At 33.1% G+C, this 282,328-nt stretch overlaps 26 protein-coding genes, 1 long non-coding RNA gene, 1 other non-coding gene and 3 pseudogenes across 35 annotated transcripts; 21 read left to right on the top strand and 10 right to left on the bottom strand.

The window, feature by feature from the left end:
• The first annotated feature begins 5,729 nt into the window (after positions 1–5,729).
• Positions 5,730–6,428, top strand: LOC123891086 (protein RISC-INTERACTING CLEARING 3'-5' EXORIBONUCLEASE 1-like). The gene has a single exon (XM_045940890.1). The coding sequence runs from the start codon at positions 5,730–5,732 to the stop codon at positions 6,426–6,428; it is 699 nt and encodes a 232-aa protein (XP_045796846.1).
• Positions 6,429–15,372: 8,944 nt separating this feature from the next.
• Positions 15,373–15,478, top strand: LOC123903388. Its single transcript, XR_006807964.1, has one exon. It is a non-coding gene; the product is annotated as a small nucleolar RNA R71 (small nucleolar RNA).
• Positions 15,479–26,703: 11,225 nt separating this feature from the next.
• Positions 26,704–28,134, top strand: LOC123902125 (protein RISC-INTERACTING CLEARING 3'-5' EXORIBONUCLEASE 2-like). The gene is made up of 2 exons (XM_045951783.1): positions 26,704–27,707; positions 27,883–28,134. Exons 1-2 carry the CDS (start codon positions 27,108–27,110, stop codon positions 27,913–27,915), a joined length of 633 nt encoding a protein of 210 aa, XP_045807739.1. The 5' UTR covers positions 26,704–27,107; the 3' UTR covers positions 27,916–28,134.
• A 1,306-nt stretch (positions 28,135–29,440) lies between these two features.
• On the top strand, positions 29,441–30,091 carry LOC123891073. Its single transcript, XM_045940866.1, has one exon. It carries the CDS (start codon positions 29,441–29,443, stop codon positions 30,089–30,091), a length of 651 nt encoding a protein of 216 aa, XP_045796822.1.
• A 20,926-nt stretch (positions 30,092–51,017) lies between these two features.
• LOC123891064 lies at positions 51,018–52,222 on the bottom strand. The gene is made up of 2 exons (XM_045940854.1): positions 51,656–52,222; positions 51,018–51,557 (listed from the first exon to the last, which is right to left on the bottom strand). The coding sequence occupies exons 1-2, from the start codon at positions 52,220–52,222 to the stop codon at positions 51,018–51,020; spliced, it is 1,107 nt and encodes a 368-aa protein (XP_045796810.1).
• Positions 52,223–53,822: 1,600 nt separating this feature from the next.
• Positions 53,823–55,168, top strand: LOC123902126. The gene is made up of 2 exons (XR_006807488.1): positions 53,823–54,183; positions 54,839–55,168. It is a non-coding gene; the product is annotated as an uncharacterized LOC123902126 (long non-coding RNA).
• Positions 55,169–60,285: 5,117 nt separating this feature from the next.
• LOC123891054 (protein RISC-INTERACTING CLEARING 3'-5' EXORIBONUCLEASE 1-like) lies at positions 60,286–61,143 on the top strand. Its single transcript, XM_045940842.1, has 2 exons — positions 60,286–60,912; positions 61,105–61,143. Exons 1-2 carry the CDS (start codon positions 60,286–60,288, stop codon positions 61,141–61,143), a joined length of 666 nt encoding a protein of 221 aa, XP_045796798.1.
• Positions 61,144–61,369: 226 nt separating this feature from the next.
• On the bottom strand, positions 61,370–62,171 carry LOC123902124. The gene has a single exon (XM_045951782.1). The coding sequence runs from the start codon at positions 62,037–62,039 to the stop codon at positions 61,401–61,403; it is 639 nt and encodes a 212-aa protein (XP_045807738.1). The 5' UTR covers positions 62,040–62,171; the 3' UTR covers positions 61,370–61,400.
• A 5,716-nt stretch (positions 62,172–67,887) lies between these two features.
• LOC123902123 (WRKY transcription factor 23-like) lies at positions 67,888–69,733 on the bottom strand. The gene is made up of 3 exons (XM_045951781.1): positions 69,143–69,733; positions 68,719–68,862; positions 67,888–68,593 (listed from the first exon to the last, which is right to left on the bottom strand). Exons 1-3 carry the CDS (start codon positions 69,535–69,537, stop codon positions 68,173–68,175), a joined length of 960 nt encoding a protein of 319 aa, XP_045807737.1. The 5' UTR covers positions 69,538–69,733; the 3' UTR covers positions 67,888–68,172.
• Positions 69,734–96,913: 27,180 nt separating this feature from the next.
• Positions 96,914–104,327, top strand: LOC123902121. Its single transcript, XM_045951778.1, has 8 exons — positions 96,914–97,532; positions 97,613–97,680; positions 98,338–98,404; positions 99,184–99,338; positions 99,462–99,538; positions 101,393–101,461; positions 103,104–103,204; positions 103,802–104,327. Exons 1-8 carry the CDS (start codon positions 97,290–97,292, stop codon positions 104,102–104,104), a joined length of 1,083 nt encoding a protein of 360 aa, XP_045807734.1. The 5' UTR covers positions 96,914–97,289; the 3' UTR covers positions 104,105–104,327.
• A 1,145-nt stretch (positions 104,328–105,472) lies between these two features.
• LOC123902119 (pentatricopeptide repeat-containing protein At1g02370, mitochondrial-like) lies at positions 105,473–107,651 on the bottom strand. Its single transcript, XM_045951776.1, has 2 exons — positions 107,198–107,651; positions 105,473–107,102 (listed from the first exon to the last, which is right to left on the bottom strand). The coding sequence occupies exons 1-2, from the start codon at positions 107,447–107,449 to the stop codon at positions 105,912–105,914; spliced, it is 1,443 nt and encodes a 480-aa protein (XP_045807732.1). The 5' UTR covers positions 107,450–107,651; the 3' UTR covers positions 105,473–105,911.
• Positions 107,652–107,662: 11 nt separating this feature from the next.
• On the top strand, positions 107,663–110,673 carry LOC123902120 (beta-carotene isomerase D27, chloroplastic). The gene is made up of 8 exons (XM_045951777.1): positions 107,663–107,795; positions 107,900–107,989; positions 109,021–109,125; positions 109,353–109,452; positions 109,569–109,660; positions 109,758–109,838; positions 110,079–110,147; positions 110,233–110,673. Exons 1-8 carry the CDS (start codon positions 107,682–107,684, stop codon positions 110,368–110,370), a joined length of 789 nt encoding a protein of 262 aa, XP_045807733.1. The 5' UTR covers positions 107,663–107,681; the 3' UTR covers positions 110,371–110,673.
• Positions 110,674–111,122: 449 nt separating this feature from the next.
• LOC123891043 lies at positions 111,123–114,967 on the top strand (annotated as a pseudogene).
• Positions 114,968–115,728: 761 nt separating this feature from the next.
• Positions 115,729–116,529, top strand: LOC123891033. The gene has a single exon (XM_045940820.1). The coding sequence runs from the start codon at positions 115,729–115,731 to the stop codon at positions 116,527–116,529; it is 801 nt and encodes a 266-aa protein (XP_045796776.1).
• A 2,180-nt stretch (positions 116,530–118,709) lies between these two features.
• On the bottom strand, positions 118,710–121,406 carry LOC123902118 (annotated as a pseudogene).
• Positions 121,407–124,686: 3,280 nt separating this feature from the next.
• LOC123902117 lies at positions 124,687–125,692 on the top strand. The gene has a single exon (XM_045951775.1). The coding sequence runs from the start codon at positions 124,854–124,856 to the stop codon at positions 125,613–125,615; it is 762 nt and encodes a 253-aa protein (XP_045807731.1). The 5' UTR covers positions 124,687–124,853; the 3' UTR covers positions 125,616–125,692.
• A 7,395-nt stretch (positions 125,693–133,087) lies between these two features.
• LOC123902116 (ATP-dependent Clp protease proteolytic subunit 5, chloroplastic) lies at positions 133,088–138,543 on the top strand. The gene is made up of 9 exons (XM_045951774.1): positions 133,088–133,427; positions 133,893–134,012; positions 134,090–134,204; positions 134,299–134,391; positions 134,521–134,566; positions 134,694–134,766; positions 137,616–137,650; positions 137,783–137,871; positions 138,135–138,543. The coding sequence occupies exons 1-9, from the start codon at positions 133,318–133,320 to the stop codon at positions 138,354–138,356; spliced, it is 903 nt and encodes a 300-aa protein (XP_045807730.1). The 5' UTR covers positions 133,088–133,317; the 3' UTR covers positions 138,357–138,543.
• A 2,853-nt stretch (positions 138,544–141,396) lies between these two features.
• Positions 141,397–142,614, top strand: LOC123923847. The gene has a single exon (XM_045976596.1). The coding sequence runs from the start codon at positions 141,492–141,494 to the stop codon at positions 142,401–142,403; it is 912 nt and encodes a 303-aa protein (XP_045832552.1). The 5' UTR covers positions 141,397–141,491; the 3' UTR covers positions 142,404–142,614.
• A 2,394-nt stretch (positions 142,615–145,008) lies between these two features.
• Positions 145,009–162,692, top strand: LOC123903062 (cytochrome c oxidase subunit 5C-2). 6 transcript variants are annotated; one of them, XM_045952932.1, is made up of 2 exons: positions 145,009–145,026; positions 162,277–162,692. In XM_045952932.1, exon 2 carries the CDS (start codon positions 162,307–162,309, stop codon positions 162,499–162,501), a length of 195 nt encoding a protein of 64 aa, XP_045808888.1. In that variant the 5' UTR covers positions 145,009–145,026; positions 162,277–162,306; the 3' UTR covers positions 162,502–162,692. The 6 variants fall into 6 exon arrangements, with proteins under 6 accessions (XP_045808888.1, XP_045808887.1, XP_045808885.1 ...); XM_045952931.1 differs by having other exon boundaries at positions 145,015–145,032; XM_045952929.1 differs by lacking the exon at positions 145,009–145,026 and adding an exon at positions 161,010–161,159 and having other exon boundaries at positions 162,278–162,692.
• LOC123903060 (histone-lysine N-methyltransferase EZA1-like) lies at positions 145,022–154,651 on the top strand. Of its 2 annotated transcripts, XM_045952925.1 has the most exons (18): positions 145,022–145,170; positions 145,483–145,584; positions 146,528–146,799; positions 146,956–147,117; positions 147,399–147,483; positions 147,624–147,782; positions 147,871–147,918; positions 148,000–148,071; positions 148,465–148,582; positions 148,655–149,084; positions 150,057–150,210; positions 150,965–151,185; positions 151,589–151,720; positions 152,929–153,016; positions 153,130–153,177; positions 153,252–153,380; positions 153,607–153,684; positions 154,103–154,651. In XM_045952925.1, the coding sequence occupies exons 1-18, from the start codon at positions 145,129–145,131 to the stop codon at positions 154,292–154,294; spliced, it is 2,532 nt and encodes an 843-aa protein (XP_045808881.1). In that variant the 5' UTR covers positions 145,022–145,128; the 3' UTR covers positions 154,295–154,651. The 2 variants fall into 2 exon arrangements, with proteins under 2 accessions (XP_045808881.1, XP_045808880.1); XM_045952924.1 differs by having other exon boundaries at positions 148,465–149,084.
• Positions 155,788–159,022, bottom strand: LOC123903061. Its single transcript, XM_045952926.1, has 2 exons — positions 158,375–159,022; positions 155,788–156,519 (listed from the first exon to the last, which is right to left on the bottom strand). Exons 1-2 carry the CDS (start codon positions 158,823–158,825, stop codon positions 155,972–155,974), a joined length of 999 nt encoding a protein of 332 aa, XP_045808882.1. The 5' UTR covers positions 158,826–159,022; the 3' UTR covers positions 155,788–155,971.
• A 2,320-nt stretch (positions 162,693–165,012) lies between the features above and the next one.
• Positions 165,013–165,774, top strand: LOC123906952 (calvin cycle protein CP12-2, chloroplastic-like). The gene has a single exon (XM_045956987.1). The coding sequence runs from the start codon at positions 165,265–165,267 to the stop codon at positions 165,664–165,666; it is 402 nt and encodes a 133-aa protein (XP_045812943.1). The 5' UTR covers positions 165,013–165,264; the 3' UTR covers positions 165,667–165,774.
• Positions 165,775–175,502: 9,728 nt separating this feature from the next.
• LOC123906942 (bZIP transcription factor 53-like) lies at positions 175,503–176,948 on the bottom strand. The gene has a single exon (XM_045956979.1). The coding sequence runs from the start codon at positions 176,190–176,192 to the stop codon at positions 175,764–175,766; it is 429 nt and encodes a 142-aa protein (XP_045812935.1). The 5' UTR covers positions 176,193–176,948; the 3' UTR covers positions 175,503–175,763.
• A 5,865-nt stretch (positions 176,949–182,813) lies between these two features.
• LOC123906932 (vacuolar protein sorting-associated protein 51 homolog) lies at positions 182,814–190,566 on the top strand. Its single transcript, XM_045956970.1, has 20 exons — positions 182,814–183,089; positions 183,190–183,329; positions 183,435–183,489; positions 183,605–183,712; positions 183,992–184,090; positions 184,201–184,278; positions 185,214–185,291; positions 185,535–185,657; positions 186,211–186,311; positions 186,401–186,468; positions 187,381–187,454; positions 187,563–187,629; positions 187,930–188,039; positions 188,188–188,457; positions 188,570–188,686; positions 189,068–189,139; positions 189,232–189,282; positions 189,484–189,711; positions 189,815–189,991; positions 190,176–190,566. Exons 1-20 carry the CDS (start codon positions 182,913–182,915, stop codon positions 190,296–190,298), a joined length of 2,316 nt encoding a protein of 771 aa, XP_045812926.1. The 5' UTR covers positions 182,814–182,912; the 3' UTR covers positions 190,299–190,566.
• A 2,709-nt stretch (positions 190,567–193,275) lies between these two features.
• LOC123906917 (bromodomain and WD repeat-containing protein 3-like) lies at positions 193,276–220,030 on the top strand. 2 transcript variants are annotated; one of them, XM_045956959.1, is made up of 25 exons: positions 193,276–193,800; positions 194,569–194,935; positions 195,660–195,814; positions 196,413–196,652; positions 196,949–197,058; positions 197,153–197,230; positions 197,304–197,410; positions 198,205–198,296; positions 198,616–198,746; positions 203,972–204,078; positions 204,171–204,248; positions 205,607–205,685; positions 205,858–206,026; positions 206,411–206,481; positions 212,747–212,827; positions 213,012–213,082; positions 215,497–215,593; positions 215,706–215,765; positions 215,896–215,950; positions 216,034–216,419; positions 216,491–217,272; positions 217,387–218,242; positions 218,363–218,920; positions 219,129–219,187; positions 219,368–220,030. In XM_045956959.1, exons 2-25 carry the CDS (start codon positions 194,583–194,585, stop codon positions 219,567–219,569), a joined length of 4,977 nt encoding a protein of 1,658 aa, XP_045812915.1. In that variant the 5' UTR covers positions 193,276–193,800; positions 194,569–194,582; the 3' UTR covers positions 219,570–220,030. The 2 variants fall into 2 exon arrangements, with proteins under 2 accessions (XP_045812915.1, XP_045812907.1); XM_045956951.1 differs by having other exon boundaries at positions 193,321–193,800; positions 217,387–218,920.
• Positions 220,031–221,524: 1,494 nt separating this feature from the next.
• On the bottom strand, positions 221,525–229,093 carry LOC123891025 (histidine kinase CKI1-like). The gene is made up of 7 exons (XM_045940809.1): positions 229,055–229,093; positions 228,629–228,865; positions 227,727–228,392; positions 224,998–225,397; positions 223,797–224,374; positions 222,315–223,508; positions 221,525–221,731 (listed from the first exon to the last, which is right to left on the bottom strand). Exons 1-7 carry the CDS (start codon positions 229,091–229,093, stop codon positions 221,525–221,527), a joined length of 3,321 nt encoding a protein of 1,106 aa, XP_045796765.1.
• Positions 229,094–231,652: 2,559 nt separating this feature from the next.
• Positions 231,653–240,725, bottom strand: LOC123906912. The gene is made up of 7 exons (XM_045956937.1): positions 240,473–240,725; positions 240,305–240,376; positions 239,662–239,738; positions 239,202–239,343; positions 232,873–232,953; positions 232,667–232,765; positions 231,653–231,971 (listed from the first exon to the last, which is right to left on the bottom strand). The coding sequence occupies exons 1-7, from the start codon at positions 240,605–240,607 to the stop codon at positions 231,882–231,884; spliced, it is 696 nt and encodes a 231-aa protein (XP_045812893.1). The 5' UTR covers positions 240,608–240,725; the 3' UTR covers positions 231,653–231,881.
• A 5,447-nt stretch (positions 240,726–246,172) lies between these two features.
• LOC123906906 (universal stress protein A-like protein) lies at positions 246,173–248,150 on the top strand. The gene is made up of 4 exons (XM_045956926.1): positions 246,173–246,563; positions 247,120–247,232; positions 247,319–247,437; positions 247,883–248,150. Exons 1-4 carry the CDS (start codon positions 246,395–246,397, stop codon positions 247,956–247,958), a joined length of 477 nt encoding a protein of 158 aa, XP_045812882.1. The 5' UTR covers positions 246,173–246,394; the 3' UTR covers positions 247,959–248,150.
• Positions 248,151–254,806: 6,656 nt separating this feature from the next.
• LOC123906897 lies at positions 254,807–255,689 on the top strand. The gene has a single exon (XM_045956918.1). It carries the CDS (start codon positions 254,972–254,974, stop codon positions 255,581–255,583), a length of 612 nt encoding a protein of 203 aa, XP_045812874.1. The 5' UTR covers positions 254,807–254,971; the 3' UTR covers positions 255,584–255,689.
• Positions 255,690–271,779: 16,090 nt separating this feature from the next.
• LOC123906887 lies at positions 271,780–274,610 on the top strand. The gene is made up of 3 exons (XM_045956906.1): positions 271,780–272,062; positions 272,150–272,556; positions 273,240–274,610. Exons 1-3 carry the CDS (start codon positions 271,997–271,999, stop codon positions 274,498–274,500), a joined length of 1,734 nt encoding a protein of 577 aa, XP_045812862.1. The 5' UTR covers positions 271,780–271,996; the 3' UTR covers positions 274,501–274,610.
• A 7,099-nt stretch (positions 274,611–281,709) lies between these two features.
• The window catches only part of LOC123891016, a 9,215-nt pseudogene continuing 8,596 nt past the window's right edge, over positions 281,710–282,328 (bottom strand).

The following is a 282,328-nucleotide window of genomic DNA, read 5'->3' as shown; positions in this document are numbered from 1 at the left end:
GTGAATTTTATTCATGTCTACTTGAATTATTTCAAGTGACGGTGTCCCCTCAATAAGGACAATTTATAATTTCACATATTGAGATATATTTTCTCATTAACAAATTTTACGAAATATCATTGTATTATTTTAATACAATGGATAACTCATAATTTCACTAAACATCATTGTATTATTTTAATACAATGGATAATCCACAATTTCACTAAACATCATTGTATTTATTTTAATACAATGGATAATCCACAATTTCACATATTTCTCAATGAATATGAGTATAATATTTTCACAATACTGTGTCAAAAATAATATAGTACTTATCCAACCAAAATGACAAAAAAAATGTATTATGATATTTCTCCGTCAATTGAAGGAAATACAAAACCAGCATATACACCATGCCAAAAATTTCATATTTAGCAACAGAACTTCCAACAAAGCATGATTAATATTAGTGACCACCTCTATATCATGCATCTCGTATATAGAACATTTCGATCACTATCTTAAATTCTATAAAAAGATAATAATATTAGGATTATTAATTGATTTCACATCTTCACTAAATTGATCACAAAATCATCATAAGGACAAATAAATTATGCTTTTCAAAAGTCCACACATTGGATACCAAAAATGGTCACGTAAAATAAAGTTTTTCAAGGTGCGATAGAAAGAATTATGCAGCCTACATAGAATCATATTTATAACCAATACTTCTTAATTTTGAAAGGAATGTATTAACCGCAACCCAAAAAACCAATTCAGTTTTAATTATCAATAACAAGAATCATAACTCTCTCATCAACATATGACATTTATCTATAGATATAAAATTAGAAGAAATATTTAGAACCTGTTTGGCAATTATAGAAGAAGCAACCTATGCAGACAGCGAGTCTTAATTTTGATGTACACTGACCACTCTATTTCTCTATCGTTTCCAATTTAATAAATTCTGATCAAGAGCATCAAACAGAAACATGGTGGTATGAGAATTAGGTCACAAAATAGTATAAATCCTTAAGATTGTTGTATAAATTGGACCTAATCACAATAATAAATCACATATAAATTTAAATAATCCAATAAACATTAACGAGAATAAATTAAAATAGAGTTCATAAGAACTTATCTTCTAATTGCGGTAATTGATGTCGGCAACCGTGAAGTATGCAACCACGATATCACAAATGATGAACAACCTACAAAATATCAAACCGTGGTACAATACCTGAGGCATGCTGATCGCACTGTCCTTAAGGATTTATCCGCCTCATAAGCGCAAATCCTCCAGGATTCAACAGGTCCTTCTCAGATATAAATTATATCCGAGGTATCAGAACTAACAAGAATTATTAGACACCGGTGATTTAATCCAAGAAGATAACTCAATTTGTGAGGGAAGGTAATATTGATTTATATTTTAAAACTCTATGTGCTCAAAATATAAGCAGTCTCCTTTTCCTTTCTTCATCTCACGTCTATATATATTGTCATATATTTTCATCTCCTTCCAATTAAAACGGTTCAAGCTATTAATTAGGAATAAAGGGGTATAGATGCCAAAATATAACCGTACTTGACCAAGTAATAAGCACATTTAACATATCATTAATCATAATAGTAATAGGATTAATTAATTCTTTTAAAACTATAAATACAATAATATTAAAATAACTTTAAAATAAATTATTTTGACAAAATAGACAACAGATAGTCTTGATCTTCAAGTGCATAGGCCCGTTACAGCAGTCTATGACTATTCTTGTTCTCCCCTCAGCAAAGAACTTGCTAAACTTGCTACTGTTAATGTTTACTCTTATTACAAGATTGGGAGTAAATTGCTACGTAGGCACTGATATGGTCCTTGTTTGTCCTTGGTTTTTGGTTCTATTTTAAATTTTGAATGATTTTAAATTAATATTTGTGGCTTGATTTTGTAAGTGTTTTTGTTTTGCCCGGTTCTTCGTAGTGATTTAAATTAATTTTTGTGGCTTTTATTAACCTTGTGTTTCTTCAAGTAAGAGGATCCACTAATCTTAGTGTTCAACAGATGAGTAAAATTTTATCAAAAATTGTTTCCAGTTAAAATTCAACTTTGTTAGACCCTTACAGCCAGCCATACCTATAAAGAGGTTTTTCTTGTAGTAATAGTGGAGGTGTGTGTATAGATAGCATCCCTCTTTTGGTTTACTTGTCTCTGTTTCTCACTTGGCCTATATTTGTGTTATTACAAACGGAAAGCTTCTCTTCCCGCCCCACATTTCTTTTCTACCCTGAAAACATGCAAAATAATTTGGTAAATAGAAATCAAAATTTTTTTGATGTAAAATTTATACTATGAAAACTTTCGGAAATAGAAATCAAAGTTTTCTGCGTATTTTGAGGGTAGAAAAGAAACGTGTGGGTGAGAAGAGAAGCTTTCTTACAAACGAAGTTCATGTATGTCAAAGTTTACAACTTTTCCTTATGTTTGGAAAATAAAATAAAATGGTTCAAACAAATTGCTCAACGACAGTTGTTTTAATTCTAGAACTAGAATTTGTAGAAGGGTCATGTTAACATGTGCCCTAAGGGCACACGATAAGATACCTAAATATAGAAATTTAGCATTTAATGATATAAAATATTAAATGTTAAAAGAGTTGATTACACGATTTTCAAGAGCATATTTCCACATTTATCTCATTAAAATGTGCTTAAGGGCACAAGTTAACATTTTCCTTTGTAGAATTAACATAAGTCGGGGATGAGTAAAAATAGTGTATCCGAGAAATTCGTAGGTAGCGGATGAGTAAAAATAGGGCGTGCGACAAACTTGTACGTAGCAAATGAGTAAAAATAAGACGCGCAAGAAACTTATAAATAACGGATGAGTAAAAATAGGGCGCACGAGAAACTATAAGTAGCGGATGACTAAAAATATGGCGCGCTAGAAAGTCGTAGGTAGCGGATGAGTAAAAATATGATGCTCGAGAAATTCGTAAGAAGCGGTTGAGTAAAAATAGTGCGCGAGAAACTCGTAGGTAGCAGATGAGTAAAAATAGGGCTCGCGAGAAACTCGTAGGTAGCAGATGAGTAAAAATAAACCTCGCGAGAAACTTGTAGATAGCAGATGCTTAAAAATATGGCGCGCGAGAGTTATATATATATAATATAAGTAGGGTATGAATAAAAATAGGGCGCGCGAGAATTATTGATCTGGTTTAATATTTATAATGTTGAATTTGAGCACTAAAAGTAAAATAAAAATAAATAGGCCGGCTCAAAAGCCCGACAACTCGTACCGGGCCGGGCTCGATCACTAATTTTGATAGCCCATTTTTATTCCGGGCTTTTTAGCCCGGCTCGATGAAACTTGACCGGACCGGCTTGAAATTAGCCGGACCGCCCGTTTCGACTGCTCTAAGTTATGAGGAGATGTTTGAACTGAATGGAGAGGAAATTAAAACCACAGCGACATATAATAAGCAAAAGATTGATACGCATATCTCGTCTTCCCTTCGCCCTTTCATTAATTATGGGTACTGCTTAATTTCACATATTCCCGATATCAAATGATGAATTTAGTCCTCGAGCTACTATAAATAACTTCATTTCTTCCGAGACACTACCCTCGCAAATTATATAGCTTATTTAAAAAAAAAAGTTGGCTTAAATGCAGTTTTGCCCCCCCTGTTTTGATTAAATCGGAATTTTAACCCCCTGTTTTAAAACGCGGACTTTTACCCCCCCTGTTTTATAATTTGTTGGATTTTGCCCCCCCTAAAATTCTGCTTTCGAGTCACAACTTTAAAGCTTCGCACACAACTCAATTTTGATCAATAATTTACCAAAAGGATACCGAAATGACCGTAATCGAGTTATCTTTCCACATAATCAAACCCCACTGAATTTGGAGTTACAAAGAGAGATTAATTACCGTTTTAGTGAAGGTATGTCCCCCAAAATTCTGCAAAAAATCTGCTTTCGAGTCACAACTTCAAAGCTTCGCATACAATTCAATTTGGATCCATAATTCACCAAATGGCTACCGAAATGACCGTAATCGAGTTAGCTTTCCACAGAATCAAACCCCACTAAATTTGGAGTTACAGAGAGAGATTAATTATCGTTTTAGTGAAGGTCTGTCCAATTACTAATTCTGCAGAAATCTACTTGTGATCTTCAAATTCAACATCGTCTACCGAACACATCGTAACTCCAAATTCGACGAAATTGAAATGCCAACAAGGGTAATTTCGTTAGATTTCCATACATGTAAATAGTATTAAAAAATGAGCTACAGGGTGAGAGGAATGACGAGAATACCAATAGTAGTTTCATACGATAATTAATTTGAACAGACCTTCACTAAAACAGTAATTAATCTCTCTCTGTAACTCCAAATTTAGTGGAGTTTGATTCTTTGAAAAACTAACTCGATTGCGGTCGTTTTGGTACCAGTTTGGTGAATTATTGATCCAAATTGAGTTCTGTGCGTAGCTTTGAACTTGAGGCTCAGAAGCAGATTTTGTGCAAAATTTTGGTGGGGGGCAAAATCCAACAAATTATAAAATAGGGGGGGTAAAATTCCGCATTTTAAAATAGGGGGGGTAAAATTCCGCATTTTTCAAAATAGGGGGGGTAAAACTGCATTTAAGCCAAAAAAGTTTATAGTTTATTTTTCGATACTATTTCAAGAAGCTTATAGCAATTTCACATTATTTTTTCTTCATATTTTATCCTATCATGTTACTTGCAAAAAATTAAATATTAATTAAATATATCTTTTTCTTTATATTTTTATATTATTAAAAAAATACGGTCAAAACCAAAGTTTTAAATTGCGGTATGCTTCTGTAATTGCGGCCGCAGTATTGCTGATGCGATAGCCTTCACAATCGCATCGCACCGCAATTGCGGTGTGATCTTAATTCATGTATACGGCCGCATCGTCACCGCATCAGAAGCCACATCAGACATTTTCGGCTATGTTTGTTCAAATTTTCTCATAAAAAAAAAATAAAATTTATGGACTTCAAATCTTAATTTGTGTCAAATCTAATGAAAAATCTTACTTTTAACAATCTCTCAATCGTATATATTTAACAAACTATGGAATAAATTAAGACTGTTCAATAATGGATAAATAACGTAGTTACACAGTAGTTTCATTTTAATAGTGTAGTTACGTAGTAGTTTCATTTTATATAGTTTGTGAAATTTTAAAATAATTTGCAACAGCCGCATTTCGCGTTGCAGCATCTGCAATGACCACATTCACAACAACCGCAACCGTTACCGCATCTGCGACGCGACCGCAACCATAATTTAAAAATGTGTGAAAACAAGATAAATGAAAATTTAGTTTGATATTCTAACCGGTGCACTTAAATTTTACCTTGAAAAAAGAATGCGTTTGAAAGCTAATAATAGTTGCACAAACACCACAAGTACCGATTTGGAAAAGATAAAACAGAGTAACACACGGTTTTAAAGTGTGGTTGTGCTATAGTACATATTCCCGAAAGGTGTACTATTTCCTATACTTCTCGAGCTAACTGCAATTAAATTCCAAGATGCGCTAGACCTTCCATATTCTAACTCATGCAATTAAAATCCATCACCATAGAAATGCCTTCTTTTAACATTACATATGCCTATAAATAGTCCTCGTATTTTCATCAACATTGCAGATATTTTATTTTTATTTGTGGAATTGCTATCTTGATTCTACAGCAAACATGGTTCAGCCTCCTGAGGTTTATGAGGAGACGTTTGAGCTGAATGGAGTGCAAATCAAGACAACCGTGATATCTGATGTGAAAGAGATAGAGAAGCATATATCATCTTTCCTTTGCCCTCCTATTAATCATCAAACCAAAGTTATCGGCTTTGATGCCGAATGGTATCTGCTTCGTAGTCCGACGCATCTTAAATTAGTAACCTATGCCTATTCCAGATGCGCAACGATACAACTCTGTGATGGACACTCATGTCTTATTATTCAACTAAATTGGTTATGTGGTGGGTCAGCATATTGGGAAAACTACATTCCGTTCAAAGCATTGGTTAATTTCCTCCGTCTTCCAAATATTACATTTGTGGGAGTCGGTATCAAAGAAAATTTAGCTATGTTGGAGAAGCAGTATGGAATTGTATGCAGAAATGCTGTGGAACTTGGACCGTTAGCTGCTACTGCTATGAGGATGCCTCGTTTGAGTTATTGCGGTGTCGATGAGTTAGCGTTTGTGGTTAATGGATTTCATCTTGGAGAACATAGGCCTTTAACAACAGCATATGACTGGTCTTGTAAACCTCTCGGCAAAGATCTTGTTAAACTTGCTACTGTTAATGTTTATTCTTATTTTAAGATTGGGAGTACACTACTTCAATCTAATGTTGTAGGTGGTCTTGATAGTGGCCTTGTTCGTCTTTGGTAGTTCAAGTACTTAATCTGTTTTGCTGAAAGTGTTGGTGAATTATTTGTTACTGGATTCTGTTAGTTACTGGGAATATAAGCTGCTACTAGTTTTTCTAGTTTAGAGCATTTTTATGGAGGGAGGTAGTTTCTTGTTGTTTGGAGAGTGGCTCGTGTGTTTTGAAGCCTCTTCGTGTTATTGTTGTTGTGTAGGGGGCTGCAGTTGGTAGCTCTTTTCTTTTGGTTTACCTTTGCAAAATGGTTACCTTTTTACCTGTTTTTGTTTCTGACTTGTCTAGCCCACTTGGACGGAATCAGATTTAGTGCTACAAATTAGCACACAGTAACACGCTATTTTCATTTTAAACTGTCCGATTTGATTTTAATGGCTGAGATCGATTTGATTTTAATGGCTGAGATTGATTTGATTAGAAAAACCCAGTTTTTAATCTAAGCCGCCCGATCTGAATTTAATGGACGAGATTAAAATTGCGTTAAACTGCGTGTTTTTTGGACTGTAGCAAATCCGGGTCCTGGACGGAATAGTTTTTTCAATTTAAGAGTTTTTATTTATTATTAGTAAATCAATAATTTTGTTCTTGAATTTCATTGATCAAATTCGTCTCTAAATTTTTTAAAATAGCTAAAATGTTAAAGAATTTGTGAAAATTATATCAATCAATAATATTTTTACGGTGCTAAAATGTTCTTGGGTTTTTAATGGTGTTAGCATATGATATGTTAATTACTCATTCGTCGTTCCATTTCATTAACCATATTTTTACAGAAGAATTTTATTGGTTTTGAAATTTGAATGTCTAATAATCTCTTCGTACCATAATATATATCACTTTACATTATTAATGAAAAATTTAATGCTATTTTTTGTATTTTTCATAAAAAATTAATTACATTTCTTAATATGCGTAAGAGTGTAAAATTGACATATATTATGGTACAGAATTACTAATAAAAATAAATAAATGGCTACTCTTTCTCCAACTTAAACCCAAAATTTCACAATTTCTAATTTTTATTTTCCAATGCTAATTAAAATTCATAATTTATCAATGAGTGGTGGCTCTTTGTGTTATTGTGTATCTATGACAAAGAAAGAACACAAACAAGTTTATCTTCGACCTACATTTTTAATTGAGAAGTTGGTGATGATAAGAGCTACTATCTCCAAGCAAAAATGTAATTTTTAAGTTCGTTGTATATTTAATGAAAAATATAGATTAAATTCGGTTGGTAGGAACATCGCACTATATGTGCAGGAGTCCAGTTTCAAATTTGGCACACTTCACTTATTCACTTTAAGGTGGATTTTCTAGTCAGTAGGCTACTTTGACAAAAAAATAAAAAATAAAAAATATTTTGATAAAAGAAATTCAACTATATTAATTACTAACTTATCGGCTTGTCTAAATTAGTTTATAGTGTATTGCATGCATGTAGTGGCGGAATCAGAAAAAATATTGTGGGTGGGTCGGAAAATAGTCAATCTATTTTCAAATTGAATTTTTTGGTCCCTTTATTTTCATATGTTATAATTTTGGTACCAACAATCTATATTTTTACTCCAAAAATTGTGATTTTTGGCCATAAAGGTGATTATTTTTTTTGGGTACAAACCATAAAGGTGATTTATTTTCCAGCATTGAATCTAAAGATGAAATATCAAATTTGAGACCAAAATTCACATTTTTTTCATTAAAATTCGCTATTTTTTGGCAAAAAAAAAAACATTGAGATTGAAAATATGGGACTTAAATATTAATTAAACATTGTTTTTTATGTCATTTCATATTTGTATATGCTAGTTCAATTGCTAATTTTATCTAATACTCTAAATTCAATTAATTATGAACTAATATTTATACTAATACTCAAACTAATATGTGTACCGACCGAGTTAGTTATAATGATCAATAATAAACTTTAAATTAATATTTACATTAATATTTATAAAAATATATATACTGAGTGACTTAATATTATTAATAATTTATTTAAATTAATACTCTACATATAAAAAAATATTTTTTTAGGCTGAGGTTGGGCCGTGACCCACCTCAGTCCAACCATAGGTCCGCTAATGATGCACTGATTCTGCATTTTTTTTTTTCTCTCTCTCAAATTTTTGTATCTTTACCATTTATCATTGACCAACATATTTCTAATTCAATGGTCAAGAAACACACTTTTTTTTTTCAAAATTTTATCTCTACCAAAAAGATCATTTCTCTAATTTTACCTAACGACTTTAAAAAAATGTAAAGCCAAAAAATTATGATAGCATCACACTTTCTAACACGCTCTGTTCACCACACTGTTGAATTTCAAATGGATTCCACTAAATTTATTCGGGACCTGATGGATAATTTTCGCAAGTGAACGAATTACCACGTAGTAATAAAAATATCGATCCACAGGGATTGTGTGATTAAACTAGTCGAATAGTGTTCATAGACATTATGCAAAAACAGAACATGTATGGGGGTTGATTGAGTGATCAATTGTTAGAAAACGTGCTTTGATATAATGGAAAAGCGAGGTAGAATCATCGGAATCGCCTAGTCTATAGCTAAACAACATGCAATCTACTATATCATAGGAATCTACTCAAGTGTTAACAACTAGATCGACAAATTAGTGAACCGCAATCTCTTGTCAAAATCCACTCTATTCGTTGTCGATACTCCCCCGATCTCTCGGGCGGAAGCTACCTACAACGAATGATATTAACGCGCGTCAATCGTTCGCTACACTCTATGCCTCAATCTCTCGACCGGAGACACTCGAGAGCTTAATGCAATTCAGTTCAGAAATTAAATCAATACTCTCGCACGTGACTTAACTCGAAATCATTACAACACTAATGAAGGATTATAAAGCATTAAACATCGAATTGCATTAAATCAACACTATAACAGAGTAGTTTCTTACACATATAGCAGATTACATGAAGTCTATCTACATCCTAGGCTATCCTAGATCCTACCTCCGAAGAACTTAGCTCCTCATCTCCCTTTGTCCGCGTCCGAGCTTCAATGTCATGGCTTGTGAATCCATGCTATCGATGTGCTTGGAGCTTCCTTCGGAGTCTTGAATCCCAATCTTGAAGTTCAAAACCCAGAATGTAGATCAAATTTGCAGAATTTTCCCACACGAAAACAGAATTATGCAGAAACTATATATACAGAAGGCAACCACGCCGCGCGCCAGATCTATCACGCCGCGCGTGGTTGCAAATCCATCAACTACGCCGCGCGTGGTAACAGAATCACGCGGCGCGTGATCAAGTCAGAGAGCAATCTTCATCTTCAACAAAGCTTCACGCCGCGCGTGGTAAGGCATCACGCCGCGCGTGATCAGAGTAAAAATCTTGGCTCCCTGTGAGCTCCATCACGCGGCGCGTGATGGGCTACGCCCCCAGCGTAGTGAAAATCCTCCATTTCCTGCAATTTTTCCTGTTTTCTTGCAAATCAAGTAATCAAGCTTATGGTTAGATTTCTCTTATATTTATTGCTAAAAACCTACTAAAATGCATCTAATGTTGCTAAAATAGGCATGGATTAGAGAGTGTGACGATTCGTCATCACAACCCCAAACTTAAACCTTTCCTTGTCCTCAAGGAAACAACTTTTACCTCAAGCTTTTGTGTCAAGACCTTGGCATTTTCCTTAAATTCACTCGAATCATACATACGTGAGAATCACCTGATGATCAATGATCCACCTGCAAACAATGCTCAATCGCACCATCGTTCCCGCAAGACATTTTCAAGTAGTTCACACTTTTCGACCAAGGCTCTATGATTCCATCACACTACTCACATGCACTCTTCAGTTTGGGTAATTCACTCAAATCAACACATCAATGCAAGTCAACAATAATTTTGCAAGTAGTCTAAGAATTCATTCGGTTCACTTTGTGCACACACATTAGAGGTCTTTTAGGGTTATAACGTGGCTTGGCTAGGGTGGATGGTGACATTTTGGATAAGTAGTAGAAAAACTTGGAGTTAGATCCCCCTATGGTCAAAAATTCATAAACCAACCCTTTTCTTTTGAACTATAGTGGACTAGAGAACTTTTTTCACATCATCAAACAAAGTTTTGCGATTCTTTTATCACTTCTTTTCGCATTTCTTTTCCCTTTTTCACATTCATTTCTTTTGTTTCTTTTTTTTTTCTCTTCCACAAAAAGCCTTGTAACTTTTGAAATTTTTTTCTCAATTTTTCAAATCACACATTTGTAAGTTCTCTAGTACCCTCACCCCAAACTTTATTTGTTGCTAATTCCAAAGGGCAACCCCAAACTTAGTAGTGAGCAATGCGCATCAACCACTAATTAGGTGCCTAACCTCCAAGAAAGTCATTCCTTTTTTTTTCATCAAAAATTTCTAAAGGTTGTGCAAAATAACATTTTCTTTTTCAGCTCAAATTGGTTAAGCAAAGGATAATTATATGTAAGGGTTGATAGAAAGGCTCAAGGGTACCAAGGAACATGCCTCGTGTGTGCTACAAAAGTACCAATCAAATAAAAAGACGACAAGCAAAATCGAGAGACAGTACATGAGCGGATATCACACATAGAAGAAAAAGGAGTGTTTGGCTCAATACCTCTCGGTTGGGTCGAATCAAAGAACCGGTCAAAAAGTGTGCGTTCCCGTCCTTTGCCTCTTGATCACATGAGTGCAACAAGCTATTGCACTGCAAGTTTCACAAATCACACACGGAGAAAATCAAGTAATTGATACTCAAGTAACTAGAAAGAACATGCCAAAGTATTGAAACAAACTATAAAAGTAAAAACCATTCCACCATTAAACAAGAGAAGATTCAAATTCAGAGTACACAAATAAAATATCCAGCCAATATCCAAGCAACATCAAATATTATTACAAACCAACGAAAGTAAAAGACAATTAAGGAAAGATAGAGTAGTAGAGTAGTAAAGTAGTAGCAGCAGCAGGTCATCACCAACAATGTCAAACAGCGTCGTCCGGCTGGCCAGTGAAGTAGTTTGTGAATGGGCTATTCAAGTTCAGATTCAACCCATCCACGTCCAGCATCTCCCTCTCCATAGCAGCGGCCTCATCCTGCTCAACCCGGCGTCGCCTCTCGATCTCGGCCAACTCAGAAGTTCTCAGACCCGAATTGTATGCTTGTCTGGCCTGAAAAGATGTCAGCTCCCTTGCCTGATGCGCCTCCCAATCAGTATCAACGGGATACAAAGTCCCGAAAGTAGGAGGAGGGAAAGTAGACCGATAAGTCATCGCCTCGGTGTACATGGAAGAGGCGGTATCAAAGTAGAGATTCGGCAGCCCGGAATATTGAGAAATTTCCATTTGATGCAACATTGAAGCAAGCTGATTCATATCATGAGAGTAACGAGGAGGGTCCTGAGCTGGTATATCGTGATACTCATGTACCGGATCCCCCTGTTGATCCGGATGATTACCTTCTTCAAACCGATTAATTTCTTCCTCCTCCCTCAAAGCTTCCTCTCTTGCAGCATTCCCCTCACCTCGGGGCACAATCGGACCTCTCTCAAACTTTTTGGTGAAGTATGATAAAGACAATGGACGGACGGGATGAAGATCACCTTCTTGCACGTTCATTGGAACATTATTCGCCCTACACAAAGCAGCGATGAGATTGCAATGTCCCAAAGTAAAAGTCGGATTCGGATGATTGGCTATTTCATGAAGATCTTTTTGTAACCAATACCCAAGATTAATAAACTTCCCTTCAACCAACAATCGGACCGCGTGCGCATTATCAAGCTGAATCTCTGAATTGTTGCCAACAACCCTCACATTTTTCAACCAAAATTCACCCCAAGCTCGGTGAACCGGATTAAAACTTGTTAAGCTCAACCTTCGAGGGAGAGAAGCTGGTGAGTGGGCTAGCCACATTGCTCCCGGTCGACACACTATACTTTTCAGTTCTTCCCTAACTTCAATACCACTCTTGTCGATCCTCTCCCTATCACGCAAAAGTTCACACACACCTCCCGCAGCACAACCAAGCAGATTGTTTATAGTTTCAAAAGAATAACTCACCTTAACACCCCTAACCACAGAAATATACTCCGGAAACATTGGTTGATCCGGTAAATAGGCATTTGCAAAGAATTCCCTAGCCCACATCTGATTGCCAGGATTAACCTCATCTTTAATCATCAACTTATTAAATTTCTCCCAACCCCTAGACTTGACCTCATTTCCTATCTCAGCCACACCATTCAGCAAATCCTCACCAAAACCCTTCTCTTGATTAATAGTAAAGGTTCGAATTTGTGAGTACCTTTTCTCATGAACTTCACTGATGAAGTGGGGGTGAACCTGTGGCCGAGTAACATTGCTCCGGCGAGGAGGCGATGCTTGAGCGGACCGCGAAGATTGCCCCTTGCTAGCACTCATCTTTGTTCTTGCTTTCTTTGGAGGCTCTTGTGGTGGATTAGCATCACTCTTCTTCTTTCCCTTCCCGGTTAGCCGTGTCAACATGGTGATAGTAGATAGATTGAAGTGGGTTAATTTGGGAAAGTGGTGAAATGTGATGAAATGAGGGATTTGGAGTGGAATTAGGAGTGGGTGATATGAGTGGTATGTGAATGTGAAGGAAATTGATGATTGAAGGTGATTAGAGGTGAAATTGGAGAGGTTTGAAGAGTGAAAATGGGTTATCAATGGAGTTTTTCGTGTGGGAGACCGTGTGCATTGATGATGGGATGGATGGAGTGGTTGAAAAGATGAAGAAATTCAAATTTTACACGCTTTCCTGTGCAGCCACGCCGCGCGTGACCCCTGCGACGCCGCGCGTAGTACGAACTGTAACGGTCAAGAACTTCTTTCAAACAGGCCACGCCGCGCGTAATCACCATCACGCGGCGCGTAATCACTTAGTCAGAGACTCCATATTTCTCCAGTTTTCACGCAGCGCGTGATGCATCCCCACGCCGCGCGTGATACATTCTGAAACTCCTTCCTCTGTGTTGAAGGATCACGCCGCGCGTGATTGTACTGCGCCCCCGGCGTAGTAGACCTCTGTTGTGCCCTGTTCTGCTTCCTGTTCTTGCTTCTGCTACACACCTACCTACATACTTCAAAAACAAACACACTAAAACATTAGAAACCGTTGGGTTGCCTCCCAACCAGCGCTTGTTTAACGTCCCGATACTTGACGTTCCATACCCCTAAGGGTTAAGGAAAAGAAGTGCCACCATGTGGCAAGTAGTGTGCATTCCAAGGTAACTTAAGAGCATGTTTAACAATATGATCATAAACCTGAATTTTAAAACATTGTGGGTCTCCATCATCACACTCCATCTTGTCAAAGACATTGAATGTGACCTGCTGATCATCGGTCCTTAGCATGAGCTCGCCCATCTCTACATCGATTAGGGCACGGCTAGTTGCTAAGAAGGGTCTACCAAGGAGTAGAGGCTCCCAATTCTTATCTTCTTCCATGTCCAGAACCACAAAGTCTGCGGGAAACACAAATCCAGCAACTCTAACTAGCACATCATGGAGAATACCTTCCGGATGCACAATCGATCTATCCGCCAAAGAGAGACTCATCTTTGTCGGTTTTGCTACCGCTCCCGGTATCTTCTTCATCATTGATAACGGCATCAGATTAATGCTCGCACCCAAATCACACAAAGCCTTTTCAACAGTGAGATTCCCAATAGAACATGGAATTGTAAAGCTCCCCGGATCTTTCTTTTTCTGAGGTAGCTTCCTTTGGATGAGAGCGCTGCACTCTTCCGTCATACTTACCATTTCATCATCTAATGATTTTCTTTTCTTTGTGAGCAGCTCCTTCAAAAACCTTGCATAACTCGGCATTTGCTCCAATGCCTCAACCAATGGTATAGCCATCTCAAGCTTGTTCAACACCTTCATGAACTTCTTGAACTCCTTCTCCCGCTCAAGATTCTTAACTTTCTTTCTCCTAGGAAAAGGCATCCTAGCATATGGCGATTCATCAATCCCTTTACCTTTCTCAACCTTCTTACTCTCTTTTTCTTTTATCTCCCTCTGTTTTTCAACTTCTTCTACTTCATCCTCACTAATCTCCACTTCCTTAGACAGATTTTCATTTTCTACTTCTCCCTCACGTCTCTCATTTTCAACTACACCCTCTTGCTTATTTTCAACTTCTCCCTCGTTGACCTTCTTTTTCAAGGGCTTCTCCACAGCTGGCCTTTCCGGTATCTCTCTACTCCTCAAAGTGATTCCATTGCAAGTTTCATTTTTAGGATTATCATGAGTGTTTCCACCGAAACCTCCTTGGTTTTGCAACATAGAAAACTGTCGTGACAGCTGACCCATTTGCACCTCAAGATTCTTTATAGAAGCTTCATGATTCTTGTTAGAGGTTGCTTGACTCGATTTCATCGCTTCAAAGTTGCTTTGGGTCATGAGCATGAACTGATTTAGAGTCTCTTCCATCCTTGATGGAGGCCTTTGCTGCTGTTGCGGTGCACCTTGACCTTGCATACCGTTCCCCCACCCGGAACCGTTGTTATTGTTGTTGTACGGCTTCCGGAAATTGGCTAGGTAGCGAGCCTCCTCTGAACCCTCCGGGAAGCATCCGCCATTTGGGTGATCCTGCAAACAAAAATCACAGCGCACATTGTCAATTTTACCTATTGGAGAAGATTGAACTTGCGGATTGGACAGCAGCTTCATCATTGCTTCCATTTGGCTAGTCATGAGCTTTTGCTGTGCCAATAGCGCTGTTTGAGTATCCAATTCCAACACTCCGCCTTTCTTCTTGGCTCCTCTATCATTCGTAGCTCTATACTCGTTTTGAGCCATGCTTTCCACCAATTCTCTTGCTTCAGTTTCGTCACGGTTCTTCAACGAACCACCGGCTGATGCGTCAAGTATCATTCGCGTTTGAGGCCTCAAACCTTGGGTAAACATTTGCATCTGATTGTGGCCATCGAAACCGTGATTCGGGCACCTTTTAAGACAAACTTTGAACCTCTCCCAAGCATCATACAACGTTTCACCATCCGCTTGTTCGAAGTTGCTAATTTCAGCCCTTCTTTCTAGGAACTTATGAATAGGGAAGTAACGATCTAAGAACTTCCGCTCCAGCTGTCTCCAAGTCTCAATAGTTCCGGCGGGTATCGTGTCTAACCAATCTTTAGCACGGCCGGTGAGAGAATGCTTGAATAACCTCAGTCTTTTGTCCGATTCGCTCACCCCCGGTGGATCGGTATAGTCGCATGCTTCATAGAAGTGAGACAAGTGTAAATTCGGGCATTGAGCTTCCGATCCTGAATAAGGATTTTCCTTTAGGGCGGAGAGGACCGTGTTCTTGATGTCGAATGAGACAGGATTCGCCGGCTGAAAGCCTTGATTTGCCAACGCGTCATTGTCTCTCCTCCCATAATCACCAAGGGTACGCCTTGGCGGTTGAGGAACCGGTGGAACCTGTTCTTCTTCCATTGTTGCTGCAGTCCGTCCTTGACAGTCCGGTGTATCCCTTAGCAAAGCTGTTCCCCTTGAAGCTTGAGCTTCCCTTGTTGCCTTTCGAATTGCGCGAGCTGTCTTTTCAATCTCTGGATCAAATTGCAGCTCTTGAGGACCTGTTCTCCGCATGCACAATGAAACACACAAGTAGAACGCTCCGGGAGAAAAATATAAAACAGAAAAATAAAGAAAACACAGAAAATATGAACACTATCGCCTTGTCGAATCAATCACAATCCCCGGCAACGACGCCAAAAACTTGATGGATAATTTTCGCAAGTGAACGAATTACCACGTAGTAATAAAAATATCGATCCACAGGGATTGTGTGATTAAACTAGTCGAATAGTGTTCATAGACATTATGCAAAAACAGAACATGTATGGGGGTTGATTGAGTGATCAATTGGTAGAAAACGTGCTTTGATATAATGGAAAAGCGAGGTAGAATCATCGGAATCGCCTAGTCTATAGCTAAACAACATGCAATCTACTATATCATAGGAATCTACTCAAGTGTTAACAACTAGATCGACAAATTAGTGAATCGCAATCTCTTGTCAAAATCCACTCTATTCGTTGTCGATACTCCCCCGATCTCTCGGGCGGAAGCTACCTACAACGAATGATATTAACGCGCGTCAATCGTTCGCTACACTCTATGCCTCAATCTCTCGACCGGAGACACTCGAGAGCTTAATGCAATTCAGTTCAGAAATTAAATCAATACTCTCGCACGTGACTTAACTCGAAATCATTACAACACTAATGAAGGATTATAAAGCATTAAACATCGAATTGCATTAAATCAACACTATAACAGAGTAGTTTCTTACACATATAGCAGATTACATGAAGTCTATCTACATCCTAGGCTATCCTAGATCCTACCTCCGAAGAACTTAGCTCCTCATCTCCCTTTGTCCGCGTCCGAGCTTCAATGTCATGGCTTGTGAATCCATGCTATCGATGTGCTTGGAGCTTCCTTCGGAGTCTTGAATCCCAATCTTGAAGTTCAAAACCCAGAATGTAGATCAAATTTGCAGAATTTTCCCACACGAAAACAGAATTATGCAGAAACTATATATACAGAAGGCAACCACGCCGCGCGCCAGATCTATCACGCCGCGCGTGGTTGCAAATCCATCAACTACGCCGCGCGTGGTAACAGAATCACGCGGCGCGTGATCAAGTCAGAGAGCAATCTTCATCTTCAACAAAGCTTCACGCCGCGCGTGGTAAGGCATCACGCCGCGCGTGATCAGAGTAAAAATCTTGGCTCCCTGTGAGCTCCATCACGCGGCGCGTGATGGGCTACGCCCCCAGCGTAGTGAAAATCCTCCATTTCCTGCAATTTTTCCTGTTTTCTTGCAAATCAAGTAATCAAGCTTATGGTTAGATTTCTCTTATATTTATTGCTAAAAACCTACTAAAATGCATCTAATGTTGCTAAAATAGGCATGGATTAGAGAGTGTGACGATTCGTCATCAGGACCTATATAATTTAGTGACATTTATTTGAATTTCAACCTATTAGAAAAAAATGTGTTGGGAAAAGTACATTAGAAGGTGTGTTGTTATACTCCTCCGTACCACAATATATGTCATTTTGAAGAAAAAAATTGTACCAAATTATGAGTCTGTTTGCTTCAGCTTTAAAAAAAATGGATTTTTTTGAAAAAAATTTAGAATTTTTTTTGTAGAGATTTTGAAGAAAATCTAAAGTTATTTACCGTTTGTTTACGATTATAAATTACTCAGACAATTTGCATTGTTAACGGTGCTAGATTTTTTTTTTTTTTTTTACGAACATTTGATGTTAATTAGTCACACGGATTTCCACTTTAGCTTCGACTTTCATTTTTAATTGAGAAATTGGTGATTATACGAGCTTTACAATGTTTGATTGTTAGTGTCTGGCAAACGTGTCACATGAAAAACCAACTATTATATTTACTAGACGTTTTTAAAGTTTATGTTGAGTTTTATATTACGGTAAATTATACACTCAAACTGACTCATTCATAATATAAGCAAGTATAAACCACTGACAAGACAACCTCTTGATGGACCAAGTAGTAGAAACTTTGAAGTAAAATGAAAAGATTTATTGGAAGGAAGCTGATAACATGTAAAATACGGAGTACACGATTATTTTAGCTCGACTTACACATGGTTTGATGTAATAAGAACAAAACTTATATGCATTTCTTTAGATGTAATTTTTCTTGTTCCTCTCACAAAAAAGTAGTTATTTATATTTTTTAATTAAAAAAAGAAAAAGAAAATTGTTTTCAAACAAAAATAACTCCCCCCATGTATCTAGCACAGTAAGAACTGTGTATATGGAATGGAACTGTACATAAGTTTGATCCATAAAATAAAATAAAAAAACACGCACGATCAAAGAAGCAGTTTCTTCCACAATTAAAGTCCTTTATGCCGTTGAGATTCTACTTCTACTCATAGAATAAACTCGCCTTTTGAGCTTTCTGTAACTTACCCTACTACTACTACTACTGTATGCCTAAAAAAATACTAGTATATAGTTTGTGCTATCCATATTGTTTTCTACAGAGCACTCATAATGGGTTATGAGGAGACGTTTGAACTGAATGGAGACCAAATTAAGACAACAGTTATATATGATCCCATAGAGATTCAAAACCATCTACCTTCTTTCCTTCGCCGATCAATCAATCATCAAACCAAACTTATCGGCTTTGACGCCGAATGGTATCTGCATAATCATTTACAACATGGACACAGTTTTTTCACACTCAAATGCGCAACCATACAACTCTGTGATGGACACTCATGTCTTATTATTCAACTAAATCGGTTTGAATCTTTGCATAATTATTGTTGGACTTTGAAACAAAATGTGGCGCGTAAATCACTTGTTAATTTTCTGCAAAATTTTGGCGGCAAACTTATTTTTCTGAAAAAACCGCCACAAATAATAGGCTGTTACCAACAACTAATTATGCGGCAGACTAAAAGCCTTGGAAATTTCGCTTTCCGGCATTTTTGGCCGCCGGTAATACTTAAAATTTTTATATTGAGTAAAATATATAAACCAAAATTGCATTTAGTGGTAGCAATGTGACTTAATATAACAGAATGGGGTTGTGAATTGGTTAGGTCGAGACAGGATTTGTCAAACATAAGCCCGATCTATCAAAAAATTGAAGTTCTAATTCTAGTTTATGGTATGTTATAGGCTTATTTTTTAGGCTTGAGTCTGGTCTTTTGAAAATCCTATTGGCTGTTAGCCTATTTAAAAGACTATTTTACATGGACATTTTTTTTGGTAAAGTAGCCTTAGAGCATCCACAATAGAGCACTCTATTTTTGAGTACTTAAATGGTCCCACATAGACACATCATCAATTTATTATTTTTTTAATAATAGTACCTAATAGGTACTCAACCTCTCCGATGGAGCATTTCTTAAAAAGTTCTAAAATTGGTCTCATCAATAACTTCACATCATTAAAATTTGAAATTTAATTTAAAATAATATTGCCAAATTAAATTTTTTTGAATATATTAAATAAAGTGGGTCCCATAAAAAGAAGAGAGAGAGTTCTTATATTAGAAGTGGTACCTATTAGGTACTAAAATGTGTTGTGCTCCAATGGTAGTATCTAATAAGTACCATGAGTACCTAATAGGTACTACACCATTGGAGATGGTCTTATGTCTATTTCTCTCTAAATGGAGAATAAACAGAGAGATAACAAATGGAGGAAACTCAAACCCGTAGCCTAATGCCTAAAAATTTTATCTTTAATATGGATAAGTGTGATGACCAAGGTTCGAACTCGGTCCCCGAATATAATGTAATATCTCTGCCAGCTGAGCTAAGCTCAGACGGAACTCATATATTAGTTTTTTTTTTTACTTCTCTGATCACCATTATAAGTAAAAACTACTCTCTCTTGTAACTATTGTAAGCCAAAAATCATTTTTTAGGTTCATTAAAGAACTAATACACATCATATTTTCAATAAACCTGAAAAATGATTTTCTACTTATAATACCGACACTTTTCTTATAATAAAGACACTTTTAAGGTTTATTAGAAAATTTACGGTATGAACAAATACATTAATTTTTCAATTATTAACCTAAAAAATTGTTTTTTTTTTTTGGTTTTATAAATAATAATAATAATCGGTTTAAGGTTCTCATCTATTTTACCTTGAAAAAAGAAATTTGTTTTAAAGCTAGTCATAATTGCACAACGACCGATTTGGAATTGGAAAAGGTAAAACACGAAGCAACAGAAAAGAGAGTAACAGACGGTTTTAAAGTTGGATTGGGCATTACATATTCCCGAAAGTTGTACTCCTATTTCCTACTCCCTCCGTCCCAAAAAGAATGACCCAGTTGACCGAAACACGCATGTCAATGCATAACTTTGGCGACTAATATCTTTAATTGTATAATAGTACAAATTATAAAAAATTGATATTTTGAAAATACTCATCGAGACGAATCTAACAACATCTTATATGTTAATATTTATTTTTATTTATTAGTAGAAAAATATGGTCAAAACAATATATATAAATAGTGCATATATTCAAAATGGGTCATTCTTTTTGGGACGGAGGGAGTATACTCCTCGAGCTTAATGCAATAAACTCCATGTTTCTAGTCTTTCGATATTAATTCTAATCAAACAATTACTGTAATTAACTCCATCATCACTCCTTTTGAGCTTACCGTCCGTAAGTAGAACACTATAGAAACTTCCCTGACTTTACCGGTGAGATTTTAGCTCTACTGCATCCGAGACTTGATTTCATTGTTATTTGGGCTAACCGGAGTTCATATTATAACCAGAGCAACATCCGATGAGAAAGAGATCAAAAAGCATATATATTCTTTCTTGTGCCCTTCTAACAATCGTCGAACCAAAGTTATCTGATTTGACGCTGAATTGCTTTTGTTAGATGCACAGAGCCAGAAACTGTAACAAAGGCTCTTTTTCGGAAGGCAAATAAAGCTTATAGCTAACCAAAAGCTATGTTTGATAATAGTTTTTAAAAAGGGTAATGTTAATGCACACTCACTCACTTTTGTGAAGGTGTGCATTAGCAACCTACACCTTCAAATAAGATTAAATGGATGATTGTTTTTAATTGGCTTAACTATACATTTGGTCCCTTACGTTTATTTTAGGTTTCAATTTGGTCCCTTACGTTTAAAAAGTATCAATTTGGTCCCTTACGTTTATTTTAGGTTTCAAGTTGGTCCTTTCCGTCAATTTTGTCACATGTGGCAGTCAATTTGCATAGGTGGACTGACACGTGACACTTGGACACGCTGACACGTGTACTATTCAAACGGTGTTAGTGACAAAACTAACGGAAAGGACTAACTTGAAACTTAAAATAAACGTAAGGGACCAAATTGATACTTTTTAAACGTAAGGGACCAAATTGAAACCTAAAATAAACGTAAGGGACCAAATGTGTAGTTAAACCTTTTTAATTTAATAAAAAAAAATTGAATTTAGTGATAGAAATATAATTTTATAAAATAAAAGGGAGAAGTGGCGTAGGAACGGAGAAACGAAGAACAAAAACTTTGCAACTTTTCTTGTTCTTGTTATTTTTAAATACAAATTAAGCATTTTTTTGGATTTCAATTGAAAAAAATAAAATAAAACTCATGATCATGAGATTTTAGATAGAACCATTTTTTTGGAATTTTGTGGAACGATCTAATTTTTTTTTTACACAGTTGTGTTTTACTCTCAAAAACTTTCTCTTTGATGTGGGGAAAAAATGAAAAAGTGAGAGAAACAACATCAAAATTACATTCATGTCTTCAAATTCCATTTTTTATTAAATTAAAAACAATTAACTTTTCATTACAAAAAAAAAAAAAACAATTAACTTTTTTGTCTTATTTGAAGGTGTAGGTTTTTTTTTTTTTGTTACAAGAGAGAAATTGAAGGTGTATGTTGCTAATACACACCTTCATAAGTGGGTGTGCATTAATATTACCCTTTTAAAAAAGAGCATATAATTTATTTTAGTAGCTTATAACTTATTTTTCAAATGTTATTTCAAGTAGTTAATAAAGTTATAGCTTATTATTTTTTCTTTCAATTTTACCCCTATTATCTTACTTGAAAAAAAATTAATATTTTTTTTTTGACAAAAGGGTGCTTATAGCATTTCATTAATTAAAATGTGTTCAATACAACTTGGAGCATGAACCAAGATCTGGAAACTAGCTGATAATGTGGCCGCCTTAGCTAGACAATGGGCAACCTCATTTGCTTGTCTCCGCACAAACTCAACACTAGAGTTTCTATAATAATTATTAAAAACAAGATTACAATGATCCATAATAACACCAAATTCAGAGTAATATTTAACTGAAGAATGGAAGCTATCAACCACTCTCTTAGAATCCAACTCAAAATCAACAGGACCTAGCTGGAGCTCATGTACCCACTTTAGCGCTGACAGAAGACCGAGTGCTTCACCAATGTGTACCTCGCATTTTGGTGTGAACCATTCCGTTTTAGCTAAAACGAAAGCACCATGTTCGTCTCTGATACAAATCCCAATGCCAACTCTGTCAGAGCTCGGCGGGAAGGAAGCATCTATGTTGCATTTCACTCGGCCGATCGTCGGTCTACGCCAAGATCTTACCGCAGAGTCCTGAACAGTCGGGCCTGGCTTGGAAGTGACAATACGGACTGCTTTCCAATCCTGCAACATATTAATAGCACGGGAAAAAACAAAATGTTGAGCATTAATTACATTATTCCAAATCTGATTATTACGTTGCTTCCAAATACTCCACAAAACACAAGCAAATACTGCTGAATCATCTTTCGACAGCTGCTGCAGAATATGAAAGATAATGGCCGGAGCATCATTATTATTAGCTAAAGCATTTGAGACAACTTGAGAAAAACCAGCCATATTCCACACATTCTGGCTACTTGGACAGTTAAATAAAAGATGTTCACTATCCTCATTATTACCAACACACAAGGCACATATCTGCGTACAATCAACTCCTTTATCTCGCAACCGGACACGAGTCGGGAAACACTTACGACAAACGCGCCAAACCAGATTTTTAACTTTTGGCGGTGCTTCAATGTTCCACACCAGATTCCAACTACCATTAACACGCAAATGAGAGGTATCAAGGAGCTCATGTACACAAATTCTATAAGCACTTCTAACAGAATATTCGCCTTTGCTTTCACCTCGCCAAAGTCGTCTATCATCCGAAACTGATGGGTAGAGGGGGGTAGCAAGAATTCTAGCTACCGAAGTTTGATCAAACATAGACGATATACGGCGTACATTCCAATCCTTAGAGTCATTCTCCATGAGGTCAGAGACCGTAAAACCAGAATACATTAGATTGTTATGGTTAATTGGTTCAAGAGGGAGAGCATCAGCAAGCCAATTTTCATTCCAAAGTGGAATATTATTACCATCACCAATCCGCCATCTACAACCTGCTCTAATTAAGAATTTGGAGTTGCAAATACTTCTCCAAACAAAACTAGGATTGTGACCAAGACTAGAATCAAGAAAGCTACAATTTGGAAAATATTTAGCTTTGTATAACTTAGCAATCAGAATGTTGGGACTAGTTAGAATACGCCAACTTTGTTTACCTATCATAGCTAGATTAAAAGCTGAGAGATCTTTAAATCCCATGCCACCATCATCCTTATGCATAGATAATTTATCCCATGACAACCAATTAATACCTTTGTTCTGAGTTCCAGAATGACCCCACCAGAAAGAATTCATCAATTTTTCAATCTCATCACATAGGGAAGAAGGCAGGAGAAATATACTCATGAAATAATTCGGTATAGCCTGAAGAACCGATTTAATGAGCACTTCACGCCCCGCTTTTGATAAACATTTACTACTCCACGAATTAATCTTCTTCCAAACCCTGTCTTTTATAAAATTGAAAGTAGCTTTTTTGCTTCTCCCAATCAAGGAAGGGAGCCCCAGATATTTCCCTGTACCAAGAACAGTTTGAACGCCAAGGATATTAGAGATATTGTTTTGAACTGCTGAATCTACATTGCGGCTACAGAAAATCTCAGATTTTTGAAAATTAATGGCCTGTCCAGAAGCCTGTTCATAAGGAATGAGAATATTCTTCATAGTATCTGCTTCATTAGTATTGGCTCGGAAAAATAAAAAACAGTCGTCAGCAAAAAGAAGATGAGAAACAATGGGAGCGTTTCTACAAATCTTGACACCATGCAAATCACCTCTTGCCTCTGCATTGCGGATGAGGGCTGAAAGGCCTTCTGCACAAATGATAAAGAGATAAGGCGATAAAGGGTCTCCTTGCCTAAGCCCACGGCTGGGCTTAATAGACTCAGTCACATTACCATTAACCAACACTGAGTAGTCCACTGTCTCAACACATAACATGATCCAACTAATCCACTGATTGGAGAAGCCCATCTTTGACATAGTGCCTCGGAGATAATTCCAGTCAATTATGTCATAAGCTTTACTAATATCGAGCTTAAGGGCCACATCTCCTAACTTGCCCTTGGTCTTGGTTTTCATATGGTGGATGACTTCAAAAGCAACCATAACATTATCCAGGATGGATCTTCCTGGAACAAAGGCAGATTGACTAATCGAAATGCATTTATCAAGAACGTTCTTCAGTCTATTAGCTAGTACTTTGGCCACTAATTTGTAAATCACATTACACAGAGAGATAGGACGCCAATCTTTCATCGAAACTTGGCTATCACCTTTGGGAATGAGTGAAATGTTGGTTGAATTCAAGTTAGCTGGAAAAGTACCAGTTGTTAGCCAAATACAACACTGTTGGAAGATCTCTTGCCCACAAGTAGGCCAAAAATGCTGAAAAAAACCTGGATTGAAGCCATCTGGCCCCGGACACTTGTCTGATTTCATAGAAAAGATAGCCTCTTTGAACTCGTCAATCACAAAAGGGGATGTTAACAAATTGTTATCATCTATTGAGATAGAACAGTCAACCAGATTAATAACAGGTTCAATCACACTATTCTGCATTTGGAAAATGTCAACAAAATAATCACGAGCAACTTCACATAATTCAATATTATCAGAAATCAAATTATCAGAAGCATCCAATAAAGATGTAATTTTGTTGACCTTTCGCCTAGAAGATGCTGAAGCATGATAGAATTTAGTATTTAGATCACCATCACGTAACCAGAAAGTTTTAGCACGTTGCCGCCAAAAAGTATCCTCCTGTACCAAAAGAGAAGACATACGCTTCCGAAGAGCATTAAAGAGATTGATATTATAAGAGTCAACATGAACTCTGATCCGATCCAACTTTTTCCTACATTTATCCACTTCGCGTCTGATATTATGAAAATGAGTTTTACTCCATTGAGATAAATCTTTAGCACAACAATTCAGTTTTTGTGTTATGCCTTGAGACCCGTAAGTGCTCCACTGTTGTTTGACAAAAATACTACATTCAGGATCAACAAGCCAAGCATTTTCAAATTTGAATCTAGACTGACCACGTTGGAGTCTTGAATCAGGTTCACGAACTAACAATATAGGATAATGATCAGATGCAGGTGCCGGCAGATTTTCCACAATGGCATTTGGAAAAAGGATATGCCAATTTTCAGTCGCAAGAGCACGATCAAGTCTCTCCTCCACAGCTCTAACCGTACCCAAACTCTTGAACCATGTAAAAGGATACCCCTCCATATGTACATCAGATAACCCAGAATCTAACACAGATGAACGAAAACCATTTATTAAGGAGGAAGCCCTTTCATTTCTACCTTTCTTCTCATTAGATGATAGAATATCATTAAAATCACCCACTATACACCAAGGAAGATTAGACACATGAGACAATTGTCTAAGAAAATTCCAAGCTGTTCTTCTTTGTCCACTACCCGGGAATCCGTAATAGCATGTTAATCTCCAATTACCACTACCAACATCCCCAACTTCAACATCAATATGGTTCTGAGAGTAATTAGAAATAGTACAATTAAAAGAAGAATTCCAAAACAAAACTAAACCACCTCCTCTACCTTCTCGATTAACAGTGAAGCAATAATCAAAACCCAAAACATAACGAAACTCCTCTGTTTTATTAGAATTAGATAATGTTTCACAAAGGAATAATACATCCGGTTTATAAACACGGACGAGGTATTTTAAATTAGGAACTGCAAGAGGACCACCTAAACCCCTACAGTTCCAACTAATGATATTCATTTTGGCTGGCGGTTCTGGAGACCAGAACTCGCCATTACAATTTTGTCAACAAATAAAGGATTAGTCTGCATCGGGACAACACAACCAGCAGCGTTAAAACCTTCATTATGTTCTTTAGACAGCACCATTTCAGCATTTTCCTCTTCAGCTTCATCAGAAACATCCATATTAATCCTCAAACGTTTCTTGAAAAAAAATTAATATTAATTAAACATTTTTTTATGTCTTTTCATACTTACTTCGTATCAAGTAGTTCAACCGTTAATTTTACTAAACACCGCAAATTCAATCAGCTAGTTTATTCTTTAGAAGATAAAAGCTAGCTTATAAGCTATATGCTATACTTCCTCCTGACAAAAATATAAGTAAAAAACACTTCAAATTTTGGTCATTATTATTAACAAAAGATAACTACTTTTAAACTAATTAATTTTTGGTTTGTGTAATTTTTTCAAAGTATTCCTTATAAAAAAGAGCTGAGGAGCACTAACTTTATCGGCTTGGATTCTCTAATTCTTTTCTTTTTTTTCTCTCAAATTTTCTCAATTTTTCCAACTTTACCATTAACCAACGGTTTTCTATTTTTTGTAATTCAATGGTCAAGATACACTAATTATTTCCTCAAAGTTTTTCTGTATTGGAAAGGATCCTTTCTCTAATTTTACCAAACGGCGGTAAAAAATGTAAGGCCAAATATTGGAAGTTGGAGAAAATATTGAACGTATTTAATTTCACATATTCCCGAATATTGGAAGTTGGAGTATTCCTATTTTAATTGCTCTAGTTTACAGCAGTCTGCAATTAAAGTCCTTCATGCCTTTCAGATTCTACTTCTACTCATACAATTAAGTCACCTTTTCAGCTTTCAGCTTTCAGATGCCTATAAATAGTTGTGCTATCCATATTTGAACTGACTACTGAGCACACATAATGGCATATGAGGAGATTTTTGAGCTGAATGGAGAGAAAATTAAGACAACAGTGACATATTATCCGAAAGATATTCTAAACCATCTATCTTCTTTTCTTCTCCCTTCAATCAATCATCAAACCAAACTTATCGGCTTTGACGCTGAATGGTTAGTGCATTATCATTCACCCAAATGCGCAACCATACAACTCTGTGATGGGAACTCGTGTCTTATTATTCAACTAAATTGTTTTGAATCTAATCATTCGGATTTGGAAAAACATGAAGCACGTAAATCACTTGTTAATTTTCTTAATCTGCCGAATATTACTTTTGTTGGAGTTGGTATCAAAGAGAATTTGGCTAGGTTGGAGAAGCATTATGGGATTGGATGCAAAAATGCTGTTGAACTTGGTCCATTAGCTGCTACTGTCATGAATATGCCTCAATTGAGTTTGTGTGGTGTTGATGAGTTAGCTTTTGTGGTTAATGGATTTGATCTCCAAGATCACAGGCCTGTGACATTGTCCTATGACTATGCTGATTATCGCCTCAGTAAAGAACTTGTTAAAGTTGCTACTGTTAATGTTTACTCTTATCACAAGATTGGGGTCAAACTGGTATTTTTCTCATTTGACTCAAACATGTTATATTTATGCTTCATCGCAGTTTTTTTGTACATTCATTCATGAATAAATTTTGGTTGATTCATCTTTTTATTTTTGTTTTGTTCTTAATCATATTCATATGTACTTTCTTCAATCTAACTTAAATTTTGCATTTGCGAAATAACAGTTAACCAGAACCTGCAAATGCTGCTACCGGTAATGGGAATCGCAAAGTAATGGGAAAAACTCAACATTCAGAAACTAAACCAACTAAGCATGTGAAGATTGAACCAAAAAATTGAGAAAATTATGAACATGTTAAGATGCATTAGTATTTCCTTTGGTTATTTTGGTTGATGTTTCTCTAATGTTTATGTTTTTGGGATGTAATTTATTTTGATGGTTATGGATTTGATGCTTTTTAATCTGCTAAAACAATGGGTTGATTGATATAATGTATGTTGATCGAAAGTTTGGTTTATATTTTGTTTCGTCATATTAAAATACGCCAATGGTAACTACAAAGAGACAATGAATATATTATCACTAGGTTTCATTTGTGCAATTTTAACTCCCTAAGTTTCACGATTGTTTGATTTTAGCCTCAAAGTTTCAATGTGTGATTTTGGCCCCTCAAGTTTACCCACTTTTGTATTTGCCAGACCCTATTGACTTCTTTTGCATAATTGAAATTTGGGAGGATACATTCAAACAATTGTAAAATCTAGATGTTAAAATCGCACAATTGAAACTTAAGTGGCCAAAATCATACAACTGTGAAATTTGAGGTGTCAAAACTGCATTTAATTTAAGTCTATAAAAAAGACAGGAAATTCAAAAGTCTTAGCTCAATTGACAAAATTTTTGATATTGTTAGACAAATGTCATGATCAGTATTTGAATCCAAACTCCTCATTTATTTGTGAGTTTTTAATAATTTCTCATTTCATTTTTTAATTAAAAGACGGAGGGAATATAATTTCTTAATACTCCCTCCGATTGTTTTTGTAAGAAACACTTTTAAAAAAATCACACAGACCAAAAAAACATACTGTACATATATACCCTTACTTAAGTACCCTTATTTTCGTATTCCTGAAAGTTGTACTCCTATTTCCAATAATCTTCCAACTAATTGCAATTAAACTCCATGATGCCAGCCTTTCCATATTCTACTCATAGAATTAAATTACATGACTATAGTATGCCTTCTGAGCTTACATCCCTATCAACATGTAGTTGTTTTTTTAAACTCAATCACAGTGGTTTTATTTGTAGAATTATCACACATGGCCGCAAGCGGTTATGAGGAGACGTTTGAACTGAATGGAGAGCAAATTATAAACTACATATAACAAAAACAAAACTTATTATTAATTTTCATTTATAATATTTTTCAGATTTAAAATGACACATAAATTTAAAACATATTTTTAAAATATTTTCTAATTTTAAAATGCCATATAGACAATTTTAGTCAAAAACGTCATCAGGGAGTATAAAAAAGGATAAACTTGGAGGAAAGACGAGATATATTTATCAATATATTTTCTTTTCCATATTCTACCCATAGAATTAAATTCCATGACGATAGTAGTATGCCTTTTGAGCTTACTGCAACTGCAAGTTACTAGTACATCCATCCTTATTTAATATGTACTTAGTGTTTTTTTAAACTCAATCACAGTTGTTTTATTTGTAGAATTATCATAGAATTCCCGTCTTGTTTAATTTGTACAGCACACATGGCCGCAAGCATGGGTTATGAGGAGACGTTTGAACTAAATGGAGAGGAAATTAAAACCACAGTGACATATAATAAGGAAAAGATTCATAACCATATCTCGTCTTTCCTTCGCCCTTCTATTAATCATCAAACCAAAGTTATTGGCTTTGACATCGAGTGGTTTCTTTATTATACTGCTAAAGAAGGAAGCATTTCCCAGTCCAGATGTGCAACCGTTCAACTATGTGATGGACATTCGTGTCTTATTATTCAGTTCAATAATATACGTCATCGTTTTTATCGTTCTATGCTTGATTTGGCAGCGCTCCAATCACTGTTTAACTTCCTTAGTATGCCAGATTATACTTTTGTGGGAGTTGGCATAAAAAGGAATTTGGCTAAGCTGGAGAAGTATTATGGGATTGGATGCAGAAATTCTGTGGAACTTGGACCGTTAGCTGCTACTCTCATGATTGATCCTCGTTTGAGTTATTGCGGCGTTGATGAACTTGCTTTTGCGGTTGATAGACTTGATCTTCAAGTGCATAGGCCTGTTACAGCAATCTATGACTATTCTCTTTCTCCCCTCAGCAAAGAACTTGCTAAACTTGCTACTGTTAATGTTTACTCTTATTATAAGATTGGGAGTAAATTGTTAGTTGCTACATAGGCAAGTTTGATACGGTCCTTGTTTGTCCTTGGTTTTTGGTTCTTTTTTAAATTTTGAATGATTTTAAATTAATATTTGTGGCTTGATTCTGTTGGTGTTTTTTTTTGGCTTGATTCTACTTAGTGATTGTGTCTTGTATTAACCTTCTGTTTCTTCATGTAAGAGAGTTTTTCATCAATGGATGATGGCAATGGGCGGGTCCGGGGCGGATTTTGCCTCTTCCAGATCCATACCCAAATAATTTGTTATTTATAAATAAAATACTCCTTTTGTTCCTTTTATAAAAAAAATCTACTTTTGTTATTTGGGGTCCATTTTTATTATTAGCCCGGGGCCTACAAATTGTCGGAGACGGTCCTGTGAATATTGAATATATCGATAAAAAAAATTTAAATTATATACCAATACCTCCAAACCAAAATTAGCCGGTGTGCTGTATAAAATTAAAATTACACCTAAATACATACTCCCTCCATTACGGGTGTACATGGATCGGATAAATCTGGTTGATCCGGTCAAACCCACTCAATCAAACCCAAAAAAGTGGGTTGGGTCGGGCAAGTGGGTGGATATGGATTTCAAAAATGAAAAACCCATAAAAAAAGTCGGGTTCCGGGTAAAACCGGACCCAACCCAAAAAACCCACTTACCCACATTTGCTATGTTTTTCTAAATATTTTTTATGAAAATACTAAAGATTTTTCCATTTAATCATTAAATATTTTTATATTGAAAATAAGTTATACTATTTTTTAAGAAAATAGAAAGATTGAATAATTTTTACAAACAAATATGATAATTTATCGCACTATTTACAAAATAAAATGAAAAGCTAGAATAATTTTCATAAACATATATTATAATTCATCGTTTAGTCATTTGATATTAAAAAAAGCAAAAGAAAAATTCTTTGGGTAGCAAACTATCTAACCCGTAAATTAGTGGGTTTAAACGAAAAATAGGTGATTATTTTTTATAGTGAAAAAAGTTACACTATTTTTCAAGAAAATACAATGGTTGAGTTATTTTTATTAAAAAATATGATGATTCGATATTTAAATATTTAATATAAAAAAAATTGAAAAGTAATTTGGGTAACCCACTACCCAACCCAATCCAACCCGGAAATTATTGGATTTACCCAACCCGGCCCAATGTTATAACGGGTGGTTATTTTCCTCGACCCAATCCGAAGTATCCTATGTGGTTCGTGTTTTGGTTTTGGTCAAACCCAACCCAATCCGGCCCACGTACACCCCTATCCTCCATCCCGTAATATAAGCAAATAAAACTTCTTTTTAATGTCCCAAAATATAAGAAAAAGACAATCTTCTTAATCCTAAAGTTACAAAATTACCCTTAGTCATAGTTCACTATTGTTTAGTTTTTCAATAAACTCTTGGGTAGTTAGGTTTCTTTCAATATGACTTTTTAATTTCCATCATTCAAAAAGTTGATTTTTTTCCATTAACAAGAAGTAATTATGACAAGAATAATTTAGGAAACTCAATTGTTTATTTTGATAAAATTTAGAGTTTTTTTTTTGTACATAAATTTAGAGTTTCTTAATGAGAGTGAAATTATTTTTTTCTTCTTATATTCCTAGAAACGGAGGGAGTCTAACAAAAATTATGGAGGGAGTAATTCAGATTCCCAGAATAAAATTTTGATCGGGCACCTTTTTTTTAACTACCAAAAATAATCCAAAATTAAGATCAAATGTTGGAATTAAGTGACTAATTTAATTACGCTTATTTTCTAAGGGTCATGCTAACCGGTGCCCCCGGACACCGGTTAAGGAAACCAAAAAAGAAAATTTTAAAATTGAAAATAATATTTTTTAGACTTTCGAGGCATTGACTGCACAAACTTCAATATGATATTACTATAAATGGTGCCCCGAAACACTGTTTAGCATTTTCCATTTTCTAAACATCAAAAGATGCAAGAGATAGACCCTCCAGCTTTCCACATCAAATATTTTGGACTTCCGAAATTCTATTGAAAGGTTACAAATTCACACCACCACTCTACAAATACTCGTATTTTTTCCCTCTTGTTAACTCAATCATTCAAAACCAATATTCTATCAATCACCTACAACAACCACTAACATGGGTTTTGTGGAGACGTTTCAGCTGAACGCTGATCTTATCGAAACAACAGTAACAGATAAGCAGAAAAAAGTTGATGAAATTCTATTGTCATTCTTACATCCTACAAATTATAACAGACAAAAAATTATCGGATTCGATATCGAGTTATCTCTGTTTGAAAATAAGGTATCAGAAGAAGAAACTAATTTCGAAACCGAATGCGCAACTCTTCAACTCTGTGATGGACATGCATGTCTTATTATTCAGCTATGTCATTTAGATTCTGTTCCCACATCATTGCTTAATTTTCTTCGTATGCCTGATTACACTTTTGTTGGTGTTGGTATGAATGATAATTTGGTTAAGCTTGAGAAGGAATATGGGATTAACTGTAGAAATGCTGTGGAACTTGGACCATTGGCTGCTACTGTTATGAAAATGCCTCGTTTGAGTTTTTGTGGTGTTGATGAACTAGCTGTTGCTGTTAATAAGGTTGATCTTGGAAAGCATAGGCCTTTATCGACGCTGTATAAGGATTGGGGTCAAAGTAATCTTGGCAAAAAACTTGCTAAACTTGCTACTGTTAATGTTTACTCTTATTATATGATTGGTAGCAAATTGCTTGGTACTAGTAGTTGTTAATCAAGTTTCCCTTTATCTTATTTTGTTTGTTTTGATTATGGTATTAATCAATGATGGTTATTGGTTAAGCTTCTTTTTTTAAAGTAACTTTGTTAGTTTGCTCTGTTTATTTTAGTCTAAAATCAATTTTAGTTTAAAATCAAGATTACTATGTTGATGATGATTAGTAAATACTCCCTCCTGTCATTTTTCTAAGGAATATTTTGGAGAAAAAAAATTGGTCTTTTTTATAAGAAACTTTGACCAATTTTTAAATGTTTTAAATTAGTTGAATTAAGAGCAATACATGAAGAAAAAAAATTAAATTTAAGACACGTAAAAAAAATTCATGTCAACAGTTTTTTTGGTCAAAATAGTCAAAGGGACCAAGAAATGCAAAAGGGGCAAATGTGAGGGACTAAAATCGCACGTTTGAAACTAGACGGACTAAAATCGCACAATTATGAAACGTGGGGACAAAAACTGCAATTTAGCGTAGAAAATATTATCAACAAGTTGAAAATACAAGCACGTCCCATTTGCTTGGTTTCATTGTAAGGAAAGGACCAGGGACGGACATAAGGGGGGGCAAGTAGGGGCTGAGGCCCCCCCTCTTGTCATATTTTTTTTTCTTTCATATACTTGTTCTATATATATATATATACACATAAATTAATATTTGAGAGATGTGTTAAAAGATTAGTAACGACTGATTGACGCAAATCATGCACCTACAACATAGTAATTGTAACAATTTACTACTTTAAAATATTTTGATAATATGTATTAGACACTATTAAAGTCGAAATTCGATTAAGTTAGTTCTGATTGTTTGCTATAAGTGAGAGATTATTTTCTGCTATGAAGATTGTGAAAATTAGGTTGAGAAACAAGATAGAAAATGAATTTCAAACTAATTAATACAGATTCAGTTGTTGATGAATTTTATGATATAGAGCAATATCGTGTACAATTTAGATAAACAATGTAATGTATTTTTTATTTTTTATTGAATATATTTAAGTACTATTATAATTATGATTATGATTTATTTAATATTTATTATTTAATTATTTCGGCCCCCCGTTTTATAGATTCCTGGATCCGTCCCTGGAAAGGACAACACAATCCTAAAGTCAAAAATGACTTGGTTGGATTGACATGAAACAAGTGATTTTGAATAGAACTATACTATGTAAGAATTTCTACTAATTCATAAACGAAATTCAACCTTAAACAGCGGAAACAAAATTGAATTTAAATAGCCGAAATACCTCCAGCCATTGCTATAGCTTGTTCTTGTTGAGGATTGATCTTGTTTGAGGTTGCTGAGGCTCTTCTAAACCTTCTACAATCTCCCTTAGATGGTGTAAGTCACTGAATAGAGATATGAGGCTTAGGGAACCAAAACAAGGGTTGCACTCTATTTATAATTTTTGTCCATCACAAAAAATATCTTAAGTGCAATCATAACTGCCACACTATCTTTATGGGCGGTTACTATATTTTAGGGAAAGAATAAAGACCACAATTTAGGCTTAATGGATAATTACCACAATGTGCACTTAGCAGTAATTATCCCTTATTCAAATTAATAAATAAATAAAAGGAGATAAATCCAACATTCTCCCACTTGGTCGACATATTCTTTCACTTACAATAATAAGAAACAAGACACATGGATCATAGCGATAGGTCCTCTATAATATCGAGTATTATCTTCTATGTATCACAATGTAACGAGTCTCTAACCAAATATAACTTAATGAATAAACTCACAACATTTATGTTTATTCAGGTTCCAAACTTAAGCGATATTTCTCAAAATCAAATGTGTACGTACACTTTAGAACTTAAAACATGAGAATATATCATATATAGAGTTTCATAAAACAAAAATCGTTATTATAACGAAAATCAGATATAGGAACCAAGTCCCGTTCTTTCTACATGATCCTTAAATTTTTACGATGGCATGCCTTTAGTCAAAGGATCGACAATCATCAATTCAGTACTAATATGATTGATCAATAACAATTATTTGATCCTTAATGCGCTCTCTTACGGTTAAATACTTAATGTCGATATATTTAATTCGACTTCTACGGCTAAGTACTTAATGTCGATATACTTAATTCGACTTTCACTTTTGGTATTCTTAGCCATAAAACCGCAACTGAATTGTCACAATACATCTTTGGCGGTCAAAAGATTGAATCTACAATTTCAACCCACAATTGAAACTCTTCATTCATACACCATGTGATGTAGTCTCAAACAAAATACGAACTCAGCTTCCATTGTGGAAGTGACGGTCAAGGTCTGCTTTGCGTCTTTTCAAGAAACAACTCCACCGACTAACATGAAAATGTAATCGGATGTTTATTTTCTTAAGTCAACGCAACCTGCAAACTCTTAAGTAGAGTAACCTTTGACCTCTAAAATTTTAGTTCGTATATACATAAGCATGTAGTCTTTAGTTCCTTGAAAGGACCTAATTACTTTATTTGCAGTTTTCCAGTGTTCCATATCTGGATTCTCTAATATTTGTTTAATATTCCAATTGCAAATGCAATGTCAGACCGTGTGCGAACCTGAGCATACATTAGGCTTCCACCGATGGAAGCATATAGAATATTAAGCATTTGTTCCCTCTCAAATCGTTATTCAGCATAGGTCCAAATAGAACCTATCACCCTTCACAATGGATGCTATACGTGGTGAACAACATTTCATCTAAAACATCTCTAAGACTTTATTGATATGAGCCTATTATGACAAATCTAGAATTCTACGAACTCTATCTCTTTGAATCTCAATGCCCAATGACATAAGAAGTGTCACTCATATCTATATATCATAACTCTTAGAGAGAATTTGTTTCACCTTATATAGCAACTTTTATCATTAGTAGCAAGTAAAATATCATCCACGAACAAAATAAGGAAATAAATTCTACTCCCACTGACCTTCTGGTATATACATTGATCCACAATGTTCTCTACAAATCCAAATGAAGAGATGACACCATGAAAATTTCAAATATCACCGAAGGGAAGCTTGTTTGAGTCCATATATGGATTTTTTAAGCTTGCATACCAAAAGCTCATCACCACCAGAAGAAATTCCTTCGGGTTATTTCATGTAAACCTTTTCTTCTAGATTTCCATTCAGAATGCAGTTTTCACATCCAAGTGAGAACGTTTCAGAATCATTTTTAGCACCAATATTATAGTCCGACATTTGTAAATATACCACATAATCACTAGCTATAGTTGACTTTATTTCTCTAGTAATCTTTCATAATGTTGGTTCAACATTTTGTTCAATAATTTCAAAAAATTCTTGAACATCTTCATTTACTAGATTATTATAAGCCGCTTGTGTAACTTTAATAACTGACTGTCTAATACCCATTTGAGCTTGAGGGGCAATACAAATGACAATCAATTGATCACTTGAAGTAGAGGGTTCAACATCAATATTACTTTTATCAGAACAAATGTCCTGGAATTGATTGCTCCCACTAATCAAGTCATCTTCAAGAAACTTTGCATTTCTTGATTCCACAATTTTAGTGCTATGAGATGGACAATATAACTTAATACCCTTTTAGATTTTTCGGCATATCTAATGAAATACCCACCTATAATCATAGGGTCTAGTTTCTTTTCTTGTGAGTTGTAAACTCTTACTTCAAACGGGCATTCCCAAATGCGTATATGACACAAACTCGGTATCCAACCTTTAAATAACTCAAAAGGTGTCTTTGGGACAACCTTAGTTGGAAGACGGTTCAATATATACACTACCGTTTTAAGAGTTTCGCTCCACAATGACGTTGAAAGTCTGAAGTTGCTACGCATACTCCTAACTATGTCCATTATCAGTATATCTATAATAATATTTTTCACCTCTATAATCTCTCACGATCTTAATTTGCTTTTCGCATTATTTTCTACTTCAGCCTTAAAACTTTATGGGCTTCCAATGCTTCATAATTATTATGAAGAAAGTAGACATACATATATCGTGAGTAATCATCAATGAAGGAGATGAAATATTTCGGACCTTGTATGTCCATGTCTGGACGTACAACATATATCTGAATGTATGATTTCTAATATTTTAGTTTTCCTCTTAGCACTTTCTTATGTGTGTTAGTCTGCTTTCTCTGAATGCAGTTTACACAAGTCTAAAAAAAATTAGTGAAATTTAAAGTACTAAATTCACTAGTCTTTTAATTTTCTGAATGGAGATATATCTTAATCTCCGGTGCCACAGAATAGAGGATTCCTTATTTATAACACATCATTTAGTTTCAACTTGAACATGCATAACATTATTAGTGGCATCAATTTGAAAATTAATTGAGAAAAGAGACCATTGGATAATACATCATTTCCAAGAAATTTAGATTTATTAAACAAACTGAAAGACGTTTTATAAAAAATAATGGAATATCCCAATGGTTCAAGCCTTGAAATAGAAATTAAATTTCTAGAAAAACTTGGAATATAAATAAAAGTATTTTTCAAATTTAAAACAAAGCCACTACTGAAAAAATTAAATTGCATGTTTCAACAGCCTCTATATGTGAACGCATCTTGACTTCCTAAATAGATGCCTTGCTCACTTGGAAGCGTTTTTCTTAAGCTGATTATACATTGTAAGGTATTCGATAATCATGGATTGTAGAACCAAAATCAATCCACCATGTGTTATAAATAACATCAATCATATTAGACTCAAAGCAGACAAATGAAATTCATTTACCTTTCAGGGTCTTGCTCTTTTCCATATTTGTCATTATAACATCTTTATCCATTTCCATCATCAATCTTTCTTTCTTCTTGAACACGCATGTGTGTTACATGGAATTATGAACGGCTGATTTGAGGATGGAAGAGTGCTAAAAATATAACGCACAAGGAAAGATTCTGAAATGTTAATCTCAAGAGTCTTTAGTTGTGCTGCTATATCCCTCATTCACATGATGTGCTGACGCACTCCTTTCACAATGATGAGCTTCATTGATGAGAACTTCATAATTAAGGTGATAACAAATGTCTTATTTGATGTTTTTAAAATGTTCATCAATGACCTTAAGCAATGCTTGAACATTATTATGCTGATCAACGCAACCACGAATGCTAGCAAAAAAATGTTGGTCTTTATGAACATCATTCTGAGACGATTAGGTCGCTCCCATATTTCATAAAGATCGACATCTTCCTGAAGGCTAGTCTCTATAATAGGAGATGGTTCGTCTTTCCGAATAGCATAATCAAATATTCATTCATCCTGAATGAAGAAGAACTCTCTCCTTCCACACCTTATTATTTTCATCCTTTAGTTCGGGAATTTCACACTTAAAGTGAGAGAAATTTATAGGCTGCATGACTGTAAAATTAAATTTACATGCTTATAATTAAATTGAGACTACCAAACAGATAATATCATGTTTTACCAATGTAAATCATGTTTCAAACTATGAATCTAGTAACATAAAACTTACCTGTGGGCTAAAGTTTTATTCAATTATATTCATATAACTTAATGATAAAAATATCAAATTATGTTCCCTTTTCTAATCCCTGTGGGTAAATTAGAAAATATAATTTAATATTTTATCCTAATTAACCATACATAAACATAATAAAAATTCCTGTGGGATAAAATTTACTACGTTCAATATAGTCAATTACAACCAATGTCACTAACATGATTTTAAACTCTTAATATATAATTTCACTCGATTAAAGATGCTGTGGCTACTCCTTAATCAAATAAAATCATATAAATCATTTTGACATTTAATTCATAATATTCAATTGCATAAAATGTAACCAATTAATTTTTAATGCACATTATTTTCATGATTAAAACTTAAATATCATGCTGGTTGGTTACAAAAATTAACCATATAATAATAACAATCAAGTGCATTAAAATGAATGCAATTAAACACCGAATGGAATAGGTCCAAATCCAATGGTTACAGAAACTTAAAACTCGAATAAATATAACTTAAATGCAATTAAATATAAAAACGCTGCACGCAGCCTAGCGGCTTCACGGAGTGGATGCAATAACCAGGTCCTGGGTTCGATACTGCTCCGGGCAAAACTTTTGTGATTTTATTTTAATCAACACTGTTCATAATTAAAAAAAATTTCTAAAAAAATGTAATGGAGGAATCGAACCCATATCTATCTAGTGGCAGGTTACCATATCAACCACTACACCACAGGAGTACATTCTGCAATCATTTGCGTTATTTAAAATTTATAACAACAGGTTTTATTAAAATAAATTACTCATCATCTTCAACCTCCAGACGGGTCAGATTGACCCGGTTGAAAACCCACGAGATCCGGAACATGAAAACGCGATTTCAGACCAAATTAACACCAAAAATTCACGTTTTAAACAAGGAATCATGAATCAATAAATAATTCCATATGGTTCGACATTTTTCTGCATCTAAAACGTCCAAAATTGAAATCGAAATTACTTAAAAATTCAGGCAAAAAAAAAAAAAATTTCGAAACTTTGGATTTCATACCGTTTTAACACTAAAATTAAATTTTAAACACAGAATATGAACCGAAAATTATTCCCTTATGGTTTACAAATTTTCTGTGAATTAACCATTAAAACCATATGAAATCCAAAAACGTTCAGATGCTATATAACCCCCAAATTGAACACGAAAATTGCAAGGCAGAGGCAAATAAGGCTCTGATACCAAATGTAAGAATTTCTACTAATTCATAAACGAAATTCAACCTTAAACAGCGGAAACAAAATTGAATTTAAATAGCCGAAATACCTCCAGCCATTGCTATAGCTTGTTCTTGTTGAGGATTGATCTTGTTTGAGGTTGCTGAGGCTCTTCTAAACCTTCTACAATCTCCCTTAGATGGTGTAAGTCACTGAATAGAGATATGAGGCTTAGGGAACCAAAACAAGGGTTGCACTCTATTTATAATTTTTGTCCATCACAAAAAATATCTTAAGTGCAATCATAACTGCCACACTATCTTTATGGGCGGTTACTATATTTTAGGGAAAGAATAAAGACCACAATTTAGGCTTAATGGATAATTACCACAATGTGCACTTAGCAGTAATTATCCCTTATTCAAATTAATAAATAAATAAAAGGAGATAAATCCAACATACTATACCTGAAGACTACGGTTTGTTAGTTGATTCAAGGTTTCTTGAGTAATGGAATTGTTCAAATTCTCCAAGACTTTTGTTAGAATTTGTTGATCAAGATGATGAACATCACAAATCTTCTTTGATGCAGGTAACTAAATCATTTCTTCGAAAACATTTTTACTGCATCAAGTGCAGCAGCTTCGTCCCTGGTTAATTTAGGTTTTATCTCCTGCGCCTGCTGCATCTTCGATTTTAAACACTAAGATTATCCGAAAAAAACAAATTAAAATATAACAGCATTATGCATATATACCTGTCGAGGATCTTTTATTTCGTCGAAATCTTGTTCATCATCATCATCATAAACGAGTAGCCTTTCATCGGACAGTTAAATACATACAGCCTTCCACTTCTCATAATTCTCACTCCAAATTTCCGAAAATACATCCGAATTCTCTCTGACGTGGAGTGGTTTTTGGCTATTATTGGTAATGATAATGGAGTAGAAACTGGTATCCAATCCAGATGTGCAACCATACAACTCTTCAATGGAAGCTCGTGTCTTATTATTCAATTTTATTGGTTACATAGATTTGTTGAAGATTGGGGAGATGATTTGGCCCACAAATCACTGCTTAATTTTTTTCAACAACCAAATTTTATCTTTGTAGGTGTTGGTATCAAAGAGAATTTTGCTAAGTTGGAGAAGCTTTATGGGATTGGATGTAGAAATGCAGTTGAACTTGGACCGTTTGCTGCTACTGCGATGAGGATGCCTCGTTTGAGTTATTGTGGTGTTGATGAGTTAGCTTCTGTGGTTGTTGGACTTGATCTTCGATGGCACAGGCCTTCGTCATCGACCTATGACTATGCTTGCAATCCTCTCAGCAAAAATCTTGCTAAACTTGTGTGTATGGATAACGTCCTCTTTTGTTTTACCTGTCCTTGTTTCTCACTTGCTGCAATTGGGCTTTTAGTTCATATTTCGGTGATGTTTGTTCAAATTTTCTCTTCAATTTTTTTTATAAACTTCAACTTAAATTTAATGAAAAATCTTACTTTTAATAATCTCTTAATTGTGTATTTATAATGCCCATTCAAATTAATATTTATGGAATAAATTAAAACTCTGTAATGATAAGTAAATAATGTAGTGAAATTTTATCGTAAGAACCGCAATATATGTAATTATAACAACTGCATCTGCGACCACAACCGCAATTTAAAACCATGATACTACTTGCTTCAAAAAGAGAAAAAAAATCATGGTACTACTAGGTACTCAAGATGAAATCAGACTTAACATATAGCGAAATGATGTTGCTAATTGTAGAACTCAAGTCCTTCGTAAAATCGGATCCAAATTCAAAAAATCTACTGACAAGGTAGTGTGCTATGGTCTTTTTAAATATTTTTCGTATAAATATCAACAATTTAAAGTTTTTATCATTTGATCAATAAATGAGAAAAACTTAAGGTTTAATAATTGGGTCTTGTTAACATGTGCCCTTAGGGCACAGGGCACATGTTAAGATATACCAAAATAGAAATTCAACATTTAATGATACAAGAAATTTAATGTTTCAAAAGTCAAAATGCACAAATTAGCATTTAATAATTTCTATTTTTGCTTCCTTAACATGTGCCTTAAGGGCACAAGTTAACATTCTCCTTAATAATTCATTTCTAAAATAAGTTGTATGCATTTATATTCTAAACGTCAAACATATTACTCTTTTATACGTCTGCACGTATTCTCTGGTCGCCCCTTCCATCATTTAAAAATATTGATGCTAAAAAAATAGTATCTTTCATTAAAAATGATGAAAATATTTTACACTTGTTAAAAAATATAAAAAGTGATCATTTAGAATTAATCGTTTAATTATTTCTAAAAATAAATTGGGTAACTCCTATCCACCTGACACGAAAATGTGTGGTTATTTTACTGGACATCGGACTAGTATTATTTTTACTTTAGGGTCATGTTAACTTGTGCCCTAAGGGCACATGTTAAGCTACCTAAAAATAAAAATATAGGATTTAATGATACAAAGAATTTAATGTTTAGATAATTGAATACATCACAAGTTCAATAAATATTTTCCACATTTATCTTCTTAACATGTGCCCCTAAGAGCACAAGTTAACATTCTTCTTTACTTTATGCCGGAGTAGACTGGATAGTGTAGCATATTGGTACCACAAACCGAATTAATTTTACATATTCCCGGAAGAAATTTGCATATTTCCTATACAAAGGGAAGTTAAATGAATGCAATTTACAAGATGGGATAAGCCTTCCAGCTTTTTGCATCAAAGCCATCATGGGTTACCAACGCCATAAATTTACTTTGTCCCTATAAATAGTTTCTGCGTCCTTATTTTTTCAAGCAGAGTCTTCACTCCAATCTCATTTTTCCACCCGTTCATCATGGTTTACGTTGATGCGAAGTCCTTTGAGCTGAATGGATTGGAAATTAAGATCACTTTAGCAAGAGATGAGAAGTCAATTGATGACCATATATCGTCTTTTTTGCGCCATACGGATGATTATGGAACCAAAGTTATTGGATTTGATGTCAATTGGCCGGTTCAACATAATCAACAATCGAGTCGCTTCCTCAAGTGTGCAGTTGTTCAACTTTATGATGGAAATTCATGTCTTATTATTTTTCTAAATGATACCTTTATGGCTCCAAATTCACTGCATAATTTTCTTTGTATGCCAAATTATACCTTCGTTGGTTTTGGCATTAAAGATAATTTGGCTTATTTGGAGAAGCATCATGGGATTGGATGCAGAAATTCCGTCGAACTAGGACCTTTGGCTGCTAGTCTTATGAAGGTGCCTCGTTTAAGTTATTGTGGCGTTGATGAACTAGCTTTTTTGGTCTGTAAACTTGACCTTCGTAAGTACAGGCCTTCAAGCTTGGCTTTCACTTGGGCAGATTATTTTTCCTATAACGAAAATATTGTTAAACTTGCAACTGTCAATGTTTACTCTTATCACAAGATTGGGACCGCACTGCTTGGAAGTAATATATTATTGCCACCCGTTCCTCACAATGGAGTTTTTATGAAGAAATCATTGTTGATTCTGTTTTTGATGTTATTAGTTTATTCTTTTTTTTTTTTTTTTATGTTTACATCTTTTTGATGATGTAGAATTTTTCGATTGAGAAAATTTAGCATCAGTTTTTTTGCCATTTTTGATTGGTTGATTCACAGCGGTGAATATGGCAAAAACATGCAGGCTATGGAAAAACAGTGAAATATAGTAGAGACTAGAGATGGATGCAACAAATGTTAAATGATTGCAATTTACAAGATGGGATAAGCATCAAAGCCATGGTGCCTTTCCGAAGGAACCCTAATCCCTTTCTATTATCAGTTCTCTTCCATCGCTCTCTCAAGTTCATGTTATTACAAACTACATTAACAAGTTCATCGCAACCAAACCAAGTCTTTATCTTAAAAATAAAATAAAAATAACAGTAAAAAAAATAAGTATTAATTAATTAAAAAAAATTTCCGATGTGGCGGTCCACGTAAGATGCTATGTGTCAACGAAATCCAACGTGGTAGCGCCGCATGGCTGAATCCAAAACCGACGATTAATGGAGGACGAAAACAAGTGATTTCAAAGTATATATACGGACGAAAATCAAAACTCAATATTGATTTACGATCACGATTAAAATTTAAAACAATTTAAACATTGGGGTAATTTTGTAACTTTTAATATGGTAGGAACTTAGTTGAAATATAATAAATATAAAGATACATGGTAAGTACCATATAAGTGGTTTGTACCGTATAATTCAAAGTAAGTGAACATTGCATTTTCATTGGTCAGATTAGGACGGCACCAAAACAGTCCAAATAAGGGGTTGCACCATAGAATTTTCCTATAAATAATACTACTACATAAGTACATATAATATACCACGAAACCTAGCTATGTTGGAGAACTTGGCAATGAAACTAGACTGATAGTATGAAGCCATACCTCAAAATGGCCTACACCAATTTCTTCAATATATGTCAGTTGTTTGGTCTTGACATTGTAACCAAAATGTATCAATTTCTTGTCTGACAACGTATTTCTTGCTAATTCATGTCGAGGAAGAGCTACTTGAAATATAATTTGGTCGTTGATCCAAAAACGAAATACCATCCTACGCACATTAAGAATACCATACTTATGACAAACACAAGCAACATCACGATCAAAATGTCCCATCTCATGATAAAGAAACCATTTTCCTAAATCAAAATTCAAAATGTAGATTTGATATGTTTTATATAATTCATCTTTACACGCAATGCAAGAAAGATGATCGGAATTATTGGATTCTCAACCATTGACACGGTGGGAACTGGATATTCTTGTACAATAATTTCTGTTGTAAAACGGTTTACTGAGTTTAATAAAAAACCAGAAAACGAATTTTTCAAAAATGGCAACGAAACTATTATTGGCTGAGTCGCGTACTAGGTCGCTTTCTTTAAGACGTTTCGCGGAACTACTCGAAGAAGTGCACTGTAGTATATCAACCGCGAAGTCCCCAGGATAAAACAGCCGTTTTCAATGAAAATACCGATAAACTACTGCACTGTAGTATCGGCCAGAATAACACCAAGTATGGTCGAAATTTCGAACCACTCTAATTGATATACGAATATCAATTCTACGGTTTACAACCGTTCAAATTTTGAAACAACAAAAAATAATTTCGAAGAAGAAAGAAAATGAGAGAAGGAAAGAAGCAATTTTCTCAGAATGCAGAGAAAAAGAAGTGAGTTAAAACTGAAGAAATGAAGTGGTATTTATAGGCAAGTAGGGAGCTGGAATCAGAGAGTTTTCAGGAGCTGAAGTTGCTCAGTCAAAGGCAAAAAATCAGGGATTTAAAGGACACGTATTTTGACCGTTTAACAGAAAAGAAATCCGTTCAAGACTTGGTCTAAGCACATTTAACATGTGCGAATTAAGGGACACACTAAAAGAAATTTAAATTCAAAAATTTCTTTTTCTTAGTATTAAAAAAATTAATATATCACCCAAGCCCGGCCTGAACCAAGCCGAGCCGAGCCGCCCAGCGGCGGCGGCGCGCATGTGATATTCGACATTGTGTGTGGTCTCCCTTTCTTACAAAAGTGGGTACCCCAAGGGCACACCCTTGGTTGCCAACTTGTGATATATAAACACTACCAAGTAGTGTGATTTTTCCAATGTGGGACTCAAAGAATCTTTTTTTAATTCACACTATAATGATCCTTACACATGTGTTTATTTCAATACCAAGTTCCCTCCATATTTCTTCATCATGTTCCAACAATTTCTTTGTCAACATCCATCACAAACACTTCATCAATTGTTATCCAGTAAATATCATTGCCTCCAGTATAAAGCGGTTGCCATTTTAAACACCAATGACGGGGAGCTTTTTTTCTAGCTATCTCTTTCCAATTCGTAGTACATAGAAAACATACCAAAAAGCTTTTGAAATCTTAAGGACATCCACAAGGAACAACTTGAATTTTGCAGTGCCGGGAACACGTGCTATAGTACATTGTCTGCTAACTTTTATACGTTCCATAGGAATGGGAAAAGGCGGAATCCTAAGCCAACGCTTGAGGATGGGGTTTACAACGAAAACTCTTCGACAATTAGTCAAAAGCATCATAATGCCATCACAAACACCAATTATACTTCCTAATTTAGGTATTCCCAAATCAGACCTTTCAAATTGGCCATTCAAACCATCTTTAAATTCCAATAAATAAGAACGACTTCCATCCGTAGGATTTTCGACATATAGACCAACATGTTTAGAACGTGCACGGCGTTCATACATTTGGGCAAAATGGGAGCTATCAATAATAGCATCCCAAGATTTGCAAACAAACCTTGTAGAGTTAAACAGAGAATCAAGAGGAACCAAAGTAAAGATATAAAACATCAATTCTTCAGGAAGTAACAAGTTTGAGACGACTTTACAATTGTTATTTTTGTTGACATGATGATCATGTAACTCAGAGTCTGCATGATGATGGCAACAGTAAATGCAATTGCAATTGTTTTCTATCTGCCTTCTTGTAATTCTACCCATTATTGATTCATGCTATTCTTCTTGAATCACTGCATATAGTATAAAGCAGATTTGAACCATATGATAAATCTTAATAAGCAATTCGTTTATACGAGAGATTAATAATAATAATAATAATAATATTGTTCTTGCTCTCTGCTATAAGGTGTTTTCTCACCATTTTCTTGTTCTTGCTCCTTTAATACTTCTTGTATTGAAGGAAGCTTAATAAATTTGCTGATACAAAAAAAATAAAAAAAAATAAAAATTGGAAGAGAGTTAACGAGTGATACCTAAAGAAGAAATAGGAGCATCAGGAAATTGGGCTACCGCCGTCCCTGCAACCGTACGCCGTCAAAGATTTGTCCCTCCGTAGTCGCGTCTAGGGTTTTCCTAGGGCTGGCCTGATATATATTGAGGCCTAAAGCAAAAATTAAATGGAGGCTTTTTAATATAATAATAACCTTTATGAGTATGACTCGAGGCCTTTATGAGAGCCCAACGACTTGGGACCTAAAGCCCTATCTTCACTTGTTTTGGGCTTGGGCCGGCCCTGGTTTTCCCGTGAATGGATCTTTCCATTTTTTCACTATCAATTTTTACCCTTAGAATGTTAATTGCTGACCGAACGAAATCTTCAGCAGCCTGAACATCAATCTCGGATGACCCCAAATTTGTCTCCATTGATGTAGCGACCCGTGATAGCCGATTACCTTGGCTCCCAGAAAGATGCAAAGAAGTGAAGCTCGGCATTTCATTCCCGGCAATAGGTAACGCTGTTGATGCTGGAGGTGCATTCAAGTCAACACCTGACAAACCAATTGGTTCTTGATTGGCAATAGGAGATGGCTGAACTGAATTCATCGTAGCACCATCTTGTACATAGCCAAGCAATTCATCAATAGAGACAGCCTCCTCAACTGAGAGTAGACTAACGATGTATTCGTGAAACCGATAATCATCCTGCATATTGCCAAGAATAATAAAAACATGAAAAAAATTAAATAGGGTAACTGAAAATTTCATGCATATATACAAAAACCAGGAACAATCATCGATTGTTGCAATAAGAATACCATGGAGACTAATCATATCAGGTCATAAACGCATTATCGCAGAAATTAAATCCTTAAATTATTCAGGAACAAAACCAACAGGAAATCAACGACCATTAACCCTAAACATAAAGAATGTAATCGCTTTCAAATGAAAATAAAGAAGTGACTGACATTTTAATAAACTTGCCTCTCAGAAGCAAGAAGCAGATAAACTAAGCAAATGGGGAAAAAACAAAAAAAGAAAACTTCAAGAAATTTCCGAATTTGATAGCGAAGACAAAGAACTTTGAAAGAAACATGGTATACAATATGTAAAAAGAGTAGCATTGGTGGTATACAATACAAAAATCTAGAAATTGAATTGTTCATCTTTCAAATGCAGCAAAGTGCAAGAAAAGAATTCATATGGTTGCAAAAGGCATAAAAATGCAGTAAAGTGAAAGGAAAATGCAGTAAAAGATGGAGAGAAAAGCAAAATGGGAACGATTAGAAGGTGAAACAAACAAACCTCTTCTTGTTTGTTGGAAAAAGGGTGGTTCTTGTTCTCCTCTGGTGCAGCCATCTCCAACAATGCAAGAAGGGGGTGTATTGAAAATAAGCAAGATTGAATTGGTTTTAGGTCAGTTATATTCAAGTAAAACTAGTCTAGTTTGTTATGTGGTAGTTGCATTAGCTTAGCTGATTGTATATAAGCTCTTGAAATTGTGAATTCAAGATAATGAGAATCATTTTTTCATTCTCTTCAATTTCATCTCTTCCATTCCATACTTCTCATTTCTGTCATTCAATTCCTTAATTCTTGATACACTGTACACAAATCTTATAATGGCCAAAATTTCAAACCATGTCTTTCTCATCCAAATTGCCTATGGTTATGTTCTTTTGTTCCCTTTTAAATATTTTAAAATTAATATCTAGTTAATGTTGTGGCGGAGAGAACGGCGAGATACATAGAGACAGATCAATTTGGCTGCAGGGGAGAATTGGTTTTTCTGCCTAAACTTTTATATGCATGATGAATATGGTTAACTCTTGAGACTATGATTAGATATTAAATGGACAGTGGAATATAATGAAAGTTGCATTTATATTGTTTAACTGTTTTTAAAATGTAAAAGAAATAAGGCTAGAATTTGAACCCAAACATTTTGAAAAAAATGCATTTCAGCTTATTTTGAACAATGCAAATAATTGGACATTAGTGATTAGTGTTGAAAACTTATTTGAAGAACCTTCCAATAAATAACATCTAAAAAAAGCAACCGGGAGGAAACCAAAACAAAGCTCATAAGAAAGCACATAAATGAAGTACTGTGTCATTTATCTTTCAATTTTTCTACTAGAATATTTCTCAGATAATAAATTTCATTTTTGGAGAATCAAGTTCTAGCTAATTACCTTGAAAAAACTCATCTTAATTATCTTATATCATCATCATAAATATAAAAGGTTCCATCGCTGGAAATGGAAGTCATCGCTGAAAATGGTGGCGGATGGCTTTTTGAGTAAACGATGCATGGGAAAGGGTACCACATTCAACTTAGATTCCACCGTATTGCGTTTATGCCAAGATAAAGTGAGGTGTGGGTTTCGTGATGACGCCTTAAGATGTTTATCGACAAAATTTTGAATCGAATGTGAGATTGTTCCATGACTTGCTCACACATTTGAATCGCAGGATGGCTTTTACGCTAAGCAGAGATAGGATTTCGGTGATGAGTTCCATGGGGAGGAACGCTGAGTTATTTGCTGCATCGAAACGACATCGTCGCTTTCTAACCATAGTAGTACTGATGTTGTTGAAGATCAAGTTCAATAAACCCTAACTAACTAACTAACACAACTCAATCAATGAGTGATGTGAGCGCAAATTAATTAATCTAACAATAATCTCTATCTTTAAACTCTAACTTTTTTTTAAGGTGAAGTTTTATTTTTAAACTTGGTATCCGGCCCTAGGACTGACGAACCTGAGACCTTAAAAGGAGCATACTCCAAGGATCCAAGCCAACACCATTAGACCAACCCCAAGTGGGTTTAAGGTGAAGTTTGTTAAATCGGTCGATAATTACACCCTCTATGGTACGACATCTAGACGGATAGACGACGGCGGTGCACTACATCACCCAAGTCTAGGCCCGGACGGACGGCTAGCGATGGCGCACATGTGTGAAGGTCAAGAGTGGTGTGTTGTCTCTCGTTTACAAAATTGGATACCCCTAGGCCAAGTGGTCACTTCCTTCTTGTTAACACTAGTAACATGCCATGTCAGACTTTCAAACGGCCAAACTCAAGCCTAAAAAAAAAGCATATGATAGGTCACAAGCCAAACTCAGGCCTTCGATATTTGACAGGCCAAATTCAGGCTTATCAATGCCTAACTCAGTCTAGCCTATTCTCAACTCTATCAACAAATTTATTCATTTTATAAAGTTTACATGAAATTGCACACTATTTTCATTTATATTTTAAAAATATTTTATAACATATTTCTAAATGTTTTATTCTAAATGAATTTTCTAATTTAGTATAATATCAAACTTAAATATCAAGAAAAAATCAATAGACATGTGCATTTACAAATAGTTTTTTAAGTAACATTGGAATTAGTTCATGTTAACAATTGAAGTTGTGCATTGTGGAATCAATGCACAGACTATAACAAAATAAGATTTGAAAAAGTAAGAAAAAGAAGACCTGAATCATATACAGAGAGAAACCTAAGCATATAGTATCAAAAGAAAAACAAAATTTCCCTCATTCTAATGTCGAGTTCTGGCCACCACTTCGAGTAGGTGATGATTCAACGCCATTTTCGCATCCAGGATTAGAAATGCATATCCACTTGCCAATAGAAGAAGTATTGATGCAATTTACATCATATGGAATAGTTATTGATCCAGTAGCATTTGATTCCACAAGCTCCTGGTTTTGGCTGCTGAACAATTCAGAACACAATATTTGAGGCGACTTTCCCATCGATGAATATGGTAATGGAGGAAATGTTTTGTCACATACAAATTAATAGAAATCAATAATGAGCATAAATTTTTCATCTCATCGAACACAAAAATTAGCATATCAAACCTGGAAACTTGTAATGTTTTTGTTTCTTCAAGCTCAGATTTTGTTTCAGCTGTACTATCCTTTCTACCATGTATATTTTTGCACCCTTGACATTTACAAATTGGAGAGCAACCAACACCATCCTTCAAAACAAAACCATTCATTGTAATTCACATTAAAATTTACATGATATAATATGATATACGTAACAACGGATACCTTAAAGCATGCGCAATATTTCCTTTGGCAACCTGATTTATTGCAATTACATACTCTTTTCTGTAGCTTTGGCTTTGAAGCTAAAGTTATGTTAGGGTCCCCCTACAACAAAAATATCATTAATATAGGATCAAATTCAAAAGTAAAATAAACTAAAGTTTGAATTTATTTGCTGACCTCAAATTGAGGTGAGGAATTAGAACTTGTTACGACTTTAGAATCATTATTCCTGCGAGCTTGCAGAACTGTATCTTCATTATCTCCTTTATTCGAGCAGTCTATACATGAGCAAGGTCCTATGCAGTAGGCTCCAGCAGCAAAGCACTCACAATAACTGAAAAATCAATATAAATGAAGGTAATTCACAACTTATAATAGTAGCTTAATCTTTGCGCAATCATCAACCCAAAAAAAGGAGCATGTATGTTTTATAACTTACTTTTTCAAACACCTTGATTTTTTACATTTACAGCTTCTGCATGCCCCTCCTTCCCCAGTTAGATCGGACCTTTTCCTGAAAAATCGAACGTTAGTGTTAGTCTGATGAAGAAAGCTAATAATGGAATAAAGATCATCAGGCAAAGGAATCAATAATCAACAACTACACTTTCCTCTTCCTTTTGGGGATATTCTGGCAGAAATCAGCACTTTCTTCTTCCATTGCATGTTCTGAGCCAGAAGAAACTAGACCAATTGAATGTTTATTATGCACTTTCGACGTCCTTTTCATGTTTTCATCCAATAGTTTATTCGTTAGGTCGTTAAATTGCACTCTACTCATCAGGTCGGGGGTACTCCGACAGAAATCTTCACCTGGATTGTGAACTGATGACTTGGTGAAATCATCATTCTCAGATGGCACCAAATGTCTTTCCATTGGTGCAGGGACCGGCGATAGGTGATGGCCTTGCCTTGCAGAAAGATGCAAAGAAGAAGTGCAGCTCGGTGATTCAGGTTTCCTTCCAGTAGACATCTTTTCATGTAAGTAAATATCATTTCTTGGCAAAGCACACATCTGTGAATAACTAGTGTTTTTTCTATGAAGCAATGGCTTTTCATTGATAGCATTCATTTTCAAACTGGTCTTCTCAGGCTGATAGTTTAGACAGGACCTCGTTATACTGCGCTTAATACTTGCAAGCTATATACAAAAACAAAATTTGTTATTAACACATTGACACAAGTAGAAAGAAAAAAAAAAGTAGACAATCCTAATACACAAAAATTTGATTTTCTGACCTCATCGATCCCTCTCGCAATTGGATTGCTATCCATTAAAGCAACATTGGCAAGATTGTTCCGGGTATGATTATATTCACAAGGATTATATTCAATTTCATGTTTTAAACTAGAAGCAACATGTTCAACATTTTGCATTTTATAATTACTGTTAGTGGTAGATTGTGGCGGCAGATTCATTAATTGTGTTATACTACTTAAGTGATTAGAATCACAATCCGCTCCTACAATGTTTGCCTGAACCGAACCTACTTCCGGAATATATGTTCCACACTCAACTGAATCTTTCATAGAATCGTCTTGTACATTGGTACCATTTGGTACTTGCATGCCAAGTAATTCAAGAGCCCAGTTAGCCTCTTCAGTTGAAATTAGAGGACGTTGTTCGGAGCTACAAGGACTATATTGCATAGCTTGTGGAAGCTCGATCTTTTTATGTTGACTAGATGGCCCAAGTGAGTACTCACATCCATGAGTAGAATCAGTAAGAGCTTCTTCATGTCTATATATTTTATTTACATCTTCGGACGAAACTTTAGGCTTTGATGCCAGAAGTGAATAATCCATGCCAAGTGCGTTCAACGTCAGAGTAGCTTCAACGCGCGTTTTGGTCTTTAAAGGAGATAGACTATTGAGGTAGTCAAACAAAGAATCCTCCTGCATATATAGGTAGTAAAAATTAGTTAGTAAAATAGGTAGTATAGGGTGATTTTGAGAAAAATCAACCATTAATAATTTGTTTATCAACGGTAGTTATTATATTACTCGTTTTACTCTCTTTAAGTGCTTGTCCGAAAATCATTGATGGAAGAAAATCAAAGGCAGAAACAATACTTATGTGTTTCCACACCAAATAAAAGGAAATCTTGCTTAGTTAATATTTGAACAAATAACCCTAAATAGAACCATACAATCATAATAGTCAGAATACATTGCGAAGCACGGGACAACAAATAACCCTAAATAGAACTATACGATTATAATAGTCAGAATACGTTGCGAAGCACAATAAATTGTAAGAGACGAACAACGGACAGCACATTCATTAAATAAGAAAGGAAGAAGATGCAACAAACGTTATTAAAAAAAATACAGCAAAGTGATGCAAACAAATAACCTCTTTTTGTAAGTTGGAAACAGGGGCGTTCTTGTTTTCTATTGCATCCATCTCCAAGAAGAAACTTTGATAGTATCACTCATTCACTAGTGTATAGTGGATTATATATTACTTGTATTTAAAGTTACCCTAATACTTCACTCTCTTTCTGAATGAAGCATTATCCTAGAAATTAGCGGTAAATAGATAACAAACTCTCCCGTACCTAGTAATAATAGTATAACAAACAAATAAAAAGATAACATTCTCTATACCAAAAAAAAAAAAAAAAAAAAAGATAACATTCTCTTATAAGACCCCAACAAAAAATGGACATAACATGTGACTTTACTGTTTATTTTCAATTTTTCATAAAAAAAAAAAACGTAACAAACTATCTATTATCTTATCCATAACTGTAATTCGGCTATCGGACCGGTTCACGGATTCTGTCGGACCGTGAAAAAGCACAGAAAAACGTTAGTATCTTTTTGGGTCGGGCCACTAGGTCTATATTTTTCATGGTTAGAGGAGATGCTAACTAGGGAGTTAGAGGAGATGCTAACTATTTTTTTTTTTTAATAGTTAGAGGAAATGCTAACTATTTGGTTTTTTTTATAAAAAAAAAAAAAACTGATCTTTTTAAGTTAAAAAACGGATCTGTTAGTTTTTTTTTTTTTAACTCATGACTATGTTAGTTTTTGTTTTTTTATATTCTTTATATAATTTTTTTATTGATTAATCTTGTTATTATTTTTTTTTTCTTCCTATTTTTATGTGTATAGATCGTTCTATTTTGTTCCTATATATAACCGTCGAATTCTGATTCTCTCACATTATCCGACTTATAATTAGTCCAACATAGATTCGTTCAATTCGGGTTCTCGCATACTGATTTAGTTATGATTCGTTCAATTTAGGGTTTTTATGTCTAATTTGACTCAACAACAGTCGAATTCGGGCTCTCGCATATTAATTTATTTATGTTTCGTTCAATTTAGAGTTTTTATGTCTAATTTGACATTTCTACGGTCGAATTCGGGCTCTCGCATATGATAAGTGCCAAAAAGCAGTGATTTTACGTATACATTTTAAGCACTTATTGACTTATTTTATAAGTAATTTGAAGTAAAAATCCCAACTATTTGTAAATATTAGTCTTTACTAGCAAATTAGTATTTTAACTATTTTCACCTATTTCACTTCACTTATGTTGATATATCTCATAGTTTATAATAATAGATGCTATATATTATAGTTATATATTATTAGTTTATAATAATAGATGCTATATATTACAGGTTCTTAAAGAAAAAGAAAAACAAAAGAAAATAGAAGAAAAAAGAAAGAAAGCAGAAAACAAGTGGCAAGAAAAGGCAAGAGAAAGAGAGGCTGTGCTCACAAGTGGAACAATACCTTGCAGTGAAGTAAGGTTTTCTTTTTTTTTTTTTTTTTTACTAAATAAAAGATATTCATTCATTCAAATTGATAAGAGTACATCGATGCAATACAAATCAAAATCGCTAAAAACAAAAAGGATGAATCTGCGAACAAACTCACAGCATCCGTGTTAATAGCATCAAACGGCATATTGCAAAAGCCTACATATTTGACTATATTGAAGTTTCCGGAACATTCATGTCGCCGGATCTGTAGCGTAGATGGTACAAAAGTCATTGATTGGATCTGCACTGGATCAACCTTAATCTTCAAACCTGAAACAAATGAACACCGCACAAAGACGGGACAACAATACTCCGCACTAAGACGGGACAACAATACTCCGCACTAAGACGGGACAACAATACTGAAAATCAAAACAAAGGATAAAATCGCAAAGATGAAAACAAAACTATAAGACTTAAACTATGTGAAAATCACTTATTTGCATTAAAAAGCAAGAAGAAAAAAAATGTAAAGGGGTGATTTTAGGCCAAAAATTGACCTAAAACCACCCCTCTATGGGTGAGAGAAGAAGAAGAAAATCAAAAAGAGTTTTAGAGCCGGCGAAGAAGATTGAGAGAAGCCGCACGTTCCTAAATATGTACCACTTGTGTTACACTATATTCGTATATTACTGAAGTAAGGTTTTCTTAAAAGCCTATAAAATATGCAATAGCCACTCCATTCAAGTCACTCTCACAACACGCCCAACACCAAAAGAAACAGGGAGGACTGAACGCAAAACAGAGAGGAGAGCACGGAAGAAACGAGAGCAAGGCAAAGGTGGGATGCACGCCAACCGTTCGAGAAATCGACACCGGTGTTGTTATTTCATCTCTTTTCTTCTCATTTGTGTAAAGCTACCATGGTAATGAGTAGCTAAAGACACTTTTGTTGGGATTAGGTGTAAATTACTCTATTAGTATGTGTTTCTATTGATCATGGTTTTATATATGGTTTTAGTTGTCTCTCAATATTGATGTTATCTTTGTTTTCGTTGTTTTAATCTTTGATTTGAATTGTTATAGACATATGCCTTTTGAATCTAAGAACTAGGATAATATCTATTGAACTCTAAATTCTAGACATAGATTTAGGTTTAATATTCACTTAGAGTATCGAATCTTAATGTTATTGTATTGATTGACGATCCGAGACATCGGAGGTTAATAGATGCAATAGATATCTCGGCGTTATCTGGACACGGAAACGTTCGACGAGCGATACGTGATAATATTGATAGATGACTAGAACCTGTGTAACTGATTAAGGGAATATGTATGAATGAGTGATTGAAATCTAATCCCAGCAATTTAATCTCTCTGTCAAATTAATCATCTTTACTACTTTCATGTATTTGCAACTTTCGTAATCAACCATCTTTGAAATCCTTTACTTGAAATTATATTAATTGTTGAACGGCATCGATATCGCATCAGTCCCTGTGGAGACGATAAAAACATACTTACTTTTGTACTTTCAACAGCATACTAATTGAGTTATGATTCGTTCAAATTATGGTTTTTTATGTCTAATTTGACTCAACAATAGTCGTATTCGGTTCTCGCACATTACCTGACTTATAATAAGTTCAAGTTAGGGGTTTTTATGTCTAGTTTAACTCAAAAATAGTTGAATTTGGGTTCTCACACATTACCTATTTATAATTAGTTCAAGTTAGGTGTTTTTATGTCTAATTTGACTAAAAAATAGTCGAATTCGGGTTCTCGCACACTAATTGAGTATGATTCGATTAAATTAGAGTTTTTTATGTCTAATTTGACTTAAAATAGTTGAATTCGGATTCTTGCACACTAATTGAGTTATAACAACCTTAACTTGAAGTAATCATAAGTCAAGTAACGTGCGAGAATCCTAATTCGACTATTCTCGAGTCAACTTATACATAAAAAACCATACTTAGGATAAATCTTAAGTCAAATAATTTGCGAGAACTATTTTTGAGTCATAGTTGACTTATGATTAGGGTTTAGGGTTTTTAAGGGTTTAGGGTTATGAGATATTGGGGTTATTGGGTTAGTGGATTATTTTTTCTAAAAAAATGATAATAAACATTATTAAATTGTTTATGATTCGGGCTCTCGCATACTAATTGAGTTATGATTCGTTCAATTTAGGGTTCTTTTATGTCTAATTTGACACTACTACATTCGAATTCGGGCTCTCGCATACTAATTAAGTTTTGATTCGTTCAATTTAGGGTTTTTATATCTAATTTGACTCAATAATAATAGAATTTGGATTCTCGCACAATAATTTTGGATTCTCGCACAATAATTGAGCTGTAATTTATTAAAGTTAAGGTTTTTTTATGTCTAATATGTCTCAATAATAGTCGAATTCTGGTTCTCGTATCTCCATATTGAGTTATGATTCGTTCAAGTTAGAGTTTTTTATGTCTAATTTGACTAAAAAATAGTCGAATTCGGGTTCTCACACACTAATTGAGTTTTGATTCGTTCAAGTTAGAGTTTTTTATGTCTAATTTGACTTAAAATAGTCGAATTCGGATTCTCGCACACTAATTGAGTTATAACAAACCTTAACTTGAACTAATCATAAGTCAAGTAACGTGCGAGAACCCTAATTCGACTATTCTCGAGTCAACTTATACATAAAAAACCATACTTGAACAAATCTTAAGTCAAATAATGTGCGAGAACTATTTTTGAGTCATAGTTGACTTATGTTTAGGGTTTTTAAGGGTTTAGGGTTACGAGATATTGGGGTTATTGGGTTAGTGGATTATTTTTTCTAAAAAAATGATAATAAACATTATTAAATTGTTTAACAAAAAAAATAATAATATTAAAAAATAGTAGTGTTTTTTTATTGTTTGTTTTCAAAGAGCATTGCGGAAAATAATAATTTGTTTATTTTTTCCTTCTAAGTTACTATTTTTATTATTATCTTTTTATTGTTATTACCATATTTACTCCCACTTATTCAACTTACCACTTTTATTTCAAATTACCTTTTATTTCTATTATATTATGAATATGAATATCTTTTTATTTATTACCATTATTACTATTATTACCATTTTTATCATTATTACTATTATTATCACACTACTATTATTAATTATTATTATATCATTTTTTAACAAAAAAAATATATATATAAAATACATGCTGCAAAGCAGCGTCACCCCCCTCCCTCTTTTATTTATTTATTTTTTTTTATTTATTTATTTTTATAATTAATCAAAGTGCCAAAAAAAGTAGGTATAAAAAAAAAATCAAAATTAAGTTAGCGGCTCCTCTAACTTCTTTCCCATTGTTTTCAGTTTTCTTTTTTCAAATTTTCACCAAATTTACACTCTATCAAAGGTTTCAATCATTTCTTCCCATTTCCATCCTTGCAATACTATTTCTTCTGCCAAAACACACTTTAATTCAAACTCAGTTTTATCAATTGGTCTCAATAATTTATAAATTTAGTTTATAAATTGAGAGAAAAAAAAATCAGAAGAGAGGGGAGTTAGTTAGAGGCAAAAGAGAGGCAGAAACAAAGAATACAACCAGATTTTTATAATCCAGCAACAAATGTTTGAACTTACAATGGACCTTTAGCAAAATGATGTAATAAACAAGGTTTTAAATTGCGGTCCGCATCCGCAATTGCAGCCGCAGTATTGCTTATGCGGTAGCCACCGCAACCGCATCACACCGCAATTGCGGTGTGATCTTAATTCACGTGTACGATCGTATCGTAACCGCATCGGAAGCCGCATCAGATGTTTTCGGCGATGTTCGTTCAAATTTTCTCACCAAAAAATAAAATTTATGAACTTCAAATCCTAATTTGTGTCAAATTAATGAAAAATCTTACTTTTAACAATCTATCAACCGTGTATTTTCAATATATTCAAATATAAATGTAATGGTGGATAAATAGTGTAGTTACATACTAGTTTAATTTTATATAACTTGTGAAATTTCAAAATGATTTCACGCCGCAACAACCGCATTGCCATTGCAGCAACCGCAATGACCGTATTCGCAACAACCGCAACCACAACCGCAACCGCAATTTAATACCTTGGTATTAAGTATTAAACTATAGTAGTTTACCATTTTTGTTTGGGGTTGATTCACAGCGGTGAATATGGCAAAAACATGCAGGCTATGGAAAAACAGCGAAATATAGTAGAGACTAGAGATGGATGCAACAAACAAATGTTAAATGAATGCAATTTACAAGATGGGATAAGCATCAAAGCCATGGTGCCTTTCCAAAGGAACCCTAATCCCTTTCTATTATCAGTTCTCTTCCATCGCTCTCTCAAGTTCATGTTATTACAAACTACATTAACAAGTTCATCGCAACCAAACCAAGTCTTTATCTTAAAAATAAAATAAAAATAACAGTAAAAAAAATAAGTATTAATTAATTAAAAAAAATATCCGAAAACATATTTTACCCATATTTTAATTATCAATTTAGATTTTTTATAAATATGTATCGGTGTTTGTGTCTTATGTTTTTTATATTAGCAGTGTCGAAGCATCCGTGTCGTGTCAGGTGTCCATGTCAAGGTGAAAAAATGTAATGGAGGATTCATAATATTCAACAAAAAATAAATTATAAAATTAATTAGTAATAGAAGTATAAAATGTTTTTTTTTATATATTTTCCTCCATATTTATATATTTTTCACCATTTTTAATTTATTGCTTTATATTTCTTATTTTATTAATTTATCTAAATATATATGTGTGTGTATTTATTAAAACAAAATAGATTAATATTTTTATTTAGACAAAGATAAAAAAAACAAATATAGAAGTATGAGTTGTTTAAGAGTTGCATAATTTTAAATCATTGGAACAAAATATGTATAGTTGTATAAGTATTAAATGACATTGTAAAAGGACTTTTTATTCGATATTAGGAGTCAGTCTTTGACCACAAGTCTGGTTTAGGGTTTGTTTTATTGTTAGCTTCGGGGGACCGGGTATAAACCGGTGGTCGAACTTGAAGGAGGTTGGTTTAAGACTTTTTCGGAGGTCAATTTGGGCTCAGTACGTAGTGGTAGGTTGTTGATTTTGGGGTTTATATATTTTTATTTTTTTGGGATTTGGAGGTAGACCTTGATCCGATGGTGTTTGTTTTGATGTTTATTTTGGATGTTCCACCTATATACGGTACCTCTAATATATATATACTTCCTCCGTCCCATTTTATAATACCTTATTTGACTAAATGCACTATCATATGTCTTGTTTTGGCCGTATTTTTCTAAAAATATATAAATGTAAATAGAAAAATGCTAAACAGTGTCCCCGAAGCACTAGTTAAGCATATAAGTAAAGAAATTTTGACTTCGAACTTCTGCATTCAATACATTGAAAGTATAAAAAATTGTCTTAAAAAAAAATAATTTATTTTTATTTTTGGTATGCTTAACATGTGCCCCAAGGGCACTGTTTAGCATGATCCATGTAAATACTTCTCCTTCCCAAAATATAAGAAAAAGTTAGTCAATAAAAGTGAATGTATATGGCCCAAATTTTGAACCAAATACACCAAGTTTGTTTGACTCATTTTTACTTATATTTTGGGACGGAGGGAGTATTATATTTTGGGACGGAGAAAATAGTTTCATATCATTCGTCTTGAGCAGAGATGTGAGATTAATATATATTTGCCCTAAAAAAGGACATGTTTAAAACTCAAAGTGGTATTGGAGATGCTGTTTAGTTAAGAGTATCGTTTGGAAAAATAGATAAATTTATGCATTGTGTATTTTTTTTTTACTACCTCACAGTCTACATGTATTGGTACCATAAACCGATTTAACTTTACATATTCCCAGAAGAAATTTACATATTTCCTATACAACGGAACTTACGGAAGTTAAATGAATGCAATTTACAAGATGGGATAAAGTAACCTTCCAACTCTTTGCATTAAAGCCCTAGTGGGCAGTGGCTTTCTAGATTAATTCAAATGTCACCAACACCATAAACTTAACTTACTTTGTCCCTATAAATAGTTGCTGCGTCCTTAATTTTTCAAAAAGAGCTTTCACTGCAATCTGGTTTAATTTTTCCACCACTTCATCATGGGTTACACTGAAGTGAAGTTTATTGAGCTGAATGGATTGGAGATCAAGACCACTCTGACAGATGAAGAGAAGTCGATTGATGACCATATCTCGTCCTTCTTCACCCCGACCGATGATTATGGAACCAAAGTTATCGGGTTTGATGTCGAGTGGCCAGTTGAATACAAAGATAGCACTGATTACTTGTTCAAACGGGCAAATTTTCAACTCTGTGATGGAAATTCATGCCTTGTTATTTGTCTACCATTTTCTTCTGACGTGGTTCCCAAGTCGCTGCATAATTTTCTTCGTATGCCAAATTATACCTTCGTAGGCATTGGCATTAAAGATAATTTGGCTTTCTTGGAGAAGGAACATGGAATTGTATTCAGAAATGCTGTTGAACTAGGACCTTTGGCTGCTAGTCTTATGAAGATGCCTCATTTACGTTATTGTGGTGTCGATGAACTAGCATTTGAGGTCTGTAAACTCGATCTTCGTAAGTACAGGCCTTCAAGATTGGCTTTCAATTGGGGCAAATATTACATTAACAAAGAACTTGTTAAACATGCTACTGTCAATGTTTACTCTTATCATAAGATTGGGAGTGCACTGCTACGTCCCGCACCTGTACCTCAAATGCCAGTATTTATCAGAAGATTGTTGATTCTGTTTTCAGTGCTATTAGTTTACTTATTTTGTCGGATTTTTGGCCGAATATTTTCGGTCATCGTTAATGTAGTGTGGTTTTTTTTTGTCAAAATGATGTAATAGCCATAGGTGTTAAACCACATTGCTATGTTTCCTTAATTTGTTTTTTTGCTTTCCTAATTAAAGGTTTTGATAACAGTTAGATCGGGCAGTCCACAATACTAATAGTTTGCGGATATAATGAAACTTCTTTTTATGCTGTCAATAATTTCAATTTGCTTGGTTGCTTTGCAATGGTGAATACTTCAAAAATGTGCATACTCCGGAAAAATAGTGAAAAATATTTTGAATTTTTTATTGCATTTCTAAAATTAGTGAGACCTGAATAAGAATTTGACGTCAATTATAGTAAAATGCAACTAAACAAGCAAACAAACAGAAGCAAAATATCGTAAACATTAACAACTCGGTTAAAAAAAAAACTACAATCGCCAATCTTGAGCCAGCAATTTGGTCCCGATCATGTGATAAGAATACACACTAATAGTAGCAATTTTAGCTAGTTCTTTGCGATCTTCATATTTATCCCACACAAATGCGAAGCTTAAAGGTCTTTGGTTTGCAAGATCAATCCCATTGACCGCCAAAAGTAGTTCATCAACACCAAAATAACTCAATCGAGGTCTTTTCATGACAGTAGCAGCCAACGGTCCAAGTTCAACAGCATTTTTGCATCCAAATCCATAGTTCTTCTCCAACTTAGCCACATTATCATTGATACCAAAACCCACAAAGGTAAAATTTGGATGACGAAGAAAATTAACTAGTGATTGAGGAACAATTTCAAAGCGACTCAAGAGAATAATAAGGCATGCATTTCCATAAAAGAGGTGCAAAGCAGCACATTTGGACGATATTGCTGATGCACCAGGATTATAAACAAGCCACTTGGTATCGAAGCCAAAAACCTTTGTCTTGTTATAGAAACCACTTTGTGAACGCAAGAAAGCCGATATATGGTCATCAACAACATCACGTTTACATGTAACCGTAGTTTTGATGGAAGTAAAGTTGAGATTAAAGGTCTCAACATGATCTAGGTCCCCATAACCTGAGGACATAGCTACTACCAAAAAGATTAACAAATGAGCAAAATCTGAGTGATAGAATTTAGAAACAAACGATTATTATTTATTTATAGAGATACGATGAGTAAGTGTCATCATCACTGACCTTTAATGCATAATAAAGCTTGATTGCTAGCTGGCTTCACCAATTTCTTAAATGCATTCATCGGAGAATTAAATAGGTTCCTATGTCTTCTCTAATCTCTTTCCTTATACTACTCCCTCCGTCCCACTCTTTTGATTACGAATATATTTAATTCTCTATTAGTAAAAATTCTAGAAACTTGATATTTTAAAAATATACATCGAAACAAATCAAACAAGATTTATATGATAATATTTACATTTACAAAAAAAAATAAAATACTCCCAAAGAGGATCCAATTATACTTTCTCCCAAAGTTTCAATAAATAAATAAAAAAAAAAAACAGATCAATCATCATACAATTCTGTCCCTAATTCTTTCACAGTTTCACCTACAAATAAGACCATAGTTTTACACAGAAAGGTCAGAAAAAAATCTGAGAGTTACGCAAAAACCAGAGAAACAAAAACCCTAAATAAGTTTTTACACTCCTTGCCTCCACCATCCAGCAGCACTCCAGGTAACCTTTAAACTTCTGGCCTCCCTTTTTGCTTTAGGATATTCCGTGAGTTAAAGTTTTGATAGGGATCTATGCTTAAAGTTTGAATCTGTGTTTTTATTGTTGCTGTGTAGTATTTATATGTATGTATAGAGTAAGATGTTTTCTCTCCCGACTTCCCTGAATCTTTTATCCCTGAATTTCCAATTTTGCCTTTGAAAAAACTTCGATTCGTAGAAACCGAAGTTTTTTTTTTGCCTTGAAAACAAATTTCGGTTTCTAAATACCGAAATTTACTCTGAATTTGCACTAGTAAAAATTCAGTTTCTGCGAACCGAATTTTTCTGCAAGGGCAAAATTAGAATATTAGGAGTATAAAAGATTCACGGGAGGTGGGAAGAGAAAACATCATAGAGTAATCTTTGTTTGGTCTTGGGTGGGGTTTATGGTTAAGAATTAGAAGCAGAAACGAACTTAGTGGGCTAGGCCTGAATTTTCTGCTATCTGCATCCTTTTGTTTACTTTCTGCACCCCTGTGAATCTTTTTTGTTTTATTTTTACTTGCTCATTTAATTTAACTCAAAACAATAAAAAAAATAAAAAAAATAATAATAAAACACTAAAATCAATCTCAACTCATCAAATGTTATTCTTTTCGCGCTCATGCGCGCCTCAACTATTTTTCTTAAACGGGTACCATGTTTCAAGCACGAGTTTGTCTCTCTTTTTAAATCAAACCAACTTTTTTGCCAAAGCACAACCAAATTATTTTCATAAATAAAATGAAACAACAAACAAGATTTTTCAACTTGAGCTTTGAATTTTCCATCGCACCTGAGAATATGTAAGAGCAAGATTCAACATCTTGTCAAACCCATTAATAAAAAACTAATATTTTCCCCCTTTTCTATATACATGAATAACAAAAACAATATGTAAATAAAAGTAAGACATTAATAAAAAAAACAAGCAAACAAATTGAAGAAACACTTTTTAACCCTAAGTTAATAAGAAGGTTCCCGTACCTTCCCCTCGCATAATTGAATCTCGAACCCGATATGGGTTGCGATGACCATGTTTTAGCCTATTTTCAAGTTTTTATCGATATTTTCCCTTTTAATTTGTGTGTTGTTATCAATATCAATCGGTCAAATTGACCTCTTTCATATTTTCAATTTTTGAATTCAGAAGTGTAGAAAACATGGAAGAAGACATCCCTTACGGTTATGTTGAACGGTTGTTTCGCCTGAACAATAATGTTTCCATCATTACCACTACTGTTGAAGATAGGGAGGATGTAACTTATCATTATATATCGCATTTCCTGAGCGCGACAAGTGATTCCGAAAACAAGACAAAGGTTTTTGGGTTTGACATCGAGTGAAATATTGAGCGCGAGCGCAATTCTGATTCGTCATCATACAAAACTGCAACTCTGTGATGGTAATTCATGCCTTATTATTCAGTTATCTCGGTCTACAGTTCCTCGATCATTAGCTAATTTTCTCCGTCTTCCAAATTATACCTTCATCGGTTTTGGGATCAAAGATAATGTGGCTAAGTTGGAGAAAAAATATGGATTTGGATGTAGAAATGCTGTCGAACTTGGACCGTTAGCCGCTAGTGTGATGAAGAGGCCTAGTTTGAGTTATTGTGGGGTTGATGAACTGCTTTTTAAAGTTAATCAGCTTGATTTTCGAAAGGATAGGCCTTTAATGAATGGATTTGAGTGGTGGGACTATGGTGGACATAGCAAAGAACTTGCTAAACTTGCAACTATCAATGTTTACTCTTATCACATGATTAGGGCCAAATTGCTAGCTCAAGATGGGTGCAAGTAGTTTCTTTTTAAGAGCTTATGAATGTTATTAATGTTCACTTGTTTAGTTACTTTTAGTAATTGATAATGTAGGTTTCTACTTCCTACTTCCCTTGTTACGTTATTTATTTTAACATTTATTAATAAATTGAACGTTAACTTGTGCCTTAAGTTAGAAGTGGTTTCATCTAGCTCCTTAATCTGGTTTGAGAATAAGTTTTTGCATCAAGTGGTTCTAACCTCCTTCCGATTGTAATTTTTTTTTTTTGAAAGGGAAAATATATTATTATAAATATTCAGGTCTTTGCTCAAGATGAACAAAGACCTGTAAAAGAGGGGCTACAAACACAAAGATGTCGTATATAAGTGGCACACCAATGAAAATACCAAAACAGACACCACCTAACAGAGGTCTACTTCTAATCACATTTTTAGAAAGACAATCTTTAGCTTCCAGACCATCGAAGAAGACAACAACCCGACCCATAGAGATATCACTAGACACTAACTACCGATTGCAATTGCGGGGAATCAAACTGTGATTCTCCCTACCAAGTCTAGCGTCAATCACCAATGTACCAACTAATGATCGATAAGTCATAAGTTAGAAATATTTATCTTAAAATTGTTGCATTCAATTTTTAAATGGTTCGGAAGAAGAAAAAAGAGTTGTTCCAAACTTTTAGGTAACATGTCTTTTGGGCAGAAGTAGAGGGCGACAAATGTATAAATAATATTCCAATAACCAATTTTATGCCATTATGAAGCAGAGTACCAGTTGATGTTAGGTTATTTTGTACTAATTTTTTTTGCTTATATTTCACTCTTGCAAGCATGTCTATTATATCATCATATATGTCATCACATCTTGCTCTCAACTCAACAAAATGCTCAAATGAATAACAACTATTGTAATAAAAGTTATTACGTAGTACCAATCTGTATATAGAATCGTCTTCTAGAGTTATACCAATATGTAACTAATTAAGGATGTTTGTGGATTTTACTATTAGTATTATCACTAGCAAGTGTATATGATTGTTTTCTGAAAGTTTTTTTGGCTGATATTTACATAACCACCCCCAGCAAAAATAAGAAAACAAACATAACTTTGTTTTTTTTTTTTTTGGTGCAGAGTATTTGCTCTGCTGAGAATTCACCTTTTTAGTCATAACAGTAATTCCTTGTCAAATATAAAAAGTCATGACGTGTGTAGCGTAATTCATTCCTTACTTTTCAATTTGGCGTTTAGTGTGTGGAATTTTCTTAGGAATCATGGTTTGTGAGAATCATGGTCCAATGTTTTCATATATTTTCAACCTTTGTGGGTATATTTTGCTATAAAATGTGATCATATAATTCTTGAACATGTTAAACCTTTTTTATTTGAAGTCGTACTTATTTATATCATTAATAATTATATATAAATAAAAGGTAAACAGATAATAAAATGCGTCGTTAATTTTTTTTTAATGACAAAACAAATCATCCTAAAAACACAAATTGAAATCCATATGAGACACAACATTGTTATGCATATAATATTTTTAACTCATTGTAGAAAACTCATGACCTCTGGTGTTAAGAAGTCAAAAATGTCAAAAGCAAATTGTGTAAAAACATGTTGATTGTTAGATTATACTTTTTTATGTTTGGCCACTTTTCTTGAAGTAGCTTTGAGGATTGTCTCTCACACAACAAAAGTATTGGTCCTCAATTCCATAAGTGGCGAAACCTCAGTCAAGTCTATACGCGTGCATGTTTTCTGCCTACCCACCTATATACCATAACATCCGATGATCTAAAGGTTAATATTCCCTCCAGTAGATCGGTCAAAAAGTTTACATATACGACTCTTTTTCACATATATTTCCGTGCATCTAAAAATATCAAACATAATTAAATTTTCTAAATTGAGATTTGTTTAAAATTATAACTAAATTTCCAACCAACAAGTTATGGTAAGAAAGATGGTTGGGAAAAATTTACATGGAATTTTGTATAAAATTTCCACATACAAATTTTTGTGTGCTAAATAAGTTTTATATATTCCTTGATCAATACTTAATCGATTCAACAGCTTTATAAGATGGATGAGGATGACATGTATTTGTCACTGGCTACATAAGGAATAGAAGAATATTGTCAATTTTAAACACCATTTTGGCATCGGAACAAAAACAACTAGGTTACTGATTATTCCCTGCATTATACTAAACAAGTGAATAATTTTAATTCAATACAATGCATCTACCATTTACCATAGTAGAGAAAGAAAACAAAAGCATATACTATAAAAGAGTGAAAGAGACCAAGCCACACCGGTCCTTCTTAAAGGTAGCGTGTCGTATATAATATAACCTCTACTAATGTGTTGGCACATGTTTATCCGTGAACAACCATCAAATTTTAATATTTCAATTTTCAATTATTTTCTTTCACAATTATATAATCTCATACACATGTTGAATAAAACAAAAATTTAAACAAGCACGGGTTGTCTTTATACCTCCATAAAAAAAGCTAACATATGTCCTTATCAAAATCTATTACATCATATATCACACTTAATATTTGTTCCGCAGTAACACTGCGTTTCGGAAGTATTGTCTGCTTTGAGTTTTGCCCGTAAATTCTAACGGATTTGTTTTTAAAAAAGTTGTCTCGGTCGATTGAGAAGTATAGTTTGTGTATATAAATTACAATTGACCTCGATTTCTAAGCAGACTTTTAGATATACCGGAATGATATCCATATTGCTTGTATAGTTTTTTCTCCATTTGTTTTTGTTCTTTTTTATGTATGGATTGCAATTGCATAGCGTGCAGGATACAGAGAAGCATTTATTCATCTACCTCAAAATAGATAGGAGTGGTTGAATTATTCCTTCTATTTATGACCTTACTCCTATATTGGTACAAAACTTTCACTACCAAATTCTCATCCTAATTGGAAGAAAAACATTTAACTACAATTAGTTTTACAAAGAACAAAACATAGTAAGCAAATTTCCACATCAATTGTTCCCTGTATTTAAAACCTTAACCTAACAATTGTCACTGATGTATTGTACATCAGTGAAATCAATGCACATTCCTTCATCAAAAAGAAACAAAAATACAAGACAAATGAGGAGTCAAAATCATATGATTATAAATAGATAGGACATAACTCACAGAAATCCATTTACTATTTTTTTATATCTCCATTTTATACACTGTCCAAACCCACCAATGACATAATTTTGTTCCTTTTTTCTTTTGGTTACATAAGTACTTTAGTAATTACCGTAAGATACTACATCCGGTTCTTCTTATAAGAGATAATTGAGTCAATAAAATTTAATGTATCTGGTTCATAATATAATTCAGATACATCAATTTTTGTTGACTCAGTTGTCTCTTATAAAAAGGATTAGAGGGAGCGGTAAATATTGAAGCAGATCAACAGCTAGAGACCCTCCATTGGATCATGATCCATCATGGTACAGTAATAATCATGATGTGGGCTACATGCAAAAAGATAAAGTGGGCTTTACAAGTATGATCATCACTAATATCACCACCTATCAGTCATATCAGGAAGACAAATTACATAGTTGTTACCTAAGTCTTATAGAAAAAAAAAGTCAGCAAGAAAATACTAAAAAAAGAAAGAAATAAAGAAATTACATATATAGGAAAGTAGTACTAATAATAATGAAGTTATTTTATCAAATCATATCTACTCTTCTTTCAACATATGTGAAGGAACAACATCTTGAAGAAGTCCATGATCCCTAAGAAATGCAGCAGCAGTTGTTGTCCCTTGATTACAAAGCTTCCTGTCTTGAATAAAAGCTGAAGAATTGTTATAAGGATGATTCAATGAGGAAAATGTATTAGCAAGTAATTGTTGCTGATGATACTGTGATGATGATAAATAAGTCCCTTGCGAAAATGAGCCGTAGTTAGTAGGAAATCCACCGGAAACTAAACCGGCCGGTGGTGCTATTTGAGCTCCGACAAAGGCGGAACGCGACATAGCTGGACTTGGATGAGTATGTTGGCCTTCATAAGTTGTAACTACAATACTTGGATCAGTAAAAGAACGTTCCACACGTTTCTTCACATTACATGACACAGTGGTGCAACGATAGTAACTCCTAAACATACAAAAAACACAAGCACATGACATATCTCAAATGTTAAACATTAAAGAACATATTGTTTATTTATGTTTTTTGTGTCTTAAATCTAAAGATTAAAGAAATTATAAGACTAGTAGTACCTTGGAAAGGGGCTGTTTTTGACAGCTTTTTGACCGTACTTTCTCCATCTATAACCATCTTCTAGATGATCAACCTCGCTTTTTGTCATGAACGCAAATCTTGGTTCTCTCTGTTTCTTTTGATTTGTTTTCTTCGTCTTCAACCTAAAAAACTCGAATACAATCAGATCCTATAATCCATCAAATCTTAATTAGAGTCTTCCTAATTAATTAATTAATCTCAAAACTTAAAAGCAAGTCCACCATATTCATTCATTTCTTTATCTAATTACCTCCTCAAATTATATTCATTCATTTTTTTTATCAAAAAAAATATATTTAAATATTTATCCTTTTTCATTATAGCTAAAATTAAAATGGTTTTGAGTAATAACACACATAAAACTAAAAGTGAGAAAATGAGAAGAAAAATAGAAAAACTCACTGTTTGTTGGTCTTTTGCTTTTCTTCTTCATCTCTTTCATCATCTTCAGTTTGTTTAAAAAAAGTCTTGTTATCATTGATGGCTTCACTAGATGCCGATGAAATCGAACAAGAGTTAGGAGTTGCAGGTTGTTGCTGGTTCAAAACTTCAGAAGAGTCTTTTCCAGTATCAGATGAAGCCATGACTGTAGTTGTTTTCATAGACATGGTTGATAGTTGAGGTACATCAAGCAGAGGACTATAATCCTGAACACCAAGTAACTCCATAAACCCTAAAGAAGAGCTTTTTTCTACCTCACAGAAATCAAAGACACTTGAAAATTGATAACTGTTTAGCAAAGATGAGGAATCGATATTAATATCCTCACTTTTCACACCCATCTCTTTCTTCTCCATATGATGATATCTCAAATGACTAAAAACAAAACCTTCATTTCTCAACACCACTCTAGAGAGGTATATAGTGTAACTAATAACAGTTTTAGAGAGAGAGAGAGAGAGAGAGAGAGAGAGAGATTTGAGTTTGCAAGAAAGAGAGTGAAAGAGGAGTGTGAAAGGAACCAACAAAGAAAAGTATAGAAATGAAAGGTAAGAGATGACCGGCAATTACAGGTAATGAAATTGTATATACGTACAACCTATAAAACACTCCTTATATTAGGCGGGTCGCGGTGTGAAACATGCGTCGTCGGTGTCAGACACTAACACTTATAATTACATTGAATTGTGTCATTTTTCAAATTACTATCAGTGTTGACGTGTCGGTGTCCATGTCGTGTCTGATGTTCGTGTCTGTGGCCGTGCTTCATAGCGTACAACGAGCAGATAGCATTCAACACGAAGAAGTTTTGGGAATCAGATTTGGTGTGGTAGTTGCGTTAACGCAGTTGTTGTTATCATCTGTCTAATCTTAGGGTGTGTTTGTTTCAAGGTATGAAATTGCATTCCTTGGAATGATATTCCTAGGAATATTATTTCCAGGAATAACATTCCTACTCATGTGTTTGGTTAAAATTTAGATTTCCTGGGAATGTTTTTAAAATTTATATAAAATAAAAAATTCAAAAAAATAAAAATGCAAATAAATGTGAGTGGTAGTGGGAAGTTATGAGAAGTTATAGGAAGTTGAGTTTTATTCCCATGGGAATAACAAGTGTAGAAGTTATGTGTAATTAACATTCCTGGGATTAAAAAATTTCTGGGAACAAATTTTCAAAACTTGAAACAAACATAGCAATGTTACATTCCAGATCTCATATTCCCAGGAATAACATTACAAACCTTGAAACAATCACACCCTAATTAAACAGTTGAGACTATTTTGATAGTTAAAATTGATGTGTAATTTAGACCGTATGATCATACATTAACGAATGAGATTAAATACTATGTTAAACTACATGATAATCTACAACAGGATATTTCAATCCAAAGTTTTAGGTAGACACAATAGTTTGGACCCATTTTTGGGATACACATGCTTGGAAAAAATATATTATAAAAAAAGTTTTCTTGATAGACGGATGAAATGACAAGTCACTATGTTCGGCCTAATAGTGAATGATTTTGATAGTATGTTAAAGGTCGTAAGTTCGATCTTTAGCTTCACTATAAACTAAAATAAACAGATGAAATAATAAGGTTTTGAAAATTCACTTACATAAAGTGGAATGATCGGAATTTGATTCTCGAACATGACGTACACCTATTAATTTTAGTATTTTTATCACTTGAGTTAAAATTTAATAGTATGTTTAATATTTGCCACACCATAAGTATTTTCCATTGAATATGCATGAGGGGATTTAAGTGGACACATTCATACATGATGTTTGACTGCTTAACTGGTTTTGTGTGTGAAGTGTGAACGGGGTTCCGCATACACTACCACGTTCTAGATTCTAGCGGCGTTTAATCATTTTTATTTATTTTTTCCGTAGAAAAATCATTATTTTTTGTTTATCTTCTTTTTATTTTTTAAAAAGTAATGACAAGTTGCAAATTTGCAATAGGTTTCGCTCGTGTGCATGTGAACCACAAAATCTGATCAATCCTTATGGTCCACATTCTTTAATATGTTTTCTATTTTAAATTGCAACAATAGTACGTGAAACTTTTGCAGCACGTATCAATATTTTAGTATTTTCCCATATTTCTTTTACAATATAAGTAAAGTTTGATTAATGAAATGTTATCTTTGGCTAATCAAAAACGGGAAAAAAATAATATTTGGCCATGTTTTTCTGTGAGAAAATAAATGTATCATTACATTTATTAAGAGTTGATCCAAAAATCTCTGAGATGCAAAACAATGCTTTAAACTGCAACACAAGAACAATCATACAAACTTTACTACAAGATATAAATATCTACTAATAAATATCTATTACTCCCTCCGATCTTTTTTATAATTTGAGGAAAAAATTTGATCATTTTTATAAGAAATTTTGACCAATTTTTAAATGTTTTAAATATTCAATTTCACTTTTGCTCTTATTTATTATGAGAGAGAATTTAAAAATAAGTAAGTTAGTTGAATAAAAAGTACTCCCTCCGGTCCTTTTTATAAGGAACACTTTGGGAAAAAAATGGTCCTTTTTATAAGAAACTTTGACCAATTTTCAAATGTTTTAAATGTTCAATTTCACTTATGCCCTTATTTATTATGAGATAGAATTTAAAAATAAGTAAGTTAGTTGAATAGAGAATAATTAAATAAGGGTATACATGGAATAAATTTAAATTTATACGAGTATTAAATGAAAATAACTATGTTAAATGTGTTTTCTTGGTCTGTGTGATTTTTTCAAAGTGTTCCTTATAAAAAGGACCGGAGGGAGTAATTAAATAAGGGTATACATAGAATAAATTTAAATTTATAAGAGTATTAAATGAAAATAGTTATGTTAAATGTGATTCATTGGTCTGTGTGATTTTTTCAAAGTCTTCCTTATAAAAAAAGACAGAAGATAGTAATAAAAAAATAAGATTTTTAAAAAAAAATTGAAAATGTTTGGCCACTTTTTTCTTTTAAAAATGTTTTGGACTCGTATGTCACAAGTCATAACAAAAATCCGGACCCGCTAGTAACTTTATTGGGACATGTTTTACAAACAAACAATCAACGATTTTTTTTAAGGCAAAGAAAAATATATTAAATAAAAAATAAGTATAAAAAAATGAAGGGATGTATATTTGACTCAACAACAATATGAAATTGTAATAAATATCCAAATATAGTTTTTATGATTGGCTGCATTATACTAAAACAACTTAATGGACAAGATGTCTATTCTGAGTAGGACATTGATAAGTGCCCAAATTTAGTTATAATGTATCATGAATTATGAGCACTTACCAATACTTTTATGAAGAAATCTTGATTAAAACCCCTTTTGGTGTAAATATAACATTAAATCAAAGAGGAATTAATCCCAAGGCATTTTTGTTAGGAATGGCTAGAAAAGCAGGTTTTGAAGCCTTCGCTCAGCGAAGCCATAGCGAGCTACAGCGAACTAAACCAGTGGGTTAAGGGTTCATGGCGAGCTTCAGCGAGATTCAGCGAACAGGACAGCAAACTCAACGTTCGCTCAGCGAAAGATAGCGAGAGATGGCGAGCACAACCCGGGAGGAAGGGTCTGTTAGCGAGACATAGCGAGCATCGGCGAACAAAGTGATGAGTCAAGCCTTTTGCTACGTGTCAAGAAACCCCTTGCTTAAGTAACTAGTTCGCTCAGCGAACATCATTTCGCTTAGCGAACTCCTCTGTCCTGAAAGTCTATAAATAGAGCTCAGAAGCCATTTTCTGATATATAGTTTTTGTAATAGTTAAAAGACACAAGTAATATTAGTTTTAAGAGTTCTTGAAGGTGGATTCATCATTATACTTGAGAAATCAAGAGATGTTCTTCATCCTTTTTTCTTGTAAGTTTACTTTTATCATGTCTAGCTAAATTCCTTTGTTGTTGGGATTAGATGTAGTCATTTTGTGAACATGTAATCAATTTAATCTTAATATATGTGTTTTCTTTATCAATCATTATAAGTGTTATCTTGTTTTAATTGTCTATTTCTAAAAGGGTTTGAACAAAATAGACATATATTGTTTGAATCAAGAGTAAAAGATAATCACTTATTAAACTTCAATATTTAGACATAGATGTTGAGTTTAGTAATCACGTCAAATATCAGATCTTAATGCTATTATGTCGATTAATGATTCGAGGCATCGAACGTTGGTAGATATAATAGATTTCACGGCGTAATCCGGATACGGATACGTTCGATGTGTGATATGTGATAATAATGATTGGTAAATGAAATATATGTAGTGAGGTTGATTGATACATGCTAACGAGATAATGAATCTAGTCCCGACAACCTTTTATTATCCGAAAGTTTATCACGCACTTTTATCGCAATTTTATGTTACGAAACCAAATCAAAACAAACCCGCACTTAGAATCATGGAATTTGTGTATGTACAATTAATATCACACTAGTCCCTGTGGATACGATATAACGAAAATACTTGCTTTTGTACTTTCATCAAATGGCGCCGTTGCCGGGGACTGGCGTATGATATTAGTTGTTTAATCGCAATTTCTATCGTTTTAAGCAATTTTGTACTTTTTTAAATTTCAGTTACTATTCGTTATCTTTTGTGCACGCTAACTTGTCTGGTTAGGTTGTTGTCCTGTTTATGCGAGGAAAGATTTCTGCAGAGAATTTACTGTTTGATCCAGAAATCGAAAGAACAGCTCGAAGGAATAACAGTCAAAGAAAGAAAAGGAAACAATTAGCCAAACAAAAGAGGCTGCAAGAAGAAAATTCTGCTTCTATTTCTTCAACATCCTCCATAGCCGAAGAGATGGCTGAAGATCCGCCACGTAACGAAGATGCCGGTATGAGGCCATGTCACAACAGTCCACGAAGGCTTGCTCATCTTGCAAGACCTCCCAGAGGTGCAAGACAGACGGAGATGAAAACCGGTCTCTTGCAACTGTTATATGCTAACCCTTTTACAGGTTTATCACATGAAGATCCATACAATCATTTGGTGAAGTTCTATGAAATAGCCGGTTCACTTGGTGCTCCTGAAGCGGAGGAGGAAGCGGTGTTCATGAGAATGTTTCCACATTCATTGATAGGAAAGGCCAAAGATTGGTACCTTGATTTACCAGCTCAAGTCATGACAAATTGGAATACTTTGGAAGAGAAGTTTCTTGATCGGTTCTTTCCACATCATAAATTCATGGAGTCAAAGACATCAATTGCGGTGTTTTCTCAAGGCTCCAATGAGACTCTATGTGAAGCATGGGATAGATACAAAGCAATGCTGCGTAAATGCCCTAATCATGGATTTGATGAACTAACCCAAATTCATATTTTTAGAAATGGTCTTTTGCAGGATTCAAAGCTCCTTTTAGATGCAACAGCAGGTGGTTCTCTCTTATCATTGAGTGCTGCAGATGCTACGACTATCATTGAGAAAATGTCACTTAGTGATCGACAAAGTGAACGCAGCAAAACTCAAAGGAAGCCTGGGATTCTTGAACTTGATCCGTCAGATGCTGTATTGGCTCAAAATAAACTTCTTACCAACACAGTGGAGGAGTTATCCAAACAAATGTCAAAATTGATGACTCTTCAAGAAGGATCGGGGAAAGCAAAGCAAGTAGCATCATGTGAATTATGCACCGGAAATCATCCAACTGGTCATTGTCCTCCATCTCATGAAGAGGTGAACTTCATGGCAAATCAACAAAGACAAAGTCAGTATCCGAATAATGCTGGCTACCAAAGGGGAAACAACTCAAACTATGGTCAAGGTTGGAAACAAGATGGTGGCTCAGCAAATAGGCAAAGACAATATGAAAGCTACAGTCAACCACCGGTACAACAAACTCAAAATTCAAATTTGGAAGAAGCTTTGAGATCATTCATAGAGATGCAGACCAAACAGAATCAACAACAAAATGTGATGAATCAACAACAAAATCAGTTTGTGCAAGAAACTCAAGTCTACCAAAGAGGCAATGATGCGGTGTTAAGAAATCTTGAAACTCAGATTGGTCAAATAGCAAAAGAAATGGCCAATAACAAAAATCCAGGAGGATCATTTGCAGCAAATACCGAACCAAATCCAAAAGAGCAATGTAAGTCTGTCACAACTCGAAGTGGTAAGGAGGTAGGAAAGGGAATCGGTGACAAAACTGAAGAGGAGGTTTTGACAAGAAAAGAAAAAGAGGGAGTAGAAGTAAGTGAGAAGGAAGTAGAAGAAAATAATGAGGGAGATTTAGTTGAAAATCAAAAAAATGAAAAAAATGAAAAAGAAGAAGAGTTTGAGAGAGAAGTAAGTGAGGAGAAGAGGAAAAAGAAACAAAAGGCAAGAGAAGAGAAAAGTATTCAGAAAAATCCACCTGTTCAACACTTACCATATCCTCATGCTCCATCAAAGAAAGACAAGGAAAGGCAATATGCAAGGTTTCTCGACATATTCAAAAGATTGCAAATAAACATTCCATTTGCCGAGGCCTTAGAGCAGATGCCGACGTATGCAAAGTTTATGAAAGAGATTCTTACAAAAAAGAGAAAGTTTGATGATGATGAAGTTATCCAGTTAGATGCAAGCTGCAGTGCCATTATTCAACGAACTCTTCCGACTAAAGAAAAAGATCCGGGGAGAGTCACGTTACCGGTTACCATTGGTAATGTGAATGTTGGAAAAGCCCTTATTGATTTAGGGTCAAGCATCAATCTTATTCCTTTATCGGTGATTAAACGGGTTGGTGGTCTTGACATCACACGTACAAGAATGACATTGCAACTTGCTGATAAATCCATCACTCGTCCGTCGGGAATGGCTGAAGATGTTCTTGTAAAAGTTGATAAGTTTATGTTCCCTATAGACTTTGTGGTGATGGACATTGAAGAGGATGATGATGTTCCGTTAATTCTTGGAAGGCCATTCATGAAAACAGCTCGTATGATGATTGATATTGATGACGGGGTGATGAAAGTTCGAGTTCAAGATGAGGAGGTTAGTTTTAATTTGTGGGAAGCTATGAAGCATCCACATGAGAAAGATATGTGCTTCAAACTTGATGCAACTGAAGAAGCCATATTAGATGTAAGGAAACAAGCACATCAACCTTCATCACTTGAACAAGCCTTAACTGAAAGTTTTGAAGCACTTGATCCTGAGAAAGAAGAGGAAGTTGAGAGTTTTCTGAAGCAGCTGGATGCTTTGAAAGAAGTAACTCCTTTAGAAGCAAAGATTGAGGAGCTTAAGAATGATGAAAGACCGGGTGAAGTAAAGCTTGAGTTGAAAACATTACCATCTCATCTCAAGTATGCATTCCTTGAAGAAGAAGAAAAGAAGCCGGTGATCATTAGCAACTCATTGTCAGCTGATGAAGAAAAAAGCTTGATTCAAATTCTGAAAGAAAACAAAGAAGCAATCGGGTGGTCTTTATCCGATCTCAAAGGTATTAGTCCATCTTATTGTATGCATAATATTATGATGGAAGATGATTACAAACCTGTTGCCCAACCTCAACGTCGATTAAATCCAACAATGAAAGAGGTGGTGCGAAAGGAGGTAGTGAAGTTGCTTGAAGCTGGCATGATTTACCCTATTTCTGACAGTACTTGGGTGAGTCCGGTCCAGGTGGTCCCGAAGAAAGGTGGGATGACGGTAATCACAAATGACAAGAATGAGTTGATCCCGTCAAGAACAGTCACAGGTTGGCGGATGTGTATAGACTACCGGAGACTCAACAAAGCAACCAGAAAAGATCATTTTCCATTACCATTCATGGATCAAATGTTAGAAAGATTGTCAGGTCAAGAATTCTATTGTTTTTTGGATGGTTATTCGGGGTACAATCAGATTTCAGTCAACCCCGAGGATCATGAAAAAACAGCTTTCACATGTCCTTTCGGTGTTTTTGCTTATAGAAGAATGCCTTTCGGATTGTGCAATGCACCGGCAACATTTCAACGGTGTATGCAAGCAATTTTTTCTGACTTGATAGAGAAATGCATCGAAGTGTTCATGGATGATTTCTCCGTGTTCGGTCCGTCATTCCAACATTGCTTGAAGAATTTGGACACCGTACTGAAGCGGTGTGTTGAAACGAATCTGGTTCTTAATTGGGAGAAGTGTCATTTCATGGTGACCGAAGGTATTGTTCTTGGTCACAAGATCTCTTCCAAGGGTATTGAAGTGGATAAAGCAAAGGTGGAGGTCATTGAAAAGCTCCCTCCTCCGGTAAATGTCAAAGGAATCAGAAGTTTTCTAGGTCATGCCGGTTTCTACCGAAGATTCATCAAGGATTTCTCAAAAATTGCCAAACCATTAAGCAATTTGCTTAATAAAGGTACGTCTTTTACATTTGATGATGAATGTTTAATTGCTTTTACTGAATTGAAAGAAAGATTGGTGACTGCACCCATAATCATAGCACCCGATTGGACACTCGAATTTGAATTGATGTGTGATGCTAGTGATTATGCAGTTGGTGCAGTCCTTGGACAAAGAAAGAACAAAATTTTTCATGCTATACACTATGCAAGCAAAGTATTAAATGATGCACAAGTTAACTATGCAACAACCGAGAAAGAATTGCTTGCTATAGTGTATGCATTTGAGAAATTTCGTTCTTATTTGATTGGTTCAAAAATTGTTGTGTATACTGACCATGCAGCTATCAAGTATCTGATTACAAAAGCTGATTCTAAGCCGAGACTCATTCGGTGGATGCTTTTATTACAAGAGTTTGATCTTGAGATAAAAGATAAAAAGGGAACAGAAAACTTGGTAGCTGATCACTTATCAAGACTTGTAAACAATGAGGTGACCAAACATGAACATGAGATTCTTGAAGAATTCCCCGATGAAAAACTGCTTATGGTGCAAGAAAGGCCATGGTTTGCTGATATGGCTAATTTCAAAGCATCCGGATTAATACCGGATGATTTCAATTGGCACCAAAAGAAAAAGTTCCTCCGTGAAGCAAATCAATATGTTTGGGATGATCCTTATCTGTTTAAAATTGGAGCTGACAACTTGTTGAGGAGATGTGTTACCAAAGAGGAAGCCACAAGCATCATGTGGCATTGCCATAATTCACCATATGGAGGTCACTTTAATGGAGAAAGAACTGCTGCAAAAGTTTTGCAGTCAGGGTTCTTTTGGCCTACATTGTTCAAAGATACTTATGAATATGTTCAAAAGTGTGACAGTTGTCAAAGAACAGGCGGAATTTCAAAGCGTAATGAGATGCCGCTGCAGAATATCTTTGTTGTTGAAGTTTTTGATTGTTGGGGCATTGACTTTGTCGGGCCATTTCCTTCATCGTTCTCAAATGAATATATCTTGGTAGCAGTTGATTATGTGTCAAAGTGGGTAGAAGCAATTGCATCACCAAAAGCCGATGGTAAAACGGTGATCAAATTTTTAAAGAAAAACATTTTCACTCGCTTTGGAACTCCCCGTGTGCTCATTAGTGATGGAGGCTCGCATTTTTGCAATTCACAATTAGCAAAAGCGCTTGAACATTATGGAGTCAGGCACAAAGTTGCATCACCATACCATCCACAGACCAATGGACAAGCTGAAGTCTCAAACCGAGAAATAAAAAAAATTCTTGAGAAAACAGTGTCCGCTTCAAGAAAAGATTGGTCACTGAAGCTAGATGAAGCACTATGGGCATATCGGACAGCTTTCAAATCACCGATAGGCCTAACACCTTTTCAGATGGTTTATGGTAAGTCATGTCATCTTCCGGTGGAACTAGAGCATAAAGCCTATTGGGCTTTAAAATTTCTGAACTTTGATGAGAATCAATCCGGAGAGAAAAGAAAAATTCAGATGCAACAGTTGGAAGAAATACGGCACCAAGCATATGAATCATCAAAGCTGTATAAAGAAAAGGTAAAGAGCTACCATGATAAGCGGCTTTTGAACAAAAATTTCAGGCCAGGTCAAATGGTTTTACTTTTCAATTCAAGGTTGAAATTATTTCCGGGGAAGTTGAAATCAAAATGGTCCGGTCCGTTCAAAATACATGAGGTGAAGCCTTATGGTGCAGTCGTGTTAGAAGATCCAGCAACAAATGCAACCTGGACTGTGAATGGTCAAAGGTTAAAACTCTATTTTGGTGGTGAATTTGATCGTGTCACTACCAAAATCCCACTTTCCGATCCTTGAAGCTCCAAAAAGAACGTCAAGCTAATGACGTTAAACAAGCGCTTGTTGGGAGGCAACCCAATTTTGTAAGTAATTTAATGTTTTAGCATGCATAAAATAATTTTGAGGATAGGAACATGTTTGGTTTAAGCTGTGCCAAAGGATTCAGCAGAAATTTTTTTTTCTGGTATGGTTCGCTTAGCGAACATATTATTCGCTCAGCGAACTCTGCGAATCCTGAACTTCAATTTTAAACGGACAGCTGGCCCAAAATGTTTCCACCTCACCACCCACTACCACAAACACGGTTTTCAAAACATTCCAAACCCTAAAACAACATTCTCCTCCATCTTATCCTCTCATTTCACTCCAAACCTCTCCCTTCCAACTTCTTCTTTCACAAAAATTTCTTTCTACTCTCAAACAAACACCCACTCATTCATTCATCACTTAGTGCATCCTATCTCTACATCACTACTCAGGTATGAAATCCTTTTCAACTCTTACTTTCTTAAAGTTTCAAATTCATATTGAAAAGTGAATAATTATGGTAGTTTTGCACAAGTTTCTTAGGAATAGGTTTGAATGCACTCTACATGTTAAGATTTGAATGAGTTTGGTTCCTTTTAGAAGGTTTATGATGATTGAAATAATTAGAATGCTTAAAAATCCAGATCTAGTGATTTACCATGTTTTCTGCAAAAATTGTGTTCGCAACCCTTCGCTTTGCCTTCGCTTAGCGAGCGCCTGCGACCCTGAGAAAAATTTCATGTTTGAATTCGCTGCGCCCTCGCTAAGCCAAGGTTTGCGAACCTGAAAAAAATTTTTTTAGGCCAGCCTTCGCTGAGCCTTCGCTAAGCGAAAACCTGCAGCACCTGCAAAAATTTTTCTTTGATTGTGCCTTGTTATTCTGCTATCTAAATAGACTTTATTTCAGGAAATGGCACCCAAGAAGCCTTCAGCTGCTAAGAAACAGAAAACCATCGCAAGTTCTTCCCACCAAACCGAAGATTTGGACATGAATCGTTTCAAAGGGCAAGAACAGTTTGATCGGTTTAGGGCATTGGAAAAGAGAAAAATTCTAAGTGAAAGATTCTTTGACATCTATGAGCATGGCGATTATGAGCGGTTTGCAAGAATTGTGCAACTCCGGGGTTGGGAAAGGATTGTCCACCCACCAACCACCTACAACCCCGTCATAGTAAGAGAGTTTTATGCTAATGCTCTCCCAGAAGCTGATGAACCTTTCTCCTACACCACCATGGTTCGTGGTCGCACCATCCGATTCGACCGCGATGCTATCAATGCATACCTTGGCAACCCTTTCACATTGCCGCACAATGAAACACTGTGTGCGTACCAAAAACAACGGAATCGGGGAACTTGGGATGTTCCATCCATGAGGAGTAAGCTGCTTCGACCAAACACCGACTTCGTCTTCAATGCGACTCAAACACCTTTGAGGGCAATGAGAGAGGACATGAAAACTTTCACTGTGCTGCTGTTTAATCTGGTTTTGTACAACATCCAACCTAATTCCCACCCTTCCGATGCCATCATGAGCATCCTCGGCCTCATCCATTACATTAATGAGGATTTGGAAGTAGATGTGGCAGGAATCATTTCTAGGTGGATGAAAGAAGTTGTTCTAAGTGGTCACTCGGATAGGGCGCTTAAGTCTAGCAAGGTTAAAAGCAAAAGTCCTTTAGTTTTCCCATGTCTCATTATGGGATTGTGCTCGGCCAACAGATTACATCTTCCTCAGATTGGGAATGAGGAAATTCCCACTATCAATGATGATTATGTTGACCGCTACTGCAAGCCGAAGAGGAGAAGGGCACGACAACCACCGCCACCACCACCTCAGCCACCTCAGCCACCTACTCAACCGGCTACCTCCGGATTCTCTGATCAAAATTTTTACAATTTCTTTACTCATCTATATGATCAAAATGATGCAGGGTATAGAGCAATGAGTGCAATGCAGCAGTCCTTCTACAATCAGCACACAGGGCAGTCGGTGATGACACCGCAAGATTTTCAAACCTATGTTGCATGGCCTGAGGACAGGCCTACTTTCATTGGGGGAGGGATGGCACCAAATGCTGATGCTGGTGAAGAAGCTGGTATGAATGATGATGATGAAGAAGATGATGGTGGTGAGGGTGATGCAAGCATGGAGGAGGAGGATGAAGAAGAAGCAGATTCAGATGATGACTGAAAAGCTCACCAAAATGAGTGAAAATTTACAAGCTTTCAGTCATTTATTTCTTTTACTAGTTGGTTTATTTAAGTTGTTTTTGTTGTGAACAAATTTAAATTGTGTTTTATGTAGTTTTGTTAAGCTTTTGTATCATGAACATGTGGTGTGGTACCTGACAATGTTTGAGACAATGTCTTTTGGAAGTTTTTAAGTTTAATGTTTAAATATTTGGTGATAAGTTTATAGTAGTGTGAATATTGTGAATAGCTTTTTGAAAACAAGCTCACTTGATTAGGAAAAATCTGAAGTTAGGTTTGTGGTAAATCAATGATCAAGCATGTTGAAAATGTTTTGTGAAACTTCATGTCAAAACTTCTTGATTAGTCCTTGAAATAGGCTTAAGAACCTAACATGGTTTTGAATTGTGTTGATTGTTCTAAGATGATTTTCAATATTTTTGTTGAACATAATTGAAGCTTGTGTTATCAACCTAGCCGGGTGAGAATGTGTGAACTTTCCATTGTTTACATAAATTTTTGAGAGCCAGCAATGATGTGTGCTCATTTGATTTTAACTTAATCTTGCTGTCACTAATGTGTTTGATATTGTGGATATGATCAAGGCCCTGTTTCTTTTTTGAGTGATAACTACTTGGCCAAACTTAACCTACCTTGTGAGATAGTGATCTTTTGTGTCCCCTGTTGAGCCTTAAAATTTTTGAGAATTTTTTGTTTTATAAACCCTGAAACCAAAAGAATGGAAAAACAACTACTCTACCCTTGTCTTAGGATAGGAGAGCATTTGTATTTCATTAAGGGTTATGTCAAGATTCAAGTTGGGAAGAAGTAGGTTGAAAGAAAAATAAATAAATTGGTTTGGAAAAGTAGTGGATTGGGTGATGGAAATTGAAAATAAAAGATTGACACAAAAAGAAAGAAAAAGAAAAAGCTGTGAAAAAAAAAAAAAAAAAAAAAAAAAAAAAAGTGTCATTGTAAAGAAAGAAAAGAATCACCAATGAAATAGGGGAGAAAGGAAAGAAAGGGAGTAAATGAATGCGAAATGTTAGATGAATTTGAAGTTCTGTAAAGCTTTGTTTTTGCTCTCTTATCCTTAAGGCCTTTTGAAATCCAAAGAAAAACAATGATTTTTTATAGCCCAGCCCCGTTACAAGCTTAATAAAGTCCTTTGTGATCCACGATTGACGACATGTTTTGTGACATTGCTCTGATAAATGTTTGAATTGAATTGTTGCATGCACTTTGTTTGGATTGAGTGAAACACTTACCTTTGAGTGATATATTGGTGAGAAATCTTTGATAACACTTGAGTCTTGATTGTTTGATAGAAATGTGGAGAATTTTGCTTAGACATAGCAATCAATTCATAATCATGCTTTGTTCTTTTGAAAGTTTTAAGGAATAGTCTTAAGTAGGCATTGTTTTACTCATGCTTAGGAAAAGAAATTTCAAAAACTTTGATTGATTACAAACCTTTCCTGAGATTTAAAATTTTGAGCTTGTTGAAATATTACCTTTTGTTTGAGGACAAAACAAAGTCCTAAGTTGGGGAGATTTGATAAGTGCCCAAATTTAGTTATAATGTATCATGAATTATGAGCACTTACCAATACTTTTATGAAGAAATCTTGATTAAAACCCCTTTTGGTGTAAATATAACATTAAATCAAAGAGGAATTAATCCCAAGGCATTTTTGTTAGGAATGGCTAGAAAAGCAGGTTTTGAAGCCTTCGCTCAGCGAAGCCATAGCGAGCTACAGCGAACTAAACCAGTGGGTTAAGGGTTCATGGCGAGCTTCAGCGAGATTCAGCGAACAGGACAGCAAACTCAACGTTCGCTCAGCGAAAGATAGCGAGAGATGGCGAGCACAACCCGGGAGGAAGGGTCTGTTAGCGAGACATAGCGAGCATCGGCGAACAAAGTGATGAGTCAAGCCTTTTGCTACGTGTCAAGAAACCCCTTGCTTAAGTAACTAGTTCGCTCAGCGAACATCATTTCGCTTAGCGAACTCCTCTGTCCTGAAAGTCTATAAATAGAGCTCAGAAGCCATTTTCTGATATATAGTTTTTGTAATAGTTAAAAGACACAAGTAATATTAGTTTTAAGAGTTCTTGAAGGTGGATTCATCATTATACTTGAGAAATCAAGAGATGTTCTTCATCCTTTTTTCTTGTAAGTTTACTTTTATCATGTCTAGCTAAATTCCTTTGTTGTTGGGATTAGATGTAGTCATTTTGTGAACATGTAATCAATTTAATCTTAATATATGTGTTTTCTTTATCAATCATTATAAGTGTTATCTTGTTTTAATTGTCTATTTCTAAAAGGGTTTGAACAAAATAGACATATATTGTTTGAATCAAGAGTAAAAGATAATCACTTATTAAACTTCAATATTTAGACATAGATGTTGAGTTTAGTAATCACGTCAAATATCAGATCTTAATGCTATTATGTCGATTAATGATTCGAGGCATCGAACGTTGGTAGATATAATAGATTTCACGGCGTAATCCGGATACGGATACGTTCGATGTGTGATATGTGATAATAATGATTGGTAAATGAAATATATGTAGTGAGGTTGATTGATACATGCTAACGAGATAATGAATCTAGTCCCGACAACCTTTTATTATCCGAAAGTTTATCACGCACTTTTATCGCAATTTTATGTTACGAAACCAAATCAAAACAAACCCGCACTTAGAATCATGGAATTTGTGTATGTACAATTAATATCACACTAGTCCCTGTGGATACGATATAACGAAAATACTTGCTTTTGTACTTTCATCAGACATCTTGCCCAGCACTAACAACATGCAGGGGTGGACCCAGTCATAAATTTTTAGTGGGGCTAAAAAATTTAGGCATCACAATTTTTTTTCATCCCAATAATAATTCAGTTAAACAATAAACAATATGTGAAATTACTACTAATACAACATATATATCCAAAAAAAAAGAACAACAAACCGGAAAATATTTATTCAAAAAAATAAACCAACAAACTATATCTAAAAAGCCACAAAATTTCTATTCGAAAAAAAAACTACTAATTTATTGAATATATATTAAATCATGCATATCACTTATTTAATTCAATCAGCTTATATCTTGTTAATTTTTATTCTAATTTTACCCGTATATAATTTTTATTCCAATTTTACTGTATTATCTTACTTGAAAAAGTTAAATATTAATTAAACTTTTTTTATGTCATGTCATATTTATATGCTAGTTCAATTGCTAATTTTACCCAATTCTATAAATTCAATTAGTCGTCCACTATATTTTGAAAAACAAAGTCAAAGTTGATGAACTATATAACTTAAAATAATAATTCATGTATAACCAAAAACTTGAAATCATCGATAATAGACCATGAACTAATATTTGCACTAATACCTAAACTAATATGTATACGAAAGACTTACAATTATCAATAATAAACTCTAAACTAATATTTACATTAATATTTGTACGAATATGTATAAAAAAAAGACTTAAAATTATTTATAAAATTTTTATTTTTTAATTTTAGAAAAATTTGGACTGGGTTGGTGTGGCTATAGCCACACCAAGCCTTGAACAGGCCCGTCCCTGACAACATGGTAAGGACATATGCGTCAATACACAGCATGTTGAACAAGATGTCCCAACTTAAGTAGAACATCTTGTACAGGCAGAAAATATTATCTTATATTAGAAACGCGTGTGAATCTATCTCTCTAAAGCTTTTTACAAAGATCAATTAATTGCCTGATGATTAAAGGTTTGTTACATAAGTTTATTAACAAACATAACATTTAAGATTCACATGTCGGTAAAAACAAAAGCATATTAGCATATTAACATTTAAGTTTATTAACAAATCTAAGTATGTTTTTGGTATGCATATTAGTATGTGTGTTCACATTATAAATTACTACAACACAAAAGAAAAACAAAAGTGCTGGGGTTGAATAAAAGCAGAGAGATTCCCACAACACAAGCACACAAGAGATTTTGAAGTCTTTTGCGTTCGTGCGTTTCTATTTGCAAATAGATGATCCAATTTTAGCTTGGCGCAAAAGCATCGCCATACACTTTTGTTGATGAGATTGTGTACACATATATAGGGACCCCAATCCTCAGAGCTTTATTGGAATGAAGCTTTGATCCAAAATTCAACTGTTCTGCAGTGGCTACATTGTCATTTGTGAGCCACAATATTTAGTTTCAAAAAGTTAATTCGCACATATACTACAAGGAATCTACATTGTCATTTGTTGATTTTATTTTTAAGGCAATCAAAAATTCAAAATTAAAAGCTTAATTAATAAAATAGTCCCTTAAAGATATTTTTGGTTTCACATAGGTCCCTTAAAGAAAAAAAGGTCCGAATAGGTCCCTGAAAGAAAAAAAAAGTCCGAATAGGTCCCTTAAAGACATCTTCGTTAATCAGTTTGGTCCTTTCCGTCCATTTTTTTGAGGACCAAACTGATTAACGGAGATGTCTTTAAGGGACCAAACTGATTAACGGAGATATCTTTAAGGGAACAATTCAGACCTTTTTTTTCTTTAAGGGACCTATTTGGTCCTTTTTTTCTTTAAGGGACCAATGTGAAACCAAAAATGTCTTTAAGAGACTATTTTACTAATTAAGCCAAAATTAAAACATTTCATTCACAATAATAGTAGATAATATATAGTTGCAATAATCACGTTGATCGTACCTAATCAGAATGTGCGACCGCGCCGGCATTTAGCTCTTGTAAGCCCCTGTTGAAGCGGAGGGGTTTGTGTACCTGCAGGCACTCCGACGCTCAAGTCGGTTTAAGTGTGGAGTGAAGTTTTCTGTAGGGGTGTACGTGGGCCGGATTGGGTTGGGTTTGGCCAAAACCAAAACCCAAACCACATATGGTACTCCGGGTTGGGTTTAGTAAAATAACCACCCGTTATAACATTGGGCCGGGTTGGGTAAATCCACTAATTTCCGGGTTGGATTGGGTTGGGTTGTGGGTTACCCAAATTATTTTTCTATTTTTTTATTAAATATCTAAATATTGAATCATCATATTTTCTCATAAAAAATAACTCAATCAATGTATCTTCTTGAAAAATAGGGTAACTTTTTTTCACTATAAAAAATAATCACCCATTTTTGTGTGTAAATCTACTAATTTACGGGTTGGATAGCGTGTTATCCAAATGATTTTTTTTACTTTTTTTAATATCAAATGACTAAACCATGAATCACTATATTTGTTTATGAAAATTATTCAATTTTTTTAAATTTTTAAAAAATAATGCGAAAAGTTATCATATTTGTTTATAAAAATTATTCAATCTTTTTTATTTTTGTAAAAAATAGTATAACTCATTTTCAATATAAAAAATATTTAATAATCAAATGAAAAAATCTTTAGTATTTTCATAAAAAAATTTCAAGAAACATAGCACTAGTGGGTTAGTGGGTTTTTTGGGTTGGATCTGGTTTTACCCGAAACCCGATTTTTTTAATGGGTTTTTCATTTTTGAAATCCATATCCACCCACTTGCCCGACCCAACCCACTTTTTTGGGTTGGGTTGGGTGGGTTTGACCGGGTCGACCGGATTTGTCCAACCCATGTACACTCCTAGTTTTCTGTGTTAAGATAATACGTACCTTTGGGAATGGTGTGGAGTCGCGTATATATAGCCCTCAGCGCTAGGCCAAGACCCTTGATGACATTAATGGCCATCAAGTGGCTGCCGGAAACGGCTGGATAGCCATGATGTGCAGTTAATGCTCATCATTCCGGTAACGGCCGTTACAATATGCGTTGATATTGTGACCGTTGGTGGTTTGAATGTTCCGCCAAGCGTTCTTGCATTGGGACTTTCTTGGAAGCCTCTGCTCGTGGTGCATAGTCGTGCGAGCGTTTGATCCCAGTCCAGAACACGCGCAGTTTAACACATTAATAAATTTGAACTATTCATTTTGAAATCGGACGATCTAAATCACTTATACAATGAAATAATGTCAACTGTCTATTTAAATCAAACAATTCAGAATGGTAACCGCGTCACACAATTACGATAGAAAATCTTATTTCCTTTTAAACAACAAAAGAAAGTCATAAAAATAAGTTGTGCGTGTGCATCTGAAAAAAGTGAAGAGGCGATAATTATAAATTTTTAGTTCAAGATTTTGTTTTGACAGCAATTTTTTTTGTTTATAATGAGTTGGGAATCGAACTCAGGACCTATAACATACTACTCAAATCTCACCACAGAACGTATAACATACTGCAGCAATTTTAAATTAAGATGAAAGATGTCTGAAATTGTTTGTATTTGCTACGTTTGCTTTGGATTCTGAGGTCTATTTAAAAAAAATTAGTTTTACGGGATTTAGGGATGTTTACATAAAATATTTGCTAAATTATTGTTTTATATACATACACAGACAAGGGGGAATGGATTCTCTCAAGTGTGATTTACACTTGAGAGAATAAAGTGTAATCTAACACCATTTAAATTCATTTTCTCTAAATTTTTATATGTTTCTCTCTCTTGATCAATGGTAACAAACCACACTTTATTCTCTCAAGTGTAAATTACACTTGAGAGAATCCATTCCCCAGACAAGGAGAGGGATATAAAAGCATCAATTTATTGATGTGATGAGGTTGCTTAACTTGCTTCTCACATAAGTTTGGGTAGCTCAATAAATAGACAAAATAGAAAATAAAATAAACTAATAAAGGAGTGTTTGTTTCATGGCGAGAAAAAATTATTCACACAAATGTAGAGGGTTAATTACGTTACGAATAAAGATTCATGAGCTGGTTAGTATAAAGTTAAAAAATAATAAAAACAAATTATCGTATACGAGTAGTTCGTGTTCGGCTGGTAATTATTATTGACATTATTATGAGTTGATATTTGAACATCGAATTCTCTGATACTTCTTCGAAAACCTAATCCTCCAAACTTTATATGCAGCTAAAGTTTCTACTAGTTCTTCGTTATGCAGTAGTTTCCTACGAAACCATAATAACATTTTTGTTAGAGGTTTTTACCGAAAGGCGAGCTCCACCAACGCGTGAAAACATGGGCCCTTCTAAAGTTTTTAGTGTCATTTTGGTTCCAAAACATATTGTTAGAATTTGCCTTGAAATTGAAGCAGAAAATTGGTTTTGTTACTGTTTTCACGCACCGGGAGAAGCAATTGGCGCCCCAGGCGAAGGTTTTGGCAGAACAGGGCTGATCTCACTGTTTTGCCGCCCCGGGCGGAAACAATGGTGCCTCAGGCGGAAATTGCGCAGTAATATATATATGTCACGTTTTCTGATATTAGAGAGAAATTAGGGTTTTGTGATTGGTTCTTCACCAACATCAATCTATGATCAAAAGGGGATTCTTTTGGGTATACTCTAGGGTTGGGATAATCATTGTAACACCGGGAAACACCTGTTGATTGAAATCTCTTGGTCACGGGAAGAGATTTGGGAAAATGGTAGAATTAGGATTGAAGTCTAATTCTTGCAACTCTTGTATTGAATCTCGTTGTAATCAAGTTTTCTATCGATAGTAGAACGGAGAGTCTCTCCGCAGAGTAGGTCGGTTTTGACTAAACTGGGTAAACATTTACTTCGTGTTCTTTACAGTTTTATTGCTTATCTTTTGTTCGTGATTATTAATGTTATTTCCACATTTTGATTGTTTTTCGATTTGCCCCACACATCAAGGTTATTTGTGTGATTTTTAAAAGAATTCACAGCACATATGAGTATTTTGGTGGACACTATAATTCTAACCAGAGGCGTCTCGCACACATGTGCGAGGTGTGCGATGGCATCGGGCCTCAAAATTTTGAGGGTCTCAACTCAAAATTTTGAGGTCCTATAATATTACTTATATATTATTTATACCTATAAGATATCAAATGTATATTAATAGATTAATTTTTAGGCCCTAAAATAATAGTTATATATTGTTAATGTTCATAAAATATCATATGTATCAATAGATTATTTATCTATAATCGTAAATATAGTTTTAGTCCATTTTAATCTTTGCATACAATTTGATCTTAGATTATGATGTTCCTTTTTGACATTATATGCAAAGATAATTATTTTGTATTTCTTGTTCCATTTAATTTAATGCAATTGATTTAATTTTGATAATTTATATGTTTATATAAGATTGATTTTTTTTTATATTAAATGCAATTTAAATCAACATTTTATTTTATTTTTTTATTTTATTAAGGGGTTATTTTTATATTTTGTACAGAATCTCCTAAAACTTGAAAACGTCCCTAATTCTAACATTCTCATCGTAATATCGTAGAGATGCTACTGCCTCTTTCCATATCACTTTTGTTGATAATGCTTCTCCTTATTTGCAATCTCGTGTAAATTGTTGTGATGGTGGTGTTATACCCGTCTTTGAGTTAATAAATGATAAATCTATTCATGATCATCTTCTTTTTTGACAGTTACTAATTTAAGGCTAATGCTACGGTGGACCACTTTCACAAGTGGTCCACCATGGATAAGTGGTCTATCGAATATGAATTTTATGAAATTCACTGTTGGATTGAAAGTTTATATCGTATAGATCATCCATAAATTTTTTAAAATTTTTTGAAAATCATTTGATATGTTATTGAGACACATCAAGATTTACGTTATTTAATAAACCGTTAATCTTGATGTGTCTCAATAGCATATCAAATGATTTTCAATTTTTCTAAATTTTTCTATGGATGATTTATATGATATAAACTTTCAATCCAACGGTGGATTTTATAAAATTCGTATTCGTTATAATGTTATTCATGACTGGTTCACCATGTATCACTTGATGAAGCGGTCCATATTAGAATTTACCACTAATTTAATATTAAAATTTGTAGCGATTCCTAATTAATTTGGAATGTGTCAACGTTAACAAAGTAACAAGGATTAATTGGCAGCATTGTGACATGATTCATGTATATATTTGATGCAAGATTTGTTACCCCACATAACCGTTACTTTAGATTACTAATGACCCACACTTGGTGTGTTGAGCTTTATCCTTTTCACGATCCAATTAAAAAATGAATCAAATATTTTATGATCATATCTTCTCTCAATCTGTGGAAAGAGTTTCTAGAAGATTGACATAATTTAAGGCAATATAGTCTCCGTCATTTAGCTAAATCCAATTCGTTACACTTTCTGTGAAGCTTCGTGTTTGTATTTTTTAATCCTTATTTAATTTCAAATTAAAAATTGATTAGGCATTTGAATGAGTTTGCGAGCGTAAAATGCGAAATACTATAAGGTCAATGTCTCGGGTCACCGGTGCACACAGATTATTGGTACAAATAGTGCGGGTGTAAGAATAATCAAGGAATACTGTAGTTTTTTTCTTCTCCAGGGTGATGTTAAACAGTACTCCGCAGACACTTGTTAAGCATACTAGAAATAGAAATAAAAGATAAAATTAATATTTGTATAAAGTAATTTTTACACTTTCAAGAAATAATTTTTTTATTAATAAGCTTAACTAGTGTTCGGGGCACTGTTTAACATTTTTTTTTTGCTGATACACGAAATGACAAAGTTATTGAAAACTCACACACACAAAGTGGAGTGACCGGGGTTCGAACTCCAGTTCTAACGTCGGACACTAGCAATTTTGACATTTCTACCAGTTGAACTAGGATTTGTGAACGCATTTTCCTTTTTTAATTGAATGCCTATAAGAACAAAGTTTGATCTTGTCCAACAACTGATGAGGAGTACTGGTTTAACCTCTGAACAATCTGTGATTTCTTTCCGCCCACACAACCCAAACACTAGCAAGCCAAATGATTTGCAAAAAAGACCGACGTGCTCTAGATCCACCAGCAAAGTAAGTAAACTGAACAAAATGATATCGGATGGAAGAGGAACCCGTCAATGAAATGTCAATCCAAGTGCGAACTAAATCCCAAATAGAACCAAAGATGTTGCACGAGATGAACAAGTGGTAAGCTGACTCGGGCCTCCCAGTGATGAGCTGCAAAAGATAGAATGCCTCGAGTGATCAGATTTGATCTAGTGGCTAACTTGTCACGTAATAAATATATTAGCAAACGAATTGTTATCTCATCAATTAAATATATTAGCTTGCACTACAAAAAAATTAAGCTTATAGCGTCAGATAAATAGTGGAGGTTGGTACTGAACCGTCGTCGCCTTTGTGTTATCCGGTGGTTATTGCGGCATTCCATCAACTGCCTTCACTGTTTGTAATTTCGCAGCGTTTTTAGTGTATTTTGTGGTGTTTTTTTAGTGTTTTTTGGCTTGATTATGGAGTTTTTTTAGTTTGCCGCGGCGTTTTTAGTGCATCATCAATTTGAAGAAAATGTAATTAATTGCATATGTGGCATTTTTTAATGTAATTAATGATACGTTTACTAAAAAAAAATACATTTTATATAATATTTGTGTACAAATAAATAAAATAAATATCTTAAAAAAAGTTAATGAAGATAAATATTTATTTAATGTAAAATTAAAAATTGATATAAAATAAAATTAAAGTAAATGATTGTATATAAAATATAAATGTCTAAATTCTAAATATTTTAAATATTAGTTTGCTATAAATTTTATTATTAACTAAAAATGTCATTTTATCAAACACTTCAATTAGCTTATTAGCTATAAGCTATAAGCTATTAGCCATCAGAAATCATCAGCTAGCTTATCAGTCATCCGTTATTTTTACAAAACAGAGCCTTAATATTAAATTGGTTGACAAATGATATTTATTTTCCATGTTTACCCTTAATAATAATTTTCTTATAGTTAATTAATTGTAGTTTTGTAGAGAAAGAAAGTAAGTGGAAGAATTTAATGCTATTTTAAAAAAATTGTAATTTTGGATATAATGTATTTTATCTTTACATTCTGACTTTGAGGTGAAGTCGATTAAGCGACAAGCGAATATGGTTGCTCATACGCTTGCTAGGGCGGCAATTTCTTAGTCTAGTCGCTATATCTTTGAATTGATACCTCCTTGTATTGAACAATTATTATATAATGAAATGATGTGAATCTCTTCTTGTAAAAAAAAATAATTGTAAAGTAAATAAAGATAATTTCGGAAAATAATTAATGTCATTAATAATTATAAAAATAAGGGGAAAAAAAATTGTCAAACTAAATCTTATAAAAAAGGATAAATGGAGTATTATTTGAATATTTATACACCAAAATTTTAATAATTATATAGTATCCATTTCTTTTAAAAAATAAGTGAATCCTTGCTCTTTGGAAACAGCCCCCCACCTATAAGTGTTTCCTTCCAACGAACGATAGTTGGGAAAAGTTTGTGTGCACGCAAAATTTCTGACAAATTTCATAATTTTTAAAAAACGTCACATGAAATAATTGATTGAATAATTATGTTGGTGGTACCATTGTCATAAATCGCATCTCATTCCTGACTTGAAACAATAACCTAAATAAAAATCATGTTTAAAATGAAATGATAGTTTAATTAGTGCCTGAAATATAAGTGATAGTTAATAATATTATAATAAATATGAATTTAACGGTTGAGTTAAGATTTATATAATATAATTTTTTTTAATATTATATTAAACTAGCTGACAAAAAAATATAATCATAACTCAACCTAGCTGACAAAAAAATATTTTCATCAAATTTAACGATATTTATTAAACTAGCTGACAAAAAATATATTTGACAAAAAAAATTCATCTAATCATAGAGGTGTTCATGCTTCATAGACAGTTAGTAGGGATACTGTATATGATTGAGGTTCAAAAATACTCATTCGTTTTAAAAAAGTTATATTCTAATATAAAAAATTATAAAAGTAATATTAATATTTTTATTGTAAAGTGTAAAGACCAATAATTTTTTTAATATATTTTAAATTCCCGGTTTTGAGGAATCACTTTTAGGTGGAGATTTGGACCTACCAATTCTTACAAAAAATGCTCGATCCTTTGCAAATCCACACATTAACAGATTAATTAATCTAATAAAACAAAATTCAAAAATATACTAATGGGCTTTTTAGTACTCGCAGCTGTGCTTTTATTTTTGGGCCCAAAGTTTCTGATGCTACTAATTGACTTTCAAAATAATTTTGAGAGGTGGAAATAGAAATTCACCGTTTTTATGGTAGATGTTTTAAAGAAATGGAACCACACGATCGTATTTGGATTGGGAAAATGGCAGAGATTGTAAGACATAACCCCTATAGAGATCTCTATTGCTTATCCTTAATAATAGTCTTAAAAAAATAAAATCAAACATTACAGAAAATCAATAAAAAAAGGAAAAGATATGTTGCTTTGCTTGGATACGTGGTAAGGAAATGAAAGTATTCCCTCCGTCCCTAATTATAAGCACCATTTTAAAGGGAAAATTTGTCCATAAATATAAGCTCTTTTTCAATTTATAAACACATTTATTATTACTTTTCCAAACATAACCCTATTTTGCATTGAAACACGTAAAATTAACTACAAATACATTTTTTCACAAAGGACAATATAATAATTTTAATACCCAAAAAATACACATTTATTACACTACAAACTTTTCTTAATAAGCGTGAAAAATTGCAAATGAGACTTATTTTAAGGGACGGAGAGAATATGAAACAGCATGTGTAGCCAAACATTGAAACCACTCTGACAACAAGTGGTAATAGGTGGAAAAGAACCCGCCGATACTTGTGCTCCAAGGCCTCCTAAATTTCCAAAGCATGTTGACGGGTTTTACAGTATATTAAGGGATCTAAAGAGAACTCATAGTAGAAAATTACTCTTAAAGTGCCTCAGGAGGCATGACCTATAACATTGCTGACTTACAAAAAAGAAAAGACAATGCATTAAATTAGAAATATTTGTTCTCTCAAAGAACATTGTTTTCTCGCATAAGAATTACTCCTTACTCCTTGCTCATGAAGCTTATTTTGTCTTACTTTCTTTTCTTTTAAAGCTTTGGCTTCCTTCCTCGTCAAGCTTTGTCTTTCCATTAGTTTTCTTGGGTACCACACTTTATGCATTCTTAAGCCTATTTTGTTTCAATCACGTCCTCAATTTCAAACCATTTTACACTATGAAAGCATTGAATTATCACGAGTTTAAAAGATGACTTGTATACATTTTTCTAAGTTTTCCAATAAATTAATTATTACATCAATCATGTAATAAAAAAAAAAGATCACATCGACTTATGCCATTTACTGATGAAGATTAGGATATTATCCCCACGGGACATCATCAGACTCAGACATCCAAAGCTCTAGATATTACCAAAATAATGTAGACGTGTCATTACTTAGGAAAGTAACACTTTCAACACACACAAAAAAAAAAACTCACCAAACAAGAAAAAACCAAATTGGACGGCACACACAACACTTAATCAAACCACTCCAAAAATAAAATAAACTTAAATGTTTGACCTAATTAGACCAAAGTTCTACTACCTACACATTTTTTTTTATTTTTTTTTTTGGTATAGACTACCTACACATTTTATTACCACTCAAACCAAATATAATAAAACAAATGGGCAATATATAGTTTACCTAGTTCGTCATTTTTTTATGCTTGAAACTAAATTTCAAATCTTGAGTCTTAATTATTGAGTTTAAATTGTTCCTTCAAGCTTTACATCAACCGATGTAAACATGTAAAGATATTGATTAATTTAAATGTTAATTATTTATATTGATTATTTTACGGAGTGTGAATTTCAATAACATTTTTTTAAAGAACTTCCTCAATAAATAATTTATAAATATACCTATCAACCCACTTTGAATCTTGAATTATGCTCGAGAACCCAACAAATCACCTATTAAGAGATTTGAATCAAGATTTTGTTAAAGTATTCAAGGGCTACTATGATTATGATACATTGAAGTGGCAGAGATACTCTTACGCGCATGTATTGAAACACAAAATTTAAGCGCACACTTAAATTTTTGAGACACACTTAGATTTAAGCGCACACAACAGCAACACCAGGGCCACATATCATCTCTCTCTCAGCCGCCTCCCTCCTTCTAACCCTGGTTTATTCTTTTTCTTCATCCACCAAAGAGGGGTGATTTTAGGGTAAATTTTTGACCCAAAATCACCCCTCTAAGTTGTTTTCTTTTTCTTTTTCTTTTTTCCTTTAAATAAGTGATTTTCACATATTTGTTTTGTTTGTTGTCCCGCCTTTGTGCGGTGTATTTGTTTTATCCCGTCTTTGTGCGGTGTTTATTTGTTTCAGGTTGAAAGATTAATTCTGATCTAGTATAGATTCAATCAATATCGACTTTGGTGTCATAAACGCTTCAGATCCGGAGGCATGAATATTCCGGACACTTCAATATAGTCGTATTTAAATTTGTAGGCATATACAATTTGCCGTTTTATGCTATTAACATGGATACTGTGAGTTTGTTCGCAGATCTATCATTTTTATTTTTAGCGACTTTGAATTTGTATTACATTGATGTACTCTATCAATTTGAATGAATGAATATCATTGATTTAAGTAAAAAAATATTTAAGCGCGCACACATAAATCAAAAAAATTAAAAGAAAAATAAAATAATCACATCAATCAATATTACTTTAATTTTTTTCATTTCATTTGTATGCCTAATACTCCATCCGGTCCTAATTATAAGAGAAGATTCACTTTTTTAAATACATTGAAAGTTTAATGTATGTAGTCTATATTATAGTCTAAATACATCAAACTTTGAATGTATCTAAAAAATAAATTTTTTCTTATAATTAGGAGCAAATGGAGTATGTAAGAGCATCCACAATGGAGCTACTCATTTTTGAGTACTTAAGTGGCCCCACATGTACACATAATTCATTTATAATTTTTTTAATAATAGTACATAATAAGTACTCATTCCCTCCAACCCAAAACTTCTTCAAAAGTTCTAAATTGGCCCCACTAGTAGCACATCTATCCAATAACTCAACATCATTTTAAATAGGTCCTACAAAAATTATTTAGGTACTATGTCTTATTTTAGAACTAGTACCTATTAGGTACAATTTTGTTTTTGCTCCAATGGGAGTACCTATTAGGTACTAGTACTTAAAAATATAAGTACCACCATTGGAAATGGTCTAATATTTGGTGTTGTGCTAACCAATTACTCTCTTTAATCCTTAATACAAGAAAAAGTTGATTTTTTAGATACATTAAAAAGTGAATTTCGAGAGAGAATTTCTTAAAGTGGCAAGGCTGATTGATGAAGGATGTGATGTGTATTGTGTGGGGTCTATACAAGACACAAAAAGAGTTAACCGAATGTAAAAGGAAAATGCAACCAACAACTGAGAAAAAAGGTAAAAACAAAAAGCATATGTCATCATGTGTGTTTTGTCAATTGAACTTGAAGTGGATCTATCAAAAAACATGAACAACATTGAACTAATAATTTGGTCTAATTTTTGAAAAAAAAATAGAAAAGTCAAGCACATCATCATAAATCTCGATCTTTCCTTCCTCCCCAAGTCCCTGGCGGCTAACTACACTATCCAATCCATCAACTACCAATCTAATCTAAAATTAATCTTTGATTAGATTAGAATTAGAATTAGAATTAGAATTAGATTAACTCGTTTTTAGTAATTTCCAAATAATCCAAAACAACAACTTTAAAAAACACACACACACACACAGTTTCCAACAACACAACACAACACAACAATGCTTCGTAGCCTCTTAGTTTTATTGTTTGTTGTTTTTGTTTATTCACACGAAGAGTCGGGCCCTTGGAGCTGCGAATCCGGGTCAGAGATCCGAGTTGAGTCTGAGTTTCAACCCGGTCTTATTACACTTGATGGTCACGCCGATGATTGGAAGAGCATTGATGGGTCCCACTTCTCTCTTCTTCTTGCTCTTGATCCTGATGCTGAAAATGAATTCAATGGTGGAAAAATGACCGTTAAGGTATTGTATTATTGTTCCTTTTTTTTGTTCTTTTTGTTATTTGCATTTGAGTTCTCCAAGTGTTTGTTGTTTTGCTGCAGAGTGTGCATGATGGCCGTGATATTTACTTTTTGCTTCAAGTTGATGGTGATTATGTGTACTCTAATGGGTAAGCTTTGTCATGCAAGAAAAACTGAATCTTTGAGTTTGATTTGTTTGGTTTGATATATTTGCCGATGATGACTAATCTCCCTATGAGAACCTGACCTTTAGTTGGATCTTGTTAAGAGTCCCGACAATCAGATATGACCTGAATATAAGTTTATAAGTAGGAACTATCTTTAGCTTACGACTGATTATGTACGGGTTGAGTTAGACCAAACCCAAAGTCTAAGAGGTCTCTCCTCCGAGGTCTCTCCTCCGAACTACATTTTTTACATTCTATAAGGCTCGAACTCGAGAACTTACTTAAGGGATCTGAGTCCAATTTGGGCAAGACTCGTTTATAAAGTGAACAATTTACTTTAGAGAGTAAAGTGAGTAATATCAACTATTGATAAGCAAATCACTGGTTCGGGCAAGACACCTCACTTTAGAGGAGTCCAATATGTTTGGTTCTACTCGAATCAACATACTGTTGGTTTAAAGTTGAAGTTGTTTGATTGCTGAATTATCTTGATAACATTATAAATAATGGTTATGTTATTGAGGGTCCAACCTGATTGAGTATAAGAGAAGATTTAATTGACAAAAAAAAAAAACTTTCTCATATTACTTTATGATAAGCCTTTAATAAGTGGTGCTTTTTTTTTTGTGTTTCATGCAGTGAAAGCAACAAATGTCCATCTGTTGCACTCATGTATCAAATTGGGGATGACGCCTCTTATCATAATGTAAGTTGGTGTACTCAACAACGTGTTCTCTAAACTCCACAAGCTGTTTTTAGCGTATTTCCATAAGCACTCCAAGATAACTTATGGAAACGGTTTATAGCTTATCTGAAAATAATTTGACTATATTTTATCTTTTGTTATAGAAATAGCTTATACATAAGTACTTATAGGATAAAGGCTTATGCTATAAGCTCTTAATTAAGTTGCGCTTTGCGCATGTAAACATGGCCATAATTAAACACTTTCAAAAGGTGTTTATGGTAGACATATTTTTGTATAAGCTGTTTTTACAATCGAAGGAATGTGAGAAAACTTTGGGTAGCAACTATAGTAGAAAAGATGGAGGAAACTAGGCTTAGGTGGTTTGGGCATGTAGATAGAAGACTTGCAGATTATGTAGTATGGAGGGTAGATCAGATGGAGGGTAGTCAAATCATTTGAGGCAGAGGAATATAAGGAAAAACTATAAGAGAAACTATTAAAAAAGATCTAAAGGTTATCAAGTTGGATAGAAATATGGTATATGATGGAATATAATGTCATCGTCTGATCCATGTAGCTGACCACACTTAGTGGGATAAGACTTGCTTGTTGTTGTTGTTGTTGTTGTTGTTGTTGTATCACAAGTTCTTTTAAACACTTATGTAAGTGTTTTTTTTTCTTTTTCTTTTCAGAACATTAACCTAAATAAGTTGTTATAAACTCATCTCTAATCCTGATATTACTGAAAGATCTCTATGAAATGTGATTGATAAAGAAGTTGTGTTACTTGTTATAAGATGGGTGGCTGTGAGGAACATTCAACCTCGTGCACAAATAAAACCTGCAAAGGTCATGAAGTTGACATTATGCACTTTTCGATTGGAAATGCTATTCCTGGACGGCTTTATGGCGGGAATCCCATTGACAATAGGGATGGAAACGGAGGTGACAGGTGATTAATAGAAAAGCTCCTCGACTTTCACATATTGGTTGATAATTTATGATGACTCCAACTATAGCAGGGTTATCTTTTCACTAAATGTGTTCATTCAGTTTCCTATAATCGTCCATACAGGTTTGGCCATTTGGTTGATCTCTATGCCTGGAATCCACACTGCAGATACTTGGATGGAACTGGTCCTTCGGGTTCTGGTATGCACAAATGTAACATCTTTAGTTGTAATTATATGTTTATATGCTCAAAATAAAAAGGGATACTGAATGACACCTAAAATCTTAAGAACATTCTAAAATCTTGACACCTAAATACTCCCATTGCTTGAATGACTTCACTCTTGTTTTATTCGAACTCTCCTCGATGCTGTTAGACAAAAAAATTTATACATTTTCTATCATCATATTGCTTTTCTATTTTCCTTTTAACACTTATCCACCTCAAATGTATTTTTCTATTTTACATTTTTTAGTTTGCTTTATGATATCTTTCACATGTTTCAGCCATGTAAGAAACAAATGAGATATTGTTTTAAACCTTGCATGAGGATGTCAATTATTTTATTCCTTTAGCTTAGCCATGTCAAATCAAGGTTTGCGTTTGATATAAATCTCTTCTAACTTTGCATATAATAAGGTTCTTTTACATAAGTTTTTGTAAAATAAATTATCTTTGTCCCACACATCCAATTTAAAATTGATGCCACTTCACAAGATAGAAGTGGATCCCAAAATGATTAAGAAGTGATTGGATTTGAGCATGAGCATGATGTCTTTAGTTACTTTAAGATTTCTTCTTCCACATTGGAGGAAAAGAACAATTAATTAAGGCATTTGTATAGAAGAGGACAAGAAGATGGAGGGATTATGTATATTCTATGCTAAGATTACGTAGACAACTTATTAGTGCCTAACTCAGATAAAGACGTTAAGCGGATAATTACGTTTGAAAATGACATACATAAGATTGACAAGCGCATTTGTTGGGACCACAACCCAAGATTCTCAACATAAGAAGTATTCCATTGTAACCATAATTTATTTTTTCATCAATCCCTTTATTTGTCTTAATGGGCTTTGTTAGAATTGGGAGTTTGACCTAACTCAACCCTACAAAACCGGCTTATAAGGCGAGGATTTCCCTTACTTATAAACACATATTCAAGCCATTTTGCTTTGCAAGATCTTAGAATTGAGAGTTGGGCCTAACTCAACCCATGAAACTGGCTTTTAAGGTTAGGTGAGGATTGCCTCTTATTTATAAAACCTTAAAAGATGGTATCAGAGCCTCTCCAAGATCCGTTGGGCCACCTGCTATTGGGCCACCCACCATTTATATCCACGCACCAAGCCAAATAGTGCTGGGCTTGAGGGGGTGTGTTAAGAAGTCCTACATCGAATGTGAGTTGGTCTGGATAAGGGTTTATAAGTAAGAGGCAATCATTATCTTACTAGCCGGTTTTGTAGGGTTGGGTTGAGTTAAGCCCAACTCTCAATTCTAAGATCTTGCAAAGAAAAATAGCCTGAATACGTGTTTATAAGTAAGGGCAAATCCTTACCTTAAAACCCGGTTTTGTAGGGTTGAGTTAGGCCCAACTCCCAATTTTAAGAGGATTTTTGTAATCACTTTTTTTCTGTTTGTGCCTTTCTGCACAAAATATGAAGCTGCATAATGCCAAATCAGACTGTGTCCTTTTCTTTTTCTTTACAAAACACCATTTCATTTAGTATCTTTTAACTCTGATCTCTATGAGAATTGTGAATTTACATATGTAGATTTTGTGCATAAAGTTGTTTATGATTTGGGAATTCAACAAATATTCCATTGTTTCATGATGTGTTATCTCTTTAGAAAGAGTTGGAGACCTTCAAGGGAAGACACTTCTCACCTTGCGACCATACAATTAATTAGATATAAAAGTTATAATCCTACAATGTGTGTTATGCATCTAATCTTGTCCTCAACTCCCTTCATTTGTTGATGATTTTCTAGGTTGTTATAATTTTTAGTTTAGGGATATACATTAAGCATTGGCCCTTTTCTGTTTTCAGTTAATGATTCTAGTGCACAGAATGACTGGAAAGGTGCTTGGTGGCATAGCAGCTTTACAGTTCACTCAGGTAATCCTCTTACATATCAAAATGCAAAGTAAAATGTCCTATGAATTAACAATAGGGGTAGCTGAATTCAGACAGAAATATTGGTTGGTAATGAAATGAATCCTGAAACAATATTTTCTTAGTAGTAGCGCAACTACAAGTCTACAACCACGATTTAAAACTTCAATTAAAATATATTACCTTATAAATGTGTATATACTACTCACGAACAGTGATGATCCATGAATGATTTTTGCATTTTCAATATGATAAATAATATGTTTTCGATATAAGTAACTAAACAATCATTTACTTTCATATGATTTCACATCCGATTATTGATGATATTCGTGGTAAAGAAAATTCTTTCAACTATTGTAGTTGCCACTGATAGTATCAAAATTCAAAGGTAACTCTTAAAAGTAAATATGCCAGTAGATGTGCAATATATTCTGTTCTGCACAAATTTCTAAAAACGATCACTATTCTCCCCTAATTATGAGAATATACATCCATGAAAATAATTTTCTGGCTGGGGGTTATTTGTTTTTGTGGGTTGGGTCACATAACAATTTTTATGTTTTTTTTTCTTTCTTTCTTTCTTTCTATGGAATAGTTGTGGGTTAGTTGTTTTCAAACTTTCTTTTTTATAAATATAATAATTAATACATATTCCTTTGATGAAAAAATAAATACATAATTTGTACTCCCTCCGGGCACAAATATAAGAAAAAATAACCGTTTACGCGGTGTTTAAGAAATTTAGTTAAGTGTAGTTAATTTTCTTGATTTAATGCAAAACATGAGTTAAGTTTACTATATTACCCTTTGAAAAGTGATTTATGCCTTGGAAATCACATAAACTTTTGAAAAGTGAAATGATTAAATAAGGATATATTAGGAATAATAGTATTAATTAGTTTAAAAATAGTTGACTTTTGCTTATATTTGTGTCCAAAATTTGAAGTGTTTTTCTTATATTTGTGTCCGGAGGGAGTATACTCTATCTGTCCTTAATTGTAAGACTCTTTTACGGAAAAATAATTGTTCCTAAATATAAGACCCTCTACACATTTCTAGATGCATTTATTACTGTTTTTCCAAATATACCCTTTTTTTATCACAAGGAGGGCATAAGCCCAAATATACCCCTTATTAATAATATGAATTTGTCTTGTAATATGAAAAGTCAATAATGAATGCATTTATTATACACAAGGGATTTTTTTTGGGTACATCCCACAAGGAATATTTTAGTACTAGTTACACACATTTCAGACAAATTTATTAGTCCAACAACTTTTCTTAATATCCGTTATACTGTATTAAGTAAAAAAGTGAAAATGTAGAGCATGAATTATGCATACATGACATTGACAATAGGGCATGTTGTTCCTGGGAATAATTTTTGTAACCATGAAACAAACGCACCCTTATGAATGAATTATTGACACCTGTATTTGGAGGACAAAAGTAGGGGTTTACTCTATTTTGTATGTTAAATCATTTTTTTGGATTTCATTGCTAGTGGCAACTCCATATATGATATGAATATTCAGATGCAGCACCGTGAATATGAGCTCTCTGCATTTTTCTACCCTATCATTTAGTTATCCTGGATAATTTTGCTGTAAATTACTACTTGCATGTTTATCTATAACAGGTTTTGTAAAGGATGAGAGTCCTTATGCAGAAAATGGGAAAAAGGGCACATATTTTTTTGAATTCTCCAGGCCTTTGAGGACTATGGATCATCTTCAACAGGTTAGAAGTTAGAAACCTATATGCTGCATTCAGAAGGTTTATTTGCTTAGATATTACACTGATCTTTCCTCTTATTTTTTAATCCCTGTTTTGAATTAGCTGAATTTTTTGTCTGTCAAAGCCTTCTAGATTAATCATTAGAGCCCTTCCCAAATATATTGGATAACCGAGTGATAACTGATGGACTACATATGAAGTTCAGTATATATCAATTATAATGAATGGTGGCATAGAGTACCCCAAGTGATGTAATAAATCGTGTTTCTTTTATTATGGATCTATGCTGTTTGGTTAAATAGTTTTGGTTTTGGATAAGATAACTTCTAGCGGGTTGTTTTGCAATACCTTCTTCCAAGGGAGACTTAGATTTGCTTGAAGTGGAGGGAATAGATCATAAAGTTTTTCTGAAATATAATGTTTATGTTTAAGATATTGTGATTATTGTGTTTGTCTACTTATGCAAAAATTCGTTTTATAGCTTTTTGAGAACATGAAACCATACTCATTGTTATCATGCTGGAACTCGAAACAAAACACTCATGAATATCATTTAGGCGATAACAAATAAGTAAAATGATACAAATTTATACCTTACAGGATGTGCAATTCACCATTGGCGGATCAAGCAAAATGTCTGTGGCATTCTGGTATCCAGTAGATGGTCAGCCATGGCATGGCTCCGGACACTACTCTGTTAACTGTGATTGGGTTCCAATTGATATATCTCAGAGCAGTTCATTGAGTGGCAAGTCGCTGGATACAGCATCAAGTAGCTCATGGAATGTTGCAAGTGCATTTTCACTTATACTTTCAGTAGCAGCACTTTGTGTATCTGTGTTTGTGAGTTATAGGGTTTTACATCCCAAGAGTGTTCAGTTTACTCCTATGGAGAACCTTTAAATATTGTATCAACAGGTTGAGTTTGGGATTGTACTATTCATTTACGATTGTACTATATAGGTTTGTACTGTTTAGTGCTTTCTCTTGTACTATTGTTTAATTCTATTTGAAAGCATTACTTTAGTTATTTTATGCAGTGTCAGAAAAGTGCAAGTTTCTGTCAAAAAAGAAAAGAAAATAATAGTTCAATTGTCAAGCATAATGGAGTACCATCTTGTGCTTAGTTGTTGCAACTTGCATTTACTTCCAAAAGTATAGCTAAATTAAAGGATAATGGTTGATGTTATTTTGTCATCAGTATTTCAATAATTGCATTTTATCTTGTTTCATCACATCTTTTGTAATTAGAGAAGAAAAGGAGGGATATTAGATGAAATGATATGAAAGTACTTGTATCATTTTATTTCTTCTTGCTTGAAACAATCTAATAAATATTCAATATCTTTTTATTCTATTAGATTCCTTTTCATCAATACTACTTTTTAATCTAACCTTCCGGTTTTCAAGAAAGGAGACTAGTAATTTGGTGTTCTTCGATACTAAAATAACATAAAAGCAACTGATATAAATTAGTAATTAGGTGTACCAAAAAAAATAAATTAGTAATTAGGAACCACTTATATGTTGGTTGCCTCTAATTCCTATATTAGTATGTCTATTTATCTATTTTTGTTACATTGATATTTTTGCAATGAATAAATTGTATTTCAATCACAATGTATTCATTTTTAAAACACTTCATAGCTTAATTAACAAAATAGAAGGAAAAGAAAAAAGAGAAGTCCTACCCTAAAAAATTCCTCTCCCAAAGAGATGCTTAATTGCAAATCACTTATTCTCTTTGAAAACGATGCAGCTCATAAAAAAATGATAAATCAAACAAGATATGTGATAAAATTCTATCACCCTTATAAATATTTACAAACTCTATATGGAGACTAATCTCTTTAATAATCTAGAGCATATTTACAAATTGTCTCCTTTAATAAGTTAGGATTCTCTATATTTTTATCTCCATTTTTCTTTGGGATTACTATAGTTCTGAAAATTTTTAGAACATATATTAAATAATTAGACCCATCAAATATCACATCATTGTATTTATATTCCCAAACTTTAGTAATAACAAAAATAGAGTAAAAAATGGAGAGGATCTTGATTCTCCTTAGACACTCGTTAAAACTTTCCAAAGGATATGTACACCATCTATGGAAATTAATTTTACATTATCAAGTTTTCATTATTTTCTTTGTAAATTGTCACACACTTTTGTAAGTGTATTTTGAATTTTTGGTATGTATGATACGGAAAAATAGAGGTATTTCATTGGATGTATAATAGAACAACAGGGTTAAAAAAGATACAAAGGAATGGAAATTGTATTGTATTCAAATCCAACGAGAAAGAGAGAAAAACTCTCAACACAAGATAATGGTGACATGAGTTTGCCATACTCAGCCTACACTATCCTCAATGGAAAATCCTAACTAAGTAGCCAGCTCGCACCTTACCCCCTCCTACTGGCCGGGCTCATGCAGCGCTATCAATTTAAGTCTAAGACTAATTTCACTGATAGTGTATGTCTGTTAAACTCAACTTATAATCATCGTAGCAAACAAAATGCCTAGTCTATAACGTTTCATTGAAATTTGAATTCTGAAAGAATTTGATAAACCATTACTTATCTTAAGGAAACCAAATCAATTCTGATTGTCAAATCATCACTTTCTTGACATTAACTGCACCTACAAGAAACACATATTGTTTTTTCCATGATTGGTATTCAGAGAGAACATCCGCTTCCAGGTTACAAGTTCCGGGGCACATGATCGGTATAAGAATCTTCCTTCAATACCGGATGAATACCAGGAGATGATTCGGATGCAGTAATGCAAGCTGTAATACAGGATTCATCAAAATTGTGACTCCTGAGAATCTTGCTTAACTCATCAACACCATCAAGATCTGTTTTGTCTTCATAATACATAAGAAAAGCACTCACAACTTGTGGTGAAGGGCGGTATTTATCACCGGAGACTTCTGAAAGTGCAGCCTCTAAGTGGCTCATAGCACCATCCAGTTGACCTTTCTCCAATAAAGACACCATGAACATTTCCCGAATCCTAAAGAAAGGTCCTCTGCACGTCTTGAGAACCTCCTTAAAGAGCGACACAGCTTCTTCATCCCTGTTTTGACTCAAGTAAGTTTCTACTGCAACAGAAACCAACCTTGGATCATAATTAACACGCCTAGATTCCCACTCCTTAAACAATTTTATTATACCCTGCATATCTTCAAGCCTTCGAAGGGTAGAAAGCATAATAAGATAGCTCCGATTAGTCACCGGGGAGACTGTCTTGAGCTTGCTCCACACTCTATAAACCTCTGTAACATTACCAGTCCCACCATAAAGACTCAACAAACAATGATAAGTTTCGCGTTGCTGCGGCCTCACTACTTGTTCCATCTTCTTAAGCATCAACTCAGCTTTCACAAATTCTCCAGCTTTTACATAAATAGCAGCAAGGTTACTATAAGTCTTCCAATCAATTTTGTCTCCATTTTCTCTTTTCATCTCCTTATAAACATTTTCAACCCCATCAAGATCATTCAAAGCAGCGCAGCTATTCATCCAAACAATATACGTAAATCCAGTCATACGCATTTTCCTCACCTTCATATCATTAACTAACTCATGAACTTTCAGAGGTTGACCTAACTTCATATACAAAGTCATCAAATTGGTGAAAGATAAACTAGTAACAAACCCTAATTCATCCATCTTCTCAAAATGAGACAATGCCTTATCTAGCATCAATTCTTTGCAATAACAATTTAGTAGAGAACCCCACGTGTACTTGTTCTTAGCAGGATTTGGAAGACTATTGAAGTAATTTTCAGCATCAATCACACCTTTCACTTTTGACATAAGATCTAAATACACTGCATAATTATCCCATGAAAAATTGATTTTCCTCATCATCATCCATTCCAGTATCTAAATTCAATCATTCAAAAAATTCTAAAAATTAACAAAATCACAAACAAATTAAACTGATTTTGATGATAAAAAGTGGTGAAAAACTGTGATACCTCGAATGCGTGCTGAAATCTACGATACTTTCGAAGCTCCTCGACGCATTTCTCGAGTTCACCTTTTCCGACGGCTTTTCCTTCCATTATATACCGATTCAACGTCTGCGACACTGTTCCGCCGGTTTTTTCTAGTTCCGCTAGCTTTTGGTAAAGACTTGGTTTTCTCTTCGGAATCTCAGCCACCGTTGCCTCCGTGGATAGTCGACGGAGAAGTCTTCCTCCGCCGGAAATCAAACGGTTGTAGTTCATTTCAGACTCTTTCTCTGATCGAGGTTCTGATTGTGGTTTTTGTGTATTTGTTACTTGTTAGAGGGTTTTGTTAGGGTTTATGAAAATTCAAAACGCAGATTGTGACGTCGTTTTATGTTTTACTGGCAATAACCGGTATCCGGTAACTATTACTGAATGGTGACAGTTAAAAGTGAAGCGTTGTTAGTAATAGTTAGTTTAGTTGTTATTTTTGTTACGGTTAGGGAGAAAAATGAAGGCGTTAGTTATTGGTGGTGTTCCAATGCTTAGTTGTTCCAGTGGAATTGGTAATCGTCGATTTTGTGTTTCGTGTTCTTCTACTTCGTCTTCATCGGGACCCAAAACGGTTCGTATTATTTTCTGTTTTTGGTTTTTCGTATTCTTGCTGGGAGATGTGTACGAAGTTCGTTTGAGTGCACGATTATGAAATTGTGTGGATTGATGAATCAGGTGGGAGTTGAATTAGCTACGAAGAGTGAATACAAGCCTGGGGTGGTTGATGATTTGTTCCTCAATTTGTTCCGCAACAAATTGGTACAGGTAAATTAAACTCCTAGTTTCTTTTCATGATTTTTTTTTTTTTGTTGATTTGTCAATAATACTAGTAGTATTCAATATGTGGATGCTATAATTTTGACTAAATTATAATTTTAGTCCTTTATCTCTATATAACACTAGAATTTAAGTAAACAGCCAAATCGATTTCTTGTAAGATAATTTCAAATAGGTTTTTGACTTTATAAATTTTACTCATATTAGTACTTCAAAGAATATGTTATTAGTCCTTCAAAAATATGTTAGAGACAAAATTGATAATAATTGGATAAATCTAAGGTTTAAATAACCAATTCGTCCCGTGAGCTTAGCTCAGTTGGCAGAGACATTGCATTATATATGTAGGGGCGAGTTCGAATCCGGTCATCCCACTTATCCACCTTAAGGATGAAATTTCTAGCACTAGGTTACTTGGCAAAAAAAAAAACCAATTCGTCCGTGTAAGTTAAACTGTGTATGAAAATTAAGCTTGAAAACATAATTGTAGCTTAACCTACATTTTTTTGTTGCTAAAAACACTTACATTTTCATGGCCGGAACATCTTGGATTCAAGGGAAATACTCTACCATTGAAGGTGAACCTATTGCCTTGCTTGAAGCTATGAAGGAAACTTCGAGAATGTCACATTTGAAACCGACTCGAAAGAGTATAGTGGATGCAGTTCAAAGTTTAAGTGTTGGCATATCTGAATTTAGTTCCATAATTTGTATGATTAAAAACATTATATCTTTACATTCATTAAACGTCAAGCGAATATGGTTGCTGATACGTTTGCTAGAGCGGCCATTTCTTGGTCTAGTCGCTTTATTTTTTAGACATTACCTCCTTGTATTGAACCTTTATTGTTTAATGGAATGAATTGAGTTTGTTATTGTCGGAAAAAAAAAAGAAGAAAATTCTTGTCTTGAAATGTTACCTTATGTCTGTTGAATTTGATTGCATAACTAGTATTATTATTTTGGAATATAGATAGATGTATGATTAATGTGGTGGCTGAGTGTGAATACTGTAACAGGAGGTGGGATGGGACTCAAAGAAAGCTGGATATGATGGACTAATTGAAGTTGCAAACCGTCTAATGATGAAGGGCACAACAAATTCCGATACCATAGAAGCTACAGTAATTTCCTCTTTCAGAATCTCTATGACATGCAATATTATTTCACTTCAGAAGTTTTCTTAATTATGTCCTATGACTTCAAACTATTCTGGTTTGGTTTAACATCAAATATTGCTTTAGTAAGTTTTCTTGATTTTTATTTAATGATTTGAAATGAATTAGACAGTGTGAGTAAAGCTTTATGTTCAATGAATTAGACATCATCCCTTAATTATGTCTTATGATAGGTACGAATTTTAAGGTCTCTGTTTCCTCCATTCCTTTTAGAGCTTTATAAAATGATCATAGCTCCCATAGGAGGAGGCAAAGTTGCCGCTATAATGGTTGGTGAGTCTGATAAGATTACGTCTCATTTTTTTCAAATTCTTCAATTCAAATCCCAACTCTTTCTTCCGTCCTGATGCTCCCCTGAAAGAGATCCTAAAATCATTTAAGTTTTGAAGCAAGGGTTACTGCACTTACTTGTCAATGGCTCATGGGACCCTGCAAAGTCAATTCTGTAGACCTACCGGATGGAACCTCATGCAATAGTGGGGTGATCACTTGTACCTTTCCCTGTGTTTGATCTTTATGACTACATAATAACATCATCCTGTATTATTCAAAGTGATATATGTATTTATAAAATGTAGGTGTATGTTGAAAGATGCAAGTATCTCGAGGAAAGCAAGTGTGTTGGTATCTGCCTCAACACCTGTAAGTTTCCAACACAGGTTAGTGATTCTTCAAACTACATTCATTTTCTTTTCATGTTATTGTTGTCTTAACCCATCGCCCCATCGGTTCTCAGGAGAAATGACTTTGGTAATCTGGAGTCAGGCTAATGATCGTTTCAACCATGATTTAAATTTGACTTCTCCTGAACATTTGTTTTTTACTGAAGTTCATTAACCACTTGAACCCGATTCTTTGATTTTTTTTCATGAATGAATGGTTCTGACTCTTCAATCTAGACCTTCTTCAAGGATCATATGGGAGTTCCATTACTTATGGAGCCCAACTTTGCCGATTACAGTTGTCAGGTAATATCTTCTAGGAGTCCAAGTTTGTAAGATAAGGTCACGACAATCACTATTTTCACTATTTTCTTGACGTTTAAAATTGTAGTTTAAATTTGGAGTTCTTGCCCCACTGCCTGAAGATGACACCGTCCTGAAGGAGCCTTGCTTGGAAGCATGTCCAAATGCTTCCCAAAGAAGAATGACTGGCAGAAATGTTGGTGTCACTGCTTGCCCAAAGACATGAACATGAACATATTTTTCTTGAGCTTAAAGCTTTGAGAACATTTAAGTACACTTTTTATAACCTCTTGCACAATTCTAGCCCCAGCTTGTGGTTGAAGATGGAAATGAAGACAGGAATTTTCCTCATAACTATAATTCATTTTCGACTATTAAGGTCACATTTGAGATTATTAATACAACTCATCTTTGTAAATATATAGTTAATACTTTTGACTTGTTTGTATATCATGAATGTTTTGCCCGAATGAATACACCGATAACATCGGAATTGCAGTTTATCAATATTGAAACAAGTATGTATCTATGTCAAAGTCAATGTGGCTTATCTTACTGATCTAAATGCCAGCATTCTCTAATTGTAAATGATAATTGGAGAGCTACATTTATAACATCTGAATTGCTTTCACATTATTAAATAATCACATTCTTGGTAAATAATTTGGTCCAACCCCATGATACCCCAAACTTCCTTACTAGCTTCACATTCAAGGAACAAGTGTCACTCCTCCTCCGGCGGCACTTCTAAACATAAAGGACAATCTACTTGACATTAAACATAATGGTTCATTATATCACACTAACCAATCTTAATGCCTCATTATATCATAATCATATGCTAATTCAGTGTTTTCACAATTGATGCAGGTGTATTGAAAACAGTGTTTGTGTTATCTATTTTCAGTACATTGTTTATAGTTGATTGTGGTCTATATGATAGAACATTAGAACCTTCTCATATATCTATTTCCCCTAATGTATTCTATTGCTGATTCAATTCCTTCTGTTAGGGCTCATCCACCATTGTCCCCTTCTCTTTCCAGTAAGCTATTGCACTCTTTTGCAATCATTTTTTTACTTTCTAAAAATATTTTCAATTTTCATTTTCAAAAATCTTTTTTATAAAAAAAAAAAAATATTGCTATAAGATGGTAGACCCCATTGTGACTAAGAGCAGATGTAAAATTTGTTAGGAATAATTCATTTTTGGAAATAATGAAATCAATATTTTGAATTTTCAAAATAAAAAATAAACAAAAAAATTGTGAGGAAAATACTGAATCTTGTTTTCTGTAACTTTGTTTTAGTCCCTGCCATTATAGTGTTGTTTGGGTTTAGTCCCTTAAGTTATTTTGTTTGGTTCAGACCCTTGCAAATTCAAAGACCAATGTTTTTAGTCCTTAATGTTAGAGACTAAAAACAACAGTTTTTGAACTTGCACGGACTGAACCCAAACAAAAAAACACTATAATTGCAGGGATTAAAATCATATTTAAACCAAACATGAAATAATGCAAGTAAACAGAATCTTTTTTGGCGAATTTGTAATGCTGCTGTCCAATTGGAATATGCTGTTGTAAATTTTTATTGCTATGTATGTGACTTAATATGCTTAATTTTATTTAACCAGATTGCTGTAAAAAAGACACGGTGTTGAAACGAGGTAGTGAGAGCTGCCATTGTGTTTATCCTGTAAAGTTAGACCTTCTTCTTTTGAACGCCTCTCAAAACCCCGACTGGATCTTTTTCTTGATGAATTGGCCGCACAGTTGGGGCTGCAGGCTACCAAATTGAATTGATAAACTTTTATGTACACAGCGTATTGACATTGGATATATCGATGTATATCACTCCACGAAAAGAGATCAGTTTCTCTGCCAAGGAAGCATCTAAAATAAACTCTTCCCTTTTATTTCATAAACTAGACAGTAGATTCGTCGATGACTACAAGGTTCTCAATTTGACCTGGTTTAAACCTCCACCTCCTTCTCAAGGTAAATGCCAGATTCTGAACTTCTGAAATATGTCACTACAAATCATGAAGCTTTGATGTTCTTGATATTTGAGAAAACTTACAGTGAGCTGATTATTGTGCAGAAAATATATTGCTAATTCTTTACTTGGTATTGAAACCTTTGTTATGTGTATAATGTTGGTGTTTTAAAGAGTAAAAGCAATCATGTTAATGTAACTCACTAAGGGGGTGAGATGAATTTATATATTATGTATCTATTTATTATAACATATCTTTGCATTTTATCGCAGCTCCTACTTTTGCTGCATCAACTGTGAAAACTCCTAAGAGACAAGAACCTACGGCTACATCATCGAGTACTTCAGACAGGGGAAGGCATTCAAATTTGGTTGTTATCCTTGGAATTGTTACGGGGATACTCATCATTTCCATTATATTATATGTGTACTGGCAAGTATTCTAGTTCTAACTGGCAAGTTTATGCACGTTGAGGCCAAAGACGAAAACACCTCCTATAGAAACTGGCAAGTATTCTAGTTCTAACTGCTATTATGTGTATTTTCATTTTTGCATTTCTATAACAACATTCTAATGGTGAAAACTCCATAAGTTATATTTGGTCACCTTTCTTGATTTGGATATCATAAAGGCAGTAAGTGTAACTGTTAAGTTGAGGCAAATCAGGTTCCTTTCCACAGAAGAAAAAAAACTACCTTTTGGCACCAACAATTAATAAGATAAAACGTTTTCTGCACTCAAGCAAAGTAATTGTGTTTGTTTAGCACAAGCATTTTTCAAAGCAGATTGTAGATTACTTGAGAAATATTTATTAGAATTTAATATGAATGTGTACTAATGTTTCGTGATTGACCATGAAACTTGATTTAGCGTACACTTTTATCTATTCAATAGGGACTAGAAAGTCGATGCACAGTCACACACAAGATTATTTCCATAATCTTCTGTAAATATATAGTATTCTACGCCTGCTACTGACATTTTATTTTTCCATACAGAAAAGCCAAAAATAGAACATGTAACGACTGTTGGGTCACTTCCACATCCGACAAGTACACGTTTTATTCCTTATGAAGATCTTAGAGAAGCAACAAACAATTTTGAACCAGCAAGCATACTTGGAGAAGGAGGTTTTGGTAGAGTTTTAAAAGGTGTCTTGAATGATGGAACTGCTGTTGCGATTAAGAGGCTTACTAGTGGAGGGCAGCAGGGTGACAAAGAGTTTTTGGCCGAGGTTGAGATGCTTAGCCGGTTGCATTACCGTAACCTTGTAAAACTAGTTGGATACTATAGCAATCGTGACTCATCACAAAACCTACTTTGCTATGAGCTTGTCTCAAATGGAAGTTTGGAGACCTGGCTTCATGGTAATGTAATTTCTCAAATAATGGGTTCAGTTTTTTATTGCTGAACTACCTGCTTTATGTCTCTATTGTCGCACTGATAGTTATTTTCAGAAGTAGTTTTATTATGCTTTTCCCTCAGGTCCCTTGGGAATAAATTGCCCTTTGGATTGGGACACCAGGATGACGATTGCTCTTGATGCTGCAAGAGGACTTTCTTACCTGCATGAAGATTCACAGCCATGTGTCATACACAGAGATTTCAAGGCATCTAATATATTGCTTGAGAACAACTTTCACGCTAAAGTTGCTGATTTTTGTCTAGCTAAACTAGCACCTGAAGGCAGGGCTTATTACCTGTCTACTCGAGTGATGGGCACATTTGGGTTAGTCTCATCTATTTTTTATCAGTTTCTATTTCCATTTGATGTATAGATAATACTTAAGATGAAATGAAACTATCATGTAGGTATGTAGCACCTGAGTATGCTATGACTGGACACCTACTTGTTAAAAGCGATGTTTATAGCTACCGGGGTTGTCTTGCTTGAACTGTTGATCGGAAGGAAACCTGTGGATATGTCACAGCCAACTGGACAGGAGAACCTTGTGACTTGGGTTAGATTCATCACTCAATATTCCCTCATTATTTTCGCTGAGAAAACTCGAAAGCATTTACACCTGGTTTCTGTTGGAAATTATTGAAATTAAATCCGTCCTTTGTAGTTTATACTAGATAGAATATAGTTTACCAAGTTATACTTTCAGGCTAGGCCAATTCTTAGAGATAAGGAGCGGTTAGAAGAACTTGCTGATCCAAGGCTGGGGGGAAGGTATCCGAAGGAAAATTTTGTCCGTGTTTGCACTATCGCTGCAGCCTGTGTTGAACCTGAAGCAAGCCAACGACCTACAATGGGTGAAGTGGTACAGTCACTTAAAATGGTGCGGTGCATCACAGAAAACCATGATCCTGCATTACGGACATTCATTACAAGGCCTAACATGATACAGTCCTCTACCGCCTATGATTCTGATGGGACATCTTCAGTGTGTTCTTCTGGTCCTCACTCTAATCTAAGTGCCTTTGACTACGACAACATTTCTAGGACAGCTATTTCTCTGAAGATCTTCATGAAGGACGATGAATGTAGTTGGAATTTTGGAAATGCAAGCTAACCACAAACCTGCACACAATCCAAGGATTTTCCTATCATAGAACCATAGCCGGTGGGATTTCCTTGCAATGAAGGTTTATATGCATTGTTGCTGGTTGGCTAAGAAGTGGACTCTTCTGTTATCATTTTCGCCATATTCAACGGTAAACCACAATCCTGTTCTCCCCCCCTACGTGATAGTGGTTCCATGTGGATAACACTTTGTACCTATGTGCATTGTAGTTTGTTACTTTGTTTCTCAGATGGCTTAAAAAAAACAATTATAATTTAAAAGAAAAAATCTGAAGTATAGTTTCATTCTCATTTTATTCAAGGATTATCATTTTATCCATATCCATATTCCATATTATAGTAATAACTACATATCTGCCATGGGATTATGAATTTGACCTGAAAATCATTTTGGCTCCTCTTTAGGTGGTACTATTATTAAGGCCTAAAAAGATCATACTTTAAAGAGCTATAAGATTAACTATTGATATAGATATAGATTATTAAAAAATATTTTTTATCAACACCACAATGATGATTGGTTTCTAATTTTCATCTAAATATATGATGTTTTAGTATTTACTTTTTCATCTCATTGATCTCTTATATCTTCCAAATTTTCTTTTTATGTATATTGATAAAAATAAAATAAAAAATTGACAAAATGTATATTGATAAATTATTATTCTCCTTATCTCCTAGTTTTATATTACTAAATTTACACAGTCAATTGTGAAATGAGAGTGGAATGTTAATTAGACCTGGTTTGTTATCAAACTTAAATCTATCTAAAGTTAGAAATAAATGAATGAAGGTTAATTAGTTTTATTAAACTTGTACCAAGTCAACATGTCTCTTTCTATGCATGTAACAACCTTTCGGGTTACTATTATTATGCCGATATATAATGAGAGCCTATAATCAACAATTGAAAGGTGCCAAAATTAGAGTGGAAATTCTGTTTCCACGTCCAAAAATTTAAAAAAACCACCCTATAAAATAAGAGTCAATTGCAACTTGAGTTTTGTGTCTTCCATTGTCTCTTCTGCTCTTAGAATATTTTCTCAAGAGAAGAGAGAATGGATTACACATTCAATAAAACCCTTCTTGTCATCCTATCCCTCTCTTCTCTTCTTCTATCTTCCAATGCCGTCCCTTCGACTCGAGTTATTGATTTAATCTCCACAAGTGTTCCAGCTGCAGCCCCTAAAAGTTCCTTTGTAGATTTCACCTCAACAAGATTCCCAGCTAAAGCCCCTTCAAGTATTGATTTCATTTCAACTAGTTCCCCAGCTGAAACCCCTTCAAGTGTTGATTTCATTTCCAAAAGTTTCCCAGCTGTTGACGCATCAAACTCTCATGTCGGCAACATAGTATCCAAAATTGCTACAAATGTCGCCAAAGTTGCCACAAAAGTCGATCCTGAAATCTTAAAAATATGTAACGAAGGAGGAGATAAGACAGTTCGTTGTATTGAAACCCTTTCGAAACTCTTTCAAGGTCCTTTTGATGTCGTCAAGGCACTTGAGATTGAGGTTAACACCACCCTCAGCACAGTCAAGACCTTAGTCGATACTATTGTCAGGTTGCGTAATGACCCTAGCACCGACAAAAGAGCCATTGATGCCCTTGACATATGCCGAGACCAATATGATATGATGTTGGATTCAATCAATCAGGCAATGGAGATACTACCTCAACAAAATTTTGTTGATGCTTATAACAATATGTGTGCTGTGATATCATACAATTCTGCATGTCAGGAAGGTTGGGATGAGTCTCCTGGGGTTGTAAGGCCATGGGATGTAGAACCTCTAATTCAGTCGACTGTTATCTGTGTGGACATCTTGGACAACATAGTTAATAACCATAAGTTTTAAATTTAGTTTATGGAATATATATATATATATAATTTGGAAGAAGATCATTGAACGGAGAAGGAGATTATCATTATTAACCATGTATTTTGTAGTTTCATATATGGTTGGTTTTTTTTTTTTGAAAATTAACTACCATTTTCATATGGTTATGCATTGATATTGTATTGCCATATTACTTGATAACTAATATACATGCCTTTATTGTGAAATCCAAGTTCAAGGGTCTTATTAGGGCAAGAAGTATATATAAGTTGCAGATTTGTGCGGATCAATATAATCAGTTTTTTCAATTGTGTCTTTGTGTGTTATCTGAGTTTTGCTTCACACCTTTAAGGAATGTTGTTTCTCTTAACGCTAAAATTCTTTAGCCCAAACCAAAACATTCGGTTAAATTAGTTAATGAGTTCTCCTTAAGACGGGTCGTTTGAAAGAATTTAAGTTCGATTCTTGGTGAGAACAATTCTTGGCCTAGACCTTCCTAACCTCGAGGCTGAACTCTGGAATACAGGGAGACCCTTCCCCTAAAAACCGAAATTAATAAAAAAAAAAAAATTCTTTAGCTCATCAATTAGTAAACCCAGTTTATTCTTCACAAACAAACATAAGTGCACTAACTAAAATAAATATATATATATATATATATATATATATATATATATATATATATATATATATATATATATATATATATATATAGATATAATCTTAGCACAAAAACAAAATCTATTTATTATAATTATAATGAGTTTAATTGATATGCATATGACGGTGTAGAATATTTTTATAAATAATCATCATTTTGTCATGTCATGTTAAGAAAGTGAGATGATGTGGCGAAAAACATAGTTGGTATCGGTTGACAGTGTAAAATTATTTTATACGGTCGGTGCATATCAATTAAATCCAATTATAATAAGCATAATTGACTTTTTTATATAGCGAGCGACATTTGCTGAGAAACGTGTCTCTTTTCTATATAGAATAAATTAAGGGTGGTGGGATTGTGATTGTGCCCTAGTCTAAGTAAGAGGAGGAGTTTTTTTCTTAAATAAGTTAGGGAAGATTTTTTTATTCAATGAAGGACAAATGTGACATCAAGAATAATTTACGATGCTTAATTAGTATTTTGGTTCTTAAAAAAAATGGTTTTATATTGGTCCCATAAAGAATAAAAGTTTCGCTTTGGTCCCTTAAAGACATCTTTGTTTGCCATTTTGGTCTATTCCGTTAGATTTTGAGAAAAAAACGTTAAATTGTGAATATGTGGGATATGCATGTCTAAGGTGAACCAATATGCATAGTAGTTCACCATAGACTTTAATAAAATTTTAAATTTTAACTGTTTGATTGTTTTGTCAAAATCTAAACCATCAAATCTAGTGAAGTCTATAGTATCTAACAGTGAACCACCAACACCTAACTTTTTCTTTTTCTTTCATATCTTCTTCTCTGCTCATCTTCATAAAGAAAAATTCAAAAATTTAACAATCAACACTAAAAAATTTATTTCCTTAAATGAAACCATTTATGCATCATCAATGAACACTATCCAAACAAAAATTTATGCAAAATCATTGTGGTAAATCCCAAATTTTCTAGGTTTAATTCCCAATTCTTCATAAAACTTTCCACCCGATAGTCAAAGTGACGGGCAAATTCAGTTCCTTCATCAATCATCAATCATCAATCATCAATCAATCATCAATCATCATCATCAATCATCAATCAATATCAATCATCAATCATCAATCATCATCATCAATCAATCAATCATCAATATATATCATTGTAAAGCAAACTTTTTTTTGCTGATGTGGCAGCCTAACAAAGCTCCCCTTTTTTTCAAAACTCAAGTTGGTGCTTATGTGTCATCTTTTATTGCATCAATCATCATCATCAATCATCAATCATCATCATCAATCAATATATATATATGGGTATTGCTACAAGACACCCATGAAGGTGTTTGTTAGCATCAAACACCCATAGTAAAAGACAAAAATTCAAAGTAAAAGTTAATAGGTGTATTTTAGCATGAAACACCCATAGTAAAAGACAAAAAAACTGATTTTCCCACCTATACAATCTTTTTCTCATTTTCCCACCTATACAAAAATCTCTTGCAATTTTTTTACTCAATCATCTATTTTCATTTTATATAGCTATAGAGATCCAAGATTAGACAAGTTTAATTACAAATTGTTCACATCATAACATTACTATCATAGATAGACTCTCATACAAAATTACTTGCAGCATAACATTACTATCATAAATACATAATCCTACATAAAATCTCCTATCAATAAAAAAATCATAGTGCCTAACATTGCTATTACAAAATAGACAGCAGCACAACTACTTCAAGAAGTCTATTTCCAACCCTTTACGATCCTATCAAAGCAACAAAAAGAAGAAAAACAAAGGTAATATTAGTATTCAATAAATTTAGACATGAACAAAACAACATATAACAATTGAAACTCACTTATTAGGAGACTGAGAAGGCAATACTTTAATATTTTTCTTTTTGTTTGGACAATTTTGTGTGTCATGATCAGTTTGATTACAACCTGGAACATGACAATAACGAGGCTTCTTTGCACCTTCAACTCCTCCTTTTGGTCTTGATCTTGATCCTTTTGGTCGACCTTTGCTTTTTGTAACAACGGGATTTTCAACATCACAACCATCATTGTTTGCATCATCAGGTTGCAAATCAATTACATGTTCTTCACTTTCTGGCATAGTTTTTATCTCTTTGACAACTTTTTCTAATTCTCTAATAGCAATTTGTTCTCGTTCTTTTGTCTTTGATGACTCAACTTCCAAACATCGAATTAGAGACCGAAACTCAGCAGAGGAACCAGCATTGCAATTTACTACATGGCTAGATTTTGGGATCAATGAACTTTCTCGTCTCCATCGGAATGGAAGATATTTTGATGGGAGGCTAAAATAATTTTTAAGAGTTAGAACTCGAATAGCATGTCTGCATAATATTCCAGAAAATTGAAATTCTTTACAAGAACAATGAATTGACTCTTTTTCTACTATCCAACTTACTAGACGACCACCATCATCTTTAGTATGATGTTGCACAATATAAGAACCGTTATCAATTTCAGTTGCTGCATATTTTGTTGATAACTCGATCTCGTGTTGGAGCAAATCAAAGGCATATGGAGTAAGTACAGATGCAGCATGTTCCTCAATCGGAAAACATGTTCTAATATGAGGATTATGATACTTTTGACGCATTCTTGCCTCTTCTCCAGCTTGATTTCTAATTTTGACAGCAACCCCAACCTACACAAAAATATAATAATTATGTATCATTATAAGCTAATTGATTAATAATTACTAGTGTACTAACAAGTAACGCATATAAGTTTATACTTGATTTACGAAATCTGTCAAACTTGTCTTGGCATCTAAGAATCTTTTGATATATGCATTTATCGATTCTGAGCGTCCCGTTGTAGTCATCCCAGCAAAAAAAGTCCTTCAAATAAGCTAGGGCCCAAAATTTACGATGGGAAAAGAGCAACTCAATATGCCTATCCAATAACAAACCAAACTGTGCAACCATTACTTGCCACTCTCGTTCAAAATCTTCTACACATCCTAAATGATACACCCTATGAAACTCTTGTTTAAAGTCATTATATATCTTGAACCCAATGCAAAAGAAAACCAACTTGACAACTTTGAAACAATATGCCATATACAAAATGCATGTTTTGTGTTTGGCAATTCCATTGCAATGGCTTCCTTAAGTGCGAGATCTTGGTCTGTAAGAATTGTTTTTGGATATTTTCCTTGGACAAAAGCAAGGAAATTCTGAAAAATAGTAACATAAATATAAAATACTTCAATAAGTAAATAGAATTTGAACCAACTTTAATAATGATGACAAGTTTAAGTAAATAAAAATTTACCTTTAAAGCCCATGTGAAAGATGGAATCTTCTTATCTCGCAATAGAACACAACCAAAGAAAATGGAATTTCCATGATTATCAACACCAACCCATAGTCCAAGCGGCATATCATAACGGTTTATTCTATATGTGGTATCAAAAACTACAACATCTCCAAAAGTTTCATATGCTCTAATTGAATCACCAAATGCCCAAATAATATGCTCCAATTTGTTATTTTCATCAATAGTGAACTCATATTTGAAGTCATCATCAATATCTTTCAAACTTTTGCATAATTTGAGAACATCAGAAGCATCATTTTCTTTACCAATACTACTTTGGGATTGAATAAAATTTCGAATATCTTTATCTAAAAATGGTAGACTACCTGTATCTATTCCTTTCTCTAACTCAAGCACTCTCGTTATAAGACTTATAGCGCAACCAGCTTTCGACAACAACAGAATACGACTTTGATCAGCAATTGGGATATTACGATAAGCAGGAAGAAATTGAACCTCTTTGTCATCCAATAAATCATGATTGTGATAATTGTTGAAATATGTAATCACCCATTTTTCCTCAAAATCAATTGTTCTCTTAGCAACCAACATCTTTGCCATACAATTACATTTTGATGATTTTCGTTTCCTTTTACTTTCCACTTCATTAATTTTGCGTTGTTTAACAATACCACCACGATGACAAACAAATTCCCTTTTATAAACACCCATTGGATTATGCTCAGACTCGTGTATACAAGATCGATAAACGTGATCACGTCTAATCGAAAATCCATTTTTTCGTGCAAATAAAGAATAAAAAACATAAGCATCATCATCACTGTTAAATATTTGTCCTTCAAAAGGAACCAACTCATCAATGTTATGGACTTGTGGAAAGAGTTCATATTGTGGTTCATGAAATGGTAAAGAACTTACATGTTCATCTGTATATATAGAAGTATAATCTTTAAGAGCTTCCAAGTGCCAATCACTAGCATCATTATTTTCTTCAGATGTCATGTTAACCTAGTTTTGTTAAAGAGAATAAATTTTACCATTTGATGAATAAAACCCAAAATACATGATTTGAAAAGAAAAATATTATACCTTTTGATGAAAGTCACTCCGGCGTACCGATCTCCGCAATGTTGAAGCTAGTTTCTATTTATTTTTCCCCTGCTTCTGCGTTTCCTTCACTGTTGTTCACTGCTTAAGCTTTGAACAGTGATATTGTCTTTAATTATCTCAATCAGAGAGGTAGAGAGGTGTGGGTTGATGGTGGCTTATAGGAGGCTATTTTTCTTCTGCGTTTCCTTTTTTTTTCTTCTTCTTCTTTCAACTCACACAAGCTTTGATCCTGGTCTGATCGTTAGAGAGGTGTGGGTTGATGGTCGCTTACTGCCACCGGTAACGGCGGCGCTCTTGAGACGAAAGGAAACGCAGGTTACCAACGGCGGCGATAATGAAAGGGAACGGAAAGGTTCTTTCTTGTTTACACGGGGGAAAGGAAAGGTTTTTAGGTTGTGGGTTGTTTTGATTTATTTTATAAAATTTAATAAATGAAATAATGAGAAGCACAACCATTCTTTCCCGCAAAAAAAAGTCAAGTAGCGGCAATGAAAAACAAATCTTACTTTTACTTTAATTTTTTTGTCTTTTACTATGGGTGTTTGATGCTAACAAACACCTTCATGGGTGTCTTGTAGCAATACCCTATATATATAAAGCAAACTTTTTTTTTGCTGATGTGACAGCCTAACAAAGGTTCCCTTTTTTCTAAACTCAAGTTGGTGTTTATGTGTCATCTTTTATTGCATATCTATATTGATTGTGATGATGTGTCAAAACATGTCATATGTTTTTAAGAAAATCTTTTCAACTGATGGCAGTTACAATGTTAGAGAAGTGCTATATGTGTATATTCCTATTCCATTTCTGTTACATAACTAAGAAGCCAAAACAATTTTAAAAGTAAAAAACGTACGTGGCAATGAACGGTTTCACGATGGTATACTTAGGATATTATTAAATTCTTATTTTAATTAATATTGTTTGATTATTTGATTTGTTAATCATTATACTCTTTTATATAGTTGTTATATATTCCATCTTTTTCCTCATTTGGTTATTTATATTCACCTTCCATACATTGTGGTGTACTGATGTCTTGATTGTAGGTGGTCGTGGTGCTCAATCATTTAGAATATGTCAGGTATGTGATTGATTAAGAAAATTATATGCATATATGATCTAATATTATTACTAAACTAATGCTGATATATTTTAATGAAAATTTAGTAGCAACTTCCGTATGAATAGTTAGAGTCAAAGTTAAGCAACTATTTAGCTCCGTTAATTGGCTCATATATATATAACCGAAAAGGTTTGAAAGATCATATATAATTAGAGAGCACCTTCATGTCTTCAATTGAAATCTATTTCTTTGTATTTTTGCAAATTTACTTTTAGTTTTGATGCATATAACATTTTAATTTTTTAATTTTTTTTTTTTGTGTTTGCACGAGATTTTGTTTTTGTATCTCAATCTTCGTTAATGAAAATCTTTGGAAGGCGACAGACGAGATATATCACAAGCAAAATATATACATAAAGTGTAAATACTCTTTGTTTCTTCTAATTATGTGTCATATCTCATTGGTTTAAAAAGTTCATTGCATTGCATACTATTATAATTATTCATTTGATTATTGGTTTGATATCTAAATTGAAAAGTTTCTTCCATTAAAATCTGCTCTCTTTTTTCCTCTTAATGTCATGTTGTAAAGTAAACTTTTTTATGCTGATGTGGCAGCCTAACAAAACATATTTTTTCCTTTTTTTCTAAGCAATAGTTTATGTATTCATGTGTCATTTTTCATTTTTCATTGTTCATGTGTACTCTATAATGTAACCCTCATTTAACTTCCTTATTCATTAAACTATGTAACTCAGTAAAATTATTCCGTTAAAGAATCTTCACATTTTTTCTTCCTTAACCTTTGAAATTCTTCTTCACGTTTTATATATTCCATTTATTAAATATTTTAATGAATGTTTATCTTACACTACTAACTCATACTAATAATATTTTAATGAAAATTTACTAGCAACTTCCATATATATGAAGAGTTAGAGGTACTCTATCAAACAAAAACACAGAGTTAGATGTAAGGTTAAGCAATTGTTTAGCTTTCTTGGCTGATACATGTAATTGATAAGGTTTAAATGATCGTGTATAGTTAGAGAGCACATTCATGTCTTCGGCTGAAACCCATTTCTTTATTCTTTTAGCAAATTTACTCTTAGTTTTGATGCATAGCAATTTTAAATAAAAATGTTTAATTAATTCAGTTTTTTGCTTCTTTTTTTTTTTTTTTGTGTTTACAGATTACAGATTATGTCTTTTATCTCAATTATCGTTAGAGAAAAATTCCGGTAGGTGACAAAAGAAATAATTACTATTTCTCCATTTTTTATTTATTTATGTTTAGTTCTTGAGATGTTGAAGAGATATAATCTACTTTTTTTTTGACACGAGAGATATAATCTACTTAGAACTTTAATTTGCACTATAATATTTGCATACTTAAAATATTTTTATAAGGTTATGATGATCTCATTCTATTATTTTTTATGAAGGTCTAGACGAGACATCTATTGTCAAGATGATATATAGTCAATTAGCCTTTGAGAGCTTTAGTATCTGTGATACTAAATTTAAGGTCATTTTTTAATAAAATATATGTGTTGTGCTAACTTTTGAATATATCATTTTTGAGAAATTCATGTTAAACATAATAAAGTATATGTTTTTTTTTAAGGTATAGAACAAACATCTATCGTCAATATTAAATATTGTCGTAGAGCTTTAGTTTGTGTGGTACTGATTTTAAACTTTTTTTATAATGTGTGGTACTAACTTTTTAATATTATAAATAAAAAATTGTGTGTCTTGATCTTATAGATTCAACATGTAAGACTATTACGGTGCATATTATGTATCTTGATCTCATCTATATGAATATGCTAATGTATGGTTTGTACTTTTGACTTCACATAGGGTTACTATTGATGAGATCAGGACACATAATATGTAACAAGACACATAGATATTAAATATTAGCATATTCATATAGATGAGACCAAGTCAACTTGTCTCTTTCTATTTATGCATGTAACAACTTTTCGGGTTACTATTATTATGCAGATATATAATGAGAGCCTATAATCAACAACTGAAAGATGTCAAAATTAGAGTGGAAATTATGTTTCCATGTCCAAGAATAAAAAAAATCGCCCTAAAAAATAAGAGTCATTGCAACTTTGAGTATTGTGCATGTCTTCTATTGTCTCTCTTCTTCTGCTCTTGGAATATTTTTTTGAAGAGAAGTGACAATGGATTACACATTCAATAAAACCCTTCTTGTCATGATCCTATCCCTCTCTTCTCTTCTTCTATCTTCCAATGCCAGCCATTCGACTCGAGTTAATGATTTCATCTCCACAAGTGTTCCGGCTACAGCCCCTAAAAGTTCCTTTATAGATAGCACCTCACCAAGTTTCCCAGTTTATCCCCCTACTGATTACAGTTACCCAGATGCTCCATCATTAGACCCTGAGTTCTGCAAATCCTGCGACATCTGCAACACACCCAAAATTGTCGCAAATGTCGATCCTGAAATCTTAAAAATATGTGAGGGAGGAGAATATGAGATAAAAGATTGTACTAAAACCCTTTGGAAACTTTTGGAGGGTCCTTTTGATGCCTTCAAGGCACTTGAGATTGAGATTAAAGACACCCATGACGTAATCGAGGGCATATTGTTTCTTCTTAACTCGCATTGTGGCCCTAGTAGCATCGACACCGACAAAAGAGTCAATGATGCCTTTTGCATATGTCGAGACCAATATGATGCGATGTTGAAATCAATCAATCATACATTAGAGATACTTCCTCAAAAAAATTTTGTTGATGCTTATAAAAATATGGAGGCTATGTTATCATACGAAAAAACATGTCATATAGCTTGGACTTTGTCGGCTCCTGGGTTTTTAAGGCCATGGGGACCGCAACCGATAAGAGAAAGGATTTTTATCTCTGTGAACATCTTGAGCAACATACTTAATAAACATAGTGTCTACGTTTTTGAAGATTAACTGCCATTTTCATATGGTTATGCATTGATATTGTATTGTCATATTACTTGATAACTAATATACATGCCTTTGTTGTGAATCCAAGTTCCAGGGTTTTATTACGACAAGAAGAGTATATATAAGTTGCAGGTTTATATGGATCAATAAAATCATTTTTTCAATTGTGTTTGCATTTTATTTGAGTTTTGGTTCACACCTTTAAGGAATATGTTGGTTCTCTTAACGTTTTCAACATAATAATTGCTAGGGTGTATATCTCTTATATATGACTAAAATTCTATAGTGTGTGAGTCTAATCATAAGTATATATAGAATAAATTTATAGTAGCATGATTGTTGGTTTTCTTCGGGCCATTTACCTTTCATGAGGTTTTTCCATTTTTCATATGGTTCCGTAGGCAAGAAAAACCTTATAACTCAATGGATCGAAAAACACATGTCCACTAAATCAACACAAACCAAACTATTCTACCATAGGCTTTTGCTTTTGCAAGAATTCTAGCAATCAATCGATAAGCAAATGAAATACACACTTTTGAGGTCTTAAAGTATATAATTTGGCGTGGATGTTTAGTGAGCTAAAAAAATTAGGAGTTAAGAACACCCAATTTCACAAAATTTTCAATAGTTACATTCCATTTTTCAAAAATACAATAAAGAACAACTTATTACCACTTATTTTTCAAACTCAACACATATAAATATCATACAACCCCAACTATTTTTCATACTTTTCTATTTTTTTCTTCTTCATTTGTTTTTGAAGAAGTCACATCTTTTTTTTCAAAATTTCTCAACTTTACAAACTCTTGACTTTTTTATTTTTCTCAACTTTACAAACTCTTGACTTTTTTATTTTTCAACACTTTTTTCATTTTTTTCACAATTCAAGTTTTATAGTATACCCACAACAAACTTAGTTGGTTGTTAATTTCAAAAGCAACCACAAACTTAAGCATTTGCAATATGTAATGAAAATCAACTTAACTCCAAGAAAATGTTTTCTTTTTATATACATAAAATGGGTCCCCCTAATATGAACCCCCAAATAAAAAGTCCAACAATGAACCCCTCTATTTTACCTGCTATAGAAGGTTTTCCTTTTATTGGTGAGTGGGGCCCACGGAATTTGTAAAAGAAAAAAAACAGATTTTTTAAAGAGAGGAGTAGTTGATTACGTTTTTGCCCTTTTAACTAGTCATAAATCTACAACTTCATAATCTTCTCTCATTCTAACATGCTCTCATCTTCTTTATAAAAACAGAACAAACAAGACGATGCATTGCCCTTTCATGGAGACTAGGTGTTCGATGAGAGGTTTATTGCAATCAGTCTATACATTCAGAATCTGATCATAAAAATTACCATTCTCATTTGTTTGTCAGTCCAATTATGTGATATTGAACGGTCAAATTGATAAAATTCAAAATCTTCAGTTGAAATCGATAGTTTTAGTCAAACTTCATGACCTTTTCATTCAAACTAGATTTCAGATGAGATAATTATTACAATCAGTCTATACATTCGGAATCCGATCATCAATATTCTTATTCTCATATGTTTGTTAGTCCAATTACGTGATATTAAACGGACAAATTGATAAAATTTGAAATCTCCAGTCAAAATCAATAGTTTTAATTAAGCTTCATTGCATTTTCATTAGATTTGTCTAGAATCTCAATGTCTCTTTCATCAAGCTAAACTCACTTAAACATGTGGATCAAAATTTATTGATAAAATTATATTTATAGTCCTATAACTTTATCCAACCATAGTGAAACAACACTCCATGGCAAACTTAATAGTCTTCAGCATGGCCATAGCCTCTGCCTGTTTCCAACCTTGTTCATCCCGTATAATATATTGAATGAATTTTTTATTTTTTTTGCCATACATTGAATGAATTTTAGAGATACAGATTAAAAAAATCATAATCCATGGAATTGGATTTCATTCTGAAATTCTGGTATCGCTAGAATGATGTTGCCACAGATATCCCAACAACTGATTTATGAATAATGTTGTATTGATTGTTGGCACATCTGACGTAACATGTAAAACTGACAGAAAATAAATAAATTGCATAAGTAATTGTTAACCCAGTTCAGCCAACTGCCTACTCTGGGGGATACCAATCCAGGAAGGAAATCCACTAATAGCTCTAGTCACTAAGACCTCCAGCAAACCCTTGGATTTACGTCTTACACTAAGACCTCCAGCAAACCCTTGGTTTACGTCTTATAACCTCGACACTACTCATGCAACTTATGCCTAGGAACTCCTAGACATGAGATCTCATCTCACTTCCACTCAACCAACACAACCTGTGTTGTTCATACAATGTTGAGAATAATGTGGTAACAACTACCAAGACAATATTTCACTCTTGCTTAAAAACTTCAAGTGAATCACACACAGTTAACTCTGTACTTCAAAGCTTAGGAGTAACCTTACAAAACAAACATAACAAACTCAGTTCTTAGCTCGTGTTATAGAATCCACAAGTAATAATCACAATTAACAAATACAGACACTTTGACTCAATAAAGACTCAATTGTATATTTCTAATATTTTCAATGAGATACTTAGTCTTGGTCTTGGTCTTCATATAAATAGTGAGCTAGCACGCTCCACTTGCTTCAGAATAGATAGGACGCTCCTTGAGAGTCATAAAAGGTGATCTGATCCATTTTCAATCATCATCAAAGGTAGATCAAAACTTTCCAAAAGTGTTTGAATGACTTTAGAAGATAAGTATAGTCATACAGTTGTTCCTTTAAGTCTGGCTTATCTCAAAAACACCTGATCAGATCAAATCTTCAATAAACGCGCTCTTAAGTGGATTTCCATATATAGCAGATGCTCAATAGGATGTTGTAACATGTTTTCCAACATCTTGTTAGAATATTTGTTTTAGCAAAATTAGGCCAATTCAAATATCCAACAATTCCCGTCGAACCCCATTTTAGATCTGATGAATTTGAAACAAGAAGATAATCATAACAGTGTCGATCGGAACAAGAGCAAACGAACGACGTTGGGTAACCGGAGCGACGGCAAACAAGACGACGAGTCTCTCTTTCCTGATATTATCTTTTTCTTTTGCTGAAAACAATTTAGATCTCTGATCTGGAATTTATCTAACAGTTCAGATTGGTCAAAGGACAAGAACGTAATCAACTAATTTCCATTTTAAAAAAATTAGCTTTTTCTCTCTTGTGGGTCCCACTGTCCTAAAGCCGGTGCAACCTACTATAGCAGGTAAAATAGAGGGGTGCACCGGTACACCTCAAAAAAAGTGGTGCATATTAGGCTTTCCCATATAAAATATGGGTTATATGATCAATCAACAAAGAATTGTAAGGCTCAAAGGGGCTAAGCAAATGATATAAGCATGCAAGAGTAGACAGGTACCAACAAAAGTTGCTTCAGTGTGTAATCATTGTAATCAATCAATCAATTAAAAGAACACAAGCAAGTTCTAAAGAATAAGAAAAGTAGTGGACTCACATAGCGAGAAACGGTCCAAGTGTTTAGGCTCAAAATCACACGGTTTAAACGGTCGGATTATCGAACAATCAAAATTGTGAATGTTCCTCAGCTTGTCTTTCAATCCATCAATCGCAAAAATCCGTTGCACTGCAAGAAATTTTATTTTAGATGTTCAAATTAAAAATCAAGATAATTGTATATAGAAGTGAATGAAAAAATGGTGTCAAACAAATGAGACTTTCCACAGATAAAGTTGCTCATTAACAACAAAGTCAAACGTGCAAGTGATCATCATAGTCATCCAAAATCATTCAATTATTACCGACTTTGAAGATAAGAGTACTTAAAGAGAAAGAGAGAGATTAAAGATAGAAATGGACCATAGAGATGGGTTGCCTCCCATGAAGATAGAAATGGACCAAGATAATTCTTATTCAATATTTTTTGTTTACCATATATATATATATATATATATATATATATATATATATATATATATATATATATATATATATATATATATATATATATATATATATATATATATATATATATATATATATATATATATATATATATATACTAAAAAATAATAATTTTGGTGTCCCTAAAATTTTGGTGTCTTGTCCGACCACACCTTCCGAACACCCTCCGGAACCCCCTGGGTATTAAGGCAAGAAGAGTATATATAAGTTGCAAATTTATATGGATCAATAAAATCATTTTTTTCAATTGTGTCTTTGCATTTTATTTAATTTGGTTTACACCTTTAAAGAATTTTGATTCTCTTAACGTTTTCAACATAATTACTAGGTTATTGGATAAAAAATTTGTCTATTTTTAATATATAGAATAAATTTCGAGTAACATGATTGTATTTGTGTCCTAATCTAAGGCAAGAAAGATCTTATAACTCAATAGAAAAACACATGTCACCTCCGAAATAATTCGCGAGAATTGAAATTGCTAACTTATCTTTAATTAATATACCATATTGTTGAAGCCGATTGTCGCCTCACATTTCTTCTTTCTCTTTGTATATTGTCAACTTATTAACATACTAGTATGATACCCGTGCCAAGCACGGGGGCAAAACTTTAAAAATTTACTTATTTTTGTTTACAACATAAATAAAAATTATGATGAATAGAGTAACAAAAAACGCATGATAAAAAATAATGGTTGATTTTTAGAAAATCAAATAACTCATATAATTTCTTTTCGTGATATCTAAACTAATGGTCAAATTTTAGGAAATCAAACTTACGATTTATTGACACCATTAACAAAAATATATCATCAAACGGTGAATCTCATTTAAAGTAATAACGGATTTGTGCTACATGAGCTCACACATCTCGATGCATCTTCGCATAATATCGATGAAAGTTATTTTTATATCAATGTAGTTGGTTGTGTATACCACTTATACATAATCCACCTTAACAAAATATAAATGTTTTCTTATAAAAAAACGATTCAACAGGAGAAATAAATAAAACAATTGTCAACACTATTTGAAACTTCAACATATTATTTTGAAGCGTGTTTCATAATAGTCATCTGTTATTCATAATAGTCTGAACTGCAAAAAAAATGATGTGAAAAAAAAATACGAAGTTAGAAAAAAAATACACAAATAATAATAAATGAAATTTAAGGAACATTAATAGTATATTATAGTGTTAAGAAATAACCTGAAAAGTTTAGAAATCTTTATACGTTCTGAAAAACTTCGCGATAGACAACATTTGTGGTCTCACTACAAATATTATCATCTTCATCCAAAATCAACAACTTCAATCCCTTTCTAGATGTAACGCGAGAGACAGCAAAATAAAGTTGTCCGTGAGTGAAAACGGGCTTCGGAAGATAAATGCCTACATGAGATAAAGACTGGCCTTGACTTTTATTGATGGTCATTGCAAAACAAAGAGTTATTGGAAATTGCCTACGCTTAAATTTAAATGGTAGGCCAGGATCACTTGGTAGCAAATCAAATCTAGGAATAAATATTTTATCCCCCGCATTTTTTCCTGTAATGACCGTAGCACTTATACTTTTCTTCCCTAGGTGGGTCACTGTTAACCTCGTACCATTACATAAACCTTTTGCCTGATCAACATTTCTCAGGAGCATAACAGGACATCCCACTTTTAGTTTCAACTTGTGATTAGGAATCCCCGAAACCTTGATATCATTTAAAAATTCTCTTTGTATATTGTCAACTTATTAACATATATGCTTTCTATTCTAATAAACAATTTTATTTTATTTTTAAAAATAAAGAAATATTTGTGCTTGACAATCAATTTTGTTTCTCAATTGGATAAACTTTCGATGCCCTCTATTAATAGAGTATAATTTTTTAAGAGTTTTCTATTGAGAAAACTCTACAAACTTAGTTCAAATGTTTGTTAAGTTTAATTTTAATGTCTCTTTTTTTTGGGTGGAATTTCTAATTCTAATTTCTGCAGTTTAATAATAATAATAATAATAATAATAATAATAATAATTCATGTTATTATTACTGTATCTAGAACACGTATTCTATTAAAGTATGTGTTACAGATGTCAATTATGCTTTATTATGGTCCGTTTGATCTGCAAAATATAAATACTGGACAAAATAGTACAGTACAGTACAAGACAGAACAACACATGACAAACGTTTAAGGTATTGAACAAACTTTGTGTTGTATGATGTTTGGTGGATAAAATGTTATTTTGGTATTTTAGACAACTTGTGCTGAGGACAAAAAGTTGTCCCATGATTCTGTGGGGGACAAAAATTCAAGTTTTGTCCTGTCCCGTCCCTTGGCCCCAGTTTGTCCAGTACCAGGAACAGTTTGTCCAGTCCCTTATTTTTTAGCAGATCAAACGCACCCTTATAAAGTCCAATTGAAGTCTGAAATGAGGATCTTTAAGATATTATTGTAAGCCAAATCCATTTGTATTCTTTTGAGTAATAATTTTTTAGCTTTTATTAAAAAAAAATTATATTGTTATTGTTATCTTTAAAAAATAAATATGCACATGATATTGGTCTTTAATTTTGTAGATGTGTCAATTCAGTCACAATAACTTTTAAACATTTCTTGTATTCATTGTTGAATAAATTTTGTAGTATTTTATTTGATAATGCGTTTGTTAAATGTACGATTAAAATAAAGAATATATAAATTGATTATTAAGACACTAGAAATTTTACCTTTAGCATGAATAAGTAAAATAATGGGAGTTCGAACACCGATCTTCTTCATAAATAATACAATGTCTCTATCAACTGAACTAAGTTCACGAGACTAAGACATTTTCAAGTTGGTCCTTGTGAATGTGTTTTTTTTGTTTTTTTTTTTATAAAAAAAATAATCATTTATTAAGTTGGTTCTTTTACGAGAATTTGATTTGTGTCGTCATCTTGACTATAAATGTGGTTGTTAAACATCACCTAAACGAGTTGATTGTGATGACATGCATCTCCCAGCTTAAAATGTAATATATCTAACTAATTGTTAGTTGGTTCAGTGGTGTTGGCACTGAACTTGATATAAATGATCACGGTTCGATCCTCACAACTGCGACCGTGAGGGGGTTCTGGAACCACTTGATGCCAGAACTGAACCCCGAATCAGATTAAACTGATGGTGAAAGTAAAAAATAAAATGTCATCTCTCTTTCATAGTGAAATTCCTAATTATTTAAGAAACTCTCATTGTGTTGATTACGAAAGAGATCATGAAAGAGAAAAATAATAATATTATGGGGATAAGTATAATGTACTATAGTACCCTACTCATATCCTATCTATTGTCATCCCTAACAATGATATTGGATCACACTTTCCAACAACCAAATCTTTTAGATATTCACACATTTAGGTTATCAATAAGATTAAACATTCAAATTCAAAGATTGATATTTTAAATTATAAAATAAAATATATATTTAAATCAAATTTCCTCCTGGTAGGAGAAATTGCAAAATGCTCATTTTGAAGGGTTGGCTTCCCAAACAATGACCTAAAGATATTATTCCTAAATCAATTTTTTTTTGACAATAATTATTCCTAAATCAATTTTGTTGGTTTGTAATAGTTTCACATTAACACTCCACTCTCCCCATCTTCATATAGATTAGAGATTAGAGATATCTTTCATTTTCTTCTTCTTCTTCTTCTTCTTCTTCTTCTTCATCCAACAAACAATAATGTCTCATACTTCATCTCTTACCTTCAACTCCCCTCTTCTTTCTCCAGCCCCATCTTCTTCTTCTCACTCTCCTAATCTTTCTCTTCCCTCTCACTCTTTTCTCTCCGGGTATGTATTTCTTCTTTTTTTTTTCTTCATCAATTTCTATTTTTTTTTAATAATTATAGCACCCCTTTAACTGATTCCGAAGCATTTCTTTAAATTCCTCTTAAAGTTCATATTTTTATTTCATATCTGCAATTTCGAGGTTTTTCAATTTCTGGGTGTTGGATTTTGTTGTTTATTATTACTTGTTTATCTGTTTTAGGTTATTAGGGTTCATAGAAAATTGCCCTTGTTTTTGTTTTTGCTAGTGAGGTTAGGGTGAAACACCAAACTGAAGAATTTTGGTACTGATAATTAGAGAGTAATAGAAATGTCATGATAAATTTGAAGTGGCTTAGTTTTAAGACAAAAATAAATAATTTGGGTTAGGGTCTTTCAAATTTTACTATTTGAAGCTCAAAAAAAAAAAACTGTTGTTTTCCAACTTTTATATGGAGGTGATTAGATATTTTCTGCTATGATTTGCAGGAAATTGAGGAAATCTGTCGAATTTAGAAAGACTACCCGAAAATCTTCAGTGAAAGCTGTGTATGGTGATGATTCTTGGGTACCTAAGAGGAGTTCGCGTCAGGGTATTTGGTCCATAAGGTAGATTTTCGCTTGTTAATTTGTTTTTATATCTTAACTTAGTCTTATTTATCGACTTGAATTGCGTGTTCTTGAAGGGAGGATTTGGAAGTCCCTTCTTCCCCTTATTTCCCTATCTATGCACGAGGACAAGGGCCGCCCCCCATGGTGATGGAGCGGTTCCAGAGTGTTATAAGTCAGCTTTTCCAATATGTAAGCATATTTTACTCACGATGTTGCTTAAGGTTGAGTATTCAGTTTCTGTGTAGTTTTTCGAGTATTAATAATAATCTGTTTTGGCATTTAGAGAATAATCCGTTGTGGTGGACCAGTTGATGATGATATGGCAAATATCATAGTTTCTCAGCTCCTTTATCTTGACGCTGTTGATCCAAAAAAGGTTTGTCCTTCATTTTTAGTTGTCACCAAATGCACATCTTTTGGTATTTCTTCATTTTTGATATTGTCGACTAAAAATTTGATGTACAAGCACTTAGCCACATGCTGATATTCTGAGTATGTTGAATAGGATATTGTCATGTATATAAATTCTCCAGGAGGATCGGTTACAGCTGGTAATAATTTCTTTATGTAATTATCTTGCATTTGTTTTTGTTTTTCTTATATACAATGTAAAATAGGGTGAAAAAGATATCATTTTATTCAACAAGTTATTAAATTTCCTTTGTTTTTTGTTCTTAGGTATGGCAATATTTGATACAATGAAGCATATCAGACCCGATGTATCCACTGTTTGTGTTGGATTGGCGGCTAGGTAATATTCCATTCTTCCTTTGGGTAATATTACTTATTTACTTACAAGTTACCGCTAACCATCAGTAAAAGGTTTATCCTATCTTGATCTTTAACCCTTGAAGTATGCACGCAAGACTTGTTCACTTTTGGTTTCATTGAATTCTAGGAGAATTTAAGATGATTTATCTTAAGAGCCTCCCTTCCACACCGTATAATATCTTTTTTTAAATGTATATTTATTTGTTATCCGTGTTTACTTATTTAGTGTGATTGATTGGTTGCCCTTGTACCCCTTTTGTCATTTTGTATGTTTCCTATCACTAGTAGACTCTTAAGCCCATGCATAAGCGACAAAAAATTGCCACGGACACATTGAAATGAGCAATGTCTAAAATATAGGACACCGGGATTAGTTGAATCTTGAGATCATGAGAGAAGTTAATCTCAACCAACCATGTACGGTTATATGATTATATATCTCCTAAATACATACATGTGTGAGGGCAAGGGGGAAGGGTATATATGAGAACGGCTAGCGTCAGACGCTTTGTCACACGCCATCAAACACTCACGCTGTCACCAACCCACATAAGTCAACTTTGTAAACTTTATACCTGTTAACCGGCTCAGCCTGTTAAGGACAATAAGATTTGTTTTTTATATCACACGCATTTTATATCCCGCTTCTCTCAGGAAAAAAAAATTCCCTGTCAACAAAAATAATATGACGCCACCTCTCCAACCGGTTTCATGTGTGAAACTGCATAGTAAATCATTCGTTTTTCTGTGTTTTTCGCAAACAAATCCATAAAACCTTGAATCTAATTCTAATTTTTACAGAAAAAAGTTTAATTTGTGAGACCAATTCTCTCACTTTCCTTGGTGATGGTTATTATTTTGAATAAATCTTTGTTTTAGATCAACTAGTAGATCGGAAAAGCACAACGAGTTGCAGCGTGTGAGGTGGCGGCATACCGGTGTGGTGGGACAATTGGGTTGTGACTGGAGATGTGGGATACTTGGTGGGTGAATGGAGGGATGAGGTACAAGGATGTTAATCACTGGTGGTTTCAATGGTTTGTGCTCTGAGAGAGTGTGTGTTTTTCAGTGAAAAGAGAGATTGAAGGTTAAAATAGGTGGTTAAGGGAGAGTTGGTTGCCTATATTATCAATTAAAATATAGGGATGTAGCACGAGGATATTAGCAAGTGTTTGTTGGCGTGTGTCAAAGCGTTTTTGACACTAGCACCTCTCTGTTACAGACCTTTCTTAACATATTTTAAGTTTTAACTATTTATATAAGTGTGTTCTGATCGTCAAGTGTTAAACCATAATTAAGTGTCAGCTACAGGTCCGATTGATTTGCATATAAGATAAAGCCTGATTGTTATAGTATAAAACTTGATAATATTTTAATATAATGTACTTTTTTATATGACATGGTACAAGGTGATGTGTTTAAGAAAATACTATCTTACATTTTATAATGACTAACATAACGGAATAAAAGCAAACTTATTTTTACCAAAATAGCCTATATTTAGCATACATTATGTTTATGTAGATTTGTATGTTATATTGTTTTTAGAGGGAAAAAAACAAGTTAATAAATACTAGAAATGAAAGATCGGATCTTCATATGGAAAATAACAATTTTTAATAAAAATCTAGATCCAATAGTTATTGACAAATATAAACAGAGTTCTGAAGAGCATGGAATTGTCACCATAGTTTAAACTTGTTTATATATATGTGGATTTTAAATAGTCATGTGTTATCAATGATGCATTATTGTATAATTAAGTATTAAAGTTTAATTTGATTTTTATGATATTTTTATCTGCATGATTAAATTTTATGAAATGTTATTTTATTTTGTATATGTAAACTAAATTGCTGTCTCATATTTTCTTTAACTAAGAACAATTTAACTAAAATCCCCAGAGCTTCTTAGGCCATGCTTTTGCAAAACATGCTGAATACAAGCTATGCAAGGTCCGCCATTTGTTGTTAAACTTAGAGTGCACTATAATCGAATATATGTTATAGTCATACAATGTGGTTTTACGTTTTAGTTTTGTCGTCTACCTTTAGCCTAGTTCCTCTCAGTGGTTAAGACTCGAGACATAGTATGTTTTAAGTGATACCATTAATATAAAACCTTAATTATTCTGTTGGTTGCCTTTTAGTATAGTGCTTGCACAATACTAAAGTGAAACATCTCTGAGCTTAGGGCTATGTACTTCTCGATTGAGAACTTAGTTTGAACATTTCTCCGGAGCTTGGAGATGTGATCGTTACCTTAACCTTTCTGACTAAGTCAGGAGTTAGACATTTCAAGCTCATTATTACTCATTCTTTCTTTAAGGCTTGGAGGTTGGAACGATGAGTACCCTCCCGAGTCCCAACTGAACATAGCTTCTTGCCTGAATATAGGACACCCCCCCCCCCCCCCCCCCCCCCCCCCCCCCCGTGCCCCCAATGCAAGTCCTAACAACTTCCCACCATGTCCATCGAAGCATTGCATCCATCAGTTATTGGATCTCGAATGAACTCGACCAAGCTAGTTCAATTTGGAGAATAAGCGGACCAAGATTGAGGTAAAAAAAACTAGAGAGACCAAAATAGGACATCAGCTGGATAGAAATGGTAATTAAATATAAGTTTGAGACAAAACTTGCATATTTGACATGTCACTTGTGAATGTGCATGGAGTAGTTCTAGAAACTGGAAATGTTCATTAATATGGATAATTTCACGCGGAAAACTGATTGACCGTAATCGTATGTGCTTGTTAGCTTTTTATTTTTAAATTTAAGCAAATTTTATTTCCAATACTTATATATAATATCGACCTGTTCATGAGCAGTATGGGAGCTTTTCTGCTTAGCGGTGGGACGAAAGGTAATAATTCCTTTAACTTGCAATGACTGTATCCATTTTTATTTTAGTTTTTGGTGAATGTCATCATTTCCACTTTTGTTAAAAGGAAAATTACCTCTTTCTAACTTCATATCCCCTCCGTCATTTCTGAAGGAAAAAGATTCAGCTTGCCAAATTCAAGGATAATGATTCATCAACCGCTTGGTGGTTTCCAAGGACCACAAACTGACATAGAAATCCAGGTATATAGGCCCCGTTTTCTTCCTCTTTATTTTTATAGCGCAGACCTCTTGTTTAGTTCGATAAAATCACATATCTTTATAATGTCTGATTAAAGTCTGTCACGATTGCAATCAAAGTCCGATGAATTATCCTTAAACCAAGATAATAGTAAATTCCCTACAATATTGTTCCATATTCCTATCTTCCTTTCCTATATCCTTCAATTTTTTATTCCACTCCCTACAAGTATCATTAATTCATAATTATGAATCATAATCCTCAGACAAATGAGATGTTGCATCACAAAGCAAACCTGAATGGATATCTGGCCTACCACACTGGGCAAACTTACGAGAAGATCACGCAGGATACAGACCGTGATTATTTCATGAGTGCAAAAGAAGCCAAAGACTATGGACTCATTGATGGTGTTATTATGAATCCTCTCAAAGCTCTTCAGCCTTTGCCAGCTGCGGAAGAGGGTAAAGATCGGGCTATTGTTTGACTGCTGTACTCTAATTTTCAAAGTATAAAAAACAAGAATATTGTTTTTGGTTTCTTCGTCTAGCTGAATTTTTCACAGATTGTTGTTGATATCTGTATAAGGATGTACCAAGAAATTAGGCCAAAATGATACTTAGGTAATGTATTGGCTCAGAGTTTATACTGTTATTAAAAGCTTCCTTAGATGATCTTTGATTTGCTTTTTTTTCCTCCACAAGCATTCTATTCTATTGTGATAACTGATGATATGTCTGATAAATAGGCTTGGATCTCATCCTGAAATCTCATATTTAAAAAAGAAAGAAAATTGTCTATAGACGAAGCGATAAGTACTACCAGAAAGTCACAATTTTCAGTTTTTTTTATATACATAATACATTTTTTTGATCAATTCCACATTACTAGACTTTCCACCTTTGCTTTTACCAAGTCTAAATTAACGATTGGTAGTTAAGATTTAAGAGCATATAATGCTAATGCTGACAGTTACTCATCATTGTCAACTATCAACTGTTACAATTGCATCCATGAAACATTAGGTAAGAGGAAGATCATTTGGAAGTTAGATTATAAATCCACTTCCGAGTTAGATTATTTGGCACTATATATGGGGATGTTAACTTTGAAAATCATAACATTTCTTTTTTAATTCATAGATTTGGGGAATTGGAGTTTTACCAAAATTATGATTATTGATTACATTGACCATACTTTTGTTTTTGTTATTCAAGGAAAATTACTTTGCTTAGAAACTTTAAACGCTAGTGATTGTTACAACTTATATTTCCTCTGGTCTTTTCTATAGAAAAAAATAAATTCATCTTTTTAGATTTATTCAATAGCTGATATATCTGATCTATTATCTAAAAAGATGAATTGTCTCTTATTAAAAAAATTACATAGAGTATTATCATTTCATCAAGTTTTATTTGTTTGGTTACTTTCATTTTATTTTTTTGTTACTTACTATAAATCATCTTGTTGGTTGGTAGTACACAAGATAGATATAAAGACAATTTTATTTGACCAACAAGGAGATAGTCTAACGGAAGAGACTCGACTCGACTCTTACTATATGACTAACTAAACTTTAAATTCTGACTGAAAAAAGTTTAAATCTAAAAAACTATCAATGTGCATGTAAAAAATATTTATAGTCGAAAAATGTTTTAGGTATCTTAGACCATCTTCAATGGTGTAGTATCTATTAGGTACTCATGGTACTTATTAGGTACTACCATTGGAGCACAACACATTTTAGTACCTAATAGGTACCACTTCTAATATAAGAACTCTCTCTCTCTTCTTTTTATGGGACCCACTTTATTTAATATATTCAAAAAAATTAATTTGGCAATATTATTTTAAATTAAATTTCAAATTTTAATGATGTGGAGTTATTGATGGGACCCATTTTAGAACTTTTTAAGAAATGCTCCATTGGAGGGATTGAGTACCTATTAGGTACTATTATTAAAAAAATAATAAATTGATGATATGTGTCAGATTTTATATTGGGCCTAACTCATCCCTACAAAACCGGCTTGTAAAGTGAGGGTTGTCTAAGCTATATAAACGCTACACAGGCCATATCTCTTAGCAATGTGGGACTAAATCCACCCCTTCACACCCAACACAATGAAGGTGTTGGAGGCTGCAATGAAGGCAACTCATCTGCCGCAAATAGGCAGATGGGGGCGGACCGCAATGAAGGCGGAATATCCAACACACCCCCTCACGCTCAGGCCCAATGGGCCTGAAGCGTGGACGATGCGGGAAGCCCAACAATAGGTCTAGGATAGGCTCTGATACCATGTCAGATTTTATATTGGGCTTAACTCATCCCTACAAAACCGGCTTGTAAGGTGAGGGTTGCCTAAGCTATATAAACGCTACACAGGCCATATCTCTTAGCAATGTGGGACTAAATCCACCCCTTCACACCCAACACAATGAAGGTGTTGGAGGCTGCAATGAAGGCAACCCAAATGCCGCAATTAGGCATATGGGGGCGGACCGCAATGAAGGCGGAATATCCAACAATATGTCTATGTGGGACCATTTAAGTACTCAAAAATGGAGTGCTCCATTGTGGATGCTCTTAGAGATTAGTGTCTCACTCACTTATCAAATTAGAGTTAAAATAAAGGAAGTAGATGAATATGAAATTATATTTAGCTCACTTTAGATACCTTGCACTATTCATTTTATTAAAGTGTAGATCCTCTCTACTACTTCCAACTAAACATCTAAATAAACACTCTTCCTAATCCAATTAGAGTTAGTTGCTTCAACTGCAATTATATCTAAATTAAGCCAAAGGAAACGGCTACAATTTCATATGTTAGGTAGCTTACGGCTTAACGTACAATTCAATACCACGACACCCATCCTTTTCATATGTACAATATTAAAAATCATGAAAACGATACCATACAAACCAATAATAAAGACAATATTAAAAACTGACAACAAGAAATTAATCCATATAAATAAAATAAAATAAGACAATATTATAAACTGAAAAAAAAAAAAAAGACAATATAAGAAAAATAGTTTACTCCCATGGATAAATATCTAACGAAATGAAAATCATACTTCCGCACCTTACATCACAAACTGAAGTTTCATAATTTATTTAACTTCATGGTTGCATATTGTAATGTTTTAGCATTATATTTGTTCGTAGTACGTAATTTCTAATGTAGACAAAAAAAAAATATTGATATTTTGTCAACGAAAGAAAGAGCCATGGAACAGCCAAAGAGGTTTCCTCAATATTTCAAACTGTTTCCACTCTCATTATTCAAACCATGCAAATATTCTTTTTTCATACCAAACCAATTGATAAACTAAACTTAAATAAATATGTTGGAGATTGAACTAAATTAAATATTATTATAGATATAATTAAAGTATCAACACTACCATATCCTATAAATAAAATGTCAAGTAACCAATGGACGTGGTAACCACTAATTAAATTTCATTACAAAAAAAAAAAAAATAGTTGTCATGTCACATACATAAAGAGACACACCTTTACTTAATGTTCAAATTCCCTTAGCTTGTAAATAAAGAAGAGGAACGTGTTTCTTCAATTTTCAACATTAATTTCTTCATTCTAAAACAAATTATGGGTTGGCAAAAAAAATCCAAAGAGTTCTTCTTCAACTATGTTGCTATCTACACCCCTACAAGGATCTTCCACCTCCTTACCATCACAATTCTATCTCTTCTCCTCCCTCTCTCTTTTCTTCTCTTAGCTAGTCTCTCTGCTGCCAAATTCTACCTTCAAATCCATTCATCACAACCCTTACCTTATTTTTTCACTTTTGCTATACACACCTCCCCATGTATTCTCTATGTTCTTGTTTCCATTGTAAGTGTAGCTACTTTAATCAATGGCTTAATGGGAAAAATCACCCTTTTGAATGATTCATCAAATTCTGTTCTTCTTCAAACTCGTCTTTACGTATCATGGAAATGGATACTTCTTTGCACTTTTCAAATTTGTGTTGGTTTAGGAATTGAAGCAAGCATTGCAGCTGGTGTTTTCGACTCCGACGACAACGATGTTTTTTATGTTAATGATGATGGTTCTAGTTTTGTTGTTGAAAGAAGCTTCTTGAGTAGAATGATTTTTCTTTTGGGTTTACATGAGACAACACAAATTTGGTCAAAGGTTGTTGTGAGACCAGTGGTGGATGACACTATTTTTGGAGTTGGAAAAAGAGAAAGATTATGGATTGAAAAAGTTGTTGTGGCTGGTAGTTTAGGAACATTGTGGTGGTGGAAGTTGAAAGAAGAAGTTGAGAATTTGGGTTTTATGGGTGAAACAAAGAAAGAACAATTGATGGAGGTGGGAATAGAAGATTTTGTTGGATGGTGGTTGTATTATCTTACTGTTACAATTGGAATGGTGAGAATTGTGAAAGGTGTTATTTGGATTTTTATGATTTCTCTATGTAGGAGAAGGGTAATAATGGATAATAATAATAATTCTGAGGTGGAATTAGAACTGAGTCAGAATTATGACAAGGTGTAAATTTTGACCAGTTTTTTATAAGAGGAAAAAAAGAACAATTTTTTTGTTTTGCCTTTGATTGTTTCCTACTTTGATCTCTTTTTATTCTATATATTTTGGGATATTGCAATATTGAATACGTTAAACCAGTAGCCAATATTGTATTGATAATGTATTATTTCTCAACTTGTTGATAATTAATCACTTCTTTAATACGGCTTATTGATCTTCTTTAATCATTTCTTTTTTGTTGATCTTGTTTTCTTCACTTTTTCTCAAGGAAATACAAATGGACTTGTTGATATTTTTGTTCTGATGATGGATGTTACTGATACCAATAATATGGTTGTTGTCTGGTTGGATCTAGTATAAACAAAATTTTGGCACGGGCCTTCATGATTTTTGATATTTTTGTGATTACAACACGATTGTAATTGAAGTATAATGAGCTAGAACAACTTGATTTACATTTGGTGTTTAAATGATTCATTTTTCTATTTGACCAAATAACTATGGTCATAAAACCAACACAAGTAGATACTTGAGTCTTTTAATCATTTGGTCCTGGGTTTGATTCTCGGCTGGTACGTATGGAGAAGCATTTGTTGGGGGATGACAACCTCTTAAATGGATCTCAGTTACCTTGAGGGGATTAGTCTGTGCAGTTGCGTGCGGAGAATACCTTTGGTTTTTAAAAAAAACTATGGTCATAAAAATACAAATATGAGTATGTAAACATCTCGGAGAGTTTGATTTAGCGGTAAAAAGACACATAATTAATTTACGAGGTTTTGAGTTCGAGCCCGCTATAAAATACATCTAACTTTTAAGTGTAGCTGAAGTGGTTGATACGTGAATGTTGTAAATTTAGAAGTATCAAGTTTGATTGCATCTAATAAAAAAATGACATGAATGCTTTGTTCTTTTAAATATTCTATTCATTATCTTCTTCACAAATTTTATTACTTAAATGCTTATCTGTACAAAATAAAACATTATACATTTAGTTATGTAGAACAGAGGAGTTCCAATGTCTTATTCAGAACAATAAATCCGCGTGGCAATGCCACCACCATCTTCTTTTGCATCACTTGAACTATTGAAAATTATGAAAACAAATTTAAGAAGGAAAAAAACCAGAAAACCAATATTGAAAATTGTGTCCTCAAAAGTTGTCAACTGAAGATACAATAAGACCAAAACTCAAAACAGTGGCATGAAAATAATATTAATATTAATTGCATCCATGGAACTGTTCTTGGAAGTTTGTTATATGAGGAAAAAAATAAACAAAGTTTAACTATGCTCAATTTCTTCTAGCAGCAGCTGATAAAGTAGGTGGTGAACAATTTCAACGGTCAATCATCATCATCCGAAAGTCCACAAAATTGAGTCTCTAATTTATAGTTCAACTGCCATTCAAAAAAAAGTAGTTCAACTTTTGGACTTGTAATTAGGGTTTTCCAATTAAAATAGTCTTCATTCTATTTGCAAACTGAAAATATCCGAAATTAGACAAACCACCATCTTCTTCCTCGAATATATAATTCATTGTCACATTAGTCTTTGTATCAAAATTACAAACAAATTCACGAATGTTCCTTTTATTAATCACTTTAACTTATCTTTTTAACAAATAATCACTTTGATCTTTTTATCTGTTTTTAGGTAGTTAACTTTGTCTTTAAATGTATTCTTTATTAATTAATTTAGTCTATAAAATTACCATCAAATGAGATATTAAAAATGTATTTACAAAATCTACCGTTAGATTGAAAGTTTATATAATATAGATTATCCATAAAAAATTTAAAATCATTTGATATGTTATTGAGACCCATCAAGATTAACGGTATATGAGTTTTTATTAAATACCGTTAATTTTGATGGGTCTGGATAACATATAAAATGATTTTCAAAAAAATTTCAAACTTTTTATAGATGATCTATATCCTATAAACTTTCAATCAAACGGTAGATTTTATAAAATTTGTATTCGTTATAATATAAACAACTATTTGTGCACCATGCACAACTTGAATGACTTGTGGATGTTAGACAAAACCATTGTTAATAATAATGAATAATGATTAATCTCCCTAAAAAATTTGTAAAATATACAAGTGCATTCTCCTCTCACAATTGAATTTTTTCATGCGAGTAATCCAACTAAAACCACTTATTTAACTAGGAACTCAATAATTTTACTATTTGGATCCATTCATAATTTGCATTTATCCAAAACATCTTTGAAAAAAAAAATGAGGTAGACAATACCTAAGTGGAAAGAATAAAAGTTAGATTAGATGAGCCCCACAAGAAAAAGAAAGGTGGATATAGTCCAAGCAAAGTGGAAGATGCATCCAAACCCAACCAAGCAGTAACGTTGTAATTGAGTAAGTAAGAGAGAGAGAGAGAGAGAGAGAGAGAGAGAAAGTAGTAGCCAATAGCCATAACGATCCATTTAGCACTACTAGGCATAAATAAAAGCATCACCATCAGTAGTAATTACTACTCGTTTCCGCCGTAAGCCATGTCACTAGTACTTCCTTGCTCCACACACTTGATTCATTCATATTCATAATTCAACCAACTCACTTCATAACCACTTTCCGACTCTCTCTCTCTCTCTCTCTCTCTCTCTCTCTCTCTCTCTCTCTCTCTCTCTTCTTCTTCTTCTTCTTCTTCTTCTTCTTACTCTCATCAACTATTCGACTCATTCAACTCGCTCGGTTCGCCGCCATCCATGGTGTCCAAACCTACCGATTCTTCTCTCCTACTTCATCAAGTCAGTTTCTCCCCTTTTTCCTCTCTCAATTCAATTCTCTTTCCCTATCGTAACGCGATTCACAATTTAATTCGATTTCAATCTAATATTACACTGATTCAGTTATCATGTACGGATTTATGATCGTCCTCTATCTTCAAATTTTGCTTATGATTTTATATCAATGTTAACTTAATTCATTTATTAGACACAATACTTGCCTAGTTGTTTTGGAGTTTAACTTTTCTATTAGCTGGATTCTGAGGATTTTGATTTCGGACTTTGATTATTGTGTTTTCATTTTAAAAGCAATAATAACTGTAATATTCACAGGCATTACATGAAGAGCCAGTAAATGATGTTGTTGGAACCTTGACAAACAAGATAAATCAGCTGAAAAAGCAAATCCAGGCAGAGAGAATTGAATTCATTAGTGTAAGTTTCTCATTCAGACATTCAGTTTTTGCTCTTTTGATTTCATAGCTAATTCACTAAATTGGCATTAGTATAGTGACATTTAGGATCTGTTTCGTAAAAAATAGCGGATAGCTTATGGCGGATGAGCTTATGGCGAATAAGCTAGCTGGTTGAATTTATAGTGTTCGGTAAAATTAGCGATTGAACTAGCTTATAAGTATGAAATGACATAAAAAATATATGTTTAATTAATATTTAATTTTTTCTAGTAAGATGGCAGGGGTAAAATTGGAAGAAAAAATGATAAACTATAAGCTCATAAGCTACTTAAAATAGTGTTTGAATAATAAGCTATAAGCTAGTAAAATAAGCTATAAGCTCTTTTTGAAAAACATTTACCAAATAGGTCTTTTTTAGTCATACGAGCTTATATGCTATAAGCTCAAAATATGGCCTTACCAAACATAGTCTTAGTGCATGTTAGGATTGACAGCGAGTTTGGCGAAATCACAATGTGTGACCAAATTATGGCGAGTCACAATAATTTTCACAAAAAATACACTTTAAACTTCAACAAAATCGTGATTTCATAGTAATTTCGTCAAATTCATTGTGATTCCTAATATGTAAACTTCATTTTGTAGAATCATTATTTCAGTTCTTCTTGGACCATTCCTGTGGAGAACTGGATTTGGATAGCTAGAGTTAATAAAGCACATAAGAAAACTTAAAGCATGCTATAAGGATGCCACACAAAATCTTTTGATTTCTGTATGCTTCGACATTGTGCTAATTTTTTTTATCTGTGTGGTTATATGGGTGAGCCTTTCGGTAATATTTTTTATTTAGCTGTGTATATGGGTTGAACTATATGTTATGACCGTTAGAGCAAACTTTAGTGTCAACTGAAAATTCAGGTCGGTTGGTTGGTTTGCAATTAATCGTAATTATTTTTCTGTAGGAAAAACTTCAGAGGAACAAGAAGAAGCTACAATGTCATACTTCAGGAATAATGTCAGAAGTATCAACCAGAGACTCTTCACATGCAGAGGAAAATCGGACATGTTCAATTCTTTCTTCAAGAATGGACCATCCTTTATGTAAATTCAATGGTTTTACCCAGGGTTCAGTAGACAAAAACCACAGCAATCAAGACATGTCATCTGCTACAAGCATCAAGATTCCTCGTGTTGAAAGATTGCCACCATATACATCTTGGATATTTTTGGACAGGTGTTTTGACTTACAAATATTTCATGTGTTGAGTTACCCATTGCTTGAATTTTATGTAATTTAAAATAGAAAATGGGATTTAAAATTCATTGATCAATGAGTATGCAAGTTAAATAATGTATTTTATTTTATTTTAAAATCTCTCACACACATCAGGAATCAGAGAATGGCCGACGATCAGTCAGTTGTTGGAAGAAGACGGATCTATTATGATCAACGTGGAAGTGAAGCATTGATATGTAGTGACAGTGAAGAAGAATTAACAGAACCTGAGGGAGAAAAACATGAATTCTGTGAGGCTGAAGACCGTATTTTATGGTAAGTTACGATGAAGATGGTTGCAATGCTTTATGAACACCATTCATTTACGAAGAAAGATTCAATGAAACAATAACAATCGATCTGGGTTGTAATTATTGTGGTTAGCTATATGAATCATTGATTAACATGTTTAACTAATGAGTCATATAGATGGTCTGTTGGAGCAAACATGGTTTTCCTTGCTGCTCCTTCAGGAAATAAGACTTGTATCACGAGTTATGACCACAACTTGTAATACCAGATTTTAACTTATAATGTCTTGGCTATTGAGTTTCTAGGATGGCATTTGAGGAACATGGGTTAAATGAGGAGGTATTGAATGTTGTTAGCAAGTATGTTGAGGGCACCAATGTAGAAATCCAGGTAATCCAGAATAACTTTTGGGAAGGACTATATGCTTGACTATTAATCTTACATATCGAAAAAATATATATTGCACTATGGAGATTTTTTATGAGAAACTGTTTTCATTTCTTCGAGAATTGTTTTCATCAAAAACACAGGATAGGTACAAAAGCATCAGGGAAAATAATATTGGTAGGTTGGACCAGCAGCATTCAAAAAGCTCAGGAGAGCATGAATCTCCTATGAGCATGAATCTAGAGAAAAACCTGAGGGATGCATTAGATTCTCTTGATAACCTTTTCTGTCGCCGGTGCCTGGTATGTACAAAAGCATCATTTTTTAACATCATCATCATCATCATTGTTATAGTGAATGCGTCTATACTTTTCTGCTTTCCTGCGGCAGATTTTTGACTGTCGACTGCATGGCTGTTCTCAACCTTTGATATATCCCGTAAGGAACAATTCCCTGTGCTATTTTCAACTTAATCAATGTTACTTCAATAAATTAAATTTGATGTGGTTTACTTCACAGAGTGAAAGGAAGACAGTTTGGTCTGAGCCTGAAGGTGATAGAAAACCATGTGGTGATCAGTGTTACCTTCAGGTATTCTTCTTTGTTTGAGATTTGAAGTATTTTTTATATTTGAGCTGGGTGAGAAATTTCTGAGATGAAAATGGATTTATTAAAAAAAAATCCTCTGCTGGTATTTTGTCTAATGTTTTCATTGACTTTGGAATCAGTATACAATATAAATGGTGACTTCTCTGTCTTCTATTGATTAAAATTGGAACTCATTCTACTAAAAAAAATTGTATGAAGCGTGTAACTTTAACAAAACTTGTTTCCACTTCATACATGATGAATGATTCTCTGTGTGTGTACTATCTTTTGCACCCTGTTACAGGTTTATCACCTCGTCGATGTTTCCTTCTTATAAATTTCATAGGAAAATGTGTATAGACTGTAAAGACTGACTACCATTCCATTTTCCAACAGTTAAAGGTTGTCAAAAGTTTGTCAAAAGATTCAACTCCCGGGTCTTTTCAGGATAAGAAAACTACAATTGTAGAGGAGACAAATGGGATATTGGCACCATCCAGCTCAGAAGAACCTGGTAATCATATTACTACACTTCCAACAAGAGTTGATTATCATGGATATCTCAATTTAAATGACCCTGTCTCAGATAATTTGGGGAAACGGAAGGCCACAAATCAGTCAGACACAGCACAATGTGACTCGAGATATCCTCCTGATTCTCAGAATTCTTGTAAAAAGCTGAAGAGAATCTCAGATGTAGTTACTGTAATTAGTGATAATAGCAAGAACCTAAATTTGGGTGCATGTGATGAAAATACACATATAAATACTTGTGAAATTTTAGACAAATCTGTTGAACGTACTTCGAATAAACCAATAGCTCCTTCTAGCACTTGCCATAATGAGAATGACAAAGGTGTTGTGGATGGATCAAAAGCTGTCACAAATGAGACAGAACTTAAAAATTCGTCGAGTTCAGTGGAAGAACAAATTGATGGAATGCTTGGTTTCTCATATTGGAAACCTCTAGAGAAAGAGTTATACTTGAAGGGAGTGGAAATGTTTGGCAGAAACAGGTATGTATCTTTCTGTATTTCACCTCACACGATCAAGGTTTTAAATAAAGGTCCGTTACCGCGAAAACGGCCGCGACAAAAAGGTATTGGGGCCTAGCGTTACCGTTTTTCACCGTTTTTATATGGTGAAAAAAAATCACGCCGAAACGCCGTTACGGCCGCGACGAAACACCGATACAGCCGCAAAGAAACGCAATACGGCCGCGACAAAATGCTAATAGATAGAGATTTCTATTTTTCCCAATAGAAATGCATAAAAATCACATTTTTAATACAAATATGAACATAAATTATAAAGTGTTATATCTTTTTAACTCTTTCCAAGTTCAAAACTTTACATTTATCTCATATTTAAGTTGTTATACAAATATCATAGTACAAATAATTTTAATAAGATTTGTGCGATATTGTGATTTATTCACACCGCGACGACCGTATTTCACAACGCAACAGCCGTAACAGCCGAAATCGCGAAATCCTTGACGCGACCGCGACCGTGACCGCGACCGCTATTTAAAACCTTGCACACGATTATGTTGAGAAATGCTAGGGTGACATAAAATTTAGTTTGAACTGTGTGGCTACACTTTCTTGTTTCAAGTATATGTTGTGTTTCCCATTTTGTAAATTGTAAGACAGATTTTTTTTAATTAATTTTTTTTATTACTTTTTATTTGCTTCGTATTGGAAGTAATCCTTTATTTCTCCATAAACCCTACAAATCCATCCTATTTATTAGCTTCAATTTCAATTAACCTTATTGAATGCATGAATAATTATGGGGAAAAGGCAGATATGTAAACTTTGAAAACTCTTGGTAGTAAACTATCTGAAATGTGACTAATGGTTCATAAGTGCATGAAATGAAATGAATGCATGATTCATTTTTTTGTCATAGATATTGTACTCCACGTAAGTGTCTTAATTTTCTAAAGTTTATGCGTATGTAATGTGAAACTATATGCGCTGCAGTTGCCTCATAGCTAGGAACTTACTTTCTGGTTTGAAGACTTGCATGGAAATATCTAGTTACATGCACGATGGAGGAGTGTCAATGCCCTACAGGTCTATTATTGCAGCTAGTTCAATCATGAATGACAGCGGAAAAATTGACACAGAGTGCACAGTGAGTTTACAAGCTTTCCTGTTCCCATCTTCTTTTACCCTGCATTCTCATGTCTTGTCTTGATCTTGAATGATTTCCTGTTATTTTCTTTTGGGGTTGGGGTGAGACTTCTGAAGATGGAAAATAAAATTTTCCATATGCTATTATGTACGACAAGGCCTCACTTGGTGGGATAACATAGGAGAATTAGTATCTCAATCGTCTGGTTAGGCATGAAACTTCAAAAAATATAAATTGTTATTATGTTTGGGTTGGCAACAATTTTATTTTATGGGAAAATGGAAAGAGATACAGAGAAAAGAGAATAATGCTCCAAGCTCTGGAGGACCTCTCTCCTAGACTAAGCTCTTAGCTTAGAGAAGAGCAGAAAACAACATGTTAATCCCATGCAAACCATTCATTCCCTTTTACATTAGATTCACCTTTTATCTTCTCTGACTAACTCAATTACACCGTCTCTCTAACTATTACATCCCACACTTCAGTTTCTGTACTTTCCAATCAACCATAGGTATCTTCAAAAATGCACTCAAGGCCTTGGGTTTGGGCTTTAGCTAATTCTGAGGCATTTGAGTTCTCAATCCTGTTATGTTATCTCTGATTGTAAATTTTCTGTCATTTTTCAATTTATTTTTAACTATATAACATGATTATATCATGGAATGTATTTCCTCTCAACTTCTGGCAACCTTTACGAGTACCCCTGCTGTTTAGTTGCCAGAAAATTCCTTTTGAATGTGGGTTTTTGTGCTAGGACCAAGAGATGCCATCTAGGTCACGGTTGCTGAGAAAAAGAGGCAAAACAAGGAAGTTTAAATATTCTTGGAAGTCTGCTGGTCACCCAACAATATGGAAAAGAATTGCTGATGGGAAAAACCAATCTTGCAAGCAGTATACTCCATGTGGCTGTCAATCAATGTGTGGAAAGGAATGTTCTTGTCTTAGCAATGGAACATGCTGTGAAAAGTATTGTGGGTATGTAGCTTTCATTTTTTGTGTAGCTTTTGTAGCAATGTAATGGAAGAGAAAATTGCAGGATATTTCTTAATTCTCAGTCGCCTTGTGTTGGTCATTTGAATTATATTGCTAGGAAATTATGGGGATATGGATGGAACTTTGATGAGGTTGGTATGGATAGGTTGGTATGGGGATATGATGGTCACCCAACAATTATGGGGATATGGTTTTACCTGTTTAGATAAGATTTTGAGTTCATTAAACAATGAACGATGATTTATTTCAGACAGTCAACATAAAGCTGTTTGCAAAGCTTCTATAAACTACATTTCCAACTTGATTTGTGAACTACTATCCTGACTTGAGTAATGTAATTGTTAATGAATTATGATTTGAATATAACAATTTATTCTACCTTCAGTTGTTCAAAAAGCTGCAAAAACCGGTTCCGAGGATGCCATTGTGCCAAGAGTCAATGCAGAAGTCGACAATGTCCATGCTTTGCTGCTGGACGTGAATGTGATCCAGATGTCTGTCGAAACTGTTGGGTTAGGTAATGTACCAAATACTTTTTCTTTAAACCTGATGTTATGCCTCTTCGGTTTTTGAATTATATGTCTTGATTCTATTACATCACCTGATTTAGGAAGTCAATATTCACTAGTACTCCCTCTGGTCCTTATTATAAGAAAAAGTTTGCTTTTTAGATTCATAGAATGTTTGATGTATCTAGACCATATTATGAACTATATACATCAAACATTCTATGAATCTAAAAAGAAAATTTTTTCTTATAATAAGGACCGAAGGGAGTAATAATTTTACCCCAATAATTGGATAGCATCTACTGCATGATTAGATATATCATGCCAGACCTTTGTGATTTTTCTTATCTTGCTGACCTAGTTGGAGTAGTACTGCACGTATTTCTTTTAGGACTTTGGGGGGAAGGGAGTAGAGGAAAAAATAGAGAAATTTTTCACATTTTTTGACAGAATGATGATGAATGTTTATGATTAATACAGTATATTTTTAATATTGAGAGTATTATATCAACCTAGATTGGATTTTTAATATTGTGAGTATTATAACAACCTATTTTTAATATTGATTAATACAATTTTTTAGTTCCCCCAAACTATAGGGGAATTTTGTATCATGAAGGAAACAAATGCTCCATGTGTGATCCTGGTTTGCCGACTCTCAATATCAAATTACATTGTTAGTTTTATTTTCCTTTTCAAAGAGCAGATTTGTAACAAGTTTAAAGCTTAGTTAGTGTTGTAGCTTGAAAGTCACCCTCGACTTCCTGCTGTCCTGCTCGAAACAGACTTTCACTAGCGCTTGACGGTGCAAACTGAACTAAAACTCACTCCAAGGTTTGTGGCGCCTATCTTTCTCCATATGGAAGTTCTGCGGGGACATAGAGATGTGGGTAGAGGAAGTCTGAAAAAGCGAAGGCCGAGCTGTAGTTCACGTGACCTGTTTATCTTGAGGAGGAGTGTTAGAATATATAAAATAACTTATAACTTGTATTATCTTGATATTATCTTGGGACTAGTTTCTTTCCCTATTTAACTAGTATAGATAAAGATTATATTCACAATTTAATTCTATTTTTTCTCTTCCCTCCTTAATCATGAAATGGTAATCTCTTCAGTGCTGTATACATTGTCTAACTTTTACAATTTTTTTGGACTTTGGACTCCACCCTCCACCTCAAATCATCGCAAATGCCTTTAAACATTAAACTTTGTACAGCTGTGGGGATGGTACATTGGGGGAGCCACCACGTCGTGGACAAAGTCAATGCGGAAATATGAGACTTCTTTTAAGGCAACAACAAAGGGTTAGTAACTCTTAGTTGATGTATAAATTATTTGGCACCATTGTCATAAATCAAATTGATGAATACCTGATGTATGTGATTTGTCTCGCATTGTTTTTGTTTCTGTCCGTCAGATTATCTTGGGGAGGTCTGATGTTGCAGGATGGGGAGCCTTCTTAAAGGTTATGATTCGTGGATTTCTTTGTTTTCTAATAATGGTAGCTTGTTTTCTAACTAACTGATGATGACATTTCAGAATCCTGTTAACAAAAATGACTACCTAGGAGAGTACACGGGTGAGCTGATCTCACACAGAGAAGCTGATAAGCGTGGGAAAATATATGATCGAGCGAATTCTTCTTTTCTTTTCGATTTGAATGAGCAGGTATGTTTTTCACATGATCTGCAATTTATTTTAACTTGAGCTGCTCTTGGTTCCTCGTTGACTTGAGTTCCTTGTATTTTATGAGTGTGATCATACAGTGTTTTCTGTATTTCCGTTAGATTTTGTCAGTTTAGTCCCCTCGCGTTTCTTTCTTGGCAAGCTATAACATATTTGGATTTCAAACTGATTATTTAGAACTTGAATCTGCTTTCTGTTTCTTCACCAGTATGTTCTTGATGCTTATCGGAAAGGAGACAAGTTGAAATTTGCAAACCACTCATCAAATCCCAATTGCTATGCAAAGGTGAGTCCAGAAAATAAGATTGTGGGGAGGTTTAAAACTTAGGCCCCGTTTACTTTGTGCAAGCATTTTCTATTTTTATTTCCTTAAATTTGTGTTAGTTTTACTTGTTAACAAGGAGAAAATAAACTTGTAAAGTGAGTCATTGTGATGGAAGAGAAAATAAAATGCTAGCTAAAGATGATGCATTTCAGGAAATAATGAAAATAGTTATTTTGACATTTTCCTTGTTTCTGGAAATGCAAGTCCCACTTCAAGAGTCTCTTTTCTCATCGATAATAAGTAAAGCTAACACAAATTTTAAGAAATGAAAATAGAAAATATTTTCACAAAGTAAACGGGACCTTACCTGTTGGGCTCTGTAGCTTGAACATGATCTGTGAATTGTCACAATGATTTCTCTCTTGCACTACTGCCATAGGTGATTTTGGTTGCTGGAGATCATCGAGTTGGCATATTCGCCAAGGAATACATTGATGCCAGTGAGGAGCTCTTCTATGATTATTGTTATGGTGTAGATCAAGCTCCTCCATGGGCTCGTAAACCTGAGGGTTCCAAGAGAGATGAATCAGCAGTTCCACAAGGTAGAGCAAAGAAACACCAATCCCATTGATGAGCCATGGCAATGTCCAGCTTGTACAAACTCGTGGTTTCTACTGCCAGAGACAAACTTGTGACATCTCATGGGAAAGATTCAAGCAACTGTTACTGAAAAAAGAAACTAATAATTGATTTGTAGATGCTAATATGCCTTAAATTATGGGTAGGGTACAGTTAGATAATAAAATGGGAAAGAGATGAAGTACATCAATGTTGAGGGCAATACGCTAGAAATTAGCATAGCAGTTGGTAACCTGAGTATAAAATCCATCCTTTTGGATGCCCGGCATATTTATTCTGCAAGCAAGCATGTGTGCTTATTTGGCATAGTTTTTTCATGAATAAGATAAATTTTCCATTTTTCTTAATAGAGAATAAATCTTTCTTTGAGTAAAATCCACTTTTATCCTCCTATACATGAGTCAATTTTTTTCATTGCTGATAGATAGAGAAGCGATTTGACCTCCTCTAAGGGATTTATTTTTCAGAATGAATTGGATCAAGGACTTCCTACTAAGGAGTGTTCAAATTCTGAAAGAAGTAGAGTAGTGTCTAGACTCCGGGGTTATTCCCGCCAGGTGTGTTTATTCCAGCTATGTCATTTGAACATCAAAATAGTGACATTGTATGCGACAATGTTTTCTCTATTTCTCTCATACCTATTATTTTCTACTCTACACATTTCAAAAACACACACATAAAATATTTGACATTGATAACAAAAAAGAGTTGTAATTAGGAATAATAACCCCCTATTTGTCAATAAAATTTTCAATAATTAATATTCGGTTGCAATTTATTTTTTTTGTTAAATAGCCTAGTGGCTATAAATTCCACTCTTAAGGTGGATAAGTGAGATGACTAGGGTACGAACACGGCCCTACATATATAATGCAATATCCCCTACATATATAAGGTGGTTGGAATGCATATTTGTGAATAAGTTGGCAATCTGGGATTCAGATTCACTGCACTCATAAAATCAACTAGAAAAACATGAGATCAAATGTTGTAAATGATGAACATATATCTGAGATTTGGCCACGCAAAGTTTGAGAATGTTCTCAAAATCTAATAAGCTTGGTCTTCTAAGATGTTTACCCCTTTGAAAAAATTACTGTCATATAGGTAAAAAAACTTGAGTTTAATTGGTGTGCACCGTCGGTGTAAAAGTTTTTTACACATACATCCAATGACGCGTTGCCACATCACTTAATGAATGTGACACATCATGTGTTTTTAATTACCATACATGATGTGTCATTATATTATTGGACGCATGTGCAAAATAATTTTACACTGACGGTGCATATAAATTAAATTCAAAAAACTTAGATGGAGTTCCTTACCTACCATTGGTCTGTGCTGGACACAATAAAAGCAGTTATTTTCATTTTACATATAAAATAAAAAAGTTTTAGAGTTTTACTATTGTTTTGAACCGGCCGGTCTAATCCGGTTTTTTTATCGAGTGGAACCATTCAGCGACAATTATATTTATAACAATTGAAACAGAAACAATGACTATAAAATTTATGAACTGACAGTTGCACCAAATTTCCACCAAACGGAGCTTAAATTTCTAGAAACTATCAATAAATGCTACAAAACCAAACACAAATATCCAAAGTAACACCAAATTTCAACCAAAGCTGTTTAGATTTATATGGAAAGTAGGTAGTATGAATTACTAAAAAACTGCCTCAACAATAGCATGCTTCTTTTTGGGGTATCCAATTCCAACCAAATGATTTAGGTACACTTTCCCATCCTTAACAGTAGCTGCTGTAGCCAAACGATGTCTAGGCCCTGAAAATGTTGCCACAACAGAAGCTGTATTCCATCCATCTAAGCTCTCTACTAATCTCCCAGAAGGATTACTACCAGCAATTACCACTTTATTAGGAGACAGTAACTCTAATCCATCTCCAAAATAAAGTGGCCCTCCAATAACCTTAATTATCTTTACTTGATCTTCTTCTTTTGTTAAATCAATCTTGAACAAATTACCACTAAAAGTGTGAATTACTATCAAGAATCCATCTGGGTGGTAAACAATTCCATTAAGTCCAACTAATGTTTTGTACCATTCTTTTGGAGTGAACAATGGACTTCTAATTACTGATATAAGGTTTCCATTAACTCCAACTTTCCATATTTTACTTGCTTTTGCATCAGTAATATATGCATTGCCTTCTGCATCAACTGCAACATCGTCTGCAAAGGATTTCTCATCACCTGCAGCATTGAATGGGGAACCAATAAAGAATTGAGTCAAATTGGATCAGAGTTGCTGCAACTAATTGCAGTTTGCCACCTTGCACATTTTAATAATTCCAACAATATCACCATAAATTAATTAATATTGTCCTTTTTTGTCTTGACTCTCCAGAATTTGGCCACATGGTAGTAACCAAAGTCTGGTTAAAATTTGTCTTCGAATTCTCTTAAACAATTTATAATATACACTCTGTTAGAAGTCTCACATTGGCTAGAGATATGACAAAGATAGTCTTTATAAGTGTAGTGCAAACCTCGACTCTCTAGCTAGTTTTTGTGGTTCAGTATAGGTCTCTCAAATTCTAATACACTCGGTCGCATTTTATAACTGTGTGAACTATTTTCACACTGGAATTAATTTTATAGGTTATCTCACTACCTCAACTCTTTCAACCAATGTGAGACTTTTTACTCACACTGATCTCAACAAATTTCACATTGTCAAATGGTGAGGAACTCGACATCTAGATATGGGGTGGAGCGTGTCTACCTAAAGAGTTTTCGTGAAGCCAAAGGAAGAGAACTTTGATTAATCGATAACAATAAAAAGAACAAATAAACGTGCAGGGCATGCATGGTGCATATAGTATATATTAAAAATTGTGAATAAAGACATAGTAACAAACATATCTTCTGTGGATGCCGCTCCTCGTATCCTTCACCTCTACTACGTTCCAAACAGAACAACACCATACATACAATATTTTCAAAAAAATTGATTCTCTTGTATTCCCTATTACCAAAGGTAATGTACACATTTCTTTTAAATAGGATTGGAACCTTAGTTTGTCGTTTTTCTTCTGGACAAAACAGTATCATGTTGTGGCATAAGTAGTAAATTTGGGTCTTTTGCTCTTCAGAATTCGATCATTGACCATCTTTCTGTGAAAAAATGTTATCGATTAATTAAGTTTATAAGTATCATTTTTCTTTCTTTCTTTCAAAAAATATATATAATATCGTTTTTCTTTTTTAACGCAAGCTTACAAGTATCATGTCTAACATTTTTTTAGGAGCTCATAGCTTATTTTTATTAGCTTAAAACTTGAGATAATAAATAGATAAAGATATTTTAAGAAAATCCAATGATTTTATTATTAGTGCAATTATAATCATATATTAAATTATAGATAATTTAACATAAATATAATTTAATTTAGATTTATTATTTTTGGTTAGTATACAAAGTGATAAATACCACATAAACTCACACACAAATGCGCGAAGTCTGTGTTTGAAGCCCCATAAAGATATCCAACTTATCGATATTAATATTTGTCAATTGAGCTAGAAGTTACGAACTAATTTAGATCTTTACACTATAAGTATTAAATTTAATTTGTATACATGTGTGTTTCTTTGTTTACGAGTTATTTTTATTATTATTTTTAGACGAAATGACAACAGAAACTCGCATACACAAAATAGAGAGATCAGAGCTCGAACCTCAGTCATATGTTTTACCTAACAATTTTGACATTTTCATCGAGTGTGCCAGGATTTGTGGACATTATTATTTTATTTTTTGAAAAAAAAAAAACAACTATTACATTCACGCATTTACTCAAGTTTATGAATATAGTCGTTGCTTGAGTCAACAAGAATAATTGCTTTTTTTCTCAAAAAAAAAAAATAATAATTGCTTTAGTCACAAAAAACAAAAAAAGAAGAATAATTGCAAAATTTCTTCACAATAGAGAAAAATATCGAATCAAATATGAAATATCTATAATCTATTTAACTATTCACAAAGATAAAGAAAAAACGAATAAGAACATGAAGATATATCGCATTAAAGAAGAAAATCACTTACCATAACCAGAAAGTTTGGTAAGAAAGAGGCGTTTCCACGTTGAAAGATCATAAGCAACAACACCACTATAACGATTTCCCAAAACGTCAGCGTTTACAACTAAAATCCGATTCCTACTCCGATCAATCGTGAAACCTAACGACGCATTTCCTGCTAACTCCGTTTCTTTCACTATTATTTCTTCTTCCAAAACTCTTTCCGTTAATTCCTTCTTCTCATCAGGCACTGAAATTTGACCAATACCGCCTTCAAAAAAAGATACTATAAAACGGTTATTATCCGAATCCCATTTAGCGCATTCTCTGAACCAACCACCACCGTTAGTGTGATAATGGTATACATGAGTTTGTGATTGTGTTCGTTCTAGAGATATGATTATGCCGATTGGGATGGATGTGAGAAGTACTATAATTGCTAGGAATTTTGGAGAGCAGAGACATGAACAAGCCATGTGTGTGTGAGTGAGTGAGTGAGAGAAAAGAAAGAGAGTGTTTGGATTTGTGAAAATGAAAATTGGAAATCGATTTTAGATTTTTAGTAAGAAAGTGTGATGCTAATTAGGTAGCAATTGGGTGTAGAATGAATTATTTAGCAATGTATGAGTTGTTTTGAGTATATAGTAATAATTTATGAAATTAATTTGTCCTACAGGTACGGATCAATTGGTAGTTGGACTTGGAGATAAAGTCATGTGTACGATCAATTAAGTCATCTACTACTATGACATCTTTGAGTGAGTGTTTTCAAATTTAAGTGTAAAAAATTTAGAAAATCATACTGTATTTAGTCGGTTTAATCCTGAATATGCATTTCGTTAGTCAGTTTAGTTCATACTGTTAAGTTTGACCGTTAATTCAATAAAAAAGCTGACGTGACATTTTTTTGGGCACACATCAGCTTGCTGAGTTGGTACTAGGGACGGGGAAACAACCATTTTGGTTCCTGAATGTGCAACTCTCTGTCATTATGGTCTCTGACTAAGGAAAAAATACAAAATAGTCCTTGACCCTGCAATCCATTAGTCACTTTGATCCCTAATGTTAAAAATGGTCGTTAACTTTATAAAAAAGCTTATGTGACATTTTTTTAATGACACATCGCATGCAGAGTTAACACATTTGTGTGATAGTTGGATAGATGATTTTTTTAAAAAAATTGAGTTTAAAATTATGGGCTTCATTCATAAATGTATGAAGAAAATGAAGAAAAATTGGAGGAAGGAGATAAAGAAATGAAGAGAAGAAAGTAATGTCATTTTAGTCTTTGGTCACATCATTCATCCAATTGTCACACAAATGTGTTAAATCTGCGTGCTACGTGTTCTTAAAAAATGTCACTTCAACTTTTTTATAAAGTTAGCAACAATTTTTAACGCAAAGGGACCATAATGACAGCGAGTTGCACATTAAGGAACCAAAATGGTTGTTTTCTCGTCCCTCGTGCCAACTCAGCAAGCTACGTGTGTCCAAAAAAATGACACGTCAGCTTTTTTGTTGAGTTAACGGTCAAACTTAATAACATGGACCAAACTGACTAACAGAATGCAGATTCAGAGACTATTCAATAGTTTTTCCTCAGTGGGGGATCAAAATTGCACATTGAAGGACTAAAATGGCTATTTTCCCTTGATTTATGTATTTAATTGATATGCACCGTCGGTGTAAAATTATTTTACACTGTCAACCAATACCAACCATGTTTTCCGCCACATCACCCCACTTTCTTGACATTACATGGCGAAATGATGGATATTTATTGGACGATCGTGTAAAACTATTTTACACCGTCAGTGCATATCAATTAAACTCTGAATTTATCTCTCGTTAAAAAATAAATAAGACTGATTTCTATAATTTATTAAATATGAACACCAAAAACAAAACTTTAAAATTTTAAATAATAAACATGAGTTGAGTTAAAAGCATGTATTGTACCAAAAGTCGTGATAAAAAATATTTGAGGGACCATTAGTTATTGAAATATTTTATTGAGAGTAAAAATAAAACTTAAGATATTTATAAAGATAAAAAAAAACTTATTTAACCATAATATAAAATACATGCTTAACGTTTATGTGATTAAAAAACCATCATTGTTCTTGGAAAAGAAAATCATTGTTCATAATTTCTGGTTCATCTAGCAAATACAAACATTGTTAAGTGGAATGTTACAACTTTTTTTTGTTGATAGACGAAATGATAAAGTCATTGAAAACTCACACATACAAAATAGATTGATCGGGATTCTAACCCCGGTTCCGACATCCGACACTAGCAATTTCGATATTTCTGTTAGTTGAGCTAGGATTTGTGGACAGTGGAATGTTACAACTTAAGCACATAAACAAAGTCTAACTTAAAAGATTAATTTAATGGATAGGCGAGTCTCGTGGCTTAAATATCATATTGAATACTTTGATGGACTTCTAACATTATCACTCAGCTATCAGTATTCAATGAAGTATCTTAATCCAGCCTATATGTAACCCTTTTTGTGGATCAGCACTCTCAATGATAGTTAGTGATATATTGTGGCAATGTGGAAGGAACTTGAATGAATGCATGAGAGTCTATAGGGGTGTATTAGTAATATTGTGGAGTGCGAATGAATACTACTAGAACACTATTCTTGGACCCAAACGATAGTTAGGCCCACGAGAACCTTTGGCCTGTATTTTCTAGACTAGATGATGATGGATGGCTGCTGGCTGCTCTCGTGGCTGTTTGTCTGATTTTCCAAACTCCGACTTCATTTTCGCCTGTGCCTCTCTCTCTCTCTCTCTCTGGTGAGTTCTCTTTCGATCTTATGATCTTCAAACCCTAGCTTCCTAATACAATCTTTATTGTTAATTGTTAACGATCTCTTTGATTTAATTGCGAATTTGCATAGAAATAATAACTGTTAATTATATTTGCAAAACATGATTGATTGATTACTCGATCCCATTTATTTATTCACTTCTTTGTTTTCTCGCTTCGAATTTATTTTTCAAATCAAATTATCATGATCTTATCTGGCGGAAGAGTAGTCTTTGAAATTATAGGGAAATGATTATTGTGTTAGTTTTCAATTTAGGTTTTGAGTTCTATGTGCTGTGCCTTATTGCATTTTCTGATAGAAACTATAAAAGAATAAGATGCTTCTTCCTCTATTTCATATTAAATGTCGCATAAGGTTATGCACAATTAGCTAGCTTATCCGTTATAAGCTATAAGCTCATCAACTGTAAACAAGCTTATCAGTTATCCACTATTTTTTGCCAAACAAAGCCTCAGTGTACTAATTTCTATTGTAAAATGAGCCTATTTATTGAAGTTTCCTGATTAATATAATCGATAGTGGAATAGTTAGATGTGATAGATACAATACTTAAGTGCATTATTGAAAGGAAAGAAAAAAAACGTAATTAATGCTTAATTGGTACTCCCTCCGGCCTCGTATATAAGCAAAAATCACTTTTTTTAGATTCATTCAAAAAGAGATGTATCTTCTCTATAATTTGGACTAGATACATTGTTTTTCTAATGAATCTAAAAAGGTAATTTTCCTTGTATATGAGGCCGGAGGGAGTATTTTGAAATGACCAATAATATGAGACATATGAGAAATGCATAGCTATAACTTGTATTGCTCAATTTGATTTCAATGGCTGGGTAGTCATTGTAGAATTGTTTATATTGAGAATGCAACTTGTAGTGTGTATGATTTGTTTGCTGGGTTGACGAGAGTCGAGATCTGCGACTAAGGGTTTGCTGAACTGACTGGAAACTCTCTTCTCCTACCTTTCCCTATGCCTTATGGTTCCTTCATTTTCTTGTGTTCAAATATACTATCAGATTGGTTATTAATATTGGTCAATGTGTATTGAACTGTATTCAAGTTTCGTATATTTGTAAATTGCAGTAATCAAAACTTTGAAGACAAAGAAGAAAATGTCTGGTCCTAGGATTGCTCATGCTACCTTGAAGGGTCCAAGTGTTGTAAAAGAGATTGTAATTGCAATAACACTCGGTTTAGCTGCTGGTGGTGTCTGGAAGATGCATCACTGGAATGAACAGAGAAAAACCAGGACCTTTTACGATTTACTGGAAAAGGGTGAGATTAGTGTTATTGCAGAGGAAGAGTAAAAATGGTTTTGCTGTGTGCCTATGCTTTCCATATATAGGCTCTTTTGTTTGTTGCTATATTCAATTGGCTCTTTAAGTGTAAATGAGCCGAGCTACTTACACATTGAAAAGAATAAGTACTTGCTCTGATTTTGGATTATGTTGGCATGTAGAAATTTCATGATGCAATGCTATATTTCGTTTTTGTGTTATTTTCTTGTTGCTGTACCTGCACAAGTGTAGATGATTTATTTTTTTACTCTAGATATTGGTAACTTGTTTTTACTAATAAATCAACTTCTCTTGAAGTTGAAGTTCACAGGCTGCAAGATGTAACATCATAAATATGTTGTCTTTGTGTGTCTGAATAATAGGAATATTTATAATAGGATAATTAGCATTAAGACTGTTAGGATAACATGTATTATTAGATTGGGCTTATTGTAGTATTAAAATTAATAGGCGTATTAGGTCAGCGTTTTATCACCGCATGACACGTATTCCAAGTCTTGTTGCTGAAATATAACTTTGCCAACCTTTCCATCTAATCCCTAAATTTCAAACCTGTACAAGTGCAGAATTTTGTATTTGGAGAATTAAATACTGCTGAACACTACCAGGAATATTTGAACAGGCATCTGTTAGTCCAGGATGTTAAAATCCTTCACAGATGTTGTGTATCCTGTGATACTTGAATTTATACTGTAAATTTTTCTGTTGCCAACCTTTTCTTTTTTGTGCAAAAAGAAAAAGTAGTAGGCCGATAGAGATGGAAAATAATAGCACAACGTTACCCAATTTTATGATAAATGTCCAGCTAGTTTTGGGACAAAATTTCAATGCTCTGTTTTTTGGTCTTGAGGGATATATTAGGGTTATAATAAAGTTATTCCTACGACATAGAAGCTTAGGAGAGTTGGGCAGACATGGCATTAGATTTTCCTTGAATAAGTGACCAGGAGTTTACTCTTGCTATTTCCATTTTTTGTTAATGTAGTTGAATCTAAAGTCTAAACCCAATGGTAGATTGCACATGTGCACAGTTCAAACTTAAGGAATCTTGTCTATTTGGTTGTTCGTGCAAGTATTTTGGTAATAACCTAAAACTGAGTCTGTGCAACTTATTTTGACCTTAACAATTCTTTGTTGTGTGTGGGTGGGTGGGTGGGTGGGTTAGGAGGGAAAGGGTTTTCTTGTTTGGGAAGATTTTAAAGTACTTTCAAATTGTGGTTGGGTGTGGTTGACATCTAAACAAGGCGGTAACGCCCCTTCCTATTCTCTTTTCCTCTCAATCAACTCCAAAATAAAGTATTTGAATATTTCTTGTCTGTCTTTAAAAGTCCTCCAGAGCCCTCTTTTACACATTTGTTCATTTGTTGTGACCTCTCTTTCACTCAAGTCTAATGTACTGTTTCATGAATGGTGTATTTTGCAACCTCATGGTAGGGAAGGTCAGGGCAATCATTGGAGGCCGCCCCGTGTGTGCTAATATCCCTTCGGTTTTCTTATTTATCAACTTACTGTCTACATTATTGTGGGTGGTACTACTCTTTTGTTGGAGTACAATCAAGTACAAACATTTGCAAATAGCTTAAGTTTTTCGGAAAAATTATGCCCTACTTTGGACATGAATATTTGTTCTCTGCATTCCGTATGTGTGACTTCTGGAAATGGATCCTTTCAATAGGTGGTTATGTGAATGTGTTTGAAAGTTGATGAAAGGATTGTATGTCCTAGAACCAGTGAGTAGATTAGAACTGTCTTTTAGTAATTTGATGACACTTTTTAGTTCTGTAGGTAAAAACATGGCATCTATGGGAGAAGGAGAGAAAATAGGTCAAAAGTGTATAATATTGATGAAGAAAAAATATTACAAATGAGAAAAGTGAAAGTAAAAGATTACATCAAAGCCTATATATAGGCATCAACAAACTACTAACTAATCCTCCTAATTACTAACTAACTATATCTTTAACACCCTCCCACAAGCTAGAACGTGTTCACAACAACACTTCTAGCTTGAGATAACTAATACAAAAGTACATCAAAACCAATGCTGTGCTTATTATGTTGTTAGAGCGAGTAAGGTTTTATAATTGACTAGAATACGAGAGAAGTTACTTTATATAAAGTCTGATAAGAACCAAAACTCGTGAGGAATGTTTTTTTATCTGCTCAAGTGAGAAGAGAACCTGATGGATTATTTCTCAAGTCATAGGTGATAAACTATTGTGGCCTTCTTGCCCAATTTTTACCGATTTGGATTCTCGACATATGACTTTAGGGTATTCAAATTCAATTTTTACACGTTGAAGTGAACGAAAAAAATACGCAACAAATTAAGGTGACATATTTTGTTTGTATTAATATTTATTTTTATGGCAAATATCAGAACATCTGGTTGGCTAAAATAAGACCATGTTTATAGATTGGTTGATATTTTCGCTTCCAAACAACTTTTTTCTTCACCACTACTACCAAAATATCAAGATTTTTATTATGACTAATAATCCAAAATGTTCAATTCAAGAATATTTGCATCACTAAATTCAAGTGAGCTAGAAAGATTTCTAACAAAGATATATTTTATCTTCAAATAATAATAATAAAATTACGTAAAAGAAATAATATCTTAAGATATATCCAACGTGGGAACATAACAAGAGGTTGTGAAAAAGATAAGAAGTATGCGTCCAGAAATATTCAATAGCATGAGTTATATACCTGGCTATAACATATCCCTAACTTCATTAAATTAAACCTCATAAACTCAATAGCTGCAAAATGGCAGCAACAATGGCTGGTGTGAGTCTTTCAACTCCTAGAGTTCTTATCAAAGGACCAGAGTCACTACAAAAGTCTCAAACCATCAGGTTCGCACCGGTGTCGATGCTCAACCAAAGGTGGACCGGTAATGCCAGTTCGTGCAGGATGGTAACCTTTCGACCGGTTCAGGCAGTACCAGAGAGCAAAACTGGGAGTGTCGAAGAGAGCATAAAGAATGCTGAGGAGGCGTGTGCAGGAGATGCCACTACCGGTGAGTGTGTGGCAGCATGGGATGAGGTGGAGGAACTAAGTGCGGCGGCAAGCCATGCAAGGGATAAGAAGAAATTAGATTCTGACCCTCTTGAGACATACTGCAAGGACAACCCAGAGACTGATGAGTGTCGTACCTATGATAACTGATATACTATCAATATCAAATCTCCCTTTTATTATTATTTCTGTTGTGTATTAATTAATTTTTATGTAAGCAAGATTGAATAATCCATATATACCATCTTTACATATAAACTAGTTATTATTCTAGTTTCATCCTGGCGACCGAAGCCTCGGTGAACGGCGGCCGTAACTATAACGGTCCTAAGGTAGCGAAATTCCTTGTCGGGTAAGTTCCGACCCGCACGAAAGGCGTAACGATATGGGCACTGTCTTGGAGAGAGAGACTCGGTGAAATAGACATATGCTTTTGTTTATAATTATAGCTCTTTTTATCTATAATACCCAATAATTTTATTAATTTATAACTCTGACTACATATCATTTGTTTCCATAATTAACTTTACTAAGCAGGCATGACAAACTGCATCCATCCGTATCCGTTTGAAGAATTTGGATCATCTCCAGTCCATTATTTTCTGTTATCTGTGCTATCATCATCTCAACCGTTCATTCATATTCTCTCTCTAAATTTATTTCTTTTAATGGCTTTGGCTTAAATGCAGTTTTGACCCCTCAAGTTTCACAATTGCTTGATTTTGGCCCCCACATTTTAATTGCTTGATTTTAACCCTCTAAGTTTCACAATTGCTTGATTTTAGCCCTTCAAGTTTCAATTGCTCGATTTTGGCCCCCCAAATTTACCCCTTTTTGCATTTGCTAGCCCCCCGTTGACTTTTTTGACTATAAATTGCTTATGTGACATTTTATAAAAATTAAAAATATGTTTTAATTAAAAAATAATAATATTTGCTTTTATAAAAGGGAGCCCCTAATATGGATCTCAATTTAAAAGGACCATTGGTGGACCTCATTAAGTTACTTGCTATAGCAGGTCAAGTGATACCAATATTGTGGGACCGTTGAAAACTCGTTCTGCAATTGAAATGGTTACCTTCAAGGTTTGGTTTCATTTGGTTAGTTTCCATTGCCTAGTGAGCTAGTAACAAACCCATAAACCTCCTTCTCTTTACTAGTTGTGGTCTTGTAGATCCTTAAAAAGTTGTCTGTTAATAGTTTTACCCCACTTTCATTTGCAACTCTGTACCATTGAAACAAAAATTAAACTTTGAAGCTTCCATAGTAGTTGGTACTTGGTACCAACACAAGTGTGAGGTTATTTATTTTCAGGAAAGAGATGTGTTGGGCATGTAATCGACTAACAATTTATTGTCTTCTTGTTTAAGATTGTTACGACTACTGGAAAAACCATATAAGGATATTGCTTGAAATGAGGAAAAAAGTCATTGTCCATAGGTTTTTAAATTGATCAGATCTGTAACTTGAAAGTAGCTATTTATGTAGCTCCAAAACATCATATGCAGTGGCTTAAGATTCTTGAGAATGAGTTTGTGAGGGATTGATCTTGTGTCTGGGCCAACATTGCTATGTTTATTGAGCAGTTTTAGGACCAGAAAGAGAGCATAGAACGAGGAGGAGTACACAAAATGTCAGTGGACCCCACAAAATTGGTAAATCACCGGTTATAGCAAGTAATTTATTGAGTTCCACCCATGGTCCTTTAAAATGAGGTCCATATTAGGGGCTCCCTTTATAAAAATGTATTAAAAATTGATTTTTTAATAAAAAGTTTAATAATTATTTTTTATTTAAAAAAAAGTTTACAAAGTTTTTAAAAAATAATTCATAAAATGCCACATAAAATAAAAAAGTTTACAAACTACATATAATAAAAAAAAAATTATAATTTAGTTTTTAAAAAACAATTTGTAATTTATTTTTAAATACTTATTTAATTTTAAAATGCCACATAACCAATTTTTAATCAAAATATTCAACGGGGGGCTAGCAAATGCAAAAGGGGGTAAACTTGGGAGGCCAAAATCGAGCAATTGAAACTTGGAGGGCTAAAATCAAGCAATTGTGAAACTTAGGGGGTTAAAATCAAACAATTAAAATGTGGGGGGCCAAAATCAAGCAATTGTGAAACTTGGGGGGCCAAAACTGCATTTAAGCCTTTAATTTATTTATTTATCAATCACTGGATCAAGAGTGTGAGGGATGGCTGAATGGAAGGAGCGGGAGATGATCCAATTCCTCATTTGAATCCATCCCAACTTTGACAGAAAAAATGCTTGGATTGGTTACATATTCGAGTTTTTCTTAATATTCAAATTCAATGGTTATTATAGTTGTTGGCATCCCCCCTGTCAAGAAAAATATACATTTTTATTATGGTTGTTATGAACTATTCCTAGAGAATAACAAGAATAAAGAAGAAGAGATGAAGGAGAGAAAGAGAAGAGAGAATAGACTCTTGTATTGTTCTATTCAAGGTGTGTCTTTTACATTGTGAGATAGTCATATATATAGGAGATTACATGGGCCAATAATATGGGCCTAGACTAATGGACATCCACATCTATATTATTCATAACACTCCCCCTTGGATGTCCATCGATGATATGCCTCATTAAAACCTTACTATTAAAAACCCAGTGGGAAAAATCATAGTGAAGGAAAAAGAGTACAACATCCTTTGTGTGTGAACTGCCTCGTTAAAAACCTTACCAGGAAAACCCAGTGGGACAAAACCACGGTGAAGGGAAAAAGAGTGCAGAACATATTTATATCTCCCCCTCATAAAGACAATTATTATACATGAGATGAAAAATCAAATAATCTTCTGTACTAGCTGCTCCAAAGTTTTACTAAAAGTTGACTCTGTAGAAAAATCTGTCATATCTTCTTTATTATACTCTTCTCTAAATTAGCACTGCGTCTGATATTATCTTCATGTTGAGTTGTTGCAGGAACCATCATTTTGTAATAAAACAACGAATTTCTTGTATGTGTTGAATTACAATCCTCAACAAAAACATCTTCTCAACTTGCTTGATGTAGTGCTAAAATCTTCACATGATTGGATGATATTGTTGTTTCTTTAAAGTATAAATAATTGTATGCTTTGCTTTACTTCAATATTTGGGTTGGATGAATAGGCAAAAATAAAATACTACGAAATTATAGCAAATATATTAGTGAGCTTAATTGAATTAAGATATGGTACTTCAAGACCAATTCAAATTGTTCATCATTTTCTTGAGGCATGACACATCAAATGACATTGTAACCATTTTTAGTATACAACAAATTAGATTTGTCAATGTTAAACTGTTTTAACACTTTTGCTAGATGGACTGGGCAATGGGCTTAAGAAAATATCCAATAAGCCCAATTAGAGTAAAAAGGATGATAAGCCCAAAGCAGGTAAAACACAAGACAGGCGATTAGAAGCTAGGGCGCGACCATCAATTCTAAGACAACGCCAAAAAAGGATTGGATTCTGCGTTACTGAAAATATCTTCTCCTTCCTTGCATCAACCGCTAACTTAAGAAGGAAGAATTAAACTTCTCGCAACTGCCATAGCTTGGAGACCAAGATTCTCATCCCTATTTTCACGCCACACCACCGAAGAAGATGCTAAGGACCGGATTTTTAGGAACCCTTGCTTGGAGAAGAAGACTGGAAGCTCTATAAATAACTCCATACTCTCATTTGTAAAAAGGATCGAATTCTGACTTATAAAACTCCCAGGGTTGTTGGGATTGAACTGAGTGTAATCACACCATTTGATCACTAATACAAACCCCCTTGTTTTTTACCAGAACACTAGATAATCTTATTTAAATTATAAATTTAAATGAGAATATCTCATAAGCTCTTCATGAGTCTAGATGATATTTTATCATTAATATAAGCCTCAGATATAAAAAATTCATTCTCAAATATAACTAAATCCTTCAGGGATCATCATTATCAAGTGAGCCAGTCAAATACGTTAAAACACATATTTCACATGAATTGAGTATTTCATATGCTACTCAACTTAATTAATTTTTTGAATTCACTTCAGGTGAATATGCTTCTTGAAAATCAATGATAGACATTTATCAATATACTTGAATAACAATTCAAACTCTAAATATTTTGTTTTCATTATTTTTCTCTTGAAAACTTATTCATATCGATTTATCTCCATCTGCAGATGAAATGGACTACTGGTCCAAAAATATTTCGCTTTGCAAAACTACTTTAATATTGTATCAATTGCGTCTATCAATAATTTCATTGTCTATAATCTTTAATAGACTTTGATCCGTGATCCTCATTGTCTTCTATCACATATAGCGCTTTATTATGTGCAAAAATATTGTCAACGTTGACTTCATCTCGGTTTCATCGTATTCCATTCATGACATAATTTATTGAGATCTCTTTATTTTCATAAATTTTAGGTACCTAATAAGTTCTTCTGGAACTGAAAAATCAATTATGTCAAATGCTCTTTTGAGATTTTCATATCCTCACTTGGGTCATCTTTCTTTTTTTTTTAGCTCCATATCTTATTTGAGGAATTTATCCTTGAAACCGATTTGCTTACCATGCTTCAAGCGTGGTTAAGAATCATTTGCAATATTAGATTGTCCAATAGACACATTCATTTTTATTGGAGCATTAGCAGCTGTTGATTGATTTCATAAATTTTGCAAATGAGTTATCTTTTGAACTTCTGGTTCATATTGATTTCTAAGAGGATCAAAATAACAATTATTAATTTATTTCAAAACATTTCAATTGAACTTCTAGTTCATATTTTTAGCTGCTTATTATCTCCCCCTAATATTGGGAAAACTAATTCACCAATTGATAATCAACCCATAAAGTTGTAAAAAAATCTCCAATTATTGGCTCACTTTGGAGATTCATATAAAAATTATTTTCCCAATATTCTTTTACTACCCATTTAAATGCATTATATTGGAGCAATTGAGACGTACCCAACACATCCAAAAATGTTTATATGGGAAAATAGGTTTATAAACTAAAATTCAAATAAATTAGGGGAGAGCTTATGTATATAATAATTTGTTGGCATGATGCTATTCAATATCTCAACATACATGTTTGAGTGTTCCCAACTATAACTTAGAATGGATCTTCAGGTCCATTATTTTTTGTTTGTATGAACATATTTCACAAGATGTTTGGTATAAATTTCAATTAACATATGATATTTATCAAATACTTTCTAGAATAATATATATAAAATGATCTCTTAAAAATAATCTCACAAACTTCTTGTGAGTTTAAAACAAACATACATGTGACCATTTAGTTGATGCATCAATTAAAATTTTAGGAATCTAATCGGTCCACATGATCGATGTATTGATTTACAAATATCACCTTATATATATTCTAAAAAATAAAAGATGTTCATTTACTTAATTTATCAACTTCCTTCGGGAACTAGTAACACATAAAAATTATTAGATTGAAGAAACTTCAGGCCCTTCAATTCATATAAAATTATTTTATATTTCACATCATAATAGATTCGGGATGACCCATCCGATCTTGCCAATTACAAACTTAATATAATTTAAATTGTAAACTTCTGGTTTACTTAAACATGTGCTTAAGTTGCACTAATATCATAAGTACACCACAAACTAGAGACAAAAGTTGATAATATGTCTCGTAATATAGAGATAAAATATCTCCGTCGTTTCTTGTTTCAATATGATATTCATTTATGTGAATATCCTTCGGTAACAAATTTCTTTAAGACTTAAAATATAAAATATATTAGCAAATTGCAACTTTGTTTCTCGATATAACAATGCATTGACTCTTCTGGAGCCTTCAATAATTTTCGTACCACCAAATATAAAATTTAATTTTTCATTAATAGTAGTATTTATGAATATTTTCAAGCTAAACAAATATGTTTCTACAAAAAAAAATTTCGGTGGAACACAATAAAAAATAGTAATAATTTATTTGTATGAGAATTAAAAGAGTAAAAATAAAGTATAACAAAATTTTTTTTTATGTGGATTTCAGTAGAATTAGAAATTAAAATATAGTAACAATTAAAAGATTTTAAAATTAAAATCAATCAATTGATTTAAATATGTAACCGGAATAATTAAAATCAGTTTATATTTACAAACTGTAACCGAATTATAATTATAAGTAATTAAGAAAATAATTGTATTCAAAGCTTAAGAAAACATAATCACCATAAAATAAATTCAAAGTTTAATGTATAAAAAGCTAAATGTAACTTTTTTCTTAGGCATATATTTCATAGGGAATAATAATGGTCTACCTCATAGTAAAATATAAAATAGATAGATAGAGATCTTACTAAGTTGTACATCGAGAAATAAAGTCGAATTATCATGTAAAAACTTTCACATTTCAATTGATAATTATTGAAATTGTACCAATCTAAAATATGATTAATCAAATATTTTTGAAATTATTTTCGTAAGTTTGCTACTTCAGGAGCATATTCAAGAGACATACATAATTGTTCTTTTAATTTTGGTCCAATTTATACTAAGATCAAATAGATCATATGGACTTTAATCATGTAAAAAAAATTAGTTCTTCAGGAACTCAACAACAAATCTCTATTCAGAATGGCTAGAGAAAAACACAATTTTACAATCTTTCATAATATTGGTTAAGAAAATCCATATTTTTTGAGCAATCCATCAAATATGCGCTAATATTAAAGCTTTAGCTTTTCAAGAACTATATCACAAGTGATCTTCATATGATGATCATAATAATCTTCATAATTTCTTCAAGAAAATTTTATTCTTTGAGCAATCATTCAAAGATGCTTCAATATTAAGGTTTTCCCTTTTTCTTCTTTAATTAGTTCTTCGGGAACTAGCTAATATCACATATATTTTCATTAGTTTTGCTAATTTGTCTACTTTTCCTTTTTTTTCTTTCAATTCTAGCGAGAAGCCGAGCTTTTAAAATTAACACGGCCATGACTATTACCTCAACGATGGCCACAATTTTGTCCATGGTAATCGTGTGTTGCTACATTCACTTCCGGGAATGGAGTAACATCAATGGGTTGGACTTCATTCACTTCTGGGAATGATTTTTCATTCATTTATCATTGATATATACTATCATCAAATAATAAAATTAAGCAAATACTTAGATAAGCATAATAAACATAGTCAAATAAAAAAATTAATTCCAATGATTTTTTATTAATACTAATGTAATGTAACGTACTGAAAATTTATAATGCAAATTAAATAGTAACTTAATAATAATTATAATGTAACATATGTTATGAATAAGATTAATTAGTAACTTATTGAAAAAATAAAAATAAATTGGCATATAACGTATTGATAACAAAATTGGCATATGATATACATTTTTTATGTTTTGTACAATATAGAAATAAATAAATAAATCCATTGAAAATTGTAAATTGCCAAAATTTTATAAAAATTGGTAAAACTATCCTTTAGGGATGCATATGTATATTGAATTCTTCTGGAATTCTTAAGAAATAATTTGATTTTTCTTTTAAGTTCTTCAGGAACTATATAATATCGTTATAATGTAAGAATAATCCTTTATGCAATCCTCATAAGAATAATCCATATTCTTCGTTATATTATAATATATCTAATTGTACAATCCTTCATAGATGTATCCATAATGAATTCTTCAAGAATTCGTGGAGTATAATTGGTTTTTAAATTGTTCAAAAACTATATAACAGATCAAATCAGTTATTTATCCAATCCTTCAGGGATTGATGTTCATTTTACTTATATCTATGAATCTTCAGGATTCATATTTTAAAAGATATTTTACGGTACTTTTAGAAGCGTATGCTTATGAATCTTCAGGATTCATATTTTAAAAGATTTCACCACGATACTTCTGGATCGTAGGTTTGTGAATCAATATACAAAAAACGAGAAAAAAAATCTGAAAAAATAGAATAAAAAATCATAGATAAAATAAAATTGTCACTTCTCATTGTTGCTATACCTTTTTTGAAAGGGGAGAGACTATCGTGCTGATAACGTGTTATGAACTATTCCTAGAGAATAACAAGAATAAAGAAGAAGAGATGAAGGAGAGAAAGAGAAGAGAGAATAGACTCTTGTATTGTTCTATTCAAGGTGTGTCTTTTACATTGTGAGATAGTCATATATATAGGAGATTACATGGGCCAATAATATGGGCCTAGACTAATGGACATCCACATCTATATTATTCATAACAATGGTTTAGTAATTATTATTTCATTTTTATTTTATACATATGGTGAAAGCGGGAAAATAAGGAAAAATATAACTTTTTTTTTAAGGAAAAAATATAACATATTATAAGCTAGCAAAATATAAAAAAATTCTTCTATATTAAAGATGGATAAAATCAACAAAGTGAAGAGTATATTATATTGAGAGAGAGAAAGATAAGGAAAAAAATTAATCTGCATTTTAGTGGTTGTTCGGTTGGCTTCAATTATGAAGATATATAATTTTAGAGATCTACACCCACCAAATACTTCGATGTGTTATCGATTACGAATTTGGATCGTGGGTTGAGAATGTTCATAGATGTAGGAATGGGGAGAAGGAAAAGAAATTGTACTACCAATACCTGCTTTATACAAAGCCTGTCTTCTGATTCATTAAACTTTTGACAAAGACGTATGCACATTAAAATCACGCAAGATCCAAATATTCCTTGGTATATTCCTGGTGTGTTCTTTTTTCTGAAGTATATTCTTGGTGTGTTCTATTTTTGAACTAACGTGTTTTTTTAAGCTTACAACATTTCATTAGAAACAATACTATTTCGGAGTACATGTGAAAGTATCAATAAACAGTTGAAAATTAATAAAAATTGTAGCTACTCTTAGAAGAGCACGTGTAGATTAATTGGTTTCTTTTTTGATGAACTCAACAACATTAGAGTTTCGACGGCAAAAGTTATGGTGCATAAGACATTTCTTTATGCATGGTGCATAAGCCAAAAAAAAATTAAATTAAATAGACGCGGATCCAGTGCGCGCGCATACCGCGGAACTCTTGTTACAGCCCGTTGATTTCCATTAGACGGTCACGATTCTGCAGCATCCTGATCTCATCAAGACTGTCTGATCAATTAGACGGCCTATATCAAGATAATTTATCAAGATATTGAAGACACATCTATAATCTCTATGGAGTAATAATTTTATCAAGATAATTTATCCACCACACTGCCCATTTTGAAATTTTAATCAAGCTCAAAGTCCTCGATTTCTAAATGCAACTCATTAATCCAAGTAGTCGTAGAGTTTCTCCAATATCTACATCAACCATAGATTGTAACCGTTACGTTTTAGCAAAAACAAAACTTCCTTGAACCTATCAATACCCAATTTATTGAGATTTATAGAGAATGTTGTATTGCGTCAAAAAAATAAAATAGAGAATGCTGTATTGACGATCAAATATATTTATATTTGCATACCTTGAGACATGACAAACTTGGTATATTCATGTTCCATCACATAGATCAATGCAACAAACATAACATTCTCTAAGTTTGTTAATTTGGCATTGTAAGTTTTTGCAAACGTTACACCTTGTTACACCTTGTAACTTCAACAAAAAAAATTATGATAATTTTATACAGCACATTGTGATATTAGGCATATCCAACGATTGTAAATGAACCAAAACAATTTCGCCCCAAATTTTATAAGATTAAAATCCCATAAACATTACTGAATCTTTCTATTAATCAATCTAAAAGCAGCTAAGTACAATCACCTTATCGGATTAGAATTGTCTCCTGCCAGAAATTTCACCGGAGGTAGTCCAGTATTAATCGTCACAAATATTATCTTTTCTGATTGATTTTGACTTCAAAAAGTAAACACAATATTTGTGGCCTTGCTATCAAATATCCTTACTAATTCACAATCAAAACAATGCCACAAGCATTAACACAAATAATAGCTTTTATATATAAATTGAGCATTACATTACATTACATAATAATCTCATCACAATACCCATTCAAATTCAAATAAACATAAAACACAATGCAAACAAATAAAAACTAAAACACCAAACCTAATTAAACATTTAAACTAATCAACACAAATAACCAAAAAGAGTTTAGATCAATACACAATATTTTCATGTAATGCTGAATAATAAACCAAAGTGTTTGAACTTTGAAGAGAGAATTGAGATTGATATCAACGCAGCAACATGTCATTTGATGCCGAATAATAATGCGGTATAAACCACGGTTTCAGAAGAGGATCAGGAATCATAGCCATTTCAACAGAAAAATCATTAGCATCTTCAGCAACATCGATAACCGAATTCAGAAACCGCAATCGTTCAGCCAATTCCATAGTCTGTGCTCTGATAACATTATTTGCAGCTTCCATCTCAACATAAGCTTCTTCCGTCGCTTTTATCCTCTTCGCCACATGATCGTTCTCGATTTGCAATCTACCAGATTCTTCAGTCAGATCTTCGATCTGTTTCTGCTTTCTCATTCTCGATCGTCGAGCAGATTCACGGTTAGATAACATTCTCTTTCTCTTCCTTTCGTCAATTTGTAGATCTCCGCCGTCCGATCCTGAACTCACAGGACGTTGTTGTTGACTCGACGCCATTGAATTGAAGGATTGGTCGCTTATCGTTTCGAATTTGAATAGTTTTGTTGATAAAATCGGTGAATGAAATAGGATTATACAGATCTAAGAAAATAATAGAAAAGGGAATAAGATTAGAGAGAGAGATCACGGAGATGAAAGGAAATTCATGAGAAGACGTAGAACCAGTAGAGGAACGCGACGGAGAAAGAGTGTTGGAGACGGATACGTCGCATAGGGTTCGCCAGCGTCATAGAAATTCCATAGAAGGTTTTTGCAAATCAAACAAAATCAAATTAGAAAACCCTAGATTGTTGAAATTTGGGGAAAATAGAGAGATTGAAGAACCGTTATGAAAAAAGAAACAGAGATTTGGTAAAAGTAATTAGGATTAAGAAGAAAATTGGTGTTTAGAGAGAGATAATAGGGTAGGTGAAGAAGTTTATCCGAAGAAGGTTTTGAAGGGATATGAAGGATAGGTTTTATAGAGAAAATTACAATTGGATTTGGTGGATATGGAAAACGTGCGACGGTGTAACTGTACTGCGATTTTATTTTAAGGGTCATGCTGAATAGTGTTTCTGGGGCACTAGTTAAGCATACTAAAAAAGGAAATAAATGATAAAGTTAATGATGAGAGAGAATAACTTTTCACATTATTAAAACATTAAATGCACAATTTACGAGATAAAACTTCTATATTTATATCCTTAACTAGTGCACGGGGCACTGTTTAGCATTTTCCTTATTTTAATTAAGAAAATCAAAAGGGTTTTGAAAGTTGAAAATCAATTTTCGAGGGCTTGATTTTTATACATACCGCGTCACAGCTGGCGGCAGAGTGATGGCCAATGAAAGACAGCTTTTTATCTATCTATCAAGAACTTTTTCTTTTATTAGTTTGTTTTTTACTAACTTTTTCTTTTATTAGCAAAAATTGATTTATTTTTTTTCTTAAATGCAGTTTTACTCCTCTTATTTTGAATAAATTGAAATTTTATATCTTTATTTTAAAATCTGGAATTTTACTCTTTATTTTATAATTTTTTGGTGGGGTTTGATTATGTGGAAAGGTAAGTCCATTACAGACATTTTGGTACTAGTTTGGTGAATTATTGATTCAAATCCAGTTCTTGGTGAAGTTTTGAAATTGAGGCTCAGAAGCAGATTTTATACAGAATTTTTTTTGGGGGGGCAAAATGCAAAAAGTTATAAAATAGAGAGGGTAAAATTCCGGATTTTAAAATAAGGGGTAAAATTTCGATTTATTCAAAATAAAGAGATAAAACTGCATTTAAGCTTTTTTTTTTTTTTTGAAAATGTTGGCTGTTAATTTAGGCATTATTTTTTTGAAAGATGTTAATTTAGGCGTTATTATTAATTAAGAAATCAAAAGAAAATTTTTTTTTTTTTTTTGACAGTCAAAAGAAAAATATTTATATAGTCAATGATTTTGTTTTGGTAAGTAATTGGTTAGCACCGTATATTTTAGTAAATAAAAAATATATTTGACTAAGATTTTTTTTTTTCATAAAATTGACTAAAATATATTTGATTCTTAGTCAAAAAAGTATTTGATTTATATTTCAAAGTCAAAACGTTATATGGAATTTTAATGAATATTGATGGAATATTTGTGCTTCTTCAAAAAAAATATTCTTGGAATATTTGTTAGTGTGGTATTTTTTGTCTTCCTTTGTTTTTTTTTTTGGGAGGGGCAAAATCCAAAAGGTTGTAAAATATGGAGGGTAAAATTTCGGATTTTAAAATAGGGGGTAAAATTTCGATTTATTCAAAATAAAGAGATAAAACTGCATTTAAGCCTATTTTTTTATTTTTTGAAAATGTTGGCTGATAATTTAGGCATTATTTTTTTTGAAAGATGTTAATTCAGGCGTTATTATTAATTAAGAAATCAAAAGAAAAATATTTATATACACAATGATTTTGTTTTGGTAAGTAATTGGTTAGCACCGTATTTTTTAGTAAATAAAAAATATATTTGACTAAGATTTTTTTTTTTGATAAAATTGACTAAAATATATTTGATTCTTAGTCAAAAAGTATTTGATTTATATTTCAAAGTCAAAACGTTTTATGGAATTTTAATCAATATTGATGGAATATTTGTGCTTCTTCAAAAAAAAAATCTTGGAATATTTGTTAGTGTGGTATTTTTTGTCTTCCTTTTGGTGTGTTTGTTTCGCGGATTAAAATTATAATCCTAGGATTATTATTCCTTGGAACATTATTGCTGAGAGTATTATTCCTATCAATGTGTTTGGTAAATAAATAAAGTTTCTTGGAACATTTTTAAAATAAATTCAATTAACATTTTAAAATATTAAAATAAAAAAATAAATGAGTTAAAAACAATGAGAGAGTGGGGAGTTATGGGTGGTTACATCTTATTCCCATGGGAATATAAGATTCCCACCATTTAACATGGGAATGAAAAGTGGGAAAGTCATGTGTAATTTATATTCCAAGGAATAAAAAATTCCTAGGCATAATTTTTTAAAACTTGAAACAAACATAGGAATTAAAGATTCCCAAAGTCACATTCCTGGGAATAAATTTATAATCCATGAAACAAACACTCTGTTTTTTTTTTTTTTGTCTTCCTTTGTTTTATTTGACCAAAGTAAATTTTAATTTATTTAATTAATCAACTAAATGTTCGGTACATAAAAATAATCTTAAATCTGTAAAAATTAGTTCAATAATTGAACGTCCTAGTAAGAGTATGAGGAATTAATTTTAGTTGTCTTCAATTTTTAAATCATCTATTCTCAAAGGTAATTAATTTTTTAATAAATAAATTAATAAAGTCAGACTAATAATTATTTTACTCATTGTACCAAAAAATATATATTACTCATCGTTTGTGAATAACTTAACTACATGTTTGGTCCCTTACGTTTGGTCTTAAGCGTTTAAAAAATATCAATTTGGTCTCTTACGTTTTCACCATTTGCATTAGCTAGTCTTTTCCGTCAGTGTTGTCACGTGTGGCATACGGTTTGCATAGGTGGACAGACACTTTGACACGTGTATAGTTGGATGTTAGTGACAAAACTAACGGAAATGACTAACTAATTCAAATGGTGGAAACATAAGGGACCAAATTAATATTTTTTAAACATAATGAACCAAATTGAAACTTGAAATAAACATAAGAGATCAAATGTATAGTTAAGTCATTGTGAATTGTGATCATCAAAACATTTCAATAGATGTTACATTTCTGATATCGAACTCATATCATCTTTTTGTATTTTTTATGTGCATTGTCAAGCTTTCTTTTCTTTTATCTTTCAAAATCAATAAAAAAATTGGTTTGATCAAAGTTTTTGTCATCTCAACAACAAAATTCTTCTTATCATGATTCAAATAACCATCATCAACAATATGACCTCCTAACTTGTCTCATTCTAACGATCGTGTTGTTCGCACACATCAATAAGTTTTCATTCTTCATTACTTGAGATAAAAAAATGATCATACAACTCAAATGGACATTCACATTTTTGGGATTCTGTGTTTTCTCGTTTCAACTTATTCGTGGTTCATTTGTAGACACCACCCTCTTCCACACCCCACCACAAAAAAAAAAACTTCTATCATAACCATTACCAGAGTTTACTATATCTACTGAAAAGCTTATTTTTTTTCTTCACAACGAGCTCTGTCAATCAAATCATCTCAAACACTATGTCTTATATGTGCAAAAGTTCTTTGCATGGACAACTTTGTGCACCATTGACTTAACAATGTTTGATTTGGACTCATGACGAAGTTCAACTATAACTAAAAATATATAATAACGTGTTCACGTATGTAAGCACAAATTTAATACAAAAGGTGAACTGTTATAATACATTGTTTTTCCCTAGAATGAATCTCTTTTTCTTTTGTTTCTCTCCTAAGTGCATCCTTTTATAATCCATCATTTATTGACCTAATGGACCTTCATGAGATTTGGATGTCAAACCCAATATGCTATGTTCTGAAGCACGCGTAGCTCATGTCATTCGCCTGTGTAGATCACGTGAAGTTGATGCACGCATAACTTATCTCAATATGTTTCATCCGTTCAGAATGCACGACAGGCCAAGACGAGGTCTCAATGACTTGCATAGTTGAACTAAGAATCGAGTTCAACGTGACTTGGATGGCCACAATGAGTTTATTGTGTTGAGGGTGAAACTCAAGGTCGGGTTGAGATGGGCTGGAGAAGGAGCTCATTGTAACCTATGTGGTTGAAGTGTAACAAAGTACATATGATATATCTCTCATACCAGTCCATAACATAAATCACATCAAATAGACAAACAAATAGTTCAAACATAAAATAAAAAATAAAAATTATAGGCTTTCACAAGTTACAAACTGATAGATATAAAATAACTTGATTAACGAAAGAAAGTTTCTCATATGACGCTTTGAGAATTCGAATATGAATTTTTTTTTAGAAATATACATTAATTTTGTTTGAACAAAAACAATAAAAAAATAACATACGAATGAATGGAATGAGTGTAAAGAAACAGGAGGAGATTGTCTCCCGTCACTTTTTTATAAAGTGAAATCTGAACCCTTAATTTTCTATGTCAATTGTACTTCCAATTTTTTAATAATAAAATAAAGGGTAGATACAGCAACTGGACTTCCTCCAGTGAAATCTTCACTGGAGATGATCCATTCCCGTAAAGAAACACAATTTTTTTTATATTTGGAAATGATTTTTGGAGATGAGTGTTGAAGACATGTTTTAAGAATATAATTGCTACCTACTAAAACATACTTCTGATACATGCGCAAACGACAATTATCTTTTTTTTTTTTTTTTTTTTTTTTGTATTCAAACGACAATTATCTTTGGTAGGTCTAAATAAGGAAAAATACTTATATGGTCACCAACATTTAGACAAATTATTTGGTAACATTCACATAAAAATATATATATAATTATTTCAAAATTACACATTATTTAATTATTTTCTCTTTATATTTTTTTTATCAAACATGTGTAAGAGCATTTCTAAATCTAATAGTATTGGTATGCGTGCAGTGGTCAATTAGTGCTTATATTTTGGGCGGATGGAGTATAAATGTATCATTAAAGCCACATCACCTTGAAACAACTTACTCATTGAGTCCCACAACTTTACCTCCAAAAGACATGAAATATTATTAGGGTTCTGCTAACATGTGCCCTAAGGGCACATTTTAAGGTGCATTTAATTAACCAATATCTTATTTAATTTACTTTAAAAATCGCAACAATCAACTTTATTAATTAAAAGATATTGTTCACTATATTTATTATCAATTTAAAAAAACTGCATAGGCAAAATATGATACTTGCCAAATACTTGATCTATGATCACGCGATTGGTCAAATTTTTTTTGCTACAAAGCTTTTTTTTTCAAACTTTTTTTTAAGATGAAAAAAAAAATTAAATTATAGTAAGTATTATAAAATTCTAAAACATATTAACAATTCAAAAGCTAAAATAGTACTAACAATCGTTACCATTACAACATAATACTATAATACTCAGTCTTGTTCACCGAAAAAAACAAAAATTACAAGTTGGCATAAATCAAGTATATATTGCCAAGCGTACTATAAGTCTGATTGTTAACAAACCAAAAAAAAATTGGATGCATATAATTATGGTCGTATTATTACCAATCGCGTGATCATAAATCAAATTTGGCAGCATATCATATTTTGTCTTTCCAATTCTCTTAAATAGATAATAAATATAGTGGATTATATCTTTTAATTAATAAAGTTAATTATTACTATTTTTGAACTAAATTAAATGAGATATTAGTTAATTAAATGCACCTTAAAATATCTCCTTGGGACACATGTTAGCATTTGCCATATTTTATTATTTTAATTGCCTTAAAAGAAAATAACAGCGTAGTAAATGAAAGTACAAACAAATTAACGTTGCTTCATGAAATATCAGGAAACAGACCGGCACACTCGATTGGTGGAACTTGTAACTCCACACTTTATAACTCCACACTGATGGATGCAACCAAATTCCAATCCGGTGGAGTTGCTTAGTAACTAAATAAGGTGATCAAATGTTAAACAATGGCAAGTATTCCTCCGTAGACAAATATGAACTTTAAACCTTATCACACATAAGTTTATAGTACATCCGTCATTAATTATAAGACCATGTTTTAAAAAAAATGTATTATTCATTTACCTTATTTTGACCGTATTTTTTTTTAATAATATATAAATATACATATAAACATATGAGATCTTGTTCGATTTGTTTTGAAGAGTATTTTCAAAATATTAAATTTTTATAATTTTTACTAATAGACAATTAAAGATATTAGTGATCAAAATAGTACATTGGTGTACGTGAAGTGGTCAAACATGGTCTTATAATTAGGGACAGAGGTAGTATATACTGGTGGATATTATTAAGGGTATTTTTGAAAATTTGGGTGGCATTGAGCAACGAGTTGGAGGGGGGACTAAGAGCAATTTCCAAATAGCAACCATTTTTTCAAGATCCATTCTATCATGGGCCAAATTGCAAAACGAGCCCATTTTCACATCACCAATCAGCCATTGTAACCAAAAAAAAAAAAAACCATCGTCTTCCCCAAATCTCAAAAACTAGTTTAGTTTCATTTCAATTTCAATTCATCATTTCACAGATCGTAGCTTGGTTTATCAGAAGAGAAAGGGTTTGAAAAATGGGAGCAGATGAAGTACAACTCGACGACAAAGCAAAGAGAATGAGAGATCTGCTTTCCAGTTTCTACTCTCCAGACCCTTCCATTTCTTCCACCGGAATCACTTCTGCCAAATTCGCCTCTCTCGATGACATTAACTCTTCCCAATTCGATCCCGATCAATACATGAATATCTTGGTAATTTATTCATCACTGTAATTCACTAATTTGATTGAATCTTCATTGAATTGAATTAATTAATTCAGTAATTAATTAATTGATTAATTTGATTATCAAGGTACATAAGTCCAATATGGAAGGTTTACTTCAACGACATGTTGAAATGGCAGCTGAAATTAAGAATCTTGATACTGATTTGCAAATGCTTGTGTATGAGAATTATAACAAGTTCATTAGTGCTACAGATACTATAAAGAGGTATTTAGATCACAGCAAGTTCATCGGCGTGAAGGATACTAGTGTTCGTATTGTTCTCGATGCACATTTTGTTTAGTGTTTAATATTTTGCTTTTTGTTGAACAGGATGAAAAGTAATATTTCAGGGATGGAGATTAATATGGAACAGCTTCTTGACAAGGTAACGGTGGCATTTGTTTTATCGAGTTCATTTTTTTTTTTTGTTATGTGTAATTAGAAGAGGAAGATAAGGGGTTTGAATTTGATAGGAATCCACATTTTTCGAAAAAATGTAGATAATGTCTGTGCAGTCGAGGAGTGACAATGTGAACACTTCTCTATTTGATAAAAGGGAGCATATTGAGAAACTTCATAGGACTTGTAATCTTCTTCGGAAAGTTCAGGTATTAAACCAATTGTCTATATCATTGGTCACTGTATGTTTATGTTTCCGCATATCAAATGTGATGCAAGTTCATTTTTTGCTGAATGGAGCTAACAATGAAAGCATTACTTGTTTCCGTGTGGGTCCCCTGTTTCATATTTCGTCTATATGATTGATATTTAGTGTATGTTTCATATTTAGTGTATGGAGCTAACAATGAAAGCATTACTTGCTGTATGTTTCATATTTAGTGTATTTGTGATATGACTGACACACTTTCCACCCTGTCGAAGAGTAGTTTATATATGATCTTCCTGATAGACTTGGCAAGTGCATAAAGTCAGAGGCGTATGCAGATGCAGTCAGGTTTTACATTGGAGCAATGCCAATTTTTAAGGTTGTTTTTTCCCTATATGGTTTCTATTTCAATCCTTTGATTGCTTTTGCACACAACATATTAATCTTGGTCTCAGATGAAGTATATTGATTATATCCCCTCTTTATCAGGCATATGGAGATTCATCATTCCAGGACTGTAAGAAAGCATCTGAAGAGGCAATAACTAATGTAATAAAAAACTTGCAGGTATAATTTTATCATCTTATCGGGTTCTTTAAACACGGGCTTATCAGCCAAATTTCAAGCCAGGGGAAATATGGATTAATTAGTTTGTAAGTTAATATTTTGCTGTATTCTATCTATCTCGTATGTAGAATAGCCATATCAGCTCATAGCATGGTATGACACCCTTGGTTGAAAGCCATATGTTGTCTTATTTAGTTATTGAATCCATAGTAAAATTGGATAGGATTAACTTATCATCTAATCCAGTTTTCCCAACATGGACAAAACTTATAAACAACTATGAAATACTGACTGACAAGGACACTGAAACACTAGTCCAAAGTATAGGGATCATTTTATGACTTTACGTTTCAATGAATAATTAATAAAGGTTGTGTTTCATATATTTCAATTTATCAGCATAAATTGATTTTATTTTATAATATTTCTTTAATGATAGAAGTGTCCAACCAAGAGTAGACGACTAGACGTCGGCTCATTCCCTTGGTCCGTCTCCAAGCGTGTTTGAGCTAAAAGAAGTTAGGTTTTTAATTGGGCATTGTTAAGGGGTGTATGACACGTGCTCGATGCATGTTCAAGGGGGATGAGATTGAGTGACTTTGTGGAGGGAAAGTCACCATGACTTTCTATCTATCTCCTATATTACTCTCTCTCTCTCTCTCTCTCATCTTACTTAGCATGTCTCTTTCATCTTTGTCTCTCATAAAACACCCTAAATTACACTAAAGTCACCATGACTTTCCCTCCACAAAGCCACCCAATCCCATCCATGTTCAAGAGGTGTCTGAGACATGTTTGACACACCCACACAACAGTTTGGAGAGGTGACCGTGCTTTATTGGATGACAGTCAACTTAAAATCAATATTATGCTGAAATTGAATAATGAGTTTATTATTGTTATTGTGATTTGACTTATTTTTTCTCTCTAACCAGGGAAAGCTATTCTCAGATTCTGAATTAATACAAGTGAGAGCGGAGTCTGCAGTGCTCCTTAAGCAGTTGGATTTTCCGGTTTGTGCTTTTTTTCTTCTTAACATATGGAATGTCATTTTGTGGTACCTAGTAATTGTTTTCTGAATGTTTACTTTTAATTTTAAAGAGCTGGCCTTGTGCTGTGAAAGACTTCTTTTTATTGCTCTGTATGGTGTGTTTTGGGTCCTTTGTGCGCCCTCCTTTTAATAGATAGAATGAACACTATTTTTTAGGTGTTAATGATTGAGTTTATATGATAGTAAGTTTTCCATTTGTTGGCAGGTGAACAATTTGAAGGCAAAGTTACTTGAGAAATTAGAACAATCCATTACAGACATTCGGCTGAGCCCTGAGGAAATAAACAATGGTTCAGGAGACCTTTCTCCTTCAGCATCTGCTCACAAGGTAACGTAGCGAAGCAGTATGTTTTTGTTTATTGTCCTCTTCCCTTGCCCTTTTAATTCTAGTTTTACTATCCTATCTTGGTTACAGCATAAAATTATGCATCTGAATACACCATTTCAATCAAGATGGTGATGATTCTGTGAAGTAATATATGGCTCTATTCTAAACAATTTTGAATGCTTATCCTAGGGGGGGGCATCCTTACAGAAGATAGATTATTCCACTCTATGACAAAATGATTTGTAGCTCTTAAACTTTTGAGGTTCATATCATGGAATTGAATATTTCCAACTTGGTTAATAACGGGAAATAGAAAAGGTTTAAGATAGTATCATTTAGTATGATAGTTGTGTTATTGTGTCTAATTATCTGCAACGAAATGGATGAATGGAATATTTATACTCATAGTAGGATGACTATTTTGATTCTATTCAAAGTTCTTTTCTTTTTACACTTAGTTTAGTTCACTTTCACTAGTACATATGTTTTATTTGATATCTGATGTTACGAGACTGATGCATTAAAATTGTTTCGCTTCCATTTCCTATTACAGGCAGCAACTCATGAATTTATGGAGGCAGTTCGTGCTCTTCTAGTAATATTTCCGGATTCAGAAAAGCAGTTGGTCAAACTTTCTCAAGATTTGGTTACTAAGTTAGTATTTTTTATCTACCATAGGAAGCCATTTTATATACTGCCGGTAATTTTTTTATCTACTATGCTCACTTTTTCAATGTTGCTAGGAGTTTTGCAATTGCGGAGGAGTATGTGAAGACACGGATTCAGCCAGCAGATTTACTGGGTGTTCTTGGTAAGGAATACAACTTTGCTACTTTCCCAATTTTTGGACATATGCTTGTTTGCTTTTTAGTTTTACTTTTAGTTCCACATTAAGTAGATGTGGACATGTGGTAAAATGATCTTTGAATCCTATGTCCGGCTATTATATGATATGTAAGTTTTGTTTATATGGAAATTTTTAGTCCAATTTAACATTGGTAGATGAGTTTTTTAAGAAAAGCCTAGGACTTTTTTTGTAATTTTATTTTTGTTTTGATATCAAGCAATCTAAATCTGTTTCTTATAGGCCTGAATGTGTTGAAAGTGGCCTATACTTTCCATGAATGTGCCGCCCTGTTCCCCTGGATTATATCCATCCATATAGTTTTGTTCTGAATGTCTTTATTGCAACGTGGTGTTTGTTTGATTATGTGTCTTCGATGATTTATTAGGACCACACAAAAATATCATCATTATCCCCATTTGTCGCCGTTATATGTGCATCCTATATATTTTGTGCCATATCCTAAACTGAGAGTTTTCTTTAAATATTTAATGCATCGAAATAATTACTGAACCACTAATAAACATGTTTCTTGAAATATTTCAACATTTTAATGAGTACATTTTCCTTTAAACATCTTGGCAACAATTTATCAAACTATCATTTTTCAGTGGCAAAATACAAATTTATCATCTGAAAATGTGATGGCTAAGACAAAAGATAATCTCACTTGCCCTGTCTAATAAAATTGAAATATTTTAACTTCTTTTAGTTATTTTTTTAATAGATTTATCCATGTGTAAGTTTTCAATATGTTTGTTGTCCAAGCCATTTTTTCCTTGAACTTATTACCCTTGATGTATATTATTTCGTTGTTAATTCAAATTTCCTTCTTTGTGCCTTGACTATGATAATGATATCTTTAAATTATATTTACAGGGGTTGTCTGGAATGATGTACTTCTTATAGATGAAGTCTTACCAGAAGCAGCTCTCTCTAACCATTCTCTTCAGGTTATCCGTTGATGTCATAGGCTCAAATTTGGTTCTGACCTAAGTTTTAGTTTTTCAATTCCTCCTATTTTTCTGAGTAATAAATTTATGAACCCTGAATACTTGTAGGCTGCAAATGTTGTTGTCAAGTTGTATGTTAGAAGTGCATTTTCTCATCTTCTGCAAGACATCTCTGGTTTGTTCTATGACTCTCATATTAAGAAAGCTGCCTATCTTTACTTTTAGCTTTAGGTTTGAAATATTTACTGTACTACACCATAGGAGCATCACAAAATGTTGAAACTGGAAAACTGAATTTGTTGTTTTAAACCAAGTTGAAAGCTTGTTCTTTAAAATGACCAAAATCACAAAAAGTTATTAATTATGTTGTCACTAGTTCTTGTTTGATGTTTCACTAATAATCACGTGTTGCTCGTGGAAAAATCTAAGAGAAAGTTGTATTTATAACTATGCTGAGTTAGCTTCTGTTTGATAGATTCCTTCTTACAAGTCCTGAAAAAGGACGGAGCAGCGCAATACTCTCTTGAAGCTGTTCTTGGAGCTAGTACAAAAGCAGTTCTTCAAGGAGGCATGAACGTCTTGCTGGTTAGCACTTTGTATGCTCAGACTAGTCTAATTGATTTATATGTAATAATGTATGCACATGCATACCTGCATGCATTTATGCTGTTGTTTAAATTTTCTGTTATTTCGGTTTTATTGTGTTTCATTTACATTTTATCTCTCCCTTCAGGACTTCCGCAAAATTTTAGATGATGATTCTGAGATCTTAGTTAGACTAAGAGAGTTATTTGTTGATTTGGTTCAAGAAGGATTTCAAGACTTTTTTAGGCAACTTGAAGATCAGTTCCTCCTATTTTCAGGAAGAAATAGTTCTTCAGCTATTCAAGTACATGGGTTGGCAGAGGGACCTATTGTTGAAAAAGCTTTTCCTGGCCTTGTCCTAGTGCTAGCACAATTGTCTGCTTTTATTGAACAAACTGTCATCCCAAAAATCACTGAGGCAAGGATCCACTTCTAATTGGATTTGATTTTTGAAAATGGATCAATTTGTGTGGTTATTTTTCCTTCCATATCCTTGTGATATTCCTTATAAGTTTCCTTGTAATCTTCAGGAAATAGCTGCTTCCTTTTCTGGTGGTAGTGTTAAAGGCTATGAATCTAGACCTGCATTTGTTCCTGGAGAAATTTGTAGAAAATTCCGGTCAGCTGGTGAAAAATTCCTGCACCTGGTATGCTTTCAAGTTCATATTTTCTATTCAATGGAATTGCAATTTGTGTGGTAACTCTCTGTATATAGTCCTAGACTGAAAAATTCTCTTTGTTAGTAACCGAAGTTCAGAATCACTAGAAATGGAAATAAAGGTTAAACTTCATTATTAAATGGGCAGTAAAAGGTTTAATTTTCTATATTCAATGCAAGAATTTAGCTGAAATGTTCACCAGTGTGGTTTCTTTTAAGGTACTTGTCTGGTTTGATTTCCAAAGGAACTAGCAAGCTTCACTTGTTTTTTGTTTTGTAGTGCTCCTCCTTGAATGCTTTGGTTTTGGATGATGTTTAGTCTCATTCTACGGTTAAGCATCATTTAAATATACTGTTTGATTCTTTTCAGTATATAAATATGAGAACCCAGAGGATTTCACTTATCCTGAAGAAGAGGTTTACAACACCTAATTGGGTTAAGGTCAGCCTGTTATATGCTCTTCTTTAAAAAAAAGAAAGATTGGTGATCACCTTTGAAAGAGAAATCTAAAGATTATTATTTACTTTATACAGCATAAGGAGCCAAGAGAAGTGCACATGTTTGTTGATTTTTTTCTTCAAGAGGTTGGTAATTCTGTGTTTTCATATCAACCACTCTGTTTTTTCTCCGTCATTAACTATCAGTCTCGCTAATGTTATATTCGAAATATAAAGCATGGACATGAAGTCTTGAATATCTTCCCTCGAGAGAAAAATGCATAATACCAATATGAAAATTTTCTGTAAAATGCGGAAAATTTCAAGATTTCTTATTTTCTGTTCCAGCTTGAAGTTATAGGTAACGAAGTGAAGCAGATTTTACCTCAAGGTATACGTAAGCACCGCAGGACGGATAGTAATGGAAGTAGTGTTTCATCAAGGAGCAACCCCTTGCGGGAGGAGAAATTGGGTAGGTCAAATACTCAAAGGGCAAGGAGCCAGCTTCTGGAAACACATCTAGCAAAACTGTTTAAGCAAAAAGTTGAAATTTTCACAAAAATAGAATATACACAGGTATTGAGTGGTTATCATGTTGGTGATTAAATACAAACATTGGTGATTTAAATATAAACAATTGGTCACAAGCCATAACATAATTTTTGTTGACAAACTGCAGGAGTCTGTTCTTACTACTATAGTGAAATTCTGCTTGAAAAGTGTTCAAGAATTTGTCCGTCTCCAAACTTTTAACAGGAGTGGATTCCAACAAATTCAACTGGATGTCCAATTCCTAAGGAACCCTTTAAGGGAAATAGTTGAAGATGAAGCTGCAGTCGACTTCTTGTTGGACGAGGTTGGGAGAAATTAGTGTTTACTTGATTTTTCATATTGGTGCTATACTTTTTTCTTTCTCATGAGAATATTGCCTTTAGTTTTACTGATTTTTTGTTGCAAACTCATCCCTAGGACCTAGCTTCTCCTTTGTATTCTCTATGCATCTCCTATGCCTATTTGATTTTTATATTCTTTGGGCACAGGTGATTGTTGCGACTGCAGAGCGGTGTCTTGATCCAATTCCATTGGAGCCTCCCATACTGGACAAACTTGTACAAGTAAAGTTGGCTAAAACCAAGGAACAAAACACAACAATCTCTTCATAACCATTTTTTCCGACCGAAGACTATGATCATGTCGACCTTTCCTCCCTGCTGATATACATATATACACGTTCAATGTTGAGAATATAAACAAGTTCTAAGAGAAGGATGCATTTGTTGTATTTGTCATCTCTTGTAGAATTAGCGATGATTTGGATTGTTAACTTGGATTTCTTTTCTGTTCGATTTGTAAATCTCTTGTAACTTGTAACATATTTCACTTTTTAAAATAATAATTTCTTTAAATAGAATGTTTACATCCTTCCAGAGACACTCGTTAGCAAGACCCTATTTTATAATATTAGAAACATGAATACCAAAAATCATTAAAAAAATATGAAAATGCACATGAATTTGAAGTAAAAGTATAGACTAAAAGTTGCTAGAATTTTTTATAGAGACTACAAATAAAATTCAAGATATTTATAAGTAATAAAAAAAATATAGAGACTAAAAATAATGATGGATTTTATCATTTTTTTTCAAGAGAAATGCTAACTTGGGCACAACTCCAAATCAATTTTATTTAGGCACACACACATCATTAAAAAAAAAATTAAAGATAAATAAATTAATCACATCATCTTATATTAATCAATTCTTTTATCTTTTAATTTTTTTAAGTTATGTATTTGTGCCTAAGAAAAGTTAATTTAGACTTGTGCCTATGTAAGAATAACTCTTTTTTCAATACCGGAAGTGTTTTGACCAAGCTGCATTGGAGTGTTTGATAAATGAGTTGGAGTTTGAAATTGTTCTCCAGTTTTTAATGTTGTGATGTGGGAAAAATTACCTTTTTAATTGCATTTTCTGGTGAACCAAACTATATACCATCAGTTTTGTTTGTTTCGATTTTACTTCTAAAAAATGATAAAAAATCAAACCAAATCGATGTGATTTAGTTTTTTTGAACATTTTTGACTGAAAACCAATGTATATTTTAAACTTTGACTCTAAATAATGTTTTATTTGACTAAAAATGAAATAAAGTAGTACTAATATATTTTTTAAAGGGTAAATGATCATTTATCCCCTGAAAAATAAGCGAATTTTCGTTTACCCCTGTTCAGATTTTTTTCCTGTTTATCCTTTGCAAAAAATAGATTCCCTCATTTACCCCTAGATGTACAACAGGACATCTGATTGTGCAAATCTGTTGACGTGACTTGTTCACGTGGGAAAAATTTATTTATATTTAATTTTAAAATTCCACGTCATCTTTTAAAAACAACGTTTTTTGAAAAAATAATTAAACCTTTTTTTTTTAATTAAAAATTCATAAAATTGATAATTTTGTTTCTTAAAAATTCATAAAATTTGATAAAATTGATAATTTTTGCTTCTTAAAAATTCATAATAAGCTTGCCGCATAATTTTGCTTCTTAAAAATTCATAATAAGCTTGCTGCATAATTTTGCTTATTGTGCAGACCCAAAACTATTGCATAATTTGCTGCATAACATAGTTCAAATTTTGCTGCATAATGTTTTATTATTATTTTTTTATAAATTTTTAGAATAACAAATAAAGTTTTGGTTATTAAAAGTTTTGGTTGTATAAAAAAAAATTGTTTCAAAAAAATAAAGATTTATAAATGTTTAAGATTTAAAAAAAATAATAAAGATTTCATTAAAATTTATAAATGTTTAATAAACTTTCGGGAGTTAAGTTTGTAGAATAAAAAAAAATCAAGTTTTGTTTTTAAAATAATTTTTCAAGATTTTTTTAATAGATTATGTGGAATTTTAAAATTAAATATAAATAACGTGTACAAGTCTCATCGGCAGATTTGCACAGTCAGATATCCCGTTGTAACCTAGGGGGTAAATGAGGGAATCTATTTTTCGCAGGGGGTAAACAGAAAAAAATATGAGCAGAGGTAAACGAAAATTCGCTTATTTTGCAAGGAGTAAATGATCATTTACCATTTTTTAAATAACATATTATAAAACTTTGACTCTAAATAATTTCATCATTTTAATTAATACTCCTACCATTTTTCACATATTACTTTGACTCTAATTTTAAAATTCATAAGCACGAAATCCATTTATCATTATCAATGTATTTCCTCTTGTTATTATAAATCAAAATATTAGTTACAATAAAATAGGCATAAGAAAATAAAATATACATTATGCATTTATCAGGTTATAAGTAACTTAACCTCGGTAAATGAAAATGTAACTTAATTGTAAAAGGAAGTTATACTTAATTTTTTTTATTTTTTATAATGAGCTGAGGTTTAAATCCAGACATATAACATATTATCCAAACCCTTCACCATTAGACTAAATGTAGTAGTTTAATTTTAATAATTTTAATGGTAACAGTAAATTCTTAGAAACGTTTATAGTTCTTTATGAAAGTATATTTGATGCGTAAAATTAAGTACTAAACAAAACAAAATAACACAAGACAATATTTAAAGCATTGAATTGCTCTGTGTCTTGTACTTAAAGACAAAAACTTGTCATGAAATTTTGGAAAAGGATTTTTTTTTTCAGGTCTCTTACACCCTAATTTATCCTTTTAAGTTACAATGGAACAATGAGGATTCAAATGCATAATTTTAGTACCAATCCTGCACTACTATTAGAACAAACCTACTTACTTCAACAAATTTTTTATGTCACAATGATACTTTTAAAATTGTCTTTTTAGGGGCACATTTGTCATTTCCCATCTCAAAAACTACACCACCAGCAAAAATAAAATACAGCTTCTTGCTTCTTTTATGCTAAAAAAATGTTTTTAAAATATAAACAAAAATAAAAATTGTTTTTATGTTGTTACCATAATTATATAATTTCTTGTTTAAAAAAAAAATTGTATAATTTCATATTTCCCTGCCAGTCAAAACAATATATATTTTTTTTCTTTCATATTTCCCTCTGATGTTCTTTTCTTTTTTTTAAATAATTTATTTCCCTGTGATATTCTACCAAATAAAAAAATATTTCCTTGTATAATTTTTTTTGTTACGATTTCCTTATATAATTTATTATTTATAAAATTATAAATTAAATCCCTTCCAAATTTATCAAACCTCCTTCCACTGTTGCTCCGTCGTGAAAACCAACCAAACACCGCAAGATTCCACCGTTCAGAATCGCAACCCCATTTACAAAAAAGGATTTTTTTTCTTTCCCTTTTCTCTATAAAAGTTCAAAATCATCTTAACAACTTTCTTTCTTTTCATATTTAATTCCAAACACATCTTAACTTATAAGGTCTAAGTGATTAGAACGCCATTAATTTTTTCTAGTTAAGAGATTTTCTTTCATAACTGAATTTATAATTGAATTTTATTTCCCAACCCTAAACCCTTTTCCAATTATAGAAAAGGGTTTTTTTGATTAATTTACACCGTTTCTGATTCATTGCATTGTTCCGTCGTGTTAATCTCTATATAAATGCTCTTTTTTGGATGGAAATTGGTTACTTTACTGTTAAACCTATCACTGTAGTTGCTTCACAATCTTCAGTTCAAACAATTTCTGAGGTATTTTCCCAATGCCCCTTTTGCCCCTTTTGTTTTCTGTTCTGATTTTCATTTACTTTGTTGAATTTTGTTGGAACTGTTTCAGTTTGTTATCATAATTTAAGGAAATTTGCTTGCTTGATTGATTTGTGTTATACAGAGAACTTTGGTTGTAGTTCATGTTTTAATTTCAATTGGAACTGATCTAACTTCTGTTTTGCTTTTAATTTGTTAATCATTATATTGACATGGTTGGATTAGAACAAAAAAAAGGGAACTTGTTTTGAATTTCATGGAATACGTTAATTACGAAATCTTAAGTAGTTTTGCAAATTGTGTGGTATATTATATGGTGATGATGAACGGTATGATATAGGGCTTGTTTGGATTGACTTATTTGAGCTTATCTATTGGTATAAGTTTTGTGAGACTGTTTGGCGGAACTTATGAAAACAACTTATAACAATTTTCATATGTTTTTTCAGCTTATTTTCATAATTTCTCCAATAGAACTAATGAAAACAGCGCATAGCATCATATATAAAAGAAATATATCTTTATTTTATCTTTTGCTATAGAAATAGCTTATGTAAGCATAAGTGATTATCATGATAAGTGCACGTGCTATAAGCTGCAAATAAGTTGTTTACCCAAACAGGCCCTTAGATGTACTTGGAAAAGAGTTGTATTAGTGCTGTTTTTAAGGGTTTGCTTTTGTCTTTTGAATTTTTAGTGCAGTAAGTACTTTTTTTATGTGTGCTGTAGTTTTATTTTGTTTGTTTGTTGTAGGGTGTTTTTCGAACATGGATTCGAAGAAGTGCAAGCCTTCTGCTGGCATTGCATCTTCGATGAATGTTGCGCCTTTGAGTGTTCCAAATCAGGAGGATGAGATGGTCCGGTCGCTCAAGGATATGGTAGCTGTTGGGAGTGATGTGGATATAGACCTCAGGGAAGTTTACTTTTTAATTATGCATTTTTTGTCTGCCGGGCCATGCCAGAGGTCTTTTGTTCAGCTCAGGAATGAACTTTTAGAGCATCGGCTTCTACCTAGAAGATATCATGCTTGGTTTTCAAGAAGTGGTGATCCCGGTGAAGATGATACCGGCGATGATGATGGCATCTCTTTACCTTTACATTACAACAATTTAGTGGACAGGTATTTTTGTTGCCATTTTATCACGGTAACTAAGGTTAGGGTCTTAGGTGCAATTATTCAAATTTTGTTTTTGTTTTTCTGAGGGCACAATATTGTAAGCAGTTTAGTGTTCGATTTCATTTGTTCATTATAGTTTAAAAATTAATGGCCATTTAGTATGTTTGTGAACTATTCTTGTTAAATGCAAGCAGCGATATATAGGGAATCAGTCTGAAAACTTCCTTTTCCTTTCTATTTTGTTCATTATGGGCTGTTTATAGGTCAGGTTTAGTCATCTATGACTGGTCTTCTACTCTCAACCAGATGGACTATCAACAAACTCGACCTATAAGAGTCTACAAATGACTAAACTAATATTTGAAAGAGGGTAGCTGTAGCCTATAGCCAATGCTATTATGCTTGAAAGTTATTTGTTATTTAAGTCAAGCATTCCATTTCCGTGGTGGTTTTTATTTATTTACTTGGAGTTTAGTATTGGAAATGTTTTTACTTTTTTCAATTAAGAAAAGGAATAACAAACTTATGATGAGGAGTATGATTGCTACTACCTACTGGTAGGTATCTCCATTTAGAGAATAGATTGCATGGAAATGGGGGATGGTTCACATTTTAATCCAAATATCTGTTATTTGGTTTGAAAAACTTTTCTCTTGATCTAGTGATGGCTGCTTTTTGATATTACATACAACGGGGACTAATATTGGTCATTTTGTGTAACTTCAAGGTATCCTCATGTAGCTAAGGATCACCTGGTAAAGCTTATGAAGCAGTTAATGTTAAGTACATCCCATCTGTTGAATGGAAAACATGGTGGAAGTAGTCCCAATGCAGCAGACGTTCCAACTTTACTTGGAGATGGTTCATTTTCGCTTCTTGATAGTATGTGAAATGTTACAGTAATCTTCTTTCTGTAGTTGATCATTCGAACTAAGATCTATGGTTTTAAAATTAGATACAATGAACAATATCTTAATAATGTCTTGCAATCTTAGGCTAGTATACAAATGCTTTAGATTTGTGATCTGTTCATATTTGATATCCATTAAAAAATTTCTTTCTCGTTCTGTAGAAATCCAGAAAGGGATGTATTAATATGTTAGGGTTAGCTGTATACTACTAGTTCTGAAATGGGGATATCGATCCTTGTTTCAGTTTTGGTAAGAATTGAAAATTGAATACATGAACACCCCAACATTAACTTTGCTTCCTTAGTATACACTCTTTACGGGCATATATGCAATGTTATCATTGAGCAAAAATCCAAAATTTTAATTGTTCAAATACTGATTGATAGTGGGCTTTTTTCTGGTCTTCCCTTTTGACGAATGTAGTACCGATTTAACGCTTCTATTGACATTTGTATTTAACATGCCTGGTAATTGCTATACTTGGCCAATACTCAACATTAACCAAAAACATACATGTGGAAGAATGAGATATTGATATCTGTTTATTTTGATCCTTGTGTTTTTTACAGTTGATCGAAAAACGACTGCTAAGCAGGTGAAGCCCCCTCCACTTTACTTGCGTTGGCCACACTTGAAGGCTAATCAGGTTCAGGGGCTAAGTTTAAGGGAAATTGGAGGAGGTTTTGCTAAGCACCATCGTGCTCCATCTGTTCGCAGTGCATGTTATGCTATTGCCAAACCATGTACCATGGTGCAAAAGATGCAAAATATTAAAAAGCTAAGGGGTCACCGTGTGGCTGTCTATTGTGGTATGACTTACTCATCTACTAAATTTGCTATTAATATGACCACTTTATGGGCATGCGTTTATACGAGTTCATCTTCAGTTGTTCTCATTAAAGCCATTACTTAGATGTAAAAGCCACATGACATTACCATAGGTTGATTCCAATGCCTTTTGCATTATAAATGTTGCTTTCTCTTCTTGTAAATTTGTTCTGAAGTTAAATACTGATTTTATGATAATTTCCTCTAAAACACATAACTAGTTATTTCAATAGCCAAACTATGTTGATGAAATTTGAAAAATGGTGCTATTTTGCAGCCATATTTGACGGATCAGGACGATATGTTATCAGTGGTTCAGATGATCGTCTTGTCAAGATTTGGTCTATGGAAACTGCATTTTGTTTGGCTAGTTGTCGTGGACATGAAGTGAGTCAAGAGTATGGATTATAGAACTAATTTTGAAATGTTTGTGTTCCTTTCAATATCATCTGACCTTCTCTTGTCATTATATAAAACAAAGGGGGACATTACTGACTTGGCAGTAAGCTCAAACAATGCTGTGGTGGCATCTGCGTCAAATGATTTTACTATTCGAGTTGTAAGTAGTTCTTAAATTGTATGTTCAATCCTGTAAACCTTTGGGAACTAAATTGATTTTTGCTTCATTACAGTGGCGCTTACCTGATGGGATGCCAATATCAGTTTTGCGTGGGCATGAAGGATCTGTGAATACCATTGCGTTTAGTCCCAGGCCCTCTGCTGTATACCAGCTGCTAACGTAAGTTCATTTTAAGAGTTATTGTTCGAGTGTCTCACCGTTAATCTATTCCGTACATGAACTGTTAAGAAGTCTCACATCGGTTGCAATATGGCCTGACTAAGTGTTTATATACTAGAGGCAATTCTAAGATGAACAATCAAATCCTAATTTTTTTTAAGTGTCAGCTGTCACACAAGAGTTTGAAATTTTACTTGCAAACACTTTTTTTGTGTTCATGTAAAACTGAAATTTGATAATGTAACAAATGCTTATCTTATGAATTTGAATGCCTTTTTTGCTTGCTGCTGTTGGATTAATTTTCAAATCCAGTTGCTTACAGTTACAGAGTTGATGTGCGTTTTTTCCCTTACTTATATCATTGAATAACTTCTTAATTTTTATTGATCCCCGTTTAACTGTAAACCTTGATTGTTTGCGTCAAATCTTGTAAAATTTGAACAATAATATGATATAGTTATAAACAATTGGTTCTCATTCTCATATTTTAGATGTGTATATCATATTGTTTTTTTATGTAAATATGAAGTATTAAATACTTTTTTTTTATTAATGTAAATCTTATAGATACAATCTATATGTATTATAGAAACTTGCAATCTAATGTAACAATTTTTTTTTGCAATTTAATGGTTAATTTCTGGATAAAATTATTTTATAAAATGTTGCTCTGGTTTTAAAGTCCATCCCCCTGGTGCATGCGTGCTGTGTAATTTCCATTCTAGTGCTCATAATCTGCAATAGTATTGGTTCTCATTTTGTTACTTGACTTTTATGACTTATGCGATGTATAGGTCATCAGATGATGGAACATGTAGAGTTTGGGATGCAAGAACTGCACGAAATCCATGCGTATATGTACCGCGACCTTTAGATGCTATAACTGGTAAGATCATAAATTCTAATTTTTTCAATAGATCAGGACTAGATCTGGAATTGGTTTGAGTTTGGCATTATTACCATACTGAATTTGTTTTAGTTACAATATATCCTGTTTTTAGTTGGATTAAAAAATCATTTTACTTTGAAACGTGTTATTTTAAATGAATATAATATTTTAGAACTATGACTGGAGTTATCATATCTGATTCAAACTAAAAATATGCAAGTGTGGGCATGCAAGTTGCTTAAACCTTTCAGATTAATAATTAGGCCTGTTCACTGTCATCTTTTTGTGATATAAGGTTACTTGTAAATTTTTGTAGGGAAGGGAAATGCTCCACCAGCTTATCTACCATCCTCAAGTAATGCCCAACGAGGCAAACATATACTTTGTTGTGCATATAATGCAACTGGAACTGTTTTTGTTACTGGTAGCGCTGATACTTCTGCTAGGGTATGCATACTGTTAAAAATATGTGAGAATGCTTTATTGATTTATTCCTCAGCTCAAGGCTGGTATTTATAATAAAAGTACAACTGGCTATCTCCTTGATTTTAGGAGAAATAAAAGGAAATAATGATATGTTTAGAATAACAAATTAGGAAACTAAATATATTCCAACACCCCCCCTCAAGTTGGTGCATAGATATCTGTCATGCCCAACTTGCCTATCAAATGCTCAAAGGTGGGTCTTGCCAAACTTTTGGTTAAGATATCTGCAGTTTGTTGACTTGAAGTTACAAAAGGTAAACATATGATTCCAGCATCTAACTTCTCTTTTATGAAATGTCGATCAATCTCAATATGCTTGGTTCTGTCATGTTGAACAGGGTTATGAGCTATGCTAATGGCAGCTTTACTGTCAGAGTACAATTTCAACGGAAGCTCAATTTTCATCTTAAGTTCTTCTAAGACTCTATGGATCCATAATCCTTCACATATACCTTGAGCCATAGCTCTAAACTCAACTTCTGCACTACTTCTTGCTACAACTCCTTGTTTCTTGCTCCTCCATGTCACAAGATTACCCCAAACATAGGCACAATATCCAGAAGTTGATCTTCTATCAGTAATCGAACCTGCCCAATCAGCATCGGTGAAGATAGACACATTTCTTTCATTAGTCTTTCTGAAAAATAATCCTTTTCCGGGAGTTGCCTTTAAATATCTCAGTATCCTATAGACTGCCTCAAGATGTTCCTCAAAAGGAGAATGCATAAACTGGCTTACTACACTAACTGAGAAAGCAATGTTTGGTCTGGTGTGTGACAGATAAATCAATTTCCCAACCAATCTCTGGTATCTTCCGGTATCAACAGGAACATTACCTTTTTCCCAAAGTTTTGCATTAGGATCCATGGGGGTATCTGCCGGTCGACATCCACTCATTCCCGTTTCTTTCAATAAATCTATGATGTATTTCTGCTGGGAAACAACAATACCATCTTTTGATCGAGCAACCTCCATACCAAGAAAATATCTCATGGACCCCAAGTCCTTGATTTCAAAGTCTGCTACTAATTTCTCTTTTACTCTTCCCATTTCAACTGTATCATTTCCGGTAAGAACAATATCATCGACATAAACAATCAGGACAGCTACTTTCCCATCTTAGGAGAACTTTGTGAACAAGGTGTGGTCAGCCTGCCCTTGAACGTACCCTTGTTTCTTCATGGACTAAGTGAATTTTTCAAACCAAGCTCTAGGAGATTGCTTTAATCCATACAAAGACTTATTTAGTTTGCATACATTTGATCCAAACCTGTCTTCAAAACCAGGAGGAATGTCCATATATACTTCTTCTAAATCACCATTGAGAAAGGCATTCTTAACATCTAACTGATGTAGGGGCCAATCCAGGTTAGCTGCAACAGATAAGAGAATTCTAACAGTATTCAATTTAGCAACAGGAGCAAATGTCTCTGAGTAGTCTATACCATAGGTCTGAGTAAACCCTTTAGCTACCAATCGAGCCTTATACCTTTCAATTGACCCATCTGAATTATACTTCACAGTAAACACCCATTTGCATCCAACCGTCTTCTTCCCATCCGGTAGTGTCATAACACTCCAAGTTTTGTTCTTTTCAAGGGCTTTCATCTCCTCAAGTACAGCTTCCCTCCACTTTGGAACTTCTAGAGCAACCTGTACATTTTTTGGAATTTCTACACTAGACAATTTTGAGGTGAAAGCAGAAAATGATGAAGACAATTTTGAATATGATATGAAATTAGACAAGGGATGTTTAGTGCAAGATCTAACAGGTTTTCTAACAGCAACTGGATCATCTATATCGGGATACAAGATACGACTCTCAGAAACAGAGATAGACTTACCTTTTCGGTTTTTAGGAGGTTGATCATTCCCCGGTTCAGATTCATGACACTGTTGAGATGTGGACTCATCACTTCCTTTGTGATTCTTTCTCACAAAAACCTTTCCTTTCCAAATGTTGTTTTCTGCTTCAAACCTATTCTCTTTAGATGACTCACTACTTTGTGGCATTTCAATTAGATCATCATTATTACTTTGAAAATTCTCATGATTTTCTTCATGAGAAAATGTAGGCTCAGATTCACCAAGTTCCTTACTCATAACAGGAGTAGGCTCAGATAAAGAATCATGGCCATTTTCTGTTGGTGCAAAACTGTAAGTCTTAGAACTTTCTGATTCAGGCAAAGATAAATTATTAAAAAAACTCATGTCCTCGGTTTGAAACGAGTGTTCCTTTAAATTCCCCCCCTGAAGATGAGTATCATCAAAAAAATATTTGTTTTCAAAAAATGTAACGTCCATAGTGACATACATTTTCTTGTTTTTTGGATCAAAACATTTATATCCCTTCTGGGTTGGGGAGTATCCAACAAAAACACATTTTATAGCACGTGGTTCGAGTTTTCCAACATTCTTATGTTCATGTACAAAGGCTGTGCAACCAAAATTTTTTAATGTCAAATCATTTGAAACACGAGTACTAGGAAAACATTCTTTGAAAGTATCAATTGGAGTTTGAAAATTGAGAACTTTTGAAGGCATTCTGTTAATTAAATAGGCAGCAGTCAAAACCGCTTCACCCCACAAATAGTTTGGTACTTTACTTGAGAAAAGTAAAGCTCTAGCTACCTCCAATAAATGTCTATTTTTTCTTTCTGCAACTCCATTTTGTTGGGGAGTATTAGGACAAGAACTTTGATGTATAATTCCTTTTTTAAGAAAAAAATCACTCAAATTAGCGTTAAAATATTCTTTGCCATTATCACTTCTAAAGACTTGAATATTAGTTTGATATTGGTTTTGCACCATTGTACAAAAATCTTTTACAGCCTGACAAACATCAAATTTCCCCTTTAACAAGTACACCCAACATACCCTTGAATGGTCATCGATAAAGGTGATAAACCATTTCTTAAGAGATAGTGTACTTGTACGGTTAGAGCCCCAAACATCACTGTGAATAATAGAAAAAGGTTTTGATGGTTTGTAAGGCTGTATTGCAAAATGGGAACGATGATGTTTCGCAAATTCACATGCTTCACATTTAAACAAAGAAATATCCTTATTACGAAATAACTTTGGAAACAAGTGTTTTAAATAGGGAAAACTAGGATGACCTAATCGTAAATGCCATAACATAATATTGTCATCATGATTATTCAAAACAGAAAAAGACTCAAAGCAGGAACTTATTGTTTCAGAAGGTAGTTGTGATGCAGATCCAATGTCAAAGTAGTAGAGTCCTCCACTCTCATCAGCGCTGCCAATCATCTTTCCCGAGTTCAAATCCTGAAAGACACAATGAGATCGGAAAAAATTAGTTTGACAATTTATATCTTGGGCTAACTTACTAACGGACATTAGACTACAGGACAAGTTGGGAACATGAAGGACATTTTTAAGAGTTAACATTGGAGACAACACAACTGACCCTTTGCCGGCAATGGCTGAAAAAGAGCCATCTGCGATTTTTATTTTTTGATTACCTGCACATGGACTATATGAAGAGAACAAAGTGGATTCATCTGTCATGTGATCAGAGGCACCTGAATCTACTATCCAAGTATGATGGGGACTGACACTAAGAAAAACAGAGTTACCTGTTGTTGCTACAGAGCAAGAGGGAGTTTGAAACTCGAGGAGTTTGAACAGTTTCTCTAGTTGTTCCGTAGTGAATGGACCCTGAGTTGAAGTAGATTGTTGTCCTTGATCAGAATTACTTGCTTGGAATGCACGCGTACCACCTTTCTTCTTATTCCAATTAGGAGTCCAGTTAGGAGGTTTGCCTTTGAGCTTCCAACAATCTTCACGCGTATGCCATTCGCGGTTGCAGTAATCACATCGAGGAACTTCGTCTGGTTTTTTTCCTTCGTAGGGGTTTCTAGTTGCCAAAGCTGAGCCTTCAGATTCAGAGATGCGAGGTGTCTTGCCCATCATAATTCCTTGTCGTGCCTCCTCCCTTTTTATTTCCGCAAAAGTCTCACGAAGAGTTGGCAATGGAACCTTTCCCAAAACTCGACCTCTTACCTCATCAAGGTCTTTATTCAGCCCAGCGAGAAACATGAACACACGATCATTCTCTTGCCTCTTTAGAAATAAAACACTATCTTCAGCGCATTTCCAATTGTCATCATAACAAAGATCCAACTCTTGCCACAAGGTCAGCAACTCATTGTAATAAGTAGTTACATTCCGGTCACCTTGCTTAGCATGCCATAATCGTGACTTTAAACCAAAGATTTGAGAGGCGTTTTGGATATCAGAGTATGTTTCCTTAACAGCTTCCCACACATCCTTTGCTGAAGGCAAAAACATGTAAGGCTTGCCTATGCCAGGTTCCATAGTGCTTACTAACCAGGCAATAATCATGGAGTTTTCAGACTTCCATTGTTGGTGAAGCGGGTCTCCTTGTGCCGGTTCAGCGAAAGCTCCCGTCAAAAAACCAAGTCTTCCTTTGCCATCCAATACCAAGCGAACAGTTTGGGCCCATTGATTATAGTTATTCCCGTTCATCTTAGGAATATCGACCTTGAGGGAGGAACCCTCCTTGTCTTTGAAGCTTGTGTTGAAATCTCTGTCACCATAAACAGGTTTATTCCTGTTTTCGTTGTTTCCGCCATTACCGCTACTGTTAGCGATAAAGTCTGGTATCTTTCCGAAGTCTGGTATCCCACCACCACGGCCACCACCGTCTCCGCGGCCAGCTCCGTCTACGCGGCCACCTCCTCCGTTTCCGCGGCCAGCACTTGCAGGTTGGCCATCGTTATTGACCGAGGATCCGGTATAGGCCTGGCCTAGGGAAGACCACTTGTTGTGGTCGGCCATGAGAGGCTAAACGGGTATGGGAATGGGTCGGGTAAAAGAACGGGTCGAACAGAAGCACTCTAACCCTAACCTAGGTCTCGTGATACCATGTTAAAAATATGTGAGAATGCTTTATTGATTTATTCCTCAGCTCAAGGCTGGTATTTATAATAAAAGTACAACTGGCTATCTCCTTGATTTTAGGAGAAATAAAAGGAAATAATGATATGTTTAGAATAACAAATTAGGAAACTAAATATATTCCAACACATACTAATGCACTCTTCAGATATTTCCTATTCTTCCATTAGTATAATTGGCCTTTTCTTGTTCAAATATTTCATCTATTCATATTCAATTAAAATACTGCTATTTAACAGGTATGGAGTGCTTCTTATAAGCCCAACACCGATAACTCAGAGCAACCGATACATGAGATGGATATATTATCTGGCCATGAACATGATGTTAATTATGTACAGTTCAGGTTAGCCGTTGTGTTTATATATTTTCTTGTTGTGTTTTATATTTTCTTCTGTGCTGATTTTAATTGTCTTTGCATCACTACCTCTATTGCAGTGGTTGTGCTGTGGCATCGAAAATTTCGACATCTGACTCTTGGAAAGAAGAAAATACACTGAAGTTCCGAAATATCCGGTCAGTGACTATCTTAATGATTTTTTAGCTATTATTTTATTGGCTTAAATATGTAATCAGTCCCTGCAGTTACACCAACTTTTGGTATTAGTCCCTATAGTTATTTTGGTTAGCTTTTGATCCCTGCAGTTTGAAAGCATTTTGGTTCTAGTCCCTCTGTTACTCCAAACGTTAAAAAATTGGAAGCAATTAAGTGAATTAACGGAGTGACACGTGGCCCAATCAATATAAGCCACGTGGCACAGTAAAAAGCATCACTTTTTTATTATTACTTTTACCATTTTTATTATTTTATTATCAGTATTATTATTATTATTATTAAAAATTAAAAACGCAGAAGAGGTTAATTAAACCCAGGGAATTAGCCAGGAAGAATCAAACGCAGAACAGTGATGCTTCACTTGCAGAACAGGATGGCTAGGGTTTACAAGATGCAGTCATAATCACATTTTCTCATCACATAATCACGTTTGTTCACAAATCGTGTTTACAAAATCGTGGGTTTCACAATCGCTTTCCAGATAATCGCGTGGTGGTGGTGTTCGTGGTGGTGGTTGTGTGGTTGATGAAGAAGATGAAGTTGGATGGTGGTGTGGAAGAAGAAGATGAAGTTGGTTGTTGTTGATGAAAATAAAGATAAGATTTAGGACAGTGAATATAGCTTTGTCCCCAATTCCGATCCACATCTTCAACCTACACACGCCTCTCTTCGTCCAAATTTGCTTCGATTTAGGACAGTGGATATTTATAGTTGACTGGGTTTGCAGTGGGTTTAGAGAGGTTCTGTCATGCCGGCGGAAGTCATAATCGTTTCCTGCTTGCGAAAAAGCTAGTAATATTTTTAGGGATTTTCATACATAAAACACAATTTAGTGTCTTCTTGATCCATCTTCTTCATATGAATGAGATCAACATTTATTCAACTTTGAGTGCTCAAACTGAAAAAATCAAAACCATCACCGGTGTTGTTGAGCAGGAGGGAGATGAACTTTTGTTGTTGTTTTTTTATTAAATTTTTCATTTAAAAAACCTTCACTTGTTTTTTTAAAAAGTTATGCTTTTTACTGTTCCACGTGGCTTATATTGATTGGTCCACGTGGCACTCCGTTAATTGCTTCCATTTTTTAACGTTTGGAGTAACAGAGGGACTAAAACCAAAATGCTTTCAAACTGCAGGGACCAAAAGCTAACAAAAAAACTACAGGGACTAATACCAAAAGTTGGTGTAACTGCAGCGACTGATTACATATTTAAGCCTATTTTATTTTTACTGAACTTGTTAGGTGTTCATTTAATATAATTACTGTACGCTGTTCTCATTCCTAATCACTTAACATTCTGATGTTGTGTATTTTCAGGTATTCTCATGATAACATAGTTACCTGCTCTCGTGATGGAAGTGCAATTATATGGGTTCCCAGATCACGTAGATCTCATGTGAGCTCCGTAATATTATTCTACCATTGAACTATGTCCATTTCATCTTCAAAGACATTTTTCTCCATTATATCTTCTCCAGAAATAGTTGGGCATTTTTGTGACGTGCAGTTTAACCTTTCCCCCATGCTACTGTGCAAACTATGTTTTAAGTTTCCCATTGCCATTTCAGGGAAAAGTAGGCCGTTGGATTCGTGCATATCATCTAAAAGTGCCACCACCACCCCTGCCTCCTCAACCTCCGCGAGGCGGTCCAAGGCAGAGATTGCTACCTACTCCTCGGGGCGTCAATATGATTATTTGGAGTCTAGACAACCGTTTTGTACTGGCAGCTATTATGGGTAATGTACTTGTTCAAATTATTAGCTATAAACGGGGCATTGTGATGTTTGATCCAAATAGCCAACGCCATAATTGGAAAAGGCTTGTTGTGCTGGTATAAATTTACACCAGTATATTAATCTAAGCAATACAAAAAATTACAATATAACATAGCAGCAAATTAGCACCTAATATATATTCTGCTAAATTTGTAGTACTGATTGCTGCTGTCACTTATATGACAACACATTATATTGCCATGATAATGTCTTTATTTGATTGAGTTTGCATTCATTTGCAAATTAGTAGCACCTTTCCATATTTTCTATGGATATTTAAGTTCTTTCATAGTGGAGAAAAACTCCTGCTTGCTTTAGCTGAGGACTTGTCTTTTCATTTCAAAGATTGCAGAATATGCGTTTGGAATGCAGTTGATGGCAGCTTAGTGCACTCTTTGACCGGTCATACTGAATCTGTAAGTCCTATCCTCTCTTAATTCCTCCCTTTATTGTGTCCTTCCTAGAGGTGGAAAAATGGGCCACGGGTTTATCGGTCCGAGCTAACCCGGATAAAATGCGGGTTCTCAACATGGCGCCTAAGTCCAACCTTATGTGGGATGGAAAGACATAAGGTCGGACATCACACATATATATTGATTGCGCTTTCTGTGCAACATATATGTAGACTGCACATATATTTCAGCAATTTGCAAATTATTTCAACATATATTGATTGAAAAGCAAACATTTCCCATTAAATTGAGAATTAAGAAAATCCACGATGCAAAAATTTAAAGACAAATCCTAAAGCTAATATAGGAGCCATGTCTCCGGAGTCCACACCATTGGCACACTGCCAATTAATAGCAATTTTAGAAATTGCAACCACAAGAAACTTGAGTATGTCAAACTGGGACTAACAAGTTAGACATCAATTGCAAGGTCTTGATGGATCCATCTGTACAATTGAAATGCCATTTTTTTTTTACTTATTTGGTTTGTTATTTCCATTTTGATAGGATTGCCTCACCTTGTGTGGGTGGGTACCCGCGCCTGTCTAGGCTGTACTGGATATGAACTATGCATTATCGGTCTAGGCTAAAATTTCTTGGAGTTAAACAAGCTCAATTTCAAAAACCAAGCCCTATGTTTTATCGGGCTTATTCGGGCCAGCCCATTTGGACCAACTCATTTGGCCCACACAAGTCCTCCCTTTTGGGGTGTTTGTTTCAAGTAGAGAATTATATATCCAACAATATACACCTGGAACTATATTACTGGGAATATTATTTTCGGGAACAAATCACAATCGTGTTTGATAATGTAGAAAATAATAAGTGAATATTGTTGTGTGTTATTCCTCAGCTCAAGGCTGGTTTAAATAGGAAGAGTACAAATATAAAAGGAAATAATATATAAGCTTAGAATCTCCTAGAAATAACAAACTAGGAAACTAAATATTTTCCAACACCCCCCCTCAAGTTGGTGCATAGATATCTATCATGCCCAACTTGCCGATCAAATGCTCAAAGGTGGGTCTTGCTAAGCTTTTGGTCAAGATATCTGCAGTTTGCTGACTCGAAGTTACAAAAGGTAGACATATGATTTCGGCATCTAACTTCTCTTTTATGAAATGTCGATCGATCTCAATATGCTTGGTTCTGTCATGTTGAACTGGGTTATGAGCTATGCTAATAGCGGCTTTACTGTCAGAGTATAATTTCAATGGAAGCTCAATTTTCATCTTAAGCTCTTCTAGGACTCTGTGGATCCATAATCCTTCACAAATACCTTGAGCCATAGCTCTAAACTCAGCTTCTGCACTACTTCTTGCTACAACTCCTTGTTTCTTGCTCCTCCATGTCACAAGATTACCCCAAACATAGGTACAATATCCGGAGGTTGATCTTCTGTCAGTGACTGAACCTGCCCAATCAGCATCGGTAAAGATAGACACATTTCTTTCATTAGTCTTCTTAAAAAATAATCCCTTTCCAGGATTTGCTTTCAAACATCGCAGTATCCTATAGACTGCCTCAAGATGTTCCTCAAAAGGAGAATGCATAAACTGACTTACTACACTAACCGAGAAAGCAATGTTAGGTCTAGTGTGTGATAAATAAATCAGTTTCCCAACCAATCTTTGGTACCTTCCAGTATCAACAGGAACACTACCTTCTTCCCAAAGTTTTGCATTAGGATCCATGGGAGTATCTGCTGGTCGACATTCACTCATTCCTGTTTCTTTCAATAAATCTAGAATGTATTTTTGCTGGGAAACTACAATACCATCTTTTGATCGAGCAACCTCCATACCAAGAAAATATCTCATGGATCCCAAGTCCTTGATTTCAAAGTCTAATGCTAATTTCTCTTTTACTCTTGCCATTTCAACTATATCATCTCCAGTAAGGACGATATCATCAACATAAACAATTAGGACAGCAATTTTTCCATCTTGGGAGAACTTTGTGAACAAGGTGTGGTCAGCTTGTCCTTGAATGTACCCTTGTTTCTTCATGGAATAAGTGAACTTTTCAAACCAAGCTCTAGGAGACTGCTTTAATCCATACAAAGACTTATTTAGTTTGCATACATTTGATCCAAACTTGTCTTCAAAGCCAGGAGGAATGTCCATATATACTTCTTCTTCTAAATCACCATTGAGAAAAGCATTCTTAACATCCAACTGATGTAGGGGCCAATCTAAGTTAGCAGCAAGAGACAAGAGAATTCTGACAGTGTTCAATTTTGCAACAGGAGCAAAAGTCTCTGAGTAGTCTATACCATAAGTTTGAGTAAAATCCTTAGCCACCAATCGAGCCTTGTACCTTTCGATTGACCCATCTGAATTATACTTCACAGTAAACACCCATTTGCATCCAACCGTCTTCTTGCCATCCGGTAGTGTCACAACACTCCAGGTTTTGTTCTTTTCAAGAGCTTTCATCTTCTCAAGTACATCTTCCCTCCACTTTGGAACTTCTAGAGCAACCTGTACATTTTTTGGAATCTCTACACTAGACAATTTTGAGGTAAAGGCAGAAAAAGACGAAGACAAATTTGAATATGATATAAAATTGGACAATGGGTATTTAGTGCAAGATCTAACAGGTTTTCTAACAGCCACAGGATCATCGATATCGGGATACAAAATACGACTCTCAGAAACAGAGATGGACTTACCTTTTCTTTTTTTAGGAAGTTGATCATCCCCCGGTTCAGATTCATGACAGTGTTGAGATGTGGACTCATCACTTTCTTTGTGATTCTTTCTCACAAAAACCTTTCCTTTCCAAGTCTTGTTTCCTGCTTCAAACCTATTATCTTTATATGACTCATTATTTTGTGGCATTTCAATTAGATCATCATTATCATTGTTTTCAAGATTCTCATTGTTTTCTTCATGAGAAAATGTAGGCTCGGATTCACCAAACTCACTACTCATAACAGGAGTAGGATTAGATAAAGAATCATGACCATTTTTCGTTGGTGCAGAAGTATAAGTCTTAGAACTTTGTGATACCGGCAAAGATAAATTATTAAAAAAACTCATGTCCTCAGTTTGAAACGAGTTAAAAAAACTCATGTCCTCAGTTTGAGACGAATCTTCATTTAAATTTCCCCCCTGAAGATGCGTGTCAAAAAAAGGGTTTGTTTTCAAAGAATGTAACATCCATGGTGACAAACATTTTTTGATTTTTTGGATCAAAACATTTATATCCCTTCTGGGTTGGAGAATACCCAACAAAAACACATTTTATAGCACGCGGTTCAAGTTTGCTAATATTCTTATGTTCATGAACAAATGCAGTGCAACCAAAGATTTTTAAGGTCAAATCGTTTGAAACACGATCATTAGGAAAACATTCTTTGAAAATATGAATTGGAGTTTTAAAATTAAGAACTTTGGAGGGCACGCTGTTAATTAAGTATGCAGCAGTTAAAACTGCTTCACCCCACAAATAATTTAGTACTTTACTTGCGAAAAGTAAAGCTCTAGCCACCTCCAACAAGTGCCTATTTTTTCTTTCTGCAACTCCATTTTGTTGGGGAGTGTTAGGGCATGAACTTTGATGCACAATTCCATTTTCACGAAAAAAATCACTCAACATTGTGTTAAAATATTCTTTGCCGTTATCACTTCTAAATACTTGAATATTTGTTTGAAATTGATTTTGCACCATTTTAACAAAATCTTTTACGGCCTGACAAACGTCAGATTTCCCCTTTAACAAGTACACCCAACAAACTCTTGAGTGATCATCTATAAATGTGATAAACCATTTTTTATGAGAAAGTGTACTCGTTCGGTTAGGGCCCCAAACATCACTGTGAATAACAGAAAAAAGTTTTGATGGTTTGTAGGGCTGTAATGGAAAATGAGAACGATGATGTTTTGCAAATTCACATGCTTCACATTTAAACAAAGATAAATCCTTATTACGAAATAATTCAGGAAATAAGTGTTTTAAATAAGGAAAACTAGGATGACCTAATTGTGAATGCCATAACATAACATCATCATTATTATTATTCAAAACTAAAAAAGATTCAAAGCATGAACTTATTGGTTTGGAAGGTAGTTGTGATTCAGGTTCAATGTCGAAGTAGTAGAGTCCTCCACTCTCCTTAGCACTACCAATCATCTTCCCCGAGTTCAAATCCTGAAAAACACAATGAGTACGAAAAAAATTAGTTTGACAATTTCTATCTTGGGCTAATTTACTGACAGACATGAGACTACAAGATAGATTTGGGACATGAAGAACATCTTTAAGGGTTAGACTTGGAGACAACACAACCGAATCTTTACCCACAATGGCTGAAAAGGATCCATCCGCAATTTTTATTTTATGGTTACCTGCACATGGACTATAAGAAGAAAACAAAGTAGAATCACCTGTCATGTGATCACTTGCACCCGAATCTACTATCCAAGCACGACTGGGACTGACACTAAAAAGGGCAGAAGTACCTTTGGGGGCAACAGAGCCAGAAAGAGTGTTAGATTCAAGAATTTTGTACAGTCTGTCTAGTTGTTCCATCGTGAATGAAAGCTGAATTGAAGAAGACTGATGCTCTTGATCAGAATTACTGGCTTGGAATGTATGACCCTCACCTCCACCTTTGTTCTTCTGATTTGAAGGTCGCGGAAGACCATGTAATTTCCAACATTGAAAAATAGTATGTCCCAAATGATGACAATATTTGCATTCACGACGGTATTTGAAAGTGGATGATCGTCGTCGAGAATAAAAAAACGTCATAATTAATAATCTTAGCCAAGTAGTACCGGAAGCAGCAAAGAAAAATTAACATCGGTGAACAGCACTCGTGAACAGTAACCGCGTGAACAGTGCGTGTAAACAGCACCAGCAAATGAACAGTGTATATGAACAGTACCACGGGTGAACAGTGCCGCACACAAAATCAGTTGTCGTGGTCAGATTGTAAACACGACGGCGGCTAGGGTTTTGCGGAAGCGAGACCCCCAAAATCGGGAGCTCTCGATACCATGTAGAAAATAATAAGTGAATACTGTTGTGTGTTATTCCTCAGCTCAAGGCTGGTTTAAATAGGAAGAGTACAAACATAAAAGGAAATAATATATAAGCTTAGAATCTCCTAGAAATAACAAAGTAGGAAACTAAATATTTTCCAACAGATAAGCATCTGATATTCCTAGGAATCTTTTTGAAATTTGTTTAGTTTAAAAATAAAAAGTAGAATTAATAAATAGAGATAAACAAGAAGTTATTGTTATTTTTATTTTCACGGGAATAAAAGATTCCCATCCTCTGATAGACCTACGAGGCATGTGTATAGGAGGGGTAAAAGGGGAGTAAGGAAGAGGGCATAGGGGTCCACGTGACAGTGCCACCTGGCAACTCTTTATTCTTAACTGATTAAGAATAAAGAGCTGCCCGGTGGCACTGCTCTGGTCAGTGCATAGAATAGAAATATCTATTTAATTCTTACAACGCGAAACCATTGGGAATGATAGAGAGGGGTAATGATGAAGGAATTGGGGAGCTGGTGGGGACAGAGAGAGTAACTTACTGTGCACATGGCAGCCAAGGAGTGGAGGGAAGCATGGGAGTGAGGGAAGGAAAAGAGGAGGGTTACACATGATGGAAGGGGATTGGAGTGAGAGTGGAATCAGGGACTGGCGGTGAGAACCTTTCTCACACCAGTAGTGATATTCTCATAGTGGGAATATAGTTTTTATTTTTCTTGTAATTGTCATCACTGCAAGGAGAGTGTTACTCCATCCATTCTCTTTCTATTCTATATCGTTGTAACTTGTAAGGGGTCAATCCTCACTATTCTGAATAATATTAACCACTTTATAGTATTCTGTATTATATCATATTTAGAGTCTATTATTCTCTTTTATGGGAATGTAAAATAAAGTAATTATGTATAAATTGTATTCCCAAGAATAAATAATATCTGTCAATAACTTTTGTATACTCGTAGCAGACATGTGAATGTTATATTCCCAAGTCTACTTTCCTAGAAATGTTTGTAGAAATCTTAGACAAACACAACAAACACACCCTGTATCATGTGCTGCTAATTTGCTCCATCAGTAAACATACTCAACCCTTTTTTCTGACCAACATAAAATTGAAATGTGGTCACACACTCATACTTTTCTTATTGGATAGTTTTAGCCTCTTCTCATTTTTCTGTCATAATTTGAATACTCATTGTTCTATTGTAATTGGTTGGCAGTCTTATGTTTTGGATGTTCATCCTTTCAACCCTCGGATAGCTATGAGTGCTGGGTATGATGGTCGAACCATTGTGTGGGATGTAAGCTTCTTTTCTTATAGGTTCTTAAATCCTGAATACTTTGTATTAACATTTTCTTCATACAACATAAATTAATTAATGTGTTTCCGTATATTCTTTTTCTAGAAATATGCCAGTATGTTCTTTGTAAAACATTATATAATTTATGTTTTTTGGTATGCTCTTTTTCTTTTTCTTTTTATAGATATGGGAGGGCATACCTATTCGAACCTATGAAATTGGCCGCTTTAAGTTGGTTGATGGGAAGTTTTCTCCGTAAGTGGTTATATAATAATTGTTATTAATGGAAAATTTTAGCTGCCTTTTATACAATATACATTTAATAATTTCTGTGTTTATCTTATCTTTTTGTGCACTGAAATTTTGATTTGTTCCATAATTCTGTAATACTTAATGAACATATTTTGTAGTTTCCTTTCACTTATTGTGGAGTTTATCTTTGGCAAAGAGATTATATAGCTCTAAGCCGATTGCATGTCATTGCTTTGATTGATATCCATGTCAAGCAAGTATACTTAAGCCGTCTGGCAAGATAGGAATATTCTAGAATAGTAAAACAGAAACACACTTGGTAAAAACAGAAATATACTTTACTGAAAGTGATAAGTAATCACTGCTCTAATATACACGGATCAACCAATCGATTTGGTCCAAAGATAAACCATTTGCCTCATCTTTGTTGATGGTTTGACATATAGTTTTCCTTGGTCTTCTTCTAACTATTGGGCCATCATCCATTTAGTCAACTATCCGTACTGGTGCTTCTACAGGTTTTCTTGGTGCATGTTCAAACCCTAAGTCAAGATTCTACCATCTTTTCAATAACGAGGGGCTGCCCCAATTTTCTATATAATGGTTGTATTTCTAATCCTATCTTGTCTTGTGTAACCACTCATCCATCATAGCATTCCCATCTTTGTGACACTAAGTTTACCTTCTTGTAGATTCACATGCTCCCTCCGTCTCATATAAGCATCCTCTCTAGAATATTTGGTTGTCTCCAACTACTTGTCACTTTAGAATATGAATATTAAGAAAGTATTAATTACTTTTTCCAACAATTTTTTTTGAAAACTTGGTATCCGGTCTTAGGACCGACTAATCCAAGGGGACCAATCCCACCGCCCACTTGCGGGAACCTCCCATACATTAATTTAGTCATTCTAACTAACTGCTCCACTAGCTACTGTTAATAAAGGTGTGAAGCAGACCTATAATCACATTACAAAAAAATATCTAAAGATAGGTGTGAAGCAGACCTATAATCACATTTCAAAAGTGAGGCTTTTTCTAACCTGCACAAGTTACCTAAGTCTTGTACCATGAAAGACCTTTTACCACCCTTAGATCAAAATAAATTAATAGCACGCTCTCCACACCATATCTGTCTCTCTCTCTCTCCTAATGCACATGTTCCTCCTCTTGGTGTCGTTGGAGGTCGCATTACGGCAGCTGGTAACAGTGTCCGACGGTGAGATAATGGATTTGTTAAGGTTTATTTTTAAAATGAAAAATATTGTAAAAGTGAGAAAAAATATGCTGTAGAAATATATGATAGATATGGTGGACTCTCAATATCCAATGGTAAAGATTTACTTGTGCACCATGCAATACTTAACAAGCTATTTCACAGTAGAATTCGCCCAAAAGTGATTATAATCTACTATCTAAAGATAGTTGTACTAAACTATCTTTTGATGTTGAAGTGTTTTTGCCACGTGACTAGAAGTTCAGGGGTTTAAATCATAAAACGAGTCCCTTGAAAGTGCAATGTAAGTATACATGTATTGGATCTGCATTGGGTTCAATTGTCAATATATGTGCAAAGGTGAATCTGGAAAGTTATTGAAATGAAAGCTAAAAATGGTTGAAGTCCATTCAAACACTAATATAATATGAATGCTTATACAAATCTACACCGAGTGGGCCCTTCCGTCTAGCTTGTGCATAAATTCAACTTATAGTTAGAAGAACGAGGGTAGTAAGAAGTAACCTCTTGACCCACTTGGTTACATTGGCCTTGATACCATGTCAAGAACACACTCACCTTACAACTTAAGCTATTAGGTAAAGAGGGACAAATTTGATACTCCCCCCGTCTCATTGTAATTACAGAGATGCATTTGATAATCTAGACCGAGGGACAAACTCAATAATAACACTTTGCAATTATAGAGATAATTTTGAAATAGTGATAATATGGGAGACTTGGTGGATACTGTGTTACAATTTCAGAGATAACTGTATTAGCAACACACACTTTTATTGGTTGGTGTTCCTATGGGATTCACTAAATATATGTGGGGCCTACATGATTTAATGGAATCCATTTAAATTTCAACCAATAGAAGAGTGTGTGTTGGAAAGAGTGTATTGCTAGCATTCCTCTTGCAGAGATCAACTTAGATATTTACTTAGTTGAGGTTCTCTTTGATGTGTATATTGATCAGTCCAAAATAATCACATCTTGTTTGCTGCTTTGTATGTTGATGAAGAAATGCTGGAAGCTCTACACTCACCTTGCTGATGATGAGTGTTCCATATCATATATATTATGCCTTAGTGTCCATCTTCGATGAATCAAGAGCTCTGACCATGTGTAGTTATACTATTTTTTTTTGACAATAGTGTAGTTATAATATTTAAATATACTTTTGTGTTCATTTTAGGGATGGAACATCAATCGTGCTTTCAGATGAAGTTGGACAGATATATTTTCTGAGTACAGGTCAAGGCGAGTCCCAGAAGGATGCAAAATATGACCAGGTAGTCAAATAGCACCATATTGCGTGCGCGCGCACACACACACACACAAACACAGATATAGGTATCGATAACAAGGTAATTTATGTTGTTGTCTTCTTGATTTTTATGGCAGTTTTTCCTTGGTGATTACCGACCCCTCATTCAGGATACTCAGGGAAATGTTCTTGATCAGGTTGAGCTGTCATCATTGTGCTCTTTTTACTTTTTGATTTTACCATCATAGTTGAATCGGAAAATCTAATATCTATTTACTGAATTTTTCCATACAATCTAAATTTAAACCTATGTCACACCTGATTCAGGAAACTCAACTTCCACCACACCGAAGAAACATGCAGGAACCACTAAGTGATTCTAGTATGTTGTGGCTCTTATTCTGAAATTCTTTCTGACCTTATTTGGATGCAAATTTGTCTTAACATAAATTATTTAATTACCAGATATGATGCCATATCCAGAGCCTTATCAGACTCAATTCCAGCGACGTCGTCTTGGTGCTCTTGGCATTGATTGGCGTCCTTCATTGATAAATTATGCTGTTGGTCCAGATTTTAGTGTTGGTCAGGATTACCATGTGACACCTTTGGTTGAATTGGAAGGATTGCTTGATCCACAACCAGAATGGGATGCCTTGTTATGGGAGCCAGAACATGACAATGTAAGTGATGATAATGACTCCGAGTACAATGTGAATGAGGATAACTCTAGTGCGGCCGAGCAAGGGACTGTTAGTGCCATCTCTTCTAGTGATTTAGAATACAGCGAAGGTGACTCTAGTAATACGGATAGTCGTAGAAGATCAAGGAGGAAAAAACATAATACTGGAGTAAGCAGCTTCTTTATATTTGCTTGATTAATCTTTAATTATAGTTGTCATCTGATCATGTTGTTTCTCAGGTTGAGGGTACAACTTCTGGAAGGCGTGTTAGGAAAAGAAATTTGGAAGAGTGTAACGGTAATAATCATGCCAATAACAGAATTAAGAAATCCAAAAGAAGCTCGACATCAGCCAAAAGGAAATCTTCCAAAGCTAAGACATCAAGACCTCAGAGAACTGCCGCACATAATGCTCGTAATATATTCTCACAGATTGATGAAACATCTACTGATGGGGAAGATGATGATTCTGAAAATGAATCATCAGGCAGTTTTCAAGATTCAGAAAATCTCAGTGAACCTGAGAGGAAAATCCATAGTAAGCGCGAAGAACTTAAAAAGTCCCCATTGGAGGAGCCTGCCAGTGTATCCAAGCCACCTTCATATTCTGAATCTCATGCAAATCATAATAATAGACCGAGACTGCTTCTTAAGTTTTCAATTCGTGGTTCTAAAAAGAGTGTTCCTTTAGAGGACACAAAATTTGCATGTGAGAATCAGGTTGATATGGCATGCCAGTCTTCTAGGCCTGAAACCCTTGAAAGTGTTCAAAAAACTTCGCCAGGCACAAGTTTTATGGACCCAGACACATATGGTTTGTCAGATGTCACTAATGCCAACCTTCCAGAATGGCACAACAGAAATGAAACTGCTATAAATCATCTGGATACATCCATGTGCCATGAGGGGAGCACGGATCAGAGCAGACAGATGAGAAGACACCCATGTGAACGTTCAAGATCAGGGGATGCCTTGTTGACTGACACTGAAGTTAATGGCCATCCTGAATTCAATGTCAATGGGTATGCAAAGCCTGATTCAAGTTTTAAAAATATATTTATGATAATGCTTCCTATTAGTTATTTGGTAACCTCTACAAACTCAAAATCAAATGCTTTTTCCACCATGTTTTGCAGGAAATCAGAATATACGACCAGCAAGTTAGAGACTGACAGTAGCATGGTTAATGTAGAGCTGTCTGATTTTGATAATATCCATAACTTTTCATCGCTCGAATCTTTGGGGCTTGACAACCATCAACCAATTGCTGATGGCCCCATAGCATCTGGTTATGATAAGTTGAATGGTGGTGATAAAGGCCGGTCTAGATCTGATAAATGCACAGAGGACTCGCGGGAAAACAATGAAGTTCACTCAAGCCACTCTCAAGACATCAAAATGAAAGCACCCGTTAAACCAACAAAAATAATTATCAAAAAGAAACTGCCTCCAGAAGAAATCGAAGGTTCCAAACTGAAATTTGGTAGTTCCAAGGCAAATTCAATTGGTGCTAGAAGTGATGTAATCTCTGGATATCCCTCTTTTACAGGGCCTGATCGACTAACCGAAGCATTAGAAGGGGAAGATGACAGAAATACAAGTTCTCTGCCGCTACTGAATTCGTATTCTGACCAGAGAAGTTATAATGTTGTCAGTGATCCTATTCGTCGAACACGTTCAATTAGGGTGAAAACAACTTCCAAGGAGCCAAATGCTTCGAATACAAGGATTAAAATTCGAGGGGGCCAAAGTTCAAGAGGCGTATCCAGTTTGGAAGACTCTTCTATCAATGCGTTTGATGAACTTCATCAAAGAACAAGGTCTGCTAGAAACAGGTCTGATGAATATATTGCCAGTGATCCTGGTATTTTAACTCAAAGCATGCCAAATCGCCATGTTAAAAAGCTGTCATGGCTAATGCTGTCAGAAGCGCATGAGGAGGGTTGCCGTTATATTCCTCAACTTGGGGATGAAGTTGTATACTTGAGACAGGTAGTCTATGTTGTTTTGATTATTTTTTTCCTTATAGACCATACAAATCCACTTTGTTTTGGAATGCAAGTTTCTGCAATATGTTTCTTGGTTTATATTCTTGAGCATTTTTTTTGTCAGGGTCATGAAGAATATATAAAATCGAGTCCGACCTCTGAATTAGGTCCATGGATATCATTTGAAGGACTAAGGGCTGTTGAAATTTGCAAGGTTGAAAAGCTTGAGTATGCTGAGCTCCCAGGTTCTGGGGACAGCTGTTGCAAGTTGAGGCTTAAATTTGTGGATCCTTCTTCATATGTGCATGGAAAATCATTCAAATTCACTTTACCCGAGTTGATCGACTTCTCCGATTTTGTTATTGAGAAAACATTGTATGATGCTGCAATGAAGAAAAATTGGTCCCCAGAAGAAAAATGCACAGTATGGTGGAGGAATGAAGATGGGAAAGGTGGAAGTTGGTGGTATGGTCAAATAATTACAGTGAAGGCCAAATCTGATGAATTCCCCGACAGTCCTTGGGATAGGTTTACGATCCGGTACGATACTGATCCACCAGAAGATCATCTGCATAGTCCTTGGGAACTAAATGATCCCGAGATTCAAAAATTGGAGCACCCCCACATTGATCATGAGATCAGAGATAAGCTGCTGGCTTATTTCGCTAAATTAGACCACAGGGTGAGTAGACATGAAGTTCCATTTCTTTAACATACTCATTCCCCCGCCCCCCTTAAGTTAGGCTTATTTAGTATATCTGGTAGTATATGAAAAAGTTTCTCAATTCATTTTCTATTTTAAGAATACAAGAGTGACATGTATTTTCAAATTGAGTTTGGGAGGGTGAAGGAAATCACATGTTAACCTCATTGTTTTTCTCTCAATCCAGGAGAAGTATGATATCCAGGCGCTGAACCAAGTAGCTGAGAAGTCGGAGTTTTCAAACAGGTACTAAAACTAGTTTGCGCTTAACAAAACCATCCAATTCATTTTTTTTTTGTCAATTAGCCTATTGGCTAGAAATTCCAATCCGATTCATATTTCTATCTGGTAAAAAGAAATAACAGGAATAAAGCGACAGTTTTAATTTTGAACTTCTAATAATGTGTCTTTGGATTTGTGCTACAGGTTTCCTGTTACATTTTACCCTGAACTAATTCAGTTAAGGTTACAAAATGACTACTATCGAAACGTGGAAAGTGTCAAGCATGATATAATGGTGATGCTATCAAATGCTGAAGACTTCTTTACAGTGACAAAAAATTTTAAGCAGCAGAGCAAGGTCAAGAGAATATCAGAATGGTTTAGAAGAAAACTTGAAAGGATATAGAAAGCCAAAAATAGGTTAATATAGGCTTCTTCTAACATTGGTTTCCATTCTTTTATCCAATTTTGGAGAACTAATTGGTCACTATGCAATGGTTTTGGTTTTGTAGAATGTATAAGGCCATAGGTGGTGGTAAATATTAGTTCTTACCTGTGTATATTATTATATATACAGATCATCCTTTTATATGCTACAGGTGTTTTACTCAATTTCAATAATAGAAAAAAAAAAGTGTTAGACTTGGTGGTTTTGCCTAGGCCTCCACTATAGAAGCCCAAGTTTCAACAGAAAAATACTTCCATATCAATCAGATCATTCATTTTCTACTGTGACTGTATTCAAGTTGGTTTTTTTAATTCCTGTGTGAGTGTGTGAATAGTTAGTCTCTCATCGACTATGAATGAGATAAATGTTTGATATATAAAAGACGTGACTTATTTAATGCATAAGCTTTTGGACGGAAATGTGATGTCTTATTTTCTTGTTATCTTGGAGCATTGTCCTGTCGTTGCTTCTGAAGGTCTCATCGACTTTGAAAGAAGTGGTATCATCATGGTCATCTTATCTTATACATATACAAATAATAACAAAGTTTTGTTTGTTACTCTCATATAATTTTTTTTTTACTTTATAAGTATTGCTTGAAATTCACACACTTTGTGAGATTTTGAATTTGTATTTGCTATTAAAACCACTATTAGATGTTAATTAAACATATTTTTCTCTCTACTTTTCTATGGATGTCATGATTCTTAACATACGTGTTTAAATTTGTCAAAACACATTACCAAAAACGTCTTTCCGGTAAACCTCAGCCAGTGGTAGATTTTGAGAGATTTTGTCATCGTTAATTTTGGTTGATAATACCACAAGGCAAGGGTTCAAGTCCCTGACTAGAGCGTATATATTTTTTGCACTAATATGATACCCAAAATTGATAAATTATAATTTGTAAATGATTTTTTCAATGTTATTTTTATTTTCATATATAAAAATAGAGGAGGGATCTGTTGACTCCAGTAGTAAGATTCCATTGACCTACTCTGCTTAATAACTCGATATCAACATTATATTTCTTCAATCCAATCGTTGAATTCAAAGATCTTATTGAATAGATCAACTCCACAAATTTTTATAAAATTTAAAAATATGTAGTTATCTATTCAGACCATTGAAATTCAACAGTTTTTTTAAAAGTTTGTCGTACGTTCAATTGAAGTTGTCAGAAAAGTATCAAACGGTTTTGAATTTTTATAAAAATTTGTGGAGTTGATCTACTCAATGAGATCTTTGAATTGAACGGTAGGATTGAAGAAATATAATGCCGATATCGAGTTATTAAGCGGAGTAAGTCAATGGAGTCTTACTACTGGAGTCAACGGATCCCTCCTCAAAAAAATAAGTTGTATATTCAAAAAAGATATAACTTAAGTTAAAATATAGAGAGAAAATAGGATATGCACCGTGTCATCCGTCCAATCATTCCACTACACTATGACTTTAATTATATGACATGCGGAATGCTTGATTTCTATTAAATGCCAATGTAAAATTAATTTACACAAACAAAATATATCCATTCAACTCTAAAATATATTAAACAAACTATATATATCCTGTCATCATAATAGCAAATTTTCTTTCTATAATTCATAACTTGACTAAAAAGTTATCATTGTTATATCTTTTCAATAAATCATCCTAACTCTAGTTTTAAAAAGGAATGCCAAAATGGTTAATAGACTTCCTTTATCCTAGAGACTACATACATAAAAATAAGAAAAAGTTTTCTTTTACCACCTATAATTCTTAAAAATTGTTTTCATCTGGTTTTATCCATCTGGACAGAAAAACACAGTTTTCTTCTAAATTTGTCTATTTAGACTCAGAATAAACTGTGTATTTTCTAATCCGAATTGATAAATATAGAGAAATGTATAGCTATCTAGCTTTTTTTCCTACATTATGTCACTATTTTCTATGCATGTAATTGCTTTGAGTAAATGCTCCTCGTTAATAGGCTTGGTTATGTGAAAGTCCATTCCAGTTTCTGTGGTCAATTTATCAATTTCAGCAGATAATGCAATGATAGGAATGTGAAGGCCACATCTTTTCCCCATCTCTCTTATCTTCCTTGTTGCCTCAAACCCATCCATCTCTGGCATCTGTTCAATTCATCATATGAATAATGAGAAGAAAAAAAAGAGAGAAGAAAAACATGTATGTATAAGTGAGAATAATATCTTATTATTATGATGACCAAGCAAATATTAACCATTAAAAGTTTAATGTATCTTGAAAACAAAATTATTTAGGTCATATAATTGTTATTTAAAAGGAGACTAGGAGATGAACATTCAAGTCATAATCTAATTAAATAGAGCACAAAATGAAATGAAATTCAATCAAATAAAAAATAGGCATACAAAGTAGCAAGTGTCAATTAAAAATAAGAAGAAATGGATATTGAGTCTAACTTGCTAGACAAAATAAAATTGATGAACTTTGTTATTCATGGTGAAGAATTTAATTCACAAAGAGAATTTTTTTTTTTCCCTATCTTCCACAATTGTTTCAGAAGTATACTTAAAAAAAACATTATTTTCGGATAAAAATAAATTGTGTTTTTGTATGAAAGTATACTTCTGAACACGCCTGTGTGATATTTTAGAAATCACGAAGAAAAAAAGCTCTCTAAATAAAGTCATAAAATAACAAAATGAACAATAATCTATAATGATTAATTACCTGAAAATCCATTATGATGTAATCATAAGGAGGATTAGAAAAATCCTTAGTTAAACCCTCTTCAACTAATCTCACAGCCTCTACACCATTCTCACATTGGTCAATAGTACTCACACCAAGTGACCTCAATTTAGCCATAGCAATCTTTCTCGAGATTTTATCATCATCAGCAACCAAAAATTTCTTTCCACTCAAAGGTTTAGAATTACTTGAGTCACCACATTCTTGTATTTCACCTTGATGAACAGAATATTTTTTCCCCTTATAAGATTTTTGACTTCCCTTCCAACAATATTGTTCCACACTTAGACACACACTTTCATCATTAGATTGTGATCTAAATTCTCTTCTTGATTTACTAGAATTATTGCTTTTCCAATTACCACCAAATTCAGGAAGAAGCTTTATAACTTGAAACAATCTACTACCATGAAATGGTTTTGATATCACAATATCATCTTGATCAATTTTCTTGAAATCAACACTATTTTCAAAAGGCTTTTCTAACCAAACAACTTTACTAGGATTAAGAACATCTTTCTTAAAATTTGACACAATCTTACTAAGCTTAGAAAATGGTCCTACATTTGTATCAATGATAATCAAAACAAAACTTGGTGCAGCTCCAATATTTGTCTTGTTGAACATCGACGATACAAATTCATTTCCATGATCCATAGCCCTCAAAGGAAATCTTCTACTATAAGAAGAACTATAAGATGTACACCTAGAACTTATTTCTGAAGATTCTGATGAACTTTGATCACTGATTTGATGACCCTTTGGTTTTTTGAACTTCTTGAGAGTATGAGTTAGATGTTTCCTATTCTTGATAACCATAACTTTAATCCCTAAGCTTTCTATGAACAACTGTGAAGTTCTTCTTCTTTCTTCATCAGCAAGGTAGAGAATAACATGTGAAGGCTCAGGCTTAGTAGTACTAGAAGAGGGACAAATTTGTAATCTTGGACTCGATGAACGAATGCTTGAACCAGAACTAGTAGCGTGAAGGGTTTTTCTATCTTGAGTTTGGTTTTTGTTACCTGAGGTTGATCCATACTCAAAACCTTCCCTTAAGCTATAAGTTACTGTCTCATTCTCACATGTAGTGAGAAGTACATTGAACTTGAAGCATGTTCCTTTTTTGCCAACTTCTTTGTCCACAATTGCAATATCTCCATGCATCAAACGTACCTAGAGAAAATCATATAAGATTTTTAGTAAATGAATTTACATTTAAGCGGGTTGGCCTATTGTACGCAGTTTAAGCAGGTTGGCCAGAGTATTTTTTGCTTTGTATGACTAGCCTACTGAAATTGGCACCAGATGGAATCGAACCTGAGACCTTAATAGGAACACATTCCAAGGTCACAATCCAACACGACTAGGCCAACCCAAGCGAGTTACTAAGTGAAATATTAACTCACAATTATTTGAGAATAATGATAATAACAATAATAATAACTAATAAAATATGCTTACCAATGACTGCACAATTCCAAGTCCTAAGCCAGTTCCAACTTGACCAACAGAATTCTCTTTAACTTGAACATAATTCTCAAACACTGACTTATGATTCTCTTTAGGAATTCCTTTCCCTGTATCATCCACTTCAAATACAAAATCCATAAAACAAGGATCATGTTGAATAGAATTCACAGCTTCAATGTCCTCAGATTCCTTATTTTTCTTATCAAACAACCAAGAAAAAGGTTTCACAACACTTATATTTTGGTTGGTCTTGATAATTGAATTTTGCAATGTTGCTTTCTGAGTCCATGCTCTAACTGTTATATGTCCTTCATCAGTAAATTTAACAGCATTGCTTAACAAGTTACACAAAACTTGCTTCAATTTTCTTCTATCACCTTTCACATGTGAGTATTTGATAACAGAACCATTACAAGGATCCAATACAAGTTCTACACCTTTCTTCATTGCAATTGGATAGTACAAATCAACTACATCTTCAAGGAGATATGATAAATCAAATTCCTCTTCCTCTAGTTGCATTTTTCCTGCCTCAATTTTGCTTGTGTCAAGTATAGAATTTAACAATCCTAAGATATCAACAAAAAAATAAGAGTTAATGGCTTGAAATTTCACCTGACACAAATAACTACTATAAAAAAAAATTAAAAATATACTTTTAGACCTTTAAAATATTCATTTTTTTTATTTTAGTTCCGATGAAAAAATTATCGATTTTTAGTACTTAAACGGTGTTTTTAGATCATTTGTAAGGACTAACTGCGCCCGTTTTTATAGAAGGTAGAACCAAAAATTGGTCAAAAATATGTTGAATTTGAAATTAAATTAACAAGAAAAAAAACTGAAGACAGAAAAACATGAAATATATCTCTAATTGCATGCCAAATATTAGAGACGCTAAAATTAGATGAATTTAGTTGTTATACACCGACGGTGCAATTTTTTTTACACATGCATCCACTCAAAATACACCAGTGCTACTTTTCTAAGTAATATCTCCATAAATATCTACATGGCGTGATTTTATTGAATGCACGTGTAAAAAATATTTACACTGTCGGTGTATACAAATTAAATTCAAATTACATATAAATTTAATTTTTTGCTTCACTAATTTCTTGTCATTCAATTATTTATACAACAATGACACAAAATTTGATGAGTAATATGAACCTATAATAATGTTACCTACCTAGCAAGTCTTGTGCACAATTATCCATTTGTTTTAAATTAGTCTCTAATTCAGAATGTGGTTTGTCTAATTCTGAATTAGAAACAAGTAATTTAGAAGACATCTCAATCAAACCAACAAGACCAGCAAGATAAGCACGAACATCATGGCTAGCACTAGCAAAAGCAAGACTCTTGTTCATATGTTTTCTTTCAGCTTGTTCTGTTGCTTCCATTTGTTTTATGAGTGAAGCACATAATTGCATTTCTCTTCTTTTGACTCCAACATTCATGAATAGAAAACTCAAGAGAGACATGAATATTACAACCATCATCACAATCATGAGTATTAATCCCTTTTGTTTGTAGTAACTTGGATTAATGCTGAGAATTTCATTTTGTGGGACAGCCAATACATATACCTGAAATTTAATGATCAAATTAGAGATTAATATGGATAATTATACTAATATGAATAATTATACACATGTTAATTGAAGTAATTATTACTTGATTTTTTGTGTTACATAGACGAAATGGAAAGTCAATAGAAACTCACACATACAAAGTGAAGAGGCCGGAGTTTGAACTCCAGTCATGACGTCCAACCTAACAATTTTGACATTTCTGCCCGTTGAACTAGGATTTGTGGACCATTATTACTTGATGTTGAAATTTGGGGAATTTAGGTGAAAGAATAGGAGAACATAATAAGGAACAATAAAATATTATTGATAATGATGTCAATAACCCTAATTACAATATTTACATTACTATTTACATTATTTACATTAACAAATAGTATGATACTACCTTGGTATTTATAACCAAGTGAATAAATTTAAATCTAAACTAAATCCCTTTATTATAGGGCTAAGAATAAACAAACCAAATCATAGAGATATTTTCTCAACAAATAATATAATATTTTCTATATTCTAACACTCCCCCTCAAGCTAAAGCTTACTAAGCTTTAAGCTTGTTACAAAATTAACCCTAAAAATAAATTAAATCCATTGATAGCAAGCCATAAAGAGCAGCAATCAAAGAAGTAGTAAAGCAGCGACCGAAGAGATGAATCCATATCAAATTAAGTAAAAATGTCCGCAGATTAAAGTATCACAAACGGGGTATGCCCGCGGATTAACGTATCACAAACGGGGTATGCCCGCGGATTAAGGGAAAACAAACGGGGTATGCCCGCGGATTAAGGTATCACAAACGGGGTATGCCCGCGGATTAAGGGATCACAAACGGGGTATGCCCGCGGATTAAGGGATAACAAACGGGGTATGCCCGCAAATTAAGGGATCACAAACGGGGTATGCCCGCGGATTAAGGGATCACAAACGGGGTATGCCCGCGGATTAAGGGATAACAAACGGGGTATGCCCGCAAATTAAGGGATCACAAACGGGGTATGCCCGCGGATTAAGGGATCACAAACGGGGTATGCCCGCAGATTAAGGTATCACAAAACAGGTAATTAGGCCACCAAAACAAGATCAAGAGAGACTGATGATCAATCTTGGGAAAAAACGGTGGTTAAAGGTAACTGGGACCCGCGGATTAAAGAATCACAAACGGGTAACAAAATAAAAAGAAATTTCAATGACGGCTAGGGTTTATATGAAAAAAATGTTAAGTAAAGCATATATGAACAAAAAGGTGAGTAAAACGAAGAATAATCGAGAGTTAAATCTCGGGGAAAATTGCAGCGGAATTATGTTTCAAGGTGGATACCATGGCTCTGATACCATGTTGAAATTTGGGGAATTTAGGTGAAAAAATAGGAGAAAATAATAAGGAACAATAAAATATTATTGATAATGATGTCAATAACCCTAATTACAATATTTACATTACTATTTACATTATTTACATTAACAAATAGTATGATACTACCTTGGTATTTATAACCAAGTGAATAAATTTAAATCTAAACTAAATCCCTTTATTATAGGGCTAAGAATAAACAAACCAAATCATAGAGATATTTTCTCAACAAATAATATAATATTTTCTATATTCTAACACTTGATTTTGTTTTCTCTTTGTTTTTTTTCTTTTAATTAAAAATGTTATGGTTATATATGTTTGACAAAAGTAACTTTAATTGTGAGAGCTGAAAATTTAATTTAACTAACCAACTTAAATATAAGATGATATGAAAGAAGATGTTTATACGTTTTTTTCTTTTTTCAAATTTTGAATTCTTATTTGATTTTTAAATAAAAACAGATATTTTATTAAACATTTAAAAATAAATAATAGTCCTACCAAATCTCACTCTAACGCAATCTCTTTTCATCTTTTTAACTCTTCTACGTAGTAAAATTTATGTTGATCTCACAATTTTATGTGCGACCCACATAAATTTTACGTGGGTGTTAAGAAATAGATTGTTAAATTGAATGTTGCTAATATTTTTCTAGCTTAAAATATTTTTTTTTTCTAAAATAAGACTGTAAACAGTGTTTATTTAAACAAATAATTTGACATTAAAAAAAAATTTAGAAAAGAGCTATAATAAGATGTAAGACCAAGTGAGAAGTTTGGTCAAAATAGTATAAAAATAATAAATTATGAGTCAATATGCCACCAAACCAATATGCAAATAGTATCATGAAAATAGTAATATGTTCTTTTGGGTACTATTTTTCTTAATTAGTTAATATACATACACTATTGGAATTAACCGAAAATATAGCATTGTAATCAAAATAATATGAAAAAAATATAAAAACGTACCGATTCTATTCCCATAATATCAATGGGGTAGCAATGTATCAAATATTGAGTATCTTGAATATTCAAACTTGAACCATCAACTTGATCCTTGCAAGATACAATTCCCTCATTCTTTATTAGATCACCATTAGCATTCAAAGATTGTAAAGAAACACTATCGTTAAAAACCATCAAACGAATATTTTGAATTCCTTTTGCAATAACTTTCCCGTCTTTGGTAGCCAAATACGATTTTGTCCCTTGACGATCGACAGTGCGAGTCACATAATCGGTTAATGTGTTTGCCGAAAATCCAAGAGAGATCCCTCCTATTCTATTGATTCTAGCTGAATTTATGAACAAAAGATCACTAACATTGCTCAACTTTGTCCCCAATGATACAAATTCTTGTGAAATATTATTTGCTCCATTTATCCAACTTGCATCAATATTGATAGTCATATTAGAAATTAGGGCTTCACCAATAATCTCTCCGGTGTCACGATTTACGGGTTGAATATAGTATATGGTTTTATTTGATGCACCCCGACTTGATGAGTTAGAGTACATTGCCAGAACTTGATCACCATCCTTGTAATGTGTGAAAAAAAGACCTTCCACTCCCAAGTATGAGATTTGTGTTAATTGAGGAATTGTCTTCAACGCTTGAAATAACACCGGAGCAACCTAGAATGTGCAAACAGATTAAACCGTTAAAACTACAAATTTTTAATTTAATTTTTTCGCGCGGAAACTTAATCCCTTTGCGGATCTAAAGTATATTTAAGAGTTTTTTCTCGTAAATAGTGAATTTCCTTCGCGGATTTCGCGCGACCACTAAAGTCCGGTAACAAAAACTATTTTTTATATATAGAAAAAAAAAATCAAACAATGTATATATGATTTTGAAGGGAAAAACTAACCTTGGTGTTAACATCAAAGAAAGTGATGTTAGTAGAATTAAGGGTTGAACTCAATAATCTTGATAAATTTGTTGATGATGATTTAATTGGTTGTAAGAGTTGATTAGAGTACTCAACTTGTGATTGCAATTGGGACACAATATTTGCTGAGTGCAAATTCACATGTTTCTCAATATGTGTGACCATGACATACCAACATGGTGTCAATGTGGCTATGACTATTAGTGCACCATATGCCTACAATATAATATATACAACAAATATTTGTTCAATAAATATATCCATTATAAAGAGTGAAACTAAGTTTATGAATCCTAATTGTTTCTTAATTTTTGTTACAAATTAAATTGAAGAAAAAATAAAGAGTGCTTGGAAACATAAAAAAATAGCATAAATTGATAAATATTGATAAATATAAAGACATACCAATAAGATTAGGAAAGATGAAGGTCGAAGCAATGCCATTGATAAACTATATTTCATTGAGTAAGGTGGATGTGATAATCAACTTGCTCTATGTAATTTGTTTGCAATGGAAACTCCATAAAATCAAAGATGAAAATATTAGGATTTGGACTGTCTACCTTTAGGCAGCAAAAGTTCGACGACTTTAGACAAAGTTGTGATAAAATTATAGAGAAAAATTAATGTATAGTATGAAAAGAGAATGATGAGAGGAAAAATATATGAAAAAGATAGAGAAAAAAGTAAAGAGATTAAAGTTAAAGAATTCTCGTCTAAAATACCGTGGATTTTCACAAATAGTAAATTTTTAGGCAACAAAAATTGTATAGAATTGTTTTATTTTTTATGCATATCTATATCATTATTATGATTAGGAGAAAATCTCTCAAAGATATTATTTGATTTTTTTTGCAAAATATATTCTTCATAATCGTGACTCAATCTTGTTCATTACTCATATCTACCAAAAAAAATAATACAAATTATTTCGTGTTTACTAATATAATCATAACTTCAAAATTTTCCTTGCTAGAACAATATTTAAAACACATACCAATTTTTATTTATTTTTATTAATATATGACACAAAGCCAGACAAAAACATTGGTCTCTGCATTGTCTTTTATTAACTTGATGTTGTATGTTGCTGGAACTCCCTATTCAGTAAACAAAAATTCATTGTCTTTTTAAATAGAACAGTGTACCATTTAAAAATATATATATATATTATTTTTCCAAATATTGCAATTTTCCTTTTGGCTCAAAATTTTTTTTTGTAATCTTTAATATCTCAATGATAAACAAAATTCACACATTCCTTCCACCGGAGATAATTCTATGTTAAGAGAAATAAGTAACAAAATTAAAAGTCATATAAATATAGTGCTACTTTATATGTGCATTTAAAGAAATTTTTTTTTTGACACAACATTTAAAGAAATACTTGTTTTCTCGATTATTGTTCTTGGTATTACTGTTTTCTTGATTTTTTTTTTTTTTTGTCAATTAGCCTAGTGGCTAGAAAATCCACCTTAAAGCTTTTTTTTCTTGATTTCTATTACTGAATAACCAGCACATTGTTTCAACTCAAATTTTCCAAAGCTTTCTTTGATTTGCTACAAGTATAGACTCCTCTAAAGTGAATAATGAATAATAACTAATAACAATCGATGATAAATAAACTCAAAAGTTATATATCTTTGTAGGTCTCAAAATTAGCCCATATTTTTAATGTTTGTTGGGCTGTAAAAATATAGGCCCAAAGATAGTCAGGTCTTTTTTATCCCAGCTCATTTAGCCCACATATTTGTTTGAAACTTTAGAAAGTCGAGCTGCTCTAATCAAGCTGTGAAATCTGTGTGGTGGGGTATTGAAAGTGTTCAACAATTATAGATAAATAAACTAAAAAAGAGCACCGTGTTATACGGGCAGAGTTTCAGAAAAACTATGTAGGTAGTTTTCGTTAACGAGAGATGGATTTGGGATTATATCAAGTCTCCTAATTAATGGAATTAGTTTATATCTTGATTGGTTTATTTTTAAAGAAGCATTCTCCCTTCACTTGATCTTTAACTGAATTATCAATAGAACATTGATGAATATTAAGGAAAAGATCGAGGATCACAACATGATCCTATCTGATCTTTGTCAACACAAGACTCTAAGCCCCCACTCAAATAGAAGAGGAAGAGGAGTTAACCAAAAAGAAATGATAAAGTAATGACCACCAAAATACGCATAGTGATTCGATCTTTTGATCACCCATTTGTAAAAACCATTTTAGAGGATTCCGTCTTACACACGGAAGATTGGATTGCCTGAATCGCAAGTCTTATATATTGTGTTAAGATCACCTCATATATATAGTATTAATTAAAATGGATTCTTTCTTTTCAATTGATTTTTTTGTCCACATGTAAGAATCATATACGGAACCCACTATTATTTGTTTAAGAGATTTAAATCTTAACATTTGAACTAATTTATTATTGATGAGTTAATAATGCTTTAAAACCATGTATATTAGCATAGGCGGAACTAAATGGTGGCCTAGGTGTGTCACAAACCCCAGTCCCCACCCCTCCTCCCCAATCATTGTTCTAGTTTTATTTTTTTCCTTTTTTTTGTATCTTGTTCTTTCTCTTCATGTATTTTATTCTTCCTCTATTATCTTTTGTTGTTTGATTTGATAAGTGAATTCCTATATAAAAATCATGTTGAAATATGAACTTTTGTTTGCAATCCCAAGTTTTAATATGATGACATCAAATCTTAGAATTGAGTTTTTAGCATAACTCAATTCTACAAAACCCATATATTGCAGAGTATTATTTTAAGATATATAGTTTAATTTTCTGATGATTAACTTTGCTAATTCGGACTTAAACTTTAGTGGCTCATCCAATTTTTTTTTACAGAAAATCATTTAATTTTTTTTTTTTTTGGTGAATGGTCAGGGGTAGAAAGCCCAAAAAAATCATTTAATTCTAGTACTAACAAATTGAGGGCTGTCCATTCCATTGTACATGCATGTTTGGGATTGCATAGCATATTAATATATTATAAGATAAAGTTGGTTGTTCATTCTACTTTGGTTGATGGGAGAGACATTATCATTTGATACACCAAGGGATCAACATGCATTTTCAATGTAAATTCCATTCCTTTCATTTTCTTAATAATTTATAATAAAAACGTTGGAATTTGACACAGCATCAGCACAACGCTCTTAAACACAAATTAAAAAAATAAAAAAACAAAAAAAAAAACTATACATCATATGATATGACTAATAATGTGAATGTCTTATAATTGCAATATGTGATGTCTCATTTTCTTCATCATCTCCATCAGACGTTGATGAGTCATCCTCAGAATCCTGATATAATATATGCAGAGGAAAAATCATTCATTAGTCGTGATTTCATATCAAACTACTAACAAGTTCATTTTATATTATAAGTTGGTTGCTTATATTACTATAATATCATATAAATTAATATTTTTACAAATTCTGAGTTATATATGTCTAAAACATATACGTGACACTCATTTAAAAATAATCATATATACATTTCTATTAGTTATATGGACATTTTAAACAAAAATTTAACTAAAAAACCAACGCAATGTAGTTTTATGGCTTAAAATAGTCAATTCAGCCGTTGTGATCGGACTCTAAGCACACTTTTTATAGGGTCATCTTATCTTTTCCTTATTCGAGCCTCGATTATGGAAGAAGGAGCCGAGACAGAAATATCAGCAACAACCAGATTTATTACAGGAACAGAATCAACTTAAAACATAAAATAAATTTAGTATGATAAAAGAAAATTGAAAAACTTAAAATATAAAATAAACGTGCTGGTTCTATGACTCTTTGTAAACTTTTGCAGTCTATCTTGGCACGTCTTGTGCTGGGGAGGCTGTTGTGGTAATATATATCATTTTAGCTTTTTCAAAAAAAATAAAATAAACGTGCTGAACATACATTTTTAGTATTAATATGTCCAAAGAAATTATGTTAACATAAATAAATTTAAATACTTGTAGATGAAAAGATTATGAATTAACCTGTTGATAATGACGCTGAATACTTTTATGAATGGCACCCATAGTCCTAATAATTATGCACATAGGTATAATAATTCCACTGGCCCTTAGCATAAAGATCTACAAACACAATACATAATATTAGAAGATTAATCAATGATTCACAAGGCATATAGTTTTTTCTTGTTTTTAAGTTTAAATTTGGGAACCAATTAAGTACTACTTACCGTAAGAATTGTAAATGGATAATCTTCCATTCCATTTGTAAGCAAAGCAAAAAGATGTCTTAAAAGTAATATGAGAGTAAACTGCAAAACCAAAAAAGAAGAAGCTAATTAAACAACTTAGCTTAAATTAACTTTAATACATAAAAAATTGTTCGATCAAAATCAGATGGCTGATATTTAAAAACTAAAATTGAAAGAAAAATTTAAAATCTGCACAACATAGGTTATCCAATAATTAATTTATTGAAAATATAAATACTGTATATTTAAAGTATCTTTAACATGTGCCCATGACACATATTAGCATGACCCTTAAGGATAATCCAAATCCAAAATTAGTATAGATTTTAACAATAAGTAAAATGGTCCTAAATGTCAACAAAACAAATTCATTGTTCCCTTAAAACAGAAAATAAGGTGAAGCCATTGACCAACCACAACTAACTAGCCAATGGAATCGGCAAGGCAATAATTGCAATGAGTGTTTGACCCATTAATTTTATTCCAAGTCCAACCTACATTTTTTTTCTTTTTACTAATCTTTTTCATAATCTTAATATCTGGTCTAAAGACCAATTAATGTTTAAGAGACTAACTTTATTGTTCACTAATAATGGGGTTCAATTGAAGCTTGAACAAAGGTTTATATGAACTTATCCAACACATAAAGTAGTAGTTTGGACACTGGGGCTCAATTGAAGCACGAGAATTTTTTCATATAAACTGATCTAACACAAAAGGTGGTCTGAGAAGAATTTAAACTTGAAACTTAAAAAGGAACATACTTTGAAGTGTCAAATCAAACGTCGTACTTGTTAAGAAAGCAGTTAATTCATCTTGAAGTTTGTTTTGTTTGATCCTAGGTAGTTAGTTGGTTAGTCTAACTACCAAAAGTTGTTAGGAATTAGTTAGGCCAAGGTAGTTACTTGTAGCTTAAGTAACAAGTATAAATACACCTTAGTGTATCAATTGTAATATAACTTTTTGCCCATTAAGGATGAATAAAAATTTCTATTTTCCCTAAGTCTTTCATATTCAGTTTTTCACCAAAATCATCAAAGAAACTTGTTCATCTTATATATAGCAGTTTCTGCAAAACTGCTAGTTTGCCCACAGTCAAGCCTGCGTGCCTGCTGAGCTTGCCTGCAACCATCCTCTGAAGCGCAACAGAGTCAGAGGCAACACAACCTCTGAACCTTGCATCCTCTGAACCAGCCAAACTCTTGCTTCTGCTGCGCCAACAATTGGCATCAAGAGCCTGGTTCAATCACAGGTAACAAGAGTGAATTGTGAAGGAATCAAGTGGAGAAACACAAAGTGAGCTGTGTAGATTGATTTCTTGAAGATTCAAGATGAACACCCAAGGTTTTGGTACAAACATTCTGATTCTTGATGGAAAGAATTGGGATAGATGGAGTGCAGTGATGAAGTCCTTATTTGGAGCACAAGAGTGTCTTGAGGTAGTGGTGAATGGATACGATGAGTTGGGAGCAAATCCAACCAATGATCAGAGAAATACCTACAAAGAAAACAAAAAAAAAGACTGCAAGGCTTTGTTCTATATCCAGCAGAATTGTGATGCACAGCATTTTGAAAAGATTTCAAAATCAACTAAGTCCAAAGAAGCTTGGGATATACTCGAGGGTTACCACGATGGTGGAACCAAGGTCAAGAAGGTGAAATTGCAGGCCTTTAGGAGGCAATATGAGTCTATGGTGATGGAAGAGGATCAAAAAGTAAGTGATTTCTTCTCAAAACTTCTTGCACTTGTTCATCAAATGCAAAATTGTGGAGAGACTGTCACTGATGAAATGGTAGTAGAGAAAGTGCTTAGATCCTTAACTCCAAACTTTGATAATGTGGTAATAGCTATAGAGTATGTGAAAGATACAGCTACAATGAAAATTGAAGAATTACAAAGTGCTTTGGAAGCACATGAGATTAAAGTTCTCAGTAGAGGTTCAGAAAAGAAAGAACAACAAGCCTTGCAAGCTCAAACCAACAAGAAAGAAGATAATGGCAAGAACTACAAAAAGAAAGGCAAAGATAAACCAAAGTGGCTTAAAGATCAGAGTTCAAAAACTGATGACAAAGCTGAATCCTCTAAAGGAGGAGGTTTTGTCAAAGGTAAGAACAAGAAGAAGAACTTTGATAAAAGCAAGGTGAAATGCTACAATTGTGAGAAGCCTGGCCATTTTGCAGATGAGTGTTGGTACAAGAAAGATCAACAAGAGGCTAATGTTGCAGAAGAAAGTGATGTAAAGTCAGTCTTGATGATGGCTACTATAGGGGATGAGTGTGAGAAGAATGAAGAATGGTTTCTTGATTCAGGGTGTTCAAATCATATGACACCACATAGAGAGTGGTTAACCAATTTTGATGCAAGCAAAAAGTCTAGTATAAAACTAGCAGATGGGAGAAAACTTGCTGCTGAAGGTATTGGTAACATAGTGATCAAAAGTAAGAAGGGAGGTAAAGTGATCATCTCTGAAGTGTTATTTGTCCCTAGTATGAATTGCAATTTGCTCAGTTTAGGTCAATTGGTGCAAAGAGGGTTCTCTGTAAGTATGGAGGATAATGCACTGAAGCTGTTTGACAAAATGAAGAACTTGATCTTGATGTGCAGCTTGTCAAACAACAGAACCTACAAGTGTAGAATCTCAAGTGTAGATATGATGTGCATGTCTACCACAGTGATTGATGAGGTTGAAGCACTTTGGCACAAAAGGTATGGACACTTGAACTATAGAAGCCTCAGTGATTTAAATTCTAAGGAATTGGTGTATGGCCTGCCTAAGTTTAAGACTAAGAAGTCCATATGTGAGATATGTGTGAAGAGTAAGCACAGTAGAAAACCTTTTGTAGCTGAAATGCCTAAGAGAGCTAGTGGTGTATTGCAAGTTATTCATAGTGACATCTGTGGTCCATTTGAAGCTGCATCATTAGGGGGAAGCAAGTATTTCATCACATTTGTTGATGAATACAGCAGAATGATCTGGTTATACACTTTGAAGCTGAAGAGTGAAGCCTTAGAAGTGTTCAAGAAGTTTAAAATCTTAATTGAAAAAGAAAGTGAGAAATCAATTAAGATTCTGAGAACAGATGGTGGTGGAGAGTATACCTCAAGAGAGTTTGAGAACTTCTGTACTAATCAAGGCATTACACATGAAGTTACTGCTCCATACACACCACAGCACAATGGACTAGCTGAAAGAAGAAACAGAACATTATTAGATATGGCAAGAAGCATGATTAAACAGAAGAATTTGCCACACATGTTCTGGGGTGAAGCAGTACTTACTGCAGCCTACATTCTGAACAAATGTCCAACTAAGAAACTGAAAGTTGTGCCAGAGGAAGCTTGGTGTGGGAGGAAGCCAAGTGTGAAACACCTCAAGGTTTTTGGCTCATTATGCTATAAACATGTACCAGATGCTAGAAGAACCAAACTTGAGGATAAAAGTGAAATAATGATACTCATAGGATATCATCCAACTGGTGCCTACAAGCTATACAATCCAGTTACTCAGAAGGTTCACATTAGCAGAGATGTAATTGTGAATGAAGAAGAGAAATGGAAATGGGAGAAGGAACCAGTGTACAATAGTGAAGTGCAGTCAACTTTCATCTATCCAAGTTCAAGTGATGAATCTGATGGAGGTGATGAAGGTGAACCTGCTGCTGAAACTATTCAGAATCAAGGTACTGATAGTGATGGTAATATGAATTTATCAAGTGATGATGATGATAGAATTCATATGATTGCAAGGACTCAAAGAACCAAACGTGTACCAGCTAGATTGAATGATTGTGAAGTTACTCAAGATAATGCAGTGAATGATGAGGGTGATCTCATTCACTTTGCATTACTAGCTGATTCTGAACCATTGAACTACAGAGATGCTTTGAAAAGTAATGTGTGGAAGAGGGCAATGGAAGAAGAGCTGAAGTCAATTGAGAAAAATCAGACTTGGAAGCTAGTTGACTTGCCAGACAAGAAAAAGAAAATTGATGTGAAATGGGTGTTCAAAGTGAAATTGAACCCTGATGGCACAATTTCAAAGCATAAAGCAAGGTTAGTTGCTAGAGGATTCTTACAGAAACATGGAATTGACTACAATGAAGTGTTTGCACCAGTTGCTAGAATAGAGACTGTGAGGTTGGTTGTAGCATTGGCCTGTAAGAACAAATGGAGCCTGTACCATCTGGATGTGAAATCAGCATTTCTGAATGGTCCACTTGATGAGGAAGTGTATGTGTCACAGCCTCCAGGTTTTGAAATAAAAGGAAAAGAATCAATGGTGTATAAGCTGTATAAGGCACTATATGGCTTGAAACAGGCTCCTAGAGCATGGAACAAAAGGATTGATGACTTTCTGATTCAGATAGGGTTTAAAAAGTGTGCTGCTGAGTTTGGTGTATATGTACATTGCCCTAAAGATGAAGATATAGTCATAATCTGCTTGTATGTTGATGACTTGCTCATAACTGGAAGTAGAATTGCAGAAATTGCAAAAGTGAAAGATAAGCTCAAAAGTGAATTTGAAATGTCTGATCTTGGTGAACTTTCATTCTTTCTAGGAATGGAATTTATGAGAAGAGGAGATGGTATAGTAATGCACCAGCAGAAGTATATTGGTGAATTGCTTGAAAAATTTGAAATGGAAAGCTGCAATCCATTATCAAATCCATCAGAAACAAATACAAAAATTGATGAGTGCTCAGATGAAGAGAAGGTTGATCCAACTGTGTTCAGACAAATAGTTGGCTCATTGAGGTATGTGTGCAACAGTAGGCCTGATATATGCTATGCTGTGAGTGTTATCAGCAGATTTATGCATGATCCAAGGAAGTCACACATGATAGCTGCTAAGAGAATCCTCAGATATCTCAAAGGTACTTTGGAAATTGGCTTGCTATTCCCTATTGGTACAAACAGTGCAGGGAGTACTTTGATAGGGTATTCTGATAGTGATTGGTGTGGAGACATAACTGATAGGAGGAGCACATCAGGGTATGTTTTCAAGTTCAACAATGCTGCAATCTCTTGGTGTACAAAGAAACAAGCTGTGACTGCTCTCTCATCTTGTGAAGCTGAGTATATAGCAGGCACCTTTGCAGCATGTCAAGCAATTTGGTTGAATTCAGTGATGATAGAAATCAAGTGTGAACCAGTGAAGCCTCTAATCCTAAGGATTGATAACAAGTCTGCTATAAGTCTTGCTAAAAATCCAATTTCACATGGCAGGAGCAAGCACATTGCTACCAGATTTCATTTCATTAGGGAACAAGTGACAAATGGAATGATTGAAGTGCAGTATTGTCCAACTGAAGTACAGCTTGCAGATGGTTTTACAAAGGCTGTGAAGCTTGACAGGTTTGAGTTTTTGAGGAGGAGCTTAGGACTGGTTGTTTGCAATTCAAGCATGAATTAAGGAGGAGTGTTAAGAAAGCAGTTAATTCATCTTGAAGTTTGTTTTGTTTGATCCTAGGTAGTTAGTTGGTTAGTCTAACTACCAAAAGTTGTTAGGAATTAGTTAGGCCAAGGTAGTTACTTGTAGCTTAAGTAACAAGTATAAATACACCTTAGTGTATCAATTGTAATATAACTTTTTGCCCATTAAGGATGAATAAAAATTTCTATTTTCCCTAAGTCTTTCATATTCAGTTTTTCACCAAAATCATCAAAGAAACTTGTTCATCTTATATATAGCAGTTTCTGCAAAACTGCTAGTTTGCCCACAGTCAAGCCTGCGTGCCTGCTGAGCTTGCCTGCAACCATCCTCTGAAGCGCAACAGAGTCAGAGGCAACACAACCTCTGAACCTTGCATCCTCTGAACCAGCCAAACTCTTGCTTCTGCTGCGCCAACAGTACTCTAAAATCCCAAGTCTATAAAACTAGTAGTATAATTATATTATAATATTTTAACAAAACGACACGTAGGCATGACAATAAAACTCATACTCGTGGGTACTTGCCCAAATCCTGCCCACTTTGACGGGGGAAAATCCGAGTTGGCTGAGTTTGGGTTCGGGGAAAATCCGTCGACATGCATCGCTACCACAATGCCAATGGATACGATTGAAAATTTATTTGAATTGATTTATTTAAATTGACCTATTGACATAATATATGTAATAATTTTTGAAAGAGTTTATCATAAAGTGTTAAAAAAATCCTTCTCTGAACACAGTTTTCGAAGCGTACAAAAAGTATTAAAAAAAATTAAAAGTGACACGAATATGTAAATTTGTCGTATTTTTTTAAAAAATCTGGGTTAAAAATAACATTTTTCTAGAAAAATATAGAGGAGAATATAAAGCTTACCGCTAAAGCCAGGGATCGACAACAAGACGCGCTTCTATCAGCAGCATAGTTACATTCTGAGTAATTATTTTGTTGTCTTGTTATTACTATTCTTCTGTTTAAACCTTCTTCCTCCCTCCTTGATGATATTTCAAGGCTATCTCTGCATATTTAAAATAAATAAATTTAGTATACTATTTCTCAAATATTAGTACTAATTAACATATATATTTTCAATTTGAGAATAAAGCTCACGGGTTAGAAATTTAGAATTGTGGCATGATTAAGGCTAAATAATTAATTGCAAGGCACATGAATTCACTTTGATTAAATTCCACGCTCGAATGTTGAGTAACATTCACAAATTTAATTTGCAGCCAACAAAATTTAAATTGTTTTGTAGTATTCAACTTAAGCATGTGACATATATTCAACTATACTAAAAAAATAAAATAAATAAATACTATAATGAGGTAATCACCTAATGCCAATGGTCATTGCTTCGTCAGATTTTTGAGGTTTTTTTGGTGGCGGTGCTGTATATCCAGGTTCATATTGCTGAAAAACAATCAAATATAATAAGTAAATATTAAATAAAAATGAATTGGTTTAGTTTAGCTCATTAAATATATACTACTCAGCTCTTGGGATAATGAAAAAGGGTATATATTGTCTCATTCTCCCTCCTATCCTAAATATAATACCAAAAATTTGGGAAAAAAATATCAATTTTGTTTATCAAAATTCTTATATTTTTTCTATAAAAAAAATATAGGTGAGTTGTTGGTTCTCGGGGCTCGGCTCACTAGGGTCGGACAAACTTCAAAGTTCGAGTCATTTTACATATTGTCGACTAAAGAAGTCCTCACATAGACACAATAGAAATTCAACTGACACTATTGCTAGATATGAACCAACTTCTTTTCGAACGAACGAAACTTTCTATGATAAGGAGTCGTAATAATAGAATTATTATTAAAATGAAATCAAGTTATGTCTTTTGGAGAAACAAATAAACATTTTCATTTTCAATTGAAATGGAATGCAGAACAAGAAATAATTTAACATTTCTATAAAAAAAAATAAATATATAATTAACGTACAAGAAACTCAAGCTTCATTACCTGTAAACAAATTTCACAAGTTGTGTTTCCTTTCTCATTACACCATGTTTGAATGCAATCTCTATGAGCAAACTACACACACAAAAAAAAACATTGATCATAAGAAAAATCCCAAAATCACAATGAAAAAAAGAAACCCAAAAAAGCTTAAAGAATTTCTAATTTTACCTTAACAGTACCAGAACAAGCACAAGGAGCTTCTAAGCTTTTGAAGCTTTCAAATTCTTCTTCATGACATATTCTACAACGAGAAAATCCAGAAATTGATTTCAAATTATCAACCAACAAAATAACTTCTCCCATGTTTGATGTTTCTCACAAAACCAGAGTTTTTTCTTTTTTGTGTTTTCTTAAAACTTGTGCTTTGGTTTTCAAATTTTGTGTCTTGTTGTACTCTGTTTCTCTCTGTTCTCCTCTCTCTAGAATCTAAGGGCTTTATATATAAAATAAAATAATATGAATTTACAATATTGTCCTTGTATTGTTTTTCAAGAAAAAAACTATGTCAATATTGATAAGACAATAAGACATTTCCATTTTTTATTTAAATTTTTTTTGTTTTATTTAATTTATTCATTGAGTCCTAATAATTTAAGAGAAATAAAATTTTAACATAATAAAATGAAGGGATACCTTTGACCCTTTCCATTTGGCAAATGGACTTACAATAAAGTCAAAGAAAATCTCATTTTGGCCTGCTTTGAAGAATTGAAGGTATGAAGCATTTAAGTTGGTCAAAATAAAAGATAGAAAACATAGAAGGATATGAATCAATATTTTGAAGAATTCATTGAATTTAAAAAGAGAGGTGTTGGGCTATGTTAATTTGGAAGCAAGATATAGAAAGAGAAGCATTTTGGTAAGAATACCATATGCATCCCAAATATTCAATAGTGTCCACTTATAGAGCAATGAACATAATTTTGACTAAGCTTTTTGGTAAAATAAAAGTCTTGCCTCAATTTTACTTCAATTGTCTTGCCAAAAAGAGTAGTAGCAAAGTGTTACTATCTCAAAAGATATACTATAATAAAAAGTAGATAGATATACAAAAATGGAGGGGGACTATACGAAAACCTCCAAACATCTTAACATAATCTAAAACTAGTTTTTCCCACTCTATTATCAACAAAATAACTCCTAATTTGAGTAGGTATATCGTACCTGTATTTTCAGCAAATTGTGAACTATTGAGATTGCAATTCCCTATAATCATATCAATGAGCACATTGGAATCACTTTCTACAATGAGTTGAGTGACTTCTTGTTTTTCCACAAACTTCATTCTACGTACATACCCCATATTTCAGCATATAAGGCGTCACAACTTCCAATCTTTTGAGTATATCCCCTTATCCAACAACCATCTGAGTTCCACAGTAAGTCGTCACACCCTATATTTCACTTTGAATAATTGATTTATAATAGTAACCATAGAGAGTATCGAAATGACGGACAAACTCTTTCTAGAGTTTTTGCGGATAAATTGTTATTTTGAGAAACGAAACATTCAATATGACTTTCGGATAAAAGAAATTACTCTCTTCAATTTTGAATATAAGGAAATAAACAATTTTTTAAGTTTATTAAATAAAATATATATCTAGATTATTTATGGTCTAGATACATATTTTATTTAGGGTCATGCTAACTAGTTCTCCTGGAACACTGGTTAAGGAAAAAAAAAACATTTTTGCATTGAAAAAAAATCATTTTTCACACTTTTACAAAGTTAACCACACATGTTTTATTTTAATTACTTGAAATTTGATTATCTTCTTTTTAAAGAAACATAAAAAAAATTATTAACACATAATAATATTCATACATTTCACTTTCAATTTAATAATAAAAGTCAATACATTTATTTTTTTCTTTTTACCAAAATTTATCTGCATATATCCGCGGATAAAGATATTTTTACCGTCCCTAAATTTCATACTATGTGTCTTTGCTTGTACGGTTCAAATTTCCCTTTCTCTTTGCATTCACAGAGTTGAGTATTTTGATGGTAGATCCTTCGCCAACGGTAACAAAATATTGCAGACAAACTAAAATTTGAAATCGTGGGACCTTTTCTGTTTTTTTTTTATGGAAACGCGTGCACCGAAAAACGTATGAGACATTTTCAATGGTGTAGTACTTATTAGGTACTTATAGTACTTATTAAGTACTACCATTGGAGCATAACACATTTTAGTACCAAATAGGTACCACTTCTTAAATAAGCACTCTCTCTCTCATAGTACCTAATAGAATTTGTAGAATTCATTTATAAATATGTAGAGTAATTGATGAGATGTTGAGTTATTTGTTGGACCTGTTTAGAATTTTTTAAGAGGTGCTGGGTTGGAGAGATTGAGTGCTTATTAAGTACTATTATTAAAAAATTATAAATGAGTGATGTGTACACGCGAGACCCACTTAGGTACTCAAAATTAGATTTCTCCATTGTGCATTATCTGAGTCGGCGGTTCTTCCTTCCATGCGGTTCTTCTTTAATATTTTGACACCTCATCAAACTTAAGAAAAACTACATAGACAATAACACATAGACGATAATACTAAACGGTATCATAGGAACAATCGCTAAAAAAATTTTGGCCGGCTAAGTGACAAATTCACTTTTTTGGACTCATTAAATCAAAGAGTTAAATGATTTTTTTTATTTTTATAAATATTTTAAATTTTATTTTTAGTATTTATAAAAAATTTTAGTAAATTTTGGTCGTTTTCAAATTTTTTGTCTCTATTTTTAAGGCAACTCATGTGTGTACTTTTGTATTTTTAATGTGGCATTTGGTGTTCTTGATATTTCTTTCTGTTCAACAAATTATATTTCTTTTTGTTGCCTTAGAGATTGCTCGTGATTGATAACGAAGTTGTTTGATTAGATCAATGATAAGCTATCGAAGTTGAGTATGGTTTAAGCTATCAGCTATATGGCTTATATAAATGTATAGCCTAAAATTAATGTGCTCCAATACATACAGTTGAGTATGGTTTAAGCTATGGAGTATGAAAAAAGGAGCAACATATTTTGTGCAATAATTGTAAATTTAACTGTTTTTGATTAGGAATGAAAATGAGAAGGTCTTTATTGAACATTGATACCTCACCTTCAATGTTCATGCAAATATCATTCGAGGTTGAGATATACAATACAGGTAGAAATAAGCCTTAGGTAAGGTGGAACATAAGTATATATTATAGACATAACACTTTTACAATAACGGTAAGATATAATTCCCATTTCGATGAGTGTATGGGTTGATATATCAAAGTTTGATTGGAAATTAATGTATGGACTTATGGGTGGTTGCTTTCTCTTCAAAAGATTATTGTTCGCGCCCCCTAAAAATTCTCACGTGTTTCCTTAAATTATCAAAATAATTAACCTTCTCGCATATTCTATGATGTGAGCACTATTCGTACTCTATTTTTCGAGTGACAGTTTTATTTGACTCAAGTCCAACGTCTCTGTCATCATGAATGAAGATATAATATAAAAAAAAGTTTGCATTCTAGGATTTATTCATGGCGACGCAAACGCTGGGCTTGAGTAAAATAAAATTATCACTCGCAAAGTAGGGTGCAAACTGAAACACAATCCATTATTTATTTATTTTGCGAACTCAATTTACACTTTAATTAATGAATCTTATGAATGTTACACTATTAAAAGATATCTTCGGATATAATTTATCTACCAGAAGATATCTTTTCGAAGAACGAGAACTCATGGGGGAGAAGAGAAATTACCTGGAATCGTTAGATGTCTATTAGATAATGATAGATTTATGATGCATGCACCTACATAATTGGTAGATATGCATCTATTCTATCGATTCAAATTCCACATCACTCTTGGGATGTACATATTATTTTGTTTTCTTTCTTCCCTAAACAAAAGCTCAAGGGTGAATCTAATTTAAGATGTTGTCTAGTTAATATATTATGTGAGAGGTTAGTGAGAAATTTCTCCCAATCTGAGATCATGAAGAAGAGATTTGATTAACCTCCTTCACTCTCTTCATACTATTAGAGCATCTTCGATGGTGATATCACTTTGGGTATCATACATTAATAACAAGTGGTTCATACAATGTCATGTAATATTTATGCAGCTCATACATATTTTACTCCAATGGTGATATAACTTTTTGAGTATCATACATTAATAACAAACGGTATGTTTTGACATATATGAAAGCTATTAAATTGGATTTATATACCAAAAATAAAAATAATAATAACATTAAATTGATGATACAGTACCTTATTTAAGGTACCAGTATCATCAATTTTGATACCCTCTGTGCCACGTTATGAAACTCCAATGATAAAAAATTTAAGGTACCGTATCATTAGTCTATGAAACTCTCTTAGATATTTTTATTGGAGATGCTCTTACATAAAGTGAAATATGATAAAACCTATTAATAAAATTGTAAAAAATAAACTTGTGTATGGTATAATGTTATTTAACTTGTTTACCAGAAACTTAACCTATAATATATTGGTCATTTTGTTGGTTTTTTAATCTTTTCCTTTCTTTTAATCACTACTACACTATTAACTATACTTATTCTCCTTTGTTTTTTTTATAAAAAAAAAAGAAAACAAATGTTTCAACAATATTGGTGAATTTGCAAGTAAACCAATTTGGAGGGACAATAATTGATGTGTTTTAGCCTTTAGAAGATTATGCCCATTCATTAGTTAAATAGATAAATGGATAAGAAATGTATACCCAATGAAACAGAAACGGGAGTTCCACGCATCTTGACAAAGACTGAGCTGCATTTACAGTGACGGACAGCTCAGTTGTGTTACAAACTACGGTCACATTATTATTTTGTTTAATATCTAATAAGATATTTTTTTTCCAAGAAGAATATCTAATAAGATATTTATATTTCCTATTTCTCATTTCTCATCTCTTCAAAAACATTATAAATTCATCTTATTTTTATTCAATTTAGATTTTGAATTTGTCTAAACACACTCTTTTTTCGTGAGAGAGAAACTCTTTGATAACTCTTTTACGGAATTGGATTTGGTGCAGTCATTTTTTCATACAGTCGTTTAAACAAATGCAGTCAATATATAATAGTTTAAATCATATCCGTCTAATCTTGATCGAACGGCTATAGATGTCCTAACTGCATGACTGCACCGAAAAAGCAATTGCACAGAATCCGGATCCCTCTTTTACCCTACTTTTATTTTTAGAGAAATAGAGAAGAGAGGATCTTTCAATGTGAAATATTTATACCCATGAGAAAAGTGTATACCACAAAACCTATAAAATAAATTTAATCCAAAATTCACTTAAAAAATATTTAAATATAAAAAGTAATTTGGGGTACAGGAAATAAACCATGCACTTTTATACACTTTTTAACAAATTTATTACTATAATTATTTTTTTTATACCCGTAAAATTGGTTTGGAGGTCTTGTAATAGAGGATGAATGAAATAGTTAGTTAATTGTTATCAGAAAAATATTTGAATGAACATATAATAGTTTGGTCACAAATTTTTGTCATATAAAAATACATTTTATTTCATTATTTAAAAATATACATTATTTAATTCTTTCTTGTTCTACTTTTCTTCAATTTTATACGAGTGATTAAATTTTACGACCAAACTTTTATAGTCACACAAGTGTTTCTCTTGTTATCATGCTCACTTGGATATTTTTTTGGGTATTTTTCCTACTACTCTCAAGTGTGACAGTTTTTTTTTTTGTTACATTTATTTTTTTTGGTTACCAAGTGTGACAGTTTTATATTACTTTAAACTTTAAAATAAGCAAAAAAAATATCTATACAAGCAGATATTAAATTTTATTTTGGAAAGAAACCATTGAAAAAGTATCGGTTTGACTTAACACCGCTGTAATTTGAAAACAACGACAAAGAACCCACAGGTTTAAACCATAATCTACTATTCTATGTACCACATGAAACTTTCTAGCTATATAATTCATTCATCACTTGCTTCCTTTTCTATTATCTACAACACAAAACACACACACACACAAATTTCTCAAGTTTGAAATCAATAATAGTTAACACATAATGGAAAATAGAGAACGGAAGATTATGGTGGCTGTTGATGAGAGTGAAGAGAGTATGTATGCACTTTCTTGGTCCATTACCAACCTTATTTCTGATACCAACAACAATAGTAAGCTTATGTTGCTCTATGTCAAGCCACCTTCTGCTGTCTACTCATTGGATTCTGCAGGTTCATTTCTTCCCACTAACTCTTTTTCTTTTTTCTTTTTTAATAGATAGACCAAATCATAAAATATTTGAAACCCCGGTCATGACATCCGAACTAGCAATTTTGACATTTCACACTCACTCTTTATTAACACCAATTGGGTTTTATAAGTTTCATCTTAGTGTTTATGTATAAGCTCCTTTTATAATAAAATAAAATTTAACTGTTTTTTATAAGCTATTCTAAAGAGCTTATGAAAATAAGCTAAAAACAGCCGATATAGATGTCATAGACGTTTTCCATTAGTTTTGTCAAACAATCTCATAAGTACTTATATAAAAACTTAAATAAGTCAATTCAAATAGGTTATGTCCTGATTTGGCCTTAACCCTCTAGTTTGTCGAGAAATAGACCTTACTACTTAATCGATAGTACACCTGAATAATATAAGTAAAGTCTAGTCGATGATTATTTTTAACTCGGGTTTAACCGAGTTCAACCACTTGATTGACTTGGTTTTATACTCTAGCTAGTTGTTTATTGAATTTTGCTAATTGGTATGATATTTTAATTACAGGATATATATTTTCCAATGAGGCAATTGAAGCTTTGGAAGAATACAGTGCAAAGTTAGCTAAATCAGTAATGAAAAGAGCTGAAGCTATTTGCAGAAACTTTGATGCTACCAATGTTGGTCAACTCATCCTACACTATTTTTTTTTTTTCCTTCTCTTATTTTTAGTTGTTTGACTCTGAATTTGGGATTTAATTTACAGATAAATATTGAGAAAGTAGTTGGTACCGGAGAGGCTAAGAATGTTATATGTAACGCAGCAAAGAAACTAGAGGCTGATACCTTAGTCATGGGAAGTCATGGCTATGGATTCTTCAAGAGGTAACTTTTATATATGCTTTAGTTACTCTGTATCTTTTAAGTAATTTTTTAGCTAAATTGTATTTTTGGCTAAGTTTTACAAGCTTGCGATTTTAGCTCTCAGATTTTTAAAATTCTGACTCCCTAACTTTCGCCTTTTTTGTAAAAGACCGATCTCACTGATTTAAGTTTTTAACCAAATCAACGCGCACGTGAGTCCACTTGGCTAGACATATGGGTCGAAATCAGTGGTGAGCTGGCCTTTTGCAAAAAAGGCTAAAATTAAGAGGTCAAAAATGCTATTTTGAAAGTTATAGAGCCAAAATTGTAAATTTATGAAAGTTAGTGGGCCAAAAATACAATTTAGACTTACTTTTTTTTCTTGATGTGTTTGAAGGAAATTTGGTATATATGAAATGATGTACTTTTCAAAAGTGTAATTAATTTTTATGGTGTGGATTTGCAGGGCACTACTTGGAAGTGTAAGTGATTACTGTGTCAAGAATGCCAAATGTCCTGTTGTAATTGTGAAGCAACCATAGGTCTAAACAGAATTTTATTTCCTTCTTAAGGCACCTTAAAAATAGTACTATTATTCCAAATGTATTGTTGTGTAGTAATGTTACAATTTGTGTGTATATATCTTGCACTTTATATGTTGTATGATGTATTAAAGTAGTCCCTTGTTATGAATTCAGTGATATAATTGATTCAAGATATTTCTTGAGGGTAAAGTGCAATGTTTGAAATCATTAAATCACATATATATCATAAGAAAATCAAAGTAACCATGTACCCAAAAAAAAAAACAAATGTAACCAGATAAATGCCTTGACACTCATTTCTTATCCACCTTATATAAAAAACAAATAGAAATAATGTGTAGATATATATGAGCTGGAGAGTGGATTGTCTCTCGTGAGTGTCCTTCTAGTGAGATCCTGACCCTCCAATAAAATAATTAAAAAATATAAAAAGAAGAGAGAGAAAAATTGAATGACCTTGATTGAAACTGGAGAAAATTCAGTGAATAATACACTGGAGACAATCCACTCCATATGAGTTGTCTTATTTAAACATCTAATTTTGATTTTGAATAATGCATGTGATCCTGTATAACTCTGTTTCTACTTTTCATCCTATAAATTTACATTAAGAAATATACAAAAAAGAAAAACAATACCTTATGATGTCCTTATGATCCAAAATCTAACTATCAAGTTCCTCAAAGAACCACCAGCATGTAATCTAGTATTTTTAGAGTCTCACATTGGATGAAGTACAATGCACAAATATATTTATAATGAAGATATCTTTTATATTATAAGCTTGTATACACAAGCAAATCCTAAACCCTAATTTGTTTTTCCTGTTTTCCCTCCATTTTATCTTGCAATTTTTATTAAAAAATAATACAATTTTGTCTTGATTAGGATTTGAACCCACAACCCTTTAGTGCAAAGCAATATTTCCAACCACTATGGCAAGTATACCAATTGTGATTAAAATTATGTGCAATAATTGATAAGCACCATCAATTTTAAAAAGTATATCATATCAAAATTATTGTTGACTATATTATTCATCACGAAATATTTTTATGTCTTTCCTGATCAATGATTTTTTTCTACCGGATCATAAATTTAGAGAATAATTATCATGTGAGATTTGGAAAGTTATTATCATGTGTGATTTGGAAAGTTAATATCAAACTCAATTCTGCTAAATCAATTTTTTTTGCAATACAACCAAACACAACCATAGTCATGTCACTAATCACATTCATTATTTTGATTTTAACATTGCAGATTTAATATTAACCGATGATCAATTAATATAATATGCACTACCAGATATTGAGATGATGTTACGTAGTTGTGGGAAGAGTTTAAAAGATTATCCTCCAATGCCTAGAGCAGACACATTATTAGTTCATGATATACAAAACAGTTTAATACACGACGAATTGAATTATAACAGACAATCATTAGCTGAGGAACATGTTAGATTGATGTTAACTATGACTTCAGAGCAACGTAAAGTATATGACACAATCATGACAAGAGTTAACGAAAACAAACATGGTGTGTTTTTTCTTTATGGTTATGGCGGTACATGGAAGACATTTATCTAGAGGGTCATGTCAGCCGCATTACGCTCAAAAGGTGAGATAGTTTTAACAGTTGCCTCAAGTGGGATCGCTGCATTGCTTATACCTGACGGTAGAACAACACATTCAAGGTTTTGTATTCCTCTAAATGTTGACGAGTTTTCAACATGTACCATAGTTCCTAAAAGCCCTTTGGCGCTATTAATACAAAAAGCAAAGCCCATTATATGGGATGAAGCACCAATGATGCACAAACACTGTTTCGAAGCTGTTGATCGAACTTTAAAATATATTCTCAAGTCTGTCGATGAAAAAAATAAACACATTCCTTTCGGTGGGAAAGTTGTTGTTTTTGGCGGAGATTTTAGACAAATTCTACCAGTAATACCCAAAGGTACAATGCCAAAAGTTGTTCATGCTACTATTAATTCTTTAGTTCTTTGGAATTTTTGTGAAGTTTTAACATTGAGTAAAAACATGAGGCTTCTCGGTGGTGCTTCGAGTGCAGACGTTGAACAAAGAAGACTGTTTTCTGAATGGGTTTTGGGTATTGGCGATGGATAAATTGGAGATGACAACGACGATGATTTAGAACTTGACATACCATCAGATTTGTTGATTCCAAGTTCAGGTGATCATCTTGCTTCTATCGTTGAAAACACCTATCCCCAACTTTTACAAAACATGAACGATATAACGTATTTCCAAAATAGAGTTATACTAGCTCCTAAAAATTCAATAGTCGACACAATAAATGATTATATGTTGGATTTATTTCATGGTGAAGAAAAAACATAATTGAGTTATGATACTCCACTCACACAAAATGTAGACGGTCAAACAGTGGATGATGTTCATACTCCCGAATTTTTGAACATGATTTCTACGTCGGGACTTCCAAATCACAAGTTGAGACTTAAAGTTGTAGTTCCAGTTATGCTATTAAGGAATTTGAATCAAAAATTAGGATTATGCAATGGTACAAGACTTATTATTACGAGATTGGGAAAACGTGCTCTTGAAAGAAAAATTATTTCATGAAGTAATATTGGTGATCGGGTTTTCATACCTAGATTTTCTCTGACACCATCTGACGTGAGAATTCCTTTTAAATTTCAACGGAGACGATTTCCTATAATGATTTCTTTTGCGATGACTATTAATAAGAGTCAGAGACAATCTTTAAAGCATGTTGGGATATATCTTCTGTCGCCAGTGTTTTCACATGGTCAGTTGTATGTTGCAATTTCAAGAGTTACTTCTAGAAAAGGATTAAAAATATTGATCATCGATGATGATGGTGAAGATACGACTAAGACTTCGAATGTGGTCTATAAGGAAGTCTTCCGTAATATAACATAATTTTCTTTGTATGAATATTTTTCCAAAATAATTGTTGAACTATCGTTTAATGTTATTCAACTTTTTTCATATACCTTACATTATTGAAATTATCATATCTTATTTAATCATTATATAACTTACAGCTAATCAGACCCGTGCACCGCACGGGTCGATGTTCTAGTATCTTTTATCTTACAAGTCGATTTTATATGATTGAGTTAGATCGACTTAACCTAAATTTTAAATTGATATCAAAATTTATTTAAGATTTGCTGGGTTACCAACTATATCGGCTATGTTGCTCAAGCAGACAAAATGCATTATCTATATATCTTCCAATAAAATATATATTACTAAAATATATCTTCCACTCAGGCCCATATTATGCTCTCAGCTTTAGGAATAGGCTCAAACATTTGGGCCGTCGGAATTAATTAGTTGACGATCATTTCTCTTTCCACCCCCATGAATCTTTTATCCCCCTTAAATTTCCAATTTTGCCCTTGAAAAAACTTCGGTTCGTAGAAACCGAAGTTTTTTTTTGCCTTGAAAACAAATTTCGGTTTCTAAAAACCGAAATTTACTCTAAATTTAGACTAGAAAAAATTCGGTTTCTGCGAACCGAATTTTTCTGCAAGGGCAAAATTGGAATATTGGGGGGTATAAAAGATTCATGGGAGGGGGGAAGAGAAAACATCTTAGTTGACCACCTGTGTTTGTTTTTTATCCTTTATTTTTCTATTTTTGTTCTTATATAAAAACTGTCGAACATATTTTTCGAAATTTTCTAGTTCAAAATTGGAAAATAGTTCGGAAAACACATTATGAAGATTTTCTCAAGGAAAAAAAAAAGAAAACGGGGGTAGAAAAGAAACACGGGGCATGAAAAGAGAAAAATTCTTATGAAAATATGTTAGTTTTTCTTTTCGCGTCCCTTGAGCTTCTAATTTTACCTCCTTTGTAGGTTAGGTAGCGAGTGTATAAAATAGAAAAATTTGGGAAAAAACCATACGCTATCTACACCCAAATTGAATTCACATTTTAATTAGCAAACCATCAAAGTTTATGTAATTTTTCTGTCTAATCTTTTAATGAAAAAATCTATATTCAATTTATCTTTTCAGTTTTTGTTTTTTCAAAACCTGTAACAAAAGGGTTTGTTGGTTTACCTGTGAAACCCTGCATTGTTCGCTAATTACCCAACAAACCATCTTGTAGTTCGCTGCTTAACTAGAGAACACCTCCCAGACTAGAAATCTAAAGATTAAACATGGAATTTTGAATAACAACAATATAATATATTGAAATTAAGATTAGAAACGATAACATAAATGAAAAATAGTAAATTTAACACCAACGAGACTATGAATCAGATAAATTAACTACTTCATCTTCATCATTCTCAGGATCAACCATGCACGATGCGATTTCGTCAAAGATCCTCAAACCTATTAAGCTTGAACTCACATTTGTCTACTGTCGTTATTCGATACTTAGACAACAAACTAAGGATTTCACTATGTAAGTAGCGAGCAATAGTTTTTTAAACCATGGTACTACTATTTCATCTAGGGGTGTGACGGGTGCAAATGTTGAAGTTGGATTAAAAAAAACTATTACTCACTACGTAATCTATGAAGTGAGTTCCCTACCTAAATAGTGAGTTCTCTTGAATACCAACTAACGATTGTTTATTATCGGGGAGATATAAACCTCATCATAGCAAAATAAAAACGAGTTCTTCAAAATACATGGATTTTCTACCCCTTGACCAAGTAATATGTAATTGATTTTTTCTTTGGTTAGAAACTATGACTCCCATCTTGTTATGATGGCTTTTAAATCATGTTCTATTGTTCCTTGGTGCCTTAGTAACAGATGGTTGAAATGGTTAGATATATATGATTAATGGAATTAACTTTTTGGTTACTCATATATGTAAGAAAGGGAATTTTTCGTGCAGACAAGTTAGCTAATTTAAGCCTTTTGTTTTCCTCTTCTATTTAGTGGCATGATATTTCTGATTTCATTAGGACAAAATTTGTTTAAAATAGGCTAAGGAATAATAACTAATTATATGGGTTTTGGCCTAATAATTTTTTTATTGGTTTATTTATTGAAGTATATTTAACCATATGTAAGGATATTTATTTAACGACATTAATATAACATGTTCTTAAATAATCTAACATGTCATAACTATGAGTACGTTTGATTCGCTAAAAAATAAGAAACTGGATATAACAATTTATGTTGTACTGTGTTTGATTTTAAAACTGTTTGTGTTACTGGACAAACTGGGGGCAAGGGACTGCACAAAAACTGAAATTTTTGTCCCCCCACGAGACAACTTTTTGTCCTCGGCACAAATTGTCTAAAATACCAAAATAACCTTTTGTCCACCAAACATCGTACAACACCAAATTTGTTCAATACCTTAAACGTTTGTCATGTGCTATTCTGTTTTGTACCGTTCTGTACTGTTATGTTAATTTTACAGATGAACGGATCTATAGTCTCAAAAATATCAAATCTAGTTGAGCTTAATTTGATCTAGCATGTTTCCACATTAATTAATTAGTCACAATTGACGCAGTTGATTGCACAAAGCTTGTGAAGAAATGAATTGGTCATAATTGACGCCGTTGATTGCACTCAAAATCAAAGCAAATGATAGCGTAAAATTATATGTATGCATCCAATGCTGTGAATGCGCATGTGCTCTGTTTATTACTCACCATTTTTACCACCACTCGACACAAAAAAAATGTCTCTTTTTGTTGTAAGGTTATAGTTACACAATTATTATACTACCTACAAAAAACAAAAACGTAATTTTAACAAGGTGGAATGTCACCATTACCTCAATAAGAATGTGCGTGTATTACAATGTAACATACCACTACCACACATAATAATCAACAGTTTTCATTTTAAGGAACATAACCATATAAGTTAACAATATGAGAAATGTTAAGAAGACTCATTTCAACCCTATTTCTAATATTCACATTCTATTTGGACGATCTTACTATTTTATGTGGAATTTATTTTTAAAATGAGAAACTTACATTAATTTCGATCAATAAAAGAGTGAGTAGGCAGTATTGCCTTGGGATCTGGAAGTGTGCTCTTTCTTAAGGTCTCATATTCGATTATGTCTAGTATTAATTTGGATAGACTAATTTAGCTTTTTCAAAAAAAAAAGTGAGTATTATATTTCCATTTCTCGTGAGCATAGCTGAGTTGGTAAGAATATTGTATTTAGTTTAAATTCAAGATTTTTCACTCATTCACCTTAAAAGATGAATTTTTAATCACTATGCTACTTGACATAAAAAAATAATGAGTATTGAAAAGCGACTGTTTCTAGCGCTCCTTTAACAATATCTAGTAACATCTACAGGTGGTGCGGTGGTGGTGCAGGTTTGAGACATTGGAACAAAACAGATGGTTCAATGGTGGTGCAGGTTTGAGACATTGTAGTGTGCTCTTTTCTAAATCTCACATTTGAATTCTTCTTATGCAAATTTCTATGTTGACCCAGTCCATCGAGAGTTTTTACTCTGCTCTAACTACAATTTGACCTCCAACTAGTGGATGATAAAATTAGTCTTTTAAATTAGTTGGTCCTTAAATTGAATATCGAGTTAAAAAAAAAAAGTTAAACAATATTTGGTTGAACTGTTACTTCAATTCATTTTCATGTTTGGTAAACATGATTAGTAATCACCATCCTTAACTATAAATAAAGAGTACACAATACACGTCAAATAAACTTTTAGAATATGATTCTACTAAGGAAATGAATAAAATGTGGTAGACAAATTAGACATGGTACTTTCCAATAAGTCAAAATCTGAAGTGATGTTGTAACTGACATTAAAACTATTAACGACCAAGCCAAATTAAAAACTACCAATTCCACTACCCTTATATACATCACAAGATGGATTAGTTTAACAAACATCAATTTCTACAATGTACATTTTCCCAACCCAAATCACACTTTCATTTTAATTACATTATATAGTTCATTTCAACACTTCAACTCAATTCACAATCACATTCATATTCATTCTAACACAAAAAACTCATAAGATGGGAAACCATGTCTCATTTCGTCCTTCGGATTCAACCGGTAAAGTTATTTTCTTAGATGGTTCGGTTCATGAATTCGACGAACAAATAACAGTTGCGGAGTTAATGATGGATCATCCACAAAAAGTAGTAGTTGAGTTTCAATCAGCTGTAAATCAGAAAAGACCAACACCATTGCCAGCTGATAAGAAGCTAGAAATGAAAAAGATTTATCTTATGCTTCCTGTGAAGCAAGGGAAGCCTATAGGTTTAAGTAGCCAAGAAACGCGTCGCGTTCTTTTGATGGTTAATTCTGTTTTGAATTCTAATTATGTTTTGTGTTCTTCTAAGTTTCTTCCTTGGTTTAGTAGTTTGTGTCATAGTAGTGGAATTGTGGAGCCTCAGAGAAAGGAAGATGTGGAGGAGGAGGAGAAGAAGGGAGAGGGAAGCAGTTTTTCGGAGAATTTGCCGGATATTTTGGAAGGGAGGCCTGAGTTTTTGAATAGGCAGATTTCAAGAAAAGGGTCATGGAAGCCTAGTTTGGATACTATTAAGGAGAAGATTATTGAGAAAAAACATAGTCATTGGTTGTTTCTCAAGAGTTCAAGTGGTAGTAATTTTAGTTTTGATTAGTATAATTAATTATGCCTCTTGTTTAATTTCATGTGTATGTGGGGTATTTAATCTTACTATGTGTAAAAATGTTAATGAGTATATATATGCCTCTTGTTTAATTGTATTTGTATCTTAGGTAATTGAGATCCTTATTTTGGAATACTAGGCTAGTTAAACATATGTCGCAAAGAGTAGAAGCTTATGTAAATTAAGTAGCTTCTTTAATCTAATATAGGTCAGTTCCGCAATAACTAGTTTCAGCCGTCTCCTGATTATAGTTGCGGAAGATTGAACTGTGGTCCTTCCTACCAAGTCCAGCATCAATCATAGCTAATGATTGGTTGGTAGTAGCTTATTTAATTTTAGTAGATATCATCATCATCATCTTCCACCACATGCTCCTTTCTAAAAAAAAATTCAAAGGTATCTCCATCACATTAACAACATTACAACAATGTTGTTTAGTTCATTGTTAATGCTTGGTGACATACACGTAATCCTGTGTTAGCGTGCTTATAGAAGCTACCACACCCACCTAATTCTAATTCTGTGTTAGCTTGCTTATGATAAATTTCACCAAAATGGAAAAATTAAAAATTACTTAACGACCATTGTATTGGAAAAAAAAGAAGTTCCAGATTAGATTTTCAAACTAACATGGTACAAACTAACATGTCTAGAAGTATAAACAATTTTGTGATTTTGTTTTATTTTGAAAAAAAAAAATATTTGATCAATTTTACAACAATATCCTTTATTTAAAGTAGTTATTTAAAAAAAATTGGGTTTTTGGTTAAAAGCAATTGGGAGTAGACTTGCTAACTTACTAAGAATTTTTAATTACTAGGCTAACTGAAAATAAAATAAAATAAAATAGTGAATACCAGCTTAGCTTCCGTAAATTAAGTAGCTCATATGAAAATATGAAGTCCTTTTTTTTAGTTTGTTTTAATACAAGTTATGTCTAGCGGAATAAGTTAGACTCTCACAATATGTATTGGCGAACCAAAGTTCATGCATATTCTGTCTAAAAGATATATCAACATTAGTGTTTGATAGTGTTTTGAATAAGATTATTTCAAGTGAAATAATTTATGAGGAGAAAAAAGTTAGAACATTGATTTGTGCAGCTTTCAAAACTAAAACTAAAACTAAAACTAATATAGGTATAATTGTTCATAATTTTGCAAAGATACATACAATGTCAACAAGTATTGATCCATTTGATATTTAGTGAAATGATATGGTCTCTTTTATGGTAAAGACAAAAAAAATGGGCTTATCGCACATCTTTAAGCCATTATGGGCCTGAATGTATAACGAATTTTTCTCTTCCCCCCACATATCTTTTATCCCACCCCCACCCCTCCCCCCGGCAAAAAAAATCGGAAATGTGACACACGAAGTTTTTTTCAAGTACAAAAAATGTAATTTTTTTAGTGAGAATAGAAACATGTGGGAGGGGGAGTGAAATATACACTTTTTTTTTAATATTGTTTGCATGCATTGAAGTCCGTGCTTGAAGTCCGTACTTGTGACTGAAGAAGAGGTGATGCCAAATTTGATGTTATAATAGCATCCCTTGATTGGTTAAGGGTCGAATAATTATTAATCAAATTTTACTTAATTTTCAACCAAACTCTGAATTATTAGAGCAATTTGACCTAAAAACAATAGGGTTGACTCATGATATTGGAATATAGTTACAATTGTGACACAATAAGATTGACCTAGTAAATAAATGAGGTGGTCTAGCATAAGGGACAACTAGTCTCCCTCTTAAGAGATGTTTCTACATTTAGGGTCTGTTTGGATTAGCTTATTTTTGAGCTTATGCAAACAACTTATGCATTTTTTATGTATTATTATAAGTTTGTTAAGATAGTTTATGATAAAATAGCTTATAAAAATATAATTTTCACTGGTGTGAACTTATAAAATAGCATAAAACCTAATTTATATTGCATAAGCTGATCCAAACGGATAGTGTCCAACACTATTAAATTTGGTGCGTAGATAGAATTGATGGGTGACCTGATAGCAAAAATCTAATAGCAGATGGTTCGATGGATCTTAGAGACGTTTTGTACTATCTTCGAATTTTGAGTTGAGTCTAACTTAATCTTCACAAAACCACCAAGAAATTGCTCTCACTTATAAACATATATTCATCTTTTTTGTAAAATATTACCTCCGCGGAATGAACCTATGAAAAAAAAAATTAACCCAACAAAAATATGTTAGGTACATAAAGTGAAGAGAATATGTATTATGTAGTATAAGAGGTTCTACTTCAACCTTTAGTATAACCTAAATCTGTAGGACAAAGTCTTAATTGTTTGCTTATTATCTCAAACTGATAAGATTACAATAATTGAAAAATAACCATAACTAGACTTCATTATTATGTGGTTATTCCAACTCATTGTTTATGAATCATTGAACAGTCATAATTTTCCCTAATAGGGAAAGAATAACCAAAACAGGAAGGAGAATACCACAAGAATTGTTCCCTAATTATAATGACAATCACGTGACATGTAAACCAATAATGATTCATTTTCAAACTCATGAGTAGATGACCAAAATTGGCATGTGCTTTGGCCAACAAAAGTTCAGCCAAAAAATTACAAAATAAAATCAAAGAATAAGTGTATATTTGATTTTCCGGCGAGAAGAAAAATTGATTAGGACTAAAATTGAGTTGAAGATAAAGTAATTTGTGTTTGAGTATATTTATGTAAAAGCGATTTGAACAATTTCTTGCTAGCTTCATGTAGAATCAACTTTGAAGGCAGAATCAATTATATTTTATAGATTTGTGTCTAACTCAATCGTATAAAACCGATTTATACGATGAGAATTGTTTATACTATATAAATATATATTCAGGTCATCTCGTGCCACAACCGATATGTGACTTCTTAACACACACTCTCATGTCCAACACTATTAAACTTGAAACTCGGATATAAATAGTGGATGACCCAATCAAAAATCTAATAAAAATCAAACATGCAAAAATCAATTCTACATCTCTAGAATTAATTTTGACCCCCGTAAAAGTGTAACCAAACATGCCGTAAGGATTTTTGGTAATCCAAATGGCCTTGCTGTTGACATATACATACACCACCAAAGCATATATATATATATAGTAGTATTTTTGTAGCAAAAGAAAAGAAACATATAATATTTAATTTATCAATGTTCAAAAAGTATCGATCTAATCACAAATTCAACATTTGATCTATATGTATATTTCAGCTAGAATGAAGGAATAATCAATTGGTCAAGATGGCCTTCAGTTATAGTAACAATTCAAAATGCAGCATAAAGGCCTTCCAATTAATTGAAAATAATTCTTTTATCATTGTAGAGTCAGACATAATTAAAATAATTAATATAAAGTCATAAATCATAAGTTTGTATATTTAATAGAAAAATTTGCTTTACTGCCTGCCAATATTCGGATATGGTATGCTACAATAATTAAAACTTATTTATGAAAAATATTCTCATCCTATCCTATACAAAGTTAAAAGTGTATGAATAACATGTATCGACCAACACAATGTTGCTTACTTAATATATAGTATATGGATGCTTGACTTTGCATTCAAGTTTCTACTTTAACATTTATACTCAAAGCTTCATCAAACAATTGGTAGTGGTGGTAATGGCTTTAACAAGGGATTGGTTTGAGAGGAATATCTTCAATTTCTTATATCAAAAAAAGAGACAATGAATAGAGAATATGACCAAGCAAACAATAAAAGAGATTTTTATCTTTATTTTTTTTTCTTTTTATCTTACAACTATTCATTATTCAAAGACAAGCATTTAACAAAGGCTGACTTATTTTAAGGGGGCCTCAAAATTATCAAGAAAAAAGTGTAGATATGTAGATCCCACGAGGGAGGGATCTCATTCTTCATGTCTACATTTTCTACTATAATTTAAAAAAAAGTCTTAAATGTGTTTCCAATTATTGGGAAGACTCTTTATGTTATGTACCAATGTGATATATCTTGAAGAAGTAAGAATCAACATGACATAATTTTGGTCTATTCTTTAGAAGTTGAATTTAATGACACTAGAGTTAAAAGTTCATTTTTGGGCATAGCTAATTATATGATACTATAAGTCTATAACAATAAGACTTAAAAGGATGACTTTACATAGCCATAAGGTTGGTTGGTTAAATTTATGTTAGTACAAAATGTTGATTTTTTTTTTTTTTGGGGTATGGGCTTAGTGAATTGAATTCACATGTGATGAGGAATAATAAAAGAATTGTCAAATGTCAATAGCTCAAGGGAAAAAATTGAGTTGAATGGATCCACTGGCCAACCCTGCCATCATTTGTGTTGAATTTTGACTTTAGCATTCATTCACACATCATGAAAATTTGAATCTATAAGATTGTGTTCTCATATGTTTGCTTTGACATTTAAGTCTTCAATCTTGCATCATGAATTGTTTTTACCACAATTTCATCAAAGATTCAAATCCAAGCTTCCGCGTCAATGTGGTGTTTCACCGTGGTTTTAGTGAGAGCGCCACATAAACAAACACATGCTTAATTTGTGCGTGTTTAATACGGTAGAAATTAATTTCAAAAGATATAGTGGCTTGGATAAAATTTTACTGATTTTGAATCGTAAACCATATAAGTATTAATATATCACGGTGAGTTTAACAAAATTAGATAGTTCATGTGATTTCGACAAACCAAACCATATGTCCTAACACTCATACTAGAAGAATCCTTGTGTAGGGGCCTCCTCTCACTTTTGGGAGCCTGCAAGATCTAACTTTTCCACTACTTCAACCAATTATTAACATTTTTTAGAATTTATTCTGCCTGCAGATCTAACTTATTAGTGCCAACTTTCTGTTGAAAAATATGTGTTAATTAATTAGTACATTTTATTAAAACTGAATTTTAAATTATCTCTTTAGTACTCTTATATATAGGAAAATATATACATAGTTAGTTGTTATTGATCACTCATCTATGATTTGAAACTTATCATTGTAAGCAATAGGCTACTACTATTATTCTTCTTAGTATTAATTAGATCACATCCAAACGGTTATTTCCAATAAGCAAATAGATCTAGTATAATTTATTTATTTATTTTGTTTTGATCTATAGACATAATGATAAATATCACATAAGATGATGAAAATCTAATGAAAGATTTTAGATTCGAACCGAAACTCTATTGACATTTGGCTAAATAATTTCGATATTTATTATCTTTTAGATTCATTAAGTCTCTAATACAAGCACAAAGTCCCTAATTTACTTTTTAGATATTTGGTCAAATAACTAATTATAATATATGTCAGATACGTTAATTATCCGATAAATTTAAAAAAAAAAAAAAAATTATATTAAGGATTAGAAGAACTATCGATTAAACTATGACTTTAACATAGATCTAGTTTAATTATAATACTTAGCAAACAGGTTCAGAGAATTAGTAGGCACATTACTAACACATATAGTATACAATGCCCCATATTTAAAAAAACTAAAACCAACAAAAACATATTATAAATGCAACTATAGCAAGCAGAGAAAAAATAGACTAAAGAGCAACTAGGCCATAAAAATATAATGTGTATTTGAAATTTGAATATGAATTAGCCAAAGATGATACATTATTGGCAAACTTGTTCAGATGATTAGCAGCAAAGTGAGCAGACCACACCTTGATTAAGCTGGCCTTGTTGATGAATTCAACTAATAAAGCATGTATTAATTAGTGTATTATTAATTATAACTTTTAATAATTAACTAGTTAATTATGATTATAGTACTAGTACATGTTATGTTAGTAACTTAGTACTATTAGCTCTCGCAAAGGAAAAAGTGCACATGGGTCAGCATTTCCACATGAAATCCAATCCACAAGACACGTGCATCCCACAGAGGTTCCCTGAACTTTTGCAGTGAGGCCTTGAAAAGATAGAAACCACAATGGATAAAATCTGGGGAATACGAGGCAATTCAAATGGCTGCATAATTTACATTAATCCAAGCCATTACTGTGTGCTTGGTTTGTATCGCGGCGAGTTTGATAAAATCATGATAATTAGAACTATAGTGCTTTTACATAAATTATATTACGTAGTTTCAACAAAATTATAGTTGTTGAAGCAACTGGTAACAAAAAAGTAATGACGAATAAACGTAAACAATAATGAATACAAAAAGTTTGATAACGAAGTTTTTCAAGTGATGGATACGTGTCTGATTGTAGAATTTGCTACGACATATTTCTATTAGATGAATGAATTAACTAATGTTTCATTGTTACGAGCAGTATTTATAACCATAATAATTCGGTCTAGATAACCGTAATTCGCTTCGCTCCACTAACTCAGCTCCTGAGCCCGTCCCCCGGGCCTCTTCCTGATGCATATGAGTCATACTCAATAATATGGACCTCTACAAGCTAAGTCGCAGCATAGGGCTCAAATTCTGTTCCGGTTTAACTATGGCTAAACTAACTGTGTTTAAGGCGCACAAATTCCAGTATATTCTAATTTTTAACATTGCAACAAGATCTCCACCCAACAATAGATTGATTTAAGTGGTAACGAACTTAGCCTTCTTAAGCAGACGATGAGGAATTTAATTTCTAATTTTTACATATAGGAAAAATTAGGTTAGGAGACTTATCATGTGTACATAAAATTTCCGTAAATTAATCACGTTAAATGACATTAAAAATATCGTACAAATATCATGATAACTCAATTAAAAAAAAAAAGACAAGGTCCCCAAAATGTTTAAGATAGTACTGCTGTCAATTGAATTAAGAAATGATAGTGCTGATATCGTTTTGAGCAATGAAATGAAATGAATGGTGTATAATGAAATTACTATATTATTATTGTTACTACTAAGTGCTTATATATAGAAGCAAACGTGCATCAGAAACTTGAAATGAAATATAAGAAAAACAACCTTATCTTAGAACAGTAATTTTATAAGAGAATCTTTAGAACTCCGGGTCACCCTCTGCCTCCTGGTCTACATACATGTCTCTGAGATTGGATTGGAAGAGTTTCCCATACACCAATTATTTAAATCCAAATTATAGTATTAAATTATATTACAATTATTAAGGTTGCTTATTGAGGGTTAGATTCCATTAATCAATGATTATATTCATACCTAAACTAAAGGGCTTCATCATAATATTATAAGACTGTGTTATGTAATCAATTAATGCTTACTCTGTAAAATGTGGCAACGTCACGGGACTCCTATGTATAAAACCAACAACCTGTATTCTGATATAATTCTAGAATATTGATTGATTCATTGGATTCCATTTATAGGTCATTCTTCTGGTATTATAGTTATATATGCAATTGCAATAATAAAGTAGTTAGGTTTTATGCATTTTTCTTTGCCTAACTTATCAACAAGAATGTTTGAATCATAAAATATTAATGTTCTACTTGTATAGAGTTAGGTATATTAATATGATGTGATTGAGAAGGCTTGTCGAGATGAGGGGTTGTACATGCAAACACGCTGAAACTCAAGTCGGTATAAGAGCAAGAATAATTAAGAGGTTTTAGAGAATAAATAATGTACAAGAGGTCATTGTGAGGTGTTGTTTATGTAAGTAGGTGCCGCATTGGAGCCGTTGGGACATTGATAGGGGAAGTCGTTTACAATCGGCGCTCATCAATGTCGAGATGAAATAGTGGTTGGCAGACGTTACAAATTGATTAACTGCTACGAGCCGTTGCAATCCGGAGCAGATCCAAAGCTTCATCAAGTCTTTGTCAGACATTTAGCCTTAGGTTAGTCCAGAACATGATCTTAATGTATACGTGAACTTTGGGCCTTAGGCTATTCCACAACAGATATAATGGGATTTGGATTTGGTGCAGTTACTGCATGACGTAGTAATGCATATGAATCTTTCGATCACGAGTTGACAGATGAGATATTTTGGTGGTTGTTTTTTCTATATTTAATCTGAAATATCTAATCACAAATTGACGGTTGAGATTCGTAACAGCATGAAACTGCGTGGTTTTCTACACCAATCCAAATCAATATATAATGCAACCGCATTAGCAATGTTCCCTCTTTAACATGAATGAATGAATATATTAAAAATACATTTTAATTTTCTCCCCCCTTAATTTTAACTAATATATATGAAGAAATAAGAAAGTATATAATATATGTAACCATCTCATATATAGATAATTCAAGTTTGCTAACTAGCTAGGTAAGTGATCATATATTTAATTACAAACTAATTCAATAATAAGAAAATATTGAATAAGAATAGATGTAAAGAAATATGTGGCATCCAGCACATACAAGAACCTTAAATTTTTAGGCTGCTGGAACCCATTAATCATGCATTATATAGTAACACTAACAAGAACTCAAATTTGTTTCATTTTTTATTCCTTACTCCTTCATTAGAATAATAACAACTAAATAAAATAAATTTTAAATACCAATATTTTTAGATTCCCACTAATTAACAAAATAAAATAAAAATAAAAAAATAAAAACTAGTAGGAAGGAGGATTCGAAAACTAGCTGATAGGTACTACTGAGACAGTTGCAACAGAATTGTGGATAAAAACAATAATTGACAATAATACTTCCTCTGCGATATTTTGCAAGCAAATTTCACATTTTTAGGTTTATTGCATAAGTAGTATATTTGAACTATAATATAGTTCAGATATATTAGTTATGCAATACACTTAAAAATGTGAAATTTGCTTATAAAATAAGATGGACGGAGTATCGGAAAAGAATGAAAAAGAAACAAAGGGTAGATCCAAAAATAAAGGAAATGAAAACACACCAATAATGGCTCCACCCATCAAACAGTAGTACTATACTCGATAGAATCTGCTATGGCAAGGTAATGATGACATCACATTACAAAACTTAACTTCTCATTAAAAAAATAAAAAGGAAACTGAGACATAGCATGTGTAATATGCAGAGTTCATAACTAAATTTAAATGGGTACATGATGTTGTTAGTTAGCTATATTTGTAAATAAAAAAAAAACAACCATCTGAATAATTCCTGGCCCCAATTTCATTTACAAGCAAACCATAGACAGATTTAACAACCTACCCATATGGTCTTACAAATATGTCACTACTCTTGTATTCAAAAAATAGAGATCAAGAAAAAAAGTTATTTTAATTTTAAGTTGGAATTGGAACTAGCTATTATTGCTAGTGGATAGAGTAGAGGGGACATTTCAAATGGAGGCTCCTCCAATCAAAATGGTATATAAAAATGATTTATAAGATATAAGGTTGTCAAAGGGATTCGTGTTATGTGCAGTCATAATCCTACGATCGCATATATATATATATATATATATATATATATATATATATATATATATATATATATATATATATATATATAGTCTTTTATATAAAGTGTCTTAAGATCTATGAATTGTGTATAGGTACACGAAAAGGCCTACTCGTGCTAGAGGAAGCATCCCCACTTAGTGATTGGCCCGTTAGTTTGCGCAAATTCGAATAAATTATCACGGATGTGGACTTTCACGAAATGAAAACGAGAAGCATCGTCCTATGCTCGACATTGGTTGCCCTAGTTTATATCCTGGAGTACTCCTATGCTCAACATTGATAGATTATGTGCAGTTACAATCTATGATTGCGTGTAACTAGACACAACACATCTAAACTTTTTGATCAAGATTTGTAGATTGTGTATAATAACAATCTCGTAATTTGATATAGTTAGCCACAACCTCTGACTGCACACAATCAACTACACCATATTATTTAATTAAGATTGAACGGTGTAAATTTTGAACTCGTATCATTGTGCACAATTCAAAATGAATAGGAAAAGCAACACAAGTATACATCATATAAAAGAAGTGGCCCCTTAGAAAACCCATACCTTAGTTTCATTTCATCCATCGATAATTTCTACCAATAAAACGGAACATACCATCACAAAAATGGGACCCCAAATTCTTACAACCTGGATCCTCTTAGCTAGCTGTTCAAGCCAGCGTAGCAGAGAAGAAGCCATGTGTGTATGGAAGATAACAAACTATGTCTACATAGGTTTGTCCCTATCCATTTCCTTGATGTAGGGTCCTTAATGGTCCCAAATTTGTGGGAACTAGGAACAACATCAATACAGTTGCTTCTCAATTATTAATACGTCTGTTTATTCATGTGCAATTTCTTGCTAAGCTATTAGTATTAGGTTTATTTATATGCATGCATCATACATGTTGTGTCTTCTGAATTAATTCCAAGATTTAATAACCTCATGCTATTTATTCATTGCTTTTAATAGCGACAACTATATTTCAAATACAAATTATATACAAAGTATTATTGATTGTGTATAAAACAGAGGCATATGAGGTTAACTTAGTTGGTAAGGGACATTGCATTTTATATGTAGGAGTCGGAGTTCAAACTTCGGGCATTCTATTTATTCATTTTAAGGGTGAAATTTCTAGTCACTTAATTATCTGACCACCAAAAAAAAAACTGAGCCACGTGAGTCCATGTGAACGTAACTCTGTTGGTAGGACATAACATGTGATATGTAGGGACGAAGTTCAAAGTCTATCACCTTAAAAAAAATGAATTTCTAATCACCGGAGTAATTTTAAAAAAAGAATCATGTGAATAAAACAGTAACAAGATTGTAATCTGTTGTATTCCGGTTAATTAGTGTCCTAAAAGTGTCCTTCAATGGTGACAAAATATGTAAATGTTGTATTAGTATTTGATTCCTTCTTTTTGCACGAGAGAAATGTTACTTAGTTGTATAAGAGTAGATATTTAGATGTCAACGTTTAACTTATAGTATTCATTATTAACTTTTGACTTATTCCTTCTTTAAGTCATTCTCAGAATAATTTAATTAGATTAAAGAATTAGTACTCCCTCTATCCCTTAATATAAGTTTTTATTGGGGTTTTTCATGTATATTAAGAAAAGTTGGTAGTATAATAAATATATACTTTTTTTGTATTAAAATTACTAAATTATCTTTGGTAAAAAGATGTATTTTTAGTTGACTTTTCGAATTTTATTATAAAGTATCGTTATGTTTAAAAAAATAATAATAAACGTGTCTAGGAATTGAAATTAAACTTATATTTATGGACAAATTTTATTTTCGAAAAGGGTGTTTATAATTAGTATTATGTTTCTTTTCATAACCATGTCATTCTAATACTGTGGCACGTGATATGTATGGTTGTCACTTCAGAGGCCTAGATTGTAATTTAGTCGCGCAGCCTTCTAATTACTAATTAATTAATCATGTATATACTCCAAAACAAAAATAGCAATTATTGATTATAACAGAAAAAATAGCAATTATTGTAACCAAAAAAAAAAATCTAACAATTAGTATAATGTCAAGTTTAAATAGTTGATGCTGATGAAACTCTTATGAAAATATTATTTATTTATGTGAAAATTTATGAAAATTATTCATATCATTAACATTTCAGTCTAACATTCAATTTTGGAAAATAGATCTATAACGAAATAAATAAAAATACACATGAGCATTTAGATGGGATGACATAAATTTCTTTTAGCTTAATTAAGGTTCTGAATTCGACCCATGATTTAAACATACATCAGTGTTGCAATTGTACGCGGTGAATACTCGATTAACAAAAATTTATATATATCAAAGAAAGATGATTTGTTTATTTTACTTATAAAATGATATACCTGCCATATGAAGGAAATGAGTCCAATAAACCAAATTAAAGAACTCTGTTATTTTCAGAGTTATGTTAACATGTTTACTAAAAACAATTTAAAGTTTGAAAAGTAATGGTATAATGCATAACGTATTGCTAAATATACATTATTAGCATGTGCCCTAAACCCTTATGTCACATATTGTTACAATTTTTTTTTTCCAGATAGACAAAATGATAAAATCATTATAAACTCACACACACAAGTGAAAAAGTCGGGGTTTGAACTCATGGCATGCGGCCTAACAATTTCGGCCTAACATTTTCCTTTTTTTTTAATACAAGAATTTGAAGTTGTTTTGAAAAATTAATTGCTTTCAAATGTGGAAGAAACATAACTCCCTATAATTATTATTTGAACAAAACAGAACCGGCGTGCCTTGTCTTGACAGGGTTTCAATTGTATACCTTCTGTAGCAACTGATTCAGTATTAATGACATATATATACGTGATCAACAAATTCAGTAAGAGGATATTAAATCACTGAACCAATTTTGTACTAGAGTAGTATTAAAAATAATTTCAGAGTACCAACAATAGAGGATACTACATTTTATTTTTACTTCACACTTGTTACCTTTCACCATTTTATTTATTTATTTATGAATGTGTCAGCTTCTTTAATGTACATGTAGCCCTCATCTTAGTGTAAAAAAAAAAACGTAGCCCTTATCCTTTAATTTTGATATAATTTTTAAATTATTATATTCTTACATTAATCAACAATATTTGAATTACTAAAAAGGGGATTCCGTATGAATTATTAAAAAATAAACACCCGCATGTGAAAATAAAAAAGAAAACATTATTCAAGCTAGAGATTGAACTGTTCTTAGGTTTATTTATATACAAAGTTGAAATCATTGATCATGCTATTATTGTGTGTGTGTGTATACACTTCGCAAAATGCAACAATTATAAAATTTAGACCAAGATTAAAAACTCAAGGTTACCTGGAATTTCTGGATAAACTATGTATAGATTAGGGTCCACCAATGTGGGGCACGAAATTCTGGAATGCCACGTGGAGATGGGTAGCATTTGTGGTGACATGGCAAAATGGGATTAGGGTAATTTTAGTGATGGAAATGGGTGTAGGGTAAAAACCATACAAGAATGGACATGAATAATTATCGCAAAAATGAGTGGATATGTGTGTGTGCGAGTATGAGCATCTTAGAACAAATTCATGTAATTCATCAATATTTAGAGCTTAAGAACAAATAGTGGCGGAACTTCATATTATAAATTAAATACGAAAATCATATTGCATATAAAATATAAAAAATTACAAAAATACTATTTAACAATTTCAAATTTTAAACTTATAGCTAAAAAATCTATCTGTTAATTTTTTTTTCACGAGTTTATAGTTTGTTTATACTAGCTTATAATTTATTTTAATAACTTAATTTATAGTTAGCTTATAACTTATTATTTTTTATTCTAATTTTCCCCCTATTAACTCACTTAAAAAATTAAATATTAATAAATATTATCTCACTTAAAAAATTAAATATTAATAAATATATTTCTTTATTTCATTTCATATTTATATATGCTAGTTCAATTGCTAATTTTACTCAATACGATAAATTCAATTAGTTATATGTTATTGTTTGACAAACAAAGTCAAAGTGTATAACTTAAAATCATACTCTACACTTATATATACCGAGTGACTTGAAATCATAAATAATAGACTATAAACTAATATTTGCACTAATACTTTAACTAATATGTGTATCGAGTTCCTTATAGTCATTAATAATAAACTATAAATTAATATTTGTACAAATATGTATACTGAATTACTTTAAAAAAATTGGGGTGGGGGAGGGTCGTGGCAACACTCAGCCCCACCCCCGCAGTACCGCCTCTGGGAAAATTAAATCATAATTTATAATTTTTTTGAACAAGAAAAAATGGAATATATTAACACCAACGACGAGTCCTGACTAGCACAAAGTGTGCTAGAGAGAACCTCAAAAGTTTACAGTCAGCATGAAATCAAATACAACAGAAAACAAAAAAACAAAATCGATGCTTATACAAACAAAAGGGCTCGACCACCACATGAGAGTTTAAACCTAGATTGGTATTATGGGCTTTCAACTACCAAAACAAATTAATTTAACTTTATCTAACATCTAATGAGAATTGTAGTTTCCTTAGCCTTGAAATCTCTATTATTACTTTCATTCCACACAACTCAAATGCAACATAACCATAATATATATATATATATATTATTAATAATTGATTGTAGTCAATCTTTAATTACTTTATTAGTAATAATATTTGTAACAAAAAATAATAATAATAATAATATTTGAAACTGCTATGAATGGATATTTACAGTACCTATTGCAATCCCTAAATTAAACTTCGAATTACAAGAAAATAAAATACAAAATATGATATGAGTAAATAATTTAAAATTGTTGTATAAAAAAAAATTCATACAAAACATGATTGTCTCTATTTTATAAATACATATTTTCAGATCATCTCATAACTAATGTAAGACTTCATAACACACTCCCTCGTACCCGATACTATTGGACTTGAGCACTATTGCAATGTTTGTTCTGTCATTCCTTAATTAATCTCGAGGATCACATGTGGAGATATTATTAATTCACTTTCATCTACTATTTTCATTTCTCAACCATGTATGTTGAGTGATTTGAGTTAATTAATCATGGTTGTTAAGGAAAAGTGACATAAAACAATAGAGTCATAATCAGATTAATTAAGTCAACGTGTACAAGGCTAAAACCATAATTTTGAAGTGATTAACAAAAATTAGGAATAGACTAAATAACATGTGGTGCTTCTCACACCTTTGCTTAATTTTGGGGTAACTTGCTTGACTTTTCTTCCCCCCGGTAGTTGAACCCAAATACCCGTGATGGATAAACGGTTATACCCGGATTACAAGATTATTCTTTTTTTTCTTTTCCGGACTTCATTCATATTTTAAGTGATTCCATTTGACCAAAAATGCACTATTTACTTTTTTTTTTGGATTTCACCGACAATATCTGGTCTATTGGACCGTCTAATTTGATTTGGATATCAGTTCTAACATCAAGTAGTTCAAACTCCTCTTAGTCGCAGTTGTAGTGGGTTAAATTGTGATTCTTCCTGTTAAGTTCAGCATTAATTATCACTGAACCAATTAACAATTGATCTATTAACATATTTATTTTGTATTAATAAATAAAAACAAATGTTGTCCTCGTGAGATTACCTAAGTTGATAGGAACATCACATGTATTATGCAGGAATCGAGATTCAAACATCGGATATTGTACTGCATTATATACATATGAACCGTAATTCGAACCATGAATATTGTACTTATTACTCTTTTAAGATGAAATTGGAAAAAAGAAAATCGCATAATATTTTTTTGATTGAAGAAAATCACATAATATGAAATATGAAATGGAGAGTATGAATTGAAATGGAGTCATAAATTATAGAGTCATAAACCTAAAATAAGCCACAGTTTTAGGTTGTGTGACTGTGAGAGAGAATCTAATCAATCTATGGTGCGTTGCCAGCTAAGAATTGAAGGATGAAAGCTTTTACACAAAGGGTCAAGGTTGTTGTCAAGATCTCAAGGTCTCTTTCAAGCTTCATGGCTCTCTTTTTTTTTTTATTATTTATTTTTGGTAGTTTTTTTTTTTTTTTTTGTGTTGTTTTATCATCATCTAATCTAAGTTCACTTATGGTAAATGTTTAATTAATATCAGAGAATTAAAATTAATATACTACTAGTACAGGTTTTTTTAAAACAAATAATATTACTCATAGTATTTAAAAGTATTAATTTTTCTTGTTTCTAAAATTGTGGTAGAAATTCGCATTTAGAGGAGAAATTACGAGTAAAAGACCTCTATATGATGTTCGACAATAGTGACTCACTATACAACCAAACATGTAATTAATCGATTGAATTAATAAACTATTATTGGTATTAAAATCGGTTATAACATTAAATTATATCTTACAAGTATATGATTTTAATCGACACGTATGGTTGGTTGCGATTTGTTAATGATACGTCAACATGTACCCAAATTAACTCATTTTTTAACTAGAATGTTGATATGGCCAATTTGAAAAATAAGGTAAAAAATATATTATTTAAAAATTACTATACATTGTTTTAAAAAAAATTACTATACATTTACATTTTCATATAATAAATAACAAAAAATTAAAAATAGTCATTTTGTGACAATTCTTTTTTTATAAGTAAATCAATTATTTTGAGACATGTACATAATTTTCTATATAAAAATTGTTTTTTTACTTTTTAAACAATGTCCCTTCCTATTATGAAACTCAAGCTAATAATATAAAATCCATTATTTGTGACTCATTAGCCCCTCCCTTGTTTTTTTCTCTTAACTCAAACCCCCTTTTCTCTTTCTCTCATTGCCTTGCCCCTATATATTTCCTCTCCTTTTATTTCTAGAGCAGAGATATCAAGTACCCTCTTTAAGGGTAAGAGAAAAAAAACCACAAACACAAACTGTGGTATTTTCTCATTTTCACAATTCAAAGTTCAATCTTCTTCACCCACATCACCATTTTCAACCAAAAATGGCCATCACTACTCCCTATCAAAATTTCACAGAAAAGAAACATTGGTGGCTCACAAATCGCATGGTAAATAAACATCCTTTGTTTTTAATTTTAAGGTATCATTTCATAATATTAATAACAATGTTTAATTTTGTTTCTGTTTTCGTGTAGATTGTTGAGAAATACATCAAAGATGCAAGAACACTCATTGCATCACAAGAACGCAACGAGATTGTTTCAGCTCTTAATCTTCTAGATGCAGCTTTAACTATATCTCCAAGTTCAGATCAAGCTCTTGAATTAAAAGCTAGATCTTTACTCTATTTAAGAAAATTCAAAGATGTAGCTAATATGCTTCAAGATTATATTCCAAGTTTGAAAATGGCTAATGATGATTCAAGCTCTGTTTCTTCTGATGGTTCTTCTCAACAACTTTCAAGAGAAGGAGTTAAGTTACTTTCTTCATCGGATTCTTCTGTTCCAGATCAGAGTTTCATTAAGTGTTTCTCTGTTTCTGATTTGAAAAAACGTGTCATGGCTGGTCTCTGTAAAAGTGGTGATAATCAAGGTTATTGGAGGTAACAAAAGTTAATTTCTCATTATTATTTATTTTATTATCAACCATTTGATCCCAATTATTAATCCGATTTTAAATATAAAAAAAAAAAAAAAACTTTTCAAATTAATTGAATAAAACATGTATCTTTATACCATAAAATTGTTTTTTGCTTATGAGAGGAGTAATCTATAATTCGACTGTGAGGTAAATAAAAATTGAATTTGATTTTGAGATAGGGAGAGCTTCGTTAACTACTTACTAGTGAAATTACTTGGTTTAATTTTTTTTATTATTATGTTGCATTAATTTTTGCAATCTTTTTTTCACTTTAAAATGGCTTTTTTTGTTTACTTTTAGAGTTAGTTATTTTTTACCAAATGAGTTTTGAGTTAATGCTTATGCCAGCTAGTAATGAAATGTTTCCCTACACTTGTTTTAAAACTACTATCAAATTCAATGCACATTAAAAGGTATAACAAGGAAGACCAATCAATATTTAATGTAATATTAAAAGTTTGCGTAAAGTAGTTCACATATTTCAACTGTTTTGGTTTGGTAGCACTTTTCTTCTATTTTTAAAATCAATCACACACTAGCTTATTTTTTAATTTATTTTTGGTGAATCAATTAAATTTAAGCTAAGATAGTAAAAAATTAATCTAAGATACTTAAATTGATTAAGTTTGTTAATGTGAATTTCAGATACTTAGTTTTGGGGAAAGCATGTTGTCACTTAGGTCTAATGGAAGATGCAATGGTTCTACTTCAAACCGGAAAACGTCTGGCCAGCGCTGCATTCCGCCGCGAAAGCGTGTGTTGGTCCGACGACAGTTTCTCTCTATGGAACTCACCGTTCACCGGCGACGATACAGTTTTAAAGCCACCTGCAACAACACCACCAAAAAGTCCTTTAACAGAATCTGAAACTGTAAACCAACTGTTAGCACACATAAAATTCCTCCTCCGTCGACGCGCTGCCGCAATTGCTGCGATGGATGCCGGACTTCACTCGGAAGCTATTCGGCATTTCTCGAAAATCGTTGACAGCCGTCGCGGTGCTCCGCAAGGCTTCCTCGCGGAATGTTACATGCATAGAGCCACTGCGAATCGTTCTGCAGGTAGAATTGCTGATTCAATTGCTGATTGTAACAGAACATTAGCACTTGATCCTACATGTATTCAAGCACTTGAATCTAGAGCTTCAATTCTAGAAACAATTCGTTGCTATCAAGATTGTCTTCATGATCTCGAACATTTGAAACTCTTATACAACACAATTCTCCGTGATCGGAAACTCGCCGGTCCGTTATGGAAGCGCCACAATGTACGTTATAATGAAATTCCTGGAAAACTCTGCACATTAGCAGCTAAAATTCAACAGCTGAAACAAAAGGTTTCTTCCGGCGGCGAAAATTCGCGGAATGTGGACTATTACGGTTTGATCGGATTGCGACGCGGTTGCTGTCGATCCGAGTTGCAGAGGGCTCATCTTTTGCTTTGTTTGAAGCATAAACCGGAGAAGGCCACGTGTTTCATCGAACGGTGTGAACTCGCCGATGAACGCGATATTGATTCGGTTAAAGATAGAGCGAGAATGGCTTCTATGTTGTTGTATAGGTTGCTTCAGAAAGGTTACACAAATGTTATGAATTCTATTGCTGAAGAAGAAAATGCTGACAAACAGAAGAAGATTGTTTTACAGTTACAACAAACTGAACAGAAACTACTTCTAAATGCAAATTCAAATTCAAATGCAAATGCAAATTCAATTGTTGTTCAAGTGATGAAAAAGAAAAGTAGAGATGAAATGGAGGATAAGTTTGCAATGTCTTCACCTAGTATTGCAAATCCAACGGTGTTTCAAGGGGTGTTTTGCCGTGATCTAACGGTGGTGGGGAATTTGCTTTCACAGAGGTTTAGTAGTAGGTCAATTCCGGTCAAATATGAGGCACTTAGTTGTTGAATTTTATTGATTGGAAACTTTGGGATCTTTTGTTTTTATCCGGCGGTAAAATATCTCTCATATTATTGGTTACTTCTATCTATGTACAAATGGATAAATTAAATTTTGAATAGCCGGGACATAATTAATTAATTAATTTTTTGTTTACAAATTAAATTACTACTAGCACTATACTAGTATGTTTTTATTTTGTTTATGTTTACATTTTATTTTATGCTAATAAAGACATATTTAATTAGCGATCGGACAATTCAGATTAATGCAGTTATAAAATTGTTACCAAACGTGTTAGATCAGTGATCCTGATCTAAAATTGTGTAAAAACGGTATTTTTTTTCAACAACATTAAATCTTGTTCGGTACAAAATATAATTTATGTTTGATATTATCATCATAATAATCATAAGTATATTAGAAGTACGGTGATCCAGAGTGGTGTTGATGGGTAATTCTGAATTTGGTTTACCCTTTTTTATAACTTGTGGCAAAAGAGTGTAGAAAAAAAAATGTAAAATGATGGGAAAAGAAAATTGATTTATTTGGAAATTGATAAATAAGGCATGACTGTTTGAAGCAGTGAGGGCATGGAAGAAAGTGTAGGTGCATGCCTCGTCTTTTTCACATGTTTTGTCTGGTTGCAATTCAATTTTTGCTGTGGTTAGTGTATCCAAGAAACTGGTTTTCTGACATTCCATTAGATTTTCTTCATTTTCTGTATCCGCCAAAAACTTTGTTGCTTCCAAGTATATGGTGGATGCTGGTGGTTTTGTGAGGGGAGGGTCTAATAGGTCTTTCACACATGTATCATCTACTATTATTACTACACTGTATATGTACATAACTCTTGGTCCATGTTGGATATAATAGTAAAACAATGGTTGGAATTTTGTATCCTTACTTGATCCTACTATGCTTTTAAGAGTTTAAGTATTAATTTCGAGTTGATTTGAATGTAAATTTGAATTTTAGGGAATTCACAATTAATGAAATTGAGTTCTCAATAATTTTTTTTTTTTTTTGAAGCAAGAGTTCTCAATAAGTTGGTAACGAGTAAATTTATATTTGGTCGTCTTTCAATTTTGAGATTTGTTTTGACGATCGAGGGTGTGTTTTTGACACCACTTTAACTTCTTAACCAAAGAAAAAAAATGTTGTTGCGACTCTTATGAATATTGTTTTTCAAATAATTGATTTTTTCATTTAAAAAGGTTAACGACATAATTTGTTGCAATGTTTATATTCAGGTGTAATTATTTTATATTGTATTTATTAATAGAAATATTGAATTAATTTTTTTTATTTCTAACAAAAAAGCAAGAAATGAAATTGAGTCACAATTTTTACATTTTATGCATATTGGGTACTCAGAAAAAACCCACATTTGAAAGGATAAAACGCACATTGTGAGTATAAGCATAGATAATTACTCCCTTCGGTTATTATTATAAGCAAGAAAATCACTTTTTATGTTTATCGTTAAACTGATGTATATATGTCAGAACTAACTCTCGAACCATATTAAGCTAGTGGTGAAAACCAAAAAAATAAACTGGTTTATCTTATCTATATTATCGACTAGGGGTCTGTTTGAATTCGATTATTTTTTAGCTTATGAAAAATAGCTTATGTAAATAAGGTTTTATGTTATTTTGTAAGTTCTAACTAACAAAAATTTTAGATTTAATTTCGCTTTGCGTCCCTTATTTTATTAAACTCACGAAAGTAGTTCCTCTATTTTAAAATTGAACTTTTTGGTCATCCATTTTCACATTTGTTGCAATTTTGGTCATAACTCATGTTTTTTCCCTTAAAGTGACTACTTTTGATGCTAAAAGAGGTGAATTTTGTCTCAGATGTGATATTTCATCTTTAAATTCAATGTTGTAAACAATAAATAACTTTTTAGATGCCAAAAATTACCTTTTTTTGAAGAAAAATATGGGTTGGAACTAGGGGTGGCAAAGCAGGCAAGCCCGCCCCGTTTAGGCTCAGCCCGCTTAAGCCCGCCTAAAAGCGGGACGAGACGAACCGAGCCAACTTAGGTGGCCGAGTCTAAAATCATAACCCGCCCCATTTAATGGCGGACAAGCGAGTTGGTGGGCCGACCCGTCAAACAATTTTATATTTATTTTGACACTTGTGGTGCTACAAAAAGACATGTATGTAGCTTATGAGACAAAATCATCAATGAAGTATGTCATAAGTCCATTGATTATATACTTATAACATGTATGTAGTCACTCTAATTATTAAGGACGTATTTGACTATATGTTTAGGGTAATGAATCGGAAAAATAGTGTGAATCACACCGTATGTGATGTTGATTCAAGTAATAGAACAAAAAAAGTAAGGTACACTAGAAATCCGGTGAAGAAGAAGAACGAGTATGAAGACTAAAAAGATAAAAAGAAGCAAGAACGATAATAAGAGAGTAAAGTGGTAACAAGTAATCATAAATTTGGCACTGGTTGTATGAATGAATAGAGAAAAAAAACCTAAATTTACTTTAAATAAGTCTTGTATTTTATTGGGTTGGGTCATCTTATACTATTCGTTACTAAAAAAATAGATTTTATATTTTCGTGTAACCTGCGGGTCGGCCTGCCCCGCCCCCGTGCTCGCCCCGCTTTTTAAGCGAGTTTGGCGGGACGGGCCAACTAACGGGGTCGAGCTCAAAACTTAGGCTCAGCCCGTCAAAATTGACAGAGTAAACGGCCCGGTCCGGCGGGTTAGACCCGTTTTGCCACCCCTAGTGGAAACTAAAATTGCAACAAATATGAAAATCGAGACCAAAATGTTATATTTTAAAATAGGTGAACTTCTTTTGTAAGTTTAATAAAATAGAAGAACTAAAAGTACAATTAAGCCAAAATTTTATCTTCATAAGCATAAACAGTTTTACTTTTGTGATAAAATTATGAATAATATATGTCATAAATTTTTATGTTACTCATTTTCTATGTTAAAGTATTTATTATAAATATTTCTTAATTAAATAGTATGATATTTTATGGGTTTAAACTTTATTTTTGTGAAAATACAGTTAACGGTTACAAATATGGGGTAGTTAGGTATCTAAGAAATACGGATTGTGATTTTAACAAGTGTGAGGAATCGTGCATGAGTAAATTTCAAAACGGTTGATCGAGTGTTGAACTCTAAGATTGTGTTATACACTATATTTTCAAACCCAATTGAACAAAATGTTTTGGTTTGATTGTTTGCAATGATTAAATTATGATAATTAAAATTGCTTGAAATTGATAAGAATAAAAATTGTCATTGATGAGTTTCACTAGACATATATCTTGAATTTCTAACTTCACCATGACTATTGAATATGTTTATCAAATTATTCTGAATTCTCAAACTTATTCGTGCCCTAATTCGTAAAGAGAAACAAGAGGTAAAAACATTAAGCACGAAGATGTGAAAAATAATGTAATAAATTTCTTTAATAATCATAAATCAAATCATAGAATAAAAATTGTCATCTACGTTTACGGATTCCTAACAATAGAGAAATTAACTACTCATAATATGTTACAGAGAAACAAGACAAATAAAAAAATTACACATAGATCGGTGACGAAAAGTTTTAACTCCATTTTTCCATGATGAACAACAACTTCCCAAACCCTAGCACAATGTTTCTCCCAATAACAATGTTAAAATCTAAGAACCCTTGCAAAATATAACTTTTTGGCTTATGTAGGCATGAAAAATACAATTTTTGCGCTTAGGGGTGGAAGAGTGGCACGTGACCATGCCTGACGTGACAAGTGAAAATCAAAACTACTTATGTGCGTGATAGGGAAGTGTTAAACTGTGTCAGAGTGAACATAGTTACTTAAGACTTCAATTTTGTCTCGATTTACGCAGATTTAAAACACACTTTACATAATAAAATTGATTTTTTAAAGAGTTACGAGAGTTACGAGAAATTATATAGCAAAATCTAGAGAACTATAAACCTAATATGAGCTCAACAACATAAGCTCAATATTTTACTAAAATAATACTATTTCAATTTTAATTTTATTTAATACACAAATTGCCATAAAAATTGAATACTTCATCAAATTAAGGACTTTCATTAAAAAAAGTTATGAATATTTTTTATCAAAATCATGTTAACATAGTATTCCCTAAAAGCCTATATTGAAATGCTAAAAGTTTAACACTTCTTAATATAAAATATTAAATTTTCTAAAAAATTAAATATACAATTTTTAAAAGAATATTGCCACGTATAGCAAAGTAGTACTAGCTAGTAGCTAGTAGTACTACACATACATAAAGAAAAGTTATGAAAAAATATATTTATGCCAATGATGAGTTTATTACTGTAGTGTGAAGGATGATAAGTCGTGTCAAGGAGAAAAGGAATTGTCAGTAGTACCATCAAAGTAAAGGTTCCTAATCTAATCTTCACTCAATACAAGAAAACAAAGGGATTAGAGAGGAAATGTCAAATCAACTTTTACTTTCTCATGATGGGTTCTTTTCCTATGCGCCATGCATGTGTTCCCTATTGTCAATCAACGTTTTTATTTTGATTAATTACAGTAAAATAATCTGGAAAATATTTTATTGAAAAAGTATATTATCCTCCATTTTCAAATATAAAAATTTGGATCACCAAAATCTTTTTTTTCCTAAATTTTAAATTAAATACATTAATTTTTGTTGATCTAATTTATTTTTTAATATAATAAACTTTTATTATAATTAGAACTAGTAATATATTGAATTATATTTATAAATGATAATAAAAATTTAATAACCATGTGTTACCAAAAAAGCTGTGACACACCAAAATTTTAAAGAGGGTTGTTGGAACCAGAATAAAATTAGTCCTATACGTAGTACTGTTCACGTGTGGGCAATGCAATGTTAAAGAGACCGTTGGGGTATTGAAATGAGTATTGGGCCTAGCTTATCCTTACAAAACCGGCTTGTAAGGTGAGGATTGCCTCTAGTATATAAACACTTAGTCAGACCATCTCTCAACCGATGTGGGACTCTTAACACACCCCCTCACGCCCAGCACTATTGGGCTTGGTGCGTGGATATAAACGGTAGGTGGCCCGATAGCGGAAACCTGATAACAGGTGGCCCAACGGATCGTGGAGAAGCTCTGATACCATGTTGAAATGAGTATTGGGCCCAACTCATCCTTACAAAACCGGCTTGTAAGGTGAGGATTGCCTCTAGTATATAAACACTTAGTCAGACCATCTCTCAACAGATGTGGGACTCTTAACATGGGGAGTGAGTGAATGAATGAAGGACTTCAAATTTCAATCTTCGCAAGACTATATGTTTGGTAAAAAATAGCGGATAGCTGATAAGTTAACTTATAGCGGATTAGTTAAGTGATTGAATTTGTAGTGAGTATTATTTTTTGTTATCCATACAAAAAAATTTTCATCATTTAATATAGATTAATCTCTATTGTGAAGTTTATTATAGGATACACAACGTGATTTCTTGCTTTCAACATAAATTTTTTTATACAAAATATTTGGAGATTAAACTCTTAATCACTTATTTAAAATATCTAAAAATTCTTATTGTTCGAACTAATTCATTGTTGATATTGTACGCAGAAAAATTAATCATGGTATTTTGTTTGAGGCTTGTCTTATGATGCAAGAAAAAGTGTGTATTGTATTTCTTCTCTAATGCAAAGATTCATGCATTATTGTGTTCTACGATTATTCCCTGATTTTACTTTTGCAAGAAGGATCCAATTCTTGACAGATCAAAAGCTTGAATGAACATGTACACCGTTGATTCGAAGATACCAACTCACTAATTAAAACGTGACATAACATAAACTCCTTTTTATGTACCAAAAAAAAAAAAACATAAACTCCTTTTTTTTTCTTTCTTTTCTAGACAACATATATTTTATAAATAATAGTAGTAGTTATACTCTCCATTTTTTGAAAAATATGTATTCACTTGTATTGAATTTTTTTTAAAAAAATCTTTCTATTTTTAATAATACTTTATCTGATTATTATTATTATAAACAAATTTAATTTTTTTTATACATTAAAAATTTAATGTATTTAGTTAGTTATTCAATATACGAAAAACGTCAAATTTATTTATAATGATGAATGAAAAAATATATATATATATATATATACACTTAAAATACATGTTATGACTCCTATAAAATAATTCATAATTCAAACACTGTGCACTCACCAATTATTTATATTATGTGAAATGAATGAGACAGGAGCAGATTGTATTATATGCGACTGTGTTGAGAGCTTCTAAGACAAATGAGAGAATTAATAGTACATGGCTTTCAAAATCAATGAATGTATAGTTGGATTGGACTAGCCATAGACATATAGCCATGTCATATGGAATGTGTGGATTAATATGGTAGCATGCATAATATGGTCCCGTTTAATAAAATGTTTAGCAACCACCCTCACCCAACATGTATTTAAGGGTAACACATTGAAATGACTTGATGATAATTTTCTCATCTAAAAATTACGTTGGAAAATATAATAAGTGTTTTAATATTGATGTTAAGTAATAAAAGAAATTTGTATTTGTAGAAATAATTCTAATTTTCACCTAGTAATATTAATATTGTATTAAGGATGTAAAAGCAGCGCCATATTCTAAAATATGTTAGAATTCAGATGATAAAATAAAAATTGGTTCATTTCAAAGATTATAAAGAGCATTAGGTCTTTCGAATCACCTGTCTATCATTATTTAGTGATTGGGGTCATAAATTACAATTACTTTTCTAAAAACAAATTGGTCATTAGGTCATAAAAACAAATTGGTTACGATCAATTTCTTAGCTCAAAACTATTTACGTTGATAACAATACCCTAATGTAATTAGGCGATTTTGAAACCATTGAAAGTCTTATCATACGTTAATTTTAATTATCACAATTCATTAATTCAATATGTCTAAGGTCATTATTTATTGAACAACTATAACAGTTCTAATTCCAAATATAGGTTAGTAATTATTCGTTATTTGAAATTAATTCACAAATTCGTCGACTTGTGAAAAATATTAAACGTAGAGATAACTTAATAATATTAAGATTTCAATTGCCTTTTTTTTTTTTTTTTTGAACAAGCCAAAATGAGATGTATATATATAAAAATAGTCTTTTAGCACAAGACGTACCAATAAGACTAACCAAGGTTACAAATACAGTCAAAAATACATGAACCAAAAGAAACTATACAAGGCCCAAACAAAGCAAAGGACTAGACCACCAACTATGGCAGTTCAAAGCTAAAGTGCTACTCGTCGCTTTCAACCACCGGTAAGAGAACGTCTTGATCTTGTCCAACATATGATGTACCGAGTTTGCTGAGCCTGTAAACAAACGATGATTTCTTTCGGTCCACACAACCCAAACACTAGCCAACCATACGAGCTGCATGAAAGAACGTCGAGCTCTAGAACCACCTGCTGAATCCGTGAACTGAACAAAATGATCTGGAAGAGTCTGAGCAGTCACCAAAGAAGACCCAATCCAGGAGCTAACAAGGGACCACAGGGAGCCAAAAGAGCTGCAAAAGAGGAACAGATGCTGAGCCGATTCAACCTCTCCGCAACCAGAAACACAAAGGTGAGCCTCCGTAGATAAAATCCCTCGATTAGCCAGGTTTGCTTTGGTAGGTAACCTGTCCCGCAAGAGTCGCCAGGCACAAATGGAAACCTTCAAAGGAACCTGGCGGTGCCAGATAAGTCCCGACGCAGCATCCAAAGTAACTGTATCCTGAGTTGTCAGAAACTGATAAACACCACGAACCGTGTATC

This window comes from Trifolium pratense, linkage group LG1 (genome assembly GCF_020283565.1).
Source record: "Trifolium pratense cultivar HEN17-A07 linkage group LG1, ARS_RC_1.1, whole genome shotgun sequence".
Classification (NCBI taxonomy): Eukaryota; Viridiplantae; Streptophyta; class Magnoliopsida; order Fabales; family Fabaceae; genus Trifolium; species Trifolium pratense.
This window is presented reverse-complemented; position numbering and strand designations above follow the sequence as displayed.

Excerpts from the sequence above, each read along its gene's own strand:
- LOC123902116 (XM_045951774.1), top strand. The coding sequence starts at position 133,318 with ATGTCTCATACTTCATCTCTTACCTTCAACTCCCCTCTTCTTTCTCCA. Across the intron at positions 134,205-134,298 it reads TAAGTCAGCTTTTCCAATAT|AGAATAATCCGTTGTGGTGG; the intron begins GTAAGCATATTT and ends TTTGGCATTTAG. Across the intron at positions 137,872-138,134 it reads AAACTGACATAGAAATCCAG|ACAAATGAGATGTTGCATCA; the intron begins GTATATAGGCCC and ends CATAATCCTCAG.
- LOC123906887 (XM_045956906.1), top strand. The coding sequence starts at position 271,997 with ATGGCCATCACTACTCCCTATCAAAATTTCACAGAAAAGAAACATTGG. Across the intron at positions 272,063-272,149 it reads GGTGGCTCACAAATCGCATG|ATTGTTGAGAAATACATCAA; the intron begins GTAAATAAACAT and ends GTTTTCGTGTAG. Across the intron at positions 272,557-273,239 it reads GATAATCAAGGTTATTGGAG|ATACTTAGTTTTGGGGAAAG; the intron begins GTAACAAAAGTT and ends TGTGAATTTCAG.
- LOC123906932 (XM_045956970.1), top strand. The coding sequence starts at position 182,913 with ATGGGAGCAGATGAAGTACAACTCGACGACAAAGCAAAGAGAATGAGA. Across the intron at positions 186,469-187,380 it reads AGATTTACTGGGTGTTCTTG|GGGTTGTCTGGAATGATGTA; the intron begins GTAAGGAATACA and ends TTATATTTACAG. Across the intron at positions 187,455-187,562 it reads TCTCTAACCATTCTCTTCAG|GCTGCAAATGTTGTTGTCAA; the intron begins GTTATCCGTTGA and ends GAATACTTGTAG.
- LOC123906952 (XM_045956987.1), top strand. The coding sequence starts at position 165,265 with ATGGCAGCAACAATGGCTGGTGTGAGTCTTTCAACTCCTAGAGTTCTT.
- LOC123902117 (XM_045951775.1), top strand. The coding sequence starts at position 124,854 with ATGGATTACACATTCAATAAAACCCTTCTTGTCATGATCCTATCCCTC.
- LOC123902120 (XM_045951777.1), top strand. The coding sequence starts at position 107,682 with ATGAAGGCGTTAGTTATTGGTGGTGTTCCAATGCTTAGTTGTTCCAGT. Across the intron at positions 107,990-109,020 it reads TCCGCAACAAATTGGTACAG|GAGGTGGGATGGGACTCAAA; the intron begins GTAAATTAAACT and ends ATACTGTAACAG. Across the intron at positions 109,839-110,078 it reads CCTGTAAGTTTCCAACACAG|ACCTTCTTCAAGGATCATAT; the intron begins GTTAGTGATTCT and ends TCTTCAATCTAG.
- LOC123891025 (XM_045940809.1), bottom strand. The coding sequence starts at position 229,093 with ATGGCATTGCTTCGACCTTCATCTTTCCTAATCTTATTG. Across the intron at positions 228,866-229,054 it reads CATCTTTCCTAATCTTATTG|GCATATGGTGCACTAATAGT; the intron begins GTATGTCTTTAT and ends ATTATATTGTAG. Across the intron at positions 223,509-223,796 it reads TTGGAATTGTGCAGTCATTG|GTACGTTTGATGCATGGAGA; the intron begins GTAAGCATATTT and ends GATTTTCTCTAG.
- LOC123903062 (XM_045952928.1), top strand. The coding sequence starts at position 161,071 with ATGGCTGCTGGCTGCTCTCGTGGCTGTTTGTCTGATTTTCCAAACTCC. Across the intron at positions 161,155-162,276 it reads GTGCCTCTCTCTCTCTCTCT|GTAATCAAAACTTTGAAGAC; the intron begins CTCTGGTGAGTT and ends TTGTAAATTGCA.
- LOC123903060 (XM_045952924.1), top strand. The coding sequence starts at position 145,129 with ATGGTGTCCAAACCTACCGATTCTTCTCTCCTACTTCATCAA. Across the intron at positions 147,484-147,623 it reads GCACCAATGTAGAAATCCAG|GATAGGTACAAAAGCATCAG; the intron begins GTAATCCAGAAT and ends TCAAAAACACAG. Across the intron at positions 148,072-148,464 it reads GTGATCAGTGTTACCTTCAG|TTAAAGGTTGTCAAAAGTTT; the intron begins GTATTCTTCTTT and ends ATTTTCCAACAG.
- LOC123902121 (XM_045951778.1), top strand. The coding sequence starts at position 97,290 with ATGCTTCGTAGCCTCTTAGTTTTATTGTTTGTTGTTTTTGTTTATTCA. Across the intron at positions 98,405-99,183 it reads ATGACGCCTCTTATCATAAT|ATGGGTGGCTGTGAGGAACA; the intron begins GTAAGTTGGTGT and ends ACTTGTTATAAG. Across the intron at positions 99,339-99,461 it reads GATGGAAACGGAGGTGACAG|GTTTGGCCATTTGGTTGATC; the intron begins GTGATTAATAGA and ends TCGTCCATACAG.
- LOC123902124 (XM_045951782.1), bottom strand. The coding sequence starts at position 62,039 with ATGTCCTCAGGTTATGGGGACCTAGATCATGTTGAGACCTTTAATCTC.
- LOC123906897 (XM_045956918.1), top strand. The coding sequence starts at position 254,972 with ATGGGAAACCATGTCTCATTTCGTCCTTCGGATTCAACCGGTAAAGTT.
- LOC123906906 (XM_045956926.1), top strand. The coding sequence starts at position 246,395 with ATGGAAAATAGAGAACGGAAGATTATGGTGGCTGTTGATGAGAGTGAA. Across the intron at positions 247,233-247,318 it reads GAAACTTTGATGCTACCAAT|ATAAATATTGAGAAAGTAGT; the intron begins GTTGGTCAACTC and ends TTTAATTTACAG. Across the intron at positions 247,438-247,882 it reads GGCTATGGATTCTTCAAGAG|GGCACTACTTGGAAGTGTAA; the intron begins GTAACTTTTATA and ends GTGGATTTGCAG.
- LOC123902123 (XM_045951781.1), bottom strand. The coding sequence starts at position 69,537 with ATGGAGAAGAAAGAGATGGGTGTGAAAAGTGAGGATATTAATATCGAT. Across the intron at positions 68,863-69,142 it reads AAGCAAAAGACCAACAAACA|GTTGAAGACGAAGAAAACAA; the intron begins GTGAGTTTTTCT and ends CGAGTTTTTTAG. Across the intron at positions 68,594-68,718 it reads AAAAACAGCCCCTTTCCAAG|GAGTTACTATCGTTGCACCA; the intron begins GTACTACTAGTC and ends TTGTATGTTTAG.
- LOC123903061 (XM_045952926.1), bottom strand. The coding sequence starts at position 158,825 with ATGGCTTGTTCATGTCTCTGCTCTCCAAAATTCCTAGCAATTATAGTA. Across the intron at positions 156,520-158,374 it reads TACCAAACTTTCTGGTTATG|GTGATGAGAAATCCTTTGCA; the intron begins GTAAGTGATTTT and ends TCAATGCTGCAG.
- LOC123923847 (XM_045976596.1), top strand. The coding sequence starts at position 141,492 with ATGGGTTGGCAAAAAAAATCCAAAGAGTTCTTCTTCAACTATGTTGCT.
- LOC123891064 (XM_045940854.1), bottom strand. The coding sequence starts at position 52,222 with ATGGATTATTCACTTCTGGCATCAAAGCCTAAAGTTTCGTCCGAAGAT. Across the intron at positions 51,558-51,655 it reads TTGCGAGAGGGATCGATGAG|CTTGCAAGTATTAAGCGCAG; the intron begins GTCAGAAAATCA and ends TTTTGTATATAG.
- LOC123891033 (XM_045940820.1), top strand. The coding sequence starts at position 115,729 with ATGGATTACACATTCAATAAAACCCTTCTTGTCATCCTATCCCTCTCT.
- LOC123906942 (XM_045956979.1), bottom strand. The coding sequence starts at position 176,192 with ATGGCGTCGAGTCAACAACAACGTCCTGTGAGTTCAGGATCGGACGGC.
- LOC123902125 (XM_045951783.1), top strand. The coding sequence starts at position 27,108 with ATGGCATATGAGGAGATTTTTGAGCTGAATGGAGAGAAAATTAAGACA. Across the intron at positions 27,708-27,882 it reads ACAAGATTGGGGTCAAACTG|TTAACCAGAACCTGCAAATG; the intron begins GTATTTTTCTCA and ends GCGAAATAACAG.
- LOC123906917 (XM_045956951.1), top strand. The coding sequence starts at position 194,583 with ATGGATTCGAAGAAGTGCAAGCCTTCTGCTGGCATTGCATCTTCGATG. Across the intron at positions 204,249-205,606 it reads CTGAAGTTCCGAAATATCCG|GTATTCTCATGATAACATAG; the intron begins GTCAGTGACTAT and ends GTGTATTTTCAG. Across the intron at positions 218,921-219,128 it reads TCGCTAAATTAGACCACAGG|GAGAAGTATGATATCCAGGC; the intron begins GTGAGTAGACAT and ends CTCTCAATCCAG.
- LOC123891086 (XM_045940890.1), top strand. The coding sequence starts at position 5,730 with ATGGTTCAGCCTCCTGAGGTTTATGAGGAGACGTTTGAGCTGAATGGA.
- LOC123891054 (XM_045940842.1), top strand. The coding sequence starts at position 60,286 with ATGGGTTACACTGAAGTGAAGTTTATTGAGCTGAATGGATTGGAGATC. Across the intron at positions 60,913-61,104 it reads CACCTGTACCTCAAATGCCA|GTTTTGATAACAGTTAGATC; the intron begins GTATTTATCAGA and ends TCCTAATTAAAG.
- LOC123906912 (XM_045956937.1), bottom strand. The coding sequence starts at position 240,607 with ATGGGAGAAGTTATTTTGTTGGTTGATAATTTGAAATCAATTTCTGGA. Across the intron at positions 240,377-240,472 it reads CTTGTTCTGGTACTGTTAAG|TTTGCTCATAGAGATTGCAT; the intron begins GTAAAATTAGAA and ends TTGTGTGTGTAG. Across the intron at positions 239,344-239,661 it reads GCAATGACCATTGGCATTAG|AGATAGCCTTGAAATATCAT; the intron begins GTGATTACCTCA and ends TTAAATATGCAG.
- LOC123891073 (XM_045940866.1), top strand. The coding sequence starts at position 29,441 with ATGGCCGCAAGCATGGGTTATGAGGAGACGTTTGAACTAAATGGAGAG.
- LOC123902119 (XM_045951776.1), bottom strand. The coding sequence starts at position 107,449 with ATGAACTACAACCGTTTGATTTCCGGCGGAGGAAGACTTCTCCGTCGA. Across the intron at positions 107,103-107,197 it reads GATTTCAGCACGCATTCGAG|ATACTGGAATGGATGATGAT; the intron begins GTATCACAGTTT and ends GATTGAATTTAG.